General features: G+C 37.6%; 2 protein-coding genes, 1 long non-coding RNA gene and 1 pseudogene across 4 annotated transcripts; 3 read left to right on the top strand and 1 right to left on the bottom strand.

Annotated features, from left to right (window-relative positions):
* Positions 1 to 4,338, top strand: part of LOC132127013 (neurofibromin-like) — a 74,764-nt pseudogene extending 70,426 nt beyond the window's left edge.
* A 5,433-nt stretch (positions 4,339 to 9,771) lies between these two features.
* Positions 9,772 to 15,081, top strand: akap1a (A kinase (PRKA) anchor protein 1a). Its single transcript, XM_059539668.1, has 12 exons — positions 9,772 to 9,832; positions 10,781 to 10,993; positions 11,244 to 11,992; positions 12,191 to 12,291; positions 12,534 to 12,660; positions 12,744 to 12,850; positions 13,172 to 13,349; positions 13,933 to 14,083; positions 14,171 to 14,238; positions 14,417 to 14,487; positions 14,831 to 14,890; positions 14,968 to 15,081. Exons 2-12 carry the CDS (start codon positions 10,800 to 10,802, stop codon positions 15,028 to 15,030), a joined length of 1,869 nt encoding a protein of 622 aa, XP_059395651.1. The 5' UTR covers positions 9,772 to 9,832; positions 10,781 to 10,799; the 3' UTR covers positions 15,031 to 15,081.
* A 2,825-nt stretch (positions 15,082 to 17,906) lies between these two features.
* msi2a (musashi RNA-binding protein 2a) lies at positions 17,907 to 210,831 on the top strand. 2 transcript variants are annotated; one of them, XM_059539962.1, is made up of 15 exons: positions 17,907 to 18,087; positions 18,325 to 18,365; positions 18,661 to 18,742; positions 20,019 to 20,103; positions 23,412 to 23,453; positions 82,576 to 82,668; positions 133,484 to 133,532; positions 164,825 to 164,907; positions 170,380 to 170,494; positions 174,337 to 174,411; positions 184,928 to 184,993; positions 202,673 to 202,852; positions 206,091 to 206,245; positions 208,876 to 208,952; positions 209,046 to 210,831. In XM_059539962.1, the coding sequence occupies exons 1-14, from the start codon at positions 18,026 to 18,028 to the stop codon at positions 208,915 to 208,917; spliced, it is 1,170 nt and encodes a 389-aa protein (XP_059395945.1). In that variant the 5' UTR covers positions 17,907 to 18,025; the 3' UTR covers positions 208,918 to 208,952; positions 209,046 to 210,831. The 2 variants fall into 2 exon arrangements, with proteins under 2 accessions (XP_059395945.1, XP_059395946.1); XM_059539963.1 differs by lacking the exon at positions 82,576 to 82,668.
* On the bottom strand, positions 209,824 to 220,930 carry LOC132127819 (uncharacterized). Its single transcript, XR_009427604.1, has 4 exons — positions 220,908 to 220,930; positions 219,260 to 219,414; positions 211,212 to 211,325; positions 209,824 to 209,968 (listed from the first exon to the last, which is right to left on the bottom strand). It is a non-coding gene; the product is annotated as an uncharacterized LOC132127819 (long non-coding RNA).
* Positions 220,931 to 248,338: the final 27,408 nt, after the last annotated feature.

A 248,338-nucleotide genomic window follows, 5' to 3' on the forward strand; every position in this document is an offset into this window, starting at 1 on the left:
AACACCTGAACAGTGATAAGTTTGAGGTGAACACAGAGCGTAACATATCTGGTAAGGAAACCACTGCTATCTCCCCTTTCTCTGTCTTCTCTCGTTTATGACTTTACGTGAGTTATTTATGGTTCATTGGAGTGGGTACTGTTTGTGTATGTGCATCTGAATAGCTCTCCTTCCAGTATCAGAGGAAATGTGAAGCCGCTACAGCCTGAAAGACAGGAAGTTGTTGCTCCTCTATGATGTTAACATGGAGAATGTTCCCATGGATAAAAACTCCGTACATCATGAGGATCCAAGCTGCAGGTACCACCTAGACAGCAGAATACTCTATCACCTTTTGTAAAATGAAGACTTTTTGCCTCTTAGTTCAAAAAGCATGATCTTTGTAATCCAGAACGCTGCAGGAAAGCCAACTGTGGGCATCCCCAAAGGCCTCAGAGCAGTACTTGGTGGCCCAGTACCCCATAGTGGGGCAGATCAGCCCAAGAACACACAATTCCATGAGTCGGGACATGGGGAAACCTTCCCAGGTCAACGGCAAGAAGCTTCTAGGTTACTCCATTTTGCATTGTGTCATAAATATATGTCTTATCATTAGATAAGTTTGTATTAGTGGTTGTTATGATCTTATATTTTTTCATGCTCTTAGGTACCAGAAAAAGTTTTGACCCCCTGATATCAGACAGCAAAGCACCGAAGAGGCCTGAAATGGAATCTGGTATCACAACACTGCGCAAGATGAGAAGAGTGGCTGAAAACGAATATGAAATTGGTCAGGGTCACAAACAAGTGAAAGTATTCTCAATTGTTTGTATCCATTTATAAGTTTTTGTTTTCTCTCAAAAGAAACCCCAAGAATCTCGCTTCACCACCTGTGGACTATATAGTCCAATATCCTGCTAAATGAGGAAGTTCTTACAGATCCTAAAATCTAGGCACTGCTTCTTACAGTGCTGGTAATGTCTTTCTTTCTCAGAATGAATAAGGAACATTAGATTCACTTCCTCATTCACAGAATAGTTTGCATATACAATTTAAATATTTGTTACTTTTTAAAAAATAATTTTCTGTTCCTCTGAAGTCTTGCACGTCGCTTCCTGTGGCTCTTATTTGTTGTATGTTGACTTCTGTTTCAGTCACAACCTCCTGGACTCAAAGATTAATACTTTGCTGTCGCTGTGTCAGGACCCAGTCCATGGACTTGTGCAGAGTGTAGTTTATCATGAAGGGTCGCCACCTCAGTACCAAACGTCTTATCTGCAAAGTAAAGCAGCACACACCTCTACTCCACATGCACACTTCTGTAGAACTGCTATCAGAGTCTAAATGTTGTTTTGGGTTTAATTTGATGATTGAACAGAGTCAAAATGATCTTCATTGGATCTGTGGATGTCAGAGTCTGGGAATGTGGCTGAAAGAGTGGTCAGTGTGTATGACTGGAGGATAATATACTTACTTTTTACTTTTCCTTCACTTACCTCCACAGCTTTTGGGTTTAATGGACTCTGAAGGTTTGCTGGTCCTTTCTCTAAGGTATGTGACACTGCTCTCAATATGCAACAAAGGAAAACATTGACCATAATCAGTTACTTTCCCAGAGTTTTAGAATGAGTACATTTAATGGATGAAGATGATATGATTCTATATTATCTCCAGAAACATGAGCTTATCTTTGTTCCAGAGCAAACTCAGTTCCCAGACTATGCGGAGCTGATTGTCAAGTTTCTGGATGCACTGATTGACACTTATCTGCTGGGCATTGATGAGGAAATGAGCAAGGAAGGTCTGCGCACATCCACCTCTCCATACCCTCCACCTGTCCAGAGCCAGCTCAGCATTACTCCCAACCTCAACCTCTCCAATTCAATGACCTTACTGGCCACCTCCCAGCATACACCAGGTTGATATAAAAGAGACTCTTACTGTCTCTCTGTCAGAAATGTTTTTCGCAGATCAAGCATGATTGTCACTTTTTAAAAGCTGGCTAGAGGAAAAAAGCTGATCACGTAGCGTTAAGTTCTCTGCCTCACACTTCCTGCTTCATTTTAACCTCCATTTTTCAGTCTCTCTGCATCCTGTCCTGTGCTCGGTAGTTTATATTTAAACTCTTACTTTGCAGCAGACGAACCCTACCACACTGACTTAACCAAGTGCTGTGCAGAAGTTTCAAGCTACAGTTTGTATCCACGTTTTTAAACAAAAACAAGCATAAAATCATCAGTCAGAACATATTTGATTTTTAATATATAGTACAGGTTTGGAGAGTAGGTTGTGGACAGGTGAGATTTTGATGTGGCCCAGTCTAACCAGTGCAAGTTGTTGTTTGTTTAGAAGACATTTACAAAAGGTGACTGTTGGTTAGACAGTGTTACTTTATCCATGACGGCATGACTAAAACTAGTGGTTGACCGATATATCTCCAAGCCGACAGAACTAGAGTGAGAGACCCTTTAAAGGCCTTTGCAGGTGTTTTGTGTTAATTAGCTGATGAGAGTGTAGCACCAGTCTTCAATATTGAACCTTTTCACAATATTCTAATTTTCTGAGATACTGAATTTGGGATTTTCCTTAGCTGTCAGTTATAATCATCAAAATTAAAAGAAATAAACATTTGAAATATATCAGTCTGTGTGTAATGAATGACTATAATATACAAGTTTCACTTTTTGAATGGAATTAACGAAATCAACTTTTTCATGATATTCTAATTATATGACCAGCACCGGTACACTTAAAGTGATAGTTCAAACAAAAATGAAAATTCTGTTTATTGCTCACCCTCATAGCAATCCAAACCTGTACGACCTTTGTTCATCCTCAGAACACAAATTAAGCTATTTTGATTACATTTCTGACCCTGCGTAGAGATCAACTCAACTACTACATTCAAGGCTCATAAAGGTAGTGAGGACATCAGCACTTCAACCCTATTTTTTTTAATAAAGTTATTTTTGTTTTCTTTGCATACAGAAAGTATTCTTGTAGCGTCATAAAATTATGGTTGAACCACTGATGTCACATGGACTATTTTAACAATATCCTTACTACCTTTCAGTGCCTTGACCGTGACAGTCTATGCAGGGTCAGAAAGCTCTTGGATTTCGTCAAAAATATCTAAATTTATGTTCCAAAGACGAAAAAAGGTCTTACAGGTTAGGTACAACATAAGGGTGAGTAATTATTAATGACAGAATTTCCATACATTAAATTTAGGAACAGAAGCTTTAAATGGCTGTTAAATTTTAGGCTATGACATCTTGACACTTTGTTAGTTTGTAGCTTTGTATAATTATGTATGCATGTTTTTGCCATGAGCAGGAATCGATAAAGAGAAGGTGGATCTGTCCCCCACCATGGGTCTGGCAGCCAGCAGACGCACACGCCAAGGTTCAGCCAGCCAGGTCCAGAAACAACGCAGCACCGGCAGCTTTAAAAGACCTAGTATCAAAAAGATTGTATGAGACCTACAGCACAGCAGGGTTGAGCCCCTGCTGGACCTATGACATACATTGTGCTGTATTTCATTTGGTGTCTCTTCACTCCTGCTAAACCTGCCATTTGGTAATCTGTAGGTTCTCTTGAAACTGTTAAGCGTGTCTGCCAGGATCAAAATAAACTGAACGCCTCACTGTCACTGTTTGACACAGGATGAGAGAAAGTCCAGTATTTTTTATTTTGTTTGTTCATAACAGAACTATTACTTGTTTTTATTTATTTATGTATTTTTTACATTTGATGAAATCACAGACATTGCATAAAGGTGGTGTCCTAAATATTTTGTTTTAAAAGCACTAATTTCTGTCTTAAATTTACAAGATGAAAGTATTAACCAAGTGACATTCTTTTTTCAATTATATTTTATTTACTTAACTACGTTTACAGTTGTTTTTGTTTGCATATTTTGTGGTTGTTTCTTTCTGTGGAAGGAATAATTTAGTTTCCTGGAGAGTTCCCTAAAAATGTACAATCGCTCATTTTAACCTTTTAAAAGACTTTATATTGTATAGAAAATAAAGTATTAATTATATTATAGTATTAATATAGTAAAAAAATATATTTATAATTAAAAATAGAAAAGTATATTTACTACACTGTAAATACAAGTGATTATTAATTATTATTTAGCTTTTTGTAAAGCAGTTAATTTCGGAACATGTACAACATAAAATTATTGTCAGTCAATCATGTTAACTGCATTATGTCAATTAACATGGAGGAAATATTAAGTGTGCACTGAAGATTGAAATCTTTGTGTCTTCTGGACTCTCTTTATAAAACATTATTGTTATCATCTGATTTCATATTTACAGATGTGACATTAATAAAGTCCATTTCTGCCCAGGTTGTTTATCATTGTGTGATATTTTTGGGTAAAAAGCTTAACCTTTATGCAGTATATAGATTAAATAACATCTGAAGACTTGAATAAAGATTTCTGTTCTGTCTCATTTAAGTAAATCAGTAAATGGAGCACCTTATTCTTCCTGACTCAGATAGCCATCAACTAGTCTCCACGCTGGTTGCTGGCTTATCATTTTGGTACTGTACATATAGTCAATTTGTTGGCCACCACGCCGCTTTCGCCTACCCCTCAATCGGCACTCCAGCTCATTGTTTCGGTCATTCAGTACCGCAACTGTGGCTGCAGCTATGCAGACTAGCTAGTGCAGGAGATCCACGGCTTTGCTCATGCGGGAACAAGATCTCATGCAAAGGCACACACTAGGTCTGCTCTGCATGTCTTGGGCTGAAACAGGCCCAATTGGTGATCGAAAGTCCCCCGTTTCACCTCTGTTAGCACTCCAAGCTAGTTTGTCTGGCCAGGATCCCCTCATGTCAGCTAGCCCTGCTCTAGTTGCCGCCCTTCAGGTATCCATACCTGTGGAGCTGCCCACCAAGGTAGCTCTATCGTGGGGTGAACAACTGGATGTATGCGCCCTTCTGCCCGGTGTCCTCAGCACAGACGAGGAGAAGGAGGATGCGTTAGATTTTGAGGAAGAGGGGCAATCAGATTTTGTTCTCTCTGAAGAGGAGAAAGATTTCGAGGATTCCCCTTGCCTTCCCCCTACGCAACCGGCACAACCCCTCGCTATGGTGGGGCACCATCCTCTCCACTTCTTAGTGTGGATCTGCAAGACGTGAGCAAATGGGCTGTGGAGAAACTCAATATTGCGTGAACGACTGTAGTAGCTGAGACTGCAAAGTCACGCTATGAGGGTAAGAGGCAGCTGAGAGCTAAACAGGCAGTGAGACAACTCCTTCCAATCTTTCCAGAGCTTCTGGAAGAAGTTTCCGTCACATGGAAAGACAGTCATTTTAGTAGTAAAATGCCCATGCAGGGTGGATCTGCTCTTGAAGTGGAGGAGATGGAGAAGAAGGGCCTTCTTCACATGCCCCCCATAAAGCCTTTAGTCGCTACACATCTACATCCAAAGTGCATGGCGGCCGCAAACCCAACACTGCCATCAAAAGCGGACTGCTTCCAGTCAAGCATGTTGGAGTGCGCTTACAAAGGAGTCGCTCTCTCAGTCCAGGCCCTGAACGCCATCTCTCTGCTGATCGAATACCAGGTGGAGTTGCGAAACAAAGTGCCTGTCACACCAAGTCAGACATAGTGGGAAGAAGTCTGAATCACAGATCTCTTGCTCTGTCTTCAGAGATGTGCTGTTCAGGCTGCGGGCAAAGCCATAGCCACAATGGTTATTCAGGAGAGAGGACGCTGGCTTAATTTGGCTTATCTCTCTGATAGGGAAAAGGAACCCATTTTAGATGCACTGGTCATCGCAAAATGCATTTTCGGCTCAGCGCTAACACGGATGCAGAAAAGATGCGAAGAGAAGAAAAGGGATGATGAGAACCTTGCAGCTCTGCATGCCAAAGAAGACACAGATTGCGCCTCTGCCACCTCCCTGGCAAACCTTTGCACAGGCTACAGCTCTCTGACTTACCAGCTTTCGCATTCCAAGGCAACAGAGACAACATGTGAATGCAGCAGGTCAGAGCGGCGCACAAGAGCAGAAACCCACCTGGCCCAGTAAAAAATTACCCATCCATGACAGTTCAGACAGACTAGCCAGCCCCTCAACCTACCCAGGTCATGAGAAGGAAGAAAAAGGCAGTTTGAGGGGGGCATCCTGAGGGAAGGGAGCTCAAAGCCCCCACTTTCGCTAGGCCCCGCCCCTCAGCTGTTTAGCAGAAAGCGAGTTAAGATGTTTGCAGATGTTCTGTGGGAAAACCAGAGCCAAGTTAGGGGCCAGGGGATGCAGAGCAGTGAAGAGAACGAGAGACCAACTAGTCACAAGCACTTTACATGAAAGTTCAATAAAATTTTCACTCTTTCCCCAATAAATGTTGCAAAACATAATGCTCCAAAAAATGTTGCTAAACACTTTATCAGAACACAGCATAACACCACTTCGGGGAGTCATCACTCCGCTGCAGGTGGTGAGCAACATAAACTCTGTTCAAGCACCAAATGTTTGATCATGCGCAGTACAGAACACAAATTAGCTTTCGGCTCGGCCCCACGATGGCGCCGGAACGCTGTAAGTAAATTATTGGCAAGAATGCACACAGTCCCGTTGGGTGCTGAGAACAGTACAGTACAGTTACAGACTGCTGTTTGCCACTTGTCCCCCACAGTTCAAAGGAATAATTTATTCTCAGGTGCGGGGAGGATTAGTAAATGTTTTCAGGACGAGATTACCTCCCTGATGAACAAAAAAGCAAAAAGAGTGGTTCCACCCGAGGAAATTACTCGAAATGCTTCCTAGTGCTGAAAAAAGGGACTCGAGCTCTCTGTCCAATATTAGATCTTCGTGCACTGAACAAATACCTAATGAAGTACCAGTAATGAAGTATGCTCACCCACTCTACCCCTCTGTGATTGGTGCGCCCGGGCGATTGGTTTACCTCAATTGATGCATATTTTCACACATGCAAGAATATATCCACCCCACATGAAATTTGTGAGGTTTGCATTTCTTGGCGTGGCATGTGAATATCTAGTTCTTCCCTTTGGCCTGTCCCTCAGCCCATGGGTATTCGTGAAATATACAGAAGCAGCCCTAACTCTGCTCAGGGAGAAAAGCATTTATCTCGCTACTTATATAGACATTTGGCTGGTGACAGCTCAATCGGACACAAAGCGAGAGATCACATAGCCATGCTCTTAGAACATCTACAGAAACTGGGATTAAAACTAAACACAGAAAATAGTCTTTTAGTCCCCAGACAATCAATAACTTATCTGGGGTTGTTACTGTATTAGAAGAGAGTTACTGTATCATGCTACAAGATATCTTTGAAACAGCGAGTTAGTCCTCACCGCACTCATTTGCAAGGTTCTATAAACTGGATGTTACAGCTCAAACGCTTGCACATGTTGTACTGAGTGTTGGATCTTGAGTGTTGACTTAACCAGCCCTATTATAGTTCTTTGGTTGGCAGGAGCTTGAAAGTAACCCCGTGTAACCATGTGTACTTGTGTAACCCCAGTTCTCTGATAGCATTAAGTCAGGTGTCTTACCAGACCACCTTCCTTGCTGTGTGAAGCGAGGAAGAGGTGTCCTTGTTTTGAATGTAGTGATGACTTTATGTCGCTCCTTTGATACCAAGGGGAGGGGGCCACTCCCTGACACAATGTCACGTCTGCCAGTCAATTGGGGCTGGCATAATGGAATGGAATGGGCTTCTGAGGAATACGTGGAAGGGGCGTATCCCATAGTGAGACACCAAGAGTATGCTTGAAAGAGAACCAGGGTTACGCAACTAATCTATCATTTTGTTTAATAAAAAAAAATTCATACTGCAAATTTAGACTTCAAATTTATTAAAAATTCATACTTTTAATTTTACTGTCAGATGGACAAATAAACTTACTTGAATTTTGAGCTTCAAGTTTACTAAAACAGAACATTTGAAATTTTCTGTCAAAGATTATCTGAAATGAATGAGGGTGAATGTAAGGTCTCAAGCAACTTTTTTTCAACTTTTCTCACACTTACACACCACACGTCCATTTTCTCACGCAGTAAACAGCACCCTCAGTTCAAAACTGTAACAACAGGATATGGCAAAACAGATTTTGTCTTTTGTGTTTGTGCTCTGAAGAGAATCAAAAGTTTCTATTTACAACATATGTTTGTAGTATTGAGCAATATAACCAATCACAGACACAGTTGTTGATTTTTTGAACACCTTTAATTGGCCATTGCATTCAAGAGCTCGACAAACATATGATTAGCTACATTTCTTGCTGCTGTAAAACACCTGTAAACATTTCACATTCCCCAGAGCTCAAACTAAAATTGCAATGGAGCATTTGCTATCTGCTTTGCCAGTAATATTATACAGTATCAACTGAGGGTCTCAACTCTTGCTATTTTTAAAATGTACTTTTTGATGTTTTATACCCATGGTTAATTTTTTTTTTACAAAAAATGATTTGTGATCAAACATTAATTGGCGGACCCCCTTTGTAATTCAGTAAGTCAGTCACTTTATTTACATAGTGCTTTTAACAATATAGATTGTAACAAAGCAACTGCACAGCATTAAATAGTAAATAGTGTGTCAATAAAGCAAAAAGGCAGTTCATCATTGAATTTAATTATGTCATCATCCAGCTCAGTTCAGTTTAAATAGTCAATGAAAATGCTTGTATTTAATTGTCCCCAACTAAGCAAGCCAGAGGTGACAGCGGCAAGGAACTGAAACTCCATCGGTGACAGAATGGAGAAAAACCTTGGGACAAACAGGCTCAGTCGGGGGCCAGTTCTCCTCTGACCAGGTGAAACCAGCAGTTCAATTCCAGGCTGCAGCAAAGTCAGACTGTGCAGAAGAATCATCTGTTTCCTGTGGTCTTGTCCCAATGGTTGTCTAGGAGACAAGGTCTTGACTGTGGATCTGTCTCTGGGACTCAGTTGTCCTGGTCTTCGCTGTCTTTCAGGGCTGTAGAGGTCCTTTCTAGGTGCTGATCCACCATCTGATCTGGATACAGACTGGTTTTGGTGGCAACGCGAAACAGACTAATATTAACATAGATGCCATTCTTCTAACGATGTAGCAAGTACTATACATTGTGTGTTATGGGAAGTGTTCCGGGTTCCGGATTTTCCTAATCAATGCAGCCTAAAAAAATCCTTTAACGGATTTGAATGTGTAGTTATGTGAAAGCCAGGTTCAAGAGGTGGGTCTTTAGTCTAGATTTAAATTGACAGAGTGTGTCTGCCTCCCGGACAATGTTAGGTAGGTTATTCCAGAGTTTGGGAGGTATGTAGCAAAATGATCTGCCGCCTGCAGTTGATTTTGATATTCTAGGTATTATCAAATTGAGTTTTGAGAACGCAGCGGATGTGAAGGACTATAGTGCAATAATAGCTTGTTTAAAAACTGAAACCATTCAGAGCTTTATAAGTAATAAACATGATTTTAAAATCTATACAATATTTAATAGGTAGCCAGTGCAGTGTTGACAGGACCGGGCTAATATGGTCATACTTCCTGGTTCTAGTAAGAACTCTAGCTGCTGCATTTTGGACTAGCTGGAGTTTGTTTATTAAGCGTGCAGATCAACCACCCAATAAATCATTACAATAATCTAACCTTGAGGTCATGAACGCATGAACGTTTCTTCATTTGACATTGTGAGCATACTGTTTAGAGACTGTAGAGAATATATTTTTCATTTGCATCGAAATACATATAATCAAAAATACATTATAATGAAGATTTTAATTTAGTTAAATTTTACATAATTAAATCACCTGATTGCGTTCACGAACACACGTGCGCTCCCGTGACGTCACGCACACACCAGCACCGCTGAACCTTGGTGAGCAGAAAAGTTATCAAACAGAAGCTTGTGTTATAATATGTAAAATGCAGATATTTTTCTGATTTGTTTGTTCGGTGGCGCATGTGATGATTAGTTAAATGCATCATTTGGCTTTCAGCGTGTTTTCACGCTAAACTAAAATTGATTTAAACCTCATTTTGACCCCATAAAGGTAAACTCATTATTTAATTGGGACCATAGTGTACTTAAGCATTTTCCATATTATTAAAATCACTGAATGATTGAGACTCTGTAACTAGTTTTAAAACTATTTTCTTAATTCATATTTCCTCTGAATTTGATGGCTGCATGTTTTCATTCCAACTCATCTGACTACATACAATTCAATAAAAATGCAGTTGATTAGCCAACGTACCAACTTTAGAAAAGTCAGTTTGATAGTGGGATTCATCTGTATCCCTACATATACAAAATAAATAATTGACACATTTAGCAAAAGCAGCTGCTCTTGGCTAATGATAGAGTAAAAAGGTTTGTTTTGGGATTAGAAGGATGAAGGTTTATTCTGAATATTGTTTTTAATGTACTTTATTGGGACACAACACTTATTGCTATAATGAAATTCTCCACGTACTCATACATTATTAATTTAAGCTTGACATCGTCTTATTGACTTGAATTGTTAAGACTGTAAACAAAAAATTTTTTGGATACTGATACTCATGAGCAGTCTGAAATCAAGATGTGTGGTGAATGTCATGGTGACAGCTGTATTTAACAGCGCTGCGTGTGTCGATTATGTGTTGCTGGGATATTTGAGCTGCTAATGAGATTGCTCTGGTTCAGTCTTTTATTGCTGAAGTGTTGGTGTCAAGACTCAATCCCCCTCAGAGCTCCTATGTCTCTTCTTACAGTCTAGTGCCACTCAAGACTAGGGATGGTCTTATTAGATGTAGCTGACCTCTCGATCTCTGTGTTTCTCAGTGGGATCAGAGGAAAGAGGATGGTGCTGTCGTTTAGGCCGCTGATCTCCGTCTCTGTGCTGACTCTGTTGGGGTGGTGTTGGTACAGCTTTAGGAGGAGGAGGAGGAGGAGGACAACGACATATCCTCTCTGTACTAAAGAGACCGTGTGTTGTTCGGACAGAAGCAGCCCTGTTCACTCCTCCTCTGCTGACTCCAGTATTTTTGGGGAAAGGTCAGTAATGTTAAACGTACATGAGTTGCGTCTACGTCTGTTAAAGAATGCATACTTGGTTGATTTTTATACTTTTTTAAATTACAGTTTATTAGAAGCTTGTAAAAAAAAACTAAAAGCTTTGTTTATGTCCAGTTACCCTGAAACTTACCTTGACCAATCCAAGTAAGACACATTGAAATAACAGACAGATTTGCATTCCAGAGTGAAAACAGACACTCTAACTCTTTCTGTTTTTCTTCTCTTGCAGTGATCTGAACATGGACCACAGCAACTCAGGATCCCCTGAAATCAAAAACCTTACCAGCACCTCTTCCAAAACAGGCCTCACCAAGGGAGTTCGACCCGAGCCAGAAGGAGAAGTATCTGTTCGCTTCCCTGAGACTCTCCAAACGGAGCAAGAAAAGGACAGTGTTGCTGGTGAAAGTCATCCAGACTGTGGAGAAGTTTGTGAAGATGACTCTAGGCTTGAGTCTGATCTGGTTTGTCTCTCTTCAGATCACCTTGCCATGGACTCTCACACATTAACAGAGCAGCAGTCAGGTCTTGTCCGCTTGGACAGTCATAATGGTAGCAACCTGACCCCTGATGGAGGCCTGAACCTGGAGAAGATCGGTTCTGTTCAGGTCCAACATGTCATAGACCCAGCAGCAGAGAACTGGAAAAACCAGGAACACTGTGATCCCCGTGAGCTTGGATTTCAGTTTCCTGCACAAGAATCATTCAGCTGTGATGACAACAGAAGAGGATGCCTTCAGGATGCCAGCTCTTTCAGGGGAAAACTACTCAGCCATTTAGGATCTTCTGGTGGAGATGATTCTGGATGTGGATCCTGCTTCTCAGAGGATGCATTCGGTGCAGAGGGGCTGACCAGAGAGTTGTCTGAGGAAGGTCAAGGGTTTGTGATGACCCCCACAGAAGCAAACACAGTCAGCATTGAGAGCAGAATGACTCCTTGTATGCTCAAGGGGACAGAAGAAGAGGAGGAGGCCTTGAGAGGTGCATGAAACATTTACTCCCCAAACTCATGCAGTTATGCTCCTGTTAAATTACTGAAATGAATAAACTGGCTTTTGACTTTTTTTGTAGGCCTGTGCATAGTTTATGTATTTTATTATTATTTTTTACTTATAAAGTCAGACTTGATATACTTCAATAACAAAGCAGTAAAAATGTCCGCATGGATCTCGTCTCCAGGTTCAGATGTTAAAAGCTGCATTAGTGCTGACACTCAGCTGAGCAGCTTGGCTCCTCCTCCAACCCCACACATCATTTTCTGGGACATAGAGGTGCCAGCGGTGAGCTCTGCCCACAGACACACCCACATACTGATATAGTTTAAATATTAGCTTATTAAAAGAAGTGTGTATGAATGTGTTCAGGTATGCACCACAACAGAAAAGATACATGATCTTTAAGTATTAGAAGAGCTCATGTTACAGGGCATATAGAGGCCTACATGCATTGTGTGTGTGCGTGCTGATATAAGATGAATGACATGACTTCCATAAGAGACAGAAAGACTTGTTGTCCTTTGCAGCATCTGGTTGGCCGATTGATCGGGAAGCAGGGGAAGTTCATGAATTTCCTGAAGCAGAGCTCTGGAGCAAAGATCTATGTATCCACCCTGCCTTTCACTCTGGAGATTCAAATCTGCCACATCCAGGGTAAGTTTTCCATTGATGATGATGGATACCTCACTCCATGCAGATGCCCAGTGCTTAATTCACATCTGTGTTTGTTCATCCAGGCTCACAGCAGCAGGTGGATGATGCTCTCTCACTCATCAGGAAGAAGTTTAAAGATCTGGATCTGACTAATTGTGTTCCTCTGCCCTGCCTGCCAATCACATCCTGGGTGAGGACTCTTAAATTCATATTAATTCAATTCCAATGACTTGGAACACAGAAACATCATGAAAGTATCACAAGAGAGATCTAAAAAGATAAGATGACTTACGACTTAAATTTCAAGTTTTCTCAAATAGTGCAATAGCTTTGTGTGAGGGACAAACTGAAATTTAAGTGGGACATCTGTGCTTTAAGGCACATCATGCCAACTTTGACATTAAAAAGTGACGTTAAATATCCTGACTTGAAATGTCTTCTGGTGCCAATTTAGTGTTTAGTAAACCTGAATGTGAGAGTAGCCTTGTGCAGTGTTCTGTTGTTTCCATAGCTGCTGCTGCCTCAGGATGTGTTTGTGGAGGTGATCGTTTCTCGGGTGGAGGCGGGTCATCATCTGTTCGTTCAGCAGCACAAACATCCATCTTATCAGGCCCTTCCCACCCTTATTCAGCACCTGCAGCTCTGCTACTCTCAGCCGGGATGTCCCAGCCTGCCCACCCCTGTCGAAGGTACTGTATATAGACCCCTACTGAAACACACAGATCTCAATGTGGAGAATAAATTATTTACATGTATTCATTTAGCAAATGCTTTCAATAGGAACAACACAACATCTGTCTCTACCATAGTGTGTTATGGTTTTGCCTTTATCCTCCATAAAATATGGAGAGATTTAGAATCAGCACAGCTTTATTGGCATGACAGTTCTTTTAGTTTCTATATTATTACCATTTCCCATATTTTAGAATACCAGTAAAGTTACAACACTGTGAAATGTATTTGAGTGTGCAGCAACCAACTTCATAAGGTTCAGAAATCAATTGAATATGCTGATTTGGTTCTCAGTAAATATTTCTTATTATTATCTGTTGAAAATATTGTACATATGTACAGTATATACGCACACACACAGATAGACATCATCTCTGATAGTATATGTCCTAAATTTGATGAAATAGTGCTCTAATTGTGGCAAGTCAAATTATAATTAGGTTTCATTGGAGGCAATGTGGTCATTTCTCAAAATAATTTGGATTTCTTGTTGTCATCTAGTTTGAGGAAGTCAGTCTATTTTCTGTCTGCCTCTGTCAGTGGGGGTGGTCTGTGCAGCTCCGGTAACAGGAAGTGGCTGGCAGAGAGCCCAGGTCATCCAGTATGACAGCGAGTTTGGCACAGCTCACATCAGATATGTAGATCAAGGAGGTTATGACACCGTGAACAGCGCCACCCTCAGGCAGATCAGGTCAAGTGGCTTACGTTTGGTTTGATTATTTGTCTGTAATCGTTTTGGAATGAGTTCAAGCTGATATTTTTAGGATTTTCTTCACAGGTCAGACTTTGTAACATTGCCATTCCAGGCAGCAGAGGTTCTGTTGGACAATATCACTCCTTTGCCAGGTAAAACATTGACCTGTTTATGATTTAAAAGCATTCTGAGATGTGCTGCTGCTTATGGATGTGTACTAAAAATATACAGTACTGTGTTATTTTGTAAAAAAACAACAACAGACAAATAAATAAAATAATAAATACTAAAATATGTTAAAAACAAAAAGCCATTTGTTTGCTTTGATAGGAGAGGAGTTTTCTCTGGAGGCCAAAACAGCGCTGGAGGAATTAAGTGCAAATATGGCTTTAATCATCAAGGTTATTACAAGAAAACACATTTGTCTTTCAGCTTTCTCTTTTGTATTTATTGATTATTTCCATTCTATTGAATGATTCTACTAGGCTGGAGATTTTCAGCAATTTGACGTAAAATTATTACTTGAAATGTTGTTTACCAGAACATTTGAATGTTCACAGTCGGTTTATAGTCAAATGACGTACAGCTAAACCATTTTTTTGTTTGTTTTTTATTTTTTAAGTTTATTTTTTAAATGTCATTTTAATTCATCATCAGCTCTGCACTTGGTGATCAAAAACAGCTGAGGAACATTTTCATAAGTTCTAAAACAATTCAGACATAACGGATGTTGTTTATGATCAGGTGACAGGCAGTCTAGACGGCCTTCCTCTGGTGCACATGTGGAAACAGGCAGGAGACGAGGTGTGTACATCTAATTTTTATTTACTAAATCTTTACATTTCAGGTATAACCGTTACTTTTGTGCTTTATGTCTGCAGGTGGTTCTGGTGAACAGATTAATGGCTGATCAGGGGTTTTGCACCTGGTTCGAGATGCAGTGATGGCACAGCTTTACTCTTATTCTCTCTTGAACACCCTTTTGCACAGTAAATCATGTATTCCACTTTTTTGTCTATTTGTTTGTTGTATGAAGATTTTGTTAGAGGCCTCATTTTTGAAGAATTCTCTTTAAATGGTTAATATTATGCTATTTGATGTTATTTCAATGATGATTGAATTAAGTTATTGCTCCAGAATGCATTGCAGAGTAAACCAAAGCTGCTTATGTGAACAGGTGCTAATATTTCACTGTTCTCTAAGATTATCTCTTGAATGCAGATGGTTTGACAGATTGTGTTGCACTCAGGTATTTTGATATTGAAGTATATATTAGATGTATTTATTTTTTTTTATTCGTCTTTGCATTTTGTTTCTTTTCTGTAAGATAAGGGTGGGGACAGTGTTGTGCTCTCTTACTGTAAAGCATGAAAGAACTCAAGAGCATTATGATCCTCTGCTCAAATGAACTTGTACGATCCAGTGCTCTGTATTCTCATGCTGATGCCGCCAAACATCTCACTACCGTTGAAGTAAAAGATCTGTGGATATCACGAACATGGTGTGCTTTTTTTTTTGTCAAGTGCTTATAATGACTTTATACTTCCCTGAAAAACCTGCACGGCAGATATTGAAGTATATTCAAGGAGAGAAAAGCTCAGAGAAAGAGGATACAATCAATCTCTCCATATTTGTCTCAAAATCAACATTTAATGCATGGTTTATAACCTATTTTAAAGAGTACCAACCTCCATAGCAAATAATGTCAGTTTTTTTAGCCCATGTCTAATTTATTTAGTATGTCACAATATCTTCTTAATAGAAAAAAAAGAAGAGTTTATAAAGTCCATACTTTCTGACAGATTTGAGAAAATTTTTTTTACATGCACCTGCTATTTCTGGCCAACAGATGTCACTCAGTGTAAAGCTTTGAATGGCTGGTTGCGAGGTATTCAAAATAGTGTTTATTTTTAGAGGTGAGGTTATTAATATATACATTAACATTATATATTTTACTGATGGTGATTGCTCTAATATGGGCAATCGAAAAAATAAAATAAAAAGCAGAAACCTGCCCTGGAATACCTGCCTTCTAGAGTTATTGGCAATCAACAGGGAAACACATCCAGTTGACTTACCCATGTGAAAGATTACACGGCAAGGCACTTTGTAGAGAAAAGGTGACTTCTATTGCAATGATTTGCTTGAAATATCATGGAAAAGTGTGCCGAAATGGGCTGAATATTTAAAGTGACTGCTGACATTCTTCAGTAAAGATGCAGAAAGCTCCCTGCATTTGGCCTTGCTCTTGTATCTGCCTGCTGCAGGGGGTCTGATTGGTTTGCTCCGAGAAAGCTGAATGTCACGGCTGATTCTGTTATATGTGTACTCTCACATTCTCCAGTCTTAACTTTGAGATTTCTATTCCTAACTCTTCCCTAAGAAGAAAAGCCTCTCCGTTTCCAGAGTGGCCTGATGAATGTGTATCATCCTAAAGAGGCGCATTGATCTGTTAGGCAGCTAACAGATGCACAGCATTAAAAAATGAGACTTTCAGTAAGCAGACGATCCACTCATTAATCAAACACAGATGCCACTGTGACTGTGGGTCTCCCTCACAGATTGGGCTCATATAACATGATGCAGCTTACTTTTCTTGATACGGGATACACTCTTACTACTTCTAAAACTCTCCACGATGTACCCTTTACCAGCAGAAGTAATTTTAATATCAAATATCAGAGTCGGAACATCAATTTCAGACTGCGTTTCTGGACTGCTGTGGGTTTAAGAAAGTTTATTAGAACATTAGCAGCATGATCTATGTATTTACTAGTGAGGAAAGATATTATTGGCTGGTTAAAGACTTCTCATTTGGCAGTGGGAAGCAGTGCTCTTGTTTTCTGGTTCAGTGAAACTAGAGCTGCAGTCATTTGATAAACTTCCTATTTGAGCATTTCCATATCAATGAAGTCAGCAGATGTCACACTAACACTGATCTATCCATTCTACATGCTCACTCAGCAAAGGGAAAAAAGGCTCGGAAATACATTGCCTGCATGTGTGGGGGTGTCAATTTTTCAGCACCCTTCCAGAAAATTAACATACATATCAAAAGATGTCTTAAGTTTATGGATAAACAATATCAAGTATAAAAACAGTAGAAATAATTGGAAGATCCACACCATGTAAGAAAAACAAGCAAGTTTCAACAACTCCAGTGTTGTTTTACTATCATTGATATACTATACAATTTTATTCTGTTTTCATTTTAATATTAGTTGAAGTTTTAGCCATTTATATGTTTTTTTATTAGCTTTTAGGTTTTAGTTAATTTAGTTTTTTATATATTTTGGTGCAGTTGTTGTGGTAACTTGCTGAATTTAAATATTTTTAAGTTTATTTACTTTATTTCAAGTAATAAAAGTTTAAGTTTTAGGTGCAAAAAGAATACAATGACTTTCCACCTTTTAATACAAACCTTTGAAATCTAAACAAATTTGATCATTTATAATATATCTCACTATTCTCTTATATCTTACATTCACTAATTTTATGACATTGCCACTAATAAAAAGTCAAACTACAATCACCCACATGACAGAATATGCTTGTGCCTCAAAGAAAAACTGGATTTTATTCTAGTGTTTTGAATTACAGTACTTAATTTTAGTTTTAAACATATATTTTCTATTTTGAAATGCCTCTTGGTTGTATTTATAAATAAGATAGCGTAAATGTAAACTTTGTTACTGAAGAACTGAATGTACTCTTGGTTTCTGTCAAACGGTGCCAACCAACAGAGGGCGTGGTTTCCTGTTATAGGTAGGCGCAGATCCCTGCCGGATTGGTTGGCTGACGCTTTCAGCCACGGGCGGGAGCCGCGCACAGATCCCACGTGTGACGCTAACGCTCCCGGTTCGGCAATATTCGTTGAGCTGGGGTTGCAGTGCCCGTGTGTGTCTATGCGTGTGTTTGGAGTTGGTTGGGCTTTGAGCTATGGAAGCAGACGCGAGTCAAGTCACCTCTGGAAGTTCGAATGATTCGCAACACGACCCGGGGTAAGAAGACAGGACGAGTCTGTGTATTGAGTTTGATTCTGTTTTCAGCGCGAGCGAACGAGCGCGTGCCCTTTCTCGCGCAGTTCTGCTGATGTTTTGATTGAAAGGTCATGTCCAACGGCTCATTTCAGCCGGTTCACAGCTAAAGCTGTGCGTAGGTCGCTCTTTATGAGGTATTTACACGGAAATGGCCGTTTTGACATCTGGAGTCACTTATACCATGTTTTCTCCTTACAGTAAAATGTTTATCGGTGGCCTCAGCTGGCAAACCTCACCAGGTAAGGCGAATTTCTTCTGTTTTGGAGTTTTGCTTTGCTGTATATTTATCCATGGCATGCTTCGAGAGCTGTGGTGTTTGTATGTGTGTCATTGCGCACAAGGTTATTGTGATTTCCAGTCATCTGACTCTAACAGAGAGCGACGCGACAAAACTTGAACGCTCTCATTATAATCAACGAAGTGTGGAGCGCGCGACCTTCGTTGGCTATAACGGCAGCGTGCGGGCTTATGCGCGTCGCTCACTTGTACTGTAGACACGGCGTAACCCTCTTGTGTCCTTGTGTTTGTGTCCAGACAGCCTTAGAGACTATTTCAGTAAATTCGGGGAGATCAGAGAATGTATGGTTATGCGCGACCCCACAACTAAACGCTCCAGGTAAACACACGTGCTCTCTCTATGTTCTGTCTGTATTCTTCTGTATAACATTGCGTTAAGGGCAGATCAGGAGTAACACAATAGAAAGCTGATTCTATGCCATTGAGTTAGGAGGACTGGACTGTACGGAAAGAGAGATTCCCTTTGAGTGATTTCTAAATTATATCACACACATACACACACACACACACTATATCATAGATCGTTATCTCAGTCTTTTGCCTTTTAAACGTAATTTACAGTTATCTATATAAGGGAGGTGACCCTATTATGGCCACAAACAGTAATAAGCCCATTTGTTATATATTGTAATATGTAAAGATATATATAAAAATGATATTTTGTGGTGAATGATCATTCCTTGAGTTATTTAGGATATGTTGTTACTATCTGTCACTGTAGAAGTCACATAAAAAATGAAATAAAAATAAAAACAGTGGGGATTGTTGATGAAAGAGTATTGAAAATGATTTGAAAATCTGAGATTAATAAATTTATTTATTTGTATATTTATTCTTTTTTTTTTATAGCTATATTCGGTATTCGGAAGGATGGTGTATTTGTAGAACTGGAGTGGTGTTTCTAAGACTTGTAGAACAAAACAAACAAATAAAAAGTGTTTAACTATATTAAATGTGTGTGTGTGTGTGTGGGGGTCTCTTAGAGAAATATCTTACGGTTCAGTAATTGCTAATTTTTTTTTTTTTTTTTTTTTTTTTTACATAACTTTGTTAGTTCATATCAAATGTAATTACTTAAATGATAATAGAATATATAATTTTCTTTATAATTTATAGTAATAATCTTTACATTTAGGTTTTGGTGGGCTTAAAGGGTCACTTGCCCTGTATAAATATCTGATGTTCTGTAAATTACTGACCTGTCCTGCCAATATTTTCAAACAGTGTTTATTATATTTTGTAGTTCACTTTATGTGGTTCATGTTTTTGTACAATGCATGTATATATATATATATATATATATATATATATATATATATATATATATATATATATATATATATATATATAATACTTTATTAAAGGGCATAAGAATAATTTGAAAAGTGTAGCAGTGAAACACTAAAGCATTGAGACGTTGTAATTATCTCACAACAAGTGGAGATTTCTAGAAGTGTCATAATGATTGCAACACCCCTGCCTTCACTGAGTGTATCAGCAAATACAAGAGCACTTTGTATGCTGTCACAATTTTTCTGCCTCTTCTGTGGTGTTATCTCCTGACCTTCAGTGTGTTTTGTGTTTTTGTTCAACAGAGGGTTTGGCTTCATCACGTTTGCAGATGTTTCCAGTGTAGATAAAGTCTTAGCGCAACCACACCACGAATTAGACTCCAAGACGGTATGTATCAATTCATAATGTTCGGTTTCTGTAACCGTGAGAATAGAGTGTGTGTGTACTGAAACAGATGTCATTCAGATGAAGTTCTTTCCCACAGAGTTTTTCATTTCCTTTCTCATCTGTTTATTTCCTGCCTCATTATTAAAAAGTTTTTTTTTGTTGTTGACTTGAGTGGACAGAGTTTTACTTGCTTGCATATCAGGCTTAAAAATATGGATGGCCTAGGGCCAGAGTGAAAGAAATCTGAACTGGCACTTGCCATCTAGGGCCAGAATTGTGTTGTAAATTTTATGATATGTTGATCTTTTACATGTCTTGGTTTTATGTGACTTTAGTGTTGCGTAAACATGATAAAAAAAGTATATATTTATAAATATATATAATATTTTTTTTCTTTTTTATAAAAAATAATAACATCTGAACAACTGGCCCATCCTTGTTTAACAGAGAGCTGTGTGTTAAAATTAGTTCTGGCATCTGTGAGATGGAGCTTAGACTGACTTTCACTCAAGGACTCTGAGCTGAAATGTGTCCTTTCCTTGTTTATCTGGGAAATGACTCAGAGATTAATCATTATAAACTCCTGATATCATTGAACTGAAGGGACATCTCTGGATTTCCCCTTTCTTTCCTTTCACAGTCACCCGAGACTCATGGACTTCACATTTATATGGATTTGATATTTCCTTTTGCATGTCTTCATATAATAAACTTGCATTCCTCTATATTTTAAAATAAAAAGTTCCTTAATTTTGTTCAGTACAAATTCCAAACCAAACTATGAAGATACTGTAAAATATGACCCCTAGAGTGTTTGAAGTGTGAACATTTATAATAGAAATATGTAGTTACATCAGTCAGTGTGCTGGCATTCTGAAAATGACACTTCTCTGCTGTGCGTTGATTTCTGTAGTGCGTTTAGTTTGTAGAAAAAAAAAACCTTAAATGTCAGACAAACTACGCCGAACACCTGGAGCGACTACGCCACACGCTGCCTTCATTCTCCAAGTCTTCTGTGCTCCAAAAACACGCTTGTGTCTGACGCTGTCTGTAAATCTGACGGTAATGAATAATTACAGCTGGCAGTGTGGTTTCAGGGCTGTGCTGTGTGTCGCTTGTATTCAGCTGAAATCAGATTTCTGTGAGCTTTTTATCGCAGTGGGGGGTTGTTATCTCGTCTCCTGCAATCAGTGCTGAGTTTTGTACAGTGTACGAGAACAGTAAACACTTTGAGTGATGTCTTTTTGAAGAGAAACTTTTGGTGGTGGATGCATCTACCAACCATATTTAAAAAAAACAGGCTGTTTTAAAACTTTAGTGAGCTGTCTACCTATATGGCATTTTGAAGAACTTTATTGGAGCACTCATATCCATAGTGTTGTTCAGAATACAGTGATCAGTTTTGGAAGATTTTGGATGAAAGCTGCTTCAGGTGTTCTCTTACCTGGTATTAAGATCTGTCTCAGAGCACTATTTAAACATGGTATAAGAATATCTCATGCATCGTCTGTGATCAGATTTTGAAGAACGAGTCAAACATAATGGAGAATGTCTACACGCATTTTAATCTAACCATAAACTAATAGTTAAGCATCATGTGAACTGAAACCGTTTTTTTCCATGTATATGTTTAGACTTTTCCAAATATTCACATTTGTATGGTTATTTTTAACATGGAACCAGCTAAGAGTACTTTTCAAATGTAATGTGGTTGTTTCTAAATTCCAACAAAAGGGGTTTGAGTTATCCAGTTGCAAAATGTTTTGAGCCTCTTTTCGTATTTAGCGCTAACCTCTTGCGAATGGATCAACCAAAAAAAAAACATTTGTTAATACATTCTAAACTAGGCCTCTATCTGAAAGCAATAAAAGGCCACTAACACATTAAATGGTTACTGCTGAGATGGGAGAAGCTCAGTAATTGCTTCATCTGGAAATACACAGGACTTTATTTACACAATGTGTGCTTGAGTCTAAATTACATATTGGCTTATAACTGCTGTCTGCTGTTTGATTTAGATTATCGCTAGGTTTTAAGATTATTTTTTTGTTAGTCTGACTGAATGGCTGGGACTACTGTGGTTTTGCCTACCTTTGGAAAGATCCAGCAGTGGTAGCAAAAATATTTTGTACTAATAGGCCTAATTAGTGATGACCTTTTAGGTCCCGACTTCATAGATGCAGCTTATTGATTTAATTGGGGATCTGATCAGTCAGGTGTAACTGGACCATTTGCAAATACATAAACTCAAAAACCTACATCAGATTGATCTGGAACATTTATTTACAGACCCAGCATTTACACAAATGTTTCTCAATTTATCTGAACATTCATCAGAATGGGATGTTTGCTCTTAGGCTGTATGGAAAAAGAGTCCTAATTTCTACTGATTTGAAATTCAAAGCGTAATATTGTTTCTGCTCACACAGGCTTGTTTCTATGGAGTAATTGAGGTTGAATTGGTTAAGCCTCAGGCTAATTGCTAAAACGAATCGCTACATGAAATTCATCACAGAGAAGGTTTTCCATATAAAATCCATCTCTTTAATTGACCTGATTTGGGTAGATAACAATCACAGCTCAGTCAGTTATGGGAGTAAAAAGGTTTAGTTCATTGGACACCAGTGTGTCATTTCAGAGAATAATTACCCTGTGCACAGCACTTTGAATTGACCTATCTATATTTTAAATGGCCAACATATAGATGACACATACATTTAGAGAAGGCAAAAAATGACTCCTTGAATTCTATCTGGAAAGAAACAGGCAGTAGGTGTGCGTTTTATTTAGAAAGGCAGTGTCTGTAATGATACACACTTATATGCTGCAGAGCCCTCAGGCAAACGTTCAAATCTACACTAGGAGTTTTGCTACAATCTAAAGCCTTTGCCTTGCTGAACATGGACAAGTAATTTCCTGCAAGAGTCCAATTTCGATCTGTTTATGTTTTTCCTCTTGACTACGTCTGCCTGTATGAGATTGTTTGAAACTCCTCTTTATAAGAATCTGTATTAAGGCTGAGGCAAGACAGTGTGACATTGGAGCATGAAATAGTTTCTCTGATAATTCCTTCTGTCTGCACACCTTCACTAGATGGAAGACAAACTGAAATTAACAAGATGACAAGCCAAAGAGTTAATGTTATCATTCCAGTATGACCCATCCATGCTCGTAATTCAGAAAGTTGATGGTGTTGATGATTTCTTAAAGTATGAAAATGTATTGTGATGAATTGGGCCTGGATAACTGCATTCATATGTGCATTTTTTCCCCTCATCATTCTCTCTCTTCTTTCTGTTTGTGCACAGATTGATCCTAAGGTCGCCTTTCCTCGACGTGCTCAACCCAAGGTCAGAATTTTCTAACTTTGACATTGTCTTTTTTGCTTAAGCATTCACATATATTTGTATTTTTCATGATGTTTTAGCCCTTGAGGTGCAGACCTGATCATCAAAGTGTGAGATACCAATGATATGGTCAGTCAGTGATACGCATGTGTCTATTTGAAGTGATTTGCAGGGATTTGTGGGTAGTGCTCTTGATTAGGTGTCAGTGTGTCAATCACTTTTGTGCTAATGCAGTTCTTCCTCTTTGCTCTTTAAATTGGTCCAAAGCTCAGAGTGTCCGCCCACGTGCCGTCCACTCTCGCAGGTTCTTTCTTTTTTTTGTGTCCTACAAAAAACAAGATCAATAATGGATTTTTTCTTGTTTTTAAGTGCCTCACAGATGAGCTTTTTTTTCTTTGCTGAACGTCTCAGTTTTCAGACAGGAGGAAAGTGCTCAGATCCAGGGCATTTCTACAAAGTCTTTCCAAAATTTCCAGACAGTTCTTTCCCCTTTTTTATTTGCCAGTTTTGGTCTTTTAACCTTTTCTTTTGGAACATAAAGAACGGCTCAGACGGCCCTCGTGTCCCAGGATTCCTGTTGAAACAAAGAAAAGAAATTTTGCTCCAAGGCAACACTGTTTTTTTTCTTTTTTTGGACCCCCCTAAACAATATGAACTCCCCTGCAGAGAGCAGGTTATGAGAACTGAATTGTCAATTTCAGGGAGACACGGACCGGTTTCTCCATCTTGTATCTTGGCATCATGTCTGCTGCATCTTTTTTCTTAAACCACAAAGATTGATAAACAATAATTCACTGCTGTTGTTTTTTTCATAACCAAACATGATGCTGAGTACATGAGTACAGAAAGAAATGTATTTATTTTAGTGTGAATCAGAGAATGTGGATTTTAGGGCATCTTAAGGTAATAGGTTTAAGGCAGATCTGTTGGCATTGCACTGGCTTTTTTTGTACATGTAAAATTGATTTTAGAAAGCAAGCAGCCAGTTAATCGTTCTTGTCACACATCTTGCCTGCACTCCGCCTGAACGGTAGTGCTTATGTTTATTTCTCAGTGTGAGGTCTGTGTCCGCTAGAGAGTGAGACTTTTTTTTTTTTTTACATGATTGCAGGTCTCCTGTTGTTTATGGACTCTTTATAGCTGTCCTGTGTTATTGCAGTTTTGAAGTTTGTGAGGTTTGTATTGAGGTGAAAGGAAATGTTATCATCTGCGCTGTGTTTGGAATGAGAGTGTGGATAGGTGTGGTGGCTTCAATGAGAACTTTAAGCAGTGAAATTCTGCTTTGGGGCTGTAATTCCCTTGTGATGTCGTTTACACTTGCAGGTGAGTTTTTCCCCGCTGTTTTGTCTGAGAATGCCATACATAACATGGCTATCCTCTCTTCTCCTGCAGATGTTAGAGTCTCAGACACAAGCTTGTCTTTGGTAGCCAAAGTGATCGTTGTCTCCCGAGACTTTTTGCTGCCGTTGTGTAACACTGTGATATCACAACAGATCATAGCATGTCCTGGACTGTGGCCTCTTGTGTTGTTAAAAGAGCTTTGAAAGCTTGTTATGAAATGGCAGCTAGTCAGGAGTGTCTTCAGAAGAGTTGAGCAGCGTGATTAACGGTTTCATGTCTGCCACATTAGCATGTGCTCACCGTGAAACACCACGCAGCTTTAAGTTGTCCTTGATTATTAGAACTCATGTGAGACACAAATGTATGTCTTTTATGGCTAAGTTGTTCCATTTCAGGGTAATTCCTGGCTTTATCAAGATTTAAGGTAGTCTAGAAAAGTCTAGTGTTGCAAACAGGATACTAAACCTTACTGTACAGGGGCTCCAGACTCATTCTTCCCACTGGTCACTCTTTTGCGACTTTCTCAGTTGGTCGCATGAGCATATGATTTGGTCGCAGATTATTTATTTTTTTAGGCTAAAACATGTTGATGAACTTTTGCCATAGTTTATAGTTATTTGTAGTGTTGTCAAAACACCCGGTACTTCGGTACCAAGTCGTTACTAAAAAAAATAAAAATGTGACGGTACCAGGTTTCTGTAAGTACCGGTGGTACAGAGTACCCGCTCAACCCGCTTCTTGACGCATACAGCGCTATGATTTCCGCGAAGCAGAAAACACAGACGGAATCTCAAAATCCAGTCATGAAAATGAAACTTACATTTTAATATGGACAATCACGGAATTTGTCAAAGTTAGCATAAATTAATCAAATCAAATCTCCATATGGACCAGTATCTGTAAATGTTAAGCCGCAAAAGTTCTGCGCGTCTCTGTGTGAATGGATGAATGGCAGAGACGTGCGGGTTTGTTTACTACATAGACTGAAGCGCGTGACGCTTGCAGTAATTTCAGCATCTGCCATCTCAATGAGGACATAAATACATAATAACATCACCAGAACTGTTCTGAGTCACTTCACAAGCATTTTAACATTTCAGGTAAAACCAGTGTCAAAATAAAATTAGCCCGTCAAAATAAAAGTAAATATTTACATAAAGGCATTGTGCTAGAAATATTGTGTGATAATGCTACCACTGTTGAAAAAATTAATAAAACTTTATTAAAACCCCTTTGCTTGCAAGCATCGCCGATGGCCCCAGTTTATTATTGTTTCACTTTCACAGCACGTTAAACATCACTCTCTTACTTGATCTGGACAAACTGTGCATCAATTGAAAGTTTAAAGACTCTAGCTTCGATATTTGACCAATGTTTTGATAAAACATTGTTGCAGTGACAGTTATTTAGTAATTTATGTCAGGAGTGCAAAATAATAAATCCGTATTATGCCACATTTTGAATAGAAATTCACCACTCATTCATATTCAGTCATGTCAGCAGCGGTTTATTTGTGTTCACATAGACTCACTGAACAGCGTCAATAAGGATTTATAGACCAAAGATGCATATCCGCGGAGATATATGGATATATTTACTGATGTTTACTTCATATTTCTTCAGACAGAATCGTAATTTCTATTCATTTTCCACTGATTTACACGATCTGGTGATAAACAGCCTCTCCCAGCGCTGTCTCTGTGTGTTTGCCCCTCAGTGCTCATGCTGTGTGTCAGACAGACTCTGATTGGTCCTTCGCCTTGTCAGTCTTTAGAGTGTCTTAACCGGACGCCGCCACATTGTGTCACATGGTTTATGTACACTTCCTGGTAGTTATCTGGCCAAAACAACAGTGATACACCTCTGTACACACGAAATATCAGAATAATAAACCCGCGATTACGATAGTAGTGCTTGGTATGAGATTTTCTTGCGATCTGGGGCGTTTTTATAAAAAAAATTTGAAAATGTACATCTGAAATTCTAATCTGTGCAGTGATGTAAAAGGCTATAAATAGCATATTTTTACAAACGTAAACGACCAAATTCCACCCCTGATCGCTAAAGGAAGTTATTACAAACACTCGATCGGGGTTTAAAGTGAGTTTTGAGTAAAAGTGTACTAATAATTTCATAAATTGTCTGATGTAGCTTGATGCTAACGTTAGCTCTAATGCTACTAATAGCAGGTGCATTTCTTCATAATGCATTTCTGTCACAATAATTCATGTAAGGTCGTAAGAAAATGTTTTCTTGTATTTTTAAAGTAAGACTTTTGATAAATATGCATGCATAAGTATGCATATTATAGATAAATAAATAGGGATGTAACGATATCAAAATCTCACGGTACGATACAATTTCGATATTGACCTCACGGTACGATATTTATTGCGATATTATGGAAAAGCTCATGGTATTGTTAAATAGCTCACGATAGTATTTGTGATGATAATAGCGAAAAAATACTGACATTTATTCTGCTTTTGCCAGTCAACAGGCAATTTATTGTTGTATTTATGGATCCATGACAACATAAAACGCTGATCACATAGTGCTTTTAAAGTGCAAGTTGTAGTCAGGAACATCAATATTCTGTATAGTAATATTTGGTTGCATAACTGATTCTTCTGTGCAATGTTCAAGTTAAGAAGCAACTAGAACAATTGTAAACAATAGGGAATTCCCTTTAAGTGCAAACAAAGATCAAGTTAAGTCAGGTTTAAATGTGCAAGGCAAATAAAAGCAGCCTTTTAAAACTGGTATTTAGGAACATAACTTAAACTTAAATAAAATAGTCAGTCAAAAAGCCTTTTAAAAAAAAACACTGACCTATCATTTAGCTTATGTTCACGTTTTTCATCAGAAAGATCAAAATATCTACATTGCAAGGGAGAAAAAAAAAAAACAGTTAAAAAAATCCTTAAACAGTCTGGCAAAAAGCCTTCTGAAAAACACTGAACTATCCTTTAGCTATTGTTCAAGTTTTTCTTTAGATAGATCAAAAGATCTACATTGCAAGGGAGAAGAAGAGACCTCTAGGCATTTACAATATCCCCTGCAGTTGAAAATACCCTTTCACTGGGCACCGAGGTAGCAGGTATACACAGGTAGGTCTTTGCTAATGAAGACAGAATAGGATACCGCCCTGCATTGTCTCTCCACCACTTAAGAGGGCAAGCAGACAGAGAAACTAATACTTCTTTGCAGTAAGAGTCAATTTCTGCCTGAATTCCACCTGTGACTTGATTACTGCTAAAAGAAGAGCCAAAGAGGTCCTCAAGGGCATGCTTCTTAAGAGGAGGCACAAAGCTTGTGCTGCTGTCGTCCAGATCTGCTGGATGTGGGCTCCTGGGCAGCACATCTTGTTCCTGGTTCATAAATGATAAAAAGACATTATATCAGCATTTTGTTACATTTTATGGTATTTCTCTCAATTTTCTCTATGGCACAGCGTTAACATTTTTTACCTGTTGTTGCATCTGTGATACTTTGAACTTTATTCTTTCAAAGACGTCCTCTCTCTCTCCACTGCCTAGATGTTGCAAGGTCCGAAAGCGTGGATCCAAAGCACTGCTCTCCTGCATGAACTTTTCATCCTCTCCTTGCTATCTCTCAGTAAGATCCTTCAGAATGGCTACCTTCATCTGAGCAATGGCATTTGAGTCATGTTTATCTGTGGCCATGCTGTCTTGAATCATTTGTTTTAGTGGTGAAATGAGAGATATTGTTGGTTGCAACTCATCACAGAGAACAGTTGTGGCCTTTTTTATTGGTAAAAGAATCTTCACAAGATCCTCTGCATTTGCAATGTCAGATGTGTCCAAAGTGTCAATTTCACGTGACTTGTGTCTCAGTTCATCACTCAGTAGGGCTGCAGCAACAGCTTGTTGCTGTTCAAGGTAGCACTCCACCATGTCCAGAGAGCTATTCCATCTTGTAACTACATCAATAATGAGTTTATCTACAGGGAGATTGAGTAGTTTTTGTTTGGTGGTCAGCACGGCTGTGGCTGTAGAACTGCGATGAAAAAAACTTGCTACACGTCTGACTCTACCGAGGAGGCGGCTCAATGCGTTGACCTTTAAACCTGCTTTGGAGGCCAGTTTTAGTGTGTGCGCAAAGCACCGTATGTGAGGGGACAGTTCTGCTTCCTTTACTGCTACTCGCATGTTGCTTGCGTTGTCAGTAACAACAGCGATCCTTGTTCCAATCTTGTCCAGCCCCCACTCTTTGACTGCAGATTTAAGGACTTCGGCTATGTTTACGCCAGTGTGTGATTCGCTAAGCTGTCTAGTTTGTAAAACGTAACTCTGCATTTCCCATTCACTCGTCAAAACATGTGCCATAATAGTGATGTAACTGTGAGTCGCTCTGGAAGTCCACCCATCAGTGGTAATAGCAATTGCACTCAGACTGTTTAAGGTTCAACATGACACGTTCTTTTGTCTCACGGTAAAGAGCAGGGAACACAGTTTGACTAAAATGAGCCCGCGACGGCATTTGATACTTCGGCTCAAGCTTGGCCACTAACCTTTTAAATCCTTTGCCATCTACTGCAGAAAAGGGACGTAAATCACACGCTATGTATTCCACGATGTACCTCGTGATTTCTTGAGCCCTTGCGCTGTTGTGTGGCATAGTTGTTGAAAATGCCTCCTTCAGGGTTTTTTGACCGGACAGGACTTTCTTTGTGAGAGAATCTGCAAACTTTTCGGGATGATGGGTCGTAAGATGACTTCGCATGTTGCTTGTGTTTCCTGTGTTGTATTGCAGTTTACTGTGGCAGTGCTTGCACATAGTCCATTGTCTGTCCACCACCTTCTCTCCTTTTGCGTTTTTTGACACGGCGAAACCAAAATGTTTCCAGACATCTGATTTAAAAGCTGCAGGGGCTGGCACAATCTCAACTTCGGGGTTGTTGTTTTCATGCTTACAAGTATCGCTGTCGGCCATGCTGGCTTGCTGTGAGCTTGTGTGGACAACGTGCAATCCTATTGGCTTAACAACGGTTGTTGTGACGACGCAGCGCAAAGGATCATGGTCTATGTAGTTAACAATGATTTGTTCCACGGGACTGTGTTTATTCCTCTTGCTTTTTGATGGACACCTGTCCTTTTAATATTGTAACCCAACCACGACGATATCGAGACACGTTTACCACCGCGATATCGTCAATATCGTTACATCCCTATAAATAAATGCATACTGAGATTAAAGTGAGATTGCAGCTTTGTGTCTTTGTGAAGCCTGAATTCCAAGATGGTGCCGCCGAGTCCGGTCGTCATCCAGGTCGCTCCGCTTAGATTATGTTTTTATTTACTTTTTTACCTACTTCTGCTTTCTCTTTTTACACACATTACCTCTGCACTGATCATATGCGAAAAGGAAACACTTTTGGACATTGGACACCGCTTCACTGACCTGTTTCAGGACACTTTATCCTCCAACCCATCGTGGCCATCTGAGATTCTCCAGAACGCCGAGATGAACCATCGCCACCTGAATAACCACCGAGGCGGCGGATCAAGAAACACCGCGGGATGTCCAGTCTCTGGAGAATAAGATGGACGATCTTAGAGCCAGGATAAGTTTCCAACGGGACATTAGGGACTGTAACATCCTTTGTTTGTCTGAAACGTGGCTCACGCCCTTGGTCCCGGACGCTGCTGTAACGCCGTCTGAAAACTTCTCTGTTTTACGGATGGACAGGACAGCCGAGGCCGGCAAATCCAAAGGCGGAGGAGTGTGTTTGATGGGGTGGTGCTACCGCAGTGGATAAGACACATGTCTTTGGTGTGAGAGACCCGGGTTCGAATCCACTGTGAGACACCAATGTGTCCCTGAGGAAGACACTTAACCCCTAGTTGCTCCAGAGGTGTGTGACCTCTGACATATATGGCAATTGTAAGTCGCTTTGGATAAAAGCGTTAGCTAAGTGAATAAATGTAATGTATAAAGTGAATAAATGTTTCATGATTAACAAGAAATGGTGTGACCCCAGGAATATCTACACTCTGTCGCGCTCCTGCTCGCCTCATTTATCCATTATTTGCCGCCCATTCTATCTGCCTCGGGAGTTTTCATCGATCATCATAACTGCTGTTTACATCCTACCACAAGCAGACACCGGCTTGGCTTTGTCTGAGTTTCACGATGCGCTCAGCGGCAACATCAACAAAAATCCTGACACTGCTATTATCATTGCTGGGGACTTTAACAAAGCCAAACTCAGGCAAGTTATGCCTAATTTTTATCAACATGTATCCTGTCCAACCAGAGGACCGAATACACTGGATCATTGCTACACTCAGTTTAAGAATGCCTACAAAGCTCGCTCACTACCGGCTTTCGGCAAATCGGACCATGCCGCCATTTTCCTCACACCGGAATATAAACAACGGCTCGTTCAAGATCCCCCGGTGCAGAGGGTGGTGACGCGATGGTCCGCCCAATCAGAAGCAACGTTACAGGCTGCTCTTGATGACGTAGACTGGGACATGTTTCGCGCAAGTTCATCTGCCGTCAGCGAGTTCACGGATGTAGCATTAAGCTTTGTAAACACGCTAGCCGAACAAGCTACGGATACAATAACTATAAGGACATTCTCAAATCAGAAACCGTGGGTGGACAGATCAATTCGTGCAGCAGTAAACAAACGCACTGCTGCTTACAACACCGGTCTTCTGTCGGGAAACATGAGCGAGTACAAAGCATCGTGCTATGCTCTCCGGCGCGCAGTAAGAGCCGCCAAACACAGATACAGGTAGGGATGGGACGATAACCGGTTTTATCGATAACCGTGATAAAATGTGCTGAAGGTTAGTAATATCGTTTAAAAATGAATTATCATTAAAACCATGTTTGATTATCGCGGTTTTAATAACTCGCTATTAAATCATGTCCAGCCAGCAACAGTCTGACGCAAGCGCAGCGCACAATGTTTTTTTGTTTTTTTTCGAGAAGGAATGGCGAAAGTCAGTGACTTTTCTATGCTTTTCTATGCTTCTACACTTTTCATTGTAAGGAAGGAAATGCCACAGAATTTAATCTTTCTTTAAATTAAGTGCATAGAGTTGCTTGTTATATTAGTTTTTTGTTGATTATTAAATATAAAACTTGCTGAAATGTTTTCAGTGTGAGCATCAACTATTTTTGAACACTTTCATCTCGTTTCAACAAAACCGTGATATTGATAATCGTGATAATTTTAGTCACTATAATCATGATATTAAATTTTCATACCATCCCATCGCTAGATACAGGGAACGCATAGTCACATTTCCAGCTAAATGACTCCCGACGCATGTGGCAAGGACTAAGGACCATTTGTGCCTTTGGACATAAATCCTCTGCAGAGGTGAGAGCAGATCCGTCGCTGGCTGACGAGCTAAACACTTTCTACGGCCGCTTTGAAAGCAATCTAAGCAGTGTGAGTCTGCCGATCAGCGCGTCAGGAAGCAGCAGTCAGATCAGCGATCATCATGCGATCACCGTGTCGGAGGACGAGGTTCGGAGGGCACTAAAGCGAGTGAATGTAAGGAAAGCAGCCGGACCTGATGGGATTTCTGGCCGTGTTCTGCGGTCCTGCGCTGATCAGCTCGCTGGTTTGTTTACATCCATTTTTAATGAGTCTCTTGCTACATCGGTGGTTTCCACCTCATTCAAAAAATCGGTCATACCTGTGCCTAAGAACAATAAACCCTCTTGTCTGAATGACTATCGTCCAGTTGCCCTCACATCAATAGTCATGAAGGTATTTGAGGGACTGGTTAAAAACATCATCTGCTCCTCCATACCGGATACTTTGGACCCTCTCCAGTTTGCCTATCGCCCAAACAGATGCACAGATGATGCCATCTCTCACATCCTGCCCTCTTCTCTCACACACATTGACAGCAATAACAGGAACTATGTAAGGCTGCTATTTATTGACTATAGCTCAGCTTTTAATACTATAGTCCCCTTAAAGCTAGCTTCTAAACTCATAGACCTCGGCCTGAATTCTTCACTCTGCAAATGGATTCTTGATTTCCTCACCGGCAGACCTCAAGTGGTGAAACTAGGGCAGTACACCTCCAGCTCCATCACCCTGAACGTAGGAGCACCGCAGTGCTGTGTCCTGAGTCCCCTGCTCTACTCTCTCTACACGCATGACTGCGTGTTTTCGCACAGCTCTACATCTATTATCAAATTTGCTGATGATACTGTGGTTCTGGGCCTCATTCACAACAATAATGAGATCACATACTTGGATGAGGTAGAGAAATTAACATCATGGTGCCAGGACAACTGTCTCTCTCTGAATGTGAGCAAAACAAAAGAACTGATTGTGGACTTCAGGAAGAGACAGCAGCAGCCCTATACTCCTCTTATGATCAGCGGGACCCCTGTGGAGAGGGTGAGCAGCTTCAAGTACCTTGGTGTAAACATCTCCGAAGACCTGACTTGGACTACTCCCATTCAAACACAGGTTAATAAAGCCAGGCAAAGACTGTACCATCTGCGACAGCTGAGGAAATTCAGGGTCTCACCAGCAATCCTGAAAACTTTCTATTCTGGGGCTATAGAAAGTGTATTGACTCAGTGCATCTCAGTGTGGTATGGGAACAGCTCCAGTCAAGACTGCAAAGCCCTGCAGAGAGTTGTGCGCTTAGCTGAGCGCATTTCAGGGTCTGCTCTCCCCTCTCTGCAGGACATCTACCTCAAACGCTGCAGAAGTAGAGCTGCTAAAATCATCAAAGACTCCACCCACCCCAGTAACCATCTTTTCACTTCGCTGCCATCTGGTAAGCGCTACCGTAGCCTGATGGCAAAAACCGAGAGACTCAGGAGGAGTTTCTTCCGCCAGGCCATCAGGCTCCTAAACTCTAAACCAGCCTTTAAACATCCTCATGCCTCCACTTAATGTTCACTTTATCAGTAAGATATTCATCATTCACTACCTCACATAGACACACTGACAGTGTCACCCTGTTTGCACATTTGCTTCTTGTACATTCCTGTGTATCTTAATATTTAAGACTACAGTTTACTTTCATGCACATTATTTTGCGTTCTATATTTAATTCTACAATATAAATCTTTTTTATATTTTATTCTTATATTTTGATTGTTTACTTTTATTTCATTCTTACATAGCTATATTTATGTATATTTTCATCTGTGTTGTTTTCTTTAATAATTGCACTGTCCATGGAGCGGACCTGACTCACATTTCACTGCTGGTTATATATGCTATATATAATTTTGTATGTGACGAATAAAAATCTTGAATCTTGAAAAAAAAAAAAAACACAATAAAGGCTAATAAAGGTGGAATAAAAACAATAGAATAATGATAAAAGAATAATGCAGATAATGTGTCATACCTGGCAGAGGTGTGAAAGACTCATTTGGTGAGAACAATAGAACCATGAATCGGGGAGTTTTCACAGCCAAACACACATACAAAACACACAGGAGTGTTTACATGTGAGATCCTACAGAGATGACAAGTGCCATAAATCAATCTGATTAGCCTTCTCTAAAAAAAACACATGACATGGCCTTAGAAAATATTTCATAAAAGTCACAGTTTTACAGATTAGATTATGAAATTTCTAATGAAGTTTTGAAAGACTTGTGGCTTTAGCTACACTGTATCTCTAAACTCATATCTTACATCAACAATTTTTAAAATATATTTAGAAAATGTTTTTAATATTTTTTTTGTTTGTTTTTATGTTTGAGCTTATATATCTCTTTTATCATAACACAGTCTGAGTGATTCTGATTCCTGAACAGTAAACTTTGAAGTGTCAGCTTTGTGAACAAAGGTTGATTATGTATTTAGTCAGAAAGAATCCTGAGCAGAAACTTTTTTATTTTATTCTCATTTCTGTCTCCATGCCAAAAATAGGGGGTGACTGGTATGGGGTTAAAGAAATAAATCACACAATATTTCTTCCATGTTTAAATTTTAATAGCAAATCCCCTTTATTTACCAAAAAAAAAAAAAAGTTTACATTTCATTAATTAAAAGACAAATTAAATTTAACATCAAATGTGGCAAAGATTCCTGTTTCGCATGCAGACAAAGAGTTAATGCGCCCATTTGCTTGGCGGCGGAACAGTGAACCGTGTCTACACCAGAAATGACACTGCCGTGCCACAGCAGGTTTAGTCCGTTTAACTGTATTTCTTTATTTATTTTAGTGTTTTGCAGGCTGCGTATTCGCTGACGGAAGTGCTAAATTAAACACGCACATTTTTAAATAAATGGAGCCTCATTTATTATTATTTGTGTTTCAAAATTATTAAGCCTGTACATATATAATTTTATATACATATATAATTAATATTAATTATATAATTTATGTTTATCAGCACCACGCCACCGTGGGTAGTTGGTCCATTACCACCACGGTGGTAAATATCTGCGACGGTCACAGCCCTATTCACTCTCACACCAACCTTCTGCCATTACTGAGCAAGCTCTGCACTGATGGTCACTCTGGGATGTCCTATAGACTTCTTCACTGCAGTCGAACCTCTCTCCTTAAAGTTCTTGATGATCCGGTAAATGGTTCTTTCAGGTGCTGTATTCTTTGTAGCAATTTCCTTGCATGCGAGGCCATTTTGATGCAACGCAATGATGGCCGCACACGCTTCTTTGAAGGTAACCATTGCTAACAAGAACACAATGATTGGAAGCACTTCTTCATTTCTTTTATAGCAATCAATCTGCTCTTACAATCTAATTAGTATGATAGTGATTTCACCTCACTACTACTCCAGGGTTTCCCATACATTGATTTATTTGTGTCGGGCCGCCACAATATCAAAACTGACCGCCACAAATAGATTTTCCAAAAGGCTTTGACTTTGTTGAATAAACATAAGCACTACAAGTTTCAAAATCAAAAACCGCCGTGGGTGTTTTTATATCACTGTATTTAAGAAGGAAAACCGACTGTTTTCAGAAATTTTTCAATGTCATTTTCATTCCATCTTGCGAGTAATGAGTAATGCCTGATAAATCGGCATTTGTGAGCTCAGCGCTGCTTTGTATACAGCCGTTACTGGAGAAACCTCTGTCTCTCCTTTTGTAATAGTGCCTCCTGCTGGCAGAAAAATAATCTGCAAATTAACTGGTCATTATGTGTCGGGATCAAAAAACAGTGAAATATGTGTTTTTGTGAAAAGTTCATTTTTTGCCCTATTAAGCTTTTAGCAATGATTTAAAATGCATCTGATCACTCTACACAATATTCTAGAAACAATGTGAATGAACACTCAATCATAAGCAGCAAACTTTGCAAAATACAAAATGTATGTCTCTGCCAAAACATTTGGCGATGACTGTATAGACTTTTGTCCAATTTGCTGTAAAGAACGAACTTATTCATTTGCAAATTGTCTTTGTTTTAAAAGAATTATGCTTGCATTTTTGAATTGAATGTGATTGGAGGGTAAGTTTATACATTTCTGTCTTGATTTAAGTAGCATGGAAATACAACTGGGCTGACACTTTTTTTTTTTTTATTCTATTTGACATGCAGTACATTATAAAGAATGTGAAGCTACTTCACGCTACGTGCCTCGGCTTGCAATGCTGTGTGACATAGCTTCACATTCTCTATAGCAGTGGTTCCCAACCCTGGTCCTGGAGGCACCCCAACACTATACGTTTTGCATGTCTCCTTGATCAAACACACCTGATTCAGGTTATCAGCTCATTAGTAGAGACTTCAAGACCTGAAATTGGTGTGTCAGAGAAAGGAGACATGCAAAATGTGCAGTGTTGTGGTGAATCCAGGATCAGGATTGGGAACCACTGCTCTATATTGTATTGCATGACAATTAAAATAAAAGTATCTGCCCAGTTGTATTTCCATGCTACTGAAATTAAAGCCAGAAATGTATAAACTTCAGTTTCAATTGCAACTTCCTTCCAATCACATTCAAAATTGACTGAGCAAAAAATTCAGCAAAATAGTTTTCAGCATTTATCATAATCAGAAATGTTTCATGTGTCAAATAAATTGTAATGATTTCTAAAAGATCATGTGACACTGAAAACAAAATTCTGCTTTGCGTCACAAGAATAACATTACATTTTATATTAACATAGAAAACCTTTTTTATGTTTAATAATATTTCACAATATAGCTGTTGTATAGATTATAAACCAGGCTCTATACTCGAAGCAATGCGCAGCTCAAATGAGTAGCGCCGTTTTGTTATATTTTCAGCACACTAAATTTAGTTGCACAAAGAAAGAAAGAATGCACGGTCGCAGTCTTGAGCCCTGTAATGTTTCTACTGTATCTCTGTCCACTCAATCTGATACTTAGTTAAAATTTGTGAATTGACTGAGTGCTGTCTGTCACTTTCATAAATCAGTTCTGTGAATGACTGTATGGTACGTCAGATGCACTGTAATATGTTTTATATTAAATATTACATTTCTTAATTAAAATAGCAACATGTTCATTTTATAAAGTATGTGTTAAGGGCTAGATTTTCGCTGAAGGAAACAGCAGTGGTGTGATGAGTGGGGAACGCATCGAAAACCTAAGAGTAAATTAGATGGGAAACCGTTTTCTTTCTTGTGAACTTTTGTAAACTGTATTTATGACAAAGAACTGCACAGATACAGATACTATAACAAGCTGTCGATAAACCCACACCTTGTGTCCTCTGTTTCTGTTGCCATTGGGTTTCGGTACCCAACCCTACAGCTGGTTAGTAAAAACACACTGATTAACTTGGAAAATATTTTTTTATTGCGTGTCGCAGTATGTCTAGGACATGGTGTAAGAAGTTTTTCAGAAACTTTCCTGTCTTCCTGTTTTTTTTTCTCCTGCCATTTTTCTGCTATTAAACTCACCAGAAAATGACTGCTGACCTCTATTTCTCTCATCTATGCTTTTACCCTTTCTCTTTGAGTCATTTTTTTGGTTAGGTCTGCCACGAAACTGGACTCCTGCAGCTGCACTTGTGCGTGCATGATGTTACAGTTTCTCAAGTGAAACTCTCAGTTCTGTTTCCATCTAAAAAAAAAAGCAAAAAAACACCCTGAAGTGTAAACACAGCCCTCCAGCAGTGTGTGTGTCTGGCTCATGTGGGTTTTAGTTAAGAAAAGAAATGCACTTTAAAAATGGCTCCGCAAGCAGACAGGATGCCCATTGACTTTTCACAGAAAACAAGACACAATCCGATATCTGGCAAAGGCAAGATATCGTAAATCAATCAATGCTGAGTTGATGGGATCACGGTATCTGGACACCTCACTCTCACCTTATGGCAAAAAATATTGTAACTGCGTGTGATGTGGGGAGGGTGCAGTTGTTCAGTCTGATGTGAAATGTCTATGAAAGAGGTATCATAGATTGCGTAGGAGAACATTAATGTAGTGGATGAGCTCAGTTGGAGCTGAGGCCTAATGGTTAGCAATCTGACACAAGGGGCCAGGGCTCCAAGCAAAAAAATTGAGCAAGGAGCCATTGGCTCCTATAAGAAAATAAACTTAAACCACAGAATAATAATAAAAATAATAATAATTATTATTATTATTATTTTTTACATTTTAACATTTCAATCATATTGTCATGTTTATGTCTAATTTTTCTTGACTTTATCTACTTTAATCCATCTTGTAGATGACCTGGGAACTAAGGTTAACTTAAAGTGTGAACTAAATGTCTTTTCCAACTTGAAATATACAGTCACAAAGAATTGTTCATGATCTGTACCAATATCATGGACCATAAGCATTACTTGGCACCTGAGTGTTTGGGCTCCTGTAAATGTTGTCATACACTCTTAAAAATAAAGGTGCTTCACGGTGCTTTAGAACCGTTTTTTTTTGTCTAAATGGTTTCAGAAAGAACCTTTTGAAGAAGAACCTTTACATTACACGAAAGTTTCTTTGTGAAGAAAGAAGTTCTTCATATTATAAGTAAAATACAGGTGCATCTCAATAAATTAGAATGTTGTGGAAAAGTACATTTATTTAAGTAATTCAAGTCAAATTGTGAAACTCATGTATTAAATACAGTGCGCACGGACTGAAGTAGTTTAAGTTTTAATTGTGATGATTTTTGCACAAATTTTTACAAATCTCAAAAAATTAGAATACTTCATTAAATCAATTAAAAAAAACATATTTAGTGAATTGTTGGCCTTCTGGAAAGTATGTTAATTTACTGTACATGTACTCAATACTTGGAAAGGGCTCCTTTTGCTTTAATTACTGCCTCAATTTGGTGAGGCATGGAGGTGATCAGTTTGTGGCACTGTTGAGGTGGTATGGAAGCCCAGGTTTCTTTGACAGTGGCCTTCAGCTCATCTGCATTTTTTGGCCTCTTGTTTGTCATTTTCCTTTTGACATTAGTTTAAGTCTGTTGAGTTTGCTGGCCAGTCAAGCACACCAACACCATGGTCATTTAACCAACTTTTGGTGCTTTTGGCAGTGTGGGCAGGTGCCAAATCCTGCTGTAAAATAAAATCAGCATCTTCAAAAAGCTGGTCGGCAGAAGAAAGCATGAAATGCTCCAAACTTTCTTGGTAAACGGGTGCAGTGATTTTGGTTTTCAAAAAACACAATAGACCAACACCTGCAGATGACATTGCACCTATATTCATCACAGACTGTGGAAACTTAACACTGGACTTCAAGCAACTTGGTCTATGAGCTTCTCCACCCTTCCTCCAGACTCTAGGACCTTGGTTTCCAAATTAAATACAAAACTTGCTCTCATCTGAAAAGAGGACTCTGGACCACTGGGCAACAGTCCACTTCTTCTTCTCCTTAGCCCAGGTAAGATGGCTCTGACGTTGTCTGTGGTTCAGGAGTGGCTTAACACGAGGTATACGACAACTGTAGACAAATGTCTACAAAGTGGTGTGCGATATGACGATTTTTGATAATGGACAATAAAAATGTCTTCAAGATCTGCTTTTGGAGAAATGTCGTAGTATCGTGCTAGAGCGCACATTCTATCAGCTGCAGTTCTGGTGCCTCCATCATATACTGTACAACGCCACATGCATTCACAGCAGTGTTAACTTTTTGCTTTTTAAATGTCTCATTCATGCGCCGGTCTGACCTGTGCTTTTTCTGAGCACTGCATACAACCAAAGTGCACGTGCTACAGACTGTCAAACACACCTGATTATTGAACTAAGTTATCTTTTGCACTAATACTGTCAAACACACAAGGTTTACATGTAGACTCAAGTTGGTTATGTCTAAAATGAAAGCAAACAGTTGAGAGAAAAATGTATACGTGCCTATATATTAGATGCGTGCAAAGGGACAGTAGGCCTATTAATAATGCAGCCAACTGTCATTTAAGAAATTTAATACAGTTCCTTTAGGAATCAGTTTATATAGTGTTTTATTTTTATATTTGTTCATTCAATTTCTTCAATGCTCCTGCTAAATGCACTTATTGTACCTGAAAATAGAGGTCTTCACCTCACCTTCGTGCCTAAACCAGAAAGAGACCCCGTAATGTACTACACCGAACCGACTCGGACCAGTCTATTTTTTCAAAAGCTGGACCCATACCACCTTAAATTGCTATTACAAGTCAATAAACCTTTTGCGAAAAATACAACTTTTTGTCTTACCTAATTTAAGGAGCCATAGTCTCTCTTGCTTGTACCTGACTGCCTGTGATGCATTACAATCCTCCGACAAGAAAGTTATCTATGTTCAAATGTATCCATTATTACTGTGCATGCACTTTTCTTTTCCTAATTTTACAAGTTGCAAGTTACAAAAAACACAAGAAGTGTCTGATCACAGCCGGATGTTCTCCAAGTCCGATGACTCCTATTGCACGGGTATTACACAAAATTAGGGCTGGGATAAATGATTATTTTTTAAAAGATTAATCTAGCGATTATTTTTTTGATGCATCGATTAATCTAACGATTTTTTTTCCAGACCGATTCGATTATGATTATCTCCCCATTAATTATCTCCCCATCAATTTATACATGTTGATTTACATATCTGAATGAAAAAAAACATTAATTCCTTAAAATTACAAAATAAAAGACTGACTAAGAATGCATTACTTTGCACTTGTATAGAGATAGCATTCAATAAAACCTTGAAGCCTTGAAAACACATAGCTTACTGAAACAAGCTTACTGAACACATAGGGCCTAGCTTACTGAAAAAAAGTTCTTCTTTCAGATGAAAATAACAACAACTTGATGTCTAGCATTCAATAAAAAAGGTCACCCAAAATACTTGTTTAGAGCAATTGAAAGAATACAGTAACCAATGTAAACTTGAGGGCTTTAAGCTAATACAGAGTGCTTTTCCCCTTTTTCTATCGTGTTTAATGATTTTGGTTAATATGCACGAGGGAGAGAGAGAGAGAGAGAGAGAGCAAGACAGCGCTCGTGTAGTTTGAAGACTGGGAGTGCGCGGGCGCGCGTGAAACTTTGGTGTTTCGCCCTTTTTCTATCGTGTCTAATGATTTTGGTTAATATGCACGAGGGAGAGAGAGAGAGAGAGCAAGACAGCGCTCGTGTAGTTTGAAGACTGTGAGTGCGCGAGCGCACGTGAAACTTTGGTGTTTCGCCCTTTTTCTATCGTGTTTAATGATTTTGATTAATATGCACGAGGGAGAGAGAGAGAGCAATAAGCGCTCGTGTTGTTTGAAGACTGTGAGTGTGCGCGCACAGCCGGGGCTCTCTCTCGTACGCGCCCTGTCAGGCGCAGCACAGTCATTCTATTCTACATCACTCACCGATCAAATAAGGCTTTGACATCCGCCAAAAAAAAAGTTGGACAGAATGTTGATCCGGCCATCGCGTATATTCAGCGCACATAAGGTAAACGTTTTGCAAACGTTTTTTAGAGAAATAAACACAGGTCGACGAATCGATGCGCATATTTTACGTCGACATATTTTTTGCGTCGACGTCATCGATGACCTCGATGCGTTGTCCCAGCCCTACACAAAATGTTAAACAGACTCGGGACCCAAACCCTAGGGTTGTGGGTTTAAGTCTCGGGCCCCCATACCATGACTGAGGTGCCCTTGAGCAATGCATCGAACCCCCAACTGCTCCCCGGACGCTGCAGCATAATTGGCTGCCCACTGCTCCGGGTGTGTGTTCACTGCTGTGTGTGTGCGCTTTGGATGGGTTAAATGCAGAGCATGAATTCTAAGTATGGATCACCATACTTGGCTGTATGTCACTTTCACTTTCATCTTTTTCTTCCATACTTTTTCCTTCCACTCAACTTACTGTTAACATGCTTGGATACAGCACTCTGTGAACAGCCAGCTTCTTTGGCAATGAATTTTTGTGGCTTACCCTCCTTGTGAAGGGTGTCAATGATTTTCTTGTGGACAACTGTCAGATCAGCAGTCTTCCCCATGATTGTGTAGTAGAGGTCGACCGATATATCGGGCCGATATTTGTCATTTTTTAATATATCGGCATCGGCCGATATCCATGTTTAGTAGCGCCGTTTTAGAGTCAGGCACGTCGGCGGGCAGCCCCGTGTTATTGGTGCGGTGGAAAGTGCTGCTACCGCTACATGTAAAGCACCCCAAGCCAAAACTTTTGGAAGATTCAACAACAGTCCTGGGAGATAAAGGTAGTCAGAGAATTTCACCCTTTAAATTGGGTGGAGAAGTTGGCAGCTCTTACAAACACTGCAGCGTGATTGAGAGCTCCGTTACTCCACCTCGCTCACAGACAGCACCGTGCTCGGAGAGACAGCTGTCCTGGAGCTGCCCAGAACCGTGAATCACATTTGTTCGGAAGCATGGTTTGATTATGACAATAACCAGTTTTCCACCCAACTCATTTGTATTTAGATATCGTTTAAATTAACGATCAATTAATAGCCTTAATGCTGCAAAATGCGTCTGCAGCGGTATTATTATTTTGTGCAAAAGCCACTTGGAAAAAAAGCTTTCTCACCTGAATTAAAGGGGTTTTAGTCTGAATAAAATGCTAGTAGCAGGACTGTAAAATGAATAGATGTGATTATGATCATTTGATAAAATGAAGAGAGCGCGCCATACGTTGGAGATCATTTTACTTTGTTGACTGTTTCCCGTCAAGGAGACCGCTGAATGAGTCTCTTTTAATGGTTTTGTGGTGCTCGTTGAAGTATTTTAAAACGCAACTGCAATGTTTTCAAATGACACTATAGTAGTGGTGCAACGGATCATCTTTGATCCGTGATCCGTTTTGATCAATATCTTCGGTTCGGCACAAACGTGACCCGCAGATTGATTTATGAAAAAAAAAAAGTTGCGCATGTTCAGTCCACACTCAGTGGTACGCCCTGCGCATTTTGGCTTCCCTGTCAGATATAATGATGAAGGAATGAGGTTAGAGTGAAAAGATTGTGCCAGATCTTTATGAACAGGAGAAGAAAAAAGTTGTGGATGAACTATCCAGAGCATCCTCTGTTGCGCTCACGACAGACGGGTGGATGTCCAGGGGGACGGAGAGCTATGATAACTGCTCACTTCATCACAGCAGTCTGGGAGATGAGAAGTCCGGCTATTATGTTAAAAAGAAGATATTATGCCATGTGCACTTGATTTCATATATTTTAATTTAATACTTTAATATTAATAAAAAAAAGACAAAACGTATGTTTATTTGTCTTGGCCCTTTTTTTATTTTTTTGCTGATCCGAAAAATGATCCGATCCATACGAGGACGAGCGAGCGCGGGTTTGACTAGATGTATTTGGAGGTTATTGCTCACGTCTCGTTCTGCACATATCCAAATGTTTCCATATTCGCAATGTATCTGAATGTTAAACTATAATATTTTTTATTTATTTAATGTAAGTTAGACGGAAAAGATCATCCTCTTCCCATTAGCAAAAACGTGCATAACAGCAGAGTGGACCGGTATACTACGGTCTATTTAAACTGACCAGTGTAACCTTTTAAATGTTTGGTTGACTGTACTTTATTTTAATAATGAACAGACTGCGATGTAAGTTTGAAATTAGAATGTACTTTAGATGTTCTGTGTCATTTATACCAAACACAAATGTTGCTGGTTGCTAGTGTGTTTGCAGCACTACTGTTATCTATTTTTTATAGGTTTATTTTTTATATTTTTCAGTTTAATTGATTTTTATTTCTAAAATTGTATTTATTTAAATGTTTATTTAAGTTTACATTTATGTTCCAACAAACTTGAAAAATTCTACTTGATAAATGCTCTAAAACTTTTATGTAAATGATTGACTTTTATATATATATATATATATATATATATATAAATATAATATTTATTACCTATTTTATATATTTAATACTTGGTCAGCTTATTGATTTGTTTGGTTAACTTTGGATACATTTTTTATTTTAATATCGTGCAGTGCACAAAATTAAGATTCGAGAGATGGTTCAAGTCAGTGCTCAATAAATGATGATAAGTTTAGAAATGTTGTGCATCCACTTATTATTAGTGTGACATTTTAGCATGCAAATGAAGGGGAAAACTTCAAGATATCGGCCCTAAAAATCGGCAGCACATATCGGCCATCAGCTGACCCTGACCTCTGAACATCGGCATCGGCTATAGAAAAACCCATATCGGTCGATCTCTATTGTGTAGCATAGTGAACCAAACTGAGAGACCATTTTGAAAGCTCAGGAAACCTTTGCAGGTGTTTTGAGTTGATTAGCTGATTATCATGTCACCATATTCTAATTTGTTGAGATTGTGAATTGGTGGGTTTTTGTTAAATGTGAGTCAAAATCATTAAAAGAACCAAAGACTTCAGTTTGAGTTTAAAAATTTGAGTTTAATTACTGAAATAAATGAACTTTTCCACGACATTCTAATTTATAGAGATGCAACTGTATTAAAATGCAATAGCGCATAAATATAGCAAAATGCTCCTCTTTATAGTTGTTTTTCTAGCTGACTGATGAGCTTAGTGACCGAATAGTTATTCTGATGTAAATGTATATTACGTTGCAATGTTTACAAGCTTTACACATTTTCCGCAGTTTGAAACACTGAATGAGCTTTTACACAAGACATTTCAGTAAGTTGTACTGTAGGTTTCTTATAAAATAGCCTACCTTTTGATGTTAATTCATGTTCATTATGTACTATAGTAGTTAAGAGGAAGATTAAATGGGTTACTTGCCGCTTAAAATGAGGCGCTAAAGCGAAAGTAATCAAGGAACTTTACTGCCGTACCATGAGTGCAGCGGGCGCAGTGATATTATGCTGCACCTGAAAATAGTCCCCAGCTAGTTTGTGTAGTTGCAGCAATAGCAGAGTTGCTGTTGGACTATTTTCAGGCACTGTGTAATATCACTGCGCCTGCTGCACCCATTGTACGGCAGCAAAGTTCCTTGATTATTACGCCGGAATGAGAGTATAGTTCCTAGCCATATCGGCCTAGAAAATCGCAACTTTTCATTTTTCCATTTAGGGGAGTTGGAAAATGAGCCTGTTTTCAAAAAAAGTGGAGTGTTTCTTTAATCCCTATTTACTTTAATTAAATTCATTCAGAACTATGCTATATACAGTTAGTGTAGAAAATATATATTTTTTATATATAAGTGTACAGATTCCATGTGGGTGAAGTCATGCTGTTTAACTGATTAGCAATGCATGGAGGAAGTTTGTTATACCGTCACTATCATAAGATGCATATATGAGACAATACAGTGTTGAAATGTACATTGTGCTTTAAAAAGATGCTGCAGTTCCCTGTCGCAGCTGCACCAGGATGATAAAGGCTGTTCAGATGAAAATAGGTGTGCGATGAATCTAGACAAAATAGTTGACTCTTTACTCTACTTCATGCATTTAATACTACTGCAGTGCCATCCCAGTCTGAGCTGGGCTGCATTATAGTTGTGTCCTCTTGCCGGATCAACATTTGCATGCAATGTAAAATCAGCTAAGCAGAGACTGAGATGATTTGCCTGTTTGGTTACAGGGTTACTGTATGGTAACTCTCATTTGCATCTCTCTTTCTCTTGTCTCTTGTTTTTATTCCAGTAGTCATCTCCTCCTCTGCTGTGATCTTGCTGTGGGCCTTTTCATCTGGTGTGTGTCAGTGTGTTGTGCTATTTTAGTGGAGATGTGTTTTGGAACTGTCTGAACGTGACTCACAATGTACATGACTCTGTCTTTCTCATTGTGAAATGTTTGTTTGTAATAGCTCTTCTGATGCAGCCATCTTAAAGGGATAGTTCACCCAAAAATAAATTAAAACTCATAATTTGTTCAAAATTTGTTCCCAAACGGTATGACTTTCCTGCTACTACAACAAACAGAAGAAGATATTTTGAAGATTGTGTATAACCAAACAGTTTTGGTGACCTTTGGCAAAAAACACTAAAAAAACACAAAAAAGACTTTTCTCAAAATATCTTCTTTTATTGTTTCTTAGAAGGAAGTAAGTCATACAGTTTTGGAATCAAGATGAGGGTGAGTCAATCATGACAGAATTTACAATTTTGAGATTTACAATCTCTTTAATGCTATACTGGCACAGGAACTGCAGTCTTTCCACAGGAAGGGCTCATCTTGGAGCTGATTTCATTGGACTGACTGTTGGCGTTCGATGGTCCACTCAGACTGGATAAATGTGCTTAAAGACACATTTAAGAAGTCATTGTGCTCTGTCTTAATGGAGGTATCATGCAGAGAACCAGTATAGAACATTAATATCTCTGGGAAAGACTTTGGCTTGTGGTTTAAGATGTTTGAGAAACCCCAGTATGCCCTCAACACCACATGGAAAGAGGAAGTGCCTGCAAACAGAGTTTTAGAGCAATTACACCCCGATCAATGGAGAGAGAGCAGCAATAACAGGACATTTCCACAACAGCAGGAGGGCACACAGAGAGAGGCTGATATCCGGCTGCTGGATTTGGGTTTATTAGATGGAGACGGGGGTTTAAGCCAAGATTTTGTCCAGTACACAGCTGCTCAATCAGCCCAGATCAAGGTGATGGACCATGGGACTGAAAAAACAACTGGAGACTCGCCTTCTCATTCAGTCTCTCTTTTTTATGCTTTTGTTCTGTGCTCACTGTAGACTTATTTCTTTTCTGAGGGGATTTCTGTTGTACATTGGCTTTTCTTTGTGCTGTGAGAGACATTAATAGATCGCAGGCTGCTCTGGGCAGAGCCACAGTATGATTGTCTTTGACAAGTCCCCTGTCAAATCAAAAGAAAAGTAATTTCTGTGTTCCCATATCGTGGGTTTCAGATTCATGGAGGCCTGTTGAGAAGTTTTACCCATTCAGCTCAAGTTCTGGTTTCGTTTTGTGCCATTTCATTTTTGTTTGAGTGAATGATGCTGTATTTCTGTGAAGTTTGCGTTCACATGAAGGACAGGCACTCTCATATGCATAATTAAGGGCTGTTCAGTCATGTGACTAGACCTTTATTTTTTTCAATTTATTATATTTTTTTTTATGCTGGAAAGCACCACCTGCTGTGAAATCTCATTGGTTCTTATCATATTGCTTTACTTAACTGTATTTTATTTGTATTTGAAAATATTTGTTACATTTCTGTTATAGTATATATGATTTTTATCTCTCTCTATATAAAAAATTATGTTTCAAGTCTGGATTCAGTAAAACATTCACAAGTCCATGTTTTCAGGCTTCATCTGAAACATTTTGTTCCTTCCTTTTCTCTACATGCTGTTAAAAATCTCTCCCTCTCATCAAACAAAAGACAAGATTCAGTTTTCTCCTGTCTTGCAGAAGTGCTGCCTTAATTAAATCAGTTGGTCTAACGGATTAATTAGTCTGGCTGGACGTTTGCTCATTTGGTCCTGAGAGAATTGGAGAACTATAGCTGAGTGATCGATGTGGAATCAGGTCGTCTCCAGCCCTCTGTAAACTCCAGTCTGATTCGCTCGTACATTTTCTGTGTGTGTGTTTAACAGGTTTAGGCTACAAATCAATCCAAATCTCGGAACTGCCATTTTTTCTGCTTTCTGCCACTGTAGCTAGTTTAGTTGCATTCAGGGTTTCAATTCAGATTTAACTAGTTATCCTTGTCAATATTGCTAGTTTATAGACTGACAGTTTTGTTGACCGTAATGTGAATGTTCTTGATTTGATGTTTAACCATTTGCATACAGTGTAGCCACTTAAGGTTAAGCATTACAGTTATTTTTTGTTATGATGGCTAATAGCTTAAAACATACAAGTTTTTTTTTTGTAGAACAGTTGCTGACACAATAAAGATAACAAATGTTGTTAACCTTCTACATAAATTAAGGAACACTGTGGTTGTGAGGATTCACTGTGGACTGCAGCTGTGAACCTCAAGTGAACAAATCTTCTGAATGAGCTCCCAACAGCTCCTCTCCCTTTGAGCAGACAGAGATGAGGAGCTTCATGGAGAGAGACAGTATGACAGATAGAGCCCAGCCCAAGTCTGTGTTCCAGCGATGAGGAGAGCTGCCGATCAGAGGGATTATTTATTTGCAGGAAATTGCTGTGTCCTTAGGTAAATGTATTCTTTGGTTGCTCATGTACAGAAGGTCCTGCAGCTTGTGGGTTTGCCTATCAGGACGGGGATTAATTTGTTTTTGAAAGCACGTGAGGTTGATCTGTAGCTCATGGTATGTTCACATGATTAAACATGCTGTCGGAAAAGACAAACATCTGCTGCACAGTCAAGATGGAGATAACTATTGGTTTTCCCTGCCTGTAGTTTCACAGAGTAAGAGTATGGATGAGCAGCATGGTTTGGTTCATGCTGAAGCGTATTCTGGCCACTAAGGGAAAAAAAAAGGCTGTTTTTTTTTTCATTTGTTTTTTTTTTAGCATTTTTATAAGAAAATTTTGGTGAAATATTACAATTTAAAATGTACTGTCATTTGTCAGAAATGGTTCTAATTTGCTAATTTGGTGCACAAAGGATAAATCCTATTAATGTTAAAAATAGTACAATTAAACAGTATATTTGGATGAGGTAATTTTTTTATATTTGAAAGTTCAATAGAAAATGGAAATGTTTTGTAGCATTATCAATATATTTATTGTTGTATAATACAAGGTTACATTTAAATGAGTTTCAGAGTTTTCATTTGAATAAGGCTCAGGCTGAGACTACTCTGCGTATAATCAGGACACACTTTCTTTATAGGAAGTGTTCACTTGTTTGTGGATTGATTTTACACTCTTTTCCTGAGTCTTTTTTTTTGTAATCACATGATGTAGCAGTGGACACAATAGCATTTAAAAGGAGCTATAAAATCCAGGCAGGGAGATCTCTGATTCATGTGGGTGCATGAGCTGTTTGTTTGCTGCTGTTTGGGCCGGATGTGAGATGGCAGCCCTCTGTGAGGGGATCTATTGATTCTGCTGCCCAGTTCAGCGATAGTCATGTTCAGGCCTGTGTGTGTTTTGAATGGATTCTGGACACCATTGCTGTTTGTTTTATGTGCTCTGTGTAAATGTGTGTGTGTGCGTGTGCATGCTTTGTCTATGTATTTTCTTTGCTGGCAGCATCTTTTTTGCAGTTCAGACACTTTCTGTCTGTCTTCTCCTCTGTATGTCTCTGAGAGGCAGAGTCAGCAAAGCTTTCCTGGCATGATTAAAATGTACAGTATTAATAAAGCATTTAACATGCTTATAATGCAGAAATAAAATATAGATGGGCAAATGATTGGCATTCATATTTTTTCCTACAGTTCAGTTAGGGATGCCATAGGTTATGTAGCATTTCTTTGTGCAAACATCCACTGCACTGGACATAAATAATGCCCACAGTCACACAGATAGAGAGTTTCATGAACTTCCTGTATGTGAAAGGATGTAATTGTTGTAGTTAACTCGGCCCTAATCGATAATAAAGTAGGCAAAAGAAAGGGGGAAAAAAGAAAAATACAAAAAAATATGAATGTAAACGGTTATTTCAGATTCTATAATGCTGATATCAGTCTTGTGGATGGGTGGAATGCAGTTTTTAATCTGGCATGAAACTTTGAAGATGCTGAGACATCACTATAAGCTAAGCTACACTTCTTTCTGGGACTATCACACATGTACGATTCTGTTTTTGTGCTCAGTGGAAATCAGGACAGTTTTGTTAGTAGTCAAGTCTACATCTGCACTTGTCAGCTGGGTTTGTGTGGTTGTGGTGAGGCGTCTGCACAAGTAATTACTCCAGCACAATGTCAACTATACACTAGATAGAGAGCGTTTCGTCTCCATCTTTCTGTGTCTTCCACAGCTAAAACTCTTGAGATATAAGCACTTTTTAAACAAGCGCTGCAGTAAACAGGATGAAGCGTTTGTGTGTCTGAGAAGAGATTCTGTCTTTTCAGTGTTTAGATGCCACTTTTTGTTTCCTCATTTTCAGACTAATTTCTGTCATTTTTCACAGTTTATTTTGATATTTTATGTTTTTCAATCTCTGTTGGAAGACAGAATCAGCCGTTGTGTTGTACCTCCTCCTGTGTGATTTGAGTTTTCACTTACGATTCTTTTTTTATTTCTTTTGTCTATCTCTCTTTTTTTAGGGTGTCAGTCTCACTGCTGCTGTCACTGTCTGTCTCTGCCTGTCAGTCCTACCTCCAGCTCCACACTCGTTCATATCTTCCTCTTTCTCTGTCTCAGGGTTAATCATGGTGGAGATGCCACCACCATACAGAGAGACTCTGATAAGCTCTTGTTGAAATATAAATTAGAAATGCTTCCTTTGTCACCGTATCACTCTCAAATGTAAAGCTTTCATTCCTTTTTCTTTCACTCTGGCTATGTTTTGAATGGCATACTACTTTATTTACATACTTTACTTACTATTTTTGAAGTATGCACTGTGCAGATGATGTAAATTTTTTGTGCATTGATAAGCCAGTCACATTTCACAAATGCAGTATACACTAACATTCATATGTTTGAGGTCATTAAATGTAATTCAATTGATCAAAAGTGTCAAAGAATTTTCCATTGTTGTAAAAAATGGCCTGAAAAAGTGTTTTGTAATGTTCACACAAACATAAATCGGCATATTAGAATGATTTCAACTAGTGAAAACTAGAGTAATATTTTATTTTTGATCAAATAAATGCAGTCTTTGTAAGCATAATTGGCTTCTTTAAAGGGGTATTGGATGCCCAGTTGATAAAAGTTGATTTGATTAATGAAAAGTCTATAACATATGTTGGTTAAAATTTCTCAATGGTAGTGTAAAAAACACATTTTTTACCGTCAAAATGAGCTCTGTTTTTAGCAAGCCATTGTAGTCCATTTTGCTTTTAAATGCTAATGAGCTCTGCTGAACCCTCTCTTTTGTGGGGTGACAAGCAGTACAGTTTACCTTAGCCGCAAAACTTGCTTACCGTATTTTCCGGACTATAAGTCGCACTTTTTTTCATAGTTTGGCTGGTGCTGCAACTTATAGTCAGGTGCGACTTATCAAAATTAATTTGACATGAACCAAGAGAAAACATTACCGTCTGCAGCCGCGAGAGGGCGCTATGCTGCCCAGTGCTCCTGTAGCCTACCCCTGAAAACATAGAGCGCCCTCTTGTGCCTGTAGACGGTAATGTTTTCTCTCGGTTCTTGGTTCTAAATAAATGCGACTTAGTCCAGTGCGACTTTTGTTTTTTTCCTCGTCATGACATATTTTTGGACTGATGCGACTTATACTTAGGTGCGACTTATAGTCCGAAAAATAGGGTACTAGCACATATGTGATCCTGGACCACAAAACTAGTCTTAATTGTCAGTTTTTCAAAACTGAGATTTTTACATCATATGAAAGCTGAATAAATAAGCTTTCCCTTAGGAGCAGACAGTATTTGGCCGAGACAACTATTTGAATATTTGTAATCTGAGAATGCAAAAAAAGCTAAATACTGAGAAAGTTGCCTTTTGAGGTTGTCCAAATGATTTCTTAACAGTGCATATTATTAATCAAAAATTAAGTTTTGATATATTTACGGTTGGAAATTTACAAAATATCTTCATGGAACATGATCTTTACTTAATATCCTAATGATTTTTGGCATAGAAGAAAAATCTAGAATTTTTACCCATACAGTGTTTTTTTTTTTTACTATTGCCATAAATATACCCCAGCAACTTAAGACTGGTTTTGTATTCCAGGGTCACACATTAGGAAAGGCGATTTGGAAAGTTTCATAAAAAAACTTATACTCACTTCTTCTGTAGATGAAGCTCAATCACGAATGATTCGTGCAAACATAGACGCATTTAGGCAGATCGGGATCAGTGCGTTCCCTTCAAAATTAAAGTTAACCCTTTACATCTTCAGTGGGACCTGTGCAGAACTATGTCATTCTGACAGGAATCTCAGAACAGCCTGATTTGAGAAAGGTGATTTTACAATTTTATCATTGTAGGATGGATGTTTACACACACTTCCAACACACATTTATGTTCAAACAACAACAAAAGTAAATTTTGCATTCAATTTATGTATAAAGTGTGTGTGTGTGTGTGTGTATATTTATAGTTTTCGACTACAGTCCTTAAAGTTAACTGCAAGTAAGCAAACCTTTAACCAGCTGTAGCATTATGCCAGTTCCCGACGGTTCTATGCTATTTGTTGTTTCTTTCACTAAGTGGAGCAACACGTCATATTTAACTAGTAACATATAGTAAATATATGTCCATAGGACTTGGAAATATCAGAATTTAAGCCTTACCTGTTGTTGAATCTTCCAAAAGTTTTGCCTTAGGGTCCTTCACATGTGCCAGCATCACTTTCCACCACACCAATAACACGGGGCTGCCTGTGGACGTGCCTGACTTTAAATTGGCACTACAAAACAGGGATATTGGCCAATGCCAATATATGAAAAAATGTCATAACAGCCAACCTCTAGTTTTTTGGACACATCTCTATTGTTAGTAAACGAAATAGGCCTGTTTTTAATTTAAAAGTGCTGATAATATTTTAATAAATGGCTATAACTTGCTTGGGGAATGTTATATGTAAACAATATTTTATTTGGAAGTGTAAAACACCCAGATACAACTTTCTTAAGAAAAATATCCAAATTTTAGGAGTTTCTGTTTGAGTAAACGGTAAAAATCACCCAATTATTGCTTGTGTTTTTCTTAAAATTCTGTAATTTCATTCATTCTTAGAGAAAACAAAAGGAAAATTGGAAGTTTAAATTAGTTAGACTTAAACTTTAAGTTCTCCTCTTTATAATGATATATGGCACATGATGCTGACTGCTAGAATTGGTCTCAAAAACTAAGAAAAGTGCACGTTTGTCAGGCGCCCCAAAAATGTTCTAGGTCTTTAAGGGTTAAACAGCAAGAATCTTACCAACCCCAAACTTTTGAATTGTAGTATACTTGGGATACTGCATGCCAGAATGCAATGTGCTCCACTCAACCTTTCCATCTGTAGCATTTTTAGATGACATTATGCAAGTAAATTCATCAAAAAAAAATTTTGTTCAGAAATGCTGCGCAACCGAACCAAAAAAAAAAAAAAAAAACTATAGTGAAATCATATGACAACAGTGTGGCAAACTACCATTTATCTTTTCATATTCCATAGTAGTTCTCACACCTTCTTAAAAAAAGTAGTATGCTAACGTTTCATTCTAAATGTAGCCTAACTTCTTTCCCACCATTAAACAGTGGAATAAACTATTAAGACTATTTAGACAAAAAAGAGAACCACAGAACCAGTGTTCACTCTTTCTGATTAGAATTCATGAGCCTCATTTTAGAATTACAGTATTAAAATCGTAACATAATCAAATGATTTAATGAATAACTGCTCATATCTGCCAATTATATATAAAAACACATATAATTACTCTGGGAAATCTGTCGGACCGCTATTTGTGTAATCAGGGACAGTTGAAGGTCATTGTTTAATTTGATGTTTTCAGTTTAATTGGTAGTATTAGTTTTGTTTGGTTTCACCTGAGACACTGACTCAAGTGCTTTATTTTTGCATGTTTCCGTGAACACAGACTGGTAAATTTGCCTTAAGTAATTTATGGCTGTGTGCTGTCTTTTGGTGACCTGAGAAGGCAGTCAGTCTGTATTATAATAGTGTTGTCTCATTGCGAAGTGGATCAGGGATCTAATGATCTTTTAACAAGTTATTTTGTCATTGAGAAGCCTGACCAGAACAGAACCACTAATTCAAAGCAGCCTGGAGTCAGAGCCCATGGCTGACGGATATGCTGGAACTGCAGGGGCTAAAACACAGATGTGTTTGTCTCTCACAAACATGCTCCCAAATGTGTACAGAGGCATGACCCAATATCTTGCAATAAAGCAGCCAGACTCCCTGCTGCACTCTTCTGTGTTCACTCGCTTTATCTCTCTCTTCAGCCATAATACACAGTGTAGGACAATGCTTCTAGCTGTCTCACCCCCTTTCTCTCTTGCCATCAGTCCTGTCACTTGCTCTTGTTCTCAGCACTGTCTCTCTGTTTCCCTCAGTCCTGACGCCCTGTTCTTTTCTGATGTTCTCATCTCAGTTCTGTTTCTTTTGTCTACCGATCCCAACACTGGCTTTCTCTCCTTTCCACAGTCCTGTCTAGGGCTTTGTATTTCAAGGAATCTGGTGATATGATGAATAGGATATATTTTTAGGGAAGCTGACATTAAGAACACACCACCATATGAAAACCTTAGCAATAAATAAATAAAAATGATTTAACCAGAACACAGTCGGATCTGCATTTGCAATAATCAGTCCCTGTAACATTCAACGTTACTGAACCACTTTATGTGCAATACGAGTAAAGGGGGAAAAATGTATGTGCTTGCATAAGTGTTAAATGTATAATACCTATAAAATGTATTTTATAAAAAGACCATATATATTTTTACACCCTGCTTTAAAGGTTCACAGTTTAAGTTTACAATTGTAACATACAATTAGGGTTGGGAATCGTTAGAAATTTTCCGGTTCCGGTTCCACCTAACTGTTCCGGTTCTAATTCCGGTTCCATTAAAATTATTAAACAATTATTAAGAAATAGTAGTAAGGAAAAATGCACAATGCTTAACTACTCAATGCTCAATACTGTTTATTACTTACTGTCAACTTAATTTAAAGGTTGGCAATGCCAAAATACATCATATATTACAGTGTACAGATCTTAATAAGTAGGGTTGGGTATTTTTAGAAACTTTCCAGTTCGGTTTCTGGTTCCATTTAAATGAACTATTATTGTTTTTTTTTTACTATTTTACCTTCACTGAATGTAGCGTTGCTGGAAGGTAATAAGTAATGTTGAGTAATGCTAGTCCATCAATCAGCATGTGTTTCAAAGTTGATGTTTTTTACACTATCAATAACGTTTTGCTTTTCAAGCAAGAATAAGCTTGTTGGCCAAATAGTCCCTTGAGGGCTGAGACACTTGCTAATTTCCCTTAATTAATGAAATATAAACTGTTAAACTTATAAACATGTATACACACTCTCCATAAAGTCCCTATTTTACAAATAATAATGCAGTCAGGAGATGGTGTGATGCAATGAGTGGTTTCCACATTTTTAAACATTTAAAATGCATTAAAATAAATATTTCCTATCACTTTGTTTATAACTCTTGAAATGACCTGTACACTAAATAATCTAACCCTCATACTTGCATAACAATAGCAGTCTATTTATTTAGTTGTCCAAGTTGAAGCCAGTATGTATATTAATGACAATATGGGACAAATATAATGTAATTTAGTGGCGGCAGGTGCAGCGTGCTGCCGTTAGATGTACAGTCAGACAAAACGATGTGCAGTTATCAGTGGCGCGAGTGCACATATAGTCGTGGGAAACAATGTGTTCAGCAATTAAAGACGCGACAGCGCAACGAGTTTGTGGAATGCGCGTCATTGGAATCAATGTGCTCAATTAAAGAGGCAGAGAGGCGTGTCTGTTATTCGGTTCGTGACATACTTTACGGGAAACGCTGAATACTCAGAACAGCGACGCAAGGCTGCTCACACCGCTTGGTCACGTGTTGCACCAGAACCGTTTTCGGAACTGAAACTTAGAAATTGCTCACGGTTCCGGTTCTTTTCAAAGAATAAAACCGGTTCTGAATAAGAACCGGTTCTCGGTTCTCATCCCTACATACAATGTCATAACATTTTGATGTGAAAATAATTACATCTGCTTAAGATCAATGCTTACAGGATTCCTTAAGAAAACAAAACGATTGCAAACAATAAAATAAATACAGATTTCCACTTGGATTTCACAGGTTTTTCAGTTTGTATTTGTTTTTGAGTTTGTTCCATGTGTTCCATGTATGTTAAATTTTAGTGTGCTTTAATGGCATGAAAAACCTGTGCTTTTGTATCACTGAAGCGTTTGCAAGCAGAACTGTGTACAATAGGAAATTGTCTCTCTTTCCTGATCTAAGTCTTGTCAATTTCTCTCTCTTTTTCTTGAATTCAGTCTGGTCTCTCTCTCTCTCTCTCTCTCTCTCTCTCTCTCTCCTGCCCTTCAGCACACTCTCTCTTCCTCTTTATTTCCAAGCTCTCTCTCTCTCTCTCTCTCTCTCTTTCTCTCTCTCTCCTGCTCTCAGCACTGTCTCTCTCCCTTGAGCCTTGACAGTTCCCTAAAACAACAAGAAGAACAAACCGAAGCAGTTTTCCTGAGGTTTGCCAGCTTCAGTTCTCTCTGGGCTATAAGGAGGAGAGATTCTGTTGAGTGCTGTATAATCCGACTCTGTTTGGTTTTGTTTGGCTGTAATATTAAAATTAAAATCATGTTGGGGAATATAAATGGCTCTCAGCTGGATTGTAGCACCAGAGGTGACCGCTTAGGTTTGCTTTCCTTGCAGTTTTGTGTCCTAATTTATTGTCTCTCTCTTCAATGCTTGCCCTGTGGTAATATAAGACAAAATGATGCAGGCTTTGTTTACTCGACTGCACCGTCTGATTGCTGCTCTTCGTTCTGTTTGAATACAAACAGCAACAAAATGAGAAGATCTGAGTGTTTGATTATGCTTCTCTTTCTCTTTCCATCTCATTCTTCATAGAGGACAGGCCGTAACTGCAGTGCCTTTTGCTTCTACCTTTTTAGTAGGGGTGCTTAAATCAGGATTTTTGAAGCCAATTACCGATTGCCCATCACAGAAAGCATTATCTATCAATACGATCAGAGATACAGATCTTTATTAGCCATCTTTTTATTATGTAGAATTAATTTTAGTAATACTCCAATCAGGAATTTTAGACATTTATTCAGGGCCTGAATTTTATCTTAGAAAATGTATATATTATATATATATATAAATAAATATATATTTATTTCACCTAAATCTTCAATCATGCAATGCTTTGTTTTACACTCATGCAATTGTTGCACAATAGCTTACACACAGCATAAAACAGTTGCAGCAAGTGGCAAAACATTTAAAAGTGAAATCATGAAAATCTGACTTTTTTTCCAGGTTTTAAGTGCTATAATCGGGTCCCCAGTGCATCCACCAACCAAGAAAATGTGAAAAAGATTGACCCCGTAACTTTGTTTTGGTAAGCCTTTTTCTGCAATCGTCTGAGAAAACGAGCTCATCCGATTTCACTCCCTTGGTGACATGGGGATCTCATTATAATATTACCTCCCCTTAATCTGTAAGCTTCCACCCACCGTGCCGCCATTTTGATTTTGCAAGTGACAACGGTGTACCAGTTTTAATTCCATGGCGAGCGTTTGGGCAAAACATGCTAACTGTTCAGTCTTTGGCTGCACAGACGAGAACAGAACAGTGTTTAGAGTCCCAGCCTCAGAGGAGACAACAGAGCAGTGGAATTATTGATTTATTTACTGTGTATTGCTGCTGCCACACATATATAAAACCTTCACAGGCATAATGGGCTGTTTTTGTAAACTTATGTGTGAATGAGAACTTAGTATAGTACTCGCATGCTGTGACAGCCACTTTCTGTCCATGTGCTTCAGATGTGTGCACTCAGAAAACCTTCAGAAGCTTAAACTAATATGGTTTAATACGTATGATTTCAGCGTGATAAACATGATAATCCGAACGAAAACAGATGTTTTTAGCAGGTCCGAGCTGTATCGATGCAGCTCTATTCTGGAAAAGTGGGTGGGGAGCAGCAGCTCATTTGCATTTAAAGAGACAGGCACGAAAAACAGCGTGTTTCTGCTTCCACTCAAAATAGCCATTTTCTAGATTATATAATAAATGATCTGTGGGGTATATTGAGCTGAAACTTTACAGATACATTCTGGGGACACCGGAGACTTCTATTACGTAATGTAAAAAGGGGCATATTATGTCACCTTTAAAATACTTGTCTTACATTATCACAAACATTCTAAAGTAAAACTTACCATTACCATACATACTGCCTTTTTTTGCATTTAAGTCTTTATTACAAGCAATCCTGTGGTTTACCCACCTCCACGAGTGCCATGCCGCTTATTATTTCCTTGTTTATCTAAAAGTGCACTTTTCCTTTAAAACTAGCCAAAAAGCCATATGTGTTGACTGTGAAACAGCAGAATTTAATTATATGCATTTATGGTGTAATTACTACATTTTTGTTTTCATATGTACAACAAAACATGCGCTGCCACTTTAATTCTTCCACTGCTTATGGCACGCACTGCTGGACTGCAACCGTGTGCAGTGTGAATGCTTTAAAATCCATAAACATGAGCTCGGTAAAAATACGCACCACATAGGCCTACTCACTGCAAATGGAGTATGTGTGAACCTGGCGTTATGTGTGCACTTAGAGTGTGCATGAGCACACCAGGAGAGTGTGTGAATGTGAATGGTTAAACACTGGCAAGAATTAAAAAGAAATGCAATTTATAAACTTTAGTGACAACTCTGCCTCGGTTGACCAATTCCTTTGTAAACTGTGCTGCGTTCGGCTCGCTTATAGACCGACTCAATGTGTGGTGATTTGAAGTCATTTGCGCATTTTGAGAGTAAGAGAGCATGTGGTGATTCACTCGTGCTGTTTGTGAAATTATGTCTTGCAGAAGGTTTTCTAATTACTTTAGAAGTTATATAATGAAGAAATATGAATTGCACCTAAACTTCAGTATTATAATTATTTCCCCTGTGCCGGACAGAGACTACTGGTGCCTGTGTCATACTAAATCTCTCACTGCAGGCGCTTCATCAGCTTTAGATCGGTTTATGAGATCTGGCTTTTTAGAGACTGCTGATCAAACATCCCTAAACGATTATCGGCTGATAGTGATTGGTAGCCGATCAGTTGAAGCACTCCTACTCTTTATTGCTTTAAACGTTAGATTTTTATGTTCAGAAGCCTGGGTGGATTGTTTTTTCGATACCAGTTTGACACCACTTCTTAATTTAAAACATAATTTGATTAATATCAGCAAATGAAAGCAATAATATGGAGATTTAAAATAAATTATTATGTAAAAGTTTTGGGTCCAACCTTTTGAACTGTAATGTATTTTCATGCAGAAGAAGCATAATTTTCCCCCTTCACATTAAATTACAAGCCTTCTGTCTTAATTGGCTCGCTTTGACAAAAAAACTGCATTTGACTATTCTCATTCACAAATACACATACAGGTGTTTAAAAGCCATACTGCTATTTGGACATAAAGATACTTGGGCATGAAGAGATTTTGAGATAGTTCGTAAAGAGATTAAAATATATGGCTGGCTGGTAACATCAGGTACTGTCTGTTTTGTTGCATGGAGCAGACGGTTCTGACGGTTTGCCTGTTTGTGAGGAGAAAGAGTTGGTGGGCAGCCCAGATGGTGGTTTGCTTTCTTCTTTTCACTGGCTCTTTGCTCAGTTCTTCTCCTCTGTCTGTGATCCCTTAACAGCCAGTTGTCGTATTTGACTGGATCAAAGTGAAGGCGAGCCCTTGAAGTTGGTTAGGATGCCACACCGCTGCCCAGACAGCCAGGACAGACTGAGAATCTCTCTCATATGGATGCTCTTTAAAAAGATATTCGCTGTTTTCTGTGAAAATGGGCTTCTACAGTTGCCTTTGGGGGGGTGGGGGGTGGAGGTGGAGTGCTGTTGGTGGAAAAGAGTGAGTGTGTGCAAATGTGTGTGCGATGGCTTTTCCCGGACTGGTTGGATCAGAGCGCCGGAAGCTAATGGAATTCTCCACTTCAAAGCAGAGTCTGCCTTTCAATCAGTTCAACACGGCAAGATTAAAGCTGACCCACATTCATCAGTTCTGATTAGACCGGCACTGTGATCCAGATGCTTGTTCTGACGGGCTGGCCGGGGCAAGTTTTTTTTTTTTCAGCGGCCGCCGGAGAGAGTAGAGGTCAGATGTCTTTTTCTGGGCTGTTCACATTCACACTCTTGTCATGGGATTTTCTTAATCCATACAAAAGACATTTTAACATCTTTTAGCTTTCACTCTCTGTCTTTTAAGGTGGGAAAGTGTATCCTTTGCAAAAATCTGTAACCAGATCAGTTTAATTACAGCCAGTTACACCCTTCCAGACTGTGTCCTGGTGACCTGACGCTGACCTTTTACATTCAGTTCATGCAGCTCTGACTAATGGTTTCTCTTCCCACAGAGTGACCTACAGGCAAGAGGGACTGTTTTTAGCCCTGTCTAGTCGTGTTATGACTGAATTGACTCTAAAATTGAAGTTTTGTACTTCATGCCAGTCTACTGTTCAGTAGTTATGATTGCAGGTTTTCATACAGTACTTTAAAATCATGTGTTTTGTGCTCTCTAGTTTTCAGCCCGAACTGAACACTTTCATCGCTTCTGTCTTTCTCTTTTATGTTGGCATTTCTATAAACGTAGGGCTTCTATTCTAAGACAGAGCTAATGGGAGCAGGAAGTGAGGATCTCTATTTTTAACTCATTGTGTGTATTTGACTCAGAGGGTCTGGAATGAATCAGCTGACGTCATTTGCAGGAGAAACTTCACTCCACTGAGGTCCATTAGAAGAGATGCTTTCTTTGCTTTGCTGTATTTAAGGTCACTGCTGCTCTGATTTAATATATAACAAACTTGTGTTACCTGAACAAGGTGGTTATTTGCTCTGACCAGTTTTAACAGGTGCAGAAATGTTTTATGTTCACTGCTGGTTGCCCTGTGAGGGCAGAATCACTTTATCTGTGAAATGTTGAATCAGAAAGTGGCAGAGATTTTGCGTGCATTCAAGCTGTTCAGGTAGCTGTGTTCGATCTGTCGTTCTCCTGGGCCATAATGAGAATAGCACACAAGAGATCTTGCATGACGTTGGTCCACACTGCAGCCGCTGAGCTCATTGAATCCACTGCTATTCTGGGGCACAATGGGAAAGCGAGGGCAGAAGTCGGCCGGGGTAATTAGCTGTGGGGGGCAGAGTGGTTTTAAATGGCCCAGTTAATTATTATTTAAAAGTCTTTTTTTTTCTTACTCCGTGTGACGCACCAGCTGAGTGTGTGTGTGTGTGTGTGTATGTGTGTGTGAGAAATCATTTGTCTCCACTCAACCCAGGACCACACTCCTTTTTTACATGAAGATGTGTGACTATGTCCCAGAATAAAATCTTAACATCGTCGTCACAAGCAGTTAACCCTCATTATCATTCTCTAATTCTACACCATAGCTCTGTTCCAAAACCTAATGAGCTGCCTTTCTGTCTCCTGCCCACATAGACAGCTGACTTCTAAAGCAGCATAAAAACTGAAATAGAACCTCATAAATGACCAAAATAGAATGTTTTTCATAGGTAGTAGCACCTGCATGAATAGTGCAAGGAGGATTGTTAATTTATAACCATAGACCTAAATGGAAATTGGTTGAAGCCGAAACCGTACAAAAAGAAACACTTATAATGAATATAAGTGAATGAATAGGTATTTTTTTTTTTTTTTTTTTTTTTTTTTTTTTTTTTTTTTTTTTTTTTTTTTACATTTTTTGTATAACCATAATATTTTTTTCCACCATTACATAAATTAAATAGTCAAATTGTGCTTTTTACTGTTTTGTCTTGCTTTTTAAAAAATGTGTATATATATCAATTACAAAACAACAATTTAAAAATATTTAACACAGAATTTTTGTTTACATTCTAGAAGACACTATACAAACAAAGCACAATTTAGATTAAAATGAATGTTAGTAAAATAATATTTTTCAGACATCAGACCCCCTTCTTGAATTAGGTATGTTTTTTACTGTAAAATTAAAAGCAGCCTTGTTGAGAAGATACTTTTAAAACAAACTGTGAAAAAAAAAAAAAAACGGATCCTAATTTGAATACTGTGTGTGAATGTTATAATAAATGTATTAGCAGAGCTGTTTTAATGATTATCATTATTATTGTCTTATATATACAGAACAACAGTAAAATTACAATATAACATTGATTGAGCTCTTGCTTTTTCTCAACTTTTATTTTGGCAGAAATGCACAGGAAGACCTCAGTGCTTCCTTTTTGTTGACCGCAGATTTATTAATAGGTCTCATTACGAATATTTAGTACGTATCGCATCGGCAAATGCCTTGTAAAAAGAAAATCATAATAATTTGACTGAGCAACTGACAAGCGCAGATTTTCCTTGCACTTTGGAATTTGAAACCTGGTTAAAAAGAAGATCTGCCACAAGATCGTGCAGTGCTGTCAGAATACATGCAATGCAAAAAACATAACGTTCTGCAGTTTATTTACTAATTGTTTAAGGCCATTTCGGGATATCAGTCAACAGAAAGTAACCAGCAACAATCACCCCTTTCTTTTCTCATCGAAGCGCTGCAGTCCTAAACAGTCTCTCGCTGTCGGTGCTTGTAATGATTTCACGCCTTTCTCGGACAGTTTTAAATGCTTCCACACTGCTGATGTGTGCTGCATCATAAAGAGTGTGCCCCTCTCACTCTTCACTGGTTGCTATTTGATTGTGTCTCATCATTCTTCGGTACAATTTGTTCTGCCTTTTTGTTTATTTGGCCGAACACCAAAATAACTATTTTTTTTTTTGTTGCAATTTTTGCCGAACATTTGTAGCATCCCTAGTAGTGCAATACAGTATTAAATTGAGGTTTCAAGAGATTGAAGTACAGTGTGTTCAACGGATTGTACTGTCGTTTATCAACAGCCAATTGTTTAGCTGACAAAAAATCTTTTCAGAAGATTTTCAGTAGACAAAAACTCCTTTAAAACAGTTTAGATTTTTTTTTTTTTTTTTTTTAAGTTATAAAGTTTTTTTCCTTCATATAATAAGCATGATGTTACTGGCTACCTTTTGAATCAGGAGCATTTTGAACAAACATCAACATCTTTTATCGTTTTAAAAGCTCAAGATCTTTCCAGTGTGGTGGATCCCGATTGGATCAGCAGGAAAGTCATCATCTGGATAAAAAGAAACCGTCTGAAAGGCATTCCAGTGATATTGTTCTTCTTTGTTGTTATTGTTGTGGTATGACTTGTCTTTTCTTATACAATAGTCAAGAAGTGTCATTTAAAAAGTTTTATCTATCTCCAAACAAAGCCTTAAAATACTCTTAGGATAAATAGCTCACAATGTTTTGAATCAGAATAGATAACTAATGCATCTACAAGTCCCTTTTTAATATAAATGGAAACCTTGATATCAGTATTTTTTTCTCTATTTGTTAAATTGATACACAGAAAATGGCCTGTCAGTTATGCTAGCTGATTAAGTGTAAATCCCATCATTTTCTCTGCCTGATGACATTATTATATGTTCACTGTATTGCCACAAAACCACCTCAGCCTAAGGGGATGTGATTGAGAACACAGGGGCTTGACTGTTCTCTCAATGTGTGTTTAATGGGCTGACAGCAGATGCAGGTGGATGGTACAACTGTGGTTGCTGACAGTGATACGGAGTGTCAACACAAGACACAGTCAACTCAGGAGATTGTGTGTGTGTCTGGAGGCTCTGTTTTGTAAACCTGGAAGTGTAATTGTGGCATAAGGCAGGTTAGGCTTGGAAAGTCTGGTTGATTTTTCAGATTTTAACAATTAATTCGAATTTATTGTTTTGCCACAATATGCCGGTGATAACCGTAAAGAGAAAAGAATGATCCAACCACATGTTGGCGCACGTGATCAACGGCTCGCGTGTGCCGCTCTCTGTGAAGGGCCATAAATATAGCTCTAAGTGCCATTCACACAGAATGTGCTTTTGTGTTGACAAAGATGCAACGCGGGCTGTGGAATAGGTAAAACATGCAAGAAGATGGGAGTGAATTTCTTTTAACTTGAGCGCCATGTATTTAGAATGATGTTTCATGCATGAGACACTGCAAAAGATGTGAGCGCAACATTCAAACACCAGTCCATGTTTACTCCGAAAAAAACTATGTAAAAGTAGCGCAATCAAATAAAAAACCTGTAAAGAACTACTACTGTATGTATTTCATATTTGCATCATAGTGACCGACTGAAAGCTGCTGTTGTTTTTAAGGAACATTTATAGTTAATAAAAGTCTACTGGTGATATATGTTCAGTCATGTTTAATTTGAATTACCTTAATATTTGAGATTTTTAAAAATAATTTTCCTTGTATTATTTCTGAACACATATGTATAAGACAAGTTTGTACAATATGTAGTTGGAGTTTTTGCATCTTTTTGCAAAGTGATTTGTTTAAAATTTACATCATGACATCGTGTGCTGGGATTATAATTTTCTTTAACTAAAGGGTTAATGAAGAAAAAGTAATTTGTATCATTTACATTTTTATGTTGACTAGTTAAAAATAGTAAAAAAATCGAGAATCAGTCAAAAATTCTGGACAAATTGAGATTAAATTTTTTGCAAAATTGCCAGCTTTAGGTTTGGATTATGACAACTTTGCCCTCCTTAAAAAAAAAAAGAAAAGAAAAAGAAAACCTGTGACCCTAAACCTGAACACAAGAATCTGAACTGAACACAAGAAAAAGGTGAATGCAAAGTTACAGCAGATTTAATTACCAGTATCATCAAAAAATCTGATTACCTTATGATACGACCCCTTTAATACTGAGAGGAGTACAATGCTGAACATCATACTAGAGAAGGAGAAAGAGAGGATGCTAGAGAAGGAAGAGGGAGTGTGTGTTTTGTTCAGATGAGTGCTGGCTCTTGAAAGCTGCAGTAAAAACACTGTTATTCCAGTGGAAACTCTTTACGTGAATCTAATTCAGAGCTCAAGGCACTACATGCTGAATCACTCTTTTTAGGCAAGATGTGGATGTGTATGAGTTAGTTTGGTCATCTTCAGGCAGATATGAGAGTGTGTTACTGCAAATTTAAGCTCTAGATTCATCACACATTGTGTGTTTAGGGTTCTGCTTGGTCACAGGTCCTGAGGGAACAGTTTGATATCATTCCTGAATATATATTTTCACACATTAATGATGAATGGGATTTTCAGGAGTCCGTTCACCGGTAGAAGCACAGAGGCCTCAAGTGAGAGGACAACTGCTTTAATCTGTGTGCAGGAAATTTGTTTTGAGGATTCGCTGGATGAGATTAGCCACAGCCGACTCTCAGCAGTGTTTAGTGAGGATGAGTGGGTAAATGGATACAGAACAGCTGCTCTGTGCTCTCAGAATAGTCTAGACTATAAGGTATATGAGTAGAAAACGGAAGCAATCGTTCCTGAAGCTTGACCTGATGTTTACCACTTTAATTAAACAGGAAGTTTAAATGCGTGCCCAACATGGGAGAATTGTGCCCAGTTACACAAGAGTACAGGAGCTATAAAAAAAATATTAAATCAATAAATCAAGTAAAAAAAAAAATACATATCTTATAAATATTTATATAGATTTTTAAAGGGGGGCTACAATGGTGTTTTGTGTATTCAGAGTTGTTCACAGTGTTAAAGAGATGGATTCTCATGCTAAACATCGCCAAAGTTAAAAAAAAATAATTTGGACGAATGACAGAGAATTTCTGTGCTGAAAATCTTACTTCCGGGTTGGTACAAGTTTCGGCAGTTTTTTTTTTCGATCGTGGATCTAATGACGTAGATGATGGTGGAACTCCTTATGAGCATTTCTCTCGGAAAAGCGTGACCAGAGGAGAGCGAGATCAACGTGCTTCATCGGTAAATCGTTGGCAGCGCTGCATAGGATTTGTTCGAGAATGTCTCCAAATAAGTGTGTTTTTGGATGTGAGGGAAAGTTTACCATGTTCAGCTTCCCAAAGAACCCAGCGTTGCATGAACAGTGGATACAGTTTGTTTTTCCTGGGCAGCAATCGAGTGTATCAAGTGCGTTTGTGTGTTCACGCCTCCAGGAGCTTGGCTTTTTCCGGTGAGAATCGGAAAGCTGTATTTTTCTTTTATAAATATGATAAAACTAAAGGCTTTTTAGAGATATGAAGGATACAGTACTACTCTATAGGTACTCAAGATTAACATGAGATTAGGTGAAACTGTGTATGTTACGTACCCTTTAAGTAAAGTGTTACCAAGCTATTCTAAAGGATTATTACACATTCATTTTGACACAAAGGTCTTAATGGCTTTTGCCCAGTAATGTTGGTTGTATTTACCACATGGCCAGTCAGTGAAGCTGTTGATTAAAGACTATTTCTGTGTCCATGGCTCCTGCAGAGGTGCTTAGAGCAGCTGGTGAGATGCTGGACATGTCGCTGTGCTGGAGTCAGGTGGAGAGGAGGCGGAGGAATGTACTGACCTCCAGCACTCGTTTATTAATAACAGCTGTCAGCTGAAATCCCTCCAGAGCAGAGCCCAGAAACAGCGGTCCGCAGGCATGCATGGATGCAGCTCATTCTGTTGGCATCCACCCCACTGCCTGCACGCTGGAGGTCCTCAGAGAGAGACGACATGCATGAACGGGGACAAAAGGCCTTGATCTCATTTTCCCCTTGCCGTGTCCTGCTCTCTAATAACCCTCCTCCATCTCCCACCCTTCTCAGATGAAGTCAAGTTTAGTGTTTAAATCAAAATAAACCTACTTTTCACAGTGCATTTAACGTTTGTAATGTGACTTAAATTGAAACAGGATATTTTGTAGATGAAAGTCCATATTACAGCTATAACAATAACACAAAGCAACAATATAGTTGAAATCATTTTTTGTGCACACCGCACACTAAAACAATACTTGATTACTGGACTAGTTGTCTTTCACGTCTGATTGGTTTTGCATCTAATGCTATCAAAACACACACAAGGTTTACATTTAAACACTGTTGGTTATTTCTAAAATGAAAGTAAACAGTTGAGAGAGAAACAGATGCATGCAACTCTTAAACTCTGTTTTTTTTTAAATTTTATTTATTTTTTTATTTTATTTATGTATTTATGATTTATGGCCGGTCAACCGGTACATCCCTAATGTTATTGGTATTTTGGTTACACAATAAATGGTAATTAATTTAATTTCCATTTAATTCATAGTAAACTATTGTAGTTTCTGGCTGCGATGCTTCCCCACAGGAATTGTCATTGAACATGATTTGACATATGTTATTCAATATATAGATTGTTTTGTTGAAAAATATTTTTGTGATAGTTTGCATGTTTAAGTGATGAACTCCATTTCTTGTGTTTGTTTTCAGAGATGATAATAGACGTTTTATACTTGTGCTACAACTTTTTGGCCTGTGCTACAAAATGTTAAACTTGTGTAGCATCGGTGCTATGTGCAAAATAGGTTAACGTACAGCCCTGCTACGCTAGTGTATTGTTATAGTTATAATTGTTGCTGTGAACAGGGCTTAAATCGAATTAGACTTTTAGACTTTTTAGAAGTATTTTTTTTTACTTTCAGTAACTTCTGAAAAACTCACTGTGTTCTCTGAATCTGGATGAGGACATTTATTCAGCAACTTTCTGCAATTTTTCCAGTGGTCGTCCCCTTTCCCTGTATTTGTCCCCTGTTTTAAAAAACAAGTGGAAAGCTGAGGACGATGTATTCTGTTCTTTCTGTCTGCGTGGAGGTCTGGAAACCCTCTGCGCACTGACAATCCCCCTGCCAGTACTGATGAAACAGTGGAAAATGACAAAAGCAAAAAAAAAGAGTTTGTTGGGTGGGAATAAAGCAAACATCCTTTTTGGAGGTTTACTCAAGGCCTGCGGTGGCTGCAGCGTGGAGGCGCTGGTCAGATCTTACGAACTTTGATGTCTGCTGTCTTTGTTTCCTCCTAAACAGAGCGGCATTTTGAAGTTTATGTAAATAAACTCAGGAACCTGTTTTGCTGAAGGTCTGAGCTGCTCTGATGTGCATGGTGAAGGAGAGATGAAGAGAGAGCGGAGCGAAAGAGAGAGGAAGCGATCCCCTCCTCTTTTTGTCTCTTATTTATTTTAGACTTTGATTTGAGGGTTTGAAACTCTTCCTGGTTTTCCAAGAATAATTATATACACAGAGTCTTCATGAAAGACCTTCAGATATGATAAAACCACATTTCTTTTGCAGTGAGTACGTCTGCCAAACTGCCTTTTAATATTGATCCGTATGTCTCATACTGTTGGTTATAAGATGCTATGAGAAAACCTGGGTATTTTGGTTTGAGAGATGTTTAATGTAATTTCAAAATATCAAATATCATGTTTCTTTCTTTTCTGTGTTTATGTGTAGCCCTGCTAAGTCCAGATAAGCCAGGCAGGAAGTAAACATGTGACATTATGTGCTAATGGATGTTTACCTGCACAGTGCACCCCCCCAAAGATTTATATTTCAAACAAATGCTATTCCTTTTGTTCCTTTCAAACAATAATAAAAAAGTATCCCTGTTTTGTTAAAATAAATGCAGCTTTGTGGAGCACAATAAAATTCTATAAAAAGCATTATAAGAATTTCAACTTTGGAATGGTAATGTATAATGTCTGTGTGCACAACACAGTTGTGTGTATGTTTAATTTCAGTGAGTAACAGTAACAGTGTGAGAGCATCAATATGGGAAGGGTTTGTTATTAGTGTGTTAAAGTTTCCCTCCTGACTTTATGACTAACCATTAAGTTGTGTGTATTCATTTTGAATTTGCATACTATGAAACATTTGGTGATTTTGGTTTTTAAAGTAGCAGAGAAGGGAATGTGTCCTTGGCCTCTGGTTGTTCCGTTTAATATGACATTCTTTTATTCTAGCATTCTAGAGTTTGTAATCACAGGATTTCATTTAATATAATGGACATCAGAGCAATTGTGTGTTCGGCAAAATAGGATGTCAGAGCCTCTAAACATGTAGTAATTGCCTTTATCAAAGGGACACAGAGCTATGTGCAGTTTACACTCATAACCTAACACCTTGTGTCATTTAGCAATGCTTATTCATAACAGACTAAGCTGTGCTTGAAAGTTTTATGAGATAGTTCTCATGACATCTACATGCCAACCTGACCAGCACAGATATGATGCATCAAACCCTGTCAGAGAGACTGGGAGACTCATAGTGCCTGTTTTCATATTGTTCTTTAACACACAACATCAAGCCTCATTCAAGGTTGCATGCATCATATCTGTATGGATGGATAGATGGAACAATTTCTACTGTAAAACTGATTTATTCTGGTTCGTTACATTAATCAACTCTTCTTTATGATGGCTTTTCAGTGATGGGTACTCACCGTTACCCGTTTCTGACATTACATTCGAATGGTTTAAAAGGGTTTACAGTATTGCTTTAAAACATAATTCCTGTGGAAAAGAGAACTCATTGCACAGAGCTGTTTTTCGTCTGAAGTGACCAACAATTTTACAAGCCCATGGGCTCCATTAGGCAAGAACTACATTTTTAATCATCTTACAGACCTATAGGGGTACGGGGAAAAGAGTATAGGGATGAGTGATGAAGGGTTCCTGTGGTTCTGTCGAGGTGTGCAACCGGATTGGGTTTATGTGAGGTGCCTAAATCTTTAAGAGCTTAGTGGCAGAGCATGGCTGAGAAATGAGAGATCTGGGAGCAATTACAAAAGATAGAGAGAGAGAAGCAGAAACGGAGGAGAGATGGTGGGAGAAATGAATCCATGAAAATGAGATGAAGAATATTTTGGTTAGTCAGAGAGTGTGTGTGTTAGGATAACTAGGATAATAGCTTGGATGAACAATTTCTTTTTGAGTGTCTAAGAGAGAACAAAGTGCAAATGACAGCTTTAGTGTGTTAAGGGCTATTGTGGGATGAGGTTTAGACTGTTAAGGACTATTGTGAGAGATTGTGGAATGTTTCAGAGCGAAATTTTGATTATTCAGAAGTACAAACTGTATTTTTAGGCTAGTCCAGTGATTGTACATGTGTGTTCTAGAGTTAAATAAGGTTCTTTTCAAGGGCAGGTGCCTGGTACTATGTCCTTCAAAAGTTTATTATTGCACAAAAAACTAAATTGCAAGCTTTTTTTGTGATGTTGAAACTGAGCATAACCGTCATAGATATATGTATTTAATACAAAGGCAATGTATGTAATAAATAGGGATGGGTACCGAAACCCGGTATTAAACTGGCCCCGGGGCTAAATTATGAAAGACTGTAGTATCAGTAAGATCTGACGCTATCGGTTCTGCTTTTGGTACTGGAGGGAAAAAATGTATGTACTTTTGTATGTATTTTTGCTTAATAATGTTATCGTGCACATTTTCTCACCAAACATTTCTAATGTGCAATCATATTAAGACGTTTGTCTGTGAGATCTGTCAGTCACGGCTGTCTGTCAGTCACACACACACACACCACAACGAGCGCGGCGCACGCACACAGTATGAAAACTCCCGTTTAATAATAAAGAGTGACAAGGGCGAAGAGATTTGCTTAATAATATTGCAAATTATAAATGTTTGGTAAGATAAAATGTGCACAATAACATTATTAAGACGTTTGTCTGTGAGATCTGCGAGATCTCTCATGCGCGCCGCGGAGGCTGTCTGTCAGTCACACACACACAACAAGAACGAGCACGGCGCGCACACACACGCATACGAAAACTCCCGCTTAATACAAAGAGTGACGATGGCAGAGACAGCAAAACTTTCCAAAGTGTGGTTATACTTCGCTAGAGTTGATGCAGATAACGCTGGTTGTCATAACTGCAACAAAATTTTTGCATGTAAGGGCGGAAACACAAGCAATGTCAAAGCATCTTTCAAAAGTGCATTATGTGCAGACAGAGAAATGCAAAGTTTTCGACTGCCTTTAGCGGCCTTAATCCATATTCAGCTATGATCAGCTGTTCCTTCATCTTGTCTGAGCTTTCAACGTTGTTACGGGAAAGGATGAGGCTGATTGGTTAGTTCTTGTCACATGACCCGCGGTGCGCTTGCGTCATTCTGAAAAGTTGAGATTTTTAACTCGGTGCGGACGCGCCTGGAAAAAACGTTGCTTCCATTTAGGGATGGGATGATAACCGGTTTTATTGATAACCGTGATAAAATGTGCTGAAGGTTAGTAATATCATTTAAAAATGAATTATCATTAAAACCGTGTTTGATTATCGTGGTTTTAATAACTCACTATTAAATCATGTCCAGCCAGCAACAGTCTGACGCAAGCGCAGCGCACAATGTTTTTTTTGTTTTTTTTCGAGAAGGAAATGTCAAAAAAAAAAAAGTCAGTGACTTTTCTATGCTTTTCTATGCTTCTACACTTTTCATTGTAAGGAAGGAAATGCCACAGAATTTAATCTTTCTTTAAATTAAGTGCATAGAGTTGCTTGTTTTATTAGTTGTTTGTTGATTATTAAATATAAAACTTGCTGAAATGTTTTCAGTGTGAGCATCAACTATTTTTGAACACTTTCATCTCGTTTCAACAAAACCGTGATAATATTGATAATCGTGATATTAAATTTTCATACCGTCCCATCCCTACTTCCATTATGAGCCCATTATGTTGTCCATAAATTAAACATTCTCTAATTTTTAGGCTTTTTCAAAACCTAGATGGTTGTTCCTTTGCTTGTGTGCAATCATTTCCTTGTGATTCAGCGCCTGAGTTCTCGTGGTCTGATCTGGCAGGTTAGGTGGGTTAGTGCGTCTGCTCATTGGCCCCTGTTTAAAAGCTGGCGGTGATGAGGTTACAGGAGTCATGTGGGGTTGCAGTACAGGAGAAAGCTGATCTGAACTCAGCAGCCGTGAAGGTGCTCTACAGAACACAGGGCAGAGCTGCAGGATGGCAGTGCCAGCTTGGTGCCTAGTCATCTGTGAGTCTAGCATCAGGAAGGGAGAGAAGCGACTGTGACAGCTTGCTTTACACATCCCTAGCAAAATGTCTCTCTCTCTCTCTTGTTCTTGCTCTCTCTTTCTTTTCTCCAGCTGTAGTGACTCAGCGGGACAGTGGGTGTGGAGAGAGAGAAAACTGCAGTATTACAGTTGAGGTCATTTTTGTTAAACTCTTAACTTCTCCCAAGTGCAAATGCCTAAATTCAGCCTGAGGCTAGCCATTCATAATCATGAAATGAGTATTCTTTGAAAGCAATGAGAAATCCTTCTGGATTTATCGAAGGCAGTTTTTTCTTTCAAAATACTTCATGTCAATATTTTTGAAGTAGATTATGTAATGGCTAATGGTTGACTGTTATGGGCATTTTAATGGCCAATACTGATGTTTAGAGAGCAGAATGAAAATGAATAAAAGCTTAAGAGTTTGCTGCAAACGCAAAAACCTTTGGCTTAGGTAAAAAAAATTATTTTTAATTTAATTTTTTTTTTTTTATACTCACAGAGACTGCATTTTTTGCACTGATTTTATCTGATAAAAAATGGTTCATTAAGGTGCAGTTGAAAGTTTGAAGGATGAGTGTAAGCATTTGTCTTGTGCTGTGTGTTTAAATATGTTTTTAAGGTTGAGTGTTAAAACCTAGCTAACTGACTTTAAGAGTTTTTACCTGCCAATCATACATTTGAGCTCAGTGTCTTTACCTCTCTTGTCACCCTAATTATTTTAATTAGTTTTTTGTTTTGGAGAACTCTGACAGGATGAGTTTTATTTTAAAAGGAGAGCTGAAGTAACAACGAAACCCAGAGGATACTTTTATTGCTCAGTAGTAGGGTTGTGACGGTGAGGAAATTTCCCCACCAGTTAATCGACATGTAAACACACTGGTAGTACCAGTATTGCTGTACCGGTATAGTACCGGTGGGTGGGTTTGGGGTTCCCCTCTTTTCTCACTCTCCTTTGCTTTTAAATAGCTTGTAAAATGTATTTTGCTTTCACTTTCAAATTACTGGCAGTTCGGCAATACAACTTCAAACTCAACTTAGCATATATACAGTACAGACAAAAAGTTTGGACACACCTTCTCATTCAAAGAGTTTTCTTTATTTTCATGACTATGAAAATTGTAGAGTCACACTGAAGGCATCAAGGGCTATTTGACCAAGAAGGAGAGTGATGGGGTGCTGCGCCAGATGACCTGGCCTCCACAGTCACCGGACCTGAACCCAATCGAGATGGTTTATGGGTGAGCTGTGCTAAGCATCTCTCGGGGAACTCCTTCAAGACTGTTGGAAGACCATTTCAGGTGACTACCTCTTGAAGCTCATCAAGAGAATGCCAAGAGTGTGCAAAGCAGTAATAAAAACAAAAGGTGGCTACTTTGAAGAACCTAGAATATGACATTTTCAGTTGTTTCACACTTTTTTGTTATGTATATAATTCCATATATAATTCCACATGTGTTAATTCATAGTTTTGATGCCTTCAGTGTGAATCTACAATTTTCATAGTCATGAAAATAAAGAAAACTCTTTGAATGAGAAGGTGTGTCCAAACTTTTGGTCTGTACTGTATACAAATCATAGAACTTTTATTAACAAAACGAATCAAAGTACACTATTCTATAGACTATGCCTAATATAAAACAACAAATAACTTACACAGTTTAAATAGCCTAGGTATACAAAACTGAAAATCAACAAACACTGTGGAACCAATTAAATAAGAAACAAATGTTTAAAAAAACTTCCAAATTCACCTTTGATAAAAGGCAAAAGTCAACCAGCTTTTCAAAATCCAAAATATTGGCAAACATGTGCTTTTGCGTTTAGTCTCGAAACTAAATCTTTGACGATCATCTCTTCTGTCTCACCTCACTCTTCTTGTCAGTCAGCTTGACTCACTTTCCTCACATGAATGAAATCTAATCTGATGTGACTGTCGTTCGGCACGGTGTGTTGAGCAGCCGCGTTCAGTTTTTAATTTCAGTGTCTGTTCTCTAACTCAACTAAATTCATTTTATTACTATAAAATTCAAAATGACGGTGGAGGACGGTGCTGCAGTTGGCAAGTGACATACCGGTGTTACGACTTAACACCGGTATCACCGCCAACACCGTCTATCACAGCAAGCCTACTCAGTAGTTGCTTTTTCATTGCTCAGGAGGCTTAAATGAAGGAAGACCAAGAACTCTTAAGTATCCACTTTGTCCGAGTGCAAATTTGTTGTCCATTGAAATCTAAACACAGTTTCAGTCAGTGCTAAGGTCTCTTCAACAAAAACAAAAGTCTATATTTGCTCTCCATTTAGTGTCTAGAAGAAGCAATTAGAGGTATAAATAAAAATAATCACATTTTTCTTTCTAATGAAAAATATTATTTTGCAAGACTGATCCTGATAGATCACTCTCTCTCGTTCTCAGTCTGAGAGTATTTTTTTTTAAAACTGTCACTGATAACACAAGAGTTATCGCTCTGCAAATACCAGTGATACACTCACTGTTTCTATGTGGCATTTTCACATTTCCTCTGGATATTAATTTTGCATATGAAGCTCATCCAGTGCACAGATGGCAGGGGTTTTTTCATAAATGTGAGCAGTTCTCTGTCTGTGTTCAGCTGAAGGGAGTTAACTGAGTGAATCTTACTGAGCTTTTTGTATGGACACTTCCTCACTCTATTCATTCATAAAAACAGCTCATTATATACAATCCATAATGGATGCAATAATGCAATTATAAGTCCACACCTTATCACAGAAACATCTCACAGTAACTAACTTTAGACTGGTAGGATGTTGAATTACCACAAATGCTTTAAAAGTTCAGGGGGGTGTGTGTGTGTGTGTGCGTGTGCGTGCGCCGATCTGGTGTCAGGGGCAGGTGGACTTCTCACCCTGTAATCACCATTGAGAAAGTGAGAGCCGGCGTAGATCGCTGATGGCAGTGGCCACATTCTAATCACTCCTTTTTGGAAATGAATAGAAGGCACAAAAGCTGAAGGAGAAAGTACTCTGATTGGAAGCAGGATGAAGAAAAGCTCCTCACAGGAAAGAGGTCTCAGCTTGATCGGATCCCCTCTGGTTCAAGTGGCCTTGTTTGAGAGATGAAGCCAAAGTCAGACAACTGTAATCAGCTGTCCACAAATACTGTCATTCACTAAATCAGGGGCCATGGAGGATAAGAGAAAGAGAAAGCTCTCATTCGAGTCATGGTGGAACTGTGTGTGTGTCTCATAGAGAGGATATTCAGAGTGTATTTTCATCTCAGGCTCTTCTGATGTGAGAGCTCATGATTTGGTTCTTTTTTTAATTATCGAATGTCCCGTTTTAATCTGAAATATGTCAAAGCACATTTTTTTCACCTTTGTTATAGAACTTCAGGTTAATATGTTAAAGGTTTTAGATTGGAACCCATAGTTGCTCCATAATCTATCATTTAGCAAAACACTTTTCAGTCTGATTCAGGAGAGCTTTTTTTGTAACTTAAAGGGACAGTCCACCCAAAAAACATTTACTCACCCATGTCATTCCAATCCTGTATGACTAACTTTTGCGGAACATCCAAGAAGTTATTTTGTTGAAATGTTGGTAACCAAACAACATTTGAGCCTATTGGCAGAAAACACACACACATTTTTTCCTAAAAATATCTTCTTTTCTTTCACTAAAGGAAGAAGGTCATACAACATATTGAAAGACGTCTTGTCAGCTGATCAATCGGTATGTTGTTTGATAGAACAATCTATTGAACACACTGTACTTTTGTCCTATAAAACCTTGTTATCATTCCTTTAAAAAATGAAATATTCTATTATTAATAAAAGGACCACTTACTTATATGGAGATTAATTTTCCACGGAAGTTGTATTGTTAATCACTAACTTTAACATTAGCTCTTGCAACAAAAAATGCAGGGTCATTCTGTGTCAAATCAATCAAATTTCAAAAACTTCACCTGCTCATATTTTTGATTTTGCTAATGTTTTTTCTGAAGAAATATAGATATGTATAGTGATGAAAGACAACATTTTAAATGTCATGGATGAATATTTATAGAGTAATCCAATATTTTTTAAAGGAGGGTCAAAATGGCAATTTTCACCTGAGAGTCAAATCACGGGGGGTAAAAACGACTTCAGAAAGATGGCAGCATCATAATGTTACTTTTACACAGAGATGGGTAGGTCTGTTAGCAAAATCGGTTGACTTTAGCAATCTTTGTTGCATTAAGTGTCAATGGGGACCATTCAAAAATGGGGAAACTAAACTTTTCACATTTTTTTTTTTTTTCTCAAGTTTGCATGCCTGTAACTCAAGGAGTCTTAAAGTTGGCACGAAACAGAAGTAGCAATTGTCTTTTTTTTCCTCTACTGTGATGTCTATCCAAATGAAACGGCACCTGAAATGAGAGGATGGGACTTGATTTCGTCCCTCGAGAATTGATTGTATCGTTGGAAGTTGGGGCATTGCTTCTAGCGCTTCTAGCATTTTCCACGCGTTTTTAGACGTGATATGTGAACAGCCCCTTACAGTACGAAAACTCCTGCTTAATACAAAGAGTGACGATGGCGCAGACAGTAAAACGTTCCAAAGTGTGGTTATACTTCACTAGAGTTGATGCAGACAACAAAATTTTTGCTTGTAAGGGTGAAGTTTTTGACTGCCTAACACAACACAAAGTACCGATAAGAATACCGTTAAAGTACCGGACCGCTAAGCAGTATCGGTAAGAGTAGTAATACCGTTAAAACCTTAATGATACCCATCCCTAGTCATAAATGATAAGAAACATTATAGTATTCCATTATAAAATAATAATTTTCAATTTTGATTTCATGGTGACTTTAAAGATATCTTAACGCCCATTTAGATATATTGGGTCTTAACAAGCTTTCCTTCTGGTATATTTATTTTTAAGGCCCTTTATGGTTCGGTTCCAGAGACATTGATATTTTAATACGGCTCCAGGTGTAAATCATTACAATGTACACATTTTCAGTGGTTTGCAAAAATATGATACTACTTTTCTTTTAAAGAGGAATGTCTGAGGAACAAACAATGTTGACAACTGCATTGAACATACCTGTCTGAGTGCCATAAATTATTATTTTTTCAAAGTTTGCATGCCTATAACTCAAATGCCAAATAAGTAGTATTAAAGATATTGCAATAAGATTTTAGATTCTAGTTGTAAATAAACTTTTCTTTTGGAATCTTACATTTCAAGGCCCTACATTGTGTAATCCCAGAGATATGGGGATTGTTGAATATTATCCATTTTCAGTGGTCGAAAACCAGATATGGTCACTTTGTTTGCAGCCGATTCTTTTTTTATTTAAAGAACAATGTTTGAAGAAGAAATAATGTTAAAATTAGAATAGTATATTGTGTCTTATGTAAAATTAACATTATGATGCTCCCATCTTTCTGAAGTAATTTTTACTTTAATCAGTTTGTATGTAAATTACTTAATTGTTTGCATAAATATTCAACTCCTTATTTTAAAAGCTGTTGGAAGATCCATCCTGTTTTACTTATGCCCCTTGAATGCAGCACTTCACTGTGGTGACGTAGTATACTGTAATGTCACTTAAAATCTGTCAGGAAAAAAGCCACTAGAAATGTCCTTGAGAAACAGTCATGACCCTGCAACAGGTCTCACACAGTCGAACACACTCACTGCTGCACTGAAAGAGAGAGGAAACACTGTCCTTCTGGGAACCAGAGAGAGGTCATTCAGTGTCCGAATGTCCTCGCTCATGCTGTTGAATTCTCCTTACTGCTCTAAAACACCAGCAGGTGTGCACGCAGATCGGTGGGAAAGTTACTCGTCTCTTCCGTTTCTCCAGCTCCTCCCTGGAGCCCGTCGTCTGTGTTCCTGCCTGTTCGAGCTGAGCTGCGAATACATCTTCATAACTCAGATCTCATTTTAATAAGTGACAGAAGCACATTCTGCACAAATAAGCGACCACATCATATTAGCACAAACCTCTTCCTGTATGTCCCTGAGAGAAACGCCACTGAGGCCTTATGGTGACGGACTCTGGTGCCCTTGTTATGTTTTTGCTCTGAATAAAGTTAGTTGTGTAACATGCAAGCTCACTTTATTCCTGTATCGATGTCTTTTTACCATGCTGTCTGTCTCTTGCTTCTCCAGGAGGATTTAGGCAGTTGTGTCGGCTTGTCATCACGGAGAAAGCAGGAGAGAAAGTAATTGCGTTGTTGCAGTGCTTGTAGAAATCCCATCAGCCCTGTGGGCAGGCCTGTCACAGAGCATAAAGAGCTGGCTAAAAACTTAAGCATCCATAGACAGGGCAGCAGTGGTGTCGGGAAGGGAAACACCTTTCACATAGAGCCGATGTGTCACAGGAAGAATGAAACTGCTGCTGGTAGTGCAGGAACAGGGCCAGCTGCTGTTTCCATTAGACAGATCTGTGCTGATAAGAACAGGGATGCTGCTAAATATCCAGGCTGAACAACCCTGATAACCCCTGGTGGATGTGCTCTTGTTTAAGGCTCTGATCTCTGGCCACTGGATTGATTTGCATCCTGAATGAGTGTCGAATACAAACTGCTGGTGCTGATGCAAATAGACAGGTAGATAGACAGTCACATATATGCTTGAACCTTCAACATCTTCTTCACTCTTTTTTGGCGTGGTGGCTGGTGGATGTGGTTACTGTACATTTAATGACAGAATATACAGATTTATGAAGTATTTAAAGGTGTAGTGTGTCATTTCTTTTTACTAGAATCACTAGATGGGACTGCAGATGGAACATTTATAGCTGATACTGCTGCTCAGAAATGATTAAATATAATATAGATACTGATAACAAAAAAGTAAGATACTGTTAAGTTGTTTTCTAGTTTAATCTTTTCTTTTTTTTAATGTAATTTGATCCTATAATGCCAGTATCTTATTTCCAGCAGCTTTACTCTAATCTTCGGTGTGACATGATCCTTCAGAAATATTCTAATATGCTCCATTGGTGTTTAACAACCAATTTTTATTTTTGTCAGTTTTTTGCTGCTTCATATTTTTGTGAAAACTGTGGTTTACAATCATTCAGAAGTAATAAACAGTATTATTAACTGAACACCAGCAATAATTGATATTAACTGAAGAACCATGTGACACTGAAGACTGGGGTAATGTCTGCAGTTATTTTAAACTAATAATATTACTGTTTTTGCTGTAAGACAAATTATGTAATTTATTGCATTATCTTTAATGCATTTTTTATTTGCCTATTAAATTTGCTAAAGTTGCATGTGTTTGGATTCTTCTTGCCTTTCTCTCTCTCTCTTCGGGTGCACTTTAGCTCATCCTCCTGTCACCTCTCCTTGTGTGCTGTAGAAATCTTTTGTGCTTGCTCAGGAATTAATCAAGGTTTTAATGCATCCCTCCTTCCCTCTATCCCTTAATTGAGTTTTGAGGGAAAAGGAAGGATTTGTTATTGTTTCTAAGTGTGACTGGAGCTGAAAAGCATCTGGATGTGTGTCAGAGCAGAAGTAAACATGTCAGAGGTTTAACTAAATGGATGGCTGCACTAATGGTGCCAAACACGTGTGTGGCATCAGTGAAAAGTGATTTGTAACAGCATTATTAGCTGTGAAATCTCGGGAAGGTGCATCTGGAGAGACTGGAATCCACACTGTGCCTCTTTTAAAGCTTTCATACAGAGGAAGATGATCTCCAAAAAATAATTTGTCAGAACTTTGACCTCAACTTGACCTTAAAACATGGAAGTATACTGAAAAAAAGGCCACAAATCAAGATGATGTGATAGTCAAAAGTATGGAATAGAAGGTTCGACACTTAGGTCTCTGCAGAGCAAAAGTGGGCGTTTATGACCTTGTGGGTGTTTTCAAACTGCTGGGTGTTTCTAAATCATGCAATCAAAATGATCCCCCTTACCTAACCCCACCCCTAAACCTACCATCACTATGAGGTCAGCCAATCAGGTATCATGGTCTAAAAACACCCTGATCTGGTAACTCCCATTACTTTCCTGCAGAGACCTATACTTGGAAGGTTCTGGTATTTTGTCTTCACTATGTTTTAATTGTGAATTTGTGTAAACTGACAGTTTGACTTTAGTTGGCATTCTGTTCAGCACATTATTTTAGAGTAGTGTTGTCACGGTACCAAAATTTCAGTATTCGGTACCGATACCAGTGAAAATCCACGGTTCTCGGTACCAATTTCGGTACCAAAGCAAAAATATGCTAATTTAAAAAAAAAACTTTTTAGCACTAAAAATAAAACCAATGCCATTCTTTATACTTATTTACAATTGTGTTTAAAGTTTTTCTACAAGTTATATAATTATGAAAAACAGTAAAAACAAGTTTCACCCAAATTTAATTTGTCTTTTAATTTATGAAATTTAAACACATTTTATTTCTGGTAAATAAAGGGGATTTTCTATTAAAATTAAAACATGTAAGAAATATTGTGATTTATTTCTTTAAAAAATAAAGTTTTATAAATTTATTAATGAATGCATATTTGTCATTTAAACTGAACTTAAAACTGGTGGTGATGCTTAAGATATTTTTGGTCATTGATGGTTTCTGTAAAAAAAATAGTAATAGATCATATTAATTAGTATTCATATTAATTATTATTAAAAGATAATACTACTACTAATTCTACTATCATACTAATGTATATCCAATGCACTATGAATTGATGAGCTGCTGGGTTCATGAATATTAATCACGTTGTCTGCGTTCGGTCAAACTGATTTGCTGAAATCAAAACAGGGACGGTACAAAATCAGCGCCAGCCAATAATATTGCCATTTGCGCATTAGCTCCGCCCACTACCGGAGAAACCGGTGTGTCTTCTGCTTGTTCAAAAATGAATATGAATAATTCTAAATGAACTCCATTACAGGAAAAGACAATAAAGAATAGTTTACATATAGCGTGTCGATTCAGCGTGGTAAGACTCTCTCTCTCTCTTTTTTGCATGTGTGAGAAACTGAAAAGATCGCTTGATGGAGAGAGAACTCTGAAGCTCAGATGCTGAAATTAATGCAAGCGTCATGCACTTCAGTCTATGTAGTAAACAAACCCGCACGTCTCTGCCATTCATTAATTCACACAGAGACGCGCAGAACACGGATTCATATTTCAAGCAACATTTGTGGCTTAACATTTACAGATACTGGTCCATATGGAGATTTGATTTGATTAATTTATGCTTTGAACAAATTCTATGACTGTCCATATTAAAATGTAAGTTTCATTTTCATGACTGGATTTTGAGATTCCGTCCTCGTTTTCTGCTTCGCGGAAATCATAGCGCTGAACTCGGTACTACCGGTACTTAAAGAAACCTGGTACCGTCACATTTACATTTTTTTAGCACCGACTTGGTACCGAAGTACCGGGTCTTTTGACAACACTATTTTAGAGTATGCACAATTTGTAAAATAAAGGGATATTTTTTCAATTCTGTGTTGAAGTAAGTTTAATTATTTGAGTGCATAAAAACAACTTAATTTATCCACATTCTTAAAATAGCCTTATTGAATTAAATTCTGAAATGTGTTTTGTGTATCTGGTTATCAAATGAAGGCATAAAACATTAATTTAATTTATCTTTAGATTATTGAACATTAAACTTAATTTTTTGGCAAACAGTGGATTTAGAATTAAAATTAGAACATGGATGAAATGCTGTGTGGTCATCCCTTAATAAAATAAAGTTATAATATTTTTAGTAGTACTAGTATGTACATTCTGCTGAACAAAAGTCATATATTTCTGCCGAAATGTATTCAAGGTAAACCAGACTTTTATTTTGATGGGTTTCCGTGAATATCTTCTGTGTGTAAATCATATGACGCTAGTTTTACTCAAATGAAATGGTAAAAGACTCATGAATTGACTGGCAGTTCAGTTGATGTTGTGTATTTATGTCCTCATTTAGTGAGATGACTAAATCGCGAGCATTGTGCGATTCAGTGTGTGTAACGGTATGTGTAGTAAACTGAACCGCGCATCATTCATTCATACAGAGGTATGATTGTGTAATATGAGTTAATGCACATCAGTTCATGTAAATCAGTGGAAAATTTATACAAATGATGATTCTGTGTAAAGAAATATTAAGTAAACTTGTATAAAAATATCAGTATTTTTCCAAATATGAACTAAAAGCTCTAATGGAAGTAATTCAGTAATGCTTGCATGTGACTGCCTGTCTGAGTTTTGTCGACAACCAGAGGCGGCACAAAATTAGGCAGGGCGCCTCATGATTTTCTATGCAGGAAAAACCCATATATATATATATATATATGTATGTATATGTGTGTGTGTATGTATGAAACAAAGAAAAGGGAACAAATATAGTAAAGAGAAACATGTATTACCGTTTTCTGCACCACTATTTGTCCAAATCTGTAGTGCTGCCACCTAGCTCACGATCTGGTTAAAAAAAATCTCTATTTCTTGATCTATTACTTGGTATTTAATAAGTCTTAATGTTCGTTACTGAGATGTAGGCAACTAAATGTATTGTCTCTCTCTTCTCTATATTTAATCAGTAAATATATATATTTTTTAATACATATTTAAACAAACCAATGAACATCATCATCTGAATAGATCATTGTCTGTAATCTAGGTGTCCACTTGGTCTGAACATGTTTTGGTTTGCTCATGTTTTTCTCTCTTCTTATGCTCTCTTTCTCACCAGATGGTCACAAGAACGAAGAAAATTTTTGTGGGTGGATTATCAGCAAGCACAGTCGTTGAAGATGTGAAACAGTATTTTGAACAGTTCGGAAAGGTAAGACCAGAACAACACTCCCTACTGATATTCCAGTATGAACATCTGCAGATTTCCATGCCTAGGCGAACACAGACTCGCTCGTGTCTGCTCCGGATGTATTCGTTACAGTGCAGTGCTGGAAATGAGGGCACAGGTGTGTGAAGGCGGTGTGGTTGATTCAGGAAACTGTTGTCTATGTTTTCAGTGATGTTGAAACTTACAGAGTGAAAGAAGTAATATATCCAAACATTTACTGCCAAGTAGCTGACATTGATTAGCACCTGTCTGGGGGTGGGGCTAAAATGGGTGTGGCTGGGATGAGATAAGTGAAGTTTGGGCTGGGAGTGGGTGGGGTTTGGCATTGTGGGTTATGGCTAGATTGTTGTAGTTAGACATAAGGGTTGAGTTAGACTGTATATTTATATGGATTTTGTTGCTATAGTCATGGAAATTTCAACTCTGAATGAAAGACTGCTGGCTGTTACTATTACCTGTCTGCTTGTATAAAAAAAAATTAATTGGAGTGTAAATATTCGCCACGACTGCCGCAATCATCATGGCTGAGCAGGACTTGATTGACTTGATTATATGAGACAAGCTTTTTTAGTTTCTTATGGCTCCTCTTCTTAGCTTCTCATGGAAGATTTTAAGAGCACAAACAAATCAGTGTGATTGAATATGTCATCTGAAAGCAGAGCCCCTCTCTTTCTCTTCTCCCAGCTCTCTCTCCCTTTCCCACAGGCTGTGAAAAGGCTCTCTTTCAGGCTTTCTTTCTCAGGTGGATTTGTATGTTTATTAAATAAACTGGCCAAAGGCTGTACACTGCCATTATCCTTGTGTATCTGTGCAGCACTGAGACTCCAACAGATGGGAACCTGGTTCTTTAGGCTTTTTTGAGAGAGACAGTGGTCAGGCAATTCACATGTCTCAACTGGACATGTTGGCAATTTCTTAGTGGACTTAAATGCCATCACTTGTGTGTGTGTATTTAATTTCAGTTGTCTCTGCATGTGTGTGGTTTATGTTCTTCAGTGCTCAGGGTGATTTTGTGTATGTTTTTAATTTGTGTGTGTGTGTGTGTGTGTTTTGGGTAATTTTGGCAGTTGGTTAAGAACCGAAAGGAGGAAACAGGTGGTGATTTCAGGGAAAACTTGGCTGAGAGAAGTTTTCAGTGTTTTGTTGGCTAAACAAGTGACAACACAGACCTTTTAAGGCCCCATGAAATCCCAAAATTAATTTTTTTTTTTTTTCCAAATACCATTTTTTTTTCCCTGTTAAAATTTTTATGGATTCTGTGTTATTTTTCCTAGACTCTTTTAATGGTTAAATAAAATTTTATGAACCAAAAAGCCTGTCTAATTAATTGAAATCATGAAACTTACAATATTACTTAGAAATGTATAAAAAAATCTAACCCTATGAAATATGTTTACATTTTTTTCTCAAATCCAGTCTTATTTTTTACCAAGTTTTTTTTCCATTAATTTTCTTGAATCCATTTTAATGGTTTCATTAAATATTAATAATCAAAATTATTTCCAATTCTGTCCACGTTTGCATTATTTCCATTTACGCAATTCCGTCTACATTTTTCACATCACGCAAATTATAGGGCCCTACTCTTTCTCATTCACATCAAATTAAAGAAATATTTGACTCAAAAATTAAACATTTCTAAAAATGTACTTACGCTCAGAGCATCCAAAATATACATGAGTTTGTTTATTAATTGGAATAGATTTTAAAAAATTAAGCATTACATAAATTGCTCACCTCACCTCTGCAGTAAATGGGTGCCGTCAGAATAGTCCAAATCAACAATTAATCCACATGACTCCTGTCTAATTAACATTTTGTGAAGTGAGCATGACTGTGAACACCACAAATCAGTTTTCAGCTGCAGTGAAATTCCTAGCCACAGGTGTCGCTAATAACAGGGTTTTCTGAATTCTCTATAGACCCTTTAAATCTATTCTGTCGGTCCTAATAATATTCTGCTCTTTTTTTTGTTTTGATACTAGTTGTCCATTGTAATGGAGGGATAGAAGCGGAGCAGCCGTTATTAAGCACAAACACTGATGTACTTCAAGCAGGTGTGTGCTTGGACTGAGAAGAAAACATACACAAGTGTGTACTAGAGAGTTCACTCAAGTGCATCTCAGAACATCACACAGACACACAGCTGGCCATCGCTCAGTATGACTCCCTCCACAGACACGAGAGAGAGAGCGAGAGAGAGAGAGACTGCTGCCACCTCAGGGTGCTTGTGTTCTTCCGTTCAGAGGAAACAGAGAATTGTTTTCAGAGGATACAACGATGGTGGGGTCAGAGACAGGAAATGTGTTTCTAATGTCATGGCAGATGTTTAGTGTGCACTGAGATTTTCTAAATAGCAGGCCGGTAATTAAAAAAAAGGCAGATGACTGTTTCCGTTTGTGTGGCGTCTGAGTGTATTGCTTCATTTAGTGACATGAATGCGTAATAACTTCAGCCAAATGGATTTAATGACCATTAGCAGATGTTCACTGCCCCAGCTACCACAAAATGACTCACAGACTCTGTTAAAAAACACCAAAATACAGGATCTGGATGCAGATTTCACTTCTCCAAATTTTTTTGTCTACCGTCTAAGGTCTGGGAAAAAAAAAAGAAAATATAAATGAGAATGTGCAAGGATGTCCTCGTTCTTTTGGAGTATTTGTATTTGTCATATTTATGTTCCACTGAAATCAGCTGTCTGATTTAGTTACAGGTGCACATTTTCACAACTTCACATTTCGTGTCCCATATAATACCACATATGCTTTCAGTGTGTGTGTGTGTGTGTGTGTATATATGTTAGACATACATTTGCCTAGAGTAAGTGCGAATACGTAGGTATAATAAACATCTTCCCTTGAAAAGAAAGAGGCAATTATTTTCATTAGAAAGTGTTGATGAGTGTGAGAGTGAATGAATTTTGCTTGATATGTATATTCGTGTGCATTTGTCTTTTGTGATGATATAAAGTATGTGAAATTCTTTCCTCTTTAGTAGCTGCTTATTATTTTACCTGCTTATTATTTAATATTTATATGCCTTAATCTATCATTCAAAAGTTTATGGAAATAAATATTTATATTCATCAAGGATGCGCACAATGAATCAAAATTGATTGTAAAGGCAATCTTACAAACATTTTCTGTTGAAAGTATTTTTCCATTTTTTCAAACTTTCTATTCTTCAAAGAGTCTGGGGAAAAAAATTGTTTCCACAAAAAATTAAAGCAGCATAACTTTTTTTCAACATTCATAAAATAAAAAATAATTCCTAAACAGCAAATCAGCATATTAGAATAATGTCTGAAGGATTACGTGACACTGAAGACAGAGAATTCAGCTTTACCATCAAAATAATAAATTATATTTTAAAATATATTAAAATAGAGAATAGTTATTGTAAATTGTTATAAAAGTTTTATAACGTTTTTTTGTTTTTTTATTATTATTTTTTTTTTTAATGCAGCCTTAAGCCTGGCTCACACTACAGGATTTTTAGGCCGATTTAGCCCCGATTTCCTCCTCCCAAGAATTTGGAGCAAACCTCTTGTCGAGCACCTCGATCTGACCCGATGTTCGGCGCTGATTATCTGCTAATATTAGGTGTTCACCGATCGGTGTCTCACACCTCCCGATCTGCTCGCACACAAATCGGGGCAGCCTCGATTTATTTTCAAACATGTTTGATATTTAGGATTTAAACCGGGATGATGATTGCTATATGATTACAGTATTATGATGGCTAAATGACAGTATTCACAGCCAATGCGGAAAAAACGCAAAACAGCTGAAGTACGGCTTCGTTGGATAGTGGAGATAGAGGAAACTGTTTCTTGACATTTTGTAGTATCACAACTGTCTGTATAATGTGTCAAAAGCGAATCACAACTGTAAGGAGAAATAGAAGCGCTGGAGTGAAATCTCCTCAGTTTTGAATGCACAAAAATTAAATAAAATTCGGCTGTGTATGATCACGCTAGTTGCTCCCTCTAGCATGATAATCTTAATGATATCTTGCAGTCTGTGATGTGCCATGAAGTTCAAATCTTGTAGTGTGTGCATGTTTCATATTTGAGGGATGATAATCTGCAAAGATTCTCCTTATGTGTGTGCTGCAACCAGATTTCAAAATCGGTTATGATTTTAAAACTCCTGTAGTGTGAGCCAGGCTTTAGTGAGCATAAGAGAATTCCTTCTAAACATTAAAAAATAAGATAGATGTTCCTGTGGACAGTCTGAATTCTGTTGGTTCTTCATGTGACAGGGTTTGCAGACAGCCATAAGATGATGTCCCCCTCTCTGACATTTAGAAGAGCTAATGACTTGAATGCCTGTGTGTCCACAGGGACTACAGAAATACACCCAAAACTGCAGCATTAGACAGATGTTTGTGCGATATTTAGGCTTCAGCACACTGTAAATGGAGTATGTATGTGTGGTGGTCTTGTACTGGCTCTGATACTGATCCTGAAACAGGCCAGTGCACCCGTGATACCCAGTGGTATCTGTCTGGCCCATGTGTTTTTGGAGAAATCTCAGAGAGCTATGACCAACCGGTGATTGACAGCAGCTCCTCAACTGAAAGAGCAATGCATTTAAAGAGTCATAGATTGTCTTGTGCTCTTAACAGTGCTTCTGAAAAGAAAATGATCTGCCTTTTGTGCTTTAGGTATTTTTATACACTCTGTTCTAAAGCATTTTAAACAAAATTTACACTGTTTGCTGTAGGGATGCACCAATCATGATTTCTCATGGCCGATTCCGATAACGATTTTTTAAAAAGCAAACTGGCCGATTCCGATACTGATTTCCGTTTTTTTTTTTTTTTTTTTTTTATCTTTAAGCAACAAACAAGAAAGAAGGAAAGTGTGCATAAACAAGATGTCTATTTGGTATTTAATAGGCCAAACTTTTGGCTATTGAAAACAATAACTGCAACCATCTGAAATTAACGGCATTAACTGCACAGTAAGTAGACTACATTCTATACAAACATGGATGATACAGACATCAGCATTTAGCTTTCGTTTTTGAATTGGTTTGAAACTACATAGAACTGGCCTTAAATTAAAAGATTAACTGTAACCATGTGAAATTAAAGGCAATAACTGCATAGTTCTACAGTCCAAACAACACAGTCAACACAGTAAGAGGTTTTTTAATCAGCATTCAGTATTTTAGTTTTTAAATTTGGTTTTAAATTAAAAAAAAGGTCTTTACCAGTGTCTTTATTTACAGACTAAATAAAAGTATGCTATATAAATAGATTATTTCAAAATGTTAAAATCAAATAATGTTGGTTCGAATAAAACAAAGATGCAAAGTGTTTTCATTCATCCAATTAAAAAAAAATAATTAGGGTAATGATTCACATCTATATTTTTTTTTAACTTGAGCCAATGAAAAATAAATAACTATTGTCTCAAGTAAAAAAATATAGATTTGAATCATTACCCTAAAATGTTTTAATTGGATGAATGAAACACTTTTTTCAGTGTGCTACAGCAGGTGATTTTTAAATCAAATTAAGTCGATGTAATTTTAAGGTAAAATAAAAATAATCATCCTATACAGAATTGACATTTATTTCTGGCTTTTCAAACATGTATGCAAGTTCTAATTTACACATACAAAAAAAAAAAAGTTTTGTCTGTTTAGTCTGTTTCATTTCTCATCTAACACGTGAGAAGTTGAGCTGAACATCTCTTCACGGTCTCCGTGTGTGCAGGGCGCGGAAAGTTACAGTACGCTTGTGCAGCTTCAGTGAGTAGGAAAGGGACTCCATTTGTGCGCCAGTACAACAACAGTTGTTCGCTTCCTGCTATCTGTGCCTCAGACGTGTAGCTCTGCACTTCCAGTGCTGATCGGCTGCCCGTGTCCTGTGCACAGATTTCAAAATACTTCCACACAAATGACATGATTACAATGAAGTCTGTGCACACGGGCGATTGTGGCCGATTGCCGATCATGTATTTTAAGCAAAAACCGGCCAGTTCCGATTTATGGCCGGTCAACCGGTGCATCCCTAGTTCAGAAAGGTAAGAAAAACATCTTCAAAGTAGTCCATGTGACATCAGAGGGTCAGTTAGAATTTGTTGAAGCATCGAAAATACATTTTGGTCCAACAATTGCAAAAACTACCACTTTATTTAGCATTGTCTTCTCTTCCGTGTCTGTTGTGAGTGAGTTCAAAACACTGCAGTTTAGTGATATCCGGTTCGCGAACGAATTACTCGATGTAACCGGATCTTCTTGAACCAGTTCACCAAATTGAACTGAATTTTTGAAACGGTTCACGTCTCCAATAAGGATTAATCCACAAATGACTTAAACTGTGAACTTTTTTAACTTGGCTGACACTCCCTCCGAGTTAAAACAAACCAATATCCTGGAGTAATTCATTTACTCAAACAGTACACTGACTGAACTGCTGTGAAGAGAGAACTGAAGATGAACACCGAGCCGGGCCAGATAATGAACGAAAGATTGACTCGTTCTCGAGTCAAGAACCGGTTGCTTCGGTTTTTGGGTCACCAGTAGTTCTTTCGGACAGTTCGATTCAATAAACCGGTTGAAGAAAACTGCTTCACACTGAATCACACAACACATGCGCAGTATAATCAGCTCCTCGGTTTTCGAATCGGAAGCGTCCAACAGCAACGGTTCTTGACTCGTGAAAGAGTCAATCTTTCGTTCGTTATCTGGCCCGGCTCGGTGTTCATCTTCAGTTCTCTCTTCACAGCAGTTCAGTCAGTGTACTGTTTGAGTAAATGAATTACTCCGGGATATTGGTTTGTTTTAACTCAGAGGGAGTGTCAGCCAAGTTAAAAAAAGTTAACAGCTTAAGTCATTTGTGGATTAATGCTTATTGGAGACGCGAACTGTTTCAAACAATTCAGTTCGATTTGGTGAACTGGTTCAAGAAGAACCGGTTAAATCGAATGATTCGTTCACGAACTGGATATCACCATCCTGAATAAAGTCGTAGTTTTTGTTATTTTTGGACCAAAATGTATTTTCGATGCTTCAACAAATTCTAACTGACCCTCTGATGTCACATGGACTACTTTGAAGATGTTTTTCTTACCTTTCTGGACATGAACAGTATACCGTACACACATTTTCAATGGAGGGAAAGAAATCTCTTGAACTAAATCTAAAATATCTTAAACTCTGTTCCCAAGATGAACGGAGGTCTCACGGGTTTGGAACGACATGAGGGTGAGTCATTGATGACATAATTTTCATTTTTGGGTGAACTATCCCTTTAATCTGTGTGACCGATTACATAATGTTAGAAATATTTTATGTTATTTTGAGAAGTGTAAAAGTATTTTTGGTTCATTATGAAACTCTAGCGGTGGGACAGATTGGACTGTGGTGTGCCACCAGGATCTGAGTGAGTAATGGGAAACACTGGGGCCAAATGTTTTTTGGTTACCAGAGTTCTGTAAAAAAAAAAATTGTATTCTCCAGAAGGAAAAGTCAAACAGGTTTGGAACCTCTTGAAGATCAATAAATTACCGTTTTCTTTGAGTGGACTATCCCTTTAAGCGTCACAACATTGAAGTGACATTGACAAATTGTTGTGCTAAGTTTTGTTTTTGAGTCACAATTATTCTGTTTAACAACAGACGTTTTGCTGTGGATAGATTTTAATGTGTATTTAGCAACATATTCTTTTAACCTGCTCTAATCCACTTCTGCCTTATCAAAGTTATGACTTAACTCTAATTTGCCAAGTTTAGGGTTTTTTTATGTCTTTAGAATATGAACTCTGGCAGTCTGAACAGCTCTGACAGAACTGAAATCTAATTGGCTTCATTGTGAGTGTCTCAAAGTAAGTATGTGCTGAGTGTGCATAATTTTTTTTCCTCTACCTTTTACGGTTTGATCGCTCACGTACTTCGGTACATAAACTCAGAGCCTCTCCTGAGACGACTTCCACCCACAGGCTGTCCTCTTAAAAGACAAAGAGTTATGTCCTTGTTTTTCCTCTTCCTCTGTCCTGTGTGTGTGTCAGGAAAGAGAGTGTTAAACCAGAGTGGATGAATTAACATCTTGCTCCAGATTAGGAGGATTTTTGTCTAAAGCCTCTTATTTGCCACACTTGAACAAACACGCTTGTGTGTGCTTTGGTTTTTGTCTGTGTAAGTTTTTTTTGCATAAATATCCTGAGTAAACAAAGCTCTTTCTTGTAATATCAGAAAATTTGGGCTTAGAAGGACCTCACATACACACACATACAGCTCAACAACGGTATCTGGCCTTAAGTAGCCTCATGTTTTTTCATTCATTTATGCTTCATTTGTCTCCTGCTATGTGAATGTCTCTAGTGAACAGAGAAATTAAAAGAATTAGTTCACCCATAAATGAAAGTCCTGCTCTTGTTTACTCACTCTTGATGTTCCAGAAGAAAGAAAATGATTTTGTTTTATTCTGTGCTACACAAATAGCTAAATTTTGACATGCATCACATAAAAGTAGCCAATAAGACTTGTGCTTCATATTCTTCTGAAGCCATACAATAGTTTTGTTTGAAAATCACTCTAAGTCGTAATTTACTCATCATCTCATTTTGTGTATCAAAGAAGAAAGAAAGGGCTGGAAATGACGAGAGGGTAGTGTGATGACACGGATTTCTTTTAAAGAAATCTTTCAAAAGTTTGGTGTCTGTAAGATTTTTTTTTTAATGTTTTTGAAAGAAGTCTCTTAAGCTCACCAAGGCTGCATTTATTTGATCAAAATACAGTAAAAACACTAATATTTTGAAAAATATTTACCATTTTAAAATATTTTAAATGATAGTATAACGTGGACCATAAAACCAGTCATAAGAGTCTGTTTTCTTAATCATTTTTAATCAAAATGATTTATACATCATCAGAAAGATGAATAAATAGGCTTCCTGTTGATGTATTAGAAAATTCTGTGATCTGAGTGTGCAAAAAATAGTGCTTACCATTGGATATTACAAATTACAAATTCATTTTTTATATATTTACTGTAGGAAATTTACAAAATATCCTCATGAGACATGATCTTTACTCAATATCCTAAAGATTTTTGGCATAAAAGAAAAATCTATAATTTTGACCAATACAATGAATTTTTGGCTAATGCTACAAATATACCTTTGCAAATTATGACTGGTTTAGTGGTCCAGGGTCACATTTATTCCTGTGATGGCAAAGCAGAATTTTTAGTCTTCAATTTCACCTGATCCTTCAGAAATCATTCTAATACGCTGATTTGCTGCTCAAGAAACATTTCTTATTATTATCAATGCTAAAAAGAGTTGTGCTGCTTGACATTTTTATATATTGACAAAAAAACTATTTTATAACATAATAGATGTTTTTACTGTCAATTTTGATTCATTTAATGCATCCTTGGTGAATAAGAGTATTCCGTTTTTTATTTTTTTGTAAGTCTTTCTGACCTCAAATGTTATGATCAAATTAATCATGGAGAACCTGCAGACTCTCTCATGGGATCTTCTTCCTAGGGAGACATTTTAGATAGCTTCAATATGTCTGTGGCCCTGTGACTCTGGAAATGTTTTAATTATAGTGAATTTTGCGGGTGAGGTTTCATTTCTGTGTCTGTGGTGACCTCTGACCCTCTAATGCAGCTCAGCTAAAGGCAATCTGAGGGAAGAATTCATAACTCTCTTTACTCATAACCTGAACCCACACTAAGATGTGCTGTTTTTATGTTTTTATTTATTATTTGGATGATGTGATTTTGCACTTGCTTTATGTAAGTAACAGTTCACTTTTTCTTCGTATCACCTTCCTGTTCTGTTGTAAATGGACTCTTCTCACCTCTCATGTCCATTTCCTGGTGCAAACCCTCTTAAAATATAAATATAACAGACTTAGTTAGAAATTTCAGAAAAAGCCATCACTACTTCAGTTTCTTTCTAGTGACTTCTGTAGTTATCATCATCATCACCATAAATGACAGATGAAATGAGGCCGACAAAAGGAGGGAGATTTGACTCTGTATGTGGCTTTAATCAACAAACTTGATCTATGCCTGTATATTTCCACGTGCTTTGCTCATTGACTTCTGCTTGACACATAATGACCCGGATCCCTGCAGGTGGCAGAGAAGACTGCTTGTCCATGTGCACCTGTCCAAGAAGAAGTTTCTGTGTACACAAAGAGATGATTCTCTGTGCTTTTAACAGTTTGTGAATTGAAAAATATAAAAACTGGTTTTAATTGGTAAAATATTTGAGAATCATGCTCTATTCTTTTTTTGAACAGACAGAGAAGGCAAGTTTCAACACGTCTTTAATTAGTGCTTCTTTACAAGGTTTTTGTGCTGTAACAGCTGTTAATACAATCTGGGTCTTTAGTTCAGTGGTAAAAAATGAACTACAGGCTCCTCAAACATGCTTAAAATCATTTTACTATTATTAGTAGTTATTTTTCCACCCTTTATTTTGCTCTGCTCTCTCCTTCTGAGGGTTAACGTCAAACACAATTGGATCATTTAAGTAATTTACAGCTTTCTGTTCAGTGCATCAAATCATCAGTCATACAGTTAATCACACGGACAGGTAGGTAGGTGTGTGTTTTGGTGTGTGTGTGTGTGTGTGTGTGTGTGTTGGTGTGTTAAGAAAATGGGAAGCTTCTAGATTGTCTTCGACCTGAAGTTACAGTGGCAAAAGCGAGAAACAAGGAGATGGTTTCTGACTATTCTTGCTGCCTAAGTGCTCGTGTGACCTTTAAAGAACAGCCTCTCCACTTAAACTGTGTATTTCTATCTAATGTAGCCATACTTTGAGGATGAAATGTTTAAGAAGAAAAAGGTACTTCTCTAGAAGTTTGTTAAATCTAACATACCTCATTTTGGAGACATCTCTGAAAGCATGTTTTATTTTATTTGTGTTATTTTGTTTATTTTTACATTTTATTTATACTTAGCGTGCACGTATGTGTTTGGAGAATCTGACAGAATGCTCATGATTAGAGATTGAACGATATGGGTTTTTCTATAGCCGATGTTTAGAGGTCAGGCTCAGCCAATGGCCGATATGTGATAAGTTTTCCCCTTTATTTGCATGCTAAAATGTCACACTAATAATAAGTGGATGCACAACATTTCTAAACTTATCATCATTTATTGAGCACTGACTAGAACCATCTCTCGAATCTTAATTTTGTGCACTGCACGGTATTAAAATAAAAAAATTAATCCAAAGTTAACCAAACAAATCAATAAACTGACCAAGTATTAAATATATAAAACAGGTTTTATATATATATATATATATATATATATATATATATATATATATATATATATATATATATATATATATATATATATATATATATATATATATATATATATATAATATGTATGTCAATCATTTACATAAAAGTTTTAGAGCATTTATCAAGTAGAATTTTTCAAGTTTGTTGGAACATAAATGTAAACTTAAATATACATTTAAATAAACACAATTTTAGAAATAAAAATGAATTAAACTGAAAAATATAAAAAAATAAATATATAAAAAATAGATAAAAGTAGTGCTGCAAACACACTAGCAACCAGCAACATTTGTGTTTGGTATAAATGACACAGAACATCTAAAGTACATTCTAATTTCAAACTTACATCGCAGTCTGTTCATTATTAAAATAAAGTACAGTCAACCAAACATTTAAAAGGTTACACTGGTCAGTTTAAATAGACCGTAGTATACCGGCCCACTCTGCTGTGATGCCAAGGACGTTTTTGCTCATGTTAAGAGGATGATCTTTTCCATCTAGTTTACATTAAAAAAAAATAAAAAATATTATAGTTTAACATTCAGATACATTGCGAATATGGAAACATTTGGATATGTGCAGAACGAGACGTGAGCAATAACCTCCAAATACATCTAGTCAAACCCGCGCTCGCTCGTCCTCGTATGGATCGGATCATTTTTCGGATCAGAAAAAAAAAGAAAAAAGGCCAAGACAAATGAACATACATTTTGTCTTTTTTTTTTAACATTAAATTATTAAATTAAAATATATGAAATCAACTTAAAGTGCACATGGCATAATATCTTCTTTTTAACATAATAGCCGGACTTCTCATCTCCCAGTCTGCTGTGATAAAGTGAGCAGTTATCATAGCTCTCCGTCCCCCTGGACGTCCACCCGTCCGTCGTGAGCGCAACAGAGGATGCTCGGGATAGTTCATCCACAACTTTTTTCTTCTCCTGTTCATAAAGATCTGGCACAATATTTTCACTCAAACCTCTTTCCTTCATCATTATATCTGACAGGGAAGCCAAAATGCGCGGGGCGTTCAAGCTCCTCCGTTCCTCCGCTCGCCATGACCACTGAGTGTGGACTGAACATGCGCAACTTATTTTATTTTTTTTATTTTTTTTCATAAATCAATCCGCGGGTCAAGTGTGTGCCAAACCGAAGATATTGATTACAGATCAATGATGATCCGTTGCACCACTACTATAGTATCATTTGAAAACATTGCAGTTGCGTTTTAAAATACTTCAACGAGCACCACGAAACCATTTAAAGAGATGCATTCAGTGGTCTCCTTGATGGGAAACAGTCAACAAAGTAAAATGATCTCCAACGTATGGCGTATTTTATCAAATGATCATAATCACATCTATTCATTTTACAGTCCTGCTACTAGCATTTTATTCAGACTAAAACCCCTTTAATTCGGGTGAGAAAGCTTTTTTTCCAAGTGGCCTTTGCACATAATAATACCGCTGCAGATGCATTTTGCAGCATTAAGGTTATTAATTGATCGTTAATTTAAATGACGATCGATCATGGAAATTATCGAATATTGACATCCCTAAATACAAATGAGTTGGATGGAAAACTGGTTATTGTCTGAATCAATCCATGCTTCCAAACAAATGTCATTCACTGTTCTGGGCATTTCCAGGACAGCTGTCTCTCCGAGCACGCTGCTCTCTGTGAGCAGGTCAGAGTAACGTTAGAGACGGTTTACTTTGGTAACGTGACGCTGCAGTGTTTGTTAGAGCTGCCAACTTCTCCACCCCATTTACAGAGTGAAATTCTCTGACTACCTTTATATCCCAGGACTGTTGTTGAATCTTCCAAATGTTTTGGCTTGGGGTGCTTCACATGCAGCGGTAGCAGCACTTTCCACCGCACCAATAACACGGGGCTGCCCACCGACGTGCCTGACTTTAAATCGGCGCTACTAAACACGGATATCGGCCGATGCCGATATATTTTTTTTTGATAAATCTACTCATCTTAATTTTGGATCCATCCAGTGCTAGTATTTGCTCTACGTACATACCAGTACATTGATATTTATTGTTAATGAATTTATTCAAATACTCTACAGTAAACTTTAAAAAAAATTTTTTTTTAACTTTTTTTATATTTTATTTTATTTTTATTTTACTTTTATTTTATTACTTTACATTAGCATGTGTGTGCAGTATGATAATGCTATCTTGATTGGTATCTGTGCTCCGTATTAATAAGCTGTTGTTTTAGTTGTTTTCCTTTGGAACGGATTCTGTTATGCTCTGTTCTCTCGATTGTGTTTACTAGGGCTGCAACTAACGATTATTTTGATAATCGATTAATCTGTCGATTATTTTTACGATTAATCGATTAATCGGTTTATGCACTTATATTTTAGTTTTTTCCAATTTTGCCCCCAAGTAAATTATTAATAAAGGGTCTTTATCATTAAGCATAGATTTTTAAGAGATTTTAACCATTTTGCATTGTCATATCCTAATCAAAAATATACCTGGAGTTGTTTTATTATGTGTTAGTAATCCTTTTGTTGAACTCTTCTGCAATCAGAACACTGACCCATACTCTAGCAAATTTCACAAGGATATTTCAAATGTTTTCACCATGTCAGTCCTTAGGGCTCCTAAAGTAGTTTAACATCCCGAACAAAGCTTAAGGAATCTTTCAGAACATATTTTCACGAACAATAAGGATAAAACAGAATAAGATTGCAGTGCATTGTATTTTATTATTTACTGGGAAACCGCTTTATAGCTTATGCTGTGAAATTGTAAACAATCCTTCGAATAAAGTGACAATGGCATGAAACCTGAATGGAACTCAATATTTAAAGTAAAATTCATCAGAAGGTTGTCCAGAAAAAAAAAAATCGGACACACACAAAAAACCTGCTGTGTGAAAAAAAGCAGTGAATACTTAGAAAAAAAGTGCATTTCAAATATCTTTAAACATTTACCTCTCTCATTCAGTCATAATTAGGCTGCACGACTAAATTATGAACTGGTAAACGACAAACTGATCACAGAACATGTTTGTAAAGCTTTAAATGTTAACTGTTAAAAAGCAATGTTATCAGCTTTTACGACTAAACATTTGCAAACAACATTGTACTGGAGAATCTGCACAAATAAAAGTCTTAGGGGCCGTTCACATATCGCGCCTAAAAACGCGTGGAAAACGCTAGGCGCACCGCTTTCTCCTCCTTTCCAAAGCGCTCGGGCAGAAGCGCCCCTGAGGCGTCTGCCTTTGCTAAGCAACCATGACGTGCTCTCTCCTTGAAGACGCGGAAATTTCAGCAAAGGATAAATGGATTTGCAGCTCTAAAAATCGCTTGCAGTTGCTCTGCTACTAAATTTATTTCAAAATGGAAATCTATATACAGCTATGATCAGCTGTTCCTTCATCTTGGCTGAGCTTTAAACGATGTTACGGAAAAGGATGAAGCTGATTAGTTCTTGTCACATGACCCGCGGTGCGCTTGCCGCATTCTGAAAAGTTGAAATGTTTTTAACTCGATGCGGTGCGGACGCGCCTGGAAAAACGGACGCGTCGCAAACGCGTCGCTTACATTATGAGCGTGCATACTGCGCGCCTACATTGGAAATAACGAACATGAGCGCGCAAAGGACGCGATATGTGAACGGCCCCTTAAACAGTTCAGTAGTGCAGAGTTTACAGGTTAATCTTCTTTTTTGAAGGCTCAAAGTAAAGTACTCCCACATCCCGCTGAATGCTGCAGAGACGCTGTTTCGGGAAGCACGTGACATAAAACGAGGCCAGCTATTGGCTATTCGCTGCTTCTCCTGCTGTACTGGCTGAGTACAACCTCCGGTGGCTCATTACTGCCACACTTTGGTCACCGCAGATTTGAAATATGCACGAAATGAGCCGCTTACGGCAAATAAGTTATTTAGCAACGAATCGATGACTAAATTAGTTGACAACTATTTTAATAATCGATTTTAATCGATTACATCGATTCGTTGTTTCAGCTCTAGTGTTTACTGATCTTCAGTAAATGTGCCCAGAGTCAATCATAAACACACTTAAGTGACAAGTCTGCTGATCACTGCCAGCAGTACCCAGAGCCAATGAATGATGAAAGACGCTGATCTACATTAACTAACAGGGAGTGCAGATGAGAAGCTAACAGAGCAAGAAAGAACAGCTACGTCTTTAAATGATAAAGAAGTGGGGACACAGATGTCTTACTCTGTGATTCAGCAGAATCAGTCCTATGACAGAAGGATAATATATTTAAAGGAGACTGATATTGGAAAACTGCCTTGCTCTGTTGAAATGACCAGTTTGGTTAGTAGCTCAAGTCTTTAACCACTCAAATCTCTAACCTTCCGAAATGTCACTGACCTGCTCCACGGGGATCACTGGTGCAAGTCTCTAGTTTCTGAAACTTTTACCTGAACCATTTTTTTGTGAGGTTGGAGCGTGTGTGTGTGTGTGTGTGGTGATTATGGGGAATGAATGTTTAGGCGAGGTGGAGAGGTAATCATCGTTAGCACTAACAGAGTGCTTCATTAACCAGCTTGACCTTAGTGTCTCCACACACACACACACACACACACACACACACACACACGCACTGGCAGCATCTCTCAAAACATGAGCACCCATTATGCTCAGTCTGCACAATGTGTGTGTTGAGAGAGGAATAAGAGAGGAGAGTTTGATGCACTCCAGTATGGCTCATGGTTTGAGCTCCCAGATGACTGTGCGTGAGTGTATGTGTATGTCTGTGTGAGCACTGGCCAGTGTAATTGAAAGTCTTCCAAAGTGAAACTGTATGTGAGTTTATTCACAGCTGTTTGCGCTGTTCTAATTGGCCACTGTACAGACACACACACACACACACACACACACACACACACACACACACACACACACAAACACATACTTGCATTGTTATACATCAGAAAAAATAGGAATAAATGACAGTTTTGCCATGTATTGCAAGGATCTCTATTCTGATTGGTCTGAAAGAGCTACAAGATGGTAATATTCCATATATATATGTATTAGGAGTGTAACGGTACGCAAAAATCACGGTTCGGTACATACCTCGGTTTTAAAGTCACGGTTCGGTTCATTTTCGGTACAGTAAGGGAAAGAAATGCAAACATTAAACTGCACGTTGTTTATTACTATAAACTTTTTTAACAATTTGTTTACACTTTTTAAAAAAATACTTTTTAATAAAATATATATAAAATAAAAAAAGAATAAGAAATAAAATACTGCTGCAAAGTTCTCCACTAAATAAAATACTCTGTCTCAAATCAATATCATATAATAAAATATAATGAAAAATATAAATAAATAACTATGATTACAGTGCAGCATTACCAATCCCAGCTTGTAGGCCTGCTCATATTTAAAAAATATAACTTTTCCAAAGTGTAAAATGCAGCATCAACAGTTTCAGTCTTTAGACCTGCTCAGATTTCGTTATTGCGTTGGACCGTTCGGAATTAAGAGCAAAGGTCTGTTTAAATGCCGACGGGAGCTGCATTTGAATTACAATCGTTTTTTTCCTAGTTGTAGTGATGTTCACACTCGTGTGATGCCTTTTGAAAACATTAGTCCGGTGACACACTGGCATATTGCACCTGTCACACATAGTCTATTTTGCCGTCAATACTGTTGACGGGGTCCTTTATCAATAGGCTTTATATTTATGCTCAACATGAAGTATAGATATTGTTGTCGTGAAGACAAGATCCTGGTCTGTTGGCACCTCGGCGGCCTCCCTCTATGTCACCTACAGTAGCAGACTCTCGCGAGTATTCACACTGGAAGCGTATATGTACAGCATCACAGCAGCAGCTGCAAAGCGTGTTCGCCAGACAGTATAACCATTTCAAACAATGGGTATAAATCTTTCAACATTTGTTTTTATAACAATACACCATACTTTCACCCAAAACAATTAATTAAAAAGTTTAAATGGGTAAATACATATTTGTTATACTTAATTTTCTTTTCTGGCATAATTGTGAAAACACTAGACATTGGCATTGTTGTTAAAACTCTTGACCTGCTTATTCTGTGCATTTTGAGCACGTTTTGTGTTAAATCACATTTATTGTCCATCAAAAGTGTGCTTTCACTTTAATTGAGCGTGAGCAGCACAGCAAAAATAGACCGGGCGCCGAAACCCCCGCTGCACTGCTGTTCACGCGACGCTCCTGCTTGACGCTCACAGACGTACACAGCCACTGCCGTTGTTCTCGAGTCAAGAACCGGTGGCATCGGTTTTCGGATCACCAGTACACTGAACCGAGAACCGTTTCTGTCAGACGCGTCCGATTCGAGAACCGAGGAGCTGATGATACTGCGCATGCGTGATTCAAGTCACCTTTATTTATATAGCGCCTTAAACAAAATACATTGCGTCAAAGCAACTGAATAACATTCATTAGGAAAACAGTGTGTCAATAATGCAAAATGACAGTTCATCATTGAATTCAGTGATGTCATCTCTGTTCAGTTTAAATAGTGTCTGTGCATTTATTTGTAATCAAGTCAACGATATCGCTGTAAATGAAGTGACCTCAACTAAGCAAGCCAGAGGCGACAGCAACAAGGAACCGAAACTCCATCGGTGACAGAATGGAGAAAAAAACCTTGGGAGAAACCAGGCTCAGTTGGGGGGCCAGTACTCCTCTGACCAGACGAAACCAGTAGTTCAATTCCAGACTGCAGCAAAGTCAGATTGTGCAGAAGAATCATCTATTTCCTGTGTTCTTGTCCTGGTGCTCATCTGAGACAAGGTCTTTACAGGGGATCTGTATCTGGGGCTCTAGTTATCCTGGTCTCTGCTGTCTTTCAGGGATGTAGAGGTCCTTTCTAGGTGCTGATCCACCATCTAGTCTGGATACGTACTGGATCCAGGGTGACTGCAGTGACCCTCTGATCTGGATACAGACTGGATCTGGTGGCTACATTGACCTCGGAATAAGAGAGAAACAGACAAATATTAGTGTAGATGCCATTCTTCTAATGATGTAGCAAGTACATCGGGTGGTATGGGAAGTGTTCCTGGTTCCGGTTTACCTAATTAATGCAGCCTAAAAATCCTTTAACGGATTTGGATATTAAAAGCATATTAGTATGTTATGAGTAAGCCAGGTTAAAGAGATGGGTCTTTAATCTAGATTTAAACTGCAAGAGTGTGTCTGCCTCCCGAACAATGATCAGCGTGAAGCAGACTGACACACAGAGTGTCTGAACCGACCTGATCCTTTTGGTGATTGATTCTGAACCGATTCTGTGCTAATGTTATGATCTCTGGAACGCTGTCGCTTTTAATTTAAAATGGGTAATTTAAAACAATTACTTATCAAACAGTTGGAATTAGAAATAAAGGCCTGCCTCTAATAAAAGCCTGCTTCAAATAAAAGCCTGTTACCTTCTGCAGTTCAGGTAAATAAAGGCCCCGCCTTTTATTTGAGGAATTACTGTGTGTGTTTATATATATATATATATATATATATATATATTTAATATTATTAAACTGATCATTGTTAGCCTGAATGCACTGTAAGTCGCTTTGGATAAAAGCGTCTGCTAAATGCATAAATTTAATTTTTATTTTATTTAAAAAAAAAAAAAAAAAATATATATATATATATATATATATATATATATATATGTAAACTGACCAATCAGGAATATAAATATATATAAATAGAGAATTGGCAGCAGAGGCCTGGAGGGTCTTTGAATATTGCCTTTAACAATGGAGGCGCATTTAAGGGCTTGAGAGTACATTGAGAGCTGCAGATATCACAAGACTCGTCTGAGAACAGTGCCAATTCAGAGTCAGGTGATTTTTAATTGATATAATTTAGGTCTGTCTGCAGTCGTGTCAGCTTTGTGAGAAATTGAGTCATTTGCAACCTGCATTTATCCGTCTCCACCATCAGAAACAATAATTTAGGATTCATTATCTCAGAGAATGGACTGTGTGTTCTCTTGTTTTGAGACAAAGGACTGAAGTGACTGTGTTGATTTATGCTGTAAGATTTGACCCCTGCACTCACACTTAGGGCACAGCTAACACATTTGCTGGGAAAGAGACAGACAGAAAGACAGAGAGAGTAAAGATGTATCATCAGTCTAGTTGGCATGAATGCTGCCGCAGTCACTTCAGAGGACAGGAAGTACAGAACAAAGTGGTCAGAAACTGTCAGCTGACTTTAACAGACAATTTAAAGTTATTGATGAATAATGAACAAATGAATAAATAAATCAGTATTTTTGTTATTTTGAATTAACAACATTTATTAAAATTTATTTTAAATAAAATATAAAATATGGTTTTAAATAAAAATAAAGATATTTTTATTTTAGAATTTAATTTGAGGACAACAATTTTTAAACTGATTTTTTTTAAATATACAGAAATAAAAATAAATTTGAACATAGTATTAAAATATAAATAAGATAATGCAAAAATAGCCTTCATTTGTGTTTTTGAATGTGTGTGTGAGAGAGAGCGTGAAAGAGAGCCCTCTGGACAATTCTGACATTTAAACCCATGAACAAATGAATTTAAAGAAAGTGTTGAATCCTTGTGTAAATGCTCTTTGCTTCATTCCTTCCAGACACCAGGAGACCCTTCCCCTCATTCCCAGTGACCTTTAGCGATACAGGAAATTCTGTAGATTCCAAACTGCTTTAATTAAAGTGATAATGAGAGGCTGGCAGATCAGGGCATTTTGATTTCTGCTTTCATTTATGCCGATTATCAGTATAAGTGAATCCACCTGCTGTGTCCTCCTGTGCGTTGTGTGGTTGGTCATGAGCCTGAGGATTGTATGGGGCGTTTTTATGTCATTATTGAGCCATTTTAACCAGTTTTTTGCATTCTGCAATTCTTGGTAAAATTATTAGTTGAAAGAATCTTTGATCACCATGTCTAGTATGAAATTAACACATTTGCTCATTAGTATGTACTAGCTTGGATACTTCTGGTGCGCTGCATAGCTCAGATATCTGAGAGCATTCCAGCCACATTAAGCTTTACGACCAATGAAATAAAGCCCTGAATTGGGCCGTTTTTCACAGACATGACACTATTGTCTGTAGGAACAGATGGTTTTGACAGAGAGGATGCCATGAGTGACAATAGAGCAGAGAGAGAGTTTTGGAGTTTTCTCTCTTGTGTTGAAGAGTCATTCTCTCTTTCGCCGAGCACAAACAGTGAAGCCGCTGGAACAAAACCTTACAAATGAGAAAAGCAGATTAATTAAAGAACAGATAGAGAGAGAGAGAGAGAATAGAATAGACTGAGTGTTTTGGCGGAGTGCCTGGGAAAGCTGCTCAAAGTTCCTTGTCATTAAGAAGGCAAGGGCAACTGGGAGCAGAATCTTTCATTCTTTAAGTGGCTAATTAAGATTCGGCACCAGCTCTTTTGTGTTTCCACAGTCCTTTTTGTCCACTGCTGAATTTGGGCTTTGGTCTGTACGGGAGGACATATCGAATGTGCTCCACTTCACTTTTGGTCTTCAGTAAAATACTGTTTTCCAGTCTGTTCTCACAGTGGCCTGGAGACAAGGCAGGGGTGAAACACAGAAAGTGGGGAAAGTTTGTCTAAAAAATATTGATGAACAGGAATACACTGATATATAAAAGTGCATGATCAGTATGTCTCTTATGCATAAATGCAATTCAAACCGAATTTAAAGACATAAACTAAAATAGACCCCATTTATTTTTACAATAATTATTTTTGTTAAAGTTTTAGTAATTATTTTATCATTGTCATTATAAGTATCAATTGTTTGATCATTTATGTATATGTTTGTCTTTTATGTATGTATTTTATGCATTCAATATATTGAAAAACTCTGTATCAGAGAAATATAGTCTTATTACCAAACTGTTTTGGCTAAGTGTCAATCAAAAGAGTCACAGGCTGTTGCAGAGACAGCCTGTGAGGGGAGATTTGTGTTCTGTGAAGGGAAAAACCTACACACACCTGCTCTCTCCTCTCTCTCTCATGTGACTTTGGCTTTCAGACATAGCTATGTTTATTAAATCTGGTTGCCTTAAAATCTTGATCACATGGACACTTGGTTTGCCAACACTTAAGGTTTGTGGCTTTAAAAACATTCATTTCCACAAGCAGAATTGTATATTGTGTGAAATAATCACTACATATGTTTAAATACATATAAGTTCTGACCACAAAGATCATTGCAAACATATTAGATGCGTGAAACATGAGCTGTGTCCTTTGACATGTTGGTTAGATGCCGTTTCTTGTCTAATTAAGCAGTTCTTGGCAAAAGCAAGCTGCAAACTAGACCAGACTTTATGCAGATTGTCAAAAATCTGGCTGTGCTAGACCAACAGAGGCCCAGCTCTGTCGAAGACACTGCTTTGTGTGTGATCGGGTGAAAATGAGCTCTAGAAGGGAACATTGTCAGATTTTCATCTGTCCTCCTCGGAGACCCTTAACTTGGCCAATGAGAAAAGTAAGAAAAGAACCCCAAGATGATCCACACGTCAAAATTTGACTTGAGCACTGATAATAAAGCAGCCATTTAAAAGAAAAGTCATTTGGGACTCAGGTGGGCTGCTTCCTGTGGGGCCACAGAGCCAAAAACCCATTTAAGACTCTTAAAGGCTCATCAAGCAGAGCGCAGATGAAGAGTCTCATTTTCTGGAGAGGGAGAGAGAGATCGGTCCTCTCGTTCCTGGGGAAAGGCCCCTCCCCTCTCATCCTACCATCTGCTCCCCGAGAGGGACTGAATGATGCATCTCAGCCTGAGGATGAAATCATCACATGGCCGGGAATGAGAGCTGGGCCTGTTTGTGACCTCAGCGGGTAACAGAGGGTCCTGATGCCCGTCATACAGGGCTGGGTACGACAGTACACCATTTTATTGGCACAGTTCACAGACATAACGTCCCCTCAGGTGCACCTGAGCCAGAGGTCAGACACACAGACTGAGCAGAGAGACGCTCATAACAATTACACATCAGCAGGTCACATGTTCTCGTCTAATTCTGTCTCCTTCTGGGACCAAGAGAACTGGAATTCAGACTTTGTTTGTTGTTGTTGTTGGTCGCTCTCTCTCTGGCCACATTTACACTGTCAGTTATTGGGATTGACAGCCACATTTAGTTGCAGGTGTGGGTCTCAAAAAGTGTTGTTCACAAAACCGCTTTGGTAGCATCTAGAAAACTGTCTATATGAACGTGCAATGGGAGTCAGGCCTGTATTTCTTATAGGTAGCCATAGCGAAAATGACCAGAGCAATCTCAATGATGGTGACTTCCAAAAATCTGAAATCCTTATCACTTTTTTGATAAAATCAATCAAGTCAAAAGTTCATCAATCAAATCATTACTAACCACACAACTGACAGGAACAGCTCTGGTGGAGAACAGTGATGAGATCTAAAACATTCAGTTGACACTCAGCTTGTGTTTTCATCTTGGAGACCACACTTGGAAACCTGCTTTATTGCATGTATCGTTCTCTCTATACATCTATTGTTGTCTCTGTCTATCTGTTCTATCTGATGTTCATTCTATCTATCATTCTAACATTCTGTCATTCACTCTATCTGTATCTTAATCTTTCTCTGTCATTCTGTTAAAGGGGTCATATGATGTTGCTAAAAATAAAATTTTTTGGTGTAATGAAATGTGTTTATGTGGTTTAAGGTTCAAAAAACGCATTATTTTTCAGCATAATGTACATTATTGTTTCTCCTCTCTACCCCTCCTTCTAAAACATGTAGATTTTTACTAGGCTCGTCACTCTGAAAAGTGAGGTGTGCTCTGATTGGCCAGCTATCCAGTGCGTTGTGATTGGCCAAATGGTTCAAGCGTCTGATGGAAATGTTACACACCTCATCATATACTATTATGGCGTGTCCCGGTCAGAACACTGGCATGAAAGAACAAAAACAATAAAAGCAGATATCATGCTCTTTTGGAAGGCCAAACAAAGTAGTGTCACTTTTACAATGAAACACACAACTTCTCCACGAAATGGCGCCGGTGGCAACAGAAGAGAATGAAAGGTATGGTTCTTTCTTTGCGTGAACATTTAGGCTGAGTTTTGCAAATCTTCCCACATAGTGACGTAGAGATGGGGGGGGGGGATTAGGGAGTCTTAACTTTTATAAAGAATATCTCTTTGGATTTGAGACTTTAGTCTTTGCAACTTTACAGATCTCCTTTATGCACCAAGAGCTTGTAACTCTCCAAATAGAAAGGAAAAATTGAAATCGCATCATATGAGCCCTTTCATTTATAATTTTTCCCTCTCTCTCTCTCTCTCTCTCTCTCTCTCTCTGTGTGTGTGTGTGTGTGTGTGTGTGTGTGTGTGTGTATATATTTCATTCTATCTATCGTTCTCTATTAGGGCTGTGCGATATGGAGCAAAAAATATATCTTGATATATTTTGCTATATCGCGATATCTTTACAGGAAAAATAACCCCCCAAAACTACTGCAAAAACAAATATGCCAAATATTACGTTTAGGGCCTTATGAAATGGCTTATTTTTTTCTTCACCGTATGTTTTATTGTTACCTAAGTAACAATTTAGCATGTGTTATTATTTAAATGCATAAAACAACTTTATTAAAAAAAATAGCCTTATGTGAAATGTTTTTTCCCCTCTGAAATTCTGAGTATTTAAATTTTTCTGGTTATCAAATGAAGGCATAAAACATTCATTTAATTTATCTTTTAATTACTGAATATTAAGCAAACTTTATTTTTTGGTAAACAAAGGGGATTTACTATTCAAAATAAAACATGGAAGAAATGTTGTGTGATTATTCCTTAAATTATGTTCGTTTCATTTTAATAATAGTAGTAGTATGCTATGTACATTCTGCTGAACAATAGTAATAGATTTTAACAATAGTAATAAATACTTTTATTTTCACGGGTTTACCTTTACAGTTCTGTGTATGTGATACTACAGTCTATGATGTGATATGACGCTAGCTTTACTCAAATCAAACGGTCAGATGCTCATGAAGTGACTCTCAGTGCAGTTCTGGAGATGTTGTTCATGTGTTCACATCCTCATTTAGTGAGACGACAGACGCTGAAATCACGGCGAGCATCACTCACGCTTCGTGTGTGTAATGAATAAAGCCGCGCTTCTGCGCCATTCATTAACACAGACACGCAGAACATGCAGGATTAATATTTAAATAGACTTTTCGGGCTTAATATTTACAGATTTTAGACCATATCGCGATTTGATTTGAGTGCAATGACCTACTTTTGATTAATTCATTAAAAATTTGGCAAATTCCGTGACATTCCACGTTAAACTGTAAATTCCTTTTTTATGACTGGATTCCGCGATTCCGTCCGCGTTTTCTGCATCGCGGAAATCATAGGGCCCTACAGTTAGAGCCCTGCACGGGCCTCGAATCTAGGCCCGAGCCCGGCCCTGGCCCAAGATGCTCAGGCCCTAGCCCGACCCGTGTCCGACAGCTCATCAGAATTATCAGCCCGAGTCCGACACGAGCCCGTGTTTTTATTTATTTATTTTATTACACCGCGGAAGCCTGCCCTATTTGCAGCAATTAAAATAGGTAAGTTTTATGTTATGTTTCTTTTCATTTCTTTATCAAGTTAATTTAGAAAAATGTTTGGAGCTTTTTTTTTTTTAAATGACGATTAACGTTAATCAGCCGAGCCGACATATTCAATCAATTAAGCCTCTCAAATCAACGCTAATACTTGGCTACAATAAAATCCATAGATTTAAAACACTTCAAGCATATCACACAGACAGTTAGTTTAATAAATGTTTATTTATTTAACCACAGTGAGTAAAATAAAAAATTGTGAAATACTGAAAAGTTAGAACAGTCTCTTACAGAGCATCGTGGAGAAAAAGAATAGCATCCAGAGTGGAAGGTTTTAACCCCATCCTCCTCTCTTCTATCACTCTCCCCGCTGCGCTGAAGACATGTTCGCTGCTGCTGCTGGCGGGACACTAAACACAGAGCGAGCCAGTCTTGGCAGTTGTGGTAGCAGGGTCTCGTGCTGTTTCCACCATAGCAGCACATCTCGTCCATCACCTTCCATGTTGTGATTGAGACGCATGTGTTGCTGTACTTCGTCGTCATCCTCATCCTGCTCCACAATGTTTTCACATTAGCCGTGTTTCCACTATCGAGCTTAAACCGGGCGTGCTAGTGCGTGCCAGGGCCAGTCGCGTTTCCACTGTCACTTCCGGGGCTTGATCGTGCCTCGCCGGGGCTTCCTCGGGGCCAACGGCCAGGTTTTTTTTGGCCCGACGAAAACCTTGGGCCAAAGCGGGCCAGCTGGGGCTAGGGGAGGGGTTATGAACAAAGGCGGAGTTTCACCGCGTCTAGAGAGCTCAGCGTTGCAGATCATTTCAGAGAGATAACAGCTTTAACACCGGTATTAAAGACTTTTTAAAATAAGTTGAGCTCAAAACTCACTCTTAGTTAGCAGCAAGTGTTTGAAATAACTTGATCCCATGTGGATTATAATCACTAAACAAGGCAGAAATATTTATAAGCGATGTAAAAGACTAAGCATGCTAAAAATTAACATTACCATAGTAAACATGGTAAATATGACCGCTTGGATAAATCAGACATCAGCATCTTATTCTCTGTCACAATTGTGTATTTATAAAGTAACATTTTATCTGTCGTTTCGTGAGTTTAGCTCCACGTTGCATATCATCAAAATATAATAATGATTTTTGTTCGGGAGCTTTTATAAAAATAGAGAGCGTCTGCGCTGCGGATCATTTCAGAAAGATAACATGCTTTAACACCAGCATTAAACACTTTTTTTAAATAAGTCAAGCTCAAAACTCACTTTCAGTCAGCAGCTTGTGTTTGAAATAACTTGATCCAATGTGGATTATAATCACGTAAACAAGGCAGAAATATTTAATCGCGATACAAAAGACTATGCACGCTAAACATGTTACCATAGTAAACATGGTAAATATGACCGCTTGGAGAAATCAGACGTCAGCTTCTTATTCTCTATCACAATCGTGTATTTATTTAGTAACTAATATTATCTGTCACAAGCCTCGTCTCGAGAGTTTAGCTCACGTTGCCTATCATAAAAAAAATATAATAATGTTTTTTGTTCGGGAGCTTTTATAAAAATAGAGATATTATCATTCATTCTAAATGTGACGTATAGGCTACTGTGGCTACAAATAAACAGAAACAGACTAGACTGAATAAGCAGGCTATTTTCATAAGCGTTAAAAATAAATAAAATAGAAATAAGTGTATTTATGTGTGATAAATTTTGAGTCCTGATAAATTAAATCAATATGATCAATGTATCACTTATTCTATAGTTAAAACATCGATGCTTTTGAATTTGAATATATAACTAAGCATGCAAACAAACGGCCGCTTTTATCATGTTCGTTTTGTGATCGCGCATGTTCCAGTGACGACTTAGTTTTCAGATAACTTCTCTTTGTTGGTGAAAGGATGAAACTTCTCTTTGTTAGTGAAATGATGAGGTAGCATGACGTTGTTCCTGAGAGGCGTGTAAAGGGCGTGTTTACGTGACGCGCAGCGGAGCTTCTGGCTCCTCTGTGGAAACCCTGCGCTATTCTGGCCTCGGTGCTACTGGCCCGAGGCTATTAGCCCCGCCCGGCCCGCTTTAAGCCCTGGCTCACACTGGCCCGACAGTGGAAATGGGGCTATTCATCCTCAAACTCGGCCAGCGCTGTCTTCTTTGCTGCGTGGCCCGTAGCAACAGGTGCAGACACAGAAATGCTCGCCGCTGCATGAATCATCATTTTATAATTATTAGTTGGCCAACTAGGCTATGATTAATACATTAATTTAGAGGCCTATAATAGCTACCACTACAATAAGTGGATATAAGTGAAGTATAATTGTGGGTCGTGCTGACGGAAAATGTGTGCGTGCGTGCGTGAGACTGTCATGTCATTATGTCAGTGTAATTATAACGGGTTGAATTATCAGATTATGAAAGTTATGAGGTTATGAAATGTTTTTCTATGTTTGTTTTTCTATCGTCTACGTCATTTTTTTTTTATTAATGTCTAAAAATATAAATAGAAGGATAGCCCAAAAAAGGCCCGAGGCCCGGCCCCGCATGTGAGCTATAACGTGAAAATTGGCCTGAAGCCCGGCCCTAGGGGCATAAATAAGTCGGGGCCTGTCGGGCTCGGGCTGAAATGCATGGCTTTACCTACAGTAGACATCTGCCTGCTGTTCGCCCGACGCCTTAAAACCAATGTATTTCCATATAAAAGAGCTAGTTGTCCTTTTTTTTAAGACTAGTTCTGTAGCCTGCGGTCTGGTTGCGGACGACGCCATTTCATGAGACAACACGCGTGAGGAGGGGGGACAAAATCAAGGAGGCGGGGGCGAGCACAGCACAGAGAAGGCAAACAAGCAAAGTGGCTTAATCAGAATTAAATATAAACAATATATCGATATATACGATATGTCAAAATCCATATCGTGTTTAAAAAATATCTCGATATATTTTAAATATCGAGATATCGCCCACCCCATTCTCTATATATCAATATGTTGTTGTCACCGACTCGTTTTATCATTCTATAGTTTTCTTTCTGTATATTGCTCAGTCTTTATATCTTTCTTCTATCGTTCTTACTATCTTTCTATACATCTCTACATTCTATGATAGACTGAATGATATAGAGATATATAGAAATTATATATATATTGTTGTCATTCTTGTTCTAGGTTTTCTTTTCCTGTATATTCACTTGTAAATATAAATATTTATTCTATCAAATTCTCTCTATCAAAATCTCTCTATATATCTCTATTGTTCTCGCTAACATTCCATCATTCTATATATTAGGGCTGCACGATATTGGGAAAAAATGTCATTGCGATATTTTATTTTTCTACGATTATATATTGCGATCTAATAAAATCTATTTAAATAATAAAATCTAATAAAAAAATTTCTTACAAACAAAAATGGGGTTAGCACACTTACATTCTCATGTTAAATGATTTAAACATCGACACCATCGTGTCAATTGATTAATATGCGCTCTCGTGCGCTCTCTCTTTCGCGTTCTCTCTCTCTTTCACGCACGCGCTCTCTCTCAGTCTCTCTCGCGCACGCTCTCTCTCGCGCTCTCTCTTTCGCGCTCTCCGCGAATCACATTCATAAAGGGCCGGGGAGCAGCTTGCTCGTACAGTTAATGAATAACGGATCAACTACGACAGCCTACATCGCACATCCTGCGATGTGACTATCGTGGATTCGTACATCGCGATATCGATGCGTAAACGACACATCGTGCAGCCCTACAATATATTGTTCCATCTTTTACTTAATACTGTGTTAGGGGCGTGCGACATGATGAGTTTTGATCGTGGATGATAAAAATGTCTCCACGATCTGCTTTTGAAGAAATATCATAGTATCATGCTAGAGCGCACATTCTATCAGCTGCAGTTCCGGTGCCTCCATCATATACTGTACAATGCCACATGCATTCACAGCAGTGTTAACTCAGTGGTAGAGTTACTCTCTCATTATTTGCATGTGCTTTTTAAATGTTTCATTCGCATGCTGGTCTGATCATGGCGCTAATACGGTCAAACACACAAGGTTTACGTTTACACATAGTCTCAGTTGGTTATGTCTAAAATGAAAGTAAACAGTTGAGAGAAAAATGTATACGTGCCTGTATATTAGATGCGTGGAGGTCTTAAAGGGACAGTAGGCCTATTAAACATGCAGCCTACTGTCATTATTGTCAAGGGATAGATCACCCTAAAATTCACATTGTCCCAAACCTGTATTAATTTCTCTCTTGTGCTGAACACAAAAGAAGATATTTTGAAGAATGTTGGTAACCAAACAGTTGCTGGTCCACATTGAATTTGATAGTAGCAGATAATACTGTGGAAGTCACCGTGGACCAGCAACTGTTTGGTTTTCCATGTTCCTTAAAATAGCATTTATGTTCAGAAGAAGAAAGAAACTCGTTCAGGTTTAAAACCAAGTGAGTAAATGGTCATATAAAAATAAAGCACTATGACAGAATTGATGAACAGCTGACAGAATCTTTATTTTTGGGTGAAATGTTCCTTTAACGTTTATAAAACACCAAAACAGAAAAATCATTCGCTGCTCATGACTGAAGAAATTTAATACGTTTTTTTTAGGAATCCGTTTATATAGTGTTTTTTTTATATATTTGTTCATTCAGTTTCTTATTCTCCTGCTAAATACACATATGGTACCTGAAAATTTGTATGTTTTATTTGTATATCATGTGTAGTTGAAATGTGTTTCTTTATTGAAAAATAAAAACACAGATTTTTATCTTAGCCCTCTTTGTCTTAAATATCTGCCATTCTTCTTTTGTTACCTTGAAAGGCTTTGTCTTTATAATAAGGAAATTAGTTTGGCTGTAATGCTCAGACAACTCGCAAAATAGTAAAACCAACAATCGTGATATGAGATTTTTCCATTATCGCCCACCACTATGGTATATATTTGTCTATCTGTCTGTCTGTCTGTCGGTCAGTGGAAGTTTCATATATGCCAGAAGAGTGTAGATCATCATCTGTGGAAGATTTAGAAACATTTGACTGTGAGCTGTGCAAAACACATTAGACCAGACATAGACCAGTGAATGTCATCACTCACTGTTCTCTGTATGAAACTCTCTGTTTGCAAAGTAAAGTGTGTGTGAGGTGTTTTTATTCTCACATTGTGTTCTGTACACCCTTGTAACTGGCAGAGTTAAATAAGGATGTAACACAGTCATGTCAGTAATGGTAGCCGTGAGTTTACTATGTTTGCTATGTGGGTGGTGTTGTGATTCCTCAAAGGGTTTGATTTAACACTCACTGTCTCTCAGAAGAAGAACCCTCAGCCTCTCTTTAGCAAGTCACTTCAAGAGCAGTCAGAGGAGAGGCGAGACAGACGGCACTCTCCTCCACACTGTAGACACAGAGAAGGATTTTCAGATGCTTGGTGATTGTTTTACTATAATCAATTTGTTTCACAGATCAGAAACAAAAGGAAACCATGTCAGACAACTCTAAAAAAGCTTTTTCTGAGTAAACTGGCTGGTTTGTGTATGTTTAATGAGAGTCAGGGAGAGAATGAGGATGAGACAGGGTGAACTACCGTAGGCAAAATATACCCTGGCATTATCTCCATCAGTCTAATGTTTGCATGCAGAAAGGAAAGCGAAACCGGAGCTGTTAACAGCATCTTCTTTCAGCCTGCAGCTATTATTACTGACAGCCTTCATCAGAATTACCATATCTGAATCCAAACGCCATTAACAGAACACTGTGGTTGCAAATGTGTACAGAGCTCAGACATATATACAGTGACCTTTTTATAAGAATAGGAAAACTTTTAGTTGGTCAGCTAGGTAAAAATATAGATTGAGGATAAAACGACTTTCTTCACGAACAAATGACTCTGGTTGCTTTTAGTGAATCAAAAATATACATAGATCAGGACCAGTGCTTCCTGATTCCTGAAACAAATGACTCTTCTTTGAATTAATAATTACCAAAAGAGTAGACTACTATCTGCATAGATTCGCAACCCTATCTTTAAGAATCAGCACTGTTTTATAGGTCTCTTTGAAGAAAAATTTGGAATGGATCAAAACATTTATATTAAGGTTTTTCAGGTGGGCTGTTCCTGTTCGGTGTCTGCACCTCAGCTAAAACATCTGAAAAATTGCACATAACCCATCTTAAGATGCAAGTTGGCCTTTGATGGAGTTGAAGGACTAGATAAAAACAGGTCTTGCTCTAATCAGTAAGATTTGCCTTTTAGTGCCATCTGACTCTGATCAGCACTTTGAGAGGTTTGTGTTCTTTTATATTTTCTTTTTGAAAATTGTGTTTACATTTGTATTTTAACCGTCTATTGTAATATTAAATGCTGAAATGGATAAAGTGAATATCAGTTTATTGGTTAGACTTAAGGATTATCTCTGGGCCGCTAGTTTGAGAGCCCTGATGTATTGGCTTCTGGGGTGATTCAATATTTTTAACTAGGAAAACAGATTGTTCCTGATAGATTCCTGTGAGAGTTGAGAGTGTGTTGATCTAAGCTGAGTGAGACTCTCTCAGCTCTTCCTCAGTTAAAAGGCCTCTAATTGATTCTTATCAGCAATATTCTCATCTTATTAAAAGCCCTAATTGCCATGGTTGCAGTGCGGTCGGCTGTGGTGGCAGTCTTCGGCCCATCAGCGAGTGTGTTTACACTCCAGTGCCATTTTCACACAACGGAACTGGGTGTTTAAACAAAATTACAGATATGCTTTTTGGAGATCCTTTTCTGTCTCCCTATCAATTTTCCATACTGAAGAGGTGCAATGCATTCAGGAAATTGACCATACAGTGAGTGGATTGACTAGGTTTTTTATTTAGATGGGTTGTTTTTACTGCAGTCTTGTTCTCGTTGCTGTGTTTTTGTGACATTTAGGGGCTGATAAATGTGATATGAATATAATCCTTAAGAGTGGAAACTCAAGAATATTATATGTACCTTTATTTGCTCATCGACCTGGTATAGGGGTTTTGTGCACTCTTTTTGTGTTACTACCTGTAAAGATAGCAAAGACAGAAGTATTATGATAGTGTCTCTGAATTGAAACTTGATAATATGATTCAGAGTTTGATTCATTGACACAAATGTGCTCTATTTGTACAAAATTAATTTAATTGTTTATGAAAGTTGGTGGTATGTGGGCATGTCATCTGAAGCCGAGGTCTGGTCCATGACGATGCAACACAGAATGAGATACTGAAAAACTTTTTATTTATTTATTTTTTGTAGTTTCTCTTTTGATATTCTTCATATTACAGATGTCAGGTGGAGATCAGACCTCAGCGGAGAGGATCTGGATGAAAGCGAGATGGTGATCTCAGCGGATTATTTCTGATGTATCCTGGGCTGGTTTGTAGCTCACATCTCGTGTCTCCCCAGCTGTGTTTGGGGCCGGAGTTGGTCATATCCTTTATGGAAGTGCCTGACTTTGCTCGTAATAACTGAAGTGTATTGAGGTAAAGTTCTGATTCTGAGCTCCAGCACACAGAGAGTGTGAGAAAGAGATTGTTAGAGCGGTCGGAAATCAAAGAGAAGAGAGGGAGGCTTTGTGCAATTACCATGCGCTGATGATACAACGTGCTTTCTCTCTCTGTCTGTCTGGAGATGAAAGTCTTTTTCTTTGTATTGATGCTCTTGATCATTCACAGGTCTGTAAAAAGGTGCAATCGCAAAGACGAACAGAGAAAAAAGTCGTAAGTCACGCTCTGTCCACCTTCATTTAGCAGTGTGATTTTCACAAGCCAGTGGCAGCAGCTGCAGAGGAAGAGATCTCAAGTTTACAACAACTGTGCTTATATTCATTCATTCTCGATGCACGGCACAATTCCCGCTTCGCTTCCGACGGGGGAAGCGTTCTCGCCGGGAAACACAGTTCAGTGGTGGGTTGTCGTTGCTGTGAGCAGCATGTTTGCCAGGATGTTCAGCATGACTCATGAATTATGGATTTGGTGTGTTCATGTCAGTTGTCCCACAATGCCCCGCTTCTCTGGGGTGACAAGGAAGTGTGACGAAGAGTCTTTTCTCTCTCAGCGGAGGCCCGATTCCATCAGAATCTGATAGCTCACTGCTTTGACTCCTCGACGAGCTGATATTTCACAGTATAACAGTCAGGGATGTGCCGCTGAGCAGACGAATGGTGTATATGAATCTGATCTCCGTGTGCAGATGCTGTGCTGTACTTTAATCAGGCCAGACAGCTGTGGGAGTTTCATGTGTCCTCTGTGTCTGTGTGAGAGAACAGATGGCCGTCCGACAGCCGATGCAGGAAATGAGAAGAGAGGTTGAAGTGCTTCCTGATGGACGTAGGAAGAGAGTGAGATATGAGTTCAACCCCTTGACCTAAAGATGTTTCTTAAAGCTTTACCCTTGTGACAGCTGTACTGAAGCAAGGTGTGTGATCTTTTTAGGGGCCAACCTTGAGAAAAACATTATTTAGGGATTGCAATTCACTTTAAAAGCCGCCGAAAGTTTATGGACATGATAACAGTTTGGCCTTTAATTAGTATAAATTAATATATTTTTCAACTCTCGGAGCGGTAGGCACAGTAATATGCATGACAGTGTTAATGTATTTGTTCTTGGCGGAATAGATCTGCTATGCTGCTGCTGTGGATGTACTGAGACATGCTACTGTCGGTACATCCACTACATGCTGCTGTGAGTGCATGTAAGAAATACTGCTGCTGCACATATTACGTGAATATTGCCCATAGCATACATGATCACCCTGTAGCAGATCTATACAGGTGGAGCTGGGGAAGGTGGAGGGTTTCTGAAGTGTGCTGCAAACTGCTACCCACAAGCATTACCCAAATGTTGAGGTCATTGGCTACAGATACAGGAGACAACCTATCAGCTGTGACAAGGTAGTGATGTCACAGTTTTTTATCTCTACATAATTTGAACTAGTTTACTTAATGTGTTTTAGTTACAAACTCTGTGGAATTGGTCACGGCTTGAATTCAGAGTTGGTGCTGGTTTGACTGTCTCACCTGTGTCCTCCATGGTCACATCATCAGTTGTTGTCAGATGTCACTGGACTGGAGAGGAGGTAATGATGTGGAATGCAGCCAGATGATGGGTAGAGCTGGTTCAGTGGTGTTAGAGAAATCGTGAGTGCAGGTTGTTTTAATTGAGTTGAATTAAACTGATGTCAGTTACGAATGGAGATGAGAGAGAAAATCTGTGGCGTTGATCAATAAAAGCCATTAGTCCCTTCGATCAGAACTGTACAGCTTATTTTTCATTACAGAATCTCATGTCACGCTAATCTTCCTTCTCCCTTTCTCTCTTTGTTTGAGTCATTGTTTAGTTCTTGGTTTGTTGTTTTTAATGTGTTTTACTTTTCAGAAGTAAAGCATGCTCTAGTATGGGCCTTGATGCCTCTGTAGGGATTATATCTGGGAATTCCCTGCTGGAATTTGGTGTTATCTTTCCAATTTAAAAGAAATATATAAAATTAATGATTTCGATTCCTAGAAAACCCTCTGATTTAGTGATACCACTACCTCAAGGATTTTCTCAAGGAAAAGCTGCTTTAATCTCAGATGAAAGAATACTGGAATATTGTGATCCTCTCTTCTGCATGTGGATCATGTGTAGATATTGTAAGGTGTGTGGTGAAGGATTGATCCGAGGCTGCAAGGAAAGGATGAGCTTGGATGAGTTTCATTCATATTGGCAGTGTGTTGTGGATGTCTGATCAAATGCAATAGGAGGCTGGCAACCAGCCTGTCTCTCTCTCTCTCTCTCTCTCTCTTACTTTCAGAGTGAGTCGTTTGCTTCTCTGCAGGTTATCCAAACAGAAGTTCTTGGCGCCTAATGTAATGGTGATGCTAACATGTTTGCAGTTGGATTCCGCTGAGCATTATTATTATGAACTTACATTGAACACACAACCTCAAATACACACAACTTCATGCTCCTAAAATACACATACACATACACACACACCTAAAACACACACTGAGATATGTCTGGAACTCCATAGAGACAGAAAGAAGAGTTTAATTTTCTTCTGTATCCTTTTCTCATATTAAAACCTCTTTTCTGCCATTATGCTTTCTGAAGCCTGAACGCTCCTCTGGGGGTTTGTGCTTCTCCGTCTCAGGTCACTGGGGCACACGTTCTCTTTTCGTTTTCTTTCTCTTAGCTTTGCTCTGACAATTTATGCAGCATTTCCTTAATGTTTCAGATTAATCTCCAAGGAACTTCAGACCACAGAGCATTCTCTTTGAAAGCTGCCCCGTCTGATAGCAGGTTAACAAAAGTGGGCCAGATGCAAGCAAATCACACAATCACACACTTTTAGCATGCACCTTTTGAGATGAGGACTTCTCTTCATGAAGAAAAGGAAAAAAAGCCAACAGAGAGGCAAAGGATCTTAAACATTTTCTGCTTTGGTCTTCGTTAATTCACCTTTAAACGTCTGGAAAGCGTTCACAAATGTTTTGAAACATGCCGTTTAATCTAATGATGTGTGAATAATTCACAAGAATCGGTTTGTGAAGAAATTTATTTATTTTTTATTCAGTGTTTATATATTGGAAATGGTACTTGGGATGTCTGTCATGTTTTTGTGGTGGAGAGACTGATGTTTGTTATGCATGACATGATGTAGTCAGAAAAAGAGAGTTTGGAGTAAGAGAGGGGTTTGGCTTTCTTCTTTCTCTTTGAAAGTTGAGCCCAAGTATGTTTTTTTAAAAATGTTATCATTCATATTTTAATAATGGTTATTTGTTAAACCTGTTAACCTGCTCCCCCATTTTGGGACTCACAGCTAAAAATGAGCCACCTAACTTAAAATGGTAACAGTTCCTGACAACAATTTATTTATCTTTGGAAAGAAGACATTTTTTATATACAAATACATGAAATCAGTCCTTAAAGGTGCTCTAAGCGATGCCGGGAGTCGTAACTTCTTGTTGACGTTCAAATTGTTGTCAAACAAAATGGAGGCTAGCTAGACCCTCCCTCTTCCTCATCCGTCCACTAACCCCCCAAACCCCACCACCAAATCTTTCTTGTCGATTATTGGCTGGAACAGTTTGTTATGTTTTGTGGTGTGGTTGAGCCCAGTTTGTTTTTCTTGTTGTTTGTGGAGCATGTGGTGTCTAGAAAGACCCCGTTTTTTTACAGTGTGTTCAGGGGACAAGCAGCTAGCGGATAGTGAGGAGATGTTTGCTGGATGTGACAAAAAATGTTTTGGCCTAAAAAATGTGTGACATCACTTAGAGCACCTTTAAGCAATCCAGAAAATTTTTAATGGTTTAATTTGTAAAATAATGGGTTGAAAGTCTCATGTCTCGTGAGTTTATATTTCAGATTTGAAGAAGACACCATGAAAAATTAGATTCCTCCAGTTTAGATTTTTCTGAGACTGTATAATCCCCCTCACCCCGTTTGAGGAAAAATGGACACCAAATGTAAGGGTTCTACAAACTATTTTAGTCATTATACATACCACTGCATACTTTTGAAATTGTAAAATAATAGACTGAATCTTAGACATCGTAAAAGTGATTTATTTAAACACTAGGAAAAATACAATAAAATCATTTTTGAGTAATAAAAAGAAGATAGAAAAAAGTATTGGTTTTGCATGTCAAGTACATCCTCTGATTGTCAGACATACAGGTGCTGGTCATATAATTAGATTATCATCAAAAAGTTGATTTATTTCACTAATTCCATATTATATTCATTCATTACACACAGACTGATATATTTCAAATGTTTATTTATTTTAATTTTGATGATTATAACTAACAACTCAGGAAAATCCCAAATTCAGTATCTCAGAAAATTAGAATATTGTGAAAAGCTTCAATATTGAAGACACCTGGTGCCACACTCTAATCAGCTAATTAACTCAAAACACCTGCAAAGCCTTTAAGTGGTCTCTCAGTCTAGTTCTGTAGGCTACACAATCATGGGGAAGACTGCTGACTTGACAGTTGTCCAAAAGACGACCATTGACACCTTGCACAAGGAGGGCAAGACACAAAAGGTCATTGCAAAAGAGGCTGGCTGTTCACAGAGCTCTGTGTCCAAGCACATTAACATAGAGGCGAAGGGAAGGAAAAGATGTGGTAGAAAAAAAGTGTACAAGCAATAGGGATAACCGCACCCTGGAGAGGATTGTGAAACAAATTTTGGGAGATTCACAAAGAGTGAACTGCAGCTGGAGTCAGTGCTTCAAGAACCACTATGCACAAACGTATGCAAGACATGGGTTTCAGCTGTCGCATTCCTTGTGTCAAGCCACTCTTGAACAACAGACAGCATCAGAAGCGTCTCGCCTGGGCTAAAGACAAAAAGGACTGGACTGCTGCTGAGTGGTCCAAAGTTATGTTCTCTGATGAAAGCAAATTTTGCATTTTCTTTGGAAATCAGGGTCCTAGAGTCTGGAGGAAGAGAGGAGAGGCACACAATCCACATTGCTTGAGGTCCAGTCTAAAGTTTCCACAGTCAGTGATGGTTTGCTGTGCCATGTCATCTGCTGGTGTTGGTCCACTGTGTTTTCTGAAGTCCAAGGTCAATGCAGCCGTGTACCAGAAAGTTTTAGAGCACTTCATGCTTCCTGCTGCTGACCAACTTTATGGAGATGCAGATTTCATTTTCCAACAGGACTTGGCATCTGCACACAGTGCCAAAGCTACCAGTACGTGGTTTAAGGACCATGGTATCCTTGTTCTTAATTGGCCAGCAAACTGACCTGACCTTAACCCCATAGAAAATCTATGGGGTAATGTGAAGAGGAAGATGCAATATGCCAGACCCAACAATGCAGAAGAGCTGAAGGTCACTATCAGAGCAACCTGGGCTCTCATAACACCTGAGCAGTGCCACAGACTGATCGACTCCATGCCACGCCGCATTGGTAAAAGGAGCCCTAACTAAGTATTGAGTGCTGTACATGCTCATACTTTTCAGTTGGCCAAGATTTCTAAAAATCCGTTCTTTGTATTGGTCTTAAATAATATTCTAAGTTTCTGAGATCCTGAATTTGGGATTTTCCTTAGTTGTCAAGTCAAGTCACCTTTATTTATAGTGCTTTAAACAAAATACATTGTGTCAAAGCAACTGAACAACATTCATTAGGAAAACACTGTGTCAATAATGCAAAATGACAGTTAACACTCTGGAGTCGATTAACGCGGATACGCGTTATGAGTCATTTTCTCCTGATAACCCCGAAAAGAACTTAAATTACACTTTCAGTTTTAATAGTAAAGATTAGAGCAATACATCAATCGAATCTGTAAAGGGTCTACTTTTTTTTGGATACAGACATAATAACAACAAAACTTTGTGCACTTATAAAATAAAGATAACAAACAAGGTGTGCTGTCTGCAGCTTTTGTCTGCGCTGATCTTCATTTACAAACACGTCATTAAAATGAACTGTAACTCCGTGAATACTCAACGAAGAGACATGAGAGAGATATCTATAGAAAGCTTGACATGTCTACTTTTAAACTAAACAAGTGCCGCCGAACACAGATATTCTGTGATAAAGTAATCCATATGAAAACAACGCAATGTCCATTTTTCACGTCTCCCTTCATTATATCTAATGTGACCACGCCCCCGCGCTGAACGCGCTATTCAGATTCAAACTGAAGCGAATACGCCCATAACAGAAGAAAAAGCAGCAAGACTGTTCAAGTTTTTGTATTTTACTGTTTGCTTCGCGATGAGAGGAATAAGACATTATTCTCCCCACAAAGATGTGATGTGGTTGAGGATTTGAGAAATGGATTTCCTCAGAAAAAAAAGAATGAAGCACTTTATTCAGCAGAGATCATAAACATGAGTAAGTCTCTTTTTATTTATTTATATACTATGTACTAGTTTTCACATAACGTGTAAACATTTTACTAGTTAGACTTTTTCCAAAGACTTTTTCCAAACTATAATTCCAGACTAAATGTATAATCAAGTGAAACATTATGAAGTTTCAAAATAACAATATACAATACTATACCATTCAAAAGCTTGATGTAAATAATATAAATGTAAAAAATAGATAACTGTAACAAATGTAAAAACAATGCTGTTCTTTCTATTTATTCCCCCTAAAAAACCTGAAAAATATTCTCAGCTCTTTTCAACATTAATAATAATAATAATAATGATAATAATAATAACAATAAATGTTTTTTTTTTTTTTTGTAGAAAATAAGATTGTTAAAAGGATTTCTGAAGGATTGTGAGACTGGAGTAATGATGCCAAAAAATTCAGTTTGAAAGTCAGCTTTGATTGTTCCTAATAAACTGTTTAACTGCACTCGCAAGTGGATATTAAATTATGTTGTGGGATAATTAAATATATTCTTAATAAACTACAAATAAAATTATATACATTTATTTTGTTCTCACATTCTTTCTTGTAAATCTTCCCTCACAGTGGCACAGATGACTGAGAGGCTCATTATGCAGCTCATTATGCAGGCTTTTGTCTTCTCAGGTGTAAATCACAATGATATTCATTATTCATTAAAACTTCTCTAGGCCCCAAAAATACCCTTAGACTCCAAAGGGTTAAAGGCAGTTCATCATTGAATTGAGTGATTTCATCTCTGTTCAGTTAAATAGTGTCTGTGCATTCATTTGCAATCAAGTCAACGATATCGCTGTGAATGAAGTGACCTCAACTAAGCAAGCCAGAGGCGACAGCGGCAAGGAACCGAAACTCCATCGGTGACCGAATGGAGAAAAAACCTTGGGAGAAACCAAGCTCATTTGGGGGGCCAGTACTCCTCTGACCAGACGAAACCAGTAGTTCAATTCCAGGCTGCAGCAAAGTCAGATTGTGCAGAAGAATCATCTGTTTTTTGTGGTCTTGTCCCGGTGGTCGTCTGAGACAAGGTCTTTACAGGGGATCTATATCTGGGGCTCTAGCTGTCCTGGTCTCTGCTGTCTTTTTAGGGCTGTAGAGGTCCTTTCTAGGTGCTGATCCACCATCTAGTCTGGATACGTACTGTATCCTGGTGACTGAAGTGACCACATGGCCAACCATATAGTCAATTGTCACACTCTTATGGCCGTTCATAAAGACAGCATTCACACTGATAGCTGTTCATTCAGTCAGTAATCACACACTGATGTGTGCTCATACAGATGGTAATCATACAGATACAGCCACATTCCCCACAAAACACACACTCACACACATATGAAAAATGTTGAATAGAGAAAAATATATATATTTGTGTAAATACTGATCGCTAAGTTATGCCCCCCATCAAATGACAGGTGTGTCACAGCGTACATTACGACTCACGAACTGTCACAAGAGAGCGCCAGAATTATTTTTAAGCATTATTCCATAATGGATACAAAAAATAACTCTCCCCAAAGAAGCAAGATGTAAACAAAGGAATAACCATCCATATTAGAATGTTATTGTTCCATTGGACTAAAAGTGTTCTATGGGATGTTGTTCAGTGGATCCTTGCCTTTCTAATTAAACCGGGATATACAGCAGTAGATGCGTTTATGATGAATCTGGTACATATTGCGTTTTTATTGTTTTGATGTGTACTGCTTACACAAATTTAGCAAATACATTCCTTATAAGCATTCCATTGACTTTTATAATTATATATAGCTTATCAAGATTATGTCTCTTTTTATATAATCTTTTCATAAACATTGACATGTGCAAACAAAAAGCATTCAGCACGGCCGGCATCTAGGTGAGGGTTAACAGGTAAAAATATTTTTCATTAAAGTTCTAATTTGCTTTGTAATGCCTTTTGTGTTGTGCATGGCCTATCTTACACTGAGTGTACAGGAGTAATGTAGGCCCTCTGATATTGTGCACAGTTGGACGTCTTGATTGACAATGCTCCTGCCATGCGTGATTGGCTACCTGCTGTGTCCACCCCCGAATGACATCACCTGCTGATTGTAGTTCTTGAGTGACCATGTTTTTGTCTGATTACGCCTCCTTTCTTCCTTCCTTCCTTCCATGTATTTAGTCCTTCAGCTTTTTTTTAATTCAAACTTTCTTTTGATGTCTGTCATTATTATTAGTCTTTAGCTTCTAAATGATAAACAAATTCATGATTTACTGGCGTCTAGAGCTGGACGCTGCCAGGCTTCAGAGAACAATATAATCCTCACATTGCCACAGTCATTTTCTGAACGTCTGTCCTGCCAGTAAACCATTTAAAAAAAAAATTTTTTGGTTGGTGTTTTTATAAATCTTGGATGAAAGACATTGAAACCCATTCAACTGCTGCCAGTAGTGGGTGGGACTGGGAAAACACACCCACACTCACACACACACACACACACACACAGTCTAACAGTCTAACAGTCGTCAGTCTTACATGTGGGCTAAAACAAAAAGAAAATGACAGGTTATAACAGTTGACATCTGGTGGGAGAATTGTAATGTTGTCATTGTAATTGGGGGAGTTAGAGGATGATAGACCTTCTTGTGGTGGACTCAGAACGGGTATGAATTACATCTTATCAGGATGAGTACAGAGACTACACACTCCCACATACCACAACATAAACCTGTGGAAGGAGACTCATCTCTGTCCTGCATTTACTTTAACACCTGTGCAGACTGTGATCTCACATCCTTTGTGTTTGTGTGTAAATCTGATCTGATGGATTCTGTGGTGATCAGACATAAGGAGTGATTTCATTCACTTAGATGTTGACGTTTCTTGATGCTGACATCTACCCAATATACCATTTAAAATCAGTTAGTGGTTGATTATTGTTTAAATATTGGCTGATATTGGATGTATAATAATGCTTATGTTCCCTAATTTGTTTGTGCATATACAGTGCAAACTAAGCCTAACCAAAATATCAAGCAGCACAAATGTTTTATAATCTCAATAAGAAATATTTCCTCAGCACCAAATCAGCATATTAAAATGATTTTTCTGAAGGATTGTGTGACATCATATGACCCCTTTAAGAGAACCCAGTTAATTGAAATTGTAATAATATTTCACAGTATTATTGTTTACTGTGTTTTTGATCAAATAAATGCAACCTCTGAAGAGACTTCTTTCAAAAACATTAAAAAATATATTTTGAACAGTAGTTTAAGCGTGTATAATATATGTATTATATTTTGGGTTAGGTTTGGTTTTTAGTATTTGTAGTGTAGTCCATTGTTGTGTGCTATTTGTGGTGTTTAGAGGCTTGTGCTGATTCTGTTCAACAACAAATGAGCATTTTATCCGTTGAAATTCTGTAGAACCTATGCTTTTCTGCTGCACAGAAATAGAGCTTTTGTGTCACTTGCAAACGGCGTGTGATATAACACACAGACAGATCTGAAACTTACATACCGCCTCAGGAGCTGAGAAAAAACTGCTGAAGACAGACAGAGAAAGAGGTCTTCCTCCTCTGTGTTTATCTTCTGATGCTCTGCTCTATAAGGGAGAGAAAGCAACATCTCTCTCGTATATTAGCGGTGCGAATTACAGCGGCACAAATGGCTCCTCCCCGTCGTTTTAAAGACCCCCCTGACAAAACTAGCTGTCATGTTAATCCAAGATGAAATAAATACAGCAACGTCTTGCCAGATTCAAATAAGAACTCCGGTGTCTACCATGACAGAAAAGGCTGTGCTATTTAAAAAAAACAGCTGGCACAGTTACCCTGCAAGTTGAAAGAGGGCAAAGTAAAGATTTGACTGACATTTAGCTATTGTTTTCTGTCATGATGGAATATGTCATACTATTATTGTAACGGCGTTTAAAAGAGATTAGGAACTAATCTCCATGAAAACACTGAAAATGAATATAATTAAGAAGATGTAATTGAATTCATTTCTTTTCTTCTTAAGCTCTTTATGCATTTCCATTTTAGAGCAGATTATCAGACTGACACAGGAGAGATTCAGTTTATTTTTGCTTTGTCTGGAACCTTATTACGCATCTACATTCTCTGATAAAATGGGGATCCTCTTAAAGGTCTTGAAGGATCTGAGCTGTTTAAGAGGGCAGGTGGAGAGAGATTCCACTCAAAGCAGATCTGTTTTGTGGAGAGAAAAGGTCTGTTTTAAACCCTAGTGAGAGGAGGCAGCTAGCTTTAAATGACAGTATATGTAATATATGTATCTGTATTATTATTATTATTTTTTATTTGTATGTTTTAGTGTTGCACTGAATGTGCACATGCACCAGGTGTAAATATTTGGCTGTTGCATTACATCTCAATTTAGTTATTAATTTACAGTTGATAAATAGTTAAAAAATGTGGGGTTTTTTCCAGTGTTGCTTGTTTCTAAATTACCAGCAAAATCATTGTTTTGGACATTTTTTATTTTGGATTGAGTACTTTACTGACAGGTAGTGTAGGCTGTTTTGTTTTCATATGTAATATTTTGAATTATTATACATTAAAATTTATATTTTTCTTAAAACAATTTTTTTCAGTATTAATATTTTTTATAATGTAATTTTATTCCTGTTTGGATAGTGCTGCATATTCAGCAGTCATTACTCCCATCTTCAATGTCACATGATCCTTCAGAAATATATCTGAGATGCATTTTAATTTCAGAATTTGTTTTGATGAATAGAAAATAAAATAGTATTTAAATGTGTAAAATAAAAGTTTTTTATTTTGTAATATTGTAATGTCACTTTTAATCAATTTAACGTCTCCTTGCTTAGTAAAAATATTATTTTAATGAATTTATTTATTTAAATTACTAACCATCTTGAATGGACATTTTCTCTGCTCTTATAGCGTTCTCAGATTAAACACACTTGATTCCTTATATGTTGGTATTTTCTGGGGCTGCACAGTTTTGTCTTCATGTTAAGTGTGTGCTTATGTTGGCTGAAATTGTTCCCTAAATAGGCATCTCTGTTGGTTTTGACCAGAGCCAGGAGAGAAAAAGGATTGATGTGAATTTCTGTGTGGCCCTCACCTCCAATCACAGTCTGGAGAGAAAAGAGTAAAAATGCCATTACTTTTCTCATTACATAGAAAATGACAGAAAGCCCCTCTCTCTCCCTCTGCTTCTCTTTTCCTCACTGCCTCTGCCGCCTTCTACATCTCTTTCTACATGTCTTTCTCTCTTTCTTTCCATCTGTCTGTTTTCCCCATCCATCTTTCTTGTTCTCCATCTGTCTCGCTCCTTTTGTCTCATCGTCTTTCTCTTTCAGATTCCATTTGTTTCTCTCTGTATCTCCATCTCTCTCATTCCCCTTACCATGCTATGTCTTTGCATTTCTTTTGCTCACTAATTCTGATAATCTCTTTTACCCTGTTTACACCATAATTTGAGTGATTTGATCAGATGGGAAGATCTAAGGTGTAATCATGGGCCAAAACATGTTTGAGTTTTTTTTGCAAACATATCAGAAGCCATTACTTGAACATCCGATGTGGAAAGATCCAGGTTTAATTAGATCTAATGCAGCTAAATGTAAATGGTGGATGATAAATTAACAGAGACACGTTCAGGCTCTCTGTATGTGTGGCAGAAATCTCGTGGAGAAATCCAAACAGACAGGCGCAACAGCACAGCGCTCGCGTAAAATCAAAGTCAAAATTCCAACGCATTTGCTGATTTGTTTCAGTTTGTATTTGCGTTTCCTATTTGTGCATTAAAGTCTTCATGCCAATCTTAACACATTGATTGCTTTCATGGTTACTTCATACCTTCATTACTAATTATTACCAAGAATGTTCAAAATTTAATATTAAATATATTTTTTTATATTTAGTTTTATATTTAAATATTAAAAAATTACTTGTTATTATTAATATTTAATAATTAAAATATAATTTTTAATTTTAATAGATTTAACCGTATTGTATAATGCTGTTGATGCCAGTTCCATAAATAATATCAATATTTATTAAATATAAAAGTAAAAAAAAAGGTTTAGATTTTTCAAACCCCTATTCATAACTATCCTCTTCCTGTCTGTCTCTCTCCACCTCTCTCAGTCTGTCTCCCTCTGTTTCTTTGCTCTGCTATCGATCGGTCAGCTCTGATGGAAATGTGCTTTTTTTACTTGCTGCTGCTGGTGGAGACGGTTCAGTCTCTTGGATGCTGTCAGACGCTTTTGCAAAGGAATGAAGAAAAATGAGATGAATAGATTGCAGGGGCTGGAGGGAGGAGGGGAGGGCTGATATCGGCTGCTCTGCCGCTCGCTGGCAGTCGTCACGGAGCTAAATGAATACTGACATATTTATATTTATTTAAATTAAAGTTGTTGTGGCACGGTTAGTGTCAGGAGGATCTTATTTACATACCAATTAGCAGGTTTATTAACCGCTTTTTCTGTTGATTAATATAATCAGTGTGCAGATAAGTGAAAGAGAGAGTGGGGGTGGGGTGTTTATAAAAAGGAAAAAAGTCTCCTGATTAGCAAAGTGTACCAATGAAGCAATCACTTGCTATGCCATTTTCTCATGGACAAAAGTGTTTCTCGTTTCTCCAAGTACCTTTCTGTACCTAAAAGGAGATTATTTTCACTTTTTCAATAGCTTATGTGATGGATTTTGTGAGTTTCTGCACTGCCTCGATACATTAAACGCTTTTTAACAAAATGACCCATAATTGTCCTCCATGGCAGACGTTCTGATTGATGTTGTTGTAGGTCTCTGCCTACAGACCTGTCCCTTCTGAGGGAACTCGTCTGCCCCCTAACCCCCTCCTGTCCCAGTCAAACATCCCCTCGCCCTGAGCATCCCTGACCTTCCGCAGCTTGGTAACAATGGACATGCCAAGGTCTGCTATAGAATATGCATCAGTTCATCTTTTGCCCTGGTTGGATGAAGAGCCAAGGGCTCATGAATATTTACATGTCTGTTGCAGAGCCACAGATGTTTCTTAACACTGTGAAAGGAAAGGAAATCACACTCTTTTTTTCTGTAATCTGTTCTAGTAATTAATTATTTTAAGCAAAGATAAATTAGTTATCATAATAACCGATTGCAGCAGCTGTAGTTTGAATGCAATCTGTCTCATCTATGTTTTTGAGAGTCTGTTCGCAGAACTGTAATTTCTGTTTCATCTGACTTGGCGGATAAAATGGTCAGCAGATTTTTCTAGAGAATCAGTCTCCAGTGTCTCTGTATTGATTACCACAAGAGAGAAAACACTTGTAATGTCCATCTTGTGATGCATCATTAGAGCCTTTCTCTAGCAAGCAGTCAAAATCAACAGGATTTGAAAATGTACTCACACAGACTCAAATTGAATGTTGGAATACAATATATGTACTAAAAGACACAAAACAGCTTTTATTCTGAAATGGAACAAAAGACAAACATACGAAAGAGAAAGAAAGAAAGAAAGAAAGAAAGAAAGAAAGAAAGAAAGAAAGAGAAAGAACCCGTTAATAAACATTACTTTAATGTTCTGTGCAAGTAGTTTCATGTAGAAGTAGGGCCCTATGATTTTCATGATATCGAAAACATGGATAGAATCACACAATCCAGTCATAAAAATGGAATTTACTTTATAATGTGGAACGTCAAAGAATTTACAAAAATTTGCATCAAAAGTAGGTCAGTAAACTTAAATCAAAACATGATATAAACTAGTGGTTGTGAATATCAAGTGGCAAAAATGCCATTTATAATAGGCCTAATATAAAAGCAATCATTATGATACTTTTTGAATAAATTAATTCCTTTGTTTAACCGTTCTATCTGATTATTAGACAGACTTCTATCTGTATTAAACAGAACTGTTAATGAATACAGTAAACGAGGGAGAATGTGAGCTGTGTGCGCTCAGGCGCTGCTGTTCTCTGTGCCATCAAAATAAAAGTCACGCCTCGAACACGTCGAGCAGAAAAACGTATCTGAAAAAAACTTATTTGAAAAATGCCAAATATCGGCCGATATATTGCCAAGTCGACCATTATACACAACACAGTACTTTTGAGGATAAAATAAAATAACAATAAATTAAATTTTAATCTATAAAATTTTAGAGATGCGTTTCATTATTAATTCTTAACGAAACCATTAAAATGGAATCCAGAAAATTAATGGAAAACAGATTTTGGTAAAAATAAAACTGAATTTGAGAAAAATGTAAAATTTCAAAGGGCCTTAAAATGTCATTTTTGTTTAACTTTGAATAAATTGATGTTTAATATTGTATGTTTCATTATTTAACTTATTTTAACATTCTTTTTAATCAATTAATTTAATTTACCCATTAAAACAGGAAAACTGAAAATAAAAATATATGAACTACATGTAGAAGTCACATTAATGTGCTGTGTTCCACCTGTACACACTTTAGTACAAGCACGCACAGGAAGTGCATTTCTGTGGAAATGTGGCACACTCTCTGCCGAGCTCTGATGTGACCTGATCCTAGATCAGATGAGAGCTCATTCATTCATGCGTTATATTCTCACCCTGAGCCAGTAATACAGGGAATTCCTCTGCTCTCTTCTCCTGGGCCTCTCTGAAATAGATCCAGCCCGGTCAGGCTGGATTACATCTGCTGTAACTCCATTTCAAATACAAATCATAAATGTGTTTCTCTTTGAGAAAGGTGAATTATTGATGTTTGAGCTGCAATCCCAGAGAGTGAATGAGTTTTAGAGGTAGAGGAGAGCCAGGCTTTTCCCTTTCCACACATACACTTAATCTAAATTTAATACAAACTGAAGTAGAAATCCTCTGTGCGTGTATGGTCCCAGCCTGTAGCATCAGGCAGTGTTGTTTTAGTATTTTTTATATACTTCTAAAATATTTCTAAATCATTTATATAATACGGTAGTTTTTATTTGATTTTTTTTTTGTGACAAAATATTTTGTTTATTTTGTACCATTATTATTTACAAATGGCAGTGTGTAACTAAAATTTTACTACAAAGATTAAATGTACATTGCAACAAAATAACCTCTGGAAAATTTTTAAGTGAACAGACCAATCAAACACAATAAAGCCGGGCGTACATGGTGTGAATTCTGGTGGTAGGAAGATTGTATGTCCACGTACATGATACAAGATCCTACGGACGCGGTGATATATGACGCAATTTTACTGCATGGAAATGAACATCTCTGTGCTAACTCTGCCGAACACAGGGGCCACTGAAGGACAATGCTTCACATTTGATAATTGAAAGTTTCATGAAAGATTGTGAGTCACAGAAAGAGAGTTGACATTTTCAGAGTGCATGTGACTCAACTGTTATATGCAGTCTTTCAGAGCTCGCCTTTCAAATGACACATTCATGTGAGTATATGTGTATAATTCAAAGAAAATATACGTGTGAATTCAGTTATTAGGTTTGGTAATAATTTGGTAATACAGTCCTAAAAAGTCTAGTTATGCTAGTTTTTCTAATTATGTTCAGCTCTTAGTATTCTAGAAATTGCTCTTTGTAAGTTGCAATTTGTAGATAATTATTCAAAATCCTTCTTCAGTAATCATAAATGACTGGAAAAGTCATGGTTGAATCATGGAAATTCATTGGTCAAAAGGTGTGGAGATTTTAAGTGTGTTTGATCATACTGTCAGGATGTTTTTCCTGGGCTGTAAAATCTCTTCCTCTGTTCTTTTATTAATGCTGTAGTTTCTGGGATTAATTATTCATAATTCCTGTCTGTATGGTGTGTTTTGAATGTGATCTCACTTGTATGAATGTGTTTGCCCTTCTGCATATGTTTTCAAAACATATTGATGTATTTGACAGAAACATGAGCAGCTTTTACTCCTGTGTGAGGGAAGCATCTTCTCTAACATTTAGCTGCTGATAACGGACATTTCTCTTTCATTTCTACGTAAGAAAGTCCTGAGAGTCCAGTAGAGTTTCTCTTCTACTTTAAGAGTGATACGAGCTCTGTCTGCCTCTTCAGCTTTCCTTTCAGGAGTAGCAGAAGTGTGTGTGTGAGTGAGAAGAGGTCCTTAACCTCCCATCAGATAGAAGCAGAGAGGCATTTCAGCAGTCCAGTGACAGACACTTTAGAAAAGACTTGCAGCACTACTACACTGATTTCACCAGCTCAATGTGCATTACTGGTGTGTGACGCATTTCTGATCTTCTCACAACCCCTCTGCTGTTGTGTGTGTGCAGTATACAGCACACTTAAACTGATTTGGTCTAATAGAGTCTGGTCTCATATGTGATATTATATGAACTACAATAGATTAGACTGGACTGATGTGATCTGATATAATATATTATATGATCTGGAGTAGCATTGTATGGTACTATAGACTAGACATGTCTTGTATGATAAATTATGGATGCTCTGAACTGGTCTGGTATATGGCTTGCTGTATGAATGGCAATATACTAGACTAGATTGCTATGATATGATGTATGATATGGGATATGGTAATAGAGTAGACTAGACAGGTAAACTAGGGTCTGGTACAGTCTGGTCTGGTTTGGTCTAATGTGATATGTGTGATATGGAATAGACTTGGTATAGTAGAGTATGATATGGTCTGGTCTGCTGTTGTCAGATCTGGTTTGCTGTGAGAGCAGCAGGCTCAGGCTTGCATGCAGCTATTTAACCCATATTTTTAGAGAATTGTCTGTTCTCATTTCACCCATCATCAGTGTTTAACCCCACGTTGCTCCAGCTGGAAGCGCTGCACTGTACAGAAGGTCCATTTGAATGCATGTATTGGTTGAGTGTGGGCGGAGCAGGTTTGACTACAGTTGCTATGATATTTTAATACCTCTATTGAAGACACGCCACGACCCCTGTATGTGTGTGAGTTTCTAGCCACTGGCCTCATACTGGGGTCCCCCGCTGTGCTGAACAGTCTGTCTCTTACACTCAAACAACTCCATGTTACCTAGCGACCGTATCCAGGAGGCAGGCAGTGCGTGGACACATGGACCGCTTTGTCTCCCCCTGAGACTGACTCTGTGTCTGTCTCTCTCTCCCTCTCTTTCTCATGTGTGAGTCATGAAGGGCAAATTACTCTGGACTCTGGTGTGTCTCTACAGATTCTGTGTGTTTTCTTTTAAGAATCTGCCTGCATCATACAAAGGTTTCTTGTCATGCCTTTGTCCCATTGAGCAATACTCCACAGAAACCTTTAGTTATGATGGAAGTGTTTGTTATCAAAAGGTGCTGCTTGACATCTGATTACTGATCTGGTCATCTTATTAGGGCCAGAGAATTGCTCCATTTCATCTTCTTCTCTTTCTCCTCCTCCTCCTCCTCCTCCAAAGTGAATTGCATTTTTGAGGGCCTAAGCATGCTCCAAAAATCATGAAACTTTGCACACGCATAATAACTGGCAAAAATTCACATCTGATATGGGTTTCAGAAGTGGGTGTGGAAAAATTATTTTATGGCACCACCTGTTAAATGTCAAAAGTGCACTTTGATCTGTTTTAGTTACATGTACGAAAAACGGTACACACGTAACACACCATTACCTACAAAAAAGTATCTTGGTACAAAATCCAAAACCCAGCAGAAAGTACCTTATTTGAATTTCCTGTATGATTTTTGTACAGTTCTTGCCATTTCCAGGCTCCTACAGTTTTAATCAGATCATCTTCAAATTTGGTGAGGGTTATCATAAGGCCTGTGCAACGTTAAATTGCGACTGTCGTGTCCCTGGCGACCTGACAAAGTTTGATGTTTCTTCATGAAACAGGAAGTTGCTGTAACTTAGCCAAGCAATGTCTGATCTGCCCCAAACTTCACACGTTTGATAGGTGTTCTGTCCTGAACACATCTACATTCCCATATTCAGTTATTGCCATAGCGCCATCTGCTAGCAACAGGAAGTGTCATGGTTAACAAACGTGTTCAGTTGGCTGGCAACTGGTAAAAAGTTTTTTCTTGCCTCTTTTTTTTTTTTTGGAGTACTTTGGTCTTTGTATGTTCTTTGACTCATGAATGTGTTTTGTGTTTTTCAGGTAGAGGATGCCATGCTAATGTTTGACAAAACTACGAACAGACATAGAGGTAAGACCATTAGACTTTGATAATGCAAATATATGTCAGTATCCTCTAATGTTGTGCATGATGCACAGAGCTGTGTGAGAGACATTTACGGACTTTGTTTTGGTGATCTTGGTGTAAATTTCTACATGAATTCTAACCCTACTAAAATACTAACTTTTGAATGGTAATTCTGAGGTTTTAACAAATTAATTTTATTCATTCATTATCACATTGATATGCAGATTAAAGAAACGTACTTTCACTTATGGTACGAAGATGCCAGCCACAAAATGTGGGTTAAAAATCGACTAATCCGTGAACAAAAACATTTCCTTTTTTTTTTTTTTAGTTCTTCATTTTAAGATTTAACATTTGTTCTCATTACAAATGTGAAGATTGATGGTCAAAATATTAAATACAGTAATTTGTATTTACTTAAGAAAGGGAGTACAGTACAGAACATTTCAGAAAGAGAAAAAAGAGAGATATAAAGAGAGTAAATGTGTGTGATTTTTAGATTGCAAGAGTTCATATCCTTCACACACACGCACACACACATTCTTTCACACTACTGTCTCCTTTCTCTCTCGTGTCCTTCATGCCCTCCAGGTGACTGTTAAACTGGTGTTAAAAGACGCTCTTTGTCCGCCTCCATTCTTTATTCCCCTCTTTCCCTCTCTCTCTTACAGTCTCTCTCTCCTTTCACTAAAGAGACTGCAGCAGAATCTCTCTGGCATTTTCAGGCTGAAATGAGGATGATTGTGTTGGAAATTGAGCTCCAAAGCTCCATCAGTCCTGCTGCCCCAGTGCATTGTGGGAACGTGCATTGGCTCTCCTGTGGGCGCATGGATCAGGGATGTTATTCAGACATTGAAGGGGTTTTGTGGCAGGATTTCATGCTGTTAATTACAGATGTAATGGTGTGATTTTCATCAGGGCTCTGCTGGTTGCTTTTGTGAGCTGTTTGTGTGCCGTTACAGTGAATACCCAAAGGCCATACAGCCCTCGCTCTGCCAGAACACACACTGTGTTTGCAATAACATGCCATCATACCAACTAACTTTATAGCATTTTATTTTTACAATTGTATATGATATTGTTCACATTGTGAAACAATGAATGTTTTGGTAGGGTTGTTGCATTTTTCATAAGAATACAGTCAGGGTTTTGGTTTTTTGTTCAAGAGAAAAATACTTTTTCAGCTACACTTAACAGTAATCTTGAAACTTGTGACATTATGTGTGAAGAGATGTACATTTCCTGTGTAAGTCAGACAGCTGTTAATAACAAAGCATCTTTAAATAATGGAAGTTCTTATGTTTTTGAATACATATTCTTAGATGGTATTCTGATTAGTCTGTTAAAACCTGAAATGGTAATTTGGAGACTTTTGCATTGTGGGAAAAATTGGTTTATGGATGGATGAATAGATATGTACAGTACATGAATGGATGGATATAGATAGATATGCAGGTGGATAGAGGGATAGTTATAGAGCAGGGATTCCCAAAGTGTGGAGCTGCCACCAGGGGGTGCGCGAGAGGAAAAATGTAATGGCGGTCTGTTTTTTTTAAGTGGGATTTTTTCATACAATAAAAACATGAACAGTAAACATTTCCTTTGTAATCGCTTTTTATTTTAAATAAAAAAACTATAATTTATTAGTTTTCGATTGAAACGTAGAAGACAGATGCTGTCTTCTACGCACTGTTCATCTTTTATGTATTACTGCAGGCTAGGCTATATGCGTGCCAACTCGTTTCATTTATTCCATAATATATATTATAAATATGCTTAACTGGCTGAAATCAGGGAAACTGTCAAGTGGGACATCTTATGATAAATTGTTAGTCAGGAGCATAGACTGTATAAAAACATGGACGTAGTGTCCGTGACGTCACCCGTAGACTCCTGAAGTGTGGTTTCTGAAGCCTAAAGTGTGCAGAGCGGGCCGTCACCATCTTGGCAGCGCGTCACCGCGCGACTCTCCCGGACAATCAAAAATGGGAAAAAGGCGGGAGCTACTTGCAGAAGCCACGCCCACCTAGCGTGACGGCAGTGTCAGCAGCGGCAATCCACCTGTCACTCAAGTGGCCACACCCTTAATTATGCAGAACTTTAAGTCTTAATATAATTTAAACGGATGAGTTACAAAAAATGTACCCCCCTCACAGTTGTCATGAAGGGCAAAATTAGCTATTTAGACCAAAATCATTTTTTGCACCAGGCTATAAAACATGTTTTTTTTTATGCTGTAATGTTGGGCATTTTAACATGGGGAGTCTATGGGACTGACTCCCTTTTGCAGCCAGCCTCAAGCGGCCAGTCGATGAGTTGCAGTTTTAGTCACTTCCTTATTGGACTAAGGAGAGAGAGCGGGAGGTTGGGGCTCGGTCAGGAGGAGAGGGGCCGAGAGAGTGAGGATTTGGAGGCAACAGAGACGAAGAGAATAGAGAAAGAAAATGAGAGAGGAAAAAATCTTGAGGAAATCTCTCTCTCGCTGCAGGCTGAGCGACTTTTGCACTGCACTCGAAAAGTTACAGATGCATCCTCTTTTATTTTATTTTATGTTTGAGCCTATGCTCTTTGCAACTTAATTATGTTGTGGATCGTGTGTAGGCTAATTTAATTTTCGCACTTGAAAAGTTTCAGATTGATCCTCGTTTTTATTTATTTTATCTATTTCGGAGCTTATTCTCTTTAATGATGTGGATCGTTTGTAACTTCATTGCAATTTAATTCAATGTACTGTCATTCTAATTTCCATAACCGTTGTGTTATAGTGGTTCTCAACCTTTTTTTTCCACCGGCCGCACTATAGTCCAAGTGCAAGTCTCGCGGGCCGCACGCATATCATTCATATATTACGTCACCAATACAAACCAACCTGATTTATAAAATTATAGCATAAATATTATGATATCTAATCGATAACATTCATTTAAATAAATAAATAACTATACTCCCCATATAAATAAAACACCTGATGCTGTCGGGAGCTAGATTCAGCTTGAAAGGAGCAGTGGCGGTTCTACAGGGAGGCCTAGGGAGGCCTGTGCCTCTGTAGACATGTCCCTGGCCACCTCTGTGGCCACCCCCGTGCTGAAAAAAAAAAAAGTAATATGATTTTCTTTTACTGTCTATGGATTTTACACACGAGCACCAAAAGCGGAACTAATGTGACGCAACGTTCTACACGGGTAAATTAGTGCAGCGCACCCAAACACTTAGGAACTTAATCATATTCAGGGATGCAAACATCGCGCTTTTCGGCGCCTTCCGTTTTTTCACATCAGTTTGGGTGACTTGGGTCTGATTATAATTTCTCAAAGTCATCTGAAGCAATTCCATAGCTTAATGTTATGGACAGAAGACTATTTACATCATTAAATTAAAGTTTACGGAAACCTTGTTTTCCCTCCTCTGCGGCTGTCAATCATTCTCCATTCAGTATTCAAATAGCGCGCACCTCGTCCATTTACAGCAGGATGCATGGTAAAACTCTCTCCAATATTATATACTCACATTATAATGCTTGATCTGTAGATAAAAAGTATGGAATGATATTGCGGACATTATTCAAAAGGCATTGCAAATTGTATTTGCAATTGCGTTTTCAATTTGTGGACGCATAAAATGTGACATAATCCAAACGCAAATGCAAATCGCGCATTACCGTTTTCTTTTTCGATTAAGTGAACGCACAGTGTCTGCCAAATTTAAAATGGAAATGCAAAGTCCGTTTGCAATTGTGTTTTCCATATCTTACGAGCTATGAGCCTGTCATATTTAAATAGCAATATTAATTACCACATTTGCCTTTTCACTCTCCCTGCACTGTGCATGTAAACTGCCAAAACTCAAATGGAATCGCAATACCTTTTGCATTTGAATTTCCAACGTCTACACGGAAACCTGTCAATCAAGTGACGGGGTGGGGCCATTTTATTGGGCGTGTTTGCATTGGGAAGTGAAGATCGTACTAAAATGTACCATGTTTTTACTAGGGTAAATATGAGTTAACGATAGTGTTTATAATTAAGGCACAGTAGCCACAAATGTACAGTTGTCTGAGACGTTATGAAATGTTCTTTAATATCATGAACCATAAAATGTAGTCAGTGTTCTGCTATTGTTTATTTTCATAATAGGTAAACACAGGCCACACGTTAAGATGGTCACAGATCTGGTGCTGATTCAGTGTAGCTTGGTAGCTCAGTTGTTAGTGACTGTCATCTCTAATGGCATACCATCTTTTAGCGCGTGTTCGAAACCCGGGCCAACACAGACGTTCTTTATTTTTTTGTTTATCCTACTAACTTCAGCCGCCAAACGGGCGATCATACAGTGAGGAAAATTGCAGTAGTCAAGGCGAGCTGACATGTTATCAAGTACGCTGCTGTTTGCAGAATTACCGGACCTGCGTCCTCGCAGACATCACACTCCCGAGTCGAATGCACAAAGTCTGAACTACTGAGGATGCAAGTCCGAAATCAGCGGCTGAAGTTAGTAGGATAAGCAAAAAAATAAAGAACGTCTGTGTTGGCCCGGGTTTCGAACACGCGCTAAAAGATGGTATGCCATTAGAGATGACAGTCACTAACCACTGAGCTACCAAGCTACACTGAATCAGCACCAGATCTGTCACCAGACCGTCTTAACTTGTGGCTTGTGTCTACCTATTATGAAAATAAACAATAGCAGAACACTGACTACATTTTATGGTTCATGATATTAAAGAACATTTCATAACGTCTCAGACAACTGTACATTTGTGGCTACTGTGGCTTAATTATAAACACTATCGTTAACGCATATTTACCCTAGTAAAAACATGGTACATTTTAGTACGATCTTCACTTCCCAATGCAAACACGCCCAATAAAATGGCCCCACCCCTGTCACTTGATTGACAGGTTTCCATGTAGACGTTGGAAATTCAAATGGTAAAGGTATTGCGATTCCATTTGAGTTTTGGCAGTTTACATGCACAGTGCAGAGAGAGTGAAAAGGCAAATGTGGTAATATTGCTATTTAAATTTGACAGGCTCATAGCTCGTAAGATATGGAAAACACAATTGCAAACGACTTTGCATTTCCATTTTGAATTTGGCAGACACTGTGCGTTCACTTAATCGAAAATGAAAACGGTAATGCGCGATTTGCATTTGCGTTTGGATTGTCACATTTTATGCGTCCACAAATTGAAAACGCAATTGCAAATACAATTTGCAATGCCTTTTGAATAATGTCCGCAATATCATTCCATAAAAAAGGCTGTGGATTTGCATAAAATGACTTTATTTTGTGTATTTGTATTTTATGTTTGTTGCTGTTTTTAAAAGACTCGCTTGTGCCTGTTAGATCACACACATGTTTTAAAAGCCGTGAACTTTTAAAATCACTTTGTGAGCTCAGTTTTGAAGCGTTTCATATTATCATGGTTTTGCGCACTGAAAGATTATTAAAAGCTTATTATATTTTTAGCCTGCACAATACATTTAAATTAAGCATAATTTAATTGTATATTATTTCTGTGTAGTATAGTGTAAGCATTATAAATATATACACTTCTGAATTCTTGACATTCATATATAAATATTAAATTGTGAAATGTATGATTGCCTGATTGAATTTTATAAGAGTACTAATAGTAATTTGTTTTTATTAACATGTTTAGATTGTGTAAAATTACTGTGTAGATTTTCAAGAATTACTTTTTGTATTTATTTGCATTACATTTAAATAAAATATGTTGCCATTTTTAATGTGCCCCTCTGGTTAAACGCTGGCCCCTCCTTGGCCCCCCTAGTAAAATTTGTCTAGAGCCACCACTGGAAAGGAGTAACAGCACAATGAAGTTGCAATTGTAAAGCCTGTGTTATACTTTCTGCATGAGCAATCCAGACGCGGACACGGCCAGCGCTGACGCAGCTCATTTCTCCCATTGACTTTCGGAAAAATCTGTATCTAAAGAGTTTTAGAGCATGTCTGAGGATAACCAGCTACGGCTGAACTCATAACCATACATCATATCATTTAGAGTGAAAAAAGTAAGAGAAAATCCAAAAAAAGTCAAAGGTACAAGACTGTGTACATATTTTCATTTCGAGCGAAGGAACTACTCATCCCATAAACCACCGCGCCTCACTGAATTCGACTGAAGCCCACAGCCACGAACGAGCCTTTTGAGCGACTTCCAAATCTAATGACGGCTGCGCGAACTTTTTCCTCCAGTGAACTTTATTTTATATAGTGAATGTGCAGTAATAGCAGTTCTTTCAGTATTAATCGTGTAAATAAATAGTGTTTTATATAGGTATTGTGTATTGATTTTTATATTTATCATTGTGTATTTTATATATTGTGTGCGTGTTAGAAGCGGTTAACGATAACGTCAGCAACATGGTGCAGTGCTTTGTAGTGTTTTTCACCCCTTTGAATACTTTCAATACTTTGAGAATTGCAGCCAAGGAGCTCATGATTGCACTGATAAGTCTACCGTGCAAAAACGCAACACAGGTTTTTATTAAATTTTTTTATTAATGATCTTCAGTCTTCACGGACCTTCGCAGGGTTTAACCAGACAGTTACACCAGTTACACCAATCAGATGCATCACTGTGGGATTGTGGGATTGTTCAGGATAGTGGGTAATGAAGTACTTATCCAAGACATCGCGAATAAAAGGCATTTATCTCAAAAGAAGGTTAGTGCCCCATGAACTTTTGGCGTTTATATGAGCATATACTATCGCTTAGTACAGCCGTAGCTGGTTTTAAGTCTACCATGTATGGTTAAGTTTTTATGGCTTATTTCCCAAATGTCAATGCAGAAATTGTATTGAATTTTTACTTCCGGCACCGGCTGTGGGCGGGACTGTGATGCTCTATAACGGTCTCCCCGCGGACGCGGAAAGTTTAACATAGGCTTAAGATGCAGTCTGTAAGACGCGCACGGGAGCATGACTTGACGCGCGACATTGCAGAAAATGTGCATTGACAAATGTAGCCTATGTTGATCCAAATATGGAAAGCACTTTCGAATTTAATAATATTAGAGATTTTTTGCCACATTTCTTCAATTAAGGATGATTGCTACGTAGTATATGGTGTTTCTATTTGCCTGAACTTCTTCAAGTAAGTTGCTGGGCAAACCAAAAATCCAACTCCTCTCCTTCACTACTGATACTCTGACTATTATTTTTTCTATGTGTTCATTCGCTGGCATTTTCCACATTTCGTTTTTTTCTCCCTTAAAAACAAATTTGTCCATTCTGATGCTCAATTTTACCGAACTAATGGCTGTTGATGACTATTTGAATTTAATTCTGCCAAAGTGGGCGCTTGTGTTCGTTAAATGCTGTGAGTAGGTCTGCTCATGTCTGAAAATAATATATGAAACACAAAATAATTTAACGTAAAAAACATTAGGCTATAGCTTATATATCTTAAGTACATTTTTAAATTAATGTAAAAAAAAAGAATTGTAAAACAGAAAAAAAAAAATAATTAACTGTGTTCAGCATGGTGGGCCGCATTTGAATTTGTGACGGGCCGCGGGTTGAGATGATGCTGCTGCTAGCTCCATTGTCATTTAATAGGCCTAGCCTATTGCTGCAATGTTTCTTTTACGCGGCTGCAATGTTTCTTTTTACGTGCTTTCTGTTACTGAGCCTGTGTCTGTCACTCGTCCTCTTAAAAGTGGAAGCTTGTGCGTAGCTTTGTTGCATTATATTGAAACTTCGTTGATGTTTTTATTGTCATGCGTGTTCTGGTTATTTGCGCATGATTAAACATGACTCTTTATATGGCGATAAAAGAAATCTTTGTTGCGTTTTTTTTTTTAAGTGGGGATTGGGGGTGCGCCAACCCGGTTGGGACATAGAAGGGGATGCGCAGGAAAAAAAGTTTGGGAACCGCTGTTATAGAGACAGCTTATAGTGAGATGGATAGACATATGTATGTTTGTATGGATAGATAGGTAGATTAATGATTTGATATATAGATAGATAGATTGATAAATTGACAGATTTATGAATTGATAGATTAGACCATTGGATAGATAGACCATAGACAGATAGATGGGTAGTTGGGTAAATTAATAGATGATGGGTACAGTAGATTGATAGATGGTTGGATAGTTGGTTGTGAAAAAAAGAGAGAAAATGGCCAGAGCATTACATTTATTCTGACCAAAATCATTTGAAATGCATATCATGCAATTATTACTTCCAAACTGTTAAGTAAGAAGTTCCCAGGAGGACTTGAATGCAGGATCTCTCTCTGGTCCTCTGTTTACTGCAGAAATTCACATATTTCAGTGTGGTGTCTAAAACACTTGTGTAATCCAAACCCTCATTTCCCTGTCAAACACCCTGCTAGCATCTGACAGAAGGTGGTTTTGATGTGATGTTGGCAAGGGGTGGTTAGTCTAGGATTTTATTTAGACTCTGCGAATAGAATGACAAGTTTTAAAGCGGTGCTGATAAAGAAAGCTCAGTTCCCATCATTCTGCATTAAATATTACACACAATAACGTTTTCCTTTGCATCGTTACCACATTTTTCATCTGTCTCAAGCACATTTTTCTCAAAGAATACATTTTTTCTCATCGCAATAAAAGACGCAGTAGCGGAGTCACACCTGTAATTCCCATGGCAGAAGTTTGGCTGCTTTTGCTCACCCAATTTCCCTGAATATAAAAGTCTGCCGGGATGATGAAAGCTGGTGTAACGTCACGGATGCTGATGGTCCTGCTCAACAGGCTTCCGAACGAGCGTCTGATTACAGCTGGAACTTTGTGATTTTCAAATGATGTAAGTAAAAGTAACAGCGTCTCGGTTTGATCAATAGAGAGCATGAATTATAACTTTTATTGTTGAGTGGCATAGAGAAAAGAAAGGGAGAGAGAGGAGCAGGTGTTGGGCTGAGTTAGGAATTTTTGGCCGTGGAAGAGATTTTGTTTTGAGTGTGTTTCCTGGATGCTCCAGAGAACCGGATTGTTCCTGGAAGACGAACAGACGGTGGTATTGTGTGTGTCTGTAATCTCCTTACCTGGATCGGAGTTCCCTGGACTCAACATACTCTGTGTGTGTGTGTGTGTGTGTGTGTGTGTGTGTGTGTGTGTGTGTGTGTGTGTGTGTGTGTGTGTGTGTGTGTGTGTGTGTGTGTGTGTGTGTGTGTGTGTGTGTGTGTGTGTTTGTGGCTGTCTGTTTGTGTCTGATAACTTTGTGGCATATTACAGTATTTATTTGTGCGTGTGTGCTTTGTTATTTGTCATTGATATTCTGTTTGGACTGATTGTAGAGAACAATATGTTCAGATCCATAATCAAGAACAGGACGTTTTCAGCTCTGTCATTTATCAGAAACAATCTGTCTTTCTTTCTTCATCTCTCTTGCTGTCTTACCATCTCTAAAATTTTCTAATATATTCATCAAACATATACAGTGGGTATAAAAAGTCTACACCCTCCTGTTAAAAGTGGAGCCTTTTGAGATGAAAAAAAATGAATTTAATAAAATCACGTCAGACAGTTTAAAAATTTTTAACTCAAGTCAAACTAAAGATGTGTGTGTGAGTGAAGCCTGCTCCACTCTCTTCTGTTTCAGGGTCTATATATATATATATATATAGACCCTGAAAAAGAAAAGGGAAAACCAGGCTTTAGTTAGCTTAACATCAGCATGACGTTTGTTTTGTATCTCTAACCAGTTTCTGTGGAGCTCCTGTTACAGTTGAACTGGTGGTGTGATCTTACAGGAAGAGAGGTAGGCGGGCTGTTTCAGGGAGCCTGTCATCTCTCCTGGAATGAAAATACTGCCTCTCAATTGTCATTGACTGTGACCTTTGACCTTTTAATCTCCGGGAGCTAATGTATGTGCTGTAAATATACAGACTTGTGGGAGGGAATCAGGGACCTTAACACGGGTTAAACTCTCTCAGATTGAGGCCAGTGTTGAGGAATGCTGAGTCCACAGTGTGTTCGGTTTATCAAATACATCCTTGTGCAAACATATTACTTTCCTGGCTTATTCTGAATGTGTGTGCTATATCTTCTAATAACTTACTGACCTGTCCAATATGCCCTATCAAATCCCTGTCCGCAAAAATCCTGATATGCCATCAGAAAGATTTACTCTGTGTACTTGGGAGGAAATACATTATATTACGAGAGAAAAATGCGATGTCCAGGCTACGTGTTCATCTACACGTATGCGACCTGGGTTACGTCGGTATAAGTATGAGTCAGTGTATTTTTAGATGTTTTTGACACATTCAGGAAATCTGCTGCCATCTTCTTGGTGAATTTCACATTGAGCAGCCTGGAATGTTTCCAAAAGATTCCTCTTCCTGTTCTGTTATTTTTTTTAACATGAGCTGGACTTGTATTCGGAAAAGTCAGTGGCTCTTAGATCACAGATTGTCCTCTGAAAGTTTTTGTCCAACACTCTTTCTGTACTAAAGTGGTTGGCCTCAGCACTGGGAGGTATAGCGGTCATGACATCATCCAGGTCTACACAGCTGCTCAATTATAAATAGTGTTTGTCTGTTTTGAGTGCAAACCTATTGTCCGTCTGTTGATCAAGGAGTCTGTAAATATTAGGCATTGGAAATGTGCATTTAGTCTGTGGGGAACTGTTTTCTTATTATACAAGTGCTGGCAGCTTTTCGCGGCGAATCTTATAAATTTCTAATGCAGTGAGCATCACTAACAGCTGTCTACCTCCAGTAGCCAAGAGAGAGAAACACACCTCCTGTCAGCAACCGATTCCTTGACTTCTTTGGCAATATCGTCCTTAAAGTCATGCCAAAGTATCACATTAATGGAAGTCAACCAGATGAAATATGAAAATCAAAAATATTTAGCAGTTTTAAATCTGAGAAAAAAGAAGAAAAAGAAGGCCAGCGTTGCTTATTTCCTTCAGGAAAAAAATTAAATTAAAATGATTTAATAATTAGTGATAAATTGCTAAGAAACAATATATAAAATTAATAAATGTACAAATATTTAATATATACACTATAATTTATATAATTTTTAAATTTGCCATTGTCTGTGCAGATGGCATTGTGGGTAGTGCCCCAAGATAAAGAATCCTGGTTTGAAGATCTTTCCCGAACCCGCCACCTTTCTCTCTCCTCCACTTCACTTCCCTTCTCATCTACACTGTCCTACAACAATAAAGGCAAACAAATGCCATGCAAATTAAATAAAATAAATTAATTAATTGGTAGTTTAATTTATGTGTATTGATATCAAATAATGTAAGATTGTTAGCTGCAATAAGTAAATATATTGGTGTTAAATATGTTTTTAGTTACTTTTATATTCGGCAGCTCTTGTTTGTACAGTCAAAAATGTAAAAAAATAAATGAACGTTTAATACAGATCTAAATCCCACAAGAGGAGCTGGAAATCTCTGAGTAGTTCTGAGAGAGCTGGATCGCTGAGGTCTTCAGTGAGACAGACATGTGAATCAGGAGGACTGGAACACCACTCATCGGCTCATCTGGACCTGAACTCTGACAGACAATTTCGATCAGATCCAAACGTCAGGAGTTTGGCTCACTCCATCAAGTAAAGCTCTGCTATGCTGCTCAGAGCCGTCAGACGATTGCTAACTAACAGACTTTCTCACTTACATACTTAGATTTAACGTTTATAACAGTCTTGATTTGCCTAGGAATCTAATTCTGGATCCATAATTGCATCTTCAAACTAGCTTGTATGAGTCTTTTGAAAGAGAGTTAACTCTGTCTTGTTGATAACAGTAATACTTTGTAAAGATGAGCTGAGCTGACAGGCTGTCAATCATTCTTACATTCTATCTCTTATCGACGCAGTGATTGCTGTTGGCATGGTGATGGTGACGCAGCTCTAATTGAGCTGAACGTGAATCTGGTTTCTCCTGCGCGATTGCTTCTGTCGCACGCTTGTCATGGGTTTGAATTAGATTGACGGGCTCACAGGCCTTATATATGCATGTGTAGTCTCTGGGATCCCCTTTAGTGCCATTTACATTTTGACGAGGATGCTCTCCACTCGTCTGTTTTTCATGTAAGAGCGATTCAGAGAAAATCAATCATATATTGCAAAGCAAAATTTAGTCACAGGCACTATTAAATCCAGTGATGGAGAGGCGGAGACCCATCATGAATAATGAATGAGGTTCTTGCTCAGGTGAGGAAGATCTGCCAGTTTGTCTTATAAGCTGACCTCGGAGCAGCAGGGCATGTTTTACCATGTGTTCCGGAGTCAGTGTATTCGTCCACCCATCTCTCTCTGAGCGTTCCCACCCTCTGACTCTTTCATTGTGGCAGGAATCACGGCAGATCACAGAGACTCTCTGATATGTGTGTGAGATGTGGGAACGGAGAGGAAGAGCTCTTTGAAAGCGGGGAGATCTCGGGTGCTGGGCTGTTCACTGCTGTCAGAGTTGAAGGAACAGCTTTTATATGTGTCTGCACTACATTAACACAAGCACACACACAATATTCTCTTTTCCTCTCTCTGTAACCCTTTTTTCCCCAAAGCGATCCACCCCTCGTATCTTCTAGAGCAGTGTTCCCAGGAGACTCTCTTTCCTCATCCCGGTTTCATCTTTTATTTCTGTAAATGTCACATCTCTTCTCTGTCCCTTTACAAAACCATTTTTTGTCTTTTCTGCTCTGCTCCTTTGTGCTTATTTTTTTCTCTCCATCCATCCATTCCTTTGCAACTCATTTTACCTCCTTTGTGTGTGCGGATGTAGAATGACTCATTTCTCATGTGCATAGTGAGAAACATCACACCTGAAAACAATAGACATAAACACAAGCCCTCACTTGCTGGTATATATTGATTTGTCTCCCTATATATCCTTCTGTTGTTCTCCTTATGTCATTTTCTTTCCATCTCTTTATATATCGTTCTTTCTATCTTGCTAATTATTATTATTTTCTCTATAATGTACCAACATTCTCTGTACAGTATCTATCATGATGTTATCTATCTATCTATCTATCTATCTATCTATCTATCTATCTATCTATCTATCTATCTATCTATCTATCTCTGTCTTTCTCGTTTTATCATTCTATCATTTTCTTTCTATATATTGTTCTGCCGTTCCCTCTATATTATTCTATCATTTGGTGCACAGTATCTATCATAATAATATTGTCTTAGAATATTATATGTATCATTCTCCTTCTGTAGAGTATTTTATCATGCTATCATTTTATCTGTCCATAGATTATTCTGTCATTCTCTCTCTATTACTCTGTACTGTATACTGGTATATTATCCTGTCATTCTCTCTTTATTCTATTATTTTATACTATGTTTTATAGTATTGTTTTGTTTATCAGTCATTCTATCTATTTATAGATTGTTATTGTCTATCAATCTTTCCTTTTGCATATTATTCTCTATATAACATTATTATTCTCTTTTGAGTTTCTATCGTTTGTCTTTGTCGTTCTTTGTTGTTTCTCTCTGTTCTCTGTTCAAACAAGGATTTATATTTGTACTCATAGTTTGCTTTGCTTCTCTAGTTTAAAATTACGATTATGTGATATAACATTCACATGTCAAACTTTCATCAATCTTTTCATAGGCGAAGTGTAAATATCAGACCTATGGTGTTTAATCATTATGCTTGAGAGTGGTTTATGTAGCAGTTGTTTAATCCAGATCTACTCTACAGGAAGCCCCTGGTTCTGCCATTCAATAGACTATTGAAAAGCTGTGAAACTCTCCACAAGTACCTGAGACTTTCTCTCGTTCTTGTTTCCTTTTTCTCAAATGCCTGTGCATTCTTTCTCTTTTTTTCTATAGACCATTTCCTCTTTCCCTCTTTCCTTCTCTCTTGCTCTAAGCTCTTGGGGCGGACCAGCGTCCTTTCAGTCTTCAGATTTCATTTCAGGTCTTTTATCTCTAGAGGACAAAGCAGCCCACTGGCCCTTATCAGAGAGACACACTCGCGTACAACACACACACTCTCTCTCCCTCTCTCTTTTTGTCCAGAGAGAGCTGTCAAGGGCTGTTTGACGGACTGAAGGGTGAAGACCTGCCTCTCCATCCTCCTCTTCAACAGATCTGTCACACACATCTACAGCCATGGGCAGGTTCTGCTCACCTGTAGGAGATCTGATTCTTTTAGTGTTCAGTGAAGGTGAAACTGTCTTCAGTGATGTATGTCAGAGCTTTTTCCTTAGTGTAAAGGGATCATATGTAATGCTTTATCCTTTAATATTTTGTAAGCCCACTTACCCATTTAATAAAGGGTTTTTCTGCCAAAAATAATTAAATTTTTCAGGACCATTTTCCTTTCTCTGTGACCCCATTATTATTGTCTAACCTAGATTAGTGTTTTCCTACGATTCTCAAGTGTTCGTTATTTTTTTTTGTCAATCTACAAATGCTTTTTTGACGTCATAACCATATTTTTGCAGCTTGGTTTCTGTAAATAGTCTTTGTGGGGAAGCTTTTGTGCGTATTTAGAGTATGTTATGATCAACATGCACAAATTAAATTTCAAAGTAATAAAACCGACATATTTAGGACATGGACAATATAATGTTTGCGACAAACAAATGGAAAGATGCAATGTGGAGGATTTTGAAAATGATTGAGCAGCACGCACACACATTCCACCTACAAGACCATTTACTTTTATGAATACTTGCCCTTACACCATAAATCACCATTAACATCTGAACGTGTGTGTGTGTGTGCCTTGTTCTGTCACACCAGCGACGGCTCATTACACAAAGAGAGATTTTTCTATGCTGTGTGAATGTCATGGAGAGATGGTTGCAGTTCTCGTACACACAGTTTCTATTTTTACACGCAGGGATTGGTCTGATAAGACGTCAATTGTGGGGCTCTCCACGCCAAAAGCCTTCTTGCTGAAGTTGATAAAGATGTTCAGAGCCAAGAGTGACAACAGCATGTGGTTGGCATGGTAACAGGGTGTGTGTTTATACGTGTGTGTGTCTGAGAAATTCTGCAGGTCACACTAATGAAGAGCCTCGTTAAAAGGAGAGGAGATGATTAGGGCTTTTACACACAAACCCATCTGAAACAAAAGAGGTGGAGATAGAGTTTTACGAGTATCAGGATGATTTCACAGGGCTGAAGTTAATGGTGTGACGTTACTGCAATCCATTCACTGTTATTGCCTCTGTATTCTCATATTAAGTATAGCTTTTACTGTTAGTTTGAGGATCTATCTCATAATGTGAAGCTCTATTTGTACTAATGGCAAGCTTTTTTAAGTACATTTCTTATGAAATCTATAGTTTGCTTTGTATTAACCAAATTTCAAATAAAAACAAAAAATAATAAAATGAGATTAATTAGTTAATTTGTTAAGTATTTACTGCGTTAAGCTAACTGAGACTTGTTATAGCACTTGGATATCATTGCTCTTTTGTTGATTTTGATTGCTTCCATTGTCCTCATTTGTCCTCATTGATTGCTTCCCATTGTCCTCAAAGCATATTCTAAAGGACAATGTAAATGTATTTAATGCAATAGTATGCAATGGTTGGTTTTACCACATTAGTGTACAAACAATTTTTGTTGAATTTCCAGGAAAAATTCACTTCTTTTTAAATGTTTTGGGTCAGTAATTTTTGTTGGAAAAGAGTTTGGAAAAAAGTCTGCCGATCACAAAGGCATTATTTATTTGATCAAAATACAGTAAAATGGTGATATGGTGAACTATTAATACAATTTAAAATTTTATTTAAAATTAAAATAGTTTTATTGTAATATATTTTAAGTTGCCAATTATTCCTGTGATAACGGATCTGAATGTTCAGCTGTCATTACTCCAATTCTTTAGTGTCACATGATCCTTCAGAAATCATTTGATAAGGCTGGGCGATATAAAAAAAAATTATCTCTCGATATTGTCAACATTTTTACCATATCGGATATATATCTTGATATGTCTGCATTTGCATTTAAATAATTTAAAAAACTAGATTTTCTTTTGCCCCATTAAAAAAACAAACAAAAACAATTTAGATTGAACTGCTAATTTAATTTAAGCAGTTTAAAGAAAAATGTAGACCAAGTGATCACTTGCTGCTTTTTATTAAATGTACACATGTATATGTAACTGAAGTAGTGCAAAACAAGAACAGAAAGTGCATTCTTTCAACGCTTTAGTGCATGCAGTTCACAATTAAAACTGCAACTGGGGAAAATAAACTGGGATAATATTTTTTTGTTCTTGTTTTTTTATTTTTATATATTTCCTAATAGTAATTCCAAATGGCCATATCCTATGTTTCTCTATTCAAACATCAGCTGTCGAGTAAGTGCATGTATTCAGTGATCACAATTGCAAACAATACAGTCGAGATCTCACGACAGAACAGAGAACAGAACACTAATATTCGATATATTGCCCAGCCCTATTCTAATATGCCAATTTGCTGCTCAAGAAACATTCATTAATATTATTACGATAACAGTTGAGCTGCTTTTTTTTGTTCATGATACCTTTTTTTAGGATTCTTTTAAAAGCATTTATTTGAAATAGAAATATTTTGTAACGTAAAAGTCTTGTGAGATATAAGACACAGACACACTCAAAAATAATTTGCTGCTTGCGCAGTTTAAAATGTTTTTGCAACACAATTCTTGAACATGTTATCACAGTTTAATTTCATTGCATTAATTGCACATTCATTGCAGTTACATTAGTAAAAAAAATCTAAATTCATCCTTTTTTAAAGGGTAATGCATTCATTTTTTGTTGCATTAATTAAAACCTGGCAGTAGATTTCTAGTTCACAGCGTGCTATGTTTGTTTTGCTTGGGAGAAGTGTTATCTTATTTTGGAGGTTATGTTGTCTCATAGTGAAAAGTTTGTGCTAAGCTTGAAGATACAAAGAAACATGAAGAATTTTGTTGTGCATTAGCAGTTAAAGTGTACCAGACATTGGTGTACATTCTTGTATGTTTGCTCTTCCCATACATTGCATGAAGTTATAGTTAGGGCTGTCGCGGTTAATAAATTTCCCCCGCGGTTATTATGGGTGGCTCAATAGTATTGCGGTATTACCACCTGTTTTTTTTTTTGTTTTTTTGTTTTTTACATACCTAATTTATCCTGGTTTTGCTGCATACAAAGCTCTATCGTTGAGTTATGTAGCATATATTGTTGCTATTTTAACTGACAGAGCGACACGTTTTAAACCCATTTTTGTTTATTGTTAAATGCCAAACAGCAACAAGAACATGCGTTTTTCCAATAATTTTTTTTAAAGAAATCAAGAGTTCTAACATGTATTACACATGTATTTGCGCATGACTTTGGACAGCAGCGGAAATCTAGACTGATTATCGCGCCACCACTGGCCCACCAGGACAGTGGATCCGCGTTGGAGTCGATGCACTCCTCAAGCAGATAGCGTGTGAGCTCGTTATCTGCTCACGCCCTCTTGGATATGGGCACTGACGCGGAGGTTGTCCGTGACTTCAGCAGGTGTTACTTTCACGCCTGTATTTTACAGATTTCGCAAAGGCTTCAGCTACTCCTAACTGTCGGCCGGTACCGGTCTCAACTGTTCTTTTTGATGTTGCTCCGCGACCTGATGCTTGAGGGAGCAGCTGCGCTGGATGACAGGGGACACTACAACGCTTACCGTGAAAAACGCTTAACATGGCTTAATGTACTAAGACAGTGATATTAACAGACCAAACTCACTAAAAATCATACTAATAAAGTATACTATCTATAAAAAAAAAATCAGATGAACCCTGAATATGAATGCAACTCGTTTAATAACACGTTAAGCCTTTTCCTCCCATAGAAAACTGTTATAAGAAAACGCTTAATGTGGCTTAATGTACTAAGACAGTGATTTTTAAAAACCAAACTCACTAAGCATTATACTAATAAAGTATACTATGTACAACCCCCCCCCCCCCCCCCCCCCCCCCCCAAAAAAAACAGATGAGCCCTGATTATGAATGCAAGTCATTTAATAACACGTTAAGCCTTATGATGGTTCTCTATGGGAGGAAAAGGCTTAACGTGTTATTAAACGCGTTGAATTCATATTCATGGAACATCTGATTTTTTTGTAGATAGTATACTTTATTAATATGATGTTTAGTGAGTTTGGTCTGTTAATATCACTGTATTAGTACATTAAACCACGTTAAGCGTTTTTCACGTTAAGCGTTTTATAATGTCCCGATGACCTCAAATTAGATGTATTGCCGCGTCACAGGAACCTTTTTGCAGCTAATTTTGCATATCGGCTCTCGAATCATCTAAATTCGCTGGCTCGCCCTTTTCATTGGGTTGAAAGCCGAAAAGTTCCCAAACTGGCGTCGTGACATTAGGTTTTGGGACGAGATCGAGCACCTCCCATCGTTTCAGCCGGCCTATTCAAAACAAACGAAGCACCATAAAGCTACAACGGCTCGCGAGAAAATTACAGTCGTAACCATATTGTATAATTCATTTAACATTGAATGCACAGTGACAAATTGAAAAAACAAGAAGGCCACAGCCTCATAAAAAAAAAAATAAATAAATAAAAAACAACACTGCGGCTGCTGCGGTTTCTGCGGTTGCTATCTTTCCTCTGCGGTTTGCTTGTCAATAGCGCGGTATTACAATATTGCGGTTATCGCGACAGCTCTAGTTATAGTCTGTATATGTTGCTTGATATGTGCACAGTTGCTCACTAGTATTTAACATTTGCTGAGTTTAGGGCTGCACGATATTGACAAAAATCATAATTGTTGATTATTCCCTTGAAATTTTAATTGCGATTTATTAATTATGATTATCACAATTTACATTGAATGATGTTTATACCATTGTTTGATGCAACTGCATGCCGTATTTTATATGAAAATAAACAAGCTGAAAACTTTTAGTGCTTTTCTACAGTATTAAGCCTCAAATGTTATACTGAAACTAAAATTAAAATACCTAATAATGAAAACCCCTTAAGATAACATGTAGAAAGAAAAACATGCATCTTAAGCATGCAGAATAACATAAGTGTACATTAACGATTAATTGCCACTTTGAACGATTACGTAATTGTGGCATCCATAATTGTAATTTTGATTGGAAATTCAATTGTGCAGCCCTAGCTGAGTTATGCAAATGTTTGAGTCTACATGGTTTGGTGATTTCAGCCAGCTCTTGGTACTTTTGTGTGTTTTATGCATAACCTGAGAATTCTGACTATATAACACATAAACACACTCTAAACACATACCTCTCTCTCTCACCTCTTCAAAATTATGTTTCTCCCACTAATTACACATTCAGAATTAATTAGCAGAAATGTCCCTCTTGAGTGCTAATTGTTGAACCTGAGAGACTGCGTGCAGCTCTGGATTTGTTCAGCATTTTCACCTGGCTGTAATTTAGCTCAGAGTGCTGTGTGTGTATGTGTGTGTGTATGAGGATCTCAGGACAGGATCCTTGCAGGTTTGTTTTTCCTTATTTGTCTCTGAAGAATCCAGCCCTTTATTTGTCAATTTGTTTGTGTTTTTTGATCTCAGTGGCCCAGAAGCATAAATAAAGAGTGTTGAGTTTTATTAATCTGCACATTTCTGCATCGACCAGAGATCAGAATAACACTCACACATCTTAAAAATAACATAGTTTTTGCAGAGTCAGTACAGAGGTCTGTAATTACAAACAAGCTGGACAAAAAAAAGTTGAATAAAGAGTCAAATAAAACTTTCAAGTCAGTTAAGGTTGTTTTTTTTGGTTACATTTTATTTTGTGTCCTTGTTACCGTTAAACTTACATAAGTTTAAGTAAACATTTTGCTAAATAAAAAAGTTGTAATTCAGCTTTGCCATTACAGGAATAAATACGTTTTAAAATATTTTTAAATATAAAACAGTTATTTTAACAGTTATTTTTGAATGGCTGTGTATATCATTATTAATCAAACAATATTATTAACAAAAAAAAAAAGAAAAACACTCACTGTTCCTAATTGAAACTGCATTTACCTCGTTGAGAAGTACTTGAATGCTACAGAACAATACTAAAATCGATTAAGTTTGGCCAACTTGAACAAAGGAGTGTTTATTCGTTTTTACGGTGTTAACACTTGTTGGGACCATTGAATCTCCAAAGGCAGTGTGGAATGGACCAGTGAGAGATTTATTTATTCTTCTCTGCCAGTGAAGAAAAGAGTGTGATCCCTGACAGAGCTGGCATTTAAAGCCTACACACACACACCGGCACTGAAGACACTCGAGTGATCTCACATTTCCATCTCTCACACCGCTGATCTCTCACTGTCAGTAATGTGCTTCATAAGACACTGCAGGAGACTCTCAGACTGAACATGAATATCTTGCTCGGTCGTATGTCAGAGCTTTTGTTACTTCTCATGATTATGAGAAAACATTGTATTGTTTGGCCCTCGTGTTGTTTGCTTTTATAAGTGCATTCTGTGTATAACTCGGAGGCCATAATGTGTGTATACGTGTGATGTGCTGACTAATCTCGATATGCGAGAGGCAGATCAGTTTAAATGAATAAAATAGACTATGTAAGAAAGACAGAGCTTTGTGGCAGAGTTGATTCCTCCTGGCCACATCCCAGACACTCTGCTGAGCGGCACGCTGGAGCATCTCGCAATTCCAGGCCTCCACATTTTGATTAATCCAGCGAATTATACCAATTACACTCCACCGGGGATCCGAACAAACCCAGTGAGCTGTGAATTCAAACAACCAGTGGCCTCCCATCGGTCTCCTAGGCTGGCTCCGCTCAGCTCTGGTCATCCGAAATGGAATTAATTTGGGTTTTCTTGCTCTAATCGTCGATATTGTTTAGTACGAGACAGACTGATGTAAACTAACGACTCTTAAATACTATTGCTTCCTTTTATCTGTGTCAGAGGTTCATCTCTGCGTCTCCCTCGAACAAACACGAGTGCCAGCACTGATATTCTTCATTACAGATGAACTGATCCATTGTGTGCCTTTTAAAAGCTACGGTGCGCGCACACACACAGAGTGTAGTCTGAGTGCCCACCAAAAGCCTAATTAAGTTTAATCAATGCTACTTTATGTTGAGCGCGCATGCGATTCACTTTAAATGTTCAGCGTCGTCTGATTCATCTGGAGGGCTGCTCCTGCTCAGTGCTTTTCAAAAGCACCATTGAAATTCTAATGCAATTACAGAAAGACTGAATGCACAGATGGAGTATTCTGCTCTTCCTTAGTTTTTTTCTCTCCTATTTTCTCCACTTCCCTCTTTTTATTCTCATCTCTTCTCCACTTGTCACAACCTCTCTTTTTCGTCGTCTTTTTTCAGCTGTCTCCTCTTTCTGTCTTTTCTCCACTGTCGCATTATCTCATATTCCCTTCTTCTTGTATTTGACTTCATTTTATTTTCTTGTGTTCTTTTTATTGCCTCTTATCATCTCTCCTCTCCCCTCTTCTCATTGTCTCATCAATCTCTCTCTTCTTTTTTTCACTCCCCTCCTCTTATTCTCATCACTTCTCCCCTTGTCTCATTCTATTGTCTCCAATCTTCTCAATTTCTCCTCACATCTGCTTATTTCATCTGCTCTTCATCTGCTCTTCTGGTCCCCTCCTTTCCTCTATCCTCTTGTTCCCATCTCCTCTCTTCTCCCCTCTTCTCCTCTCTCATTTGATTTCTTCTCACGCAAGTCTCCAATTCTCTCCTCTTATTCTCATTCTTTCTCTTCTGCTATTCATAGCTTCTAAAATATCCTAAATAACTAAATGCAGTGGATCCTCTCTCTGTTCATCATCTCCCATCTATAAAAGCGTTAATTTATTACATATTGTTTTATTTAAATCAGCCTCTCATCTCAGATGAATAAACATGTTGGATATCTGTAGCTGCCAGCGACCTTTACAAAAGCTGTGCATTCAAAAGAGTCTCCAGCCCAAAAGAACCTCATCAAAACTGTGAATGTGCATTTGGCAAGGAGCCTGAACATTCCACATTCTTTTAAGGATGCCTATATTCGTCTTTGCGCTGTAGAGGAATGGCAGTGTCAGATGGGGAATCTGTGTGGTCTGGGACATATGCGACAGGGGGTTTTGCTCTCAGGAGAGTCAATCTTGTAGAATTGGAGTTGGAAATCGAAGGCACATCATGCAGCAGGGGGAATGGCATTTTCATAAACATATGTTTGACTGTGAGCTAGTCTAATAGCAGGGACATTCACTTCCTCACAGAACATCACTACCGTACATTCACCATTAGTAAATGTAGAATATACCGTTACAGAGCTGCTACTGAGATATAATTTCTGCTACTTTCCTTCATTTTTGTATCCTTCTTTCTTCTCTCGTGCTCATGCTCTTGGGAAGGGGACTTGCTCAAATGAGATGTAGGGCCATGTGTGTCTGGAAGTAGGACACAGGAATAGATGGCCTGTGCTGTTAGCTGACCTACATTGAGACACAGACAAAATAGTATTCTAGCATTCTGTGAGGCACCTCACCTGCAGAACATACACACATTTGCATTTTGCTTTTGCATTTATGACCCTGACAGATGCTTTCTTAGCAGAATGATTCTAAATCCCATGCACACCTATACATACATACATTATATATATTCACACACACTCCGTCTGCAGTGCGTATGCGTTGCATATTGTTTTACGCACCCATATTAACGGATTCCAGTTGTGTTCCAGGAGCGTTGCATCTGCAGCAGTGCAGCGATCGTTCATGTACCGAGTAGCGAACTGCAAACGCGTCCTGTGTGAAAGCACATCGAGTCCGTGCTGCACCACATACGTAACGCACACCGACTGCATACGCACTACGGATGGAGTATGTGTGAAACAGGCGTGAGCAGTAAATTAGGCGCGGTCACTTTAAGAGATGATGGGACATTCACTTCCTCACAGAACATCACTACCGTACATTCACCATTAGTAAATGTAGAATAACAAATTTGTATTTGTTCGTTCAGGTGCAGGAGGGACTTCGAGGAGAACTTCGCAGAAGAGAGCTCGGTTCAGTGTCGCTGTCCGTGATACGCGGCTCTCTCTCCGTGTGCGCACCGAACACAGCGCGCGAGTAACCAGCTACTCTGTTCAGCTTTTCCGCGTCTTGTGTTTGGATGCTTTAATGTTTAAATCGACAAGCGGTAAGGCTTAAAAACACGTGAAAAAGATAAGCTTTCATGACGATGCACAGCAATGGCCCGTCAACTGTTCTGAGCATCTTTTTAGGCTGGCCTCAGACAGTCGGTTATATAAAATATCAAGGTGAAAGTCATCATAGCTTGCTTAGTATAGACCCAGCTCCCAACCTAACTTTGAGAATAGATTAACGGCGATAATTTTTTTATTGCCCGATAAGAGTCTCACGTTAACGCCGATAACGGCCCACCACTAATATATATATATATATATATATATATATATATATGTATGTGTGTGTGTGTGTGTGTGTGTGTGTGTGTGTATATATTTATATATATATATATATATATATATATATATATATATATTATGGATGTAACGAATAACCGCAAGCTGTTAATGTGTGTGTGTGTGTGTGTGTGTGTATATATATTTATATATATATATATATATATTATGGATGTAACGATTAACCGCAAGCTGTTTGAAATTCGATTCAAATAAGTGACGATTCAATTAAGTTGAGATGCTAAACAAATTGCGATTCAATTATGGGGAGGAATTTATATGAATGCATGTCTGAGGGGAACTTACTGTCTTTAGAAAAGTTTAGATGGTATTTTTTTATTTTCATCTTGCCTCTGTATAATGCATATTAAAGTTCATAAGTGTAGCTGCTTTGCTTACAGCAGAAACCAAGGAAACGCTTTAAGCGCCACCTGCTGCCAAAGTGTTAAGTGTCATTTTTTTATTTTTAAGCATTGAATATTGTTGTCCACTACATTTTGATTTCACCTATACGTTTAGTGGCAAATATAAGCTAATTGTGTTAGATTCATTTTGTTTTAAAAAAATTGCATTCATGTTACTTTTTAATCTACTCTCAGCCTTAGGCTACATACATTCATATATACTCGTGTTATATCTGTAAATTTCATAAATTTCATAAGGTATTGCAAGGTGGTCTGGTTAAACCCTTAAGCCTTAAGAAAGACCTTTGAAAGTGTTTGTAATATGCTCATTCTGTCATATGCATAGAACAAGAATAAGTTTCTCATTTCCTTCAGTGTGTGCCATTATTTTCTTTATACAGTTATTCGTTAAACAAACTGAGCTCAGGCCACCTTTTAAGATGGTCCAAGTTCAATTTACTTAAACATTAATTTGCAGCACTCATTTTTGTCACCCTTTCAAACCCCTGAAACTGTCACGTTCAACCATGTAGCTTTCAGTGAGAGAATCTGGAACATGCTCAACTGGCAGTATGGAACGTAAAGATAAAGTAAATTAACCATTAAATTAATAGGAAATTTGCAAGCAGGTGGCCACACACACAAGCACACATTTCCTGAAGCAAAGGATACAGTAAATAAGTAGTGAAGCAGCTAGGTTTTACCTTTTCGTCCTCCACCACCCTAGATGCACACAAACTCGCATCTGCGTACACGTAAAATACAGTAGTTTATCCCATTTTGCATTGATTTGAAACATCATATACTGACTGAAACACTGCTCTAAACAAGCATCGGTGTGAAACAGGACAATGTCTTGTTGGTGGGTGTCTGGGTTTGTGTGGATGTGTTGAGTAAACGTCTCTGGAAGCCGTTATTTATCTACGTTCTGATCTGAGCTGATGCAGCTATCCTCTTTTAATGGCTTGGATTCACTGGAGGGTTTTCAGGTGAAAAACACCCAAGGCTTTCTCTCTCTGTCTCTCTCTCTCTCCTTTTAATTGGCTGTAGGGGCCACAGGTCTGATGTTGATGAAGTCAATGGAGCCGACGGCCAAAAGCACAGTTAATACTCTCAGGCTGTTAGGGGTTAGAGGAGCTCATCGCAGAGGATTCCTCGGAAAACATCGCAGGGATTTATTTGAGCCCCATTGCTTTGATTTGTGCTTTTGTTTTTATTAATGAAACAGTCGTTACATGCCAGAGTAACAACACTGATAAATCATCTGACTCTCTCTCTCTTTCTCATAGTAATTGGGCTCTTTCGACATCCTCAGACAAAACACTCGTTACGTCAGCGTTTTGTTCTGAATGGAACTGTCTGCTGCCACGTTATTAATTTATATCTGCAGCCGTTTTCTGCTCCTCCTCAGAAGATGCTCACTCTGTTTTTGTCTTCGTTATTTCCTACAATGCTGTGGCTGCCTGTCTTCTGGATTAGATTGACAGAGAGGGTCATGGGTGTTATTTAGCAGCACATGTCAATCTGATACATGTGTAGGACATGTACCTCCAGATCTGCTGGTGACCACCGCTGCTTGCTATTTCTGAACGCAGGACAGGACTAGGACTAGGACCAGGCTTTTTCTGATCGGTTGCACAGCAGGCTGTTGGTGTGAACAGGTTTTAAAGGTTTATCCAGAGATTGTATATTTAATAGTGCATGTTAATTTCACCTATTTTTGTAGATTTATATCACTTTTAAGTGAGAATTAGATGACTTCAAAGATACAAGATAGACAAAAACACTATAAAATGTCATCTTTAGCAAATCTCAAAAATATTAAACTTAAAAAAATATATATATTTTAATACTCAAGTTATATCACACAGCCATGAATTCTGAAAGTCTGAACATCAGCACAGATGTTATTTGATCTGTAGCCACAAGACAGTATTTGTTTCTGAATGAATCAGTTGAGAAAATGGTTTAGTGATTCATTCATAAAAACAATCACTTATTTTGTTCCTGAAAGAATCATTGTCTTTGAACAAATCTGAGATTTAAATATTTGAGCTAAGTTGAGTTGATTCTTTGACGTTCACTGATCTTCCTAAAACAGTAGGTGAAATGTTCCCAGATAACCTACTTCTGATAAGATTTTGAAGAGTGCATTACTTATTGAAAAAATGAAGTGCCTACCCAAAGTGTTCGATTTAGGCAGTTTTTGACGAATTGAATAAGGACTAAAGACTTGTTTAATTCCTGAATGAATTGGTGTTTGAATGATTTGTTTTTGTGAATGATTCAATGACACACTCATAAAGACTGTCACTTGTTTTGTTCCCGAATGGCTCAAGTGTTTTAACAAATAGTTTGTGTGAATGATTTAGTGATTTCGTTCATGAATAAGAAATTAGTGTTGTTAAGTGAATTCCTTGATTAATTGACTTAATGCCCACTGATAAACACAGTTACTTGTTGCCGTCTTCTGGCATTACACTAGCTGGGTTTCCATTCAAAGTTGCGAATTTAACTTATGCGCAAAATTGGAATATCGCACAAAACATTTGTGAACAGGCAGTGTTTCCACCCAACAAGTCAGAACAACAAGTGAGAACAAAATCGTCACTTCCTGATAAACTGGCTATACATAACTAAGAAAAGTAGGAGAAGCTACTGAATATAATAATTTTACTATATATTAAATTACTTGAACATTAGAATGTGTAGACGAAACACTTATTGCTTTCGGAGGTCGTTTAACAGTTCTGGGAGGCAATTAAACAGAAATACTTTGATGACAGACTTTACTCGAGCATATCCGAGTGACCATAACAACATTTCAGATGCTGTGGAATGAGATCGGTCCGCTGGTTAGTCAGGATTTAGTGCAAAGTCACATGATTTTTGCGCTTGGAGGAATTTATTCATAAAATGCATTTCTATCTCCCATTATTCGCATTAACCCTTTTTTGCACAAGTCAAAAACCACCTCAAGCGAGCGTAAAAATGTTTTTGCGAATTAAGGCATTTTTATTCAAAATTCAGCATTTCCATCACTCGATTCTGATGCGATACTTTAAAATGAGCATAAAAGCAGCTAATGTAACCATCAGAAAGAGTCACTGCGCAACTACAGAAAAACGGGCCAATTATATTCAAGGACTGGACTTAAGAGTTGAATACTTGACATTATAATGTTCTGATGCCTAAATTCACTCTTAATGTTTAATTGTTTAATTTGTTATTTATTTACATTTTTTTTAATAACAAACAGCAGTCTGTCATTTTGCTTATGGTTCTTGATCTGGAGCTGAACCAGACATTAATCTGGCTTTTTAAGACTATGCATACGGTAAACAAATGTCCTCCTGCGTTAGTGTGTGTGTGTGTGGTTCGAAAGGCAACCCAACACCAGTTCTGCTCTGTCCTCAGTGCTGTTGACCCCTCAGTCCTGCAGTATATGACCTCCATGATTCCTGCTGCGCTCACCCCCCAGGGCCTCTTCAGCACAGCAGATGGCTAAAGCAACAGCCATCCACGGTTATTAAGACCAACAGTGTCCCTGCAGCTCTAAGGACAATCAACACCTCTCTCTCTTTCTCTTCACAACTTTCTCTTCACCTTAGACAATCTGCTTTGACTCCAGCAGTCCTTGTCCGCTGGTGCAGGTGGTAAGAGGTGTTAGCAGCCATTTTCAGAGCGCCGCTCTGACTTAAACGCATCTCACACTTGCTATCTGAGAGCAATCAGCCCACGTTCATCTTCCTCTATCAGGTTACCAGGTTTCCTCCTCGCCACACAGCGCTAAATCCATTAAAATGCGAAATCAATGAGACATTAAGTGATCTTTGCATAAAAGCAGATTGTGCTGCTGGCGGTTAGATGTGTTTAAAGTAGAGCATGTCAGAGAGAAAGTTCCAGAAGACCATAATTTGCTCACTTAAGATGAGGTAGAGAGAAAGTGGCAGCAGATAAAGTTCATGCGCTGTCAGACTCCATTTGAAAATGTAGACTCTCTCTCCCTCATCTGGGGATTTTTAAATTGAGCTTAATGCTAAACAGCCCCCCAAGAACATTTACAGAAACACATGTAAGTTGGCCAGTGTGCTCATTAAGATATGAAAAAGCTGACATCTGTTAAATAACATCAGAGTGACGCTCAAAAACACACACTCGACATGACTTATAGCAAGAGTTTACTGTAAGTATAGTCAGATGGCAGAGAGAAATCTAATAAACACTGCTATGGAGGTATGGAGATCAATTACACACACAGGATGATCTGTCTTATATTACACTGCATGGGGAGAAATCATTAGCATCCTGTTGGAAACATGTGGTGGGCCGTGTCCTCTGTCCTGTAATGAGAGCTACTTAAACCAAAATGACCACAGTCATAGATGAAGTTATAGTTCATGTAAATAACAAATATAATACACACGTGTAATAAAAAGAAATAGAAATACACTGAAAACTAAAATCAGGCATTGTAAATTCTACAAATGAAGTTAGGCATCACAACATTACGTACATCACAGTATAAAAATGTGTATGCATTTTGAGATTTGCTAAAGATTATATTTAACAGGATTATTCGATTATTAGAGTTTAAAAACTAATTGTGTTTGAGTGTTTGATGGCATCTAAAGGTAATATAAATGTAAAATTAGGAGAAAAGTCAGTGCTATGTTTCTTAACTAAAACTACACGAACACTCACTGAAAACAAATTGTAACAACTGTAACAAAATATAGGCTAAGTAATATTAAACTAATATTAAAACGAGTATTGTATATTGGATATTGGCTAATATATTCATGATGATCTGCTACAATAAATGTAAAATATATTGAATATTGCCAAGTTATCATAAACGTTATTTATCATAAATCTCTGTAAACAACAGCAAAGGCATCACTGGAAATGCTTGTAGATTTTGGCGTCACAATTTCCATCCCAAAGTGAGAATTATTTTACAAACTAAGTTTAGTTAAGGGATGTCCTGATTACTTGCTCTACACTCTTGATATCTTATTAATACTTGGTCTTGAAAGCATGTTGTTCTCTCAGGAGAGAGAATGAAAATCTGTGCACCTTACTCCTAGAAGTAAAGCCAGCCAATCAGATTATAGTTGTCCATTTTAAACAGGTTTTTTTAGTGTACAAAATGCATCAGATGATCCACATCTGAGACTAGCGTCTGCATGTTTGAAGCCAGAGAGGCTTGTCTTGTTTTGTCCCATAGCAGGATGAGTTTGCATCATCATTAAGTAAAACAGAGACATCAGCCTCAATTCTTTTCCAGATTCTCTCGCATCTGTCTGAGCGAATGAAGCTCTGGGAGCCGCCACACCAGGGAATGGAGCGAACGCCACACTCAGCTGAGATGAGCATATGTTTCTTCTCTAAAGTGTTGGCTCTACAGGGTGTGCTGAGACTTGGACGACTCTATGCGGTGTGTGTGTGTGTGCGCATGATAGTGTGCGAAAAGCGAGTGGGTGTTTTGTTAACACAGAGGTCAGACTGTCCCAGAGCCAGAGACTCAGTTATCACACCACTGCCCCCTCCAGACTCCTGATGGAATTGCAGGATGCACTGAAGCCCGGGAGCTTGTCCAGATTTAGCAGCACCTGGGTGTTGTGGTCACGCTGTGACGTAAGAGTTCTCTAGAGAGCGCAGGTGTATGTGTGTTTCTCCGTCTGAAATCTGCAGTGACAAATGGCTCCTGATGGCTGATTTGTCGGCGGTCTTTTCTTCTTCATTTTCAAGATCACCCTCCAAGCAACAAACACACACACTTCTGCTCTCAATATTAGCAAACTGACAAAAGCTGCTTCTACAAGAACAGAGAGATAGATGTTCAGACCAAAAGCAATTTGGATATTTGAAGTGACATTAGCGAAAGTTCATCGTAATGCAAATGAGCAATGACGTGTGTGATCCGTTTCTATTAAAGCTGCATACTGCAGTGCAACCAACAGGATGACTTCAGGCGATTCTGCAGTTGGCTGACCTCCTTGCATAAATAATGGGCTATAAATGATCGCCAAACACTATATTTCAGTCCTTTGCAAATGAGTGTTTCCTCTATTTCTGAGCATTGTGTGTTTGTGTCGTATGTTATCTCCTCATATCACTGGTGTGTTTACATGCTGCTACTGTCTGCCGTGCTTGACCTTTGACCCTTACACTTTTATTGCGACACCCAGCTGACCGCCAGAGGAGAGAAAAGCCCTGTGTAGATCTTTCATCTTTCAAAAGGTGGAGATATGAATTAGGGTCAGGACAAAATACAGCACTGCCTTTGAAAAATGACTCCAGTAGTTTTCTTGTGTGGAAGGCAAGAGATTTGGGGTTGTTTCCTTCTGTTTGTGCAGGACATACAAAACAACTCTGTTTCTCAGGAACTAAAAAACATTTTATTGCTCAGAGCATTTGATGTAGTGCTCAGTTACGTTTCATTTCATGAATTTTAGGAAAAACATTGAAACAATTTTGAAATATATTTTATGCATCATTGTGTGTCTGATAAAATAAAAATGTCTGTATTATTTAACTTTTATTTATCATTGTTATGTACAGTCATTTGTGTTTTTCCCCCCTCCTCATCAGTCAGTTTAGAAATAGCATGCTTCATAACTCGTAACAGTAGTGTAGGTGTGAGAGTGTACAGTATGAAGAAAGCACATGATTCATTAAAGGTCTGCCTGATCTGTGCTACACTACACAAATACACAAACACCAGCCATTAGCAGCATCTCAACACACTTTATTTTTATTTTTTTTTTGCAGTCTCATTCAGTCAATCCTCTGCTTTTCTGCGAGTCTCTGTAGAACACAGCTCTTGTGAAATTATCAGAATGGTGTTTGTGTGTGCTGTGCCACTGAAAGAGCATCCTGTCTTTATAAACAAACAGTGAGTAAAGTGTTTATCTTCCTCTCTGGTTGTTTTCCTTTGTGTTCTCAGCGTTGGCCTCCTCTTAACACCCAGGAATAGAAAATCATTTCCCTTCGTGAGTCGCAGATTCGGCGGCAGAGAAAAGCGTTTCTCTTTCTCTCATTATAATAAAAGCACAGCCAAATCCTTGTTAAGCCTGGATGAGCTGAAAGGGTTAAACTTCTTATTTCATAAATATGAAAAGAAGACAATCCCACGGTCAGAGATGGATTCAGGGATCTCCGGCCCTGCATTTACATTAAAACGGGAGCTTGTTATACGGTGAAATTTCAATGAAGGCACTGCGGAACGCATTTAATGAAATTCAGATGTGGCTCTATGAATCTCATTAACAGTCTTTGTGCTTTTCTGCTGTCCGTTTTCCCCCTCGTCTGCCCGGTCATGAGAGAGATTTCATCAGCATCGGCTTAAAAAAAGACAATGTCCGTTCAGATCTGAACTCCCCACGATCTGTCCTCTGACGGAGGCCGAAATCTGTCGGAGTTTGAGTTCAAGAGGCACACGACTGACTCTTCCTCTGTTTCTGTCTCTCTTTCCGCAGGCTTCGGCTTCGTAACGTTCGAGAATGAAGACATTGTAGAGAAAGTCTGTGAAATTCATTTTCACGAAATCAATAATAAAATGGTAAGTGCTTTGCCCATTTTCAATTTCTGAAGGTGATTGAGGGATTAATATTTTATGTCCCATTTAGCAGAATCCTAACGGCATGCGGTTGTAAGCGCTTTGAGTGTGTGTAAACAGTGTAAAGTGTTGGGCAGTGGCCAGAAAGCGTGAAATTGTGTGCGTGTGTGTGTGTGTGTGTGTGAGTGTGAAAACATTTTGATCAGTCAAAAAGAGTCAGAAACTTTCCCCTCTCTCCTTCATTTATAAATGCCTGCATCATGACTGATGAGGCTAAAAAGAGAGAGAGGTAACTGGCACACGGTGAGTTCATTAAATCAGGATTATAACCCCACAGGCCACCCAGTATTGGGCAGAACCAGCAGATAGGCCACCAGTGTTGGCTTTCTGCTTGCAAATAAATGTTTTTAGATGGAAAATACCTAGTCTCAGCCTCATTCGGGCCACCCATAGACTGTATATGCAACATCTGATGTGTGTTGCATAGTCACTGGATTTGTCAGGTTTGTCAGGTTCAAATTTGAAAGAGATACAAAAGTGTACATTTCCAGCATTTTTATGAATGAGTTTTACTTTTACCCATCTTAAATGTTGCATAAAATATCTAGATGGCCACAATATTGCTTATAATCCTGGCTATGTGAAGCTATTTTAGAACTTTTGTAAACAATTTAATGATTTATTATTAAATTATATTATTATTATAATTTTTTCTATTATTAAAATAAAAGTGTTAATAAACTATAAATATTAAACTCATAAAGACATTTATAAAAGTATGGTATAAAAGATTTGTAATTTAAATCAGTGCTGTTTGATTTGAAGTTTCAATTCATCAAACAGTCCAGAGAATGTGTATCGGTTTCCACAAATATATAAAAAAGCAACAACAACAAAAATGCCTGTTATACATTGATAATAAATATTTCTTGAGCAGCAAATCAGCCCATTAGAATGATTTCTGAAGGATCATATTTCAATGAAGACTGGAGTAAAGACAGTATTACTGTTTTTACTATATTTTTGATCAAATAAATGCTGAGCATAAGCATGAGAAAATCTTACTGAACCCAAACTTTTGAAAAGTAGTGCATAATTAAATGTCATTTAAATAGTCATTTTGTTTGTTTTGAAGAATTCTTCGTACAAATATATGCCTGACTGAGCAGAAGCATGAGTTGATGGGAGGATGTTTTGCATGTAGAGAAACGGCCCCTGGCTCTGTGCCGCCCCTGCTGGGCTCTCTGCTGTGGTTGACAGGAGCGGTGTGGTGGAAAGGATCGGTTTGGCTGGGGTCTCCTCAGAGGAGCTCTCTCACACTGATACTCATCCCTGCGCACTGTCCATGCGTATACCCTGGGCTCATGGGACAGCTGTGGGGTAGCACAGAATATCGAACCCTTTAAGATCTTCTTCCGTCACAGACAGTTTGTTCCTGAGCCCAGAGACAGATCCGTGAGCGCAGAGCCATGCAATCGATTTTTCTCTGATAATCCATCATGTGGTTCTATTGTTCAGAGGGCCTCAAATTTCTGTCCTGATTGTCTCTTCTGCAGTCCGTTCACTGTGACTGTATAAGAACAGCATGGACACCATTAATATAAGGTAAATAAGTGTAATAGTAGAGTTTGTTGACCAGTGGAGCACACATGAGATTGAGGCTGTTTTCACACTTGGTTTGATTTTTTGCTCTGAACCAGAGTATACTGCCATAGGTGAGCGATATGATCAAAACTAGATTAGAAATGTCAGATATTTTTTTATAATCACACACATTGACTAGATGCGATGTTATAAATATGAAATGTGAATAGGTTATAAACTATATTATAAAAAAAATAAGTAGCTTTTTTATAAGGTTTGTAGGGATGCAGGGATAGGGATGTTTGTAGGGGAGCATTTTGGATGATTGTCACAACATATTATCATTAAGTGATTCTTTTTTTTAAATATTATTTATTGGAAAATTGAGACGCCACAATCCTTTAAGCTTCCTGTTCAGACTTTACTTTCCAATAACTAGATGTTATTTACAGCCTGTCGAAGAGAACAAGAGATATGAAGTTCTCCCTGACCCAGAGAAACCTCGTCTCGCACCCCAGGTGATGGTGAACCTGTTTGCCTGGCTGAACATCTCATCAGGTGTCCATCTACCACACACGGACAGAGAGATCTCAGAGAGAGAGAGAGAAGAAAGGGTGAACGAGAGGAGGTTTCTCCATCAATTCACCAGCTTTTTAAGTCTGATTAGTCCTGCTGTCTCTCTTCAGAGCATCAGGGGTTTCTTCTCTTGTTCCTGCTGTCTCTAACTTTCTGACATGCCAGTCAACAGCAGCCAAATTATTCTTGTTTAAACTTTAAAAACTTGTTTTGTTCACATAACTATAATTATAGCCATAACTATAAAGATACTATTAGCATCCACACCATCAAATGATAAACACTGTTGATTCTAAGTTAATTTTGCCTTCAGCTTTAAATGCTCAAGCTCTTTAAAGCAGGACTCATTCTGATTGGCTGTCAATGTTTTTAACAGTTCATCTGCTGGAAAAAAATTGTTCTGAAAGAGATTCCAATGATATCCGTATTCTTATAAAATTAAAGTGAATATTAAAACTTCTTAGTTATCATCCCTTTGAGTGAATGGGCCATTAGGGGCTGGTAAGTCGGAAATCTGATTTTGTAATAATAGACCGCCACATATTAAACTGGTAAACTTTCTAAAAAAGGACTCTTTGGTTTCAGTGGATCAGAGGAACCAGTAGTGCCTGTAAATGGACTCATACTGGTTTAAGGGAAGTGCTCGTAGATTTTATTATCCAACATGTGGTTTTTGATTTTTTTAAAGTGGAAAATGAGGTGTGAGTTTTATCTGACTCATCTATTTTGTTCAGGCAGCTGCTGACCAAACTATAGCACAGAGAGGAGCAGATTTCAGTTGCTTTCTTTTTCCTCATTTTGTTCTTTTCACAAATAGATTTAGAAATGTTCTATATGAATGTGTGATTCTGTGGCATTGTGTGTCTGATTCTTGATTTTTGACAGATGGATTTATTTTTTATTAAAAACAAATTTGTAGGGATAATATTCATCTAAAACCAGAAATTCAACATATTTAGAGGGCCAAAATCATTGACTGAAATAGTGAAATTGAATTAGTTCTTCTGTAGTGGTGCAGTTTGAGCTACAAGAGGTTAATATACTGTACACCTCATGTGCTTCACCTCTAATCACAGCCACCATTTAAATGTTTATAATTTAACAACAAACTGGAGTAGAAATTTACAACCAATAATTATACAACTAAATTGTTGATATAAAAATGCTTTGTGAAATTTAAATGTTTGTATACATTTTATTTGAGTGTTGAGAGTAAAATTGATGAGACTTGTGAAAACAGCTCTATGCTAAGTGTGTGTGCAGAGATTTTTTTTCTTCTTTTTTTTATCACCTATGGGTCTTAGGTTTACGGTATGAAGTTTGGGCTTATGAAGGATGTCCGTGAGTTAAATTAAGTTTGAGAAACCCTTTTGAGACTGCAGCAGTGTGTCTGTGTGTGTGAGCAGATATTGGCCCATGATGTTAATCTCCTAGATGATGTCAGGCTAGATGAGTGCCGTCCAGAATTAGACCTGTTGAAATGGACATGCTGTACAACAGGTTGTCCAAAACAAATATCAGTACATCTCTCAGCTGTTGAATTAAAGGAGCTAGTTCATCCGAAAATGCACATTCTGTGCTTGATTTATGGATTATTGAAATTACATGAAAAAGAGCAGCATGAACCTTTAATATCTCCTTTTGTGTTCCACAGAAGATAGAAAGTCCATATTGAGCTACTGTAATTGTTTGTTAAACATGTCACTCATAGGATTAAAACCTTCTTCTGTAGTAATTATAATACATTTATATTTACATTTTTATAATATCTCCCACGCTGCATCCTCAGGGCTCAGAGTGTGAAACGAACCTTTTTAGATTTCATTAATTTAGAATGAATATTAAATATCCATCACCGGCCAAATCCAGAAATATCTCATGTATTCAGAGCAGCGCTGATGGCACAGCAAGTTGAACTTCAGCAGAACCGTGTGTGTGTGTGTGTGTCCAGCTGTGCTGAGCAGCATCTGCATGAGTCTCGGTGGGAGATGATCTGCCGTGTGTGTGCTCCGAAGGGCCGAGCAGCACACACACACACACACACTCCCACACTGATGGACAGGCCCTGGGCAGGCAGACGAGTCGATCAACGCAGAGGACAGATTCAGCCAAGTGCAAATGCATTGTGTTCTTACCGTAGAGGCGCTGTCAGCGCACACACACTCACACTCCTGTAAGCATGCAGATGTGCTCGGTAAATAGGATCCTCTGCCTGCTTGGCCTGTCAGGAGAAAAGTCTTTCCTTGTCTGACCCGGTTATGCACATATCACCAGAGAGAGCAAACGTCTGTGTGTGTGTTTGTCTGGGTTTGATGTTTTCTGCCTGTGTGTTTGTTTATTTCTTCCCTTTGCTAGAGACATGTCTTCCCTCTCCTAGATCTCTGGAGGAATATTCCTCTGTCTCTCAGGCAGGGACTGCTGTCTGCTGTCCGCTCGTGTGCTCAGCTCCAGAGGTTAAATTGTCAATCAGAGGGCGGGAACGTGAGGATGAGGGGAGGGGTGTGGAGAAGATCACAGGGTTGAATCAGAAAAAAAGAGAGACTTTTAGTTTATTTTTGCATTAGTTTAGTTGTCTAAAACTGCTTTGGATAAACAGATGTATCGCTGTTTGTTATGCCAATAATGTGCACAGAACTCAAACTGACGGAGCTTGAGAAATGACTCAAGCTCTGCTCAAATTCAAAAATTTCATATTTTTATGCATCATTTACGGTCCAGTGACTCTTCTAAACAATGGGTCACCTGTCACCTGTCAAGACCAAGCCATATTTCATCCAAAAATCCCCCACGTGATCCTTCACAAATCAATATAGTGTTTGTATGTGTGTGTATTGTGAAGTATTTTGTAATCATGGTTGTATTTTCTGTACTGCCTTGGAATGGAATTTAATAACAAAAATTAAATGTGTTAGATGCGTAATTATTCTGCCTTATTTGAAATGTTTTGTTGGCCAAGGCAATAATAGAGTGAAGTGTGAAACTTAGTGGGGAAAAAAACATTGATAAAAGATAGTTCCATATACTCAACTTGGAATCTTAGGGGCATATGGGTTCAGCTTTTCTCAAGCTGAAAATATAAAAAATATTATGAATTCAATTTGTTAGACATGTTTTTTGATTATTAAAATTGTATTAAACCATTAAAATTGAATCCAGAAAAATGAAAACGGAACACACAAGATTTGAGAGACAATAAAACGGATTTCATAGGGCCCTAGAATTTGCATGGTCTATAAACTTTTATCACATTGCAAATTTAGTAAAACAACAATTTTGTCACTTAGCTCTTCTCTTTCTGTGTCTGTCTGTCCACAGGTAGAATGTAAGAAGGCCCAACCAAAGGAGGTGATGTTTCCTCCAGGCACGAGGGGGAGGGCGAGAAGTCTTCCACACACCATGGATGCCTTCATGCTGGGCATGGGCATGTTGAGTGAGTCTCACATGAACACACACACACACACTGATGCAAGATGATAACTTGTGATTGGCTGCTAGACCAGAGGTCTGTCTGTGAACATGTCTGGTTAGTTCAGCTCAGGTGCTGTGGGATCCTTCATACCTGACGAGCAGATAAACGTCTGTATTAATGGCTCAAATGAAGAGGAAAATTAGGCTGATGTTCAGTGCAGCCATCTGCCTGACCTCTGCCCTCACTAATGACAACGCCACTAAATGAGAAGAACCCATCAGCTACAGGAGACAAACCTGCTGCCAACATCAGTGCTGTTAATCATTCATAACACTCACAGATATAGAAGAAGAATATTAATATAGACATTATAATAGACAAACTTCAGTTAACGTTGATGTCAAAACAAAATATATTCAGTTATGTAAGATTTCATATAAGTTGATTTTATCATATTGTTTTTCATTTTGGAAATTTCTTTTTATGTTAATTTTATTTAAACCTTTTAAGACCCGGCGAAACATTTTAGTAAAAAATTTGCATTTTTTTCATGTAATTACATTGTTTAGAGCATTTAAAAAAATTAATCATGTTTCATTCATAAGTTATGCTACTTTCTTGGTAGAGGACATCGGACTAAAAAAAAAAAAAAAAAAGACATGAACATGCATAGGCAAAAAAATAGTTTTTTTTTTTTTAATCCCCAATAAATTTTTTGTTTTCAGTATTTTTTTTTTACCAAGCTTTGTATAAAGATAATTCTTATTGATTTGATAAACCATTTTTCTTTATGCAAAATGTGTGTAAAATGGCTGTAAACTGGTTTCCTCATTATATGTAATGTATCTATAAACTAAATCTAGTTTGCATATTAATGTGTTTTTGGGGCAACATGTAATGAAAAAAGAAGTGTAATAATGGGAGTAATAATTGACAAGATTTTAAAAATAATATATAATATGTCATAGCAATATTGAAATATAATTTATTTCTCTGTTCATTTGATGTGTCTCCCAAAATGCATAATAAACATGCTTTTAGTCCCGGTGACCTCATTTGAGGACATGTATCAAATCAACGTCCTGTTTTGTAACATTAAATCATATTTTGATTTGAAACCCCATAACATTTTCCTGTAATGTTAATTTATGACACAGATTAAAAGTTAGTCAGATTTAAATGATAATTACAAAATATTATCATATTTCCATAAGAGTGTCACTAAATTAATATCAGGCATTTTTTGAAGACCAAGGAGAGGGAGTGGTCATGGTGAAACATCCAAACATTTAGTATCTATGTTTGGATACGTATATATATATATACATGTGTATATATATACATGTATATATATATATACATATATATATATATATATATATATATACATATATATATATATATATATATACGTATGTGTGTATATATATATATATATATATATATATATAAAGATAAACATTTATTATTTAAAATATTATTAAATAATATAATTAATTTATTTTTAATATAATATAATATTTAATTTAATGTAATATAATATTTATTTTTAATATATAGGCTAAAATAAGGAGGTACATACATCCCTAATCTTTTACTCAACTTTTAACAAAGCGTGAACTTTCTAGAAGTTCTTATGGATTACTGCTGTGGAGGAGGGTGAAGAAAGGAGGAATGGGAGAGGGAGAGAGAGAACAAGAGCACGAAGCACTCATGTGAAAATATTAACTCTGGTCTTATCTAAATGAAACTGGAGTGAACAGGACGACCAGACAGAACTTAGTACAATTTGCATATGAAAAAAAACAAAAAGCTGGAGATCAGGGCTGGAACTGTACGTTTTTTTTTTATACGCCAAATCTCATTAAAGCTGCTGCATTCACACTTTTGTTTACCGCAGCTAATCGTGTCATTTATCTTTATAGCCAGGCGCCGCGTGTATGTTTGCTGAGATTAATACACATTTGAGCTGCTGCCTGCTTCAGCTGCCGCAGATGTATAATTGATTTTAAAGTGAATCTGAGCTGTTGAGCCATAAAATAGGTATATTAGCCTGAACATTAATAATGCAAATCAGTGCCTGATATAGCAGCTGCCAGGAGAGGACCCTTCCTTTTTACCCACAATGCACTGAGATACAGACATGTTAGCTCAGCTCGTCTCCTGCCTCTCATGCAGTGTCATTTTTTTCCCTCTTCTAATCTCTAATTCTAAATTTTTTTTTAATTTTGTTCTCTTGTTCCTTGTCTCATCTAGTCTCATTTACTACTCTACTTTTTTCTCATGTCTTCTCTTATATTCTCTTATATTTTCTCATCTCATCTCAAATTTTTTTGTGCTTGTTATTGTCTTGTCTGATCTATTTTTTTCAAGACTTCCCTCTTCTGGTCTTGTCTTGGTCTTGTCTCTTCTCATCTTGTCTCATCTAGTCTTTTCAATTCAAGTCTCAAATCTTTCTGTTTTTGTCATCTATTATCTCATTTTGTTTTCTGTTCTCTTCTCATCTCTCATCTTTTGTCTTTTGGTCTCTTCTAATCTTTTCCTGTATATTTTTGTTTGTCTCAATGCACTTCATTTTGTCTCTTCTCAGCTGTTTTCTTCTGATGATTCTCATCTCAGTTTTCTCTTCCCTTTAAGAATACAACATCTTTTTTTAGGCACACCACACAACAAACACATACTAAAGCAGGGTGGAAGAGATGTGGTTAGCTCTTGGAGTCGTGTATTTCCTGTGTGTGTCCACATCCTCCCTGGAAGAACCCTTTTTTAGTTGTGTATTCTGTGAGAGCTGTCAAAAGTGTTTTCATTGCTGTCAACTGATATTGAGTGACTAGTGACAGGTTTGGGAAATCATAAGTGCACATATGCCAGCTCTGCACGGAGGTGTGTTTGGAGTGATTTCTGAAGTCTGTGTGTCGTGATTTATTGCTGTTTCACATTCTTGTTTTGGGAAAAACATGAAATTAATACAGCATGTAAATTTCAAAGAGAAAATGTGAGAAAATAAAGCCAAGAATAACACGTATCAGAAGCACTCTCTTTCTCTCTGCAGAGCAGCATCAGAGAAAAACAGATGGCAGTGAAATTCCCTGAAGTTGCCACTTCATTTAAAGTGCTCATGTGCTTGAAAACATACTGTTGTGATGTTCATCCTCCCTTTCAAGTGCTGCTGCTCTTGTGACAGTGGCTACATTTACATGCAACCAAATAATCCATTTGCAATCGGATTGACCGCTCAATCAGACAGAAAAGCCTTCATGTAAACACCTTAATCGATCTGACTGAGCTTGATCTGAATGAAATTTTAATCGTATCGAAGGGGGTGTTTTATTCCTTTTCTAATACGATTGAGAGTGCATGTAAACACTTGTTTGGATTGAACCCCGAAACTGAAAGAACTGTATGTGCAATGACACAGAAATAGCGTAATGACCTATGATGCATGGAACGTGCGGCTTTTCCTTTTTAATAAACCATAAATGAATAAATATTAATTATGCTTTTAAAAACAAATAAAGAAACCACGTAGGAGAGTGGTTGTTATGTGCAAACAGTGAGAAGCTCTATATTTGTGCAGTGTGCGAATGTCAGAAAAATAATCTATTCTGATTTGAAGCTTGTGACACATAAACATGCTCATCAACACGATCACTTTATTTAGTGTTCATGTAAATACTACAATACTACAAATACTACAGTCTGATTGAACTCAAAATTCTGCATGTAAACGTAGCCAGTGTTACATATACACAGCCTCATTCCAACATGTCTAATTACTAGTTCCTAATTGTCCAAGGTTAAGGGTTAACATGATTTTTATCCTATCGAGCTGATGTTGTTTCTGTCCATATGTGTGTTTGTAGGTTATCCAAACATTGTGGCAACATACGGTCGTGGATACACAGGATTTTCTCCTAGCTACAGTTATCAGTTTCCAGGTGAGTCTGTCTGTCTGTCTCTCTATCTGTCTGTCTGTCTGATTATGAAACTGCAAACTGTCATGTAATTCAGCATAATGTGGGAGCTTGTTACATGCACACGTGTGAAGCGAGTGTGTGACAATGTGATTGAATGGTGTGTGTGTGTGTGTTAGAGGCATGAAGGTGAGCACATTTCTCTGCAGCTGGTGGCAGATATTAGTGTTGATATGAGTGTCCTGTGGATGGCCACCTGCCTGCTGATATCATGAGCAGAGCTAATGGGTTTTTCTTCAGTGGGTGTGATGGATGTTTTGATGGACGCTGGGCTTTCCCCAACATGTTGTAGTGCATATTTGTAGTTTCAGTGTAGTTTTTGTTCTGTCTAAAATGTTTCCTCTCTTTTTTAGTTAAATTGAAAAATAATTAGCTATTTATGTCTTTGTTTTTGTTATTGTTAGCAACACACATCAAAATATTACTGAGAGGTGTGTGTGTGGAGGGATGCATGAGTTTTCTCTTTCTCACAGAGGTTAGTAGTTCTTCAAACATTTCTATTCAGAATAGTCATAAGTTATATTTGACAGGGTTGACTCATAAAAAGATACACATACACACAAGAAAACACAAACTGACAGTCCCATTCACATAAACACACATTCTCTCTGTGTTCTGATCTGTTGTGTGCCTCAAACTCTTGCACAGTTACTCATCTTTATGTGACGGCACCTGACACAGATATACCATAAAATCAAACTACAGCAACATCTGTCTCTCTCTTGCGGTTTCTTTAGTACTGAAACTAGAAATGAACCATGAAACAGGACAGCAGTGGAACATGTGCACACACACACACAACTTAAAGCCAGTAATTCTTTCTCGCACAAGTCTGAATCCATGTGAGATCATGAATGAGCCACTGACAAACCCAGTGATCTCACCGTCTCGGCTGTCATTATGGAAATCAGCCATCTGTAAGGAGACTTTGGGAGAGCCGTTGTGCCCCTATTCTTTTTTTGATGCTCTGTCTCAGAATCATCTCTACTGTGCGTTGAATTTTGAATGTAGTGTCTGTGTTTCTTGCTTTCCCATACTTACAGGTGTAATGTGCATCTTTTGGCTATTTTTGTTGTTGTTTTAAAGTAGTTTTAAAATGCTTCCTGATTTTGTATGGCAAGTAAAATGAAAGAGAATGAAGTATTGTAGTACTTTACCTCCAAAATTGTATTCATACACTGTATGTATGTGTGTGTGGGGTATATATATATATATATATATATATATATATATAAAACCATTTATATAGATCATCTTTGTGAAGAAGTGACCTTCTTCACTGCTGCAAGCGGCAGCACTGGCACGCATATATGAACACGCACACACATATGCAATCATTATTCACCCATCCTGTCCCAGTTTATGCCGCTATCAGCATAGTGGGTGCACATTCTAGCTTGGTAGCACTTGGTCAGTCATCCACACTCCTTCCTCTCCCTCAGTCATCATGGCGTCCATATAAATTAGGGATGTACCGATATGAACATTTTGGACGATACCGATAACCGATAGTTCCTTTGATATGTAAGCCGATAACCGGTATGTTGGCTAATAAATCTAAATCCACATTTTTAAAGAATTTTTGAGAGCCTGATTAACAAAAGTCTCACCAATAAAAGGTATTAAACACTTCAACATGAATCAAACATAAAGCAGCCTTACAAATAACTAAAATAATGCTTAAATAATGGAAACAAAACAAGTTACTGGACAACATCGGTGGGGCCTGATGATAAAACAGTGGAGTGTGTTGAAAAAGGACAATCATGTAAGGACTACAGCCAGAGATATTGTCAAAATCATTAAATATTGTCATTATCAAGAGCATTTGGCATTTCCAATTAATGTAGACTGTTATTTTCTAGCTATTATTATTAGAGCCCGACCGATATGGATTTTTGGGGGCCGATGCCGATATTAACTCGAAAAGAGCCGATTTATAAGCCGATATTTTGATTTTAAAAAAATTATCTGGATATTAGACCAATTTCCTATGAACTGCATTTACACAACATTCAATAGCAAAATATCTGCCTGTTCTATGTATGTGGGCTGTATAAACCATTTTCCAGAATGGACTATGTTAAAAAAAAAGCCTTAGATTACAGTCTCAATGACTAAACAATTGCACATCAAAAGTATATATTTTTTAATGATCAAAAAACAGTCTTGTTTTAAACATTTAACACTTTTACTTTCTTCCAGTTGAAGCTGGTTTTAACAGTCTGTGTGTTTACTGTAAATAAATTATAATACTAAAGTTAAAGTATTTGCAGAAGTAGTCCCACACTTTGCTGCTACAGCATTCACCTTTTTCAGCCATCTGTAGGCAGAAAGAGAGACGGAGAAAGAATAAGCATGTGTATTAATAATATCACCATGTATCATTACTCATGTCATCATTAGAATTATAATAATAATAAACTGGGATCTCCTACATAGGCAAAAATGAGAAATATATATATATATTTTTTTATTTGTCAAGCAATAGGTATTACCTACTTATATTTAACAATATTATTTCAACATTTTCCTGTTATGTCTGTAAAGCTGCTTTGAAACAATATGTAAAAAAAAAAAAAAAAGCGCTTGTTCAGCTCACATTTATTTACATGTCCCCTCTGGTTTAATCATTTCTGACGCACCTACTGTAGTTACTGTAACTACACTATATTTGCTCTCACAGACACATTCACAACAGACCCGTATATCTTCTCCTCTTCTCTTTGTGCATTCTGAATCAAAACATCGTCTTGCCTACTATTACCGGAAGATTACGGAATCAATTCGAAGTTGAATGGTTAACGTTAGTGTCATGAACACACCGCTGTCAATTTTGAGAAGAACCACCTTCAAACAAGTTAATAGCAAGCATTTAAGGGGCTTGCTAAAAAGGAAGCTATTAGCGTTAGAGTAACGTAACCAGCCTGAATTCACCAAATTGTTCTCTGGACCTGAGGGTAGCCTCTTCTTCCTTGCTTCTCTCTTAATTCTCATCAGCAGGACTAGCGCTATCGCTCGCTTCTTACAACGGGACAGATACATGTTTGCTGCTGACCGAAAGGAGGAGGAACAGACTATGAAAGAGCTCCCGCTAAACGTTTTTAAAACTCCGCCTATGCCATAGCGCAGCGCAAATTGCGTTGTATCTGAAGGGCAACGCTGAGCCCAGCGGCAAGCGCCGTGCATACCGCGTACTGTGTGAAAGGCCCAATTACGCGGTCATTATGTGGGAAACACACCGCAATAGAATAAGAATCAGTTAAACGCTAACGTTATAGTTTGACCTCCTATTAACGTTCGCGCTCTTCCACTGATAAACATGGTATTAGCTTTGTGGCTAATCTAATATAGCAATGCATTAGCGGCTGTAAGTGATGTTACAGAATATTTAGAAGTAATAATGATAGGACCGTTAGCTAGAACTACCACACAGTTTTTATATACAGGGTATGAACTAAATCTACAATCATTTCACATGACGAACGACAGACTCACCGTCAAAACAGTTGATCGCTTTCTTCTGTAGTGGACTTCTGGCGCTGTTGTTAACTCTGGAGCTGCAGAGCTCCCTCTGGTGGGCACACTATGCAACACTCATAACATGAGTGAAGCATGAGACTCTGTTTCTCATGTTTCATCGGCCGTTATAAATGCCGATGCCGATTTAAATGCAATTAGCTTATATCGGCCGATAATATCGGCCGGCCGATATATCGGTCGGGCTCTAATTATTATTAGGTTACTTTTATTATTAAATATTACAATTAATTTTCTTCGTAACAATTTCATAGCGCATCAACGCATAACTGACACGCTGTGACTCACAGCCTTTGAAGAAAAAAAAATAAAAATAGTCTATTAGCTTAGGCTACTCTTCACTGAAAATGTTTTAAAAATGTCTATTAAAACAGGTCTATCATAGCCTAAAATGAATTATAGGCCTATAGCCTAAATAAAATTGTTACACTTCAGTAACACTTTCAATGAAGCAAAAGAGCAGCTTTATTTTATGCACCGATTTCCAAAAACAACCTGTTCAACAAGAAATACGTTTCTTCTCATTGTTTTCACTGTTCGGGCCACAAGAGAAACATTAAATAATTAAATTAAAACAGTTGTATATAACACATATTAGGAGATTCGTCTCTCGTCGTCTCTGAGAGAATACGCGCTGTTAATGCATGCATCTTCAGATGCTGAAAGTGCCATCAGTTTTTACTTTAACTATCATGGTGAAAGACGTTCACCAGCATAAGTTTGACTTGCACAAAGTTTGCACATTGTTTGTATGATATCCACTGGCTCGCCTTCATGGTTTAAAACAGAAGTAGACTATTTCCAATATTGCAATGCACCCGCGCTACAACCCGAATAGTCAGATGTGTCATGGACACGCTCTTGGCTCTTCCTGTAACAAAGCGCTGAAACATGGAAAATAAACCCAAATAATTCACAGCTTTTTTATTACGGTAATATTTTCTATAAAATTTTATTTTTATGACATTCCCAATTATAGTTATTAGTGCTGTGCATTGCTGTGTGTGCTGAAGCTGAAGAGCTGAATGAACACCGGTAAACTGAAGTGCTGCCAGCTTATTCAACACAGGGAAACGCATCATATATTCAGATATTTATACAACATAAATATGATATTACAACTTGTATATGTACAAAAAGACCAAATGCACACGTGAACTCAAGCTAAGTTACATGCTAATCAGATTTTGTAACTTTCTTTTGTGGATGCGCTCTTGGCTCTTCCCGCAACAACGCAACCAAACCGAAAGAATTCATAACATTTTATTATAAAAGTGTTCTCATTATAATGTTTTATATATATGTATATATACATATATATATATATATATATATATATATATATATATATATATATATACACACACACACACACATATATACTGTATGGCAATCTCAATCATAGTTATTAATGTTGTAAGCTGCTGTTTGAGCTACGTGCGCTGAGCTAAAGATGATCACCAGCAAACTGAAGCACTATTAACCATCTATATAGCTTAACCAGACGCATTCTATTTGATTATTTATTTATTACATTATTTTATAGTAGCTAATAATCTCATTATCGACAGACTTGCCCTGCACTTGTTGCAGTTCACTGTATTTTCCTTTTCGAAGTGTTTCCAATGATATTTCAAGCAATTAAAAACCATCATGGTGAACAGTGCGCATCTGAAGTGTCTCTGCAGGAAATAATGCATTATTTATCAGCTCTAAGATAGCGGCCAAATTCTCTTATCGGTTTGATAACTGTAACAGAAAAATTTACATTTATCAGCTGATACCGATATGGTGGCCGATATATCGTGCATCCCTAGTATAAATCACACATAAACTTTTTCTACTGTTTTATGTTTTATTGTTTAATCATCTGTTACATGTTGCCATAGCTGGGTTACTAGATGCTTTGCTTGCCAATTAGAGGTTTCAGAAGGCAATCGCTTTTGATGTCACTGGCTGGCCTCGCACCAGCGTGGCAGTCTAAGGACCCGGTGAAATCATGTTTGTTTGTGTTGTGGAGTACCCGAATTTTTCGATCTGTAAAGAGAAACAGATTGGTGACAGCTAATATATGTTTTTTTTATATTACGGTTGCAAATGCGTGGTAATCTGTTTTAATACATTGCCAAGTTAATTTATTGTATAAATCTTTAAGTGGATGATTAAATAATAACTGGTGAAACTTACATTTTAGTGGTCATACCTGAAAATGGGCCAGAGTCTTGGCGCCAGACTTCAAACAGGGCTTGTTAACCAAGTCAAGCAAACGTGCTACTGAGGTGCCATGAGCTAAAACCCCTTTGTATATTAGTAGATGCAAGTGGAAAATCTGTATATATTTATTGTATCATTGTTTGGTTTATTTTGGTACTTTGTTTTTAGATATTTAGATATGCTAATTTTTTGAGACAGGAATTTTGGGTTTTCATGAGCTGTATGCCAAAATCATCAGTATTAAAACAATAAAAGACCTGAAATATTTCAGTTGGTGTGCAATGAATCTAAAATATATGAAAGTTTAATTTTTATCATTACATTATGGAAAATAATGAACTTTATCACAATATGCTAATTGTTTGAGAAGGACCTGTATTGGTTTAGACTTGTAAATATCTACACTGCTAGACTGTTGGATTATTGGTGCATGTTTGAATAAAACACCAGGTTACACAGAAGAAAAAACTGCAGGTTAAGTCATCTCCTTTTTTTTGGACATTAACACGTCCCGCAGTAGACTGAGGAGACACATTCTGGGCCTATCAATGTCTGCTGCATCACAATCTATATGTTTAATGAATATATAATCTATTTCACCCATATATTTGATTGATAGATAGATAGATAGATAGATAGATAGATAGATAGATAGATAGATAGATAGATAGATAGATAGATAGATAGATAGATAGATAGATAGATAGATAGAAACAGCTGAGGTTCTAGCGTTTAGATGTTTCTTCTAGATGTTTCTTAAGTGTTTGGTGAAGGCCATTAAAATGCATAACAAATTAGAAGTGTTTACTTGGGTAATAATGAGGTGGCCTTGCTAATTGATACTAAGTGCTTCTAGCTAACAAGACAGGCTGCTCGTTTAAAGGGCGGAGTCCTTCCTGCTGACACCCTGAGCTCCTCAAGTCCTCACTTGATCAACACTGACACCTGTTACCCAGGAACTCTAGAATATTTCATATCATTTTTTTGTCATATTTCACATAAATAATTTTTTCATGTAAAGTAGTCTCAGCTATATTTTACACATTAAAAATCTTCACTTAAGGTCTGCAAAAACCATCATCCTGGAAACATTTCCATTAGAAACAGACCAAGCGCTTCAGCTCTTTTGTGCCTGGGCAAGGAATGATTTATTTTTGACAACAAAGTTCGGCCTGCTTGATAGCGTGTTTTTGCACAAGGGTCCAATCTGGCGAAAGATGAGTGGTTTTGTTTTATGATTAGATGAGCGGTAGGAAATGTGTGTCACCTCCATGACATCTGCTTCAGAGCGGTGCAACTATACTTCTCTCCATTACACACACACTTACACACATGATTCATGGCCCATATGTTCCCCAAACAGAAAGATCATTGAGATGAGATCGTACTCTTGTTGGAGTTGCGCAGTCACGGCTGTCCCCCTACCCATAAAATCGTCTCTCATTATGGTGTGGGTGAAACTCATGGCTGGCTGGTGACGTTTGTAGGTTTTGTGATGTCCAGGGATCTTTCTGGAGATTTCTACTACCTCCTTCATCCTTAAGTTTAATGGTGTATGAAAGGGCTAAGAAAAAAGTTTGAGCCCTTTAATCTGCCTGGCAAAATGACATTTCATCCCCTAATCAAACGTCAGAAGTCTCTCACAATGAAGATCCAGCACAGTAAATGGTTTCATTTTGGTCAAAACCTCTCGCGTATGAAAACTGATCTAAGTTTAGACACCTGTTCACAAAAACCTATTCCTAATGGCTCTTTTGAGTGTTTATACTGTTGTGTAGGAAGCAAAGAAGTGTTTATATGTGTGCTTGTTGTGTTCTTCATATAGACACCACCTGTGCCAAAGGCTCCTGAGATTCCACCTTTGATATCACATGAAAAGCTTTTGCAAAACAGTGCATCATTTTTTTGATATGGCCAGCAACAACAGGTCACTCGCTGCACAGAGCCAAGGCTGCTGCCTTTCCCAGCTCTTATTATGGCAGATTTCATTGTTTTTATTTTCCTTTCAAAGTGGGCAATGAAGGAAAGATGAAGGCGAAACAGATTTGATCATTTCACAGCTCCGTGTTGCTTGATTTGACACAAACCATGTGTGTGTGGGCTCATATCAAATGTATTTATAGCCTAATTTCAGGACATGTGGCTCTTTTCAGCAGCTGTTTCCTAAAGCAGGGTAGCTCTAGCATAGTCACACTGAAAGAACATTTTTCTCTCTGTGTAGCATCGGTTACAATGCTTAATTGTAAGAAATAGATTTGTTCATTTTTCTGTAAGAACAGTCTGTTTTGAAGGCTTTGCTGGCTGATTTCTTGGGTGTTCTGTGTGAAAATGTCATCCGAAGCAGCCAGTATTCTTCAGGTCTCTTATAGGTTTTAAAAATTTCTCCTCTTCTTCTTCTTCCTCTTGTCAATGTCTCTCTTCCTCTCTTTCAGTGTGGTAGACCTTTTCTGTGCTCCCCACGGTGCCCAGGGGGCTCTGGAGGAAGCAGGGAGAGCAATATGTCCTTGTGCCCGCTCAGCAGGGTTTTTCTCTCCCAACAGCCCATTCGCCGGAGCAGACTCAAATAACGCCATAAAGCTGAATGCTAAATGTTGGTGTTATCTCGTCTGTAATGAAAAGCCCATGAAATTGATTTAATGCTGCAGCACCTCTCTCAAGCAGCCTCTCACAGCGGAAACACAAAACAATGAGCCTCCGAGATCTTATAATTAACCCACCTAATCCAGCAAAGTTAATCTCTCGCAAGAACTTTGTTCCTGCGTTAACTTTGACGAAGGGAGAGAGGCCGCTGGGGGACACAGAAGATGCTGTAGGGAGAAAGCAGCACAAATGACTTGTGACACTTTGGTGAAGGACACTTGTGCTCAGCAGCAGTGAGCAGAGCGAAAGAGAGGCAGGGACGCGTGACCTCCATTAGCATTAGCATTAGCATACTGATTTGTGTTTCATAAAGAGATTAATAAACTGATGAAAGAAACAGGAAATGACATGCGTAATTTAAACCATAGAGACCACAGAGGTTTGGTATTATGTATAACCATCCTTAATCTGGAGCAGTTTTATTTTTTGCTACTTTTATGGCTCTTTTTTTGTTTTTCTTTTTTTGTGCTGCACAAACAGAGCTATTATACACATTCCTACATCATGTTACATATATCTATATTATTTTTTTCTCTCTTTATTTGCCTCTTTTTATTTAGGTTAGCCATATGTCAGATATTTTTCATTTTTTATTGACTGGCCATATGGCAAATTTGTATTAAAATTATTTTTCCTTTTTTTTCAGAGGCCATATAACCAATTAACTCCTAATTTTATTATTTAAAAAAAATGTAATTTGTCATTTTTTTTATGTTAAATGTAATTTATTTTTCATTTATTCATAGTAAATTGTTGTTTTATTTTCCTTTTATTATTCATTTTTGTTGAGTGGCCATATGGCTGATTATCTCTTATTTTTTTTTATTAATAAGTAATTATTAATTATAATAATGTAACTAGTATTCTAGCTATATGGCACATTTTCTCTACACTAATCTTTTTTTTTTTTTTTTTTTTACCCCGTCTAACCTACAAACATTTAGTTGCCAGTATCAAATCTTTATGTACTAAGCCACTCTACCTTCTGGTTGTGGGTTATGAAATAATGGAGCCGTAGATACTAAAGGCTGGTGGGTTTTTAGTTGGCTTCTTCAATCATGTTGATTATATTTAATTAAATAGTTTGAACACTGAATTTGTGACTGTTGTTAAATATGTAGATTCTTCAGCGGTCTCTGTTTACCACAAACAAATTGCATGCTGTGAAACACAATGCCATTCAACAGAGTTTGCCTGGTTGTTCAGTATGGAGTAGAAACCACGGCTGATTAGTTTTTCTCATAAACTTCTAAGAAGCACATTTAGATGAGCTGTACGGACACACATACACATACACACAGTCATTATTACCTGCCATAATGGATCTTAAAGAAAACCGCATGTCCTCTGATGCTTCTCAATGAGGTAATAGGCACTCAGTTGCAAGCAATTAATCCCTCAATCCTCTGCTCTCAGCTCTGCTCTGTCCGCTCACACTCCATGTCCACTGTACAAATGATCACACTGATGGAGTGAGCTCTGTTGCATCTCAGTCATATCTACTAACAAATGAGGGAAGACAGGCGCTGTGTTAAATCCTCTAGTGGTGTTTGGGCAAACCAGTACATTTGTCCTCCCAGTGGAGTAATATTTTTTATAAATACTGTAAATACTGTCTCCCGTATGTGGTGCATTAGTGTGAATTTAGATTTTCTGCTGCGATCATGTGGCTGTAAATTTGATTGAGATGAAGAGGTCTAGTACCATATTTTTCGGACTATAAGTCGCACTTGAGTATAAGTCGCATCAGTCCAAAAATATGTCATGATGAGGAAAAAACATATATAAGTCGCACTGGACTATAAGTCGCATTTATTTAGAACCAAGAGAAAACATTATTGTCTACAGCCGCGAGAGGGCGCTCTATGTCTTCAGTGTAGACTACAGGAGCACTGAGCAGCATAGAGCGCCCTCTCGCGGATGTAGACGGTAATGTTTTCTATTGGTTCATTTCTCTTGGTTCATGTCGAATTAATTTTGATAAATAAATCGCACCTGACTATAAGTCGCACGACCAGCCAAACTATGAAAAAAAAGTGTGACTTATAGTATTAAAATACAGTAAATCATTTTCTTCTCTCGTCAGGTTTCCCAGCGACGGCGTACGGACCCGTGGCGGCAGCAGCAGTGGCAGCGGCAGCTCGAGGCTCAGGTAGGGTGACCCGGGGAAGTAGCCTTACACGGTGTACCTACAGAATGCAGGGCCAGGCAAACACTCTTTACCGCCTGTTTTCTGAGTGGCCACTGCTCCCCCCCGCCAAAAACGCACATACTCTTCTTCACTCGTCATGTGCCCTAATCCGTCATTTCATGGCTGCCATTGCATCCTTGTTGCACATGACGAGTCTCTCTGCTGTGACTGGCTAGATACTGTTCTCTGCTTAGCAACCTTCCCAGGTTAATGCCAATCAGTAGAGGGCACTGCCGAGAGCAGATACAATCTTGAACCTGAACTTTACTGTGGCCTGGGAAGTCTTTGTTTTAGTGCCCTCTGTAGCGCTATATAGAGGAGTGTATCCACCTCAGGTGACCATCTAGAATCCTTACAAATCTCTGTCAAGAGCTTGAAGGGATACGGGTTTAAGAGCAGTCAAACATAGAGTCCACATGTAGAGATGTGCAATGTTCAGAATTTATTTGAAAATGTTTTTTTGAATTGAGTTAGCAGACAGGCTTCAGAATTTCAGTTCTAATCTGAATACAAGAAAGCGGAAATAAAAGTAATTTAATTAATAGAGATTAAAATACTCATTTTAACTAGAAAAGCTTCAAATGCTGGCTTTATAAAACCTTGTTTGAAAGTTTTGTAAAATGTTTAAAAAGCTCCATGTTTTAGGATGAATTGATGTCAACTATAGAAATTTCTATTTGGTTTGTATTTCATCCTGTTGTCATTTTAATTTATTTTTAATTTGAAACCTTTTTACTGTCATTGCATTTCAACTTTCTGTGGCTTATGGCCAATTCAATTTAATTCCTACGCTCAATAGAGTTATGAGCACTGGAGAATGTTAAAGTAAGTCATGTCTCAACAGTAATAGTGCTCAAACAATAACATGAGAACTTTATACTACAGCTTACAGACTAAACATCTCAAAGATTTGATAACACACTGCAGTTGTTGCTTTTCAGTTGGAGTTTATTGGCCTAGTACGACTGCACTTAAGAGGAAATTGTGTTGGTGAATTGCTTTCACGAATGCACTCAAGCCCTCATCTGGAAATTCTGCAGTCCTATTTTTTACTGCCATTTCCTGGTAAAGTGAGAGTTTCAGTGATTCAGGTGGAGGTCTGTCTCCCTGGACCTGACAGGGCGAAGGGAGAAACTGTTGACTCCACTGGGGCCTCCTTCACGGGAACCTTACAGCCTTCTGGAGGCTCATCTCCCTTGTGCACAGCAGTGGCGGCATATGTCTGCGAATGATGTGCCTCGTCCTTTCCTGCTTTGCTGAGACATCTCCCTCTGGATCTCTCTGTCCTTTCAGAGCAAGCAGTGGTCTCTCAAAGGAGGATCAAGGGATGTTTGTGTTTCCAGAGGTTGCCATCAATCTATTCCTGATCATTAAAGCTGAAAAGACTTCTGTGTGTGTCTCACTCTTTTAGTTCACCTCATCAGATGCAGCTTTTCTTTTCTCACCTCCCCCCCATCTTCTATTTCCATATCTCCTCCTGTCTTTATCTCCTCTTTCCCCAGTGAGTTAGTAGTTGTCGTAAGACACTGACAGATCAGTGGAAAGTGATGAGTTTGCTCAGCAGATGGAGTGCAGTGGAGGCAGTTTCCTGTGCCCTGGTGAATTGTGGGAGTGTCAGTGTTGAACTATATTCTTTTGAATAAGCAGTCCTGTGCCAGTGCTTTTTCAATGGCCAGCAGTCGCTGCATTTAACCCCAGTATCCTACCAAATCTGCTGGTCTTCATTTTTTTCCCACAGAGCTCTTGGTACTTTGAAACAAAACACAGCATGGGTTCAGGTCCATTTGTGTTAATTAACAGATAGAAGCATGGTAGTATTACAAGGTTGTATTTGAGTGAGTAGATGAAATTTTGTTACTTTCTGCTCTGTTACAGTGGGCCGCTTGCCCGGGCATGAAGTTGCTTCTGTTTGGCAAAATACCTCACATTATCTGAGATCATTATCCATTTCATCCCAACAAGCTCTGTGAGCCTTGAAAAGCATCTCTGTGGAGGGCTGTTTTGGCTCGTGTATATGAGGTGAGATTAAACTACAGGCCCAGGTTCCCCACTGCATTAGCTCCTGCTGGACTGCACGTGATGTAAATCCCCTTTAAAATTGAATAAAAAAACACCTGAAGTTACAGCAAGTTACAGCAGTCCCAGAATGGGTTGCTCTGCTGAGATCTGCAAAGCTGAAGCCACTGTGTCCATTCATATGTTTTGTATGAAGGAATTATGCCCGAGTTTTGATACCTTCTAAAGTGATAAAGAGCAGTCGTACCAGAGTCTTCTGCAATTTGACACCAATTTAAAAAGTCTAGACTATGATTTTATTAATAATTAAAAATATTAAAAACTTAAATGTATAATTGTAGCGTTTTTATCTGTTTAATATAATATAAATTTAAATAAATTTATGTATTTAGCAGACGCTTTTATCCAAAGCGACTTACAGTGCATTCAGGCTATCAATTTTTTTTACCCATCATGTGTTCCCGGGGAATCGAACCCCCAACCTTGCACTTAATAGTGCAATGCTCTACCAATTGAGCTACAGGAACACTAATAATATATATACTATAATATATGTATTTTTTATTTTATGAATATTTTTACTCCCTCCAAAACACTGATCTATAATATAGAACTGGATTGCTCATGATGTCATGAAAGTGAAGCCGCCGCACCGCCATATTGGTAATCCCTAGTGGCCGTAAACGTTCTATTGAATTAATAGGAAATTGTATGATTTTAATGAGAAAACATCATCTTACAAGTCAGCGTTTAAAAATCTGAAGTATCTCTGTACATTATTACATTGCAAACACCCTAGACATGTAAACGGTTATTTTTTAAAATGTTGTTTGAAATTTCCCCTACTTGTTAAAAACCTACGTTCATTAACGTTACAGTAGCGAACATCATGAACATGATAAACATCAGACGGACATGACCTCAACATATAAAACAAACGACAAAGTGCTCATTCTAAAATCTGAATTATTCAGAGAAATAACTGACTATATACAGTACGGATTTAAAGACATAAAGCTTTATTTCCAAGATAGTAAGTTAAGCTTTTCATTTACTTACAGAGCAATGTTAACAACATAATTGTATTATTTATTGTAATATATTCAAATCCATTTCTGATACTAATACGTTCATGTTTAATAATTCCTGAATAATTGTTCATAAAGAAATAGGTAAAATAACACACAAAATATAGCCTGTGTCGTCAGTGCGCAGCAGACACACCCACCTAAACGGTTTAAATATATTGCTAATCCTGCCCAAAAAGACAGTAAACACTGCAGATAACATCTGAAGTAAACATTAATTTACATACACATACCATAAAAACTAATCCCGTTTGACTGATTTGCTTCAAATTGGGTGATTTTAGGTCAGCGGTTTGAATGTAACTCAATGGTGCTCTCTGCCAGTAGGGATTCGTAAGATGGCGGATCGAACATTTCTGGTGGCTTCACTGTCTGATGGCAGTTTAGAACGCGATGAGCGATCCAGTCATATATAATGACCAGCGGCCCGAACCACAGTTTGTTTGCATCATCAAGCCAGCAGCTGTTTACACTGTTGCTTAGTAACACATTAACGTAATTAATAGTGATTCACTTCCGTGGTTTGGAGTTCACATGAACCGTACCCCAGATCACCTCTTTTAAGCAGACTCTGGTATGGTTCACGAGTGTGCACCCAAGTTTAAAAGACAGCGTTCACATCATCCAAACTTACCAAGCTCTGGCATCAATCGAACTCGGGTGCGCGCCAAAAGTGCTGTTGTAAAAGCACCCTTATATTCTGTCTGTGTAGTAGAGTTTTAAAATCATGTAACATTGTAATTGTTTAAAATGTAGGACTTTAGAACACTTTAAGAGAACACAAAAAACATAACCCAACAAATCTGATCTCTAGATAACTCTGAACTTTCAGTTTGCTGAAATTTTGTCACTTAAAAAAATGAGGTGATGGGTGTCTTCATGCTGTTTGCATCTACAAATCATAACACTCAGTGTCAAAAGCTTTGTAACTGAGCCGTCACTAATTTAGATCTACCGTCCTGGATTTGTGAGGTTACTTTGTCATTCAACCAGAGAAAAGCGTTGAGAGAGACCTGAGAGCACGGCAGAAAATGCCCGAATAAATCATGTGTTAAAATTCATTAGCAAAGCCTTTCTGAGCACCAAAATGACAAGACATTAAATATGTATTATTTATTAAATGTCGCCACTTACAGAAAAGGGGTTCTAGTGATGTTAATTAGCCAGCCTTTCGGTCAAAAAGGAATGTTTTAAATGAAAAGTGAAAGCTAAATCCAGGCACGGGTGTTTTTTCCCCCTTTCTAAATTGACTTTAGGTGGAAATGAAGAGGCTAATTACAGCTGCTCTGAAATTCAAAGCTAATTTGAGGGCCAATATGACGGACTAACTGACAACCACCATGAAGTGGCTTGTTGGAATGGCCACCAGGGATTTGTGTGTGTGTGTGTGTGTGTGTGTGTGTGTGGTGTGTGTGTGTGTGTGTGTGTGTGTGTGTGTGTGTGTGTGTGTGTGTGTGTGTGTGTGTGTGTGTGGATAATCAAACACTTGTTCGCTGATGCAGTCCTAACCAGCTCAGCCACATAAGTGGCAGAGGAAAGACACTGGCCTGTGTTTTATTGTGAATGTGATCGAAAGCTCTTAAACTGTTTGACGTGTGTGTTAGTGAGTGAGAGAGAGGCAGTTTGAGGTCACTTCTGTGATCTGGTAAAAGTGGAAACAAGAGGAGCCGTTATCCACTCATAGAGAGGCGCCCTATGAAGGACAAAGAGAGTGCCACTTAAAAATAAAATGAAGAATCAATTTATTGATTTAATAATTCAAAAATAAAAATGTATATAAATAAATCACTTTTTAAATTAGTAATTTAACAGACATATTTAAAGATGTTTATTTAATAAATGTTTTTAAATGTAGTTTGCTAAAACAGTAAAACAATAAAATAAAAAAATTGAAAATAGACAAATTTAAAACCTAAATTCATGTTTTAATACATGGATTAATAAAACAATAAAACGTACATTAATAAGTACGTAAAGTACATTAATAAATATTTTTAAAAGCACATTTTAAATGCATTTGGCAATCGCTTTTCTCTCTGTTTGCCAGTTGCCAAATGCCATTGGACCGTACACACTTGGAAGCAACCAAATCAGCTTTCGCCTTGATTTGAAAAGCCAACCCCTCTTTCACTTGTAAAAGTAATACTTACACTGTCATTGGACAGTGAGAAAAGCTATACGTTATTACAGCAGGAGTATGAAGACAGATTCAATCGACAAAATGCCAAATGTCAAACACACTTGTTTGTGTGTGAGTTTTTCTGCATATTGTTAAGCACTTTGGTCAACCATGGTTGTTTTTAAATGTGCTGAATGACAATTCAACCAACTGAGTTAAAATGTCTGATGTGTTTTAAATAAAATGACTTTTAACATTTAAATAGAACCTTTAAATATAACACATTGGCAAACTGTAAAGCTTGTATTACTATTGTTTTTGCTGTATCCCTGCAAACAATAATTTGAATGAATTATTGAACTTCGTCTTGTACTGTGAGGTAAATTTGCTTTAGGTCCCTAAAGCAGCCTAGACGATTATTTAGTGAATATCAAACATAAACCAACTTTATTAACAAACTTTCTGATGAATGCTTACAAATGACAGTCCTGTGGTTAATAATGTCATTTTGTTGAAATGTAGCTTTTTAAAATAAAAAAAGTATTACATTGAAATTATGTAGTTGGCCAGCGATGAAAGTCTGTCGTGCTCCTGTGAGATGCCGATGCTGCATTTTGCGCCAGCCCCTGATAACCGAGATGAGGAATTTATTTATCAAATCATCCACAATCCCTCTCTAAACACTTTCAGATTTCCCTGACATTTTGCATCGCTTGAATCTGTCATACGTGTGTACCGTCCAATGGCATTTTTTTAACTCGATTGACAAAAGGACAAAGAAAAGCATTTGGCAAATAGGGAGAGAAAAGTGATTACCAAATACATTTTTAAAAAGCTAATTAAAATGTGCATTTAAAAAGATGTATTAATGTACTTTTTATTGGTTTATTAATCCACGTTTTAAAACCTGAATTTAATAAACAGTTTTATATTTGTCTATTTATTTATATATATATATATATATATATATATATATATATATATATATATATATATATATATATATATAAAATCATTTACTGTTTAAAAACACAAATTAAACATCTTTGAATGTCTATTAATTTGTCTATTATAAAAATGATTTATTTAGATTTTTATGCTTAAATTATTAAATAAAATTAATTTTTAAGTGGGACTCTCAGTCCTTTCATACTGCTCCACTGCTGACAGCATGCAGAGATACGGAGGGAAAAAAAGGGAGAAAGAAAACAAGAGGACAGTGACAACTGGAGTAACTTCGTACGAGTCCTTTCTGTTGTTCAGGAGAGAGATGGTGAGAGTGAAAGAGAGGGAAGAGGGGTAATTATCATCAGAAATGAGGCTCGGCGAACGATTCGCACTGCTGGGCCCGCTGATCCGGTCGCCACGGCAACACCGACCCACTCATTTGTTTTGCAGACGAGTAATTACATCCAATTAGACTACAGAGACAGTGAAAAAAGAGAAACAAATGGAAGAAGGGGTCTTTTGTTTCACGCTGATAGCTGGAATATTAATAATTGGGCTGAAGATACGATCGACATTGATACTGTAACTAGGAGCTGAGCTGAAGTGTTTATAGTTGCCATGGAGTTGAAGTAGTTGCAGTCAGGTGTTGAAGCCATTATGGGATGCCGTCAGGTCTCAGACTCTCTGCTGTACTGTCCGTGAAGTGCTGTAATATACTGTAGTGGTCAGGACTGGTGACCAGAAGACTGCTGGTTTGATCAAGCCATTCAAAGAGCACTTAACGCTGGCTCCTGTGTCAGCAGCCCCACATACGTCCTGAAACTCTCATGAACGTGCAGTGGACACTGTCACGGAAGACAAGAAATTGTTGAATGAAGTCATCATTTTTGTTTTCTTTGCACAAAAAAGTATTCTCATAGCTTCGTAAAAATTAGATTGAACCACTGATGTTGCATAAATTATTTTAATGATGTCGTTACTACCTTTCTGGGCCTTGAACTTGTCAGTTGCAGTGCTGTCTATGTAGGGTCAGAAAGTTCTCAGATTTCATCAAAATGATCTTAATTTGTGTTCCGAAGATAAATGATACTCTTGAGGTGTTTGGAATGGCATTGATTTTGGTGGACTATCTCCTTAACCCTAAATCAGGCAACGTGACCCACGAGTCACATAGTTTTAATTGTCTTTTTTGGGGCATAAGAACAATTTTTTTATTAAATCCTTTTATCATTTATCAATGCCTGGTCTGTCTCAAGTATGCTGGTCACATGATTTGCTTCAAGTTTTCAATGATCTATTAGTCAGCCTGATCTAAATCCAACATGACTGCCAGTGGTGGAGATCATTCAGATTTTGAGGTAGTTAATTATATATTAAACTTACTTTTCTTCTGGAAAAAAATATATTACTGTTAACATTAATTCTGAAGATTGTCTTAGGGTGCTGAAGAAATTTTTTTGTCATATGTTGTTTATGTTGTTATTTAGCACGTTTTGAAATGTATGTGACTCCTGAGTCACGTTGCCTGTTTAGGGTATAAAAAAGAGAGTATTGAGAATATACGTAACATTACACTAAATTTAAATGGTTGTAATTTAAGAATGTTTTGGAATATAGACATAAGTTTGGTCTTGTTTTTTTTTTTTAAAAAGAAAAAGTAACTTCAAAAAATGATTACATTTACTGTAAATCAAATGTACTCTAAATATTTTATATAAAATATATATTTTACAAAATAATTTTTACTCTAAAATTACTATCAAATCAAAGTCATATGTCTAACCAATTTGTGTTCTAAATTTTAATTTGATATCACAAAATGTAACTTCCCATGAGATTTTTAGGCGTTGTACCAAAAATAGCCACTGGGTGTTTTTTTATGCATTCTCCTATCAAATTTATACATTTCAGTCTCAATATCAAAAAACAGTTGGCAGATGGGACCGTAAGACTCAGAACTCTCTGATGATGTGTTTTGTCGAGATTAGAAAAGTTTTTTTGTTGTTGTTTTTTTTTTATAAAGTAGTTCAAATAATAATATACAAAATATTATTATTTGTAATACAATACAATAATACAAAACCTGACACCACCCACTAGGAGAGGAGCTTGGTAAAAGAAATTAACCCCATAACTGTCACTGTCCCACCTGCTTGGCACTCTTTTTTGTTGTTGTCTTTTTCTCTGTTGTCTTTTACTAAATCTTTTAGTAATCATCATAAATCATATATCATTTTAAAGCTTAGAAGCCCAAGATTCATCCTGTGAAACCCATTTTGGAATCGGACATTGCGTTACCATGGAAATGGTACTTTAAAATCTAATGGCGGTAACCTCCCCCTTAGTGGGCAGGGTCATGTGTCATAAAACATTATGCATTACGGTCTTCTAGAACCAAAACTTTTTATAATCTTGGCAACAAACATATCATTGGAAAGGTCCGAGTCTCAGGATTTCATATTTGGTGGTTATTTTGAGATAGAAGTGAAATTCACAGAGAAATCTAGAGAAAAAAAATCATTAAGCAAAATTCAAAATAGTTTTGATGACTCCCAGTGGATGTGTTTGGTATGACGCCCTAAATAAAATCTCACATGAACCTCAATTTTTTTCATATCAACTTCAAATTTGTAACATAACTTATTTAGACACAAGGCTTTAATTTTATACCAATTTTAGAGTAAAACCTGTTATGTAAAATATTTATAATAAATAAAATATAATAAAATTAATATAGCGCATATTATTTACAGTACATTTAAACTTCCATAACTTTTTGATACTTCAATTTCTTGAAAAGACCAACCTTAGGTTTATATTCCAAAGTGTTCATAAATTACAGCAATTTAAGTTTGGATAGTGCACTTTAATGCCTATTTAAAAAATGGGGGTTAACAGAGTACCATTTTTATGGTAAAGAAAGGTCCGTTTTCAAAATGGTTTTCACAGGCTGAATCTTGAGTTGGTAAGCTTTTGAATGATATATAATTTGTTAACATTACATCAGGTAAAGTATAGGATATAATTGTTGTAAGCATGCAGTGGCAAGTAGTGTCATTAGGCCAGTAACAGTTAACAGATTAATGACTTGGTCCTTTTTTATACCCTAATCAGGCAACTTGACCTGTGAGTCACAACTCATAAAATACAAAATATATCAAATATTTCAAAAATTCTTTTGGATATGTTTTACTTAAGCTCAGATGATGTAAAAAATGACATGAAAATATTTTTTGCTTATCATTTTCCACTCTTGTCTGTTTAAGGGTTAATGATTGTATTGAGTATTTATATTAAATTATTCACTTATGTAACTCTTTTTAAGTTATACATAATTTTTTATCTTATAATTGATGTCACTTATCATTTGTTACCCATTAACATTACATTTTCATCATAATTAAGTTTTCTGCAGTAATAACTCAGAAATGTACAGTTTTGGTGGAAAATGATGGCGTACATAGCAAACATTAAATTTACTGCAATTTGAGCAAAACCTGTTATGACATGTCAATTCTGCAAGAGTCAATATAGTGCTGGGCGATATACCAGTTCATACCGAATACCGGGGTTTATTTTGTTATGATATAAATTTTTATAATACCGCAATAACGGAGTGTCACTTAAAACAATGTTCAGAGTGCTACACTGTTTGAGAGGGGTCCCTTTTCACTGTTGCACAGTGTTGCACTGCTGTATGTGTCACTAAGTGTGAGGGTGAAGATGGATAGGATAGAAATGGAAAGTTCCAAAACTGAAGCTGTAGAACTAGTAGAACGTGATGACACATAAGAACTTCTCCACAATATCCACACTGACCGCCACAGATATCTACCACCCCCTGCCATCAACTTCCACGTCTCACACACACGAGCGCAAGCGACTTTAGCACTATATATTTTATTTTATAAGAAAAATTTAAGAACAGTAAAAATTATAATGAATGTTATATGGTGCGTATATTTAGCCAAATGCTCCTCTCTACAGTTTATTTTTCTGGCTGACTAACAAGTTTATGTGACTAACAAAGTGACTAACAAAATATGTTTTTTCTTAGGTAAATGTGATGTTACATGAATTGTTTACAAGCCGTTATGTTGACGTCTTTGCACGGCTGAAACACTGATTGAGAGATTAAATGAGACTGGATACGGATTGCAAAGTTGTACTCTTTCATTTAACCTTACCCTTTAGATGTTTAGTCATGTTTATTATGTGCTGAAACTTTATTATTAATGTGGAGAGATCTGATCAGTTCACGTGTGCTACGTGTTGCAAGTTTCTGTTGATCGAGGCGCTCCAACGATATGTCACTCCACATTAAACAGTGCCAAAACACCACTTATTGTTTGAAAACTGCAATGCAAAGGACATAAATTTAAATCTAACATTTGTTTCATATTAAAAGTACCAACGCACAATGCTTATTATGATTTGGATTTGGATGGCAGGTGCCCTTCCATGTTCCATCAATTAACTGAAAACGGGCTAGACTATTAAATTCTTGGGATTTAAGAATCGGTATTGTTTCATGCAAATGAGAATCGATTAAAATAGAGATATCAATATTTTTTTACCAAACCCTAATATTTAGTAACTTTCAGACCCTTTTAGTGGCTTTCTTTTTTTTTACATGAAAGGTACATGCTGACAAAACTAGTGACTTTTTTGGATAAACCTTAGCTATAGTTCAGTTGGAAGATTTTACCAATGCTGCCCCTCGAGCACGAGATCTGAGTCTCCTGGTGCAGTATCGCTTCTCTCTGTGTCTGTTCTGTGCAGTGAGCGGCAGAGAAACAGCACATTCAGCTGGCTGTACTGCAACAGACTTGTTAGTAAATGAGTACAAAACAGCGTTTCCAAGCACCTGTTGATTATTGACTGTTTGGAATGATAAATATGAGCACAGTTTGTCTGTTAATATGCACTTAGTTTTGTTACTCAGACGCAGGCAGTGCACTGCATACGACAAAAAGATTATATAGCCAAAACTGCTGTATAGCCGCTCATTAGTGTAGATTCATGTTGAATTTATCAATGTCGTGATTATAAATCAGGATTTAAGGAGTAAAGTGAGAGTGACTCCAGGTTAATGTATTAATGGGTCATGTTTAGTCACCAAAATAAAATAGGGCATTCTAAGTCAAATCTGCTGCAGTATTTCCTCTCTCAATCAGTAGAAAATGTGGTTAACACCCGGTCATGAATAAAAAAAATAGTCATATCTTGTGAAACCGGTATAATTTTTTTTAAAATACCTTGATATAAGTTTTTGGTCATACCGCCCAGCGCCAAGTCAGTGCAAGGGGCACTGTTTTCATCTAAAAGATGATCAAACAAAAAAAACTCTTGTCATGTGGCGGTAAAAATTTGAAAATTATTCAATTTAAACTTCAATTTGTTTTAATTTACCTAAAGACAATAAAGTAATTCTCTTTTGTTTTGTTTTTCCTGCTAACTTTTTAAAAACTGGAATGCACATTTATGGCACATGCAGTGGTTTTGCTGTTCTCATTAACTCGTATGCCCAGACTGCTTTAACAGATTTCCAGCTTTAGCATGCTGCCAACTGAATTATCAAGCTTTTGTGATGTGCTGTAATATTGTGTTGTTGATGAAGCACTACAGCAGATGTCCATACAACTAAAACAGCATTCAATTGGTGTTCATTAGCAGATCGTTAATTTGCACACATATTGTGCCGCGCAGAATAAACACATTTCTGCGGCAGGCACCCACATCGTCACAATCCCCAGAGGAGACGCTCGCTGCCTCTCCAACATGTTGCGAGAGAATGTGTTGTTTTAGAAAGATCAGAGGAAAGCTATTATTCCTCTAACTTTGATGTCAGAGCAGCGTTGTCCGATCCCTCTGTGTTTCTCACCTTTGCTCAAGTGAAAGTAAATCATTTGTATGCTCTGAAAAGAAAATGAGCAGAGGAAGATAATCAGGCAGTGGCTCACTCCCAGATGGCTGCTTCTGCTGTCTTGCCATCCAACTGAAGAGCTCTTTTCAGCCTCATTTTATTCATATCCTTTTACACTGATGGCACTATCATTAGAGGCAATCTACCTGAACAATAAAGGTAATTTTCCTTGCCTTTATTAGATAAGACCTTCCCCACTGAGCGCCTTGTGCAGCTGAGGGCTAATTGTCCATGTCAGCATAAACAAAGCAGCTGTGTACATCCGTTGTGTGTGTGAATGTCGGCTTTGTGTACTGCCTCTCCCAGTATCCTGTAATCGGCAGAATTAGGCAGATGGAACAGGAAACCACCATTGTGGTGTCCTGGCAATCTGCGACTTGCGGAATGTGTTCGAAGATGCCGCGGGAGGGGGACATTGCACATTCGCCATCCTATGCCCTGCACAGCCATTTAACAAATGGAGGAGTCTGTGTAGAGGTCGACTCTTGTTTGTTGTTAAAGATCTAATTAGAGAGTGCAGAAGAGAGAGCGGAAGCTTGTCTAATTAGCGAGGAGCAGAAAACCCACTTTAAAATTCAAGGACGACTGGCGATTAGAATGCATGTCGGAAAAAAATGGATTACGAAAAGAAAAGGGTGTCTAGCCTTTGTTTTGCTGTTGTGGTCTCTTTTTAGTTAAGATCGAGCGTGAAAGACGGTTTAGTCCTGAGTAACAGTAGAGGGTAGGGAGAGAAAGAGCCTAAAGACTGAACAGAAATGTCCAATTTCGCTAAAGAGCCAGGAAGCCTAGCAGTGACCTGGAACAACCCCAGTGTGTCCCACACAGAACTCTGTAGGAAATGCCACAGACTTCTGCAGAATTTGATTTGTGAGTGTTAGTATAGTTAGGAATAGTTCAGATAAAAATGTAAACTGTCATCTCTGTCGTTTCAAACCTGTATGACGAACGAAGATAATGTGAAGTGTTTTTACCCATAGAATGAAAGTCATTGTGGATATAAACAGTATTAGACCACAATGACACTCATTGTCTGGATGAAAAAAAAAAATAATACTTCAAAATGTCTTGTGTTGCTTAGAATAATTTTTTTTTTTTTTTTTTTGCATTTTTGTAATGATGTGAGGGCGAGTAAATTATTTTTCATTTTGGGGTGAACTGTTCCTTTAAAGGGTCATGAAACCCCAGACTACTTATTCTAAGATTATAGCAGAGGTGTTTGTGTTGTACATCATAGAAGACCATGTTAGCATCCGCTAATTTTAACTGTTGGAGAAAATTGGTTAATTTTAAGCTTTTTTGCTCTATTTTCATCTTCCGGATTTAAAATCTACATTGTGTTGACGTCACGATTTCTGACGTGGCAATGGACCATAGAACATTGAGCGTCGGTGTCTATTCAATTATTCATGAGATTGCATGTTCTTATCCTATGAGAAGACGCTTCGCTTAATTGTTCACAACAACATGTTGATTTGCTATGAAAGACGCATCAGACTGTGAAATGACATCGCACACATTAACAGAGAAACATTCATGGATCGCAGAAGAGTGTTTTTTCTTTGTAATAAGAGTTCGGCACAAACGAGATTAATTCATTTGGTGAGTGTAACCGTTTTTATAGCTCTGTGACACAACCTGTCAAAAGGCTTATATAAACGCCACAGAAGAATATATATGTCTCATTTGTGAGTCGCTTTGAATAAAAGCGTCTGCTAAATCACTGAATGTAAATGTAATATGTTTTCGATGCAGGGTGCAAATGGCTGTGCATTTATTTGTGTTTCTAACTCGATGGTAGCGAAATTAAACTGTCTGAACGCAAAGCTGTCTGTCTTCCCTCTTCCCCCTCCCCCGGTCCGCTGCACACCACGCCCACTTTTTAGCATTTTTTTAAAACTGTGGTGAGAACTAACCAGTGCTGAAATGGGGGGTTTCATGACCCTTTAATACAGGAGTGTCAAACATACGGCCCGCGGGCCAAACACGGCCCACAGAGGTGTCCAATCCGGCCCGCAGGAGGATTTCAACAATAATATAAATAATAAATTAAACAGTTTGAAAATTAAATAAAGTGTGTTCCCTACAATATTTTATTTTGAATTTAAAGACGAACAAATTACTAATTAACTTACGTTGATATTATGCCTCGGGAGTCTCGACACTTAACATGTGCATTTTAAAGCGGTGCCAGAATCTCGAACAGCATGAGGATATGATGATAGCTGCATTGTAACTAATGCTTGTGTGGCAATTTTCTTATGATTTTAAACATGTCCAAAAGAAGACATTTGGCCTGGAACGACGGACAGGCTATTTAAGGAGAAATGGAGAAAGGGTATTATTATCTCAACGCCAACATGTAACGTTAAGTTTAATCACAACTCGTGATATTAAATTACACTCTGATGCACTGGACAGCTTCGTATGGAGAAAGTAAATGAGAAAGGAGTGTGCAATATTTATCGTGTACTAATATCCTGACTGTTGTTTTAAAGATGTGTGAACTGACATTTTGTAACTTTGAAAAACTCACAATGTTTTTTTTTTTCCAGTGTTGGATAAAGGCTATCAGGTTACAATATAATTCAAGATATGAGGCAAAAATGCCCTGTATTGTTTTTAATATTTGTCATGATCGTTAAGTAATGTCTAACTATATCAAGAGTGTTGCTTTCCCGAATGTCAGCACGATCGCTTTTATACAATAGCTAAACTAAAAAGATCCTAGTATTAAGTGTGTTACATTAGTCACAGTGCTGTCGATCTCGGTTTCACAAAGGAAAAGTTTTTAACAAGTCCAAAGAAAGAACAATTGTGTGTCTCCGTGCAGCACTGAGTATTTTGTTACTGAATTAATCTTTGTTTTTGAACAAAGCATTTGAATCTATGATTCAGTGGCCCATTCATTAAGACAATCACTAACTTTATTTCTAAATGAATCAGCCGTTTTGAATTATTGCTGCCACCTACTGGTGGCTTTAGTGTCATTTATTTATCCATGTCAGGCTTAATCTCAAAAACACACTCTGCAAAATATGGTCCCGTATGTATGTATGTATGTACACACACACACACACACATATTATATATATATATATATATATATATATATATATATATACACACATATATACATTTTTTACATAGTTTGTATGGTTAATATGTAATTAAGCAAACTAGAGTTTAACAAAAAGGTAATTCGGCCCGCACAAGGGGACATTTTCTCCGATCCGGCCCTCAACCTTAAATGAGTTTGACACCCCTGCTTTAATATGTTTACGCTTTAAATTCAGCAGTTTCAAAAGAAATCAGGGTCATATTCATACATCATGTTTATATGCATACATGCATATTGTACTTGTTTTTTGTTTAAATTAATTTATAAATTAAATAATTAAAAAAGGGAAGAAAAATCTAAATTAAATGATTGAACAAAAAAAAAATCATAAAAGGAGTAATGTGGGAAATATGCTTCAAAGACTGGGCAAAATAGGGATGAAATCCAAAAAATCTGTCAATAACTTGCTGCTGACGTGCACGAAAACTAGCCATTTATTGGGCATTTCTTGTCCTCCCAGATGTGTTTTTCCTTATTTCTATGGTGTCCTTTACATCTATTAAAAATAACATCTTTATTTGCCTCTATATTTTTGAAGGGTATCTTTTCTTGTGTTTTTGTTCAGCCATTTTGTCAGTGCTTTATTATAGACTTCTATGATTGCTAATTCACAACAGAAGACGATTATTAGGTTAAACGTTCAAAATACGATTCCATAGGTTATATTTCAGCACGAATTTCGCGAATGGACAGCGACTCTTAAGTAGCACGTAGAACGCGTTTATGTTAAGTAAGGTTTTTGGGAAAAGCTCGTGGAATTGCACCAAGCGTTTATAACCTTGCACGTTGAGAGCGCTCTTCAGAGCTAAGATACATTGTTATCGGGAAACTCAACCCAGATCAGATTTAAGCTTTCATTAAAGTGAATCGGTTTAAAGGAGTCATTTGTTCGCAAATCGGACAAGTCATTAGTGGACAGATATGCTCATATGCTCCGCGCATATAACGTTACTCCCAAATATATTTTTAGGTCGCACAGATTAAATTTCAGGAGCATATGCGACAAAAATGTTGGCAGTTTCGAGCCTTGTAGAAGCTGCTAAACTTTCTAGCTAGAAGTAAGCAATAACCAACATGGCGTCACTTTGCTAGCCCAGAATCGTTTAACATTAATGTTATGGAATCATGACAAAAGTGAACAATTGATTGGTCAAATTTTACTAGACCTGCGTATAAAAATGAAAGACGATATATTGGATTTGCTTACATGAATCACCCGTGTTCACGGTCTTCGTCAGTCAACTGAAGCTGTTCACGTGAGTAGATGGTTGGGTGTGTGTGCATTCAGAACGGTGCGCGTACACTTTGAACTTCAATCGTGACAAATTATTGGACTACTTGCGGAGTGACATGACAACATGATTCAAAGGCACAAAAAACGTTCACAGTGGTGAGCGATCATTATATTTACCAATACCCGACCCATCGCAACCGCCTACACCCCGACCCCGCACTTTTTTTTTTTTTTGCTTGATTTACGAGAGCATCATTTTCAGGTCGGAAAAGCCGGATTTCCGTATTTTTCCGGAAGAATCACACCCCTGATCCTACACGTGAAGCTTGAGTTCATTGAGAGATGTAATTGGAATCATTACAGGAATACATTTCCTCAATACGATCCCTCAAGTCACGTATTACAGTAAGCAGGCAGTGTTGGAGTAGTGCCATTCCTCAAACACTTGAGCGTAATTTGACAGGCAGGCGTTTTGCCCACAAACCGCGGACGGTGATTGAAAGTTGCAAAGCTGATGACAGAGAAACTACTTGGAGCTTCAGATTACTCTTGGCAGCTGTTGAGGGCATAATCAGCGCTGTGATGTTCGGCACGGCTCCAGGATGCTCCTGCAGGTCCCAGACCCCAATGAAAAACAAACGTGCAGCAGGGGAAATGCAAGATGAAAAGCCTGTGTGGTGTATCCCAGCTTTCTTTGATTGGATCGTCTTTCTGTTTCTGAAAGGCCAATGAAGACTTTTAATGCCCTCTGTATATCAAACCCATACGTTTGATTGAAAATACCAGCTATAAATGTCAGCATTGCTGGAGCCGTCAAATGACGTCTTCTGAGGCATTCATAATTTGCCATTGTAAAGTGTCTTCATGTCTGCAAATAATGCCTAACCTCATTTTTTGATGTTTATTTGCCAATGAACATCAAAGGAGCTCTGTTGAACCAGATTTTATTCATCACTGTATTCGTCGTATCTAACCTATTCACTTGTAGGTTTCTTTTTAGACCTTTGCTAGCATCTCTGAGATAGAGTTGTGTAACTACTAACAAATTGAGTATAAGTGTGCGTACGGGCATCATTCACCCTCATATTGTTTCCTGTCACACATGTCACTGCCTCAGTCACTTCATCTTTGTGTATCATAAACACCTCTTTTCTCAATGACGTCATTCCACCTACTCTGCGTATTTCCCAGGGTTCCCCGATTATGGCTTTTATTCTGGGCCCGGTGACCAGCGGGGTGTCCCCTGCTCCTTTGCCGACTATGCCACCCTGGGGCCCCATGCGGGTCAGATGCTGCAAAGTGAGCACGTCACCTCTACCTGCAATTCACCCTCCCAGCACCACCCAAGCCCGGATCACTATAAGAGCTCAGGTGTGTATGGCATATTTTGTCCTAGACATGTTTTGCTTCTAAAGGCCTTTCCACAATGATCACAATGTGAAAAAATCGCAAATCGCAGACGAATGCACACCAAAAGCGAAACGATTTTGTTTTCTGCAAATTCACACCTGCAGTCTAGGTGGTGCCGACCAGCAATGCATTTTTCTCTGATATATGTATCTCTTAAATGGATTTAACATCATCCGCTGATAAAATATACAGCATTAAATTAATATAAACAAGGTTCTACACAAGAAACAAACTATCTGTAATGCTACACTGCTAATATTTGTCCTTTATTGCTATAAAAATACCATGAGTTGCATAGAAAACACATATAGAAAATATATTGTCATCATTATGTCTATTTGCTTTCCTATTTCAAGTGTAGAAAAATTGTTAATGTGCTCTGATTCATAACACTCGCGCACGAATGTTCGCAGTCTGTGTGGAAGCATCCATAGAAATCTATTGTTTTATTCCAGCACATCATCGCGTCTGATATCCATTTAGCTTTTTCATGCTCAGTGTGGAAGGGCCTTAACACTCGTTCCTTCTGATGTATTGGGAAATACTCCTTCATTTTTTCTCATTCCAAATGTAAATGAGTGTCCAAGCATTTGGGTACACTGCATGCTGAGAGTTGTTCTCCTTCCTTTCTTTTTAAAACCCTACCATGTGTATCCTCTTATGTACTGCAAGTTAAAGTACAAAGAAATAAGTCCTACCTATGTAGAAATATGTACTATACATACTATACATTTAATTTTAATCTGTGTCATGAATGAGAGAAGTAGCTTTGTTAACAGAAATGAAATTTTGAAATATATTTACATGTGCACTTAGTGCTGCCCCTTGTAATCACCTGATCACCAGGTGTAAACTCATGCAACATCTGTATGAAGTGTAATATAGGGTATCATGATAAAAATTTGCATGGTTGATCTCACCAACTCAGCCAAATATACCTGAGCTTGTATTTCCTGTCTCCCACATTGCATATGTATAAATGCAAGTCATTAGAATGAAAAGTTTAGCATGATTGGCTGTTTAGAAAAATGTAACAGATTTAAAACAATCCTCCAGTCATGGTTTTAATCTGTGGATCAACTGATGCATGTCAAGCCTCATTGTCTTGCCCTGATGAAATGCGCTTTGTGCCTGGCCAGGTGTCATGGATCCTTGAGATTCGGCTCCTTCTGTCCTACTTCTTTTGCCTCATTTCATTTGGCAGCCAAAAGGAAAATGTCGGTAGTTCTCTTGCTTTACACCAGTGATCAAGTAGATGTGGGTTTGGACACGAGCCTAACCTGTGCTCATTCTGAGGCTGCTAACTTTGGATTCAAAGTACAAATTCTAAATCTAAACCCATTCTTGATTGTGTATCATTTAAATGGAAAAAACGTTATAATTTTTCTTGTCTTTTCTATGTGTCATATTATAGTTGGGAACACCATTTCTGTTGACTTTAAGATCTCTGAAGAAAAAAAAAACATCCTTTAGCTATATTTTTGTGTTGGCATTGGAATCTTCTACTTCTGCCATGTATGACCTTAATGTTGCTTTACAGTGAAAGTGAAAGTGAAGTGAAGTGACATTCAGCCAAGTATGGTGACCCATACTCAGAATTTGTGCTCTGCATTTAACCCATCCGAAATGCACACACACAGAGCAGTGAACACACACTGTGAGCACACACCCGGAGCAGTGGGCAGCCATTTATGCTGCGGCGCCCGGGGAGCAGTTGGGGGTTCGATGCCTTGCTCAAGGGCACCTAAGTCGTGGTATTGAAGGTGGAGAGAGAACTGTACATGCACTCCCCCCACCCACAATTCCTGCCGGCCCGGGACTCGAACTCACAACCTTTCGATTGGGAGTCCGACTCTCTAACCATTAGGCCACGACTTCCCCCACGACAGTATGTGTTTATAACGTTTTGAGATGAGGATTGAAGGTCTGTCCAAATGTCTCATATATGCTTGTTTCTGTGGCAACTTGGACAAAGTCAATGCATTGTGGGTTTTTCATGGGTCAATACTGATGCCTTTGCTCAACAAAAACACTTTATTATCCTGCCAAAGGATGTGCAGAGTGACATCGATTAAAACCCTAACGCTGGGAGTCGGAGCGGGACAGATGAGTCACCTATGTCTCAGAAACATGCTGCGTAATCACAGGCCGGCAGGTTTAATTAGCATGGGTGCTGCTAAGCTACCAGTCAAAACCAATAAATGTAAGTCATGTTTAGCTATTAAAGCTAATAGCAGTAACTGTTTAGCCCCAGGGTTTAATTTCGAGCATAAATCCTATTCCTGGCAAAGCGAGAGAAAGCATGGCACTCACCTTTACAGAATCCAGCAATTATATGGAATAAAGATCACAATACACACATAAAATGACTGTGAAAGTGAGAAAGCCCTTGCACTCAGATCTCAGAGGCAGCCAGAGAGTTAGTTGATAATGTCTGTCATCATTAACACAATCTATGTGCCTTAACTGAAAACCAGTGTTAAAAAATCTAGCTAAACTAAATATTTATTTCTAAATATACTTGTTTAAATTCTTTATGAACCTTCTGCAGTCAGACCATCTTTGATAGTAAAATTATAAATGTGAGGGGGTTTTAGTAAATAAGTATGAGTAAGTCTAATACAAAGGTCAGTACAGTGTGTGACGTCATTACCTTACTTTGTGCCTCGTAAGCATTCTGTCCTCTATCTGGTTTATACCTGTGCTGACAGCAGTCACGGATGTTGGGGGTTTCTCCAGCTCCAGCTGTATTCTGTCACTATGAGGAGAGATGTAAGGAATGAGCAGTCACACAGGAAGCTGGATCTTTACATGCGTGTTCACGCTCACTCAAAATCTCAGCTCACAGTGCTCTCAGCGCAGCAGGAAAGCCTGTTTCTCTCTGCCCTGTCCTTCGATCAGACCTGCTTAATGCACAATGTAGCATGTGGCTGTGTGTATATTTTGTAACATTAGCAGTGTCACTGCATTGACTTTTGATCAATTTATTGTATCCTTGCGAAGTAAAACATCAATTGATAATTTATATTGTCAATTACATTAATAAATTAAAATTGTACTGTGTCTAAACGTTCGAACAGTAGTGTACATATTCTGTCCCATGGTACACTCTCTGAAAGAAGCTATATCTCTCCACCTTAGTGGCCATGTTAGTGACTGAAATATGATTTATCCGTAATCTGATGTGTGTCTTGCACAGGTGCTAACCCTCCACGGCCTGGAGGTTTCCCTGGTTCAAACAGTCCTGGACCCATGGCAGACTTGTATGGCCCCAGCAGTCAGGATTCAGCAGTGGGAAATTACATCAGTGCTGCCAGCCCTCAGCCGGGTTCTGGGTTCAATCACAGTATCGCAGTGAGTAGAGCTCTCTTACACTTCTCAGTCATGCTGATGTGACCAAGAGATCCGAAAGTACAGAGGAAGTTCTCACTTTGTGTCTTCTGTCCATCATACTTTTAATTATTTTCAACCTACAGCTAAAAATAATTAGAGTCTGATTGGCTGTTCCTCCGTTGTGACTCACTTTTTATGGCAAGGGCTTTAGTGTCAGTGCAGCAATTTAGAAACGCAGAGTTGGGAAAAAAAGAATATCAGAGGAATTAGTTCCATTTCACATGTTCAAAAATACCCCAATGAGACACAAGTCTCTGTTAGACTGATACTTCATGTCTTGCTGATGTTTTGTTTGGGGAATAAAAGCATCACAAACAGTTCAGAGGAAGCAAAAAGCTGCCGTGGTTGGAAATGGGCAAATTGTCAAAATCAGATGTCCCTGTAACTAGCAGATGCTCCTGACACCGTCTCCAAACAAAAGCCCCTGCGTTGCACAAAAACTTGCTTTTAATTGGCTTTTGTCAGGGAGTGCACGGATTCTGTCTACAGATGTCATGGACGTCAGGTTGCTGTTTGGTGTCAGCACGGATCTCAATTTGAAGAAGAAAGCATTTATAATGAGGTGCCAAATTGAAATTAAATTATTCAACCCGTTCTCACAAATAAGTTTCTTAACCAAATGAAGCACATATTTTGATTTATGTGAGTGTTTGCAGCAGATTTCCACTGCTTTATTGCTGGTGGGTGGTCTGCTTGGAGGACAGTTTTCATCTGCAGTATATGAAATGTAAAGCATGTTAGAGATATAGTACTGGTAGTATGGTGTCTCAGTGAACAATGGAAGCTTCTGATAAAGTGCTATAATAGTGGTCCATTAGAATTGTGTGGTATATTCAGTCTTCTAAAATCATACAGTGGTTGTTGAATTTTGGATTGAGGAACAAAATGTACTCGTTTTCATTGATTCCTGCATGTCTCATAACCAAAATGAGAAGAGTGAGGATTCAAAGATTCAAAAAGAGTGAGGAAATGACAGAATTTCTTATTTTTGGCTGAACTATTGCTAAACTTCTGAGCCAGTAATGAAGAGGAGTAATTTATGATCTCTGATCACAACAGGAGCGATGTCGGCTAGTGGATAAAGATCTTAGCTGGTAATTAAAAGGTTTGATTCTACACAGGCTGATCTGTTAACTATGGCCATTAGGCCCTCGAGCAAGACATTTACTTCAGAGACTGCTGCTGTAGTTTGTCACTATTTGAATGAAAATCTCTTCTTTTAATGGCTAAATTGGTGAAGAACTGCTCTTAAACAGCTGTTTATTGTGTATAAAGACAATTGACTAATGACAGGAATATTAACTGCTGGTTGGAAACTGAAGTGAGCAGAAACTTGGATCTTTTATATTTAATTTCTGCCTCCTGGCATCTAAATAAAACATGTCACTGCATGAATTCATAACTTTATTCATCAGCATTAGTGTGTTTCTGACGGAGTGCCGTTTTGTGCTTTGATTAATTCAAATTTTAGTGTGTGTTCATTCAGCTGGACTGATAGATGTGCGTGTGTGTAGTTCTTGAAGTCTCCGTGCAGAACATTAACGCGGCAAATGACGCAGAACTAAAATGCTCGTCTCCATTTATTTTTCTGACACGTGTCACCAGTTCACCACCTACTGGAACACCCCCGCCCCTCTCTCTCTCTCTCTCATAGTATCAACACACATCCACAATGAAATAAAGTCCTTCCACGCAATTCTTAAAATGAGGAAACCTGGCAGAAAAGCCAATATAAATTTACGACAGCCTTTCCTTCCTGCCCTCTAAAGCAGCGGGTGTGAGACTGACTTTGATTTATTCATATGGATTAGACAGATCCGCTCCTGCCATGCACACAATAGTCCGATGACAGGCCCGATAAGCTGCTGTGTTTCTCAGAAAAGCTTGTTGACAGGTTACTGTTTTGCCCTCTAAATCAGCCCTGTAGGTCTGTAAGTTCACAAACGCAGTCTGACAATGGGCAGGATTTGTTTATTCAGGACTGATCAGCGCCACGGAAGAGAAATCAGGACAAATGCTTTTCTTCTTGTGTTTTCCTTATGTCTGGAGGCCTCCTAGTTACTCTGATGCCGCTATATCTGTAGCATAGTAATTGAAACAGAAGAATCAAACATTTGAAGATACATGGAGATTTGCAAATACTCGAGGCCTATGGCATCACATATAGTAGAAGCTCCTATTAATCTGTGTAGTGCCAACAAGAAAATCTTCTAAATGACAGAAATGTATTGGTTGATATTATTAGGAAGCCTGCACAGTGGTTTTCTGCTTGGACTAATTAAGAAACCTGCCATGGACAAACCGCATCCAAAACATCTGCTGCTGCCCAACTAGCCATGCTTTTTCCTGAGCGGGTCTGCTGTCACTGACAGTCAAAGTGCAGATTTCATTGGCACTTTTATTAGTATCATTTGTGAATAAATGTTCTGTTAAAGTGGAATTCTTGATTCTGTACATGAGAGGAGACTCAATCTCAGACTCTTTATAAAAGAGAAACGTCTAAATTATTCTGTCAGTGTTAGAGTTAGAATCACTGTTTTCATACTGCTTCAATAATTGTGCTCAGCATCTTACTCATGATCTGCTTTTAGGGTCCTTTGATCGCCACAGCATTTACAAATGGATACCACTGAAAGCTAACAGGACATGCAGCACCATCTCATTGGAGGTATGCCTGTTTTTCTCTCATTCAGATTCCCTTTTTTTGTGTGCTGTTCCATTCATAATTTCAACAAGACTCCTATTGGTTTTGATTCACCAGAGTTCATCGGGAGTCTCTGATTGGTTCGTGTACAGTTGATGTCATAAAGACTTCAAGCACTACAGGTTCTGATTGGTGAATGGACAAGAAAAATACAATCATCTCAGAAAACTGCTGTGACTGTTATCCAACCCTCCTGTCACTGCAGGGCTCCTTCCCATTTTTCATTTCCACATGCTTTTTTCTTTCTTTATGCTTTTTAAAGACACTGGCTTTTAGAAAAACATACTTAGATGAGTGAATTTTTCAGTTGCGATTGTCACGGTTTTGAGTTTTTTTTCCCTCGATTTTAGTGCCATGTATTTTTTTTTTATTTTTGCACATATGGACAGACACCGTGCTGAAAGACAGCCACTTCATTCATCTGTTGGGGAAAAAAAAGAAAATAATCTTAGTAGTTTTTAATTGTGAAGTCTCATTGTTGATCATAATGACTTATTTTTGGGCAATACAGAGGGAGAGGACTCCAATATTTTTATGGTCCTTTTTATATATATATATATATCAATATATAAATCTGTGTGTTGTTGTCCTTTAGAGAGAGGAAAAAATGTGTGTTGTAATCCCCCCCCCCATTAAAACATGGTGATTTCAAATAAGAGAAAGAAATGTAAATATACATCACTACATATAATCAGTTCAGGCATATTTTTCTGATGGTGTTTCGATGAAAAACAAATGGGTGAAATTAAAGTAATTGACAGTATGACGGTGAAAAAAGTAATACATTGATTTCTTAAATTATTGTATACACATGAGCTGAATCATTTTACAGGTGTGTTACCAGCATACTCATGCACTTGAAACTTCCCTCGTTCACCGTGGAGTTTCCAAAACACCACTCCCGTCCAAAGCACACTGTGTGTAGTGATCAACGAAAGGACTTTTTCTTCTGTTCTTCACATTCTGACACTTTTATACTCCTGAGAAAAAAAAGAAACTTACTATGTTACCTGTTGTTGTTAATGTTGTCTAATAGAGGACGTTCCTCTTGATTTTGGAACCTGTTGTGGACTGTACTTGAACGAAACGGTTTATTTCTCTTTTGGCTGAAGAAGGTGAACATTTTTAATTAATCATACCTCAGTCCTGTGAGATTTAATTTATTCAGAGCAGATCAAGTGTACGGAGGAAGCTTTGCACTGTGTACAAGAACGACGGATTTCTCTTTGCACATGCTAGCTGTCACGAGTGACCTTACAGAGATTTGATGTATGAAAAATTGTTCAGTGAATGTTGCTTTTATTTTTCTGCCACTGGCGTCCAGAACGCAGGTCGAGAATAAGCCAAACAAAAAGCAATCTATTACTGGTAAGATTTCATTTCAAGGACATAGCGATCCTTTTATCTGAAATATTGACGTATTTTAATATACAGCCAGTTGAAGACACTGAAAAAAAAAAAATTGTTGACCTGAAACCCGGAGCTGCTGATTTCTTTCAAGTTGAAAAGCTGTTTTAGGTCAAACGCGCATATATAAATATATATAAAATGCAGATTTTTAATGTTAAATGATCTGATATGTATATTCTGATGTAAATGTGTCTTTTTTTTCCTGCTAAAGATGTAAACTGTTTTGTTTGATGACTTGTTTTATTTGGTGTAGTCTGGTGGCCGGAGGCAAACGTCGGAGCCTCCAAAAGATTTACAGATCCAGTCACGTAATAATATTTAAACAACTGAAAGAAACCGAGTGAGGAAGGAAAACTATTGTTAATGTTCAAATGTCAAAGAAAAAATGTAAAAATGAAACATTAAAAATGAAACCAAGATGTTTGTTCACTGATTTCAATTGTGAATGTTTTTTTGTGGTTATTGATGTTAGTCTCATTTTCTAGATTCTTTTTTACTTTCCTTCATGTGTCATTTAACATTTTGAAGGAACTATGAGACCAGCATCTTTTATCCCATCATCTCTAAGTATTGCACTGAACTACACAAACACCTGGAGTTAAGTAATAGGCCACTCAAGACTGAGTTATACGGTGTATAAAGTCAGCTAAAGTAAATGCAGTGCACACCCTATGTATGATGATAAAGGCCCTGACATGTAAATGAGAATGTGATTTCTATGGGTGCTGTCAGTGATGTGCTTAGTAGCTGGTGAATCTATTTATCATCATAGCTGCTACAATTTAATGGATTTTTACAAGAGGTCTGTATTACCTGAAGAGATTGGTCTGTTATCATTCTCATTCATCTCGCAGTTGCTCAGCTGGAACTGGACCCCTGACAATGCTGACAGTACCACAAGAGTCTGCACACTCCCAGGATCTTGAGCTGTGACAGGAAAGACAAAAGGAATAATTGTCAATTTCCTGCAAAAAAATAATAAATCCTATAAAACTATATATATATATGTACATATGTCAATTGACCTATATTTGGCCAAATTTGTCCTATCAAGTCTGACTCACAAGGGGACGTGACCAGGCCTGTCCAGCCGTCTCAACTCACCAAGTGGCCTGCGTCTCTGTCACGCCTGCCTTGGCCTGGTCACAACGAGATCTCTGTCTTCGTGTAGCAAATACCAGCAGGTCTTCCATCTACTGAAGACAGGATGTCATGTGGTTGAAAAATACCCCAAAACACTTCCCTGGTGCTTGGATCTGTCAAAGTTCCCGGGCAGGCTGCAGATGTTGAGCCTTATTTCCTGATATCAACATGACGCTGATCAATTATTAGTCAGCAGACACAGTTTCATTACTGATGGCGTAAGTCACTGACCTTCTGGCTGAAAGTTGGTTTAAGATTGTTTTTCTGGTTCAGTGCTTTCCTGAGCACACAGTTATTTTAATTGGATGAATGAAACATTATTTTCAGTGTATTTCAATGTCACTAAAGCCTCTTTATTCAACAAAGTCGTCTTTATGAACATAATTCAAACAGCAACAGTGATTATTTTACGCAGGGCTCCTAATACTGGACTACACCGTTGTAACACCAAAATAAACATGCAGAAAGTAACTATTTTCCAACACGTCCTCAGAAGCAGTTTCTGATAACTTGTCCATTTCACCAAGTTTAAATTTAGGTCATTTTGACACCAGTCGCAATGCATATTGGGTCCCCGACAGCACTGCAATGTTCTCCTTTATCTTCTTAAAAAAAGAAAAAACTAAAAATACTGTACCCCTCAAAACCATCCCTCCCAGCTAAGATAAATCATTTTTGTGTGAAATGAGACATTTTCCTCACAAAAGCCCTCAGTGAAAAAAAACATCAGTGGATATAAAGTGAACAAAAATAAAATATTACAATTACTTTATACAATTCATTAAAAAATATGCATAATAGGACCACAATTTCTTTTGTTCAGATGAGCCTTTCACACACGTGGACCCACATGCAAACTTTTTTTCTCAATTGGCTCATTTTGGCTTTCATGGGCTCTATAATAACATTTTCTACCTCATGAATTTTGCTGAATATGAAATGAATATCTTCATAAATGGATATTAAGGCTTTAGCTGTGCTTAGCCGCTGTAGTATAATAGAAAGTCACATTTTGCTTAAGCCGAACAATAACTCCCGGCAAATAATCCGCCGAGGTATAAATCCTAATGCCACACGTATCTTTATTAGTTTCAGAAATATTTCTTCTGATCGATAGATAAAAATACATGGTTCTCATATATATGCTGTCAAACGCGCCTTATTAAAGTTTCATCTTTTTGGAGTTCACCAAAATACCTGAATGGTATTAACTACAGATGTGAAGCCTATAGAATCATTCATTTAGACGAGATGACAGGTCAAATATATGATTCTGTCAGAGATAAAGATCATTCATCCCGCCACCAGCTCTCTATTACTGTACACTCGAATAATATAATTCAAACCGCAAAGGGGCTTGATGAGATTTAATTTCCAATATATGAGAAAACAAACAGCTTGCCTTCATTAAAAGCTCAATATTGTTTTGCCGTCACATTTACCAATGCTTCCCATCTAGCTTTTCTTGAAATGACACCCTGTCAGCAAAAATGGCTAATCTGCTTTTCATTGAATGTGTTTGTAAAACGCAAAAATATGCACATAACCAAAAATCGGATGCCTTTCGCATCACATAATGCAATTTATGGAGTACACATCATGTTCTGTGAAAAACAATTCCAAGTGAATGAACTGCTGTATTTTTAATCAATGCGTTAATAATCATGTCTATACTGTAGAATCCCCGATATGGTTCGTACATCTAGTCCTTCAGTTTCAGTGTTAAAAGTCGCTTTCTGAGCTCATGGTGAGATGGTCTCTACAGGCCTGCGGTGCTGGGATTTGCATGTGCAGGTGTCACGAGAGGGGTTTTCTGTCAGCTCAGCGTGGTTCTGCTCCTGCGGTTTGCGCTCAATGATACATATAAATTTACAGGCCGCTAACCGCACATATGCAGCCCGCCAGGAGCTCATCTTTAGAGGCGTGTCCGATTCTCTGAATATTCATGATGCTCTTTATAGTCAGATCAGCTGTGGCTGCGGCGTGTTTTTACGAGCGGTACAGGTCTGTGGGAGGCGAGCAGACCTCGCGGCAACTTGGCTTTCGTTAACAGTAATTAAGCATCAGTCTGAAGCTCAGGCTTAATTGGCAATTAACGATATGTTTGATAAGGGTGAGTGTGTCAGGTCTATGTTTAGAACACATTAAGGTAAATAAGCACTCAGAGTGCATAGAGACGGGTCCTCAACGCTCACGATACAAACAAACTCTATGAAAGTAAATGGAAGCAGTTTGCAGATTGATTTAGCATAGAGCAGTTTGGTCAGAACCATAGACTGTATAAAAACATGGACGTAGTGTCCGTGACGTCACCCGTAGACTCCTGAAGTGTGTTTTTGAAGCCTAAAGTGTGTAGAGCGGTCCGTCGCCATCTTGGCAGCGCATCACCGCGCGACTCTCCCGGACAATCAAAAATGGGCAAAAAGGCGGGAGCTAATTGCTGAAGCCACACCCACCTAGCACGACGCCAGTGTCAGCAGCGGCAATCCACCTGTCACTCAAGTGGCTACGCCCTTAATTATGCAGAACTTTAAGTCTTAATATTATTTAAACGGAGGAGTTATAAAAAAAAATTCACCCCCCTCACAGTTGTCATGAAGGGCAAAATTAGCTATTTAGACCAAAATCATTTTTTGCACCAGGCTGTAAACATGTTTTTTCCTGCTGTAAAGTTGGGCATTTTAACATGGGGAGTCTATGGGACTGACTCCCTTTTGCAGCCAGCCTCAAGCGGCCACTCGATGAATTGCAGTTTTAGTCACTTCCTTATTGGCCTCACAAAAAAAAGCGGGAGGTTGGCGCTCACTCGCACAGCTGCAGAGCATGCTGGGTAAGCAACAGCACTACTTTATTTGTAGTTTAAGAACGTGAAATTGCATTAGCTCTCAGATGACATAAAGACAATTATTTGATATATTAAAGGGTTAGTTTGCCCAATTAGCAAAATTGTGTCATTAATAACTTAACCTCATGTCGTTCCAAACCCGTGAGACCTACATTTATATTTGGAACACAGTTTAAAGTAGGGGTGTAACGGTACGCAAAAATCACGGTTCGGTACGTACCTCGGTTTTAAAGTCACGGTTCGGTTCATTTTCGGTACAGTAAGGGAAAGAAATGCAAACATTAAACTGCAGGTTGTTTATTACTATAAACTTTTTTTAACAATTTGTTTACACTTTTTTAAAATACTTTTTAATAAAATATATATAAAATAAAAAAAGAATAAGAAATAAAATACTGCTGCAAAGTTCTCCACTAAATAAAATACTCTCAGTCTCAAACCAATATCATATAATAAAATATAATGAAAAATATAAATAAATAACTATGATTACAGTGCAGCATTACCAATCCCACCTTGTAGGCCTGCTCATATTTAAAAAAAATATAAATAACTTTTCCAAAGCGTAAAGTGTAGCATGAACAGTTTCAGTTTTTAGACCTGCTCAGATTTCGTTATTGCGTTGGACCGTTCGGAATTAAGAGCAAAGGTCTGTTTAAATGCCGACGGGAGCTGCGTTTGAATTACAATCGTTTTTTTCCTAGTTGTAGTGATGTTCACACTCGTGTGATGCCCTTTGAAAACCTTAGGCCGGTGACACACTGGCATATTGCACCTGTCAAACATAGTCTATTTTGCCGTCAATACTGTTGACGGTGTCCTTTATCAGTAGGCTTTATATTAATGCTCAACATGAAGTATAGATATTGTTGTCGTGAAGACAAGATCCTGGTCTGTCGGCGCCTCGGCGGTCTCCCTCTATGTCACCTACAGTAGAAGCAGCGCGTCAGGCACGATTCTGGTGTGTAAAGACAGAGAAAACGTGAAGCAGCCGTCACGCACGTCACGTTCATGCCACGCAGCCAGTGTGTCACCGGCCTTAGAATCAGCTGCAGGGCGGGATTTGCGCTGAACGCGAAGACTTCCGCCACTTAATATGTTCGTTTAGAAACACGAAAATATATAATAGAAATAGAATATAAAATATGTTCCGCAAACAAAATATTGCATTCGATCATTCGGTACACACGTGCACCGTACCGAAAGCCCTGTACCGAAACGGTCCGGTACGAATACACGTACCATTACACCCCTAGTTTAAAGGGATAGTTCACCCAAAAATGAAAAATTATATCATTAATAACTAACCCTCATGTCGTTCCAAACCAGTAAGACCTCTGTTTATCTTTGGAACACAGTTTAAGATATTTTAGATTTAGTCCGAGAGCTCTCAGTCCCTCCATTGAAACTGTGTGTACGGTATACTGTCCATGTCCAGAAAGGTAATAAAAACTTCATCAAAGTAGTCCATGTGACATCAGAGGGTCAGTTAGAATTTTTTGAAGCATCGAAAATACATTTTGGTCCAAAAATAGCAAAAACTACAACTTTATTCAGCATTGTCTTCTCTTCCGTGTCTGTTGTAAGAGAGTTCAAAACAAAGCAGTTTGTCATATCCGGTTCGTGAACGAATCATTCGATGTAACCGGATCTTTTTGAAACAGTTCATCAAATCAAACTGAATCGTTTTAAACGGTTAGCGTCTCCAATAAGCATTAATCCACAAATGCCTTAAGCTGTTAACTTGTTTAATGTGGCTGACACTCCCTCTGAGTTCAAACAAAGCAATATCCCGGAGTAATTAATTTACTCAAACAGTACACTGACTGAACTGCTGTGAAGAGAGAACTGAAGATGAACACCAAGCCTAGCCAGATAATGACTTGTTCACGAGTCAAGAACCGGTTGCATTGGTTTTCGGATCACCAGTAGTTCTTTCTGACAGTTCGATTCAATAAACCGGTTGAAGAAAACGGTTCACCGGTTCTTTTGCACTCGACGTAATGGCGTCATTGGCGATGACTGCAAGCCTTCGATTTACCTGGGCTCATAGCACGAACACAGAATTAGTTCAGAATCAATCACCAAAAGAATCAGTTCGGTTCAGACGCTCTGTTTGTCAGTCTGCTTCACACTGAATCACACATGCGCAGTATCATCAGCTCCTCGGTTCTCGAATCGGACGTGTCTGACAGAAACGCTTCTTGACTCGAGAACGAGTCAATCTTTTGTTCTTTATCTGGCTCGGCTCGGTGTTCATCTTCAGTTCTCTCTTCACAGCAGTTCAGTCAGTGTACTGTTTGAGTAAATGAATTACTCCGGGATATTGGTTTGTTTTAACTCAGAGGGAGTGTCAGCCACATTAAACAAGTTAACAGTTTAAGTCATTTGTGAATTAATGCGTACTGGAGACACGAACCATTTAAAACGATTCAGTTCGATTTGGTGAACTGGTTCAAAAAGATCCGGTTACATCGAATGATTCGTTCGCGAATTGGATATGACAAACTGCTTTGTTTTGAACTCTCTCACAACAGACGGAAGAGAAGACAATGCTGAATAAAGTCGTAGTTCTTGCTATTTTTGGACCAAAATGTGTTTTCGATGCTGACCCTCTGATGTCACATGGCCTACTTTGATGATGTTTTTATTACCTTTCTGGACATGGACAGTAGACCGTACACACAGCTTCAATGGAGGGACTGAGAGCTCTCGGACTAAATCTAAAATATCTTAAACTGTGTTCCGAAGATAAATGGAGGTCTTACTGGTTTGGAACGACATGAGGGTGAGTTATTAATGACATAATTTTGATTTTTGGGTGAACTATCCCTTTAAGAAAAAGTTTGACACAAACGAAAAAAAAAAAATACTGTAAAAAAAAGTATTATTAATTATAAGATTGGAGTTTTACAATGAAATAGCCTGCAATTTCAGTCTTCAAAATGTGATGTTTAACTCAATGCATTAGTTTTACTTGTAATTCGTTTTTTTTTTAATTTACTTGCATTTTCTAAGCAAAAATAGTTTCTACACTACTTTTTTGTGTGTAATAAGCTTGATTACTACATCAAAAAGTTTAATTCTTTATAAGTATTTGTGAAAAAATAGCTACTAGCAATTTCTGAGCGAAAATAGCATATACACCATCTTTTTCAGTTTACGACTAACAACAAAATATAAAAATAAAATACTACGCAAAATGTGTCCAATGTGCAATAAATGATTAATATTTACTATGTGACAATTTATCTCTGAAATAAATTACATTTTAGATCTAAGCGCTTGCAGAAATATAATCTAAAATAAAAATATATTATTAATAAACATTTTAAAATATATTTATGAAATTTAAATAAACAATTTTTTAAAAGAAAATATCTAAATTAATTCATATATTTTTGCCCGCCTGATCAAATAATGATAAAATTTATTCAAGATTCCTTTTTTTTTTTTTTTACTTTATTGTTTTTGAATATGTATTTTGCTTGCTTTTTTTAAATTGTTGCTGTGTAATTTGCTCACTTTTTTATTTTCATCTTTTCAAATCTCAAATGTAATACTTTATCATCCAGTGTGATACACTAAAAAAAAAACTACTCTTTAAACTTATTTAATTTAATTATGGACACACAACCAAATTGTGTTTTGATAACATTTATGGAATTTTTTGAATCCATGCAAGCTCCTTGTGTTGTGACAACATAATTGAATGAGGAAGAATCTATGTGAAATAGTAATGTCCAACCAAATCAATTTATTCACTTTTTATATTTTATATTTAATATTCCCAATTAAAGGGATAGTTTACCCAAAGATGAAAATTCTATTATTAACTGCTCAACCTTCATGTCGTTCTAAACCCGCAAGATCTTCAGTCATCTTCAGAACACAAATTAAGATATTTAATGAAATCTGAGAGCTTTCTACCCTGCACGGTGAGCAACACAACTGGAATGTTCCCAGACCCAGAAACATTGTAAGGACATCAGTAAAACAGTCCATGTGACATCAGTGGTTCAAAGCTACAAGTATACATTTTTGTGCAAATAAAACAAAAATAGCGACTTTATTCAACAATTGTTCTCCAAATCACATGTTCCACCATTATCAACAGCACGTAAATAATGCATGCGAATGGTGCTGCTGACCTAGAACACACATGCACTGAGCCTTGATTACACGCAGAGGAAAGCAATGTTCATGCCTATTGTTACTCTCCATAATGGCGGAATATGTGATTTGGAGAAGAATTGTTGAATAAAGTCGCTATTTTTGTTTTCTTTGCACAAAAACATTCTTGTAGCTTTGTAAAAGTGTGGTTGAACCATTGATGTCACATGGACTGTTTTACTGATGTCCTTACTATGAATCTGGGTCTGGGAACATTTCAGTTCCATTGCAGCCTTTATGGAGGTTCAGAAAGCTCTCGCATTTTCATAAAAATATCATAATTTTGTTCTGAAGATGAATGATGGTCTTACAGGTTTGAAACGACATGAGGGTGAGTAATTAATGACATGTTTATTTTTGGGTGATCTAGCCATTTAAACACTTGAACCAGCTATTCAAGGTTCTTACTAGAAGTTCCAGGCAGGTGTGTTAGAGCTAAACTCCACAGAACACTGGCTTTCCTAGAGCAGGTCTGGACACCCCTGCCTTGCATCAAAATAAATTGTTTTTGGGAGGCAAATGCATTCATAATCTGTCAGTTTATAGTAATAACACATATTTTGTATTTATTGTATCAATAAACCTACGTAATCTTATTATATCTGTCTTTTTTTTGTTAATTTCCATAACCCTAAAATTCAGTGGCCAGTAAGAGAATAATGTTTTAATACAAGGTTGTGTTGAGTGCAGTTGTTCTTACCTGTGTAGTGGGCACCAAGAGGGTTTCAGTATTTGTCCAAGGACTCTCCTTCAGTATGCAAACATCTTCATAAGTTTTGCAGTGCGGATCCATTTTGGCAAAGATTGTTGATTCTAATGGGCCTATGGTATGTATGTCTCAAATTCTGCACAAATCTGTAAACACATGAAGTGCAATGTGTTACAAAAAAAAAGTTCAAAAACCACTTCAATGATCAAAATATTAAATTATTTATTTGTGTGAGTGATGAATAGTGACATGTTTTTTTAAAACTGATTACATTATCTGGAGCATTTGTATAATGTGAACAGCTCAGAGTAGTGTCCGGTTTAAAGTCATTGTATGACCACACCGCCAAGTTCATAAACAAAACTTCAAATAATTCCACTGTGCTAAGCCAGGGGTCTCCAAACTCGGTCGACATCTCATGTTTAGACATTTATTGATTATTCAGCTTTTGCAATTAGTTAAAATATACATATTCTAACAAATAAAGGTAATTACTTACGCTTTTGAAAGTCATTATGTATTAGTATTATACAATTAATTTATACAAACAAATATATTTGGCACACAAAATGAGATAAGAGAGAAACTCTTATTTGGCATTTGATTAGAAACAGTATATGAGGAAGTAGCTTAATGACAAATCATTCTGCCTATTAGCATCTCTTATTGTAAGCCATATGTTTTATAAAAGTAAAAGGTAAGTGATAGGACATTTTATTTTTGGATAAACATTTTATTAATAAATACAATCTCTCTTAAAATACCTTATTGGGTTATGATCATCAAAAGAGACATAAAAAAAATTAATTAAAAGTGATACGTGGACCAAGGTGTCTGAGGTGGTTCATTTTGCTGGTGAGTTGCTGATGTGCAGTAACGTTAGGAATAATAATCTAATGATATAATAAAAAAATAGTACTGTAGTCCCAGTTTACTTTTAAACAAATTTTCCTGATTATACTTACATTAAGTAATGTTTATACCTGATTATATTTACTTAAGTAGCATTTTCAATGCAAGACTTTTACTTGCATCGGAGTATTTTTACAGTGCTTTGCACATTATTAGGTAAAGGATCTTAATACTTCGTCCACAACAATATTTAATGAGGTTAACTTTTAACGGTACCCTCCTTGTGGTTAGTCTGCACGAGATCAACAAGCTTGTTTGCTTTGCGGCCGCTTTAAATACAAAATAAGCATTCGATCTACGTCAGAGCGTCTGAGCGCTCACGAATCTTTCTTCAGCGTCGTGAGCAGAGCGGCTAGACGCAAGAGCGATTTTTGACGCTCTCGACGCCTGCGGTGTGAACGCACAGTAACGTTACTCAAAAACATTTGCCGACAATTTGTTTTATTGTCGACGTTGTCGATAATGTCGACTAATTGTTTCAGCCCTAGTATGTGTGTGTGTGTGTGTGTGTGTGTGTGTATATATATATATATATACTAAAGTAAATACATTACAGAGAGTCGTGCGCTTTCATATCTCCCAAGTCCCAACCGCTCAAAATCATCTATTAACGGTGCAATAAACCGATTACACATTACTAGATTGCAAAACAAAAGTACCCCAAAACAGAAACTCTAAGAGAAATTAAAGGCTTTGACTTAACACAAGAAAAGCTAGATTTTCTTACCTGTCTGGTACTTCTTGCTCTCCTTCACGCCATCATCATCATCAAATGCGTTGGAAATCGTCACTTCCGTTTTTTTTTTTTTTTGAATGACGAAATTAAACCATTACGTTAGTTTAACGATTGATAATTAAGTAAAAATTAAAATTAAACAGTTTAACTTTGTTAAGCACAATACAGTAGTGTTTTGGCGGAAAACTAAATATATTTGTGTTGTTTTAACAAAAGATATCTGTGTAAAACAAACAGTGCCACAAAATCATTTTTTTGAGTGTATGTTTGTACTGAAAACTGAAAAAAGCATATCAAATATAATAATTATATTTTATTTATATTATATACTTTATATTTTACATATAAACATTAACATCTTGTAGGAATGAAAGGTCAGGTCAAGCTCATTGTATTGTATTATACATCATTTACACAGGCCGTGTTCTGCATATTTTGTCAAACAGTGGGTCGTCCAGATGTTCCTCACATACAGAAAAGCAACAGTGTGCATACACACGACATACTACTAACTTTCAGAAATAGCTGTAAGTCATTCCGAACACCCAGCGATGAGATCATTTCCTCCTCGTGCAGGCAGAGGGAAGTGTTGGAGTAGATCTGCTGTGGAGGGGGCCGTCTCGCGGTGGACTAATTGACATGACATATTGACAGGCACTCTTCTGCGTCTGGGGACTCCGGCGCCTGCACAGCCTTCCACATCTCTAATAATCACTGATTAAAAAGCAGTTAAGAGCCTGTGAAGATCAAAATGTGCATTAACCAAACGACCTTCTGGGAGGGAAAAACAGCAGTGCTGGCGGAGAGAAGTGATGGCAGAAGTTCTCCGGGAAATCGTCTGCCTCTCCCAAACTACGGTACGGTTATCAAGAGATGAGATGTTTCTAAAACGTGCTTGGCTAATATCCTCTTTTTGCCCAGATTCACATTACCTTTATTGAGTTGACACAGGTTTGTTTATGAGAGGTTTCATTGGCTATGCAGCTGCGCCATGCTGCCAAATGTCTGAAATAACCTTTGAGTTCTGGCTGATCTAATATAATTACATTTTTGCAGTTCATCCTTGACCCCATTCCAATGAAATAATTAAGGTCTCATAACAGTTTAATTTGAAAAAGTTATGTTCTCTCCAAAGCTTTTACGCTCACTGGAGCACGTGTTGGATCGGTTAATATAACAGCTTCTGTGTAATCATTACACAAAATCAGTGTTTGAGGACCCGTTTGGTCATTATTTTTGCAGTCTGGTGCCAAATGACAATAGTGCTTTTAAATATCATCAGATCTGACTGACGTGCAAGGTGCTTTTCTTTAAATATTATTTCTTAATGTACAGTGTGTCTATAATAGGCCTAATCCACTAAACTGCTCAGACACAACATTCCCATCTTTCTTTCCTTCCAATCCATCTCTTTTTTACATTGATGCCGTGCTGAACTTCCAAAGTGAGCTTCCAGCTCATTCATTACCGTTATCAGCCTGAACGATTTCTCTCTTCCCAATCAATAGCTTCCTCAGAGCAAACGCGACACAGAACACACACGGGAAGCTGCGAAAGCATCAATCACGCATCCCGACTGCAGAAAGTTTGAAGCAGATGCGCTCCACTTTACTCTCCTGATAATAGAAACGCTTCATAGGTTAGTTTAGCAAGCCTGATGCTTATTCTGCTGAGTGAATTTTGTATTGAGACATCAAATAAGTCCTCAGTGGCGTTGCAATGTTAATTCCCGCTTATTAGGAATGTGTAAAACTACATATTTTCAATGTTCAGTATGTGTAAAGATAACCCTCTATTATTAGTGTTTACCAAACCCCATTTTAGTCACATCTCTTAGGGTTCAGTTAACAAAGCACACATTATTGTGCTCAAAACAGCTGGATGAAAAAGTCTTAAAACATAACATTTACAGTACAAGATGAAAACAAAACATTGCTTTTGTATGTACTCTTATATGAAATATAAGTTCTAAAAGTTTTTTTCACATGCTATACAACCATTTTAGGTTCCTCAAAGAACCTTTCAGTCAACAGTTCACAAAATAAACTATTTGTGTGTGTGTGTGTGTGTGTGTGTGTGTAAGGAACATTTTAATAATCTGAAGTAGAGGTCGACCGATAGTGGATTTTTACTCCGAAAAAAGTTTACTCCAAGAATGAACAATGAAGAATAGATAGCCTAAGTTTGAAGTTCCGTGTTTAAAAAAAACAGAGCAAACGGAAAGAGCGATCTAAATTATAACTAAATTTACAAAAGAGATTTCTTGTTTCTCAGGTTTTGTACTCGTTTAGAAGATGAGTAATAGCGCCCCCAAGTGTATAACAATAAAATCATGAGAAGCCACAAAACTCATCTTTGGGGAAAGTGTTGTCTTCTAAAAGACTAGATACTGTACCATGTTCAATGGCAGGGAAGAGTTAAAAATAAAAATAACTTCCTTGTTTACAACAGCATTTCAGCCTCTTTCAATATAATTTTTTTTACTGCTAACTCAAAAAACTCTCATCTCTTGTCGCCATCCAATGGCGAAACCATGTAACTAAAATCACCTTCACAAACACACACACACACACACACACACACACTGTTTCCCAATACTTAAATACTAATATTAAATACTAATATTTATATAAAATATTATTTATTGAATAATAATATTTAATAAACAACAACAGCCATCATAAAAGAATACATTCAGTTAAAAGTACAAGGACAGCACTCTGATATACAGCATTAAAGTTACATTAAATATAACACGATGAGAAAAAATAATAGATTAATAAGACCAAATACTGCCCGTCAAAGGTTTTAAATGTCTACAAAACCACGGGCAAACTACAGCATATTAAAATTTTAAATATATCTATATCATTAATTAGCAAGTTTGTGTTGTGCCCATTTCTACAGTTCTCATTTCTTTTCTTCAGGTCTGTATAATCTCACACACACAAACACACACAAACACACACACACACACACACAGTGGTTCCCGTGCAGCTTTGTGTCCTCTTTTCAACCTTCATACATAAACCAAAGGAAAGGCATTGAGCCAGGGAATGCCGTGGGAGTGCTGATATCTGAAATCAGCCTTTAAAGGAGCTTATTTTAATTCTTTATTTGAGGGAAGAAAATAGCTGGGGAGTTGTGCGTGTTTGAATATGCAGCATCAGCAAAGCTCACTGCTGCCCGTTGCAGCCGCTCTCAAAGCCCCTTTTCATGCCTTAAAGGAGCAAATAAATAAAACCCTTGATAAAAATGACACAAGCTTTTTGTTGGAGCTGTCACCTAAGCTACATGTGCCAAAAACAATCAGCATTTCAGATGTCCAGAATGAAATCCCTGCAGTGGACAGTAGACCAAGCCAGATCTATTCTGCCTCATTTCAAAAACACAGAATCTATCAAACCAGCCACAATGGCAGTGACAGCAATTTGCTGAGAAACATTTTGACAATGGGCTCCTTTTCCAGCGGCTTTCATAAATGTATGCACAATTTAATACCCACAAACAATCTGTGCCGTGAATGGATCCACAGATATTTCTGGTTTTTTTTCTTCTTTTATTACTATTATTATTGCCTGCCTCATTATTGTTCCTGAGCAATAGAAAGGCAGTCAATGGCCCATATCACTCAAAATATATTATCAAACTGTGTCATCCTGTCCCATGGTGCGAGTTTAATTAATTCCAGCCATGAAAAACAGCATTCCCGTTTGGTCAGAGGTGATTATGGGAGGGCCGATTTAATTGTCTGAAGACAACAATTCCAGCCTTGCATACATTAAATATGACAGCATACTTCCAAGCAGCGACTAAAAAGAAAAACAAAACTAACAGGAATATTGTAAATGTTGTAACAACAGCAAACTAATTATCAGTACTCAAAACATCCTACAGCAGAAACACACACACACTCATTATTGTTATTACAATAATGAAATAATTTAATACATTAACATATGAAGTGTTTTAATATGTCTCATATCGCTGTAGCACACATGGTGGCAGACAGAAAGGTTAAAGTTGAGCAGACAGTCCATGACACTATGACACACAGCAGCTGTGGAAAGAACAAGATTATACTTATGGGTTTATTCTCTCGGCTGTGAATGTTTAAAAACAGCTCAGTGTCACGTACAGCAGCGTGTTTGTTAATGAAACACCTCCTTGAAAGAGCTAGACGAACACATTTCTACAGCTCATTGCTCTCCTGCTGTTCTCTGTGGGAAAACTAGGTCAAACCAGATTAAGGTGGTCAAGCTGGGTTTAGAAAGCTGGTAGCTGGTGTTCTACTGCAGATTCAAGATGGTCTACCAACTCAAAAAAGACCACCAGAAGCTTGTTTCAGTTGGATGTCCCAACAAGGATCACACCGCCCATTATACCACTGGATAAGCTTTTAATTCTCCACCGGTGTTTGGTTCTTGAATCTGTCTCATAGTCTTTAGGTTGGACTGATGCCCAGGTCTCTCTTGTTTTTGGCTAAATGACCGGAGTGTCCCTCCCAGTGGCACCACCCTCATGCTTCAATAGACTGAAAAAGAGCATACTTTTCTAATCCCTGTGTCCTGAATTTTTTTTTTCTTAAGTCTTCTGCTTCAAAAGAAACCAGAGTGCTGTTTTTTATTCTAAGTAATTTAAATTTGAGCTGATCTATTTTTGCTCTGCTAAGACACTTTCTCTGTGCAAAACTTTGAATCTAACACATGAAATAGCAGCACTGTCATATGACATGCATGTCCAAAATAATGTTACATGAATAAACATTACAACAGTATTTGTTTATTTTCCGATTTTTAAATTCAGTTTAGTTCTTTCTTTTTTTTTTTTACTTATGATTGTTAATGGTGTTTATTAACATCTCAACACAATTACAAATCATAAATGACAACCATGTTTTTATTATTTTATTATATTTCACAAATGAATAACATTTTCTTCTGATCAGAATATAATTAATAAATAACATCATATATATATATATTTCAATGAAAATATTTCACTATACAGTTAAACACCAATTAAACTTAAAAATGAAACCATATGAAAAATTATTTTGATGTTTTCATTTGGTTTGTGCATTGTACAATAAATTTAAAAAATATGTCATGAAAAAAAACTCATATGTGCACATTTCAACAGAATATGAGCTTAGAAGAACTTTTCAATAACATTTTCTGTTTTAAATTACAGAAAACATTCTATAAAGACATTCTATTTGTTACAAATGCAAAAAATAAAATAAAAATGTAATTAATCAAATATAACAAAAAATAAATAAATAAATAAACTGCAATTATTTTCAAGTCACCAGAGGGAGAGCATATGATGACATAGACCTTCATTGTTCAGAAAACTATCTTGAGTGTGTTTGTCCATTGAAAGCTGAAAGAGGGGAAATGGTGTTGCGTTAGCTATGCAGTGACTGCCAAACTGTCTTATCTTATTCTTCCCTTAAGATTAGTCCAGTTTCATCAGCTGTTATTCTGCAGGATCTCATGTGATGCAAGGAAAACACTCATTTACAGGTTTTTTATCCAAATGAGAGCATTTTTTCTCACTTACATGATTAACAGTACAGTATCCTATTTGCAGGCATGAACTGTGAAAAAGATCTGCGGTTGTGTGGTCTGCTGTAAACCCTGTGGCTCTGACGTTTTCCTTCATCTGTGAAACAAAATTACATGAATCAGCGAGGCAAGGAGAGAGAGAGGCCTTCGGATGCCATTCCTTCATGTAATAACACTGAAAGAGATCCTGACTTTTTGCTGGACCGGCGGCCAAGAAGTATAAAATCTTTCACTCTGCTGAATGTGATCTTGTCAAAGGGGGCATTAAATATTGATCAGGAAAGAAGATGGTCAATAAGTCAGGATTCGGATGTTCTGCTGGGAGCCTGGCAGCTGCAGTCAAACATTTGCAGAATTGTTATGGATCCCGACTGAGAGAGATGAAGGAAATTCAGCTGCCCATCTGCTCTGAATATCACGTAGTACTTTCAAACATGTGCCACTGTCTAAAGGGGAAGCGTGTAATTTTGTTAAAAATAACCTTTGCAACTATTGTTGCTGATTTAATTGATTTTACTGTGTTCCTATACACTACCAGTCAAAAGTTTTTGAACAGTAAGATTTTAAATGTTATTTTTAATGTTTTTTAAAGAATTCTCTTCTGCTCACCAAGTCTGCATTTATTTGATCCAAAATACAGCAAAATCAGAAATATTGTTAAATATTTTTTACTCTTTAAAGTAACTGCTTTGTATGTGAATATATTTTAAAAATGTAAGGTATTCCTGTGATCAAACCTGAATTTTCAGCATCATTACCCCGGTCTTCAGTGTCACATGATCCTTTGGAAATCATTCTAATAAGCTGATTTGCTTTTCAAAGTTGTTAATGTTTAGTTTGTTTAAAAAGATTTAGAGGAAAAATGGATTTCACAGAGTGCTAAATTAATTCAATTCAATAAAATTTTATTTGTATAGCACTTTTTACAATACAAATCGTTCCAAAGCAACTTTACAGAAAATTAATATTTTTTACAATATTTAGTAGTAGCTTATCAGTGGTGACTCCGTTTATGTACATATGGCAAAAATGTACAGAAAAATCAGTTAAACACGTAATCAAACAGACAAAGAAAACTATTAACAGCAATTATTATATGATGCAATCACGCAAAATTTGGTAGTTCTGTATCATCTGAGGTCCTCTGAGGGGTTGGCATCATCTCTTCTCAGGTGTTCTGGATCCAGACTGAAGCTTGTGTAAATCCTAGTTGCAAAACAGAGAAACAAATAGAGACATAATTAACGTAGCTGCTGTTCCATCCAAGTAAAATTAATTTGTTTAACCCAAGCTAAGGAATAATAATGTGTATTTGATCAGATATAACTGCAGTCCAAGATTATGAGATGCATTATTTGAATGCTAGGCCAAAGAGATGCGTCTTTAATCTAGATTTAAACAGAGAGAGTGTGTCTGAAACCCGAACATTATCAGGAAGGCTATTCCAGAGTTTGGGAGCCAAATGTGAAAAAGCTCTACCTCCTTTAGTGGACTTTGCTATCCTAGGAACTACCAAAAGTCCAGAGTTTTGTGACCTTAGGGAGCGTGATGGGTTGTAGCATGGTAGAAGACTAGTTAGGTACACAGGAGTTAACCATTAAGAGCCTTATAGGTAAGTAATAATATTTTGTAACTGATATGGAACTTAATAGATAGCCAGTGCAGAGACTGTAAAATTGGTGTAATATGATCATATTTTCTTGACCTGGTAAGGACTATAGCTTCTGCATTTTGGACTACATGTAGCTTGTTTATTGAAGAAGCAGGACAACCACCTAGCAGCACATTACAATAGTCCAGTCTAGAGGTCATGAATGCATGAACTAGCTTTTCTGCATCAGAAACAGGTAACATGTTTCATAGATTGGCAATGTTTCGAAAAAGGAAAAATGCTCTTTTTGCAATATGGGAAATATTACACTCGGATTTTTGACTACAGAGGAAGTAACAGTACATCCGTCTAGTTGCAAATTGTAATCTACAAGATTCTGTTTACTTTTTTTGGTCCAATTAGTAATATCTCTGTCTTATCTGAATTTAATAGGAGAAAATTATTGGTCATCCAATCTTTTACATTTTTAACACACTGCTATCTTAGATAATTTATAAGTTTCATCTAGTCGCGTTGAGATATACTGTATAATTGAGTAACATCAGCATAACAGTGGAAACTAATCCCGTATTTTCTAATATTATTACCAAGGGGCAACATGTATATTGAAAATAGCAGAGGACCTAAGACAGATCCTTGTGGCACTCCATATTTTACTTGTGATAAATGAGATGACCCCCCATTTAAATAAACAAAGTGGTAGCGATCAGACAGGTAGGATCTTAATCATCTTAGTGCCTGTCCTTGAATACCTGTATAGTTTTGTAATCGATCTATGAGTATGTCATGATCTATGGTGTCAAATGCGGTACTAAGATCAAGTAAAACTAGCAATGAGATGCAGCCTTGGTCTGACGCAAGAAGCAAGTCATTTGTAATTTAAAAAAGTGCAGTTTCTGTGTTATGGTGGGGCCTGAAACCTGACTGAAATTCTTCATAGAGATCAAATTAAAAGGAAGCTACTCTTTAGAGTTTAATTGTGAATTTTTACATTTTCTTCCCTATTTAATGGTAAATGAATATCAAGCTAAATATCGATATTGTACAATATTTTGGGCCATATCACCCAGCACTCTCTATCTTATGCATACATACTGTAAAAACTTGCAGGAGTTCGAGCTCTCCAACAGGTAACACACCAGCACATCTTTTATATCTCAAACTAGTTTCATTTTAGACTTCCTGACAGTGTCCGTTGATTGAGAGGTTTTCCGCTGTTTTCCAGACAGCGCTTGATAGCCGAGGGCAGAGGGGCAGGACTCACGTCATCCATCATTTCCACGGCATCTCGCCTTCTTAGGGACATCTGTGCAATCAGTGGACCATCAGCCCCCAAGTCAGGCATGGCTGCCTCCGTCCAATCCCACAAATGGTCATCAGGACAAAACAACAGCACTGACAACCTCAGCGGACAAAACAGGAAACAAGAAATAGGGATTTTTCTTACTCCTCATTGTCATTTTATTTATGCCACTGTCTCAAACAGCGGGGCTTGTCTCGTTCCCGTCAATCTGATGGTCTTATTTTCAAAAGGGATCGTCTTTCGGAAACCAATTTGTCAAGGGTGAACTACTTTCCTCTGTTGCCCTCAAAGCTTCTGACAGAAACATTTATGCCAACTCAGACTTAACCAGGGTGAATTAAGCTAACATTAATTAAAAACTGCATGGGGAGCGGAATAAATTCAGGAATGTTTCCAAATTTTCAAAAAAGAAAATGATTCATATTCTATTTGACTCCAATTCACACCTTCACACCTGATTGAATTAATTTTAGATTTTAATTCATTTTCAATTTATTTAGCCATGTTTCATGTATAATGTCAATTTTGCTTCAATATGAAAGAAATTCTCTCAGCTAATTCTGCATATTATGCAAGTACATTTTTAACTATGTTCTTAAAGGTTCCATTCTTCGTGATCCCATGTTTTAAACTTTAGTTAGTGTGTAATGTTGTTGTTAGAGTATAAATAATATCTGTAAAATTCTAAAGCTCAAAGTTCAATGCCAAGCGAGATATTTTATTTAACAGAATTCGCCTACAACGAACGGCTCATTTGGACTACACCCCTTTAGTTCCTGCAGTAATGACGTCACTAAAACTGTTTTTTGACTAACCTCCGCCCACATGAATACACAAAAAAGGGGGCGTGGTCTTGTTGCGCTCCAACGGAGAAGCGGAAGAGAAAATTGTACTCAATGGTTACAATTTATGTTTGTAACTCGTTAACTCGTTCCTGAAAATTATAATCCACATGTAAAACTATGTGAAGCACTTTTTGCTGAGGACAGCTTCCTCAATCTCAATCAGTTTAATGCCGGATTCGCACAAAGATTATTCTTTAAAGATGGAGCAGTTCCCTCTTTGTCTGGAGAAGGCGTGGTTTATGAACCACAACCGGTAAGTGTATTTTATTAAGTTGGTGCGTTTAACAGTTTCTGTAACTTATTACACAAAGGGCAAAGCTTTGTTAACTAGATGTTAGGGCTGTGCAAAAAAATCGAATGCGATTTTCATGCGCATCTCATCAGTAAAAATCTTGCCCACTTGCTTCTCAAAACTACTCCACAACTAGCCCAATCTCATTTCCAGGAGGGCAGTGTGTGCTAAGCTGGTGTCGAATCACAACACAAGAACCGCTGGCACAATCAGAACTCATTACGTATTTCTGAAGGAGGGATTTCATAGAACAAGGAAGTCATCAGCCCGTTTTTATGACAGTGAAAACAGCGGTATACAGATAGGTGAATTGTGTGAAAAATACTGTATTTTTTTACACGCGAAACATGAACACATGTTATATTGCACACTGTAAACACAATCAAAGCTTAAAAAAAGCACGAAAAACGGGACCTTTAAAAATGTTAAATATAAAAATTAACAGGGCTCAAACTTCAGTTCAATAGCTAGTTATTTAATAGATATAATAACCACAAATCAGCTGAAGCAAACTTCAAAAGGAATAATTAATTAAAAGAACTGGTTCATAAGTGTCATTCCTGTATACTTTTGATTCACCATAAAGAACCAAGAATAATTTGTTTGTGAATCGGATTATAAATCGGATATATTATATTCTATGGACAAACACCCCTTATTTTCTTTAAAATATAAAATGTAAAAATTTTACATTTATAAAATTTGTATAAATAACATTTATAAAATATATTTTGTATTGTTCTTTCCACAAAGAAAATGCTCCATTTCTTTTCTATTGCAGATAAGCATTTCGTGGGTTTCTAAAAATGAAAAAAGTGTTTGTTGTTACTTGTTGGTGTTTGCTATGATGATTGTGACTTTGAACGTTAATTGGAATGTTTTCCGAAAAGATATGGACTCTGAAAATGGCATAGCAAGGTCAGCGCATTTGTAAAATAACAAGATGTTTGCACAGCAGCTGTTCTGTGTGCGAGAAAACAGCGACAAAACAACCTCCCACCTCTAATGAAAAGATCTGTCCACCTGAACACTCTCATGCTCTCAACAGCACGTCCTGATTTCACTGTCCTTTCCACAAAAACCCTGCAGTCGCTTGGCTGTTTTTAGACAGAGACTTGGTGAACGGGATGTTAATGGATCATCAGAGATCTGACGGGGGCGCTACCATCAGGGGGAGGAGGTGGAGAAACAGAGAGAGGGGCTGAACAGAAAGCCCTGCATTATTTATCCAAAGTTAAAATTAATAAGGTCAGATTCATCATTGTCTCCTTCTTCTGCTGCTTGAATTTTTAATGTTATTCATTGGCTGAAAAGAGCATTCACCAACCCTGTGTTAGATTATCCATCAGGAGTTGATCCCTCACAGAGCTGCAGGTCTGAAGAGGATTATGGGTAACTTATCCCGAGTTCATGCCAAAAACTCTCCCGCACAGAAAAATGCAGTAACCTCCACTGCTCTTTACTCACTTAGTCTGCAACCAGGTGCCTATTTTTCAGTTCATCCATCCATCCACCAATGGAAGTGCATTTTCAGAAAGCTGAGAATAAATTACAATTTGCATATGCCCTAGTAATGAAAGTGACATGACATTCAGCCAAGTATGGTAACCCATACTCAGAATTCGTGCTCTGCATTGAACCCATCCAAAGTGCACACACACAGCAGTGAACACACACAAACTGTGAACACACACCCGGAGCAGTGGGCAGCCATTTATGCTGCGGCGCCCAGGGAGCAGTTGGGGGTTAGGTGCCTTGCTCAAGGGCACTTAAGTCACAGTATTGTCAGCCCGAGACTCAAACCCACAACCCTAGGGTTAGGAGTCAAGCTCTCTAACCACTAGGCCACGACTTCACCTGATGAAATTCTGACCAATAATAAGCGTTACATCAAGTACAAAAATGTATTTAAGGATTTGCTACAGATAACATTTATTAATGTTACTTTACATTTATTAGTGTTACTTTTAGTGAGCGCTAAATTATAGCAATAATAATCTTATCATAAAAATAGGCAAAATGAGCCGCACATAGTTTGACAACCAAAGGTTCCAATATATGCACCCCTGGGACAATTTTTGACATTGATATTGGCATTATGTACATCATACTTCAAAAGTAATGTACACTGCATGTTTGCATATGGTTAAAGATTCAAACAGAATAAAGGAGGCGTGAGAGAGAGATTGAGAGAGGAGGAGGAGTCCCGATCTTTACTCCTCTCTGTCTGGCTGGTGGCAGCAGGTGTGCCTCTGTCTTGAGCTTATGGCATCAATTTAAATGACAGATAATTACTTTTGTGACAACGTGCCAATGAGATTAGGCCCAGGCAAACAACATAACAGCAATTTGCTCTGCTCTGGAGAGCAATAACACCAATCATAATTAAGAACTATGGCCAAAATAGCAAGCTGCTGCATATCGTTGAATACAATTACGTTTCACCAAAAAAAAAGAGAAAAAGTGTGTGTGTGAGAGAGAGAGAGAGAGAGAGAGAGAGAGAGAGAGAGAGAGGAAGAGAAAAAGGCCAGTCTGCTGTGAGACACCTCTCCTGGGTCTTTTTTCAGAATGACATAAAATGATTAATTAACTCATTAATCCTCCTCTTTTTCTTAAATAGATGTTGTCAAAGACCTGTCAGCCTAATTTCGGAAAGCCACAGTCAGGAAGCTAGAAAGAGTTTTGCCGCAGTGTCCGTTTAGCTTTTCATGTCAAATCCAATCAAAGTCTCAATAAAGACTCGCTCCTGTTTGCGGTAACGTTCGGCTGTCATAACATTGAATCTTACAGCATTTTCTTGTTAGTGTCATCTAACCCCAATGAAGCATCTAAATTCACCCACTTTAAAGTTTATGGATATTATAATATTTGTTCTGGAGGGTTGCTGGAAGTGGAAGTGTACTTATCTGCCAATCTTTTATTTCGTCTTAAAAGACAATGACACCAAAAGCATTTAACCTCCATAGTGCAATATATTTCTGAGTGACAGAATGTAGGGTGGGATCTGATTGGATTGTGCCATTTTAGGCCATGATATTATTGAAAAGAAAACTTGTTTCAGAGGCAGAGAAAGCACTTCATTTTGATACATTTTACACAAAAAAATATTTCAAATAACAAGCACTAATAATGCATAACATGATCATGGAAATTAAATGGGTCAGTTACACATAATCTTTAAGGAGATATAAAATCATCAACCCCAGCATGACGGTGAATGAAGCTGGCATGATTTTAGCAGTGATAGATAGAGAAGCAGTATGGCTCTACCTGTGAGACAATCTAGATTAAGTGTTCTAATAGCAACAAATGACCCTTGTAATACACTTACCAGCAGACCGCCACAAAGCCCACCGTCAGGAACAAAAGCATCTACAGCTCCAACATTATGTTAATAGCACACACCTTCAGCTCTGATCAAGGAGACACAGTGGGGCCAGTGGGCTCTCATAAACAGCCCACTTGTGTCATCTCAACAGGAGAGTCTTCTATATAATTCATCATTAATATGATTTGCAGAAATGCGTAATCTGCCTTTAGGAATGAACCGGATGTTGCTGAGAGCTCAAGCTGCTAGAAGATCTGCCCTGCAGTGATGTGAATCTTGGCTGCACCCGAAATCGTCTCCCAGGAGTGAAGCACCTAGCTAACGAGAGCTCGGTTTCAGCAGCCACATCAGAAACATGCAGTCTCTCCACTGAATCAGACCTAAAATATTACCCAGGAGGCTTTGTCTGCGTGAAGGGGACATTTAGCTGCAAATGCCCATCTTTGAAAAGGCTGTTTGACTGTTCAATAGAAAGAGGGAGGGAGTAAGAAGAGGCCTTGGGTTTGCCTGTCAGTGGCTGCATGAATATTGTATCTTCTGGCATTTGCCTTTTGGGGCCTTAAGAGGAATGAACGGATGACAATGTCAGTCACCGCCTGCACAGTTTGAGATGTCATAGGGATTCTGATTATTTATTCAGGTTTATGGGGGGCAGGGAAGAGTTACAGGGTGAATTTAATGGAAGCGTGTCTGGGTCACCTCAAAATGAAAAGAAAAAAAATATATATAATATTTATTATAAATACAATTATTTTTAATATAATAAAATATAATTACATTTCAAATAACAATAATATAATGAATAATAACTATTACATTATAATTTTTATTAAATTCTGAATAAAGAACATTTTAGAACAAGTTACACAACAAATTTGTTATATTAAACAAATAAACATATATAATTTATTATACAAATATATTAAAGTACTTTTGTTGAAGTCAAATTTACATACAGCTTGCAGAATCTGAAAATTTTTAATTATTTGACCAAAATAAGAGGGATCATACAAAATGCATATTGTTTATTACTGAAAAAGATATTTTACATAAAATATGTTTACATATGGTCCACAAGAGAAAATAAAAGTTGAATGTATGAAAATGGCCCCATTCAAAAGTTTCCATACACTTGATTCTTAAAGGGGATAGTTCACTCCAAAATTAAAATTCTGTCATTAATTACTCACCCTCATGTCGTTCTAAACCTGTAAGACCATTCATCTTCGGCACACAAATTAAGATATTTTTGTGACCCTCTCATAGACAGCAATGTAATTAACATGATTCAACTGTAATTTTACAAAGCTACGAGATTACTTTTTGTACGCAAAGAAAACAAAAATAATGACTTTATTATACAATTTGTCTCCTCTGCGACTCCCTAGCGGCATTTTGGAAATGTTGTTTTCATTCAAATCAAAGCATAAAAAATGTTTACTAAAAACCTATCCGTGTGGCACAGCTGACACAGAACAGCATACATGGTTTACGTTCAGTGGATACTCTCCAAAATGGCTCTAGGATGACGCGGAGGAGACAAATTGTTTAAGTAATTATTTTTGTTTTCTTTGCGTACAAAAAGTAATCTCGTAGCTTCATAAAATTTCAGTTTAAACCCTGATGTCACATGGATAATTTTCGGATCTCCTTGCTACGTTTCTGGACGTTGATCGTGTTAATTACATTGCTGTCTATGGGAGGGTCAGAGAGCTCTCAGAATTCAACAAAAATATCTTAATTTACAGGTTTAGAACAACATGAGGGTGACTAATTAATGACAGAATTTTCATTTTTGGGTTAACTATCCCCTTTAATAATGTGTTGTTACCTGAATGATCACAGCGGTTTTTTATTTTTTGTTATTTTAGTGATAGCTCACTGTTTGACAGTTAAACTGCCCGCTGTTCTTCAGAAAAATCCCTTAGGTCCCACAAATTCTATGTTTTTTTTTTAGCATTTTTGTGTATTTGAACACTTTCCAACAATGACTGTATGATTTTGAGATACATCTTTTGAACAAAATGCAGATGTGTTTATTTAGTACTGGACTTCAGAAGGTACAGAAGATACTTACATACATATTTCCAAGAAGACAAAATAAGTTAACCCCCTCCCCATCTTATTTCATTCTGCAGATTCTGCAAGGTGTATGTAAACTTTTGACTTCAATTCTAAATACTTTAATAAGTACTTCGTAAAGTACTTTATGATTTACATAATGTTCCACATTACAGTAGTAAGTATTTGTATACTCTGTTACATGCTACGATAAGGAGAATCTTTGAAAAAAAAAGAATGAACAACAAATGAATAGTTCATAAAAAGTCACATAAAAAGTCACTTTTAAGTTTGGGGGGGGGGGGGGGTATTCACTTTTGTAATATTCACCCAATAAGTAGGCAGTTTAAAAATTCTTCAGCTTCATGGGTTTATCAGCTTTATGCTTGAAATCCCTGCTTTTCTCCTCACACATTAAGAAGCTGTATCAAACATATGCACTCAAAACTAGGGGACTTTATGTTCCTGTGGGCTTTCTGGAGACATTTCCTCAATGTCTGTTCTTCCGACAGGGTGTGTGACCATTGTATTTCTGCTCTCACGACTGTCCTGTTTTCCCCTCTCCTGGTAAAGGAACGTTCAGAATCAAAGCTGGAAGAAATCACAGACCAATCAATGGTCAAATCAGCTGTGGCCTAGAGGAGAACGGCTATGTGAAAAGCATCTGTTCCTTTGAGAGCAGCTTGTCGTGGCCCTTCGGTAATGTGGGCCATACGCTCTGCGGTCCAGCTCCCCGAGCGTCTCCCTGCACAACAAAACGCTCACAGCCTCCCCCAGTGGCCAGCAAGGGAATCGCAAGATATTCTCTCCAATTCTCTCACAAGCTCCAGGCTGTTATTCAACACTGACATTTCTCAACCAATCAATACCTCATCATTGGCAGCAACCGGCCTGATCCAACCCTCCAGAAATAGCTTGCGCTCAAAGTGCACAGATGTCACTCTGTTTGTGTGTGCGTGCATGCATCATCTCCTCCGATGCCATTATAGAGAGAGCATTTACATGTCAAATTGTTTATTAATTCATTTCATTATCAAATTCACCATAGCTATCAGAGACATTTATATCTCGATAAGATCTCTTCATGCATGAGAATGGAGACGTTCTCGGTTCAGCAATGCAAATCAGTCGAGCGAAAAGCATTAACACCCACAAACACAAAAGTGCACAAAAGCCTCAATATCAAACACTCAAATGTCACTCAGTTCATAAGCTAATCAGCCCAGAACCCTGCACGAAAAGGCGAGAAAGAGAGAGATAGATGCTCTTTCATTCATCCCAGACAAAGCTATTAAAAGAGAGAGAAAGACAGAGAGAGAGATGGAGTGATAGAGCAGAGGAGACTCCATAGTGAAAATGAGCAGGATATAAGCCAGTAGATAAAAGTCATTCAAAGCCATTTCCTCTCCAATAAACGCACACACACATGCAGATTTACAGTTACATCTCAAAGCTGTCTGTCAACCTGAGTGACAGGCGCTGCCTTATCAACAAGTCACAAAACACTTTTAAAGCCCGCCCCTCCCTCTTTGCACTCATTCCAAATATGCTGCTGTCTTATTGTTTTTAAAGAAGATAACATCAACGTATTTCCTCAACACATTACTTTGCTCTATGGGTTTTTCTGCCTATTAGCGAATACTTTGTTTCATAGTAATGGAAAAATACATATTTAGCCGGAAAAGACAAAGACTTGTAGAATACACACTCTAATCCAAATACACACAAATGAAATGAAGTGAAATTTACAGTGGCCCCAAAAAGTATTTGGACTTTTAAGCCACACTTAAAATTTATGAATTTCATTGCCTTAGATAGCAAAATATCAAACCCAGTTGCATTTGTATACAAATGATATTAGTTTCTCAAAACTAACTTCACTTCTCTTAGCCATTTTTCCTAAAGACTTTTAACTGGTATTTTGGTGATTTTTCACACACAACAGGTGTAGGTCATGACATTATGCACATGTTCTACTAACATTTGTGAACCACAAAGTGTCACAACACTTTTCGTCTTCATTTTGAACAGTACATATATAGTTTCAACATTTTTACCTCAACAAAATACAAAGCAGACAACATAAACTCTTCATTCTAGCGGCGCCTCCAGGAGTGACAAAGAGCAGTGCATTTCAATCAATTAAATCCCTGTCCAAACTCAACTAGAATCATTTACGGTGCCATATCTGTTCCAGGAGCTGAGCGGAACACTTAATTACCTGTCTGGAAAAGTGTCTTTAAAATGAAATATTGAAGGCACCTGATGGTGCACTAAGCAACAGCCCTGACTCAAGTTTGCAAAACTGATTTACAGATTCATACACTCACCAGAGTCGACACTGCAATCAATTTAGAAACCGGTACGCCTACTAATATAATTGTAAATAGTAAATAAGGCTAAGTGAATTATTTTGTTTCATCCCTAGTGAAAAATATAGTAGGTTTTTATATGCTTCCAAAGTGAAGTTTTCACATTGCATTCCATATGGATATTTTGGCTAGGGATATTATCACAGGGCTTGCAAAATCACTAGCCTATCAACAACCCAACTATTGTATATTCCAGTTAGGCTACCAAATTGTATCACCACACTGCCCCATGGCATCTTAAATAGTGGTCCACCTATATATTGGCCGATATTTGGAAGATTTCAAATATCGGCATCAGCAGATATGTTTTTCTGTTTGGCCCATGTGTTCGACGCAGGACTTTTATTTTGATGGCGCTGAGAGTGGCAGCGTCTGAGCACACAGTGCTCACATTCTCCAATTTTGGAGAAACAGTTCTGGTTAATATGGATAGAAGTTGGTCTAATAATCCAATAGAACTGTTAAACAAAGGAATTAAAATGTATACAAATAGTATTTTAATGATTGCTTTTATATTATTAGTAATAGAAAGTCAAACATTATAATACTTTCTTGATTGCCATCAGCATTCAGCAAATTTGTATTTACATACTGTATTTTCCGGACTATAAGTCACACTTTTTTTCATAGTTTGGCTGGTCCTGCGACTTATAGTCAGGTGCGACTTATTTATCAAAATTAATTTGACATGAACCGAGAGAAATGAACCAAGAGAAAACATTACCGTCTAGAGCCAGGAGAGGGCGCTCTATGCTGCTCAGTGCTCCTGTAGTCTACCACTGAGCAGCATAGAGCTCCCTCTCGCGGCTGTAGACGGTAATGTTTTCTCTTGGTTCTAAATAAATGCGACTTATAGTCCAGTGCGACTTATATGTTTTTTTTTTCTCATCATGGCCTATTTTTGGACTGATGCGACTTATACTCAGGTGCGACTTATAGTTCGAAAAATACGGTAATTGAAACAAATCTTTAAATGGCTAATGAAAATGTATTTCACAAACCTTGCAAACTTGCAACTGCTTGATCGGATGTTCTCTGCATTAACATTAAACATTAAATTTGTGAAATCAAATTATGCTGCACTTCATGCTTTTGCCCACTGTCATATTCAAGTAATTTTCACTGTGTGCTGTATGTAAAATGAGTGTTAGCTTGGCTTAATTTAAAAAAATATGATTCCCAATGCACAAAAACTTCCCAGAATACACTCCGCTCTGTTGTTTACAGTTTACTTCCCTTTTAATTATATTTGTATTAAATATTTATTTATTTGCAGAAAATACTTTGTCATCTAAAGTAAAAATATGTTTATTTTACAAATCATTTTTAAAATCCATTTTCAAATGATTTCGAATTTCTTAAATATGAATTAAAATAAACAATTTATATCGGCTCTTTATAGGCCACCCTGCTTTCCAAGATATCGGCTGTCAAAAACCACATGTCGGTTGACCACTAATCTTAAATAGTAATATAAAATTCCTTTCTTGATTTGCTCCCTTGGGGTGAACTGGATCATAGTTGATCATTTGCACATGTTGCCAATTTAAACATTCAAGCATTTTAAGCCACTGAAGTGCATGAAGAGGTGAAAGAGAACGAAATTTGGTGAGACACGCACACTCAAAGTGGCGCAGAAAGTGTTTCATACAGCAAGCGAATACAGAATTGATTCCTCTTCCATGTCTCCTTGTACAGACTCATACACACAAAATTATCTCAAAATACCAATCTCAGCAATTATTCTTGTAAACACAAAGTCGGTTATGTCTTAAGTGAATGCATTGGATAAAGAATTAGCATTTTTATCATTATATTGGATCCGTGCAATGGGTCTTAAAGGGACAGCAGCCTGTAAATACCTGCTGCTGTCTGTCATTAATGGTAATCAAACAACAAAACACATTTTTTTAAGATTACATTTAATTTATACAGTGAACACTATGCAGTATTTTTCTCAATTATTACATTTCTGTATCTGAAAACTAATGTTAGACCTTATTTTTATTCGTAACTTCTATTTTATTAATATATGTTTGAAATTTGTTTATTTGTTCTTATTTTAATACTGACATTCACTTGTCTTTAAAAAAGTTTGACCTCTAGTTAATGTGATAAAGAAGTAGTGTTCTTTAAATAGCAAGTGTCATTCAAATAAAAGGGAAACATTTTTTATAACTCACCAAAGAACTACAACAACAACAAAAATTCTTGAAATGTATTTATGTATCCAAATAATAATTATGTATTTAATTAATTGATGAATCAGTGACAGACCAGTGACAAACCAGATGAGATAGAGGGGATATATTTGTGAATTGTTAATGTTAAAATGAAATACACATGAGGAACTGAACATAAAAATGACTAGAATCTCAGCATGTAATCTTCATATTTGGATACATAGTTTTCTAGAACTGAGTTCTTTTGCTCTTTGGTGGATTCTATTATTGACTTGAACTTAGGAACTTAGTGCAAGATCCTCCTTTTTTCTTTTTTTAAATTTTTTTTTTTGCTCACCCCCCAAAAACGACCCAATCTGAGACTCAGAATCCATGACATAATCTGAACCATGACTTTGAAGGAAAAAATACAATCACAAACATTTTTGATCATGTTGACTTGTCCGCAGTGAAGTTCAGCTGATGTTCGGGCTGGTTAAATCTGTTTTGGGCTGCCAAAATCTAAATCTAAATCTAATTTAAGTCTGCAAGGCTACCAGGGATTTATAAATTTTACAAGCCTAGTATCATTTTTATCTCAAACAGCACTTCCACAGAGCACCTACAGTCACTGACTGTCTGATATGTACTGTACATAAAGCTGGTGAAATAAATAAATAAACAAAACAACCCAGTGTTTGACCAAAGTACCAAAAGATATCTCCCCTCAGACATTCCTGTGATTTCAATGTCACATAAAAAATGACCACGCACTACAAAATTTCACTGACAGATAAAAATAGAGCATGACAGAAATTTAACAGCCCAGTCACTCTAAGTGACGGATAACGATTATTTGAAGTGCAACCTCTGTAAAAAATAAAAAAATAAAAAATATTGCTAAATGTATGTAACCACAGCAGTTGGAGCACAGATCCTTGCAAAAACTGCAAAGCTACCACATTTCCCATCCTGACCCACAGTATCCTGGGTTAAACGCAGTCTAACTGGCTCTTTAAAAGGCTAGGTTGATAAAACATCATTTTTTAGTTGGCTCTTTCTAAACATTGACCCCGTGCCCTTTGTATTTTCAGCCATAAATCTAAACCACCAGGTGACAAGCAACCAACATTTAACTTTACACAAACCACACTGAGAAATACTGCTGCACCCATTTATGCTATGACTGGCAGGTCAGAAAGGTGATCCATCAGTGATTGCCACTCTCATTGACTGCCGAGGGCTTTGGCTGTCTCTGGGATTACAGGTTATAGAGCCTCTGCCTTTCCTATTTCAGATCTAGCACCTCTCATTGCCATGTTCATAACCCATCTCCTTGCTAAAGCCATCTCTCTTATCAGCCGGATTGCCTTCCAGTTGATTGTTTGTGAACAATCACTGCTTCCATTATTAAGGAGGTATTTCTGCGGGTCGCCCCGCTGAGACGAGGCATCCGGATGAGTGCTTCTGTGCCAAAACAGAACGACCTGTTATAAGAGGCAGAGGCAAGGTCATTGCTTTCAAATGACAACAAACCCGATCTCCAATCTTTTGTTAGCTGTGCAGCATGGAGGAAAATCGAGGGAAAATCTGTGGCTTTCCCTCCGGGAGACAGCAACAAAAAGTGCTCCCTTTATTTAACCCTTTGGCTTTGTAAGCATACTCTCGATGGCTTCTTTTTAAGATACAAGCTGGATGTTGACCCTGAAATAAATAAGATCAATCTCTTCACAAGAAGGTGAGGCAACTTAGACTGAGAGCTTTGTCCATGCTAGGAATGAGGTCTCAAGGATCTCATGTTTTCAACCAACTAGTTCGAGTTTTATCTCAATGACTAGTTTAACTTTAAATCCTGAATAGACTGGGTTAGGGTCATGACTACAAGACACTAATCAGACTCATTTATATATAGATGCTAAAGGTAGCCTTTCAATAGAGAAACTGATAGATATTCAGTGAATGAAAAGGCTAAATATCAGTATCCTTTTATTGAACAAAACTATGAAAAAGATGGAGGTGGATTATGGATTATGCATAATAACAGGAGCATTGCTCATAGCAGGCCTTGAAATATTATCAAACAAAATATTCTCTTAAGGTGGTAAAATTGTTTAAAGCACTGTGTTGGCTGTATTAGTGATGCTTTAAAAGGGATAAATTTAGACACTCCTTTAAGAAGATGTTACCATTTGCAAGGCTCTACAATAAAGATGACCAATGACCCAAAGGCCAGTGAGAGTGTTTCAGGCCAGTTCACATGCCCTTTCAAGCCAGTACTGAAAGCTACACATTCACTGATTTTGTACATACAGGTTTGTCTTTATGTATCAGTAAGAATGTGTTGATATCTACTGAATCTAATGAATCAGTTTTACATCATATACAAAAAAGTGTTTTATCACTTTATGAAGTTATATTATAGCTATATCATTTCCAGCTTGTTGCAAAAAATTTAATAAAATAAAAATTTATGAAAAAATATAATAACAAATATTTCTAATAATTAAAAATTAACACAAAAATGAAGAAAAAAAAACCCATTGTTGATGTGACTGACCTTACTTTTTGAAAGGAAGTTCTCGTTCCCAAATCTACACACAATGAGCCTTACTCCGAAAACATTTGAGTAGTTTGCATTAAAAATTTACCATTCCGTCAAAAGTCTCCTCCAGATTCATCAACACTTTGTGAAACTCAGATTTGAGCAATTTAAATGTTATCAAAATTCAGTGTTATTAACATTTTGATGTTTTTCACACTGTTTACAAGTGGTCAAAGGTAGGTGTAAAAAAATTTATAACTAACATTTTGAAATAATTAAGAGTTAGTAATCGGTCGGAACAGCTTAATGATTGATTTACACAGAAATTAATTCTGCTTGTTTTATGAATGAGCAAATTTCTCGCAAAGTGTTTGGTGTCTGTAGAGACTGCTGTTACAATATTGTGATTTAATGAACTTAGATTTCAGCACATGAAAAACAAAAGCTGTGGTTGTTGCTCAGATGGGTTCTTATTCCAATTAATTTGCAATACATTTTTGATAATCAAAAGTCGGACAACACATGGTACTAAAATAATTAACTTTTTATAGGAGAGAGGGGAGAGGAGAGTTTTACTGGAACTTTTAACACACTAAAGCAAAGCTTTCTGAGAAGTGACCCTCTTTAAAGCACAATCAGTCAAACACCCCGACTCGACTCTATACTATCTAGAGAGGAATCTCTGCAAAATCCAAATGCTATTTTCCAATTTCCAAAGAAGTGTCAAAAACATTTCTACTGTGAAACAACAAGCTGGTTGAATTATTCTAGTCTATATAACATGAAATAAAGTGAATCAATAAAAACCCATGTTCACTTTCAGCATTTCACACAATAATGTGTGTAATGCATCAGGATGATCGAGCCTGCAATATCTATAATAAATGCCACATCCAATGCATGTTGACATGGTGCTATCGTCATAAACGTACTTCGGCTCTCTGCACACTTCAACATTCAGAGTAATGAAATAATGGCTAATGTTAGTGTGAGCTGCTCTTTTTCACAGCTGTTTCTACCCATTAGAGAGAGAAAGAGAGAGACCACAGACTGGTCATATCGAGACGAATGAGGCAGTTCATTGGAACATGCATCGACTCCAGCCCTACAATGCACTGCAGCACGCCCGTGTCACTGAACAAACACTCTAGTGCCTCTGTTCCCCTGCCCATGTCACAGGTAATCTTGTTCTGTCTTAGTCATACTGGCCTGAGCATTGAGAGGCTTCATCACTCTCGCCTGGACCAGAGAAATGCAGACAGGAAAGGTCAGCGGAAAGGGCGTGTAGGAAGGGGGGATACTGTCAGTTCTTGTCTGCAGTTAGGGACTAGAGGGGGAAAATACAAGGGAAAGATCAGGACAACTTCACCCGCAGAACAGACGTCACAATCAGGAGGAAGAGAAGACCACTGCATAATACACCATAGTGATTTGTTAAACTAAAGTAACACTTTACTATTTCCGTCAGGAGAGCTTTTGATGTTACACGCATCGTTGATGAGAGCACCTGTTCTATGAGCAGATGCTGAAAGGTGTAACTGCTTATCAAAGTCTCTGGCTGCATGAAGACAGTGAAAACGCATTCACTTTATGCCTCCAGAAATTGCTCACCTCAGTATTAAAGCATCATTCACCCTAAAACATAATACATTTTGACATTATTTTAAGATTTTAAGACAAAGCAAAGAGAATTTAAGGAATAGGTATGTCAGTATGGTCTCTAAATATAAATGTTTTTATTTTTTTATTAGCAATGCCTCCAAAATCTAAAATGCAACATTAATTTGAAAATAAGCATCAGTCATTTTGTCTGGCTTTCCAGTGTCTAAAAATTCTTAAAACCACATACGTTATTTACTTTAGAAACATAATGACATAAGATATTTTTTATAAGACATTGATCAAAATGAAGTGAGCTTACAATGAAAACAAGAACAAATTAGAACTTAAAAGGGAAAATAAATTTTCATACCCCATTCAGAGATATTTGTTCTTGTTTCAAGATTAGAAAATATAATAATAATAATAACTCAAGTAAATCTTTCTTCACTTGTGATCATTTGATATTCATATTGGAACATTTAATGCCATGACTTTATATGAATTTAAGACTTTCTGCTCCAATTTAAAACTTTATGGCCTTAATTTGTGGAAGGGCAAATTAAACCACAGAAACCCTGTTCAATTCCAGTTTTTTTTTTTTTTTTGGAAGAATCTTTAAACTGCCATTTTCATAAATTTTTTTAATCATTTTTCTAATAAATAAGCCTTATTTTTTTGTTAACTAAATAAAATATGTTTAAAAATCTTTATCTGTCTTTCTTGAGACTTTCTTGGAAGAACCGATGAATCTCATGATAAATTACTTGATGTTACTCAATTGCTTTAGATAAAAGTGTCTGCTAAATAACTTAATGTAAACGCAGGCTTCAGTGGAGGAAAAGGTAAGTCATTAGTGAAAAATAACTTCACTCTTCAGTCTGTTCCTCACAAAACTATAGTATGACTCACTGAAAGACTATGATTATAGCACATGATACTTTTATGGTCCTTTTTGGTGATTTTGTCCCTATTACAGCTTATGGGTTTGCAATAACATGAGTGTTAGTAAATGTAGACATACTGGGCTAACTGTCCCTTTAAGATGTTAAATTCTAGTCATTTAGGTCATTTTTGTTTTTAACTAAGAGCATTTCACAGCAGGAGATTGAGAGAATACGGGTCAGACATCTGGTGAATATTCATTCAGATGAGACGCTCTCTTGTCAGGGCCGCGGTGCAGCACATGTTCTTGACAGGCATGAGACGTCGTACTTACGCAAAAAATGCAGGTTTAAGAGCAGACTATCAGCCGGCCCCATTCTTTCTGTCTCACCTCAATAACTTCTGGTCACTTGTGCACGGTGACTAATAAACGGAAGCAAAAGCCATTGAATAAAGAAACCGGTCTCTCATAACCTTCACATTCACCTGAAATGAATCAGTGTTTTCTGGAGAGCTCAAACTATAAACATGTTCCAAGGAAACTAAACACTTCAACCAAAACTGATAAACTGAATATGACATTTAAATATTTTAACTGAGTAAACACATCCATCCATTGGAAACATGCAGTCATGACACTGAAAGCTGGACAAAATTAAACTGTAATCAGAAAGTTTGACACCATTGGGGATCGGGATGGAAAGAGCTCAAACACTACGTCTCCAATGGTGTCAAACTTTCTGATTACAGTTTCATTTTGTACAGCCTTCAGTGTCATGACTGCATGTTTCCAGTATAATATATATATAGATAGTGAACTTTATTTTGCTAAAAAGCATCTGATAAAAATCTGCTTCCTTAATGATTAGACCATAGCACAACAAACATAAATAATTCATTCTGACACTAAAATGGTCTGGAAAGTAACCAAGATTGCAACGTAAACTTCTAAGCACCCGTCAGATTCTCTTGCATCACCCTCCAAAAATAGACCCGAGTCCATCTGTTCCCGCTCATTTCAGACCATTATATTTGATCTCTGAAAGAAGGTTCCAGCAGGGCATCTCAAATCTGCCGTCATTAGTGGGAACGCGTTTCAGTGGATACAGAAATAACACAGAGCGCAGGAGATATGCAGAGTAATTATGATGTCGAAATGAGCTTTTAAAGAGTAGATTAACATCAAATGGAAACCTTGGAACAAACCTAGCGAGAAAATACATGCTCATATTTCATAGATTTCAGTAAATCAGCAGGCACAACAACTGAAATGGGCCCAGATCATTTACAGGTATAGCCTAATGTTACCTTCAAAAATTGCACAATGAAGGTGCTGGACTTCTCAGTGTTTCAGTGTCATCCTCTGAAGAAAAAGCAGATTGATGCTGGAAGAAGAATAAGAAGAGGAAAACTGCATAATTATTATATAAATGCTGTTACAATAATAGTTTTATCAAAAATACACATGAGAGAGCATACATCCGTTTATGAATAATAATAAAAACTATCTTCATGTATTTATTTGTACATACTTATTTTACTGGCAATATAACCATGATATAGAAGTATATGAATACATTTAATATGCTACTTTAGACTTATTATTATAAGCCAGGCTGCAAATACAACACTGTCATATAGACCTATAACAGTGGTTCCCGGGCCTAAAACATGCTCTGGTGTAATGAATTAATGTTAACAAAAGGTAATAATTTAGTTGCATAGAAGATGGCTCAAATAAACCTACTAAAATAACACTGACAATGTAGCCTACAAACTGTCAGTAAAAACAGATAAAACATCAAATCTATAAACTTTAGGCTACTTCGGCTCATAAAACAAGAATAGTCTCAAAAAAACCCTCACTTTAAATATAAGAAAAAACAAACAAACAAAACAAATAAATAAATAAGTGAGAGCTAGGTCCGGGGCATAATTCTCTGATAGGCTAGATATAATATCTCTATCATTGGCCTCATTAGATGATTTTAAGGTGAGACACTGCAGGTAAAAACACTGTTTTTTCAAGCAGCTGTCAATTTTGAGATTTTGGGCTTTTTGGTTTTTCATAAAGTGCTTTTTCTAGTGGACTAGTGGAAGGAAAACATCCAAAAGACACTGTTAAGTGTTTCTTTTATAGCACTTTATCTGTTTGTGTCAATAGATTTAAATTACAATACATATTTTTAAAGGCCGTTTTCTCAAAATGAGTTTTTTCTTCAACACTGAGCCATAAATCTCCACTTCAGTAGCACTTACACACACCAAACTTGACATTTTTATTCCTGTCTATATTCTGAAGGTTTTTACAGAGGGATTTGTTCATATATATTTTTCTTGATTATATACAACATTTTATTCCCCCCAAAATTGTGAAAATATATTGTTTTCTGGCTGTTCAAAGTATTTTCTGAATTATGGAGTGACAAAAAAAGATAACCAGAATTCCCTCTGTAAAAACATTTGACTCTAATATGTCAAAAAAATTAAACAAAAAATTTGAAACTGACTTCATCTAGTGTTCAGATTTTTGTACTAGACATTTATGGAAATTAGCACATATTTCATTAAATAATGCCTCATTTTCATATTTAAACAAAACATTTTTGAAAACTTGTAATACAAAAAATGTTTGCAATAATCAATGTAATCAATCAACTGGGTAAGTAAGGTGATAACTATTAGTTATTTTTTTTGCCCCATTCACCTGCAGTGTGTCGCCTTAAGTCATTTCATTTATCCGAGCTCACCAAATATCACGGCGCCCTCTGCTGTTATGACAGATAAAGTGTTAAAATTTGATAAAAGTTGATCCTATTTAGCTTTTCTCTGTGAAATACAAGAATATTGA

Source organism: Carassius carassius, chromosome 45, assembly GCF_963082965.1.
Source record: "Carassius carassius chromosome 45, fCarCar2.1, whole genome shotgun sequence".
Lineage (NCBI taxonomy): Eukaryota > Metazoa > Chordata > Actinopteri > Cypriniformes > Cyprinidae > Carassius > Carassius carassius.

What these genes read in the sequence shown, in the direction of transcription:
- msi2a (XM_059539962.1), top strand. Translation starts at nt 18,026, where the DNA reads ATGGAAGCAGACGCGAGTCAAGTCACCTCTGGAAGTTCGAATGATTCG. An exon ending in ACGAATTAGACTCCAAGACG is followed by an intron (nt 20,104 to 23,411) that starts GTATGTATCAAT and finishes GTTTGTGCACAG; the next exon opens with ATTGATCCTAAGGTCGCCTT. An exon ending in AACTACGAACAGACATAGAG is followed by an intron (nt 133,533 to 164,824) that starts GTAAGACCATTA and finishes CTCTTTCCGCAG; the next exon opens with GCTTCGGCTTCGTAACGTTC.
- akap1a (XM_059539668.1), top strand. Translation starts at nt 10,800, where the DNA reads ATGGTGCTGTCGTTTAGGCCGCTGATCTCCGTCTCTGTGCTGACTCTG. An exon ending in GGGACATAGAGGTGCCAGCG is followed by an intron (nt 12,292 to 12,533) that starts GTGAGCTCTGCC and finishes TGTCCTTTGCAG; the next exon opens with CATCTGGTTGGCCGATTGAT. An exon ending in GCCTGCCAATCACATCCTGG is followed by an intron (nt 12,851 to 13,171) that starts GTGAGGACTCTT and finishes TTGTTTCCATAG; the next exon opens with CTGCTGCTGCCTCAGGATGT.